This window comes from Panthera tigris, chromosome B1, assembly GCF_018350195.1.
Source record: "Panthera tigris isolate Pti1 chromosome B1, P.tigris_Pti1_mat1.1, whole genome shotgun sequence".
In the NCBI taxonomy this organism is placed as follows: domain Eukaryota; kingdom Metazoa; phylum Chordata; class Mammalia; order Carnivora; family Felidae; genus Panthera; species Panthera tigris.
Genome location: NC_056663.1, coordinates 73,791,865 through 74,080,222, shown reverse-complemented (window position 1 = coordinate 74,080,222; position 288,358 = coordinate 73,791,865). Strand labels below are relative to the sequence as shown.

General features: G+C 41.4%; 2 protein-coding genes and 1 pseudogene across 8 annotated transcripts; 2 read left to right on the top strand and 1 right to left on the bottom strand.

Moving 5' to 3' along the window:
- Positions 1–154,562: 154,562 nt before the first annotated feature.
- LOC122238231 lies at positions 154,563–154,661 on the bottom strand (annotated as a pseudogene).
- Positions 154,662–157,596: 2,935 nt separating this feature from the next.
- TRIM2 (tripartite motif containing 2) lies at positions 157,597–214,056 on the top strand. Of its 5 annotated transcripts, none has more exons than XM_042983746.1 (12): positions 157,597–157,776; positions 162,641–162,878; positions 173,848–173,999; positions 175,173–175,353; positions 176,216–176,939; positions 193,003–193,106; positions 193,343–193,510; positions 199,564–199,732; positions 200,787–200,857; positions 202,917–203,015; positions 205,135–205,275; positions 209,553–214,056. In XM_042983746.1, exons 1-12 carry the CDS (start codon positions 157,643–157,645, stop codon positions 209,703–209,705), a joined length of 2,334 nt encoding a protein of 777 aa, XP_042839680.1. In that variant the 5' UTR covers positions 157,597–157,642; the 3' UTR covers positions 209,706–214,056. The 5 variants fall into 5 exon arrangements, 4 of the variants coding, with proteins under 4 accessions (XP_042839680.1, XP_042839682.1, XP_007084248.3 ...); XM_042983748.1 differs by lacking the exon at positions 202,917–203,015 and adding an exon at positions 170,184–170,219 and having other exon boundaries at positions 173,788–173,999; XR_006216731.1 differs by lacking the exons at positions 202,917–203,015; positions 209,553–214,056 and adding an exon at positions 202,735–202,864 and having other exon boundaries at positions 205,135–205,220.
- A 7,887-nt stretch (positions 214,057–221,943) lies between these two features.
- Positions 221,944–288,018, top strand: MND1 (meiotic nuclear divisions 1). Of its 3 annotated transcripts, none has more exons than XM_042982676.1 (8): positions 221,944–222,017; positions 231,380–231,445; positions 233,333–233,390; positions 236,865–237,013; positions 264,642–264,716; positions 267,733–267,847; positions 279,088–279,132; positions 287,766–288,018. In XM_042982676.1, the coding sequence occupies exons 1-8, from the start codon at positions 222,015–222,017 to the stop codon at positions 287,870–287,872; spliced, it is 618 nt and encodes a 205-aa protein (XP_042838610.1). In that variant the 5' UTR covers positions 221,944–222,014; the 3' UTR covers positions 287,873–288,018. The 3 variants fall into 3 exon arrangements, with proteins under 3 accessions (XP_042838610.1, XP_042838611.1, XP_015393872.1); XM_042982677.1 differs by lacking the exon at positions 221,944–222,017 and adding an exon at positions 222,132–222,387; XM_015538386.2 differs by lacking the exon at positions 221,944–222,017 and adding an exon at positions 222,459–222,534.
- The last annotated feature ends 340 nt before the right edge of the window (positions 288,019–288,358 follow it).

Here is a 288,358-nt window from a genome sequence, read left to right as displayed (position 1 = left end):
AACTTCATCCTGTCTGTGACTGGCTTAACAGTTCTGTTGAAAATAGGACGAGTGAACTTTGCCAGAAGCCAGGCAGATAGGAAGGGAGACAGGAAATGAATACCTCTGCCTCTTTCTATTCCTTCTTTCTGATCTACTAATGGTGCCTCCCATGGGTCTGTCCTAAGCCAGAGCCAGGGGGCAAGGAGCCTGGGTGATGCAACCCAGAGATGTCAGCTTCCCAGGTCAGGGATTCATGCAGAAAATGAATCTCTGCAGAACAATGGAGAAGAGTGTGCGCATCCAATGGTGTAAATGTGTGCATGGAAGTTTACATTGTTGTGTTATTTATAAATTAACTGCATCTCTCTCAATTTGAAGAGGTTCTTTATAACTTCATCTTATGGGACTATCTTTTCCCTAGCACTAGTGGTTTTCCCTCCCTTCCTTTCCAAGCCTTTTCCCTAGCCTCCAAATTTTTGTTGTGGCTCATAGCTAATATCCAATATGAATGGGAATATTAGGAGCTTATCTGGAAATAGGTAGAAAAACAAATGCACCATTCTAGAACATTCCTCACCTTCCCCCAACTTCAGTATGTTCTCAGGCACCTGCTCAAGATGCTGGTGCCTAAGAGTCAAGGAAGAAAAGGTAGACACAGAGGGTGAAGTGGGAGACTCACTGAGAAGGAAAAGTCTCCATTTTGTCTTGATTTGCAGTAGGCACCTTAGCTATGGTTCCTTCACTCTATTTCTATATGACCATGGATCCACTCATGTAATTAATTAGTATGTATTGGGCATATAGTTTGTGCCAGACACTGTGCCAAGCACTGACGAATAATGCACAGCTGGTCTACAGGGATCTTACAGTCTACCTTACACTGGTGCTCATGACGTACAGCTGTTATGCCCAGAATTCATGATCCCCAAAGACCACCAAGGAGCTGAGTCCGATGCAAAAGCAAAAGAGCCTTTATTGGAGCTAGCTTGAGCTCATTCCCCTACCTGCATCGACGCAGCGGTGAGATACCGGGGAGAGAGAGCGAGTTTCAAAAGGACAAAGGTTTTATTGGGGCCTAGGGGCAGCTGGTGAGGTAATGGCTGTGGCCTCAGCCGATTGGCTGGGGAAGGGTCGGAGTCCTGTTACGCAGGTTGGGGGGGGGGGTTTGATGGGGAAGTTTGCATGGGTGAGCGGGAGGTTACTCAAGGGGAGGAGGCGTGGTCAAGGTGAAGGACACAGAACAAGATGGAGTCCACCGGCCCTTTAACAGCGGTTCACACGTGCCACACAACAAGACAGCCTCCCTGACAGAGATGTGCCCAGGACGCAAAGGGGGCCAAGAGGAGGGCACTCCTCTTGGAGTGCTTCCCTTCAGGGAAGGCTTCCTGAGTTGACTCTTAGGAAACGCGTATGGGACCAAGAGATTAATAGATGAAGAAAGAGATGGGACAGTCGACACACCTGGCAGACGGGAGGTCTTGTGCAAAGGCATAAAACAGCAAGATGAGTTTGGGGCCGACTCTGGAAGACTGGGGCAAAGAGTGTGTGGAAACGCCTACAGATGTTTATTTATTTATTTTTGAGAGACAGAATGAGAGAGAGACAGAGAGGGAGAGAGAGAGGGAGACGGCACCACACTGTCCCCACTGTCTGTGTGGAGCCTGATGTAGGGCTCAAACTCACAAACTGGGAGATCACGACCTGAGCTGAAATCAAGAGTTGGACACTTAACCAACTGAGCCACCCAAGTTCCCCAAGGATTTAAATTTTATTCTGAAGGCAACAGGACTTCCTGTGAGAGTACGCCATTGGTAAAAAACAACCACGGTTGTATAGTGTGGAAGCTGAACGAAGGCTGAGAAATGGGCGTAGCAGGTTTTCACAGTAAACCGATTGATTGATGGCAAACCCTGACCTTAGCCAGTGGTAGTAAGAGATGGAGAATAAGGGGTGACAATGTAGAAGGAGAGGACAAAGAGACATGGCATCCAAGAACATCAGCTTCGGTTTCTGCCTTATGTAATTCTGGTTTTCTGCTTACACAAGATTACTCTGGATTTTGATACCTGTTTCAGGTAAATTCAACATGGACAGGGCAGAAAACCCTTTTAGAGAAATATCTATTCTTTACAGAACACGGGGTCTCAACTGTCTACTTTATACACAAATTTCTACTTGATATCAGAGAGAGATGACATGACCTTGAAGGCTTGTTCTTGGCAAGAGTTAAGTCCCCTGGAAACTCTTGCTGGGCTGAAACTTAGAAGCAGCACTGAGAAGGGCCAGTGCCCTCAAGATCTCAGGTCAAGGGTATTATGTATGTCTCTGCTTGGACTCTTTTTAGGGTGGCCAGCAATGCAGATCACTGCCTTAAGTGAGGCAAAGGGGATCCTGGCTGTTTGGTTTTGATTACCTTCTTTCAAAATTCTTCCTGTCGGTGTGGAATAACTAAAATTAAAACATGTTCCATAGACTGACTCCACAAGCTTTCCTGACTTACCATTGACTGGCTCTGTGTCAACTCCCTAGGTTTATACCTGTACTCTGGAGATTGGGTGTTGGTGCCATTTCTAGAAAGGAACCATTTTGGAATGAGTGTTGCTGGTAGGCATTTTCTCTGGGAGCCTTCTTCCCAAATAGCACGAAAAGTCTCAGGTGGAGAGTTTTGGAGCTATCCACAGTCCATGTTCAGGAAGCTTCCCATAGCTATGAACTATGAGATTAGGTTAACATCAGCTGACCTTTGAAGCTGAAAGGTTTGTTTTGAAAGCACCGATTTAATTTTCATTCCGGTTGTAAATAGTAAGATTAAAGCATAGTGCCGAGGATTCTGACAGGACATGTTTTTTAAAAACCTAACTGACAATGAAATAGCTTAATGCATTAGTAAATGTCCTTGCAGTAAATATAACAAAAATGTAAAATCATTGAAGCAACACTGTAAAATAGCATGTAAGTACAAAACACATTTGTTAAACTGTGTTTATGTAAGTAGATTGCTATTTGAACACAATTCCAACAAAAGTTGTTCACGATAATCATAATAAAAAAGCAATTACAATACTGGTGACTTCGAAATGAGAATTTCTTGCATTTTCAAAGAACGAAATTATTTTCCTGAAGGAGTCCACATAGAGAAAGGCAAAGGAACATGGACACCTCTGCCTGAAGCATTCAGCTGCTGAGTTAGAATTTGCAAATCAATACTTATTTGCATCTAATTCTCAAACAAAGAAGAAAGCCATGGAATATTACTGCAAGGAGAAACGTTAAAGATTATGAGGAATTTCTTGGGGCGCCTGGGTGGCTCAGTCGGTTGAGTGACCAACTTCAGCTCACGTCATGATCTCACGGTTTGTGAGTTCGAGCCCCGCGTTGGGCTCTGCTGCCAGCTCAGAGCCTGGAGCCTGCTTTGGATTCTATGTCTCCCTCTCTCTCTGACCCTCCCCCACTCATGCTCTGTCTCTCTCTGCCTCAGAAATAAACATTAAAAAAATTTTTAAAGAAAAGATTATGAGGAATTTCTTTGAGTAAACTAGGAGAAGGCAAAAAATGCTAGGAAACCAACTGAGACATACATAAGTGTGCAGACGGTTGACCTATCTAAAGCAATTTTGACAAAGGCTTACCTGTGTAATCCCAGTAAACCCATTTGTAAGAAGCAGCCCATGTAACTGGCTCCAGAGAGAAGATAAACACGCATTAGATGTGGTCCTTGTACATTTGCCCTGTAGTTGGGAACATAAGACGCTGGGACACAAGACAAGTGCAGACATGTAACTCATACCACAAAGCAGCCATCGCATGTGATTTGAATACATCCTTTTCCTCTCTTGAAATTGAAACTGTGTACAGGCAGTTCAAGTAACTCAACAAGTGGGCAACAGAAGCATAACAGGCATGGCTTTAATGTTATTTAAGAATAGCTTTTGGGGTGCCTGGGTGGCTCAGTCGGTTAAGCATCTGACTCTTGGTTTCGGCTCAGGTCATGATCTCGCGGTTTCGTGAGTTTGAGCCCCGTGTCGAGCTCCGTCTTGACAGTGTGGAACCTGCTTGGGATTCTCCGTCTCCCTCTCTCTCTGCCTCTCACTCACTTGCTCTATCTCTCTTTCAAATAAATAAACTTAAAAAAAAGGAAAAGAAAGACTAGCTTTTGTATTTCAGCTTCACCGTCGTTTAAGGCAGATCCAGAACATTCTCCCCTATATATACCCTCTCTTGGCTTTCTTTAACTCTAAGTGGGAATAACAGAGCTGGCTGACTGAGCTGGGTTTGGAGGCAAAGACTGTCTTGTCACTTAAGGTCACTGTGGTGACTGACATTCAAATAAGGGTGATTACAGTTGTGGGAAAAGGGCCCGTCAGTTTGGGCTAAAACCCAAAATAGCAGGGTCTCATGTAAAGGAAGACCATGGTAGGCAGTCTGTGCCTAAGAGGGTGTCTCAGGGACCCAGACTTCTTTTCTCTTGCTTCTCCATGACCCTCAGCATGAGGCTTCTACCCCATTGCCTCAAGATGGCCGGGCAAGGCCAACCATTGCACCTGGATTTTAGGCAGTCAGAAAGAGGCAAGGGGGAAGAAGGCCATGTTCTACCCTTTAAGGTTGCATCTTGAAGTCTCACACAGTATTTCTACCTGTATCCCATCAGCCAGAACTTGGTCACACACTAGTTGCAAAAGAGGTGAGAAATGTGATCTTTCTTTCTTCTGTGCAGCCATGTGTCCAGTCACAACCAGGACCTGTAGCAGGAGGCATGAAGGGGGAAAAAGATATCGGGAGTCTCTGCCATAAGGAATTAGCCAAGGGGACAAATGCATGAAGGATTCTTCTGGACATCATTTTTTGAGTGGCACAATTTTCCCTGCTTATCTAGGGAAGAAGGTTGAGCCTGTGTTAGCAGAAGGCAAAGGCCTATGACTCTCACCAGCTCCTACCAGTACAGGAAACTAGCCCCCACCCCATGCATTTGCTTCCTACCTGACCTTGATAGCTTTGTATTCATGTTTTTACTGAAGGAGAGACAATCGGTTTCCGGGTGGCTCAGTCAGTTAAGACTCTGACCCTGATTCAGCTCAGGTCACGATCTCTCAGTTTGTGAGATCGAGCCCTGCATCAGGCTCTGCGCTGACAGCATGGAGCCTGCTTGGGATTCTCTGTCTCCCTCTCTCTGCCCCTCCCCCGCTTGCTCTCTATCTCTATCTCTCAAAATAAATAAACATAAAAAAAAAAAAAAAGGAAGAAAGAGCCAAATTCTGACATCTGTTTTCGCTTTTTCTTTACAGGATCATGTATAAATCTGACTGTCTGTGGCATTTCAGCCCAGATCAGAACCCACCAGAAAGTTCCAGGTGCTTCAGCTAGGGAGCTGTAGCCCTCCTGAGGGCACCGTGCTGCAGCACTGGTCTGTTGGGGAAGGGAACCATCCAGGGAGTGACAAGCAAGCAGTCAACAGGGGGTGTTCTGCAGCTCACCTGTCCTGTACCAACTGCAGAGACACCGATGCGGGGGGGATGGTGAGGAACTGCAGTGAACACAGAGCCAAGGTGGGCACTGAATGACTCTTCTGTCTCTGGGGCAAAGCTGCTCACATTGTGTTCAACAGTGGGGTCTTGGCCTCCACTGGGTTACCGTGTCCTCTCAGCAGCAGACAGATGTATTCAGAGCCCAGAGACACCCCCATCTGGCTTCAAATGTGACTCTGTTATTTATCAGCTGGGAGACCCCAGCAGGTTACATAATCTCTTTATGCCTCAGTTTCCTCATCTGTAGAATGGAGGTATACTTACGGTTTCCTGTGGCTGCTGTAACAAATGTGCAATGAGTGTAACAAATTACCATACACTTGGTGGCTTAAAACAACACTTCCACTATCCTGGACACCAAAGCCTGACATCAGTATCCCTCCAGAGGCTCTAGAGGAGAATCTGTCCTTGCCTCTTCCAGCTTTGGATGCCTGCCAGTATTCCTTGGCTTATGGCTACATCGCCCCAATCCCGGCTCTGTGGCCACCGTGCATTCGCCTCTCTGTGTGTCTGTAGTCTCTCTCTGCCTTTCTCTTCTAAGGACATGTGATGGCATTTAGGACTCCCCCAGATAACTCAGGAAAATCTCCCTACCTTGAAATCCTTAACCACATCTCCAAAGACCCTCTTTTCCATATGAAGTAACATGGTCAGATTGCCAGAATAGGATCCGATATCTTTGGAGAGTGTGATTCAGATACCCTTGGGTATCTTTGGGGACTGTAATTCAGTCTCCTACAAGGAGTAACAGTAGTGTCACTTCAGAGCGTTGTTGTGAGCATCAAATGGTTCAGTGACATAAAGTGCTTAGAACAGGGTGGGGCACACTGAAATCACTATGAAAGTGTTGGATTTCGCTGTGCTTTTTATATAGGTAAAGTAACAGGTAAGATGGCAAAGGATGGATGGAGCCAGGGAACCCAGGTTTGAACTCGGTCCCAAGACCTTTCCACTAAATCCCACGTTCCCCCTACAAAACCCTTTTCTTCTTCCTCTTCTTTTCCTTCTCCTTCTTCTTCTTCTCCTTCTCCTTCTTCCTCCTTCTCTTCTCCTTCTCCTTCTTAAGTAAGCTCTATGCCCAATGTGGGGCTTGATCTCCTGACTCCCGAGATCAAGAGTCACATGCTCGAGTGACTCGCAACGAGCCAGCCCCCCAAAACCCATTTCTGAGCTGCAGGTTTCAGTGAACAGACTGCGGAATGGGAAGGGTGTAAACACTTGCAAATCAGTGCTCCCCAAGTGCTCAAGCATCCTTTCAGAAGGTTGCTCTTTTGGGGCACCTGGGTGGCTCAGTCGGTTAAGCGTCCAACTTCGGCTCAGGTCATGATCTCACGGTTTGCGAGTTCAAGCCCTGCAATGGGCTCTGTGCTGACAGCTCGGAGCCTGGAGCCTGCTTCGGATTCTGTGTCTCCCCCTCTCTCTGCCCCTCCCCCACTCACACTCTGTCTCTCTCTCTCTCTCAAAAATTAACATTAAAAAAAAAAAAAGAAGGGTACTCTTTGGCTCCAGGCTGCTCTCCCCTCATTTTTGCTTCTGTCTGTGCTGGCATTTCCATTCTCCCTACAAAGAAAGCTAGTCCTGCCCATAGCAAATAGAGGTCATATTGTGAGAATGTGGTGGCTGCACCCAAAAGATGTACAACTTGTTTTAACCTGGGACGTGTCATGTGTGTGTGTTCCCTACAAGCTTGTGTGTTTATCGACCAACACAAACTTGTGTATCAGAAAAGGTTAGGTATGCCTGTTTCTCCTTGTGTCCTTAGGTGGCAGAGAAGAGACAGGAGGACTCTAAAGGCACTGATGGCATTCGTGAGGGTTCACCCTCATGACCTCATTCAATCCTAATCACCTCCCAAATGCCCCACCTCCTACCCATATGGGGAGTAGGGTTTCAACATATGGATTTGGGGGGAATACAATTATTCAGTCCATAGCACATGAAGAATTAGAGTGTGCTCCTTTTTCTGTTCTAGAATGGCTTCGCATGGGAGCCAGGGTCCAGGCCATAGGAAACAGGAACTCAGAACTGCAAAACTTGGCTGAACTGCTTTTGGTAATACTCGTGCCCATTCACCAAGTATAATGGACATCTCAGACCTGCATTGCCTTTTGTGTTTCTCCTTTAAGTATTTTTCTTCCACCTGTATTCTGACACATTAAAAATAAATCAAGAAAACACTTTTTCTCAATTTTTTTCCTTGAAACGATTTTCTAAAATAGGCAGTGACTCATGCTGCAGGCTTTATCCTTATCTGGGCAAACGACAGGTGGGAAGTTAAAAGGCGTCCCTCTTTGCCGCTCTCTGAGAAGGGGCGGGTGGTGAGAAACAGCCACTGCTTCCTCACTGTGCGTCTAACCCTGTCTCCCTGCTCACCTCAGCCCTGCTGTTCCTCCGCCTCCCCATCCCTGGCAGCCCATCAGTGAGCATTCAGTCCTGGGCAGAAATCTGATAACTGGGTTTGCAGTTCTGTCTTTGAAAGGAAGGTACAAAACCCTAAACCTGAAACTGGACAGTAAAAGAGACTTGAGTATGCCTGCCACCTCAAGCTGCTTGCAAATCATGTCCCAATATCCCCTTTTCCCTCCAATTCACAGAGTCCCAGTTAAAGCAATTCTCATCTGAACGTGAGGCCTTGGTAAAAAGGACTCCCAGAGGTGGTGGAGAGAGCTCTGGTCTGCATCTAATTTGGGCCAAAGGAGAAGAGCGTTGGCGACCCTGGCAGGTTTGGGGTGGGACCCTTGATTTCACGTGTGCCCCAAGAATAAATAACAGTACAGCCCTCGTGGGGGGAATCTATAAGATGTTTGGTATGTTGGTTAGAAACTGCCGACTTGAGAATAGCAGATTTCAGTATCTGAGCTTCTAAAAAAAGAAACCAGTCAAGGAAAAAGGGAGCTTCTCAGAAATAAAATTCCAAGCAGAGAAATATGAAGGTGCTACTGCTAGAGAAAGAGGCAGTGTCTTCAGAAGCCAGCCGACCTCCTGCTGGGTCTGCCCCGAGGTCCTCCTCAGGGACCCTGCTTCTTCCTGCTGTCCCGGAGGCCTGGAGTTTGGCCCGGTTTCCCTTCCTTGTCAGAATTGTTCCCACCAGCCCTTTGGCTTTCCCGACTCCCTAAAGTCATCTGCCGAGGCGGGCAGCCTTTGAAGTTCATTTATTTTCTGTTGCTTCCATAAGTCTGCATTTAACTCCTTTGGCTTTTTAGGCTTTTTATTGGCAAATCACTGAGAAAAACAGAGGAGGGTCAGACATATGCAATTGGGAAGACATTCCAGAGGCTGCAAACATCTCAGGGGCTTTCAGTGTGGCCATCCACAGAAGGTACAAGGAGACACTGCCGTCCCGCCCTGCCCCCTGCTGCTTGGCCCCTCTACACTACCCCCTGCCCTCTCATCCAGGCACCTGCCCTGGGAATGAATGGTAGTGGCTGTGCAGGTGCGGGAGGCGGGATTGGTGGCACAGGTGCCATAGAAGTGCCAACCTGTGCTCATCACGAATACTTTCTCCACAAAAGAATCGTCTTCAGGTGCTTCTTCACAGGACCTTAAAGCATATATAGAATTTGCAGAGGCTCAAATTGCAAAGATGGGCAGAGAAACAGGACAGAATGGTGTTGTAAAGTAGGGACCTCCCACCTAAATGGCAACTGCTAATTCAAATGCCCTGAGCAAATTAGGTGACAGAACAGGACCACCTCAAGCCTATACAGCATCTCTGTGTCATTTAAGAAATGGGGACCCTTCTCCTGGGAGGTGCATGCCTGCATCAGGGCCACGGCTTGATGAGCAGAGCCTGGCTGTATTTCAGTGTTCCCTTGTGCCACTGCATGGGCACACCCGTCCTCTGTGGGTGGCACCTCGTGTAAGGCAGTAGGGAGGGCCATGGGGCTCACTGGGGCTGTCACTCAGCCGAAATCAAATGTTCCCACGTGGGGCCCAATGTTGCCAGATATTCTAATTTTTCAAAAAAAAAAAAAGCTAAGCATCCAGACTTTAATGTGAGTGCTCCTGGTAATTGTATAAATGCAGGCAACTGTTCCAAATATTTTCAAATGCCATAGGGACCTAATAAAACAACTAATGGCCTCTGAGGCAGAAGATCAGGAAGCCAGGCCCAGAATGGCCTGACCCTGGAGAAGGGCAATAGAGGTAATAGCCATGGTTTTTGTTTTGTTTTGTTTTTAACTTTTTAAAAAATGTTTTATTTTGTTTTGGGGAGAGAGAGAGAGAGCGCATGCATGCACACGTGTGCAGGCGTGAGTGGGGGAGGGGCAGAGAGAGGGAAACAGAGGATCCAAGGCAGGCCAGATACAGGGTTAGAACCCATGAACCTGTGAGATCATGACCTGAGCCAAAGTCAGACGCTTTACCTTTACCAACTGAGCCACCCAGGCTCCCTGCCTTGGGGTAGAGTGAAGGGCAGACAAAGAAGGCAAAAGAAGGGGGCAGGCCTTGCCCTGGGATTGACCTTGAAGAAACCAGAATATGGGAATACTCCACCTTTCTTCTGCTCTGTGCCTTCTGCTATGGAGAGGCTTGGAACGCGTGAGCGGTGATGCTGAGGGTAGAATGAAGGGACACTCGGCTTCTCCCCAGTCCACACTTCTGGTTCATCATAAGGACCCACACATACACTGCACGCCCTGTGTCAGGCACAGCTCTGGGCATGCTTGCTCTGTCAGTTCTGTCAGCAACCCTGTTAGGTGGGTGTTGTTATCATCTCCATTTTCAGATGAGTAAACAGAGGCTCAGAGAGACTACATCCTTTGCCAAAGGTCACACAGCTAGCAAATGGCAAGGTGGGATTAGAGCCCAGGCAGTCTGGGTCCGGAGTTTTAACCACCACCTCCCCTCGGTGTGAGAAGAACATATAGACAGGAAGGACTCTCAGTTTCTGAGGTGCATATGGTCCTGCTAAACTCATTGCTTGGCCTCTGCACACCCTGGGTGTTTGAATACTTTTGCCACATCTGTATGTATCCACAAACAATATATCCAATTGTTTGGCAAATTTGTGGACTTTATATAAATGGCATTATACTTCATGTAGCTTTCAGCGACATCTTTTTTCTTAACCCTGGGTCTTTTAAACTTTTATTTATTTATTTATTTATTTATTTATTTATTTATTTATTTTAATTTTTAATCTCTATTTATTTTTATCTCTATTTGGAGAGAGAAAGAGAAAGAGAATGTGTGAGTGGGAGAGGGACAGAGGGAGATGGAGACAGAATCCGAAGCAGGCTCCAGGCTCTGAGCTGTCAACACAGAGCCCAACACGGGGCTCTAACTCACGAACCGTGAGACCATGACCTAAGCCGAAGTTGGATGCTCAACCGACTGAGTCACCCAGAGGCCCCAACCCTGGGTCTTTTAAATTGATCTATGGTGATATAGAGATTCACATTCATTCATTTTTTTGTATGCTTTTTTATTGGTGTGTAATCTCCATTCGATAAGATTCACAAATCTTAAAGGTACAGCTCAAGGAATTTTTTACAAAGTGATCTTATCTGTGTAATCATGACTTTGCTTAAAAAAGATACATAGACCATTAGTAGGACCTAGAAGCCCTCCTTATATGCCCTGTCATGATCATTCATTTTAATTATGGAATAGAATTCCATTGCATAAATAGACTATGATTTTAAAATCCATTTTTTCCTTCTTATTTTTTTAAAGTTTATTTATTTTTCAGAGAGAGAGAAGGAGAGAGCGCACAAGCGTGGAGGGACAGAGAGGGAGAGAGACAGAGAATCCCAAGCAGGCACTGCACTGTCAGTGCAGAGCCCGATACGGGGCTCGAACCTACGAAACTAGGAGATCATGACTTGAGCCGAAGTCAAGAATTGGACTCTTAACCAACCACCCAGGCATCCCTAAAATCCATTTTCTTAATTGATGGAACATTTTAGTTGTTCACACTTTTTGTCCTAATAAACAATGCTGCTGTGAACATCGGGGTCCATGTGTCCTTGGGCATATGGCGAGAATTGGTCTCTGGTCTACACCTAGGCACCATCTTGCTGAGGGTGGGGCTGCATCCCTCTAGCTTACCTAGATGTTGCTCAGTTACTCTCCAGAGCTGCCCAATGCCCACTCCACCACAGTGTGTAAAGTTCCCTTCCTTCATGTCCTCACAGCACTTGGAATTGTATTTCCTAATCTAAAGGGTGAAGTGGTTTCTCATGATTTTGATATGCATTTCCCTGATTGCAAAAGGAAATCTTTTGGTGGATTTCTGTAAATTGCTTATTCATATTCTTTGCCAGTTTTTTATTGAGCTGTTTATCTTTTTCTTATTGATTTATACTAGTCCTATACATAATCTGGATCCTACTCCCATATCAGTGACACATCAGGGTATGGTGGTTTGTTTCCATCTTCAAAAAAAGGGAGAGGATTGGTTTCATAAGCTCTAGACCACTGAGTGATATAAATTCCTAGCAAGATTCTAAAATGTTATTCAGTGGATGGTTTGTAAATATTTAAAATGGGAAGTCTTGATCGTTGGGAGGGGCACAGTTATCTGAAAACCAGTCACACCAGACTGTCAATCTTGTCTTGGTAGAATTTCAACTGTCAACCACTACCGTTTGGGTGACAATCATAAATTATGAGCTGCAAAGTGTTTTCACATACATCATCTCATGACAACCTAAGACCAATATTGCCACTGTCCTCATTTTACAGATCAGAAGAGGGAGGTTCTAAGTCCCTTAGCAGTAGTGATTCAGGAATGACCCTGGCCTGGCAGACCAGGGGAGTGCTGAGATTCTTGTGCTGGGATTTCAGCAAGGTCTTTGGCCTTGGCCTTGTCAACATGTGAAGAACTTGGGGCTGAAGCATCCACATTAGCATCCAATTATGGATCATTACCATGCCGTGTGAGTGTCAGGGAATTTTCTGAAGGCCTACACCTGGTCTCTGTTCTGAGCCTATTCAACAAGCTCATCGGTGTCATTAAAAGGGCAAAGACAGCATATGAATTATATTTGTAAATGGCTTGAAGCTGAATTAGGATGAACAATTCTTAACAGATGGGCCGATTTGAACCAAATGCAGATTAGTAGAGGCATCTAGAAAGAGGATTGCCTTCCTCCACCCCTCTCTGATTTCAAAGACCTCACTAGGGAGGAAGTGAGAGGGACAGTCCCAAGGGCTCCAAGAAGAGCATGGGCATCCTCTTGGGGTGGGATGGAGAAGTAGAGGTCAGAGGCTAGGTCTAAACCCAAGAAGAGTTCATGCAGGCTGAGTCTCAAGGGCAGGAGCAGTGCCAGAAAGGGCTTCTGGGGCCTACAGCTAGGAGGGGATGGGGGCAGTTGGAGAAGGGTGGGAGCAGGGCTGGGAGGGAGGGAGGAGGCTGGGTGGGTCACTGCCCCAACCTGGTAGCAACCAGTGTGAGTGGCAGAGGAGGAAAGGCCGAGGGCCCTGGGCTCTCTCACAGGTATAAGGCGAGGGTGGGCAGGTCTTAGAATAAAAAACAAACACATTGGCTGGGTGTCATATCCAAACAGGAATGAGCTCTATCCAGGAGGCCACTTGTCTGGGACACTGTGAGAAAGACCCACAGATCCAGAACACTCTAGTTGTTTCCCCTCTGGATACTTTGGTTCTGTGTTGGAGGGGTAGGTAAGGACACAGGGCAGAAAGGGAGGTGACATGAGAGGTGTAGCTTCAAGGGGAAGGCAAGCCAAAGGAAGCCACAGGAAGGTTCTACATTTTGTATTTTTTCTGACAATTTATTTTCTTACTTGCAACCATCAGTCCCTGAACGTTTCAAAGTAATTTCAAAAGTTTCTTTAAATGTTCCTCTCGGAGAGAGGGAGAAATTTTTTTTCTTGAGAAGTGTAACAGTCAGGACTAATTTTCTTTCACTTTTGTTCCTCACATCACCAAAGTGATACGCATTCATTGTCATTTTTTGGAAAATACAGTGAATATTTGGAAAATGCAGAAAACAAAATTTCCCATACTGCTATTTACAAAAGACTGCTATTCACAATATTGTAGTATAGCATAGTCTATTTCCAGGCTTACATACGCCTGTAGAGAGACCTTTGTTTGTGTTGCCGAATTGGGATTGTATTGTATGTTTTGTAATCTGACTTTTGCACTTAACTATTTATCATGAACATTTTCCCGTCTTCTTCAACCACATAATTTGTAGTGGTCGTGTACATTCCATTGAATGAATGTCTCATAATTTATTGAACAGACCCCTTGTTAAGTCAGACATGCCTTACTATAAATCTTGAGAGGTAATCTGGACATTAATCTAGACAAACAAGCTGAAACGCTTCAGCTCTGCCCTTAGGAAATGACTGTGAGAAGCTTAAAGCCACCTGCAGGTTGGAGCGGTCCCCTGAGGCAGTCCCACGCAGGTGTGCTTGGGACAATGTCCCAGTGAAGGCCTTCAAGCTGTCAGAGGGAGCTGTCCCCCTGGGCCCCAAACAAGCAAGCTGAGTGTTGGGAAGCACAGGCCCTGATCCATAGCTGGCTGCCCTGTCAGGACTGCAAGCCTCCATGCAGGCCTCAGGAACCTGTCCACTCGGTCCCAGGAGAATCCCAAGCCTCCCGGCAATTGTCCCTGGACCCTTGTCCCTGTTCTGTCCTCCATGGCCCCTGAATGCGCCATTGTCTCCTCTAGCACGCACCTCCTGCTCTGCTGTGATTGGCAGATTCCACACCTTCTCTGCATGTTCCCTCCATCTCTGTGTTGACTGACACCGGACTATTCCCCCAGGACATCACTTCCCTGGGAGGCCTCCCCTATTGCCATCTCCAAATTATTTCTCTTTTCCTTTCTGTAAAAACCACAGCTCACCTGAAGCCTGTGCTATCCAGCGATCCCACAGGCTGCTTCTCCCCATTGTTCTTTACCAACCTCCCATCCTTCCCACTCTTCACTACAAACTCCAGCTCTGGCTCACTGATGTCCCCTCAAACTCTGCTCCTGCCCTGATTTGCAGTGACTTTCATTTCCACATGGAGGAGCCCACAAAGCCACGGCTGCTGGGTTCCTGTATTATTTCCTAGGGCTGCTGTAAAACATACCCCACCCTGGCTGGCTGAAAAGGACAGAAAATTATTCTCTCACGGTTCTGGAGAACTCCCGGTGACAGCCAGCTCCTGGTGGTGCCAGACATTCCTGGGCTTGTAGCTATGAACTTCAATCTCTTCACATAGCCTTTTCCTAGGTGTCTCTGTCTTGTCCTCTTCTTTGTTATAAGGACACTTGAATTGGATTCAGGACCACTCAGATAATCCAGGATCCTTAACTTAATTACATGTGCAAAGACCTTTTCCAAGCAAGGTCACATTCACAGTTTCTAGGGCCTGAAGATGTCTTTTGGGGGCTACCACTCAACCTTATCATGTTCCCCCTTGAACTATTCTAGTATTATGGTCACACAATAGACTTTGTCATATAGAAGCATCTCTGCCACCTCTAAAATATCCATCTCAAACGTCCTCCTCTCCGACCACTATCTTCCAGCTCCCAGCTCTCCTACATGGCCTAGGACCCCACCCCAAGAGCTTGGATTCATTGATGACTTCCTTACCTTTGCCTCACCCATAACCCCTTCCCTCATCGCTGCCCAGCTTAGATCATAAGATCCATCATTATAACCTCTCCCTGGCAGACTTCCTCGACTTCCATGCTCCTCTCCTCTCTAAGTCAAAACCTTTGTGACAAAACACCAACCTTAACTGATTCAAATATTGACCCTCTACATGCCTGCCCTTGAGCAGCTGATGGGAAAAATAACTACATAATCAGGCTGGCTAGTTTTAGCTTAGTTTTTTGGGTTTTTTTTTTTAATGTTTCTTTATTTATATTGAGAGAGAGACATATACAGAGACAGAGACAGACACAGAGAGAGGAATAGAGAGAATCCCAAGCAGGCTCCATGCTCAGCTTGGAGCCCAATGCGGGGCTTGGTCCCACAAACAATGAGATCATGACCTGAGCTGAAATCAAGAGTCAGACGCTTAACTGACTGAGCCGCCCAGGCGCCCCCATGAGTTTAAACTCATGGCCCTACACTTCCATGGGCACTACTTAGCTACCCTATTGGTTTCCATCAAGAGTTTACTTTCTTCAGGGGGCAATGTCATCCTTTTCCTCTCTTCTCATGCTTCCCATATGATCTCCTCCTCCTCTAATATTAGCTGATGCCCTGTTTCACACTTGCAGAGAAAGCAGACACCATCAGAGGGGAGCTCAATTCTCTTCCTATCCCAAACCTACAAATGTACCCACACCTACACCTGTATTGCTCTTATCAAAACCACCCTTTCACCTGAACTCACCCCAGAATGAAGGCTCGTGAGAGTGGCAACCTTTTTTGGATCATGCAGTGTTTTATGGCGGGTGCCCAATACAGTGCCTGACACGTGGTAAGCACTAAATGTTTGTGGAATGGCAAAGGACTTCCTTTCTCCACTTATCTCTCCTTTTCTTACACCATTAATCTCTTCTCTATTGGTGACTCACATTAACATACAGATATGGGCTGGAACACCCATCATTTAAAAACATAGTCTTTCCTTGACCCCACAGTCCCTCAGCTTCTTCCCCCTTTCTCTCTTCTGCTGTGTAACAAAACTTCTCCACAGAGAACAGCACATGATTATCTCTACTTCGTCACCTACTGTTAATTTTTCAATTCCCTCCAGTCTGGCTTCTGGCCCCGTCACTCCTCTGAAACTCCTCTCATCAAGGTCATCAATGACTGCCATGTTGTCAAATCCAACTTCATCTATTGTAATGGTCCTTCAAGGTGCAACACAACTATCCACTCCTTTTCCTTGAGTCACTCTCCTCTCTCATTTTCCCTGATCCAATACCTTCTAAATTTTCTTCCTATCCCACAAAACACTTCTAACTAGTCTCCTGCTTCACTGACTCACTTTACTCACTCTCTCCCTGATCTCTACATATGTCCTCTTATTCTTCTCTGTCAATCATTTCCCTATGAATTTTCATCCATGGCTTTAAACACCATCCATTTGCTGATGACTTCCAAATTTATTCTTTCATTGGAATATACCTGACCTCCAAACTCCCACACCCATCCAAGTACCAGCTTGGTACCTCCTTCAGATATTTCAGGAGCATCTCAAATAGAGCATTTCCCAGATGTTACCCTTGATTCCTACCGCTTCTGCCCAACCTGTTTCCTCCATCAGGCCCTAGAAAATGGTACCACCATCTTGCTTGTAATTCAAGCCCAACAACTAATATCATCCTTGTGGGAGTGTTTCTGGAGGTAAAGTTTTAGAACAGGAAATGCTGAGTCAAATGACTTGTGCCATTTCTTAAACATGTAGAGATCTTTGACATGCATTCATCATAAATAATAAATGAGGCTCTGACGCTCTTGACTTTACCATCTCTGGAATGAATTACAGGGCTTTTTTTTTTTTTTTTTTAAGTAGGTAGTTTCCTTTACCCAGAAACCTTCCTCCTCTGAGGCATTAGTTGAATCAGCTAGGTTCTTAGGTGCAAGCTATGGTCACCAACTCTGCCTGATTCAGGTAGAAACAATGTATTGAAAGAGTACTTGGTAGTTCACAGAGCCACTGGGAAGAATGAAAAACTGAGAATAAAGGGAGCCCCAAGGCCAGAACTCAACTAAAATTGTGCCCTAGAAACTGACTGTGAGGATTCTGCCCACACCAGACTCTGGACATGGTCACTGCTCTGTTGCCATCATTGTCATTGTCTGAAAGCCGGTCTCCTTATCCCTGACTCTTTGCTTCACAAACTCAAGTTTCAAAGCCCTGAGTAGATGGATCTGCTCGGCTGAGTCCCGGCTCCTATGTCCCGACTTCCCAGGAGCTGGAGAAGGGCATGTGGGCCATTGCAACAGCCTCCACCAAGACTCATCATGTGTCACCTTCTGGGAAGCCTCCAAGATGACCAATGCCCATGGCATTGGTGCTGAGGGCTTTCCCAGATCTCGTCACTTTCCAACAGAGATGCCACCAGCCACAGCAGCTATATTACAGACTCTGGGACTTTGCAAAGGGAATGTGGCTTGGAAGGTGGCAGGGCAACATATAGAATAAGGTTTAGTTTTTGTCATTCTAAAGTTCTGGCCAATAGTCCATCTCCATCCCTCTGTCTGTCTGTCCTGCTAGCCAGCTCTGCATTTGGGGTGTCAGTGGCTCTTAATATTCATGCTGGGCCTCTCCTTCAATGTAGTAATAGTGAACATGTTGTTAATATTTTGTCTTTCTTTTTTATCAGAAGGCTGAGAGCTCTTTGCAAACATGAATATGTGACAAGACATCAGTGCACGGTTGTAAGTAAATCAGCAGGAACTTTCTCAGCTGGATTCTTCCTTGTTTTCTCCCTCTGCCCATCGAGAACAGGGGGGAAGGGACTGGACTTCCCTTTCTTTCAAGCATTACCTTACCACCTGACTGCCACCCCTGGCACTTACAGTGGAAACTTGCCTCTTCCATTCCTCACTAGATAAATAATCTACTTTCATTTTGGCGACTCGTCCAGTATTTTTTTTCCATGAGGCGGGGTGATGAGCCTTGCCCTGGTTTCTGAGGTCTCATGTTCACCAGCAGCAAGCCAGGCCTCCTGTTTGCCCCTGTTGTTTTGCCAAGGAGAGGAAACCAAGGCAACGAGTTAGCTAAGGTGGCCAAAATGCTGAAGTTGTTGCTCCCAAAGTGTCATCTACAAGCCACGAGCATCAGCAACGTCTTGAAGTATGTGTTCAGAATAACTCCATCCTCAACTCCTGACCAGTCCCCCCACCGAACCTCCCCACCCAATCGGTGTCTTTGGCAGAAGAGCCCAAGAAGCTGCATTTTTACCAGGTTCCCAGAGGACAGTTGTACATTCTAACCTGAAAACCACTGGCCCAGACTGTTCGTAGGAATCAGGCCACCAATAGGACTTGAAGTCACAGACCTCCATCCCTACCCCTCATGGTAAGTAAGGATAATGAATCCGATGGGCAGCAGATGAACACTCTGGAACATTTCCTATCTATTTCAAAGTGTTTTCTATTTCAATCATCTATTACAAGCAAAATCCACGCTGGAAAATATTCAGAAACCTCTCAGCTTAAAAATTATATTAGCCCTATGATTTTTCCTGTCTTCTAAAATGAAGGAGCACATTGATGGAGTTAGAGGGTCTTCTGGCTCCAATTTCCTGCAATACATCAAGTGAGTGAATTTGGCCATGATCATTTCCCGGGCATAGCTCAAAAAAATTTTTTTAAATTGTTTTTAATGTTTATTCACTTTTAAGAGACAGAGAGAGACGGAACATGAGCAGGGGAGGGGTAGAGAGAGAGGGGACACAGAATCTGAAGCAGGCTCCAGGCTCTGAGCTATCAGCACAGAGCCCAGCAAGGGGCTCAAACCCACAAACCATGAGATCATGACCTGAGCCAAAGTTGGCCGCTCACCGAACTGAGTCACCCAGGTGCCCCCCAAATTTTTAAACATACAAAAAATAAACTAACAGACACCCACATACCAAACACTAATACTGAATACATTTTAACATTTTGTAAAATTTCCTTCATACATTTTTGTTAAAGAAAGTAATCTTTATAAATACAGCTGGAGTCCTCACTGCCATTTCATTTATCTCCTTCTCTTCCTTCCTTCCCTCCCAGAAGTAAGGATCCTGGAAGGGGTATGTGTCCTTCACCCATGGTTTTATAACTTAAAAATATCCATTTCTGTATAATGTGTATACATACACATAACACGACTATATATATATATATATATATACTAGTTATAAAACTACAGCTCTCTATATATAGACAGAGAAAGAGAATAATAGAAATGCTGTATATATATATATATATATATATATATATATATGCCATATATATATGCTATGTATATATATATGCCATATATATATGTGCCATATATATGCCGTATATATATATATATATATATATATGGCATATATATATATGTGCCATATATATATGCCATATATATATATGCCATATATATATATATATGGCATATATATATATATATATATATACACACACACACATATACACACACATACACACCGTATGGTTTGCTATTCTTTTTTAGGTATGGAAAGCCTTTTGTACCTTTTTTGTTTCACATTAACATTTCCAAATACATCTCTATTAATACATGTATATCTACTTTGTCCATTCTCAGGTGATACATGGTATTCCAATGCGTGACTGTTGCCACAACTGATATAGCCATCCATCCACTACTTGCTGACGCTTCTCCAATTTCCATATCCACAATTGAGATGATAGCAGATTGCTTCCCCACGTCGTGGCGCCACCTACAGGCCCACCAGTGCTCACAGAGGCTTCTCATCCCCCTTAGGCTTGCCAAGATTTTTTAGTCTTTAACATTTTTGCCAATTTGTAGGTACAAAAGGCTGTCTCACTGTTCATTTGTATTTTTTTAATGTCTATTTATTTTTGAGAGACAGAAACAGCGTGAACAGGGGAGGGCAGAGAGAGAGAGAGGGAGACACAGAACCCGAAGCAGGCTCCAGGCTCTGAGCGGTCAGCACAGAGCCCCACGTGGGGCTCCAACTCACCAACCATGAAATCATGACCTGAGACGAAGTAGGCCTCTTAACCAACTGAGCCACCCAGGCGCCCCTACTGTTAATTTGTACTGACTTGGGTTTTTTTTCCTTTTTTTTTTTTAAGTTTATTTATTTATTTTGAAAGAAAGAAAAGCATGTTTGCAAGTGGGGAGGGGCAGAGAGAAAGGGAGACAGAGAATCTCAAACAAGCTCCATGCTGTCAGCTGAAAGCCTGACTTGGGGCTTGAACTCACAAACCCTGAGATCATGACCTGAGCCGAAATCAAGAGTCGTATGCTTAACTAAGTGAGCCACCCAGGCGTCCCTTATTTATGTATTTATTTATTTTTATGGCCATACCTATTTTCTCTTGTGCAGATTGCTAATTTCATACTCTGATCATTTTTCTATTGGATTGTCTTTGTCTTTTTTTTTTTTTAAGATTTTATTTTTAAATAATCTCTACACCCAATATGGGGTTTGAGCTCAAAACCCTGAGATCAAGAATCTCATGCTCCATCCACTGAGCCAACCAGGCTACCTGTCTTTTCCTTATTGAATTGTAGAATTCTTTATTTTACTGGATTCAAATGCTTCATTGGTTATATGCATTGCAAATATCTTCCCCCAGTCTGTGACATGGAACACAGAAACTGTCAGAAAAAGAAAATGCTATCTTCTGCCCTGGGCTCTAGAATTTTGCTGATTCAGGAATAGTTTTTATATTAATTTCTTGACTTGTGATTCGCTCATTTTGCAGATAGTGTGAATTTCGACCTCACACCCACACTGGACACAAGTTTAGGATTTTTATTTCTCCAGAGACTTTTTTTTTTAAATCTGCCCAGGCCAGAGAGAGTTTCCTCGCCTTACCTGGGCTGCTGGTTACCTAGAGGGGCTGCCTTCCAGGGCCCCTGCTTAATGCCAGGTCTGTTGTCCTGTGCATGCCCAGACACCTGTCCTGTCCCAGTTTGGTATCCCAGCTTGGGAATTAGACCCTGCTATATCCTTAGTTGATATTTTGGCTCCAATATCCCTCCGCCCTTAGCCCCACCTCCTGTTACTACCTCGTTCACTACTGTGTTCCCTTTTTGTTCCTAGCATCTGGGGATTTCCTTCGTACTCCATCTGAGCTCAGATATGAATGTAATAAATTCATCTTATAGTTTAACCAGCATTTCCATGGAGTTTCAGTTTAGAGGGTTGGCAGTGCTGTATGGTGCTGACCTGTATCAGTTCACAAGAGCCGACTATTAAATTTTCAGGAGTTTTGAGCCAGTTGCTACACATTGCCATCGTTAATAATTAAGTTATAAAAACTCACAACTAAATAAATTATAAGAACAAGGCAATAAAAACTCAAAACTGAACACCTGCAAAATACCAATCTCTGTCTTAAACCTAGTTTCTTTCCCTTACGGTGCGTTCTGCATGAACTACACGGGATGTGCTTTTCTGAGCCACACATAGGAAAGAAAACAGAATGGAGATGGAAACTTCCTAGTAAATGTCCTCAGGTCAGGTCACCATATGGAATAGAACCAAATGCCAAGAAACACTCCCCTCTGATTCTCCTTCAGCACATGGCCAGCAAGAGAGGGAGGCCTTGGGGGTGACTTTGCACAGACAGGCTTGTGAATACAAGACACAACTGAAGGTTATTTTGTACTTCGAGACATAGTGAGTCTTATCAAGTATCACTCTGGACAAATTTCTTTTCCTAGTTGGTAATCTAAAATTCCACGTATTCCAATTTCATAATTACAAAGGACACCTTTCTTTATTTCCCCTTGGTTCTCCAAGTATTGGTCAGAGAGAAGAGGAAAGGCAGGATTTTTCTTCCCTTGCCTTTAGTGTTTCTAAGTTTGCAGTGGTGAAAGGGTCAGCACTGACAGCCTGATATGGGGGGGCATTTTACATATCACATTCTGCTGCAGAAGTGGCACAGCATTTGAAGTGGTCCACGGCTTACAATGTCCAAAGCTCTGCCTTTGTGTCAGATTAAAGATGAGGTCATGAAGAAGCATGACGATTTGACCTGAGAGTCACTACATTTCCTTATGGCAAAATACCAAGCAAATCTGGCATTTCTTTGCTAAAGATAAAAGCAAAATCTTAAGCCCTAGGCCATGAACTTTTTGAGGGGCTGGGACCATGCTCCTGACACATACTCAGCACCCAAGAAATGTTTTTAGGGTGAAGGAAGGAAAGAACAACAGACAAGCTCAGAGGACTGAGTCTGGAACCCCATCCACATCAAGATGCTTAATTTGAACGCCCACTCCCAAGGAAGTGACTCATAGATGCTGTCTGATGGTAAGTAAGAAAAATATGTGTTTCTATCAGCACATTACATAGAAGAGTAGTATTCATCACTGGGGCATGATGTGTGTTTTGATAAGTTTAATGTTGAACATAAATATACGGGCCATCTGTCATCTCGGACAGTTGGATGCTGGGCTCTCCTTGGCATCAAGGTTTGTCAGAGAACTTAGATTCCTTTCTTCATTGGTGTGGAGGCTCAGAAGCGATTCCAAAAGCAGAAACTTCATCATTGAACCAACATTTACTGAGTGCCTACTGTGTGCAGTATGTACAATGAAAATATGCCCTAGGGGTACAAGGATGAAAGACAGAAGAATAAACACAGGGTTATAACACAAAACTGCCAGAGTCATAGGGACCGGTGGTGGCACTGGGTCACAGAGGAGGGGCACATACCTCATGGCACAGGGTAGGGAGCACCTTCACAGAGGAGGTGACAGGTGAACTGATAGTTGAAAGAAAAGGTTCAGATTTGCTAGGGTTTCAAACTTAAAAGGCTCTCCTTCCCTCCTGACTTCATGTGGCCCCAGTCTTTGGCGAATGTTAGAGTCAGAGGGTGTGATGGTTAATTTTATGTGTCAATCTGGCTGGGCCTTGGCACCAATGGTACCCAATTGTTTGGTCAAACACCAGTCTAGGAGGTTGCAGTGAAGGTTTTGTTTTGTTTTGTTTTAAGATGTGATTAACATTTAAATCAGCAACCAACATTGGTTGCAACATTCCTTTAGCAACCAACGGAATGGGAAAAGATATTTGCAAATGACATATCAGACAAAGGGCTAGTATCCAAAATCTATAAAGAGCTCACCAAACTCCACACCCGAAAAACAAATAACCCAGTGAAGAAATGGGCAGAAAACATGAATAGACACTTCTCTAAAGAAGACATCCGGATGGCCAACAGGCACATGAAAAGATGTTCAACGTCGCTCCTTATCAGGGAAATACAAATCAAAACCACACTCAGATATCACTTCACGCCAGTCAGAGTGGCCAAAATGAACAAATCAGGAGACTATAGATGCTGGAGAGGATGTGGAGAAACGGGAACCCTCTTGCACTGTTGGTGGGAATGCAAATTGGTGCAGCCGCTCTGGAAAGCAGTGTGGAGGTTCCTCAGAAAATTAAAAATAGACCTACCCTATGACCCAGCAATAGCACTGCTAGGAATTTACCCAAGGGATACAGGAGTACTGAGGCATAGGGGCACTTGTACCCCAATGTTTATAGCAGCACTCTCAACAATAGCCAAATTATGGAAAGAGCCTAAATGTCCATCAACTGATGAACGGATAAAGAAATTGTGGTTTATATACACAATGGAATACTATGTGGCAATGAGAAAGAATGAAATATGGCCTTTTGTAGCAACGTGGATGGAACTGGAGAGTGTGATGCTAAGTGAAATAAGCCATACAGAGAAAGACAGATACCATATGGTTTCACTCTTATGTGGATCCTGAGAAACGTAACAGAAACCCATGGGGGAGGGGAAGAAAAAAAAAAAAAAAGAGGTTAGAGTGGGAGAGAGCCAAAGCATAAGAGACTGTTAAAAACTGAGAACAAACTGAGGGTTGATGGGGGGTGGGAGGGAGGGGAGGGTGGGTGATGGGTATTGAGGAGGGCACCTTTTGGGATGAACACTGGGTGTTGTATGGAAACCAATTTGACAATAAATTTCATATATTAAAAAAATAATAAAAAAATAAAAATAAATAAAAATAAATAAATCAGCAGCCTTTAAATAAAGTGGGTAAATTTCCATAATTTTGGTGGGCCTCAGCTGATCAGTTGAAGGCCTTAAGAGAAAAGACTTGAGGTCCCCCAAAGAGGATGGAATTCTTCCTCCAAATGGCAGTATAGAAATTCCACTTGAGTTTCCAGCCTTCAGACTCAAGGCTGCAATAGCAACTCCTGTCTGAGTTTCCAGCCTGCCGGTCTGTCCTGCAAACTTCAGACTTGCAAACTCCCACAGTGGCATGTGCTAATTCCTTAAAATAAATCTCTTTAACTATATATACATCCTGGGGCATCTGGGTGGCTCAGTTGGTTAAGCATCCGACTTTGGCTCAGGTCATGATCTGGCAGTTCATGAGTTTGGGCCTCATGTTGAGCTCTGTGCTGATGGCTCGGAGCCTGGAGCCTGCTTTGGATTCTGTGTCTCCCTCTCTCTCTGCCCCTCCCCCACTTACGCTCTGTCTCTCTGTCTCTCTCTCTCAAATAAAATAAACATTAAAAAAATAAACAATATATATACATCCTATTCATTCTGTTTTTCTGGATAACCTCGACTAATACAGAGGACTATATATTTAAACCACAGGGTTAGTAGGCTGGGGCCCCAGCTGTATGCCTTCAGAAAGGGAACACAGAACACAGCCACCCTGGAAGAAATAAAACCCAGATTGCACACACCCTAATACCAGCTCTGCTTCTCTGTGTCTTTGCTCTTGTTAATTTATTAACTCTGGGGCATAACCAGATCCCAGCATATCCTGGCAGCTTTTGCTATATTTGGTCCTCAAGTGGCCCTTCCCCACCCATTGCCCTCACCACCCCCACCCCTCCTTTGGCTCAATCCCAACCCACTTTGTGGCAGCTCCCAGCAGCCCTGCCCCCAGTGTAGCCAGAGCAGCTGTTTGCATTTGTGTATTGTATACCCTCAGTCTCTCCAGGATTTCTTGGCTGTTAGACCTAGAGAGCACCCTGTTGTTTTACTTGCGTAAGTTTGCATTTTTAGTCTCAGGGAAATCTTAAGACACTAGGTGAGTGCCCTCCCAGTGACCAAGGGCACTGGGCCAGCCACTATTGAGGGTCCTGTCACAAAATGTTTTCATTAACTGTGATTCCCCACATCCTATTCCTGACTGGAGGGAATAAATTGGGTCTTTTGTCTTTGTATCTTCCGTGGCTGGCACAATGCTTCGAATATAATAGGTGCTCAATGAATGCTTGTTAAAGTAGCAACAATAGGTGAGCATGAGTACTTAATATGCGTCAGAGACTAAGCATTATATATTATACATAATACATATATTTGCTCATTTAATCCTCAGAGCAGAATCTTAAATGATATGTGCTGCTATTATTCCCACTTTACAGATAAGGAAACTGAGGCACATAGAGTGAGATCATTTTACTAAAGGTGGAAGAGGCAGAATCCAGATTCAAACTCATCATGCTCCAGAGGCCACACTCGTAACAATACGCTACGCATATGGACCCTATAAAGTCTAGAACAACTCTGATGATATTCGAGGTCATCTCTCTCCTGCCACATCTTCCCACAGTTTCCGAGATAAGAACGAGAAGAACTGGAACATCTGAGCACTGTTCTGGAAAGAGCTCTGACTGAGAGTGAGGAGACCCAGGGGCTAGCCCGACGCCTGACCTGTGACTCTGAGACTGGGCTTCCTTGTTTATAAAATAAAGGACTTGGACCAGCTGCCCTCTAGGTCCCTTATCGTCTGTACACTGTGGGAAGCTCTGCCAACTCCTTTCGCCCTTTCTGTCTACCAAGTCTTGATAGCCCGGCTTATCACTCAGTCCATGCTTGTTTCTCTGCCTTGAGTTCATTCACAATCCCTTTGGGGCAGTTTGCATGGCCCTTTGGGAGCAGTAAATCCCTCTGAGAATCCAAGGAGAGCAAAGGCTCATCCTTTCAGGAAAAAAAAAATGTACATTTTTATAACCACACACCTCACACATGACTTCAGGACGTTACAGACCCTGAAGGTGTCCATCCTTTAGGCCCCAGGATAAAATCTCCGGCACCAGACAATGAGCAGGAAGTAGCCCAAGTTGAAAACAGCACTGACAGAGGATGTGATCAGGGGGAAGGGTGAGCTCTGGCTGAGTGGGTGCTGGGTCTGGGGTGGGGGTGGTGGCAGGGGTGCCTGGCCCCATCCTGGTTTCCTACTCCACCCAGACAGGAAACCAAGCAGAAACCCTCTGCAGGGCTCTCCCGCGGGGCTGCGCCTCACTCTTCTCCCTGGGGCCCTCCTGGGGGCGGGTGGCAGGGACACCTGAGCTCTTCTTCAAGCCTTCACAGGCCTTTCCTGACCAATCTGCCTCATGGGGAAAATGACTGTGAAAACAAACAGCTCTCGCGTCCTCCGCAGCGCTCCTACCTGACGCACCTGGCCTTTTCCAAATGCTGCACGGCTTGCACCCTGCAAGTGTGGCTGCCTTCTCCATCTGTGGGCGCTCTCACCTTTTCAGAGTCTCACTCAATTCGATACCTTAAGGTCCCTTAGGCCAAGAGATATCCGTAGAGATAAAACTCCAAGGAGCTCAAAGCTTTTAACCTAATTGCTTCTAAAAATACTTTTTGGAAAGGCAGGCTGAAGTTCAATGTAATACTTTCAAACAGACCCTAAGAAAAAGCTGGAGCTGAATCCTGCAAACACTGTAATCGGGCGATTGTTTGTCTCTTATGCTGGCTCTTTATCCAGGATTCTGTAACGCGTGGCTATAGCTCATGCTGCAGGGTTTATATGCTAACCAAGACTTCCTGCCCGTTGCTCCCAATAACGCAGCCTGTCAGCTCTTCAGCATTGTCCACTCTTTTGTCCTTGGGGGGACAGTTAACCCATCCTTCTGGAGCTGCAAAGCCTGCCTCTTTCATAGATTAAAGTACTGTTGTTTGCTATAGAAAAGAAAATGCACAGGAGGCCTAAGAAACTAATGTCAATATTAGGAGCTTAAAGACCTGTAAGTAAACAAGGGGGCTGGGTTCCATTTGTGTGTTTGCTTTGAGTTGCTTGCTCTGAGATGTTTCTACCTGTGTGTTTGCTGAGGAATATTTACTATTTTCTTCAAAACAGACCATGAAAGTGTCTCTAAGTTTTTAAAAGCATAAATATCTGGGCAAAGCTGTTTGTGTGGATGAGATGTGTTTTCAGTGATATTCTAGCACCAACAAAGTGAGGGCTAAGGACATGGGGCATGATTTGGGGGAGCACTGAGCGGCCACTCACTGTCTTACAAAACAGAGCATTTATACTTTTGTCCCACCAAACACAAGATTCAGGTGCAAATATATTGGTTTCAGATTCAGCAATGCCTGCATGCATCTCATTCTGGGAAAACACAATTCGGGCAAAATCGATTGTTGAATAAATAGGCTTTGCTAGGATGATGTTATTAGACTAAACAATGTCTTTGAAAAAAACAGCTCCTTTCCCGTTTATTTTTAATGCAGTAGTCAGCCTGTCTGCGACAAGTTGTGGCCGAGGTACAGGCTGTTTGTGGACATAAGTGTGGAGTTTCTTTTGCTTTTTAAAAATGTACCCTTCTTAGTCCTCTGGGTAGAACGGGTGCCTCTTTTGTTCTTTGCTACTCAGCTTCAGCAAGTGGCTCCTTTGAGTAGCCTAGGGAATGAGTGCCCTCTTCTGGAAAATCCACTAATTACAAATTCAGGAAGCATTGGCCTGGTTACCCCACAGGCCCAGTAGAGAACACAAAAGAAATTACAATATGTTCCATGCATTAAAGGGCCTACGTTTATCTTCATAGATACAGCAGCTTGCTTTGGAATTTTCAAAAGTGATTCGGAGAGCCAAGGAGATCAATTATTTTCATGGTTTCTGTTGTAAAGGTATGACCTCACTTTATAGCCAAAATTTCAGTTTGAAAGCCTAATGATTTATTTCTTGCTCTATCTAAATTACTTTAAAATGTGTGATTTAAAATTCCGTCCTTTTTAAAGATTAAAAACAAGATGAATAACGAACATATGCAGGATGTTTGTTTCCGGTAAAGATAGCTGGGTCTTTAAAATCACTATAAGAAGGTAATTTTTTTTTAATCCCAAATCAAATTACTGTCTTGTGTGTCAATAATTTATCACCAAGTATTTAGGACAATATCCTCTACTCCCCAAAAGTGCTGTTTACCAAAGATGAAGAGTGTCTTTCACCATCTCTCCATAATGAACATTGAAGAGTGAATTCTCCAGATTTGTTTTTTTCACTCAGCAGAGGAGGGAGAATAGAATCCCCATGGCCTTGCTATTTCTTGCTTTCACCTTATTCATGGGAGTTTTCAGCTGTGGATCATCAGAAATTTCAGGTTTACCGATTGCTAACTGAAGGCCTTGACAGGTTATTTAGCTTTTGCAAACTTCAGTGTCCCCGTGTGAGACACGGGGACACCAGTGGTGGTAATGGTGGGGATTAAATGAGATAATCCAGGCAAGGTGCTAAGCACCAAGCCTTGCCTTGAATAAGCGTTCAGTAAGCATTAGCTACCACCACCACCATCAAAATCATTCTCTGCTCCTTTCTTTTTTACCCTTTTGTGGTAAAATAAAACATATAGAAGACCCACCCCAAAACAAACGTAGGGCTTAATGAGTCATTATAAGGTGAACACTCACATAGCCAGAAGTGAGGGTCACCCCAGCGCCCCTCGAAGCCCCCAACCCCGTTCCCCTGTTCCAACCTCATTTCTCTCCCTTCTGCAAGTGACCATTCTGCTGACTTTTATCAATAGTAACTTCCTGGTTTCTTAATGGTTTTGCACCTAAATGTGCATACCTCAACACTATAGTTTTAGTCTGTGCACCTCCCTCCTCTTATTTTTACATTTTATATCTTTTAGGTTTATTTTAAAAAATTTTAAAATTTTTTCAATGTGTATTTATTATATTGAGAGAGAGAGAAACAGACTGCAAGCAGGGAAGGAGCAGATAGAGAGGGAGACACAGAATCCGAAGCAGGCTCCAGGCTCCCAACTGTCAGCACAGAGCCCGATGGGGGGCTCAAACCCACAAACTGTGAGATCATAACCTGAGCGGAAGTTGGACACTTAACCAATTGAGCCACCCAGTCACCCCTAGGTTTATTTTAATCCATAGACTCCCTTCCCTCCCTTTCTTTCCTTTTCAATTTATCTGTTGAAGAACCTGGGGGTACTTGACTTATATCTTGCCTGTATTTTGCCAACTGCATAACCATGGTGCGGTCCAATATGTTTTCCTGTCTGCTGTAGTTCCTGCAAATAGGTGGCTGGAGCCAGAGCTGGATTAGACTCAGGTTAAATCCCTTCAGCAAGATTGAAGGCGGTGGAGTATTCTTTCATCAGGAGCAGATTATCACTGGTGGTCTTTTTGTGACGTTTTACCAGCTGTTGATGTTCAATGTTAAGATCCACTAATTCACCGAGGTCTGCAAAATGCTGATATTCTAATTTCACCATTTATTTTCATTTATTACTTGGAATACTTTTATAAAGGGTTGCATCCCTTCATATTGTATTTGACGTCTCAGTGGCACAGTTCACTTGGAAAAAAAACTTAATTTTCTTTGCTTTAATTACCACGTTTCAAAAAAATGAATTAGTTCCTGTGGTGGTTTTAAAATAAGGTTCCAAATTCTTTGGCACTTCTGCATTTAAGGGATGGGATCTCTGTTTTCTCCTGTTGAATCTGGGAGGGCATAGGACCGCTTCAAACAACACAGTGCACAAAAATGATAATTTGTGACTTCCCTGCCTGTGTCATAAAAGGTCATGCAGCTTCTGCCTTGCTTTCTAGAACGTGTGTTCTTGGAATCCTGAGCTGCCTTATAAGAAATCCTTCCACCCTGAGACCACCATGTCAGAAAGAGCAGAAAGGTCACATATCAGCACTCAGGTTGACAGCCTTGGCCAGCTGAGCACAGGGTTGGAGTTATTTCAACCACCGGGGCTTGGATATGCAAGTGAAGTATTCATATAACTCCAGGTAATTCCAGCCCCAGGCATCTGGTCCTCCCAGATGAGGTCTCAAACATTATGGAGCCATTCAGACTAGGTCCTGCTAAGGTCCTTGAATATAGAATCCACTAACATAATAAAATGGTTATTTTCCACTACCTAGTCTTGGGGGCAGTCTGTTAGACACAACAGTTAATCAGAAGAGTTCCTTAACACCCTCTGAAGGTGACCAATGAGGTTTTTAAATATCATTATGAACTCATGGATTTAAAAATATTTTCTTGTTTTTTAATTTTATATTTTATTTTTTATTTTTTAAAATTTACATGCAGGGGCGCCTGGGTGGCTCAGTCGGTTGGGTGGCCGACTTCGGCTCAGGTCATGATCTCACGGTCCGTGAGTTCGAGCCCCGCGTCGGGCTCAGTGCTGACAGTTCAGAGCCTGGAGCCTGCTTCATATTCTGTGTCTCCCTCTCTCTGACCCTCCCCTGTTCATGCTCTGTCTCTCCCTGTCTCAAAAATAAATAAACGTTAAAAAATAAAATAAAATAAAATAAAATAAAAATTCTTTCCTTTAAAAAAAAAAAAATTTACATGCAAATTAGTTAGCATCTAGTGCAACAATGATTTCAGGTAGATTCCTTAGTGCCCCTTACCCATTTAGCCCATCCCCCCTCCCACAACCCCTCCAGCAACCCTCAGTTGTTCTTCATATTTATGAGTCTCTTCTGTTATGTCCCCCTCCCTGTTTTTATATTATTTTTGCTTCCCTTCCCTTATGCTCATCTGTTTTGTCTCTTAAAGTCTTCATGTGAGTGAAGTCATATGATTTGCAGACAAGGACTTTTTAAAACCAAAAGCATAACCATCATAAAATCATCATACCTAACAACATTTTCAGTAATTTTTAAAAAATTTTTTTAATGTTTATTTATTTTTGACAGAGAGAGAGAGAGAGAGAGAGAGAGACAGAGCATGAGCGGGGGAGGGGCAGAGAGAGAGGGAAACACAGAATCTGAAGCAGGCTCCAGGCTCTGAGCTGTCAGCACAGAGCCTCACGCAGGACTCGAACTCACAAACCATGAAATCATGACCTGAGCTGAAGTCCGACGCTTGACCAACTGCACCACACAAGTTGCCCTTACAAGAGCTTTTTGAGATAAAATTCTCATATCATTTATTTAAATTATACAATTTAATGATTTTTTAGTATGTTCACATAATTGTGCAACAATCATCACAATGTTAGAACGATCTGCCATCCCAAAAAGAAATTCTATATCCAGTAGCACAGTAGCAATTACTCTTCATTTCCCCTCAACTCCTAAGGCAACCAGAATGCTCTCTGTCTTCATAGATCTCTCTATTCTGGACATTTCATATAAATGAAATCATACAATACATTGTCTTTTGTGTATGGCTTTTTCACTCAGCACTGTGTTTCCAAGGTTCACCCATGTTATAGCACATATCAAAGCTTCATTCCTCCTTCCGGCCAAATGAAAGTCCATGATATGGAGATACCATAATTTGTTTATCCTTTCATCAACTGATGGACATTTACATTGTTTCCACTTTTTGGCTCTTACCAATTAACACTTTACGAATATTCACGTACAAGTTTTGTGTGAACTGATGGTTTCCGTTCTCTTGAGTTAATACCTCAAGTAGAAATGCTGAGTCATATAGTAACTGTATGTTTTACTTTTTGAGGAAATGCCAAGCTGTTTTCCAAAGCGGCTGCACCATTTGACAGTCCCACCAGCTGTGTGCGATGGTTGCAGTTTCTCCAATGGCTCCAGTCTTTGCCAGCACTGGTTATTACTTGTCTCTGTGACTATAGCCCTCCCAGGGGGTGTGGCTTTGATTTGCATTCCCTCAGTGGTCAATGATGTGGAGCCCTTTATCTCGTGCCTGTCCATTTCTACATTTCCTTCCTTGAAGGAATAGCTAGTCGGTTGTGTCATTTTCTTAATATCTTTACTCCTTTTGAAAGAGAAGGTTGTTGTAGCTATGATCTTTTCGTGTGGACTTTTTTTTCCTGGTGTGCTTACAATGTCCATAGTTTAGCAGTTCTGCATTTATTCTTTTTTTCCTTAAGATCTTTATATGGAATTAGACTTTTTCTGTTGTTCATTTTCAAGCAAAATTAGTTTTCCTTAATTTTAAAGAAGGCAGGATAACTTTTCTATCTTCATAGAGCTCCCTCTTGGTTTTTGATTGTGCGTGTGTGTGTGTGTGTGTGTGTGTGTGACTTGCTTTCTGAGATTGTCTGGCTCTGTTCCCCTCTAACACTTTTATCTAGATCTTTCTTTTTACTTCTCTGTGTCGTCCATGTCTTATTCTGTGGGATTGCACAGTTTCTCTTCTTTGTAGCACTCTAGGCCTTGAAGGAGCCTCTAGTTGGGCTCTGGGGAGTTGCTGGGAGTTAGACTGAGCTTACGATGGACCTCTGTATTCACCTACCGTTGGAATGAACAAGCCCCTTCCAGTCTCAGCTGCTCCTCTCAGACTGTTCCAGTGAACACCTAATGGCTACTTTGGGGTTCTCCTGTTCAAAGTTCGGTCAGATGCCTCACCGCCTCCCTCTGCTTTTTTCTCCACAGATAGTGATTGGCATTCATGTCTTGTGTCTACTGGTAGTTTGCTCTCATTTAGTTGTAGTTTGGGATTTGTGGGGTTAAATTCCAGTCTCATGGTAAAGGTTGTCCATGGGTTTTTGGTTTTGATACTTAGTTGCTCAGTCTGTTTTTATGAGGGAATTTGGTGTGATTTAAAAACTATGCTGTCAGGGTGCCTGGCTGGCTCAGTTGGTAGAGTGTGCGACTTTTGATCTGAGGGTCATGAGTTGAAACCCCATGTTGGGCGCAGAGCTTACTTAAAAATAAAAATTACAGGGGCGACTGGGTGGCTCAGTCGGTTGAGCGGCCGACTTCGGCTCAGGTCATGATCTCACGGTCAGTGAGTTCAAGCCCCGCGTCAGGCTCTGTGCTGACAGCTCGGAGCCTGGAGCCTGTTTCAGATTCTGTGTCTCCCTCTCTCTGAATCACCCCCGTTCATGCTCTGTCTCTCTCTGTCTCAAAAATAAATAAACGTTAAAAAAATTTTTTTAAAATAAAAATTACAAAATTAAAAAAATAAAACTATGCCGTTACTACTTCCATCCTTCCAGAATCCCTCTCAGACCAGTTCACTGACAACAAAATTTAATTTGCCTTTCATTTTTGCTATTTGCATTGAACTTGATTTATCTGTATAGTGCAGACTCAGGTTAAGGTTATTAGTCATTTCAAATAGTGTATGTTTTTCATTACTAGAGCTGAATGCTATTGGCACTCTGGGCTCATTCAAATCACATGCAGCAGTCAGCATTCTTCAAGGCCAGTGATTCAACAGATCCACCTAAGGCCTCTGACCAAGAGCTGAGGCACACCAGATCAGGCTGTGGCTCATTTTTTCTGGCCCTTTTGCATATCAATTATGCATCTTTCTGGTAGATTACATCTTACTAAGAACTTACTAGGGACATGCTTTTTGAAAATTTTAGGATTTCCCCTCCATTTCCATGTGCTAAATGTCTGGGATCCAAGGGACTCTGGACTCAATACAAACTTAGAGACCCCAGAACAAGGATAACCTCAGTCTAGACCAATCTCATCTGATTGCAGTGTGCTTGCATTGTGTAATCACTTGCTCAACAGACATTTATCAAGTGCCAACTGTATACCAGATGCATAGGGCTGGATGCTAAAAACATAAAGATAAATACGGTGTGCTCTTGCCCTTCCGGGGATAGAGGAGAGTGATACACAAATATTAATGGTGATGCGTGGAAATAATTGTTAGAATTGAAATACAGGTTATGCAATATGCTATAGGGGAGGTGCAAAGAAAGAAGCAACTAACTGTTAATAGGAATTCCTATGGCAACAAATAAAACTGCATTCTCTGTCCTGTATCTGTGTTCTATGTCCTAACCTGAAAGTCTGTGTATTGGTGGAAGGCAGTAAAGATGGCAGAGCAGCATGGAGACCCTGCGCTTGTCTTGTCTCTGAAATGCAGCTAGATCAGCACCAAACCATTTTGAACACCTAGAAAATTTATCTGAGGATTAACAAAACAACCTGCATAAATTGAGCCACAGAACTTGGCAGGTACACGGGGTGACGAGGTGAACGGGGGGAGAGAAAAACCGTGGAGGGTAGGGAGCTGTTTTTGCAGAGAGAGGACAAAAAGAGAAAGGGGGAGAGTGTGGCACCTCAAGATCATGCAAGAAAAGCACTCCCCCAAAAGTAGCTGGAGAGAAAGAGAGAGAAAGAGTGAAGACACTCGCAGGGGACTGAACAAGAAATCTGTTCCCCAAAACCTTTGATGGGAAGAAAGGAGAGGGCTTCAATACCACCAGGAGTCTATAAACAGTGGAGCGCAGAGTCTGAAGGTCTGCAGCTCAGTGCCTGTCAGTGCTCTGGTGAGGAAGCAGGGCAAATACCCAGGAGCAGGCAGCGGGGTCTGAGGGGTCCATGTGACACATGGGGAGAAGCAGCTCCTCTGCTTGCAGAGCATTTGGTAGAGGCCATATGGCCTCCCCACAAGCAAAGATCCCAGCAGACCCCCGAGAGCAGCCACATTTGCTGGTTTTGGGACAAAGATGCCAGAGTGAGGTCAAACCTGGCACTGACTGTGCTGTGGTTTGCCATAATCCCTGAACCTCTGCCGCTGCACGATCGCAGGAATGTTTTCTGGGGCAAGCGTCACCTGGCCATTGCTCAGCAAGACCCTCCCCCAGAGAGTGGGCACAGGTCCAAATCGTAGGGGTCTCTGAAGCATGGGGCTTTGAAACACAACCCTATCTGAGATAAAACTCTGGAGGAAGGTGCTGCCTGCCAGGCGGACAAATTGGACACAGACAGGGTAGAGGCGGGAAGTGAGATGGAGGCCTGAGACAAAGGAGGGGTGCTTGAGGTACTTGATTGTGGGTCAGTGGGAGCGTGAAGTTCTGTGTCAGAGACTAGGGGGCTGGGTGAAGCCATTTCCATCTCTTCTGTGCACACACATGGGCTCTACACTGATCCATCCCAGTAAACTAAGCAGTGCCACCTAGTGGAGAACAGAGCCATTAAACCAAGTCCCGCCCAACTGCACCCTCCAAGCACACCCCCTAGAAAACCAGAACAAGTCACTTCATCTGCTTAGTGAATGGACTATAGTAGGCTTCATAGTTTCAGTTCTAGGGGAAACTTGATGTAACTTCATTTGGATTTCATTCTGTTTACTGGTTCATTTATCTGTTAGTTTTCTTTGCTTCTGTTTTTGCTTAAATTGTTTCCTCTTTTTCTTCTTTCTTTTCTTTCTTCCTTTTCTTCCTCATTCTTGGATACAGAAAGAGAAAAATTTCTTTTTATTTTATTTAAAAACTTTTTTAAATTCTATTTCATTTCTTTATTTCATTTTATTCTATTCTATTATGTATTTTAATTGTTAAAATTTTTCTTACTTTTTTTTCTTTTCTTTCCCTTTTTTCTCTATTCTATCAAGCTTCTTTCAACAAGCAGACCAAAACACACCTAGGATCTAACTTCCTTCATTTGATTTTTTGTTTTGTTTTGAAGTGTTTAATTTTAATTTTTTATTTTATTAATTTTTTTTCTTCCTCCAAAATGACAAATGAAGGAATTCACCCCAAAAGAAAGAACAGGAATAAATGACAGCCAGGGGCTTAATCAACACATATATAAGCAAGATGTCTGAACTACAATTTAAAACCACAATAATAAGAATAGTAGCTGGGGTTGAAAAAAGCATAGAATCCCTTTTTGTGCAGATAAAAGAAACAAAATCTAGTCAGGACGAAATTGAAAATGTTGTAACTGAGATGCAATCTTCAGTGGATGCCACGACAACAAGAACTGACAAAGCAGACCAGTGAATCAAGGACTTAGAAGATAAAATTATAGAATTATGGAAAATAATGAAGCGATAAAAAGAGGGAAACAAGGGCAAAAGATCACAATACAAGACTTAGAGAACTCAGTAATTTATTAAAAAGGAATAACATCCGAATCATAGGAGTCCCAGACGATGAAGAGAGAGAAAAGGAGGCAGAAGGTTTATGTGAACAAATTATAGCAGAAAATTTTCCTAATCTGGGGAAGGACACAGACATCAAAATCCAAGAAACACAGAGAACTCCCATTAGATTCAATAAAAACTGACCATCAGCAAGGCATATCCTAATCAAATTCACAAAATTCACAGACAAGAAAAGAATTATGAAAGCAGCAAGGGAAAAAAAGTCCTTAACCTATAAGGGAAGACAGATCATGTCTGCAGCAGACCTATCCACAGAAACTTGGCAGGCCAGAAAGGAGTGGCAGGATATATTCAACGTGCTGAATTGGGAAAATATGCAGACAAGAATTATTTCTCCAGCAAGGCTGTCATTCAAAATAGAAGAAGAGATAAAAAAGTTTCCCAGACAAACAAAAACTAAAGGAGTTCATGACCACTAAACCAGGCCTGCAAGAAACTTTAAGGGGGACCCTTTGAGTGGAGAAAAGATAAAACAAAACAAAAAAGACCAAAAGCAACAAAGACTAGAAAGGACCAGAGAACACCACCAGAAACACCAACTCAACAGGCAACACAGTGACACTAAATTCGTATCTTTCAGTACTTACTCTAAATGTCAATGGACCAAACACTTTAACCAAAAGACATAGGGTATCAGAATGGATAAGAAAACAAGATCCATCTATATGCTGCTTACAAGAGATTCATTTTGGATCTAAAGACACCTGCAGTTTGAAATTAAAGGATTGGAGAACCATCTATCATGCTAATGGTCATCAAATGAAAACCAGAGTAGCCACGCTTATATCAGACAAACTAGATTTTAAAATAAAGACTGTAACAAGAGATGAAGAAGGGCATTAAAGCATAATTAAGGGATCTACCCACCAAAAAGATCTAACAATACTAAACATTTATGCCCCCAATGTGAACACCCAAATATATAAATCAATTAATCACAAACATAAAGGAACTCATTGATAATACCACAATAGTAGGGGACTTCAACACCCTACTTACAACAATGGACAGATCATCTAAGCAGAAAACCAAAAAGGAAACAATGGCTTTGAATGACACATTGGACTGGTGGACTTAACAGACACATTCAGAACATTTCATCCTAAAGCAGCAGAATACACATTCTTCTCAAGTGCGCATGGAACATTCTCCAAATAGACCACATACTGGGTCACAAATCAGCCCTCAACAAGATCAAGATCATACCTTGCATATTTTCAGACCACAATGCTATGAAACATGAAATCAGCCATAAGAAAAAATTTGGAAAGACCATGAATACTTGGAGGTTAAAGAACATCCTACTAAAGAATGAATGGGTTAACCAAGAAATTAAAGAGGAAATTAAAAAGTACATGGAAGCCAATGAAAATGAAAAAACAACAGACCCAAACCTCTGGGATGTAGAAAGGTGTCATAAAAGTGAAGTATATAACAACCCAGGCCTTCCTAAAGAAGGAAGAAAGGTCTCAAATACATGACCTAAACTTACACCTGAAAGAGCTGGAAGAAGAAGAACAAATAAAGCCCAAACCCAGGAGAAGAAGGGAAATAATAAAGACTGGAACAGAAATCAATTATATCAAAATAAACATTAAAAAAGTACAGCAAATCAGTGAAAGCAGGAGCTGGTTCTTTGAAAGAATTAACAAAATTGATAAACTCCTAGCCAGATTGATCAAAAAGAAAAAGGGAAAACCCCTCAAAAAATAAAATCACAAATGAAAGAGGAGAATCACAACCAAAACTGCAGAAACAGAAACAATAATAAGAGAATTTTATGAGCGATTATATGCCAACAAATTGGGCAATCTGAAAGAAATGAACAAATTCCTAGAAACATATAAACTACCAAAACTGAAACAGGAAGAAATAGAAAATTTGAACAGACCTATAACCAGTAAAGAAAATGAATCAGTAATGAAAAATCTCTCTATAAACAAGAGTCCAGGGCCAGATGGCTTTCCAGGAGAATTCTACCAAACATTTAAAGAAGAGTTAACACCTATTCTTTTGAAGCTGTTCCAAAAAAATAGAAATGGAAGCAAAACTTCCAAACTCGTTCTATGAGGCCAGCATTACCTTGATTCCAAAACCAAAGACCTCACTAAAAAGGAGAACTACAGACCAATTTCCCTGATGAACATGGATGCAAAAATCCTCAACAAGATACTAGCCAACTGGATCCAACAATACATTAAAAGAATTATTCACCACGATCACATGGGATTTATTCCTGGGATGCAGGGCTGGTTCAATATCCACAAATCAATCAATGTGATACATCACATTAATAAAAGAAAGGGTAAGAACTACATGATCCTCTCAATAGATGTAGAGAAAGCATTTAACAAAACACAACATCCTTTCTTGATAACAACCCTCAAGAAAGCAGGGATAGAAAAACATACCTCACGATCATAAAGGCCATATATGAAAAACCTATGGCTAACATCATCCTCAATGGAGAAAAACTGAGAGCTTTCCCCCTAAGGTCAAGAACACAACAAGGATGTCCACTCTCACCTCCGTTATTCAATATAGTGTTGGAAGTCCTAGCCTCAGTAATCAGACAACACAAAGAAATAAAAGGAATCCAAATGAGCAAGGAGGAAGTCAAACTTTCACTCTTCACAGATGACATGATACTCTATGTGGAAAACCCAGAAGACTACACCAAAAAACTGCTAGAATTGATCCATGAATTCGCAAAGTCGCAGGATATAAAATCAATGTACAGAAATTGGTTGCATTTCTATACACCAACAATGAAGCAGAAGAAAGAGGAATCAAGGAATTGATCCAATTTACAATTGTACCAAAAACTATAAAATAACCAGGAATAAATCTAACCAAAGAGGTGAAGAATCTGTACACTGAAAACAATGAAAGCTTATGAAAGAAATTGAAGAAGACACAAAAAAATGGAAAAATATTCCATGCTCATGGATTGGAATTACAAATATTGTTAAAATGTTGATACTACTCAAAGCACTCTACATATTCAAAGCAACCTCTATCAAAATACCGCCAGCATTCTTCACAGAATTAGAACAAACAATCCTAAAATTTATATGGAACCAGAAAAAAACCCAAATAGCCAAAGCAATCCTGAAAAAGAAAACCAAAGCTGGAGGCATCACAATCCCAGACTTCAAGCTGTATTACAAAGCTGCAACCATCCAGACAGTATGGTACTGGCGCAAGAACAGACCAATCAATGGAACAGAATAGAGAACCCAGAAATGGACCCACCAGTGTAGGGCCAATGAATCTTTGACAAAGCAGGAAAGAATATCCAATGGAAAAAAGACAGTCTCTTTAGCAAGTGGTGCTGGGAAAACCAGACAGCGACATGCAGAAGAATGAACCTGGACCGCTTTCTTACACCATACACAAAAATAAACTCAAAGTGGATGAAAGACCTGAATGTAAGACAGGAAGCCATCAAAATCCTGGAGGAGAACACAGGCTCTTTGACCTCGGCCACAGCAACCTCTTACTTGACATGTCTCCAGAGGCAAGGGAAACAAAAGCAAAAACAACTATTGGGACCTCATCAAAATAAAAAGCTTCTGCACAGCAAAGGAAACGATCAGCAAAACTAAAAGGCAACCCACAGAATGGGAGAAGATGTTTGCAAGTGACATATCAGATAAAGGGTTAGTATCCAAAATCTATAAAGAACTTATCAAACTCAACACCCAAAAAACAAAGAATCCAGTGAAGAAGAGAGCAAAAGACATGAATAGACACTTCACCAAAGAAGACATCCAGATGGCCTACCGACACATGAAAAAATGCTCAACGTCACTCATCATCGGGGAAATACAAATCAAAACCACAACGAGATACCACCTCACACCTGTCAGAATGGCTAACATTAACAACTCAGGCAACAACAGATGTTAGCAAGGATGCAGAGAAAGAGGATCTCTTTTGCACTGTTGGTGGGAATGCAAGCTGGTGCAGCCACTCTGCAAAACAGTATGGAGGTTCCTCAAAAAATTAAAAATAGAACTACCCTATGACCCAGCAACTGCACTACTAGGTATTTATCCAAAGGATACAGCAGTGTTGTTTTGAAGGGGCACATGCACCCCAGTGTTTATTAGCAGCGCTATCGACAATAGCCAAAGTATGGAAAGACCCCAAATGTCCAGCGACTGGTGAATGGATAAAGATGTGGTGTATATATACAATGGAATATTACTTGGTGATCAAAAAGAATGAAATCTTGCAATTTGCAACAACATGGATGGAACTAGAGTGTATTATGCTAAGGGAAATAAGGCAGAGAAAGACAAATGTCATATGACTTCACTCATATGTGGAATTTAAGATACAAAACAGAGGAACATAAGGGAAGGGAAGCAAAAATAAGATAAAAACAGAAAGGGAGACAAACCATAAGAGAATCTCAAATACAGAGAACAAACTCAGGGTTGCTGGAGGGGTGTCGGGTGTGGAGGAGGGCTAAAGGGGCAAAGGGCAACAAGGAGGACACTTGCTTGGGACGAGCACTGGGTGTTATATGTAAGGATTGTTTGTTCTAATTCTGTGAAGAATGCTGGTGGTATTTTGATAGGGATTGCAATACTGTGGGATTTTAAATGTGTCACCATCACTCTGGTTTTCAAACGAGAAAAGAAGTAGAAAAAACTGCCTAGGGAAAATGATGGTGGCATAAATCCAGACAGAATAGTTTGAAGCAGATACTAGAGAAGGCAAATGCCAAGCAGGTGTTTTCAGAGTCATAATGAGACTTTGAGCGAGCATGGCAGGCAGCATCTTTGTGACTGAGAGACTCAAGAGACACCCGGGGATGGTCACGTGTGGAGCAGCAGGAACAGGGACTTCGCAGGCCCTTCACAGCAGGGGGAAAACAAATGGAGCTACCCCAGAAGTCCACCAAGGCCCCCTGTCTCCTCCAGGTTGGGGAGAGCAGGGAGATTTTAACACGGGTTTTGAGAAAATGACCCACTTGCACTCTTGATGCAGACAGAATAAGAGAGTCTGAGCTACGTTAGAAAGGGACATTCAATTCATCTTGGACTTAATCCAGGAAGCTTGTCAGCCAGGGCTCTAGAAGCTATATTCTGGTCAGTAGCGCCACCAGAAGAGGTCTCCTAGAGCCTGGCTCCTACCTTCCAGCACCTGCTTCCATTTCCAGCTGTCAGGACATAGAAGCTGCCATCTCAGCCGTGTCAGGAACTGCAAAGTAATGAAGCAGGTACCTGCCTTCCCTACCCAGGCGGACTGTATCTCAGAACCATGAATGAAAAGTCTGGATGCCTCCTGAGGCTGACACTCTCTAAACACGGCTTCTCCTGGCTCATATCCCCCACCCTCCCCAAACACTTCAAACACTGAGGCCACAGAGTTGCACATGACTCCCAGGATGTTCAGCCGACTGCTAGACAGAGTGTGGTGTCGGCCCAGCATCAGACTTACTGAAGTACTGATAAAGAATTGCCATGGGCCTGAAAAACTGAATTTTTCTGAATTAAATTCTATCTAATATGTCTCAGGGGAGATCTATACTATTTTAAAAACTGTCTCTGTAGGAGAAAGAAGGAAGGGAAGGTTTCCTCCCATCATTGAACTTTTTAAGATGTTTGTTGGTGGTGGTTTTGTTTTTGTTTTTGGTTTTTGTTTTTGTTTTGTTTTCCCCCATGGATTCAGGGGCAGAGTATGGACAGACGCATGGCAGGCGTTTAATGTCAGGGATTCTTCAGTCTGATGTACTGGGTGTGAGCATTTCAGGAATGAGAACCGGTGTGGGTGGCTAGGGGTGAGAACAAGCCCCGAGTGGACATCCAGCCAAAGCAGCCTAGAGGCTCCCGAGGGCAGAAACGGCTCCCCAGGTTATGGGAGTCTGGCCCCAGATTCCACAGCATCTGCCCTGGAACAACTTCCTACCCAGTTTTAGCCAAGAATCACTGACCACAAAGTGGGATCAAGTGTTCCTGGAAAACAACAAAGGCTGGTGTTGGTTGAAAGGGAGAAAGCACCACACAGTCTCATTAGCATCAGCATCCCTATAGTCAACCTCTGAACTCCCCTGCTGTGGTCATGTGTAGCCCTTATCTGAACAGAGAGACACCCCCCCCCCCCTGCCCCCCAGCCTATGGGATCTGGTTGTGGCTGGTGGCTTATCTGCAATGACAGAAGCTTCTATGACTCAGAGGGCTAAGCGCCTCTTTTCTTCTTTTAAACAAAAGCCTTTGATAGCAGAAACACTCATGTCTCTTATTTTGTACAAAGCATAAAATATACACACCTCTTCCAAATTCTAAGAATTAGCATATTGTGATCGTTTGCTGTGACAATGAAATGTTACATGTGCCAGAAAATGTCTTGGGTGGGACTCTATGAAAGTGTGTTATACTTAGAATCTGATAAATAACTATTTGAACACACAAAATGGTACGATTATCTCCAGGACTGACTGAATCTTTCTCTTCTCCTGAAAAGGATTTATCAAAAACCTTTTACAGAACAGGATCCATTGTTCTTTTATGATAAGAAAGAGCATGTAGAGGCTGAGATGTTAGGCCACCTGAGCTCAAGTCTGGCTTCGCCATTTGTATGCACTGGGATCTGGGGTGAGCTGACTAATCACTTTGTGTCAAACTTCCTCATTTGTGCCATGAGCCTGCCGCATTGAGCTGCCATGATGATTTCCCGAGATAAAGCCTGGAAAAAAAGATTAGCCCAGTGCCTGGTGCAGAGAAACACCCAGTAAATGTTAGCTGTTATTATTGTATTCAACAACTGATTTTCTCCCCTACCCTTTGGGAATATATCTATTACACAGAATAATATCCATACCACTTTAGTACTCTTCTTATCTCAAGTCAATTTCTGAATTTTACAAACCGGTAAATGCAAATATAGGCTATAAACAGGGAGGGATCATTTTTTTAAAGTTTATTTGTTTTCAGAAAGAGCAAGAAGGGGAGGGGCAGACTGGGGGTGGGAGGGAGAGAGCAGCAGAGAGAGAGAGGGAGAGAGAGAATCCCAAGCAGGCTCTGCCCTGCAGCACAGAGCCTGACTGGACCAGGGGCTTGATTTCACAACAAACTGTGAGATCATGACCTGAGCTGAAACCAAGAGTCAGGTGCTTAACTAACTGAGCCACTCACATGCTCCAGGGAGGGATCATTCTTACACCCAATGAATTAAAGAAAAAAACCCAGATGCCATAAAACATACAGTCTGAAAGGAGGCCTGTGCCTCTACTCCCAGGGTTGTCTCCTATCATGCACCAAGAAAATGCAGAAAAGTCTTTGCTTTCAGTATCTGCAGGGGGAGTGATTTTATGTCCAGTATCTGCCCTAGAAATACCCAGGCCCCCAGCAGCTCAGCATACCCACTGTGCATTTGCAGACCAGTGAATGCTAAGCCTTGATTTACACTATGTCTAAAATTGCAGACACGGACAACAGGCCTCCCCAGGCACACAGGGAGCAGCAGCCACAGGACTGGCCCCAGCTTGTAGGAGTACAGAGAGTACAAAGGGGGCTCCGAGAGGGGAGGGGTGGGCAGAAAACATTGGAGATAGTGCACAATTAAAAGGCTAGGCTCTCAATGTTTAGGTGTGGCCATAAAGTCACAGGGCCTCAATATAAGGCAGAATTGTTTTTGTGTTTTGTTTAAGTAATTTCTGCACCCCATGTGGGACTTGAACTCATGACCCTGAGATCAAGAGTTATATGCTCTCCTGACTGAGCCAGCCAGGTGCCCCAATTCAGTGAAGAGTTTTGATAAGCACATTTTAAATCATATATTTAAAATAGACATAACATGAAATTTGTCACGTTAGCCATTTTTAAGTGTGCAGTCCTGTGGCACTAAGTACGTTCACATTGTGCAACCATCACCACCATCCATCTCTAGAAAGGCACAGATTTGTTGTGGTTGTTGGAGACGGGAGATCAAGGATGAAATTTTGTTCAAGAAAATGTCATAAACCCATGTAACGTGTGTTCATATAGTCAGGAGAAACTGAGGTTTAACAGGGATTCAGGGGAAGGGACCCCGCGGTGGGAAGCAGCTGCCCAGCAGAGTTCTGTGAGCAGTGAGACAGGGATCCCTCAGCCCTCACCAGATTCCTGCTGACTTAGTTCCCAGTGAGGACTGTGGTCGTTTGGGGCAGAATGGAGGAAAAATGAGTTAGATTTTGATTCTGGACCTTTCTCACACCCTTTGTCCCCTACCTCCTTCCCTCTTGTTCCCGACTCGAAGGACATGTTTCCCTTAGCCTTTTATTAAGTGTCCTGCGGAGCTTTGATTCCTGCTTCCACGTGCAACCCAGGAGCCTTTGGTACCTGTAGTCCTTCTCATTCTCAAATCATGCTCCCAGCCTCCTCCAGCCCACAGTTCTTGCTCTTGCCTCAGGTGGCACAGTGCAAGTTCCTGAGCTTGGGAGGCAGACAGGCCAGTTCAAAGCCTCCCCCATCACTGCTGTATGCCCTTGGCCAAGTCCTGTCTGTTCCTTCAACTATAAAATGGGAATTAGATCCCTGCCTCCCAGAGCGTGGGCTGGCTAAAATAAAAGACTTAGGTAGAGTGCCTGGAGGAGGTGATCCAGACATGCCAGTTCCACTCGCTGGGGCGGAACACATTGCAGGTTCTATTTTGTTTTTCTTTTCCTTTCTTTTTTCTATTTCAAAAAGAATAAATATTACTGACACTCAATATATTTGGCCCATGTTATGCACTTTTGGGGCTGTAGCAATAAGAAAAGGCTACACTGCAATGGAAAGAATGTGGCAAGGACACAAAGACAGCAGAGTGCTGTGCACACAGTAGGTGCACAGTCGCAGTGGTCAGAGACGGCGCAGACCAGGAGGTAACAGGGCTCTGAGCTTCTCCAGAAGGAGCTATTCCCTTTAGTCTGAGATGGGAGGTTTCAGGCAGAGGGTGCACAGGACTGATGGGGTGGGAGAGCAAATGGAGAATCTCCCACGTGGACAACTTCCCCACCTCTGCACGGTTTCTCTGCCCCTCCTTTGTTCCCCGCCCACCCTAAGAGACAACTGGTGGAGGACGGTTCACTTATAGACAAGAAAGTTTTGTGGGGCGTCTGGGTGGCAAAGTTGGTTAAGTATCCGACTCTTGATCTCAGTGTTGTGAGTTCCAGCACGGAATCTAGTTAAAAAAAAAAAAAAAAAAAAGTTTTGTGTTTGCAGGTTGTATCAGGGAAAAGTGATAATGAATGGCTGTGGTCTAGATGAAACTCTGATGTGATTTCAACTGTGGGGGACAGGCTTGACTTGAGAAGACTACGGAGAACTGGTTACGTACACAGACTTTGGCTTCAGACCCAGATTTGGGTTCCAGCTCTGCCTCACACGTACTGTGTGATCTCTTATTTAACCTCTCTGGACCTCAGTGTCCTCTATAAAATGGAATTGCAGCATCAGGAGGTTTATTCAAGGACTAAATGAGCTAATGCACATCACAGTGCCTGACATATAGTAAGCACTCAAATGTCAACGATTATCATTGGAGAAGCATAAGATGGAAAAAATAAGCTTACATTTGTTCAAGAAATGATTTTAATTTTCTTTATATTCAAATTGCAATGAAAGTTTTAAGGTAAAGGTGGCAAATCAGATTCTGAGGATCTGTCTTTGGTCACAAGTGTGCTTGTGTGCTTATTTTTTGTGCTACTGATGTTCTCCAGAATTGCTATATCCATTTTGAGGATTCTGTCTTCTCAAGTGGGTCAGATAATCAGCAACAATTACCTCTTTTCTTTTGTTCCTACAGTTTTTTCCCCCTTGGCCTTTTCTAGGGCATTTGCTTCAAGAATTTGCACATATATCCTATGCTGAATAGCAGGAGAAAAGCTTTATGAAGAGCAGGTCAGTGGGAATTACTGAGTGTCAGGATGTTGGGCAGCGGTCAACATCTGGTATGTTGGATGTCTGGTATCTGGATGTCAGAAGTCTAAAATCTTGAAAAGTGGTTGTGAAACTTATGTGAAAGGTCTATGAAAGAGTAGGCAAAACGGAACTTTTAGGTGATGTCTAAATGGCACCCTAGTTTCAATCTGAAAATCTTTAAGCTAAACATCACATGTATTTTTTATTGCAAATGACAGGAAGCTGAAACAAGGCTGCCTTCTTTTTTTTTTTAATATTTATTTATTTATTTATTTATTTTAATTAACGTTTATTTATTTTTGAGACAGAGAGAGACAGAGCACGAACGGGGGAGGGGCAGAGAGAGAGGGAGACACAGAATCGGAAGCAGGCTCCAGGCTCTGAGCCATCAGCCCAGAGCCCGACACAGGGCTCAAACGCACTGACTGCGAGATCGTGACCTGAGCTGAAGTCGGATGCTTAACCGACTGAGCCACCCAGGCGCCCCAAGCCTGCCTTCTAAGACAAAGGGATTTTACCAAGTCAGTGGTAACTGACAATCTAGAGGCACTGATTTCAGATGAGGTTGAATCTAGCTGCTCAAAAGATGCCACCTCGGCCAGGGTTCTCTCCTCCCCATGTTGTCTTATATGGTGTTGCCTTTATTTTCAGGCTTCACAAGGTGGCCCCAAAGGCAGCTCTGGGGTCTCCCTTACTGAAAAAATGGCTGTGGCAGGTCCAAAATTCACATCCTTTATACCACATCATCCAGAATGGCCTCTTCTCCCAAAACTGTCCTAAGGGTAAGAAAGCGTATTTTTCTCAAGAGCCCCAGCAAACATCTTGTTGGCTATGACTGTGTTAGTGCCAATCTCCAAGCCAATCCAGGTGACTTGTGGGCACAGGTAGGTGTGCTAGTTGGTTTAAGCCTACCAGGCTTAAACCCAAATCAAATTTCCTTTGGAAATTTGAGGTCATGTTTCCAATAGAGGGAATAGATGCTCAGTAGCTAGTAGTAAATGTGTGCTCTAGCATATTTTTAAGAGGGACTGTCAAATTCACACAATTTGTGCTTAAGATTTGTATACTAAGAGCAAAGGCAAAACAAATGCCTATTTCTCATGTGATTTTTTTTTTCCTGTTGGTAGGTCACAACTATCAGGAAGATTTTAGCACTTGGAAGTTTCGCACCTTAGTACTGACCTGGAAGGAGGGAGGGTGTGACATTTACAGACAAGTAACTGAAAGCCAAGGTCAAATGAGTGGAGGACCTAATTAGTTCCCTGAACAAAGAAACGTCTGGTGCCTTCAGGGCCCGCTCCCTTCTGAGGGTGCTGCTGGCTCCACTCCAAAGGGCTCTGCAGTATTTGGCTTCTGTTATTGTCTCACTTAATCCCAAAGGACATTGCTCTTTGACTAATACTAATATATGTTTTTAATGTTTAGATGAATCAAGCGTGCCTTAAAAGGAAAACCGTGAATTTAGTGAAACAGGGTGCTCAGTTTGCAGTGACAAAGGAGACTGGAAACGGCTGCGGGAAGCCAGCAGGGCCAGCCAGACTAGCCCTCAGTGGCTGTGTTCCTCCTCTCTCGGCCCAGATGGTGACACTGAGTGCACCCCGGCTTCTAGCCCAGGCAGCGGCTATCAGGACATGTGGTTTCTATAACAATGGGGCTAAATAAAAGGTCTTAACTCCAACTTTTAATTACAGCTTAGAAAAGGTTTTAGTAATAGAATTGAAGCAGAGGAAAGATATATAATCAGATTTTCCGTGCCTGGAATTGCTCGGGGCAGTGTGTGTGTGTGGGGGGGGGGGGGGGGACTACTGATTTATTCGACAAATATTTGTCAAAGACTCACTATGGGCCCAGGTACTGGGGTACAGTGGTGAACACAGACACAACCCCCTGTCCACATGGAGTTTACAGGCAAGCACAGAGGAGACAGACAATGACCAAATGACTATGCAAGTCCACTGTGTACGGGCTACGGATTAAAACATATAGGCATATTTAGATACTATTAAGAAAGTCTTAAAGTTTGTGGATTAAATGTGTAGAGAAACTCCCAACGTGGAATACCTTAAGATGCTGGATAAAATATAAAAACCATAATCTTCAGGGGCACCTGGGTGGCTTAGTTGGTTAAGTGTCCAATTTTTCATTTTGGCTCAGGCCATGATCTCATGGTTCCTCAGTTCAGACCCAGGCTTGGGCTCTGCACTGATAGTGTGGAGCCTGCTTGGGATTCTCACTCTCCCTCTCTATCTGCCCCTCCCCCACATCTCTCTCTCAAAATAAATAAAAAACCCACTATCTTCCTTTTTGTCAGTTAAGGTACAATTTACATATAATGAAATGCACTGATTTTCAAAAATAAATTTTTTTAAACATCTATCTTTAAAAAATTTTTTTAATGTTTGTTTATTTTTGAGAGACAGAGACAGAACGTCAGCGGGGGAGGGGCAGAGAGAGAGGGAGACACAGAATCCAAAGCAGGCTCCAGGCACCGAGCCGTCAGCACAGAGCCTGATGCGGGGTTCAAATTCACAAGCTGTGAGATCATGACCTGAGCCCAAGTCAGACACTCAACCGACTGAGCCACCCAGGAGCCCCCCCCGCCAATTTTTTTTTAATGTTTATTTATTTTGGAGGGAAAGATAGACAGAACCAAGTGGGGGAGGGGCAAAGAGAGGAAGATAGAATCTGAAGCTGGCTCCAGGCTCTGAGCTGTGAGTACAGAGCCTGATGTGGGGCTCAAACTCACAAACCATGAGATCGTGATCTGAGCCAAGGTCAGTCGCCTAACCAACTGAGTCACCCAGGCACTGCCACCTATAAATGTTTGGGCAGACATACATTTTCATTTCTTTTGGGTAAATACCTAGGAAAGAAATGGCTGTATCACATGGCATGGTAAGCAGGATTCTAGAAATGACCTCCAAGGACCCTCTCCCCTCTGAGTGTGAGTGGATGAGGAGAGTATAATGAGATACCACTCTCATGATTATGTTACCTTACATGGCAAACAGAGATTATTCTGGGTGGGCCTAATGTAATCACATGTACCCTTCAAAAGTGGTAAACAAAAAAGGAAGTCAGAAAGATGTGAAGCACACAGTGTGTCAATGTGTCCTTACTGGCTTGATTATGGATGGGGCTCCTAGAAAGGAACGTAGACACCCTTAAGGAGCTGAGAGGAGTCTCCAGCTGACAGCTAGTAAGGAAATGGAGACCTCAGCTGTGCAACCACAAGGAACTGAATTCTGCCAACAGCCTGGATGAGCCTGGAAGCAGATTTCATCTTAGAGCTTCCAGAAGAGGACCCAGCCCAACTAACACCTTGACTTCAGTCTTGTGATGCCACGAGCAGACAACCCAGCCACATTGTTTCAGATTTCTGACCTTCAGAAATATGAGCTAAGAAAGGAATGTAGTTTTAAGCCACTAAATTTGTGGTAATTTATTACGGCAATAGAAGATAAATATAGATGATATATGTATGTTTAGCTTCATAATAAACTGCTCAATTGTTTCCAAAATTGGTTATACCATTTTATACTCCCACCTGCAATGTATGAGAATTCCAGTTGTTCCACATTATTGCCAATACTTGATATTGCCAGTCTTTTTCATTTTTTAGCCTTTCTTGTGGGTGATATTTCATTGTGGTTTTAATTTGCATTTCCCTAGTGACTGACAATATCAACCATCTTTTCACGTTTTATTTGCTATCCATATTTCTTCTTTAATGAAATGTCTGTCCAAATTTTTTTCCCATTTTAACTTAAAATTTTTTTAATGTTTATTTATTTTTGAGAGAGAGAGAGAACGAGTGGGGAAGGGGCAGAGAGAGAGGGAAACACAGAATCCGAAGCAGGCTCCAGGCTCTGAGCTGTCAGCACGGAGCCCGACGAGGGGCTCGAACCCACAAACTGTGAGATCATAACCTGAGCTGAAGTGGGATGCTTAACTGACTGAGCCACCCAGGTGCCCCTCTTTTGCCCATTTTTTAAATGGTATTGTTTATCATATATTTTCAAAGCACTGCCAGGCTGGTGGCAAAGTAAAGGGAATAGAAGGCAAAACTGTGAGAAAGCTTGGTTGTAAGGGAAGCAAGGGTGGAGCAGGCCTTGGCTGAGAGGCAATGGAGGAAAGGAGGTGCCTGCCAACCCCAGAGTCTGAGTTTAAATGAGTCACGCTCAGAGGGTAGGAGATAAAAAACATGTGGCTTGAGCAGCATGGAAGGCCAGAACCCCTGAAAGACCAAAACAATGGTCATACAAGAAAACAACTTGCCTGCATGAAGAGATGTTACCTGTCTCAGCCTTGGTGCTGGGCGAAATACAGAAAAATCTCCCTGAAGTAGTCCCAGCTTTGGGCTTCCACTCACAAGTGTTTGAGCCTGAAATCTGTACCTCCTAGAGAATGTAATGTAGAGGGACCTGAGACTTTAAACCTAAAATGTATTTTAAAGCAGCTCCATGTTAGAAGTGCCCCCATCTCCCCAGTTCACCTATCTGATCACTGCACTGTAATGCAGGGCTCAGAGAGGTCCCACTGGTAGAGTTCCAAGGACATGAATTCACCATAAATAAAAATCACTAAATAAATAAGGTGGTGATGAAGATCGTCTGAGACAATAAACTTCTGGGATAAACCTGCAAAGACTATTAATACTGGAATGATCGGATACAGAATATGAAGTGTGTTTGATATTTTTAAAGAGGTGAGATAATGGAATAAAAGCATAACAAAGAGAAAAACATTCAAAGTTGACAGAATACATAGAAAAAAAAAAAGTAAAAATTACAAGACATCTGATTACTCAACAGCAACAACAAAGCCAGAAGACAGATGAAGGATATCTTCAAAGTGCCAGTTGAAAATAACCATGAACCTAAAATTATATGGCATGAAACTACATTTCAAGAAGAAAACCAAAATAAAGATATTATCAAACCAAAACCAGGAGATTTGAGTGATAAAAGCCATCACTATGAATCTTCTTAGGGATACAATTTAAGGAAAAGGAGAAGGATCCCCGAAGAAGGTTCTGAGATACAAAAAGCAATGATAAGGAATTTCAGTAAAAACTGTGGGCAGATATAAATAATACTGCACATATATGATGATAATGTCTAATTGAAGGGTCAAAACTATCCAAGGTAGAATTAAAAGCCTGGAAAAAATAGCCCCCAAATTGGGATTACTGCATTTGATAGAAGGAACACATTCTTTCATTCTTCAGGCCTTACACCACTGAATCCTCCCAACTACCTTATGAAGAAGGTGTTATTACTAGCCTTTTTTCTTTTTTCAAATGAAAAGACATATATAGTAGCCTAGAAGAATCACCAAGGACGTAAGCCAGGTCGGTAAGATGTTGATCTGATGCCTACTCTCTTGAGCCCTCTACCATGATGCTTTCACTGGGAATAGCTGTTGTGGAAAATATAGGCAAGTATAAAGAAATACAGACAAGTGATATAGACAAGCTTAAAGCTAAGAATTCCCCTGATTCATGATTGTCATATGTATAAGTACACACAACACAAAGTTTTGAAAAAGATTGGGATCATACATATTTGTTGTTTTGAATCTCACTTCATATTACCAGTTAATATAATATTCTAAATATAGTTATCTTGATCTTAATTATTCCTTGGAAAGATACTTTAAAGGATTGCATTGCTTAGTGTGTTTTTAACCTCTTTACGCCTATTCTTCTGTCTTCTACAATGCTCACTCTTTTTTTAAATTTTTTTAAAGTTTATTTATTTTTGAGAGAGAAAGAGCACAAGCGGGAGAGGGGCAGAAAAAATGGGAGACACAGAATCCAAAGCAGGCTCCAGGCTCTGAGCTGTCAGTGCAGAGCCTGATGTGGGACTCAAACCCAGAACCAAGAGATTATGCCCTGAGTCTAAGTCAGATGCTTAACCAACTGAGCTACTTAGGTGCTCCTACAATTCTCACTCTTAATTTTTGTTAGAAGTAAAGATAATCTGCTTACTACTTAAAAGAAAAGTTTATTTATTTTGAGAGAGAGAAAGAGAGAGAGAGAGCAAGCAGGGTAGGGGCAAAGAGAGAGGAAGAATCCCAAGCAGGTTCCACACTGTCAGTGCACAGAGCCCGATGCAGTGCTCGAATTCATAAAACCATGAGATCATGGCCTGAGCCGAAATCAAGAGTCAGACGCTTCATCGACTGAGCCATCCAGGAACCCTAATACTTTTTATTCTTTCAAGTTTGAAATGTATTAGGTGAGGGAGGTGGCTATTCTATAGCTGGGTATTCACATTTTTGTTTTAGAGATCTTCATTTGCAAATAACCATCTGTGTCACACGATTACAAAATTATGCGCTTCAGAGCAGATTCAGGATACAAAATGTGGATTTTCAAAACATGCAAATTGGATGGTTCTTCTTGACAAAAGTCTTTGCTTTATGACAAAATTTCCTGTATCCGTTCTTTTACATAAACTGTTTCCTTAAAATATGGAAATATCACTTCCTTTATGGAAATTGGATACATATGGAACTTCACATAAATGCATTTGTGACTATAAAAGAGATGCATTTGTATATATGTGTATATAGATGTATATACATGTATACAAATATATATCTTTCAGTCTCAAGCCAGAGATTAATTAATATCATATTATAATGTGTATAGTAAAATCTCATTAATTCAAATATGCCACTAATTTTAAGCTTTTAATAACTCAGATATGAAATATAAGGTTTATGGTAAGGTGAAAGCAACATGGGGTATGTGTTTGTACGGAATCCTGTTACGGTTTGTATAAAGCTCATTAACTCGTTTCATTTTATTTTTTTAGTACCGACTTGTGGTTTGATGAGTGTAAAATGTCCATATCCAAAAGTAACACGATGGCATATGAACATTTAAATTTTTAACACATTTGGATACAGATAGTCTCATCCACCCTTCCCCGTTTTCCCCACCTGAAACTTCACTGAAATGATGAGTTTAATTTTGCAACCATGTGTTCATCATAACCTGATGGTGCAAGGTTATAATGAGAACAGTTCCTGGGTTTCTGTGTAGGAGATCATCCACAGCCAAGTATGATTCCCACGAAGTCTTCCCCTGTTCCACACATTTTTTATGGGCCTCTCCTCCCTTCTACCAGGAGCTAGCTAGTGCAAAATAACTTTTACATAGTATCTTAAGCAGAATAGAGAAAAGTAAATATGCAGAAGGGAATGATAGAATTCGTTCTAAAGCCAAGTATAAATTTGTTTGCTGGACGGTGGGAGGGGTGAAGGATGCGGTGCCCCGGGGTCTGCATTGTCCATTAACCCCATCCGCGTTAATTCTTGCGCAGCTCGGTCTCCATTCCCAAGTATCACTGCCCTTCTATTTTTGCCCTATTACCCTTGTGAATCTGAATCTGTGATTTAAAACAGGCATCCTTTGATATCCTTCCTGGACCGCCTAGTGCTAGGTCGCAGTTGTCAGGGTAACAGCGAGTCTGAAGGGAGAACCGGCTTCCACGGAAGTTTCCACGGAAACCGCTCCCTAAAGAGACAGGTGCGGCCGGCTGGGCTGCGCAGAGAAGTACCCTCGGGGCAGGGCGGGACCCGGGCGGGGGGTGGGGACGCCGCGGGGCGTGGCTGGCAGGCTGCAGGGCGCTCAGTATGGGTTAGGTGTACATATATTTAGAAAGCACTGCTTAAGGTGAGATATTTCATTTGCAAAACAGAACAACTACTTCCTTCCAGCTTGATAAAATCCAATCGCTCTCGAGGAGCTGTCAGCGCGTTGGAGATGGTCCAGGTCAAGGAGGATCTGCAAAGGAGCCCCCCCAGACAGTAAGGTTCTGTTGGCCAGAATTCTCCGGAGAGGCGGGAACGTTAGCGTGAGCCACTAAAACGTGAGGGAAAGAGTTTGGATGAGCTTCCTGCGTGCGTTTTGCAGGGTGCCAGGATATCCTATCAATGCCCAGAAATCTGGTTTAATTAAGGCTGAGGTTTGCTGCGTTCTTTTACGTAAGTCCCCTTTACACTCGAGACGCAGGTTAGGTTAACTAGAAAGGCACCCGCCTCTTGTTTTGTTTCACAAATACTGTGGTGGAGAGTATCAGATTTACGCTCCGAGCGATTAAGAAAGAGCTGAGGTTTCTGGAGAATTCCTGGGCCAAGGCTGGCACTCCTGGTCGGTCCCTGCACTGTCATGCCAGCTGCGGCATCGCTGGGACTGAGGCAGGGTGACTGCGGTTGAACAGGCGGACCTCAGTCCCCAGCCTGTCATCTTTGTGTCTCTTTATGGGGGGAGGGGCCGTCTGACATAGTTATTAAACCTGGCAGCTGCGTTGGCGGCACCGCGGAGCATTTTGAGTGAGCTTGCAGAAAATGAGGGGCTTTGAACTGGTCGCCTGCTAGTCACTTCTGGCTGCCTGAAAGGCGGCTCTCGGCGCTTGCTCGTCTTAGCGGTGGCGCGGGGAGTGCGCGCACTATCCGAAGACAATTGGAAACGTGAGTATCTGTGGCTCCGTGCGGCTCGCGGGCGGTTCGGCTCAGAAGGAGGGCTTCCACCCGAGCGGCCGCGACGCAGGAGAGGCGGATGCGCTGGGGCTGGGGCCGCCGGAGGGCCTCGCCACGCGCGTCGCCACGCCTTGTCTGGAGGTGGTGCGCGCTGGCGCCGCGAGGAGGCGACAGCCGGGGCGACTGCAGGAGGCGGCTGGAGCGCGCGGTTTCTAGCGCGTGGCTTGGGAACGGGTGCACAAAGAAGAGATCCTCGGGCTGGGCAGGCCGCGTAACCCTGTTAGCTCAGGTCCTTTTTGAGGAAGCGGAGACGACGCATTTTACGGTTGGGTCGAAACAATGAGATGAGACCAGGGTTCTCCCTCCCGGGGAGACCTCTGTGCGCCGCGCAGTTACCGCCCCGGCGAGTCCCGCAGGGGCCTGGGCGTGGCGGCAGCGCCAGGAGGGCGGCGCGTAGGTGTTCCTTTGGGATCTCAGCGCCTTTGGGATTTCAGAGCGTCAGGGGCCTCCGGCTCCCGCCGAGCCCCGAGCTCAATCCTTCCTTTCCCCTGATCGCACATTGGGTTCTAACTGGGCAGACATTTTATGGAGACCAGACATAAAACATTAATTCCCTTCTTTCTCTTCAAACTGTGAGTGTGTAGGGGTGTGGTGGTTTTTTCCTTACTATCGATTGCTGGAGGGAATCTTGTAGTTCAACTTGTTTTTCTGTTTTTTCTCTGGATAACATTTCCAACCATACAGAGCTGGCATCTTGCAAGGGGCGCTCTGTGGTTTATATATTAATTAGAAAATGTTGGCTTTTCCCTAGGCGTTGCAGGGAGCGTTTGCCAGAGTCCGTTGGCTCCAGAATGGCAAGTTCAATGTTTGGTGTGCATTTTGGTGTTGTGTGTGTGTGTGTGTGTGTGTGTGTGTGTGTGTGTGTGTGGTATCATGGAGACTCAGTCTCTGCTCTTGCTGGATGTAAAGCCTAAGTGCTGGTGTCTCTGAGGCTCCATTTTTTGATGTGGAATCTGGTACCCAGAATCAGGGGCCGATGGCCATGGAAGGATTTACCTTCCCAAAGGAGCCAGCCAAAACCAGGATTCATCATATGTTGGGTGTGTGGGCAGTCAACTGTGGGCAACCTGCTTAAGCTTTCCAGGCCTCGGTTTCCTAATCTGTAAAATGGGTGCAACAAAATACTGTCTCATTGAGATAGGCTAACATTTGTGTTGGTCTTCCAATCCCATCTTACACTAAGCAGCATTTCTGTTATAATTTGACAGTGAAGGATTCGCTAAGAAATTAGCTTAGAGGGGCACCTGGCTTGCTCATTTGGTACATCATGCAACGCTTGATCTTCAGGTTGTGAGTTCAAGCCACACGTTGGGTATAGAAATTACTTGAAAAATAAGATCTTAAAAAAAAAAAAAAAGGAAGGAAATCGACTTACAATTTGCCTAAAAACAGACTAAGCTATTGATTGTAAATTACTTTACAGGCAAAGAACTAAAACTACTATGGGCATGCTTATGTCCCCTTGAGTTTTACATATCAGGTTATGGCCCTGGGGAAAGGTTGATGTCTCTCTCACCTGAAAATGAGACTTGCTATTTGGTGCTTTAACTTGTTCTAAATCTTGTTTTTTCCATCCTGGAGTGTGATTTCTCAGGTTTTTGCAGTTGAGTTCCTTGTTAACAAAAATCATATGATGATTAGGTGAAAATTTTAAAAAGTGTTGTGAAAAGAAATTAATGTGATTCTGAGATAGTAAGTATGACATTCAACCAGAAATAAATACCACTATTGAGCTACTCCAGTAAAATAATGGGTAGGGTATTGTTTCTAATTTTGTCCATTGTACTTTAAAAAGAATGTGGAGAGGGGCACCTGGCTGGCTCAGTTGGAGGAGCACATGACTCTTGATCTCGGGGTTGTGAGTAGGTTGGGTGTAGACATTACTTAAAAATAAAAAAAAATAAAAAAACATGGAGAAGCTGGAGGAGAGGTTGAGAATGGATGAACCAAAATAATGAAGCAAAAAGAAGAGAAACTAACAAAACAACACAAAAACCTAGGGCCATGTGAGGTGCTAGAAGAATAAGAGAAAACCAGATTTTGGTAGGATATCATGAAAAACTTTAAAAATGGTAAAAGAGTGAAATAAGCCACTGAGGTGTTTCAAGAAGAGAATAATTTATGACCTGCCTTTCAGGATCTAGCCTTAGCCATTTGTAAACCTGGCTGCACATAAAAATCACCTGGGGACTTTAAAACCCTTCTTTGGCTTGGGTCCGTCTCCAGGCCCAGATCCTGACTTAACTGGTCTGGGTGCAAGTGTGGATAATTTGTCAGAGCTCCCTAGGTGAAACACTAGATAGAGAAACATTTGTCTTGCCTAGGATGGCAAAGTCCATTGCTGCAGGGGGCCAAGCAGGGATCATAAATGCCTGAGGAGGTTCAGGGGCCTGGGGTGGGGCAGGGAGGGGTGGGGGGGGGGGGCGGTGTTTAACTCCAGAGGACAGCTGTGATCCAGGGGTGGATATCAGCCAGCTTTGCCCGATCTTCTGTTTTATCAAGGGAATCTGGAAATCTAGTTTATTTATTAATATGAATCCTTCAGATCTTTAAAGGTTAGTAACTAATTAAGAGTAAAGCACTTAAAAGTATGTTGTACTTGCCAAACAAAACACACCTGCTGAAGCTGGCCCACAGGCTAGATTAGGCAACCCCAGCCATAGACCTCTCCTTCTTTCTGAGGGAGGAGCAGGGGCTGACTAGCCGCTCTCCCAGGACCTCTTCTAGCTGCAGTTCTGGTTTTACTTAATGCTTTCTTTTTAACTTAAAGAAACATTTCTTGGCCTCATTCTCTCTGAAGGCATGTGTCTTCTTGGCTAAGTGTCTACTCCTCAATTGATCTCCCTGGATTTTTTGAAAGAAGAAAAACAAAATTCTCTAGTTCCCTAACCTTCTCCTAACTTCAAGTTAAGAGTCTGGTCCCTGGAGATTAGGGTAGTGACTGTGGACCCTAAGGTAGGAGATAACCACGCCTATCCCTCCTGGATATTTACCACTCCGAGCTCTCTGGCTCCCTCTGCTGGTCATGGAGATGGGGTGAGTGGAGAGTGGGCGCTTGATCCATTGCATGGGAGGCCTGGGAACTGCCTGGAAGCTACCTTCTGGGGTCTGTTTGGTTGGGGAAAAACAAACCTGCATATAAGCAGAACCAGTGTTGATGCATGAGCCACATAAATGGACTTTAAAGGTTCCCTGTTCACACATCTCTTAAATTTTCCTCTACTTTTCCCTGAGCCGCACAAGCAATGGAAAAGAACATGTCTCCATGAGCAGGGAGGAGGCATTCACCACCACTTTCCATATATAAGAACTTGTTTACCAAAGGTATAAAAAATTCAGACCTAAAAATGTGATTCTACTGGATTCTTCCTGCCTCTTCCCATTGGGCTAGGGCTGCTGTTACTTTGTTTGGATGTGGAGGCGGGTGGTGAAGTAACAGGAAGGCAGGATATCCATCTCTCTGGCTAGTCCTTCCCTGTAGTGCTAAGAGCAGGGTGCTACCTCCCTCCCTTCCCAGCGATGAGGCACTGAGAGCCTTCTAGGCTGACCACAGAGCTGTGTGTGCAAGGTGGCAGGGACTCAGCATGGAGGAGATGAGCATTTACCCCAGAGCTGATGAGCAGAAGCCAGCTTTGTTCAAAATAGCTTTGTTAAGCAAGGTGGCACTGTACCTAAATGAAACCAGCGTTCTTTAGCAGCTGCCTATTTCCCAGAGAAAAGGAAAGGAAATAGGTGTTTCTGGGTGCCAGAACCAAGAAATGTGTTTCTTTGAGGGACAGAAGCCACATCAGCCCCGACATTGAGCTGCCAAGGCTTTAGCTGGGATCCAGATGCTCCACTCTAGCATAATCTGCCTCTCTTCTAGTGAGTGCATGAAAAAAGGGGTTGATTCTTGTACTGGATTCCTAGATGAATGCGTTTCACCTCATCAGCCCCGGCCTCCAGCTGGGAACCAGCTTCCGGGGACCAGGATGTGTGATGGGGTGTCATGAGGCTGGTTCGAGGATCTGACAGGGCTTCACTTCAAGCCCCAGGACTATGCAGCCTCAGGACTATGGCCCAGGAAAGGGCTGTACATAAGATTCCTCCTACTCCGTGCTCCTTTTAGTCAAGGGATCAAGCTGTGGAGTGTACTTTGGGATCAGCCTTACCTGATGTCTGTCTTTCTTCCTGCTGTGGCTGAGGCTGCTTGTTAAATACATCAATTGCCTTGCCCCAGAATCTGGAACAAGTTCTTCCCTTTTCTGGCCTGATAATGATAGGTTGCCTATGGAAAGTCCTGGGCAATGGATTTGTCTACCAGGCTTTACACAAGCAGCTGGTATTTTTCCTTGAGGTATTTTATCTGGTTGCCTCTCCATTCTAGAACTTTCCTGTTGTCTCTCCCTTTTTGGCAAGTTCATTCTTTTTTGTTTTAATTTTTTTAATGTTTACTTATTTTTGAGAGAGAGAGAGAGAGAGAGACAGAGTGCGAGCAGGGTTGGTGAAAGAGAGAGGGAGATACGGAATCTGAAGCAGGCTCCAGGCTCTGAGCTGTCAGCACAGAGCCTGATGCAAGCCTTGAACCCACGAACCGGGGGTCATGACCTGAGCTGAAGTCAGATGCTTAACCAACTGAGCCACCCAGGTGCCTCAGCAAGTTCACTCTTTTTTTTTTTTTTAACGAGTTTTAAAATTTTATTGAAATTCAATTTAGAATTTAACAATTTAATACAGCATTATTTTGAATATTTTCTAACCAGTATTTTCACCTGCTTTACATGATTTCTGGGAACAACTTTAAAGAACTGATACTTTCTGCTTAATTTTCCATAATATGTCAATTATACATTCATTAAAATCTCAGATAGTTCCTGCAAGTTCACTCTTAACGTTAAGATCTACTTAAGTCTGTCCAGGAACAAAAAGAAAAGTTAAAACACCAATCCATGTTTTTGAACTTCCTGTTGGTTGTACAAAAAATTAGTGAAGGGGAAATTTGATGCTGTTGGCTAAAATGCAACTGTATATTCACATGACTATCCATCTCTGTCTTGCATGATCAAAGATTCTTATTATAGGAGATTGCTAGAAGGTAGACAAGTGTCAGTAAAGTATCCTGCAGGCTGAGAAGTCACTTTAAGACCAAAAAACAAAGCAAGCCACTGCACACCCTTTATGCAAAGTTTTATTCAGGGTAACTTACTGACCAGGGGATTGGGCAGATGGGCAGATAATCCAGGCGGTAGGCAGCCATCCTTCATCTCTAGTCTCCACCAAGTCCAGACCTCAGTCCCCAGCTTTTATAGAGCAAGGGGCATGGTGGTGAGGTCACAGGTTAGTGGCCCCATTTGTGCCCCAGAGGATCTCTACTAGTTACCTAAAGTGATGCCTTGACTGAGCCACGTGGGGGAAGATCAGAACGAGCCTTCCCACATTCCAGTCAGGTCATACGTTAACCTCCTCCACAGGGCCTGGAACATGTAGCCCCAAGGGAAGTCATGGTGTGGGCATAAACAAAATGGAGGGTCAAAGATGGCGTCAGTGTTATCAGCACTCCTACAGAGATTAGTAAGAATATTACTGAAGCTCAATTATGTAATACTATGAACTGTAATTGGTTAAAAAAAAATAATTCCATTGAAAGTTTTATTTTAAGGTAGATTATTATCATCATCATATAATAGCAAACTGAAAAGTAAATTATCCTTTTAATGTATAATTATATATTATGGGTAACAAGATTCCCCCAAATTGCAATGAAAATGTTAAATCTATTAAATAATTGCTTTTTCCCCCCACTGAGTATAAAAATGAAGCATGTGGCAGTTTCTAAAATTAGCTCTTGCTATCATGTTTCGAAGAAAAGATTTATGCACAAAAAAAAACAGGTAAAGAATATAACAACACATCAGGTAAAGTGGTGACCTGACTCATCAGATGATAGAACTGGTGACACAGATGGGCTGATCTACGCCAAGACCCAAAAGGGGGACACTGATGTTTGCAGGTGTAGTCAGGCTACTCTGTGCTGGCTCCTGAGCTTTGAGAGAGGGTCCAGAACCGGAAAGGTGAGCGGAGATAGAGGCACATGTCACCTAAAGACAAACAGCTTACACAGTAGCTTGAAGGGCTGCATGAGCATGGGTTTATTTGGCTCTCACTTTGGATAGTTAATGGGGAGAAAGAAGAGAGGCCTTCTTTCCGGAGTCAGATGATTGGGATTTATATTCCAAAAGTGTGTGACCTTCAGCTATTTAGTATAACGTGCAGAATCTCAGTTTCCTCATATGTAAATGGGGGCAGCCATTGCATTATTTTAAAGAAAAAGAAGAATGGGGGCACCTGGGTGGCTCGTTCAGTTGAGGGCTGGACTCTTGATTTCTGCTCAGGTCATGATCTCTTGGTTCATGAGTTTGAGCCCCCGAGTCAGGCTCTGCACTGATAGCATGGAGCCTACTTGGGACTCTCTTTCTCCCTCTCTCTCTCTCTGCCCCTCCCCTGCTTGCTCTTTATGTCTCTCTCCCAAAATAAATAAAAACGTAAAAAAATAAGATAAAGATAAAGAAGAATGGATGTCAAGTGTCCAGCATGGCTCATGGTGAGTATTGGTATCAAGACAAAGACAAAAGATGGGACTTTACCTGACCTCAGTGTCAGAATGAGGACTTTAAACTTGCTTCCAGGGCAATATAGAGCCACTGTAGAATCTTTAGGAACTGAAGGCTTTCTTCTACCACTTCTACAAAAACTCGTTGCATATTTACACATTCCTACATGACCATGTATACCTCTGCTTGGATTTTATCTTCTGTCTTGCATCTGTAATTCAAACTTCAGGGGCGCCTGGGTGGCGCAGTCGGTTGAGCGGCCGACTTCGCTCAGGTCATGATCTTGCGGTCCGTGAGTTCGAGCCCTGCGTCGGGCTCTGGGCTGATGGCTCGGAGCCTGGAGCCTGCTTCCGATTCTGTGTCTCCCTCTCTCTCTGCCCCTCCCCCGTTCATGCTCTGTCTCTCTCTCTCTCTGTCCCAAAAATAAATAAAAAACGTTGAAAAAAAAAAACAAACAAACTTCAACACTGTAATTTGTTCAGATTTATCAGGATTTAAGTATACTCCCTAAAATCTGTAAGAAGACCATCTCCCAAGATGGTTTGCCAGGAAACCATGTGACCCATGGTCAGTGTTGCGTTGATTTCCAGCCTTTCTGAAGAACTGTTAGTAGCTCAGAGTTTAATACTGTAGTAAGCTGTGACAGCCAGGTAATACTGTTCCAGATGGACCTTGTGGAAGGAACTTCAATGCTCAAAATTTTTTATTGTATAGCATTGCCTCACTTCCACTAGTGTATTATTCTTCTCAGACATTTCCCCACAACTCATTATTTTGAGCTATTCTAAGTAAAAGTTACAACTTTACTATGCTTTTGGTTTGACAATGAGTAATATGTACCCACTGTTCTATCTCCATTTTACCACCTTCCAGAACTGTTCAGTGCAATTTTTAGAATATGAGTCAGTTGCAATCTTCACACTGTGGTTTTGAAACATCTTTTTATGACCCTTCTGACTGAGATAATTCTCTGAAATTGTTCTGCCCCCTTCTCCCCCTCCCTCCTTTCCTTAATTCCTTTGAGGTTGCCTTTGTTGAGCATAATCATCAAGCAGAATAAGCTGTGTTACCTGACACTCACCCCCTCATCAAGGTTCTAGGAATAAGGATTTCTGAGATAGTCCAGGAAAACAATAGATCTCGTTAGTTTCCCCAGAGGAAAACTAAGTAGTCTTGTGAGTTAGTATCAGGAGTTTTAGAAGATGATTGTTTTTCAGGCTTCATTTTAGGGGTTGCAGGGGTTGGGACCTAGCTTTCTGCCTTACAAACAATGCCTTCAGTTTCTGTTCTTTCCTTTACATTGGTGTTTCCCCAGGAAGGAGAGGGAGACTAGGTATGACCGTTTTGCCTATGTGAATTAACTCTTCATTGGCCACATTTTTTGGACTTCCATTTACCATCCATTCTCTAGTATTTTGAGTAACAAAGATTTTGTTGTACTTTGAACTAAAATAGGTCCTTTGTTCTAAAAGTGTGATACGAATTTTTGAAATGGGGACTGTGATCCTTGTTTCATACAAAAGCACTTTGCAAGCAAATGTTTACAACCAACTCCTACTGTTCTTACAAGCACAGAGATGGATCAAAGACACAGCCATGCTCTGTGTTAAAAAGTAACCTCTGCTGATTAAATGTGTGTACTATGTGACAGGCACCATCCTTGTCATTGTGCATGCACGATCCCATTCAGAATCCTGTGACCAGGTGTTGTCCTCATTTTAGAGGTGAGAAAACCGAAGCTCAGACAGGTTGGATAAATTGTCCAAGGTCACTCACTACTAAGAAGCATGTGCAGGAGTTCGACTCAGACCTGTCTGACTTGAAAGCCATGGCTGTTTCCAGTATACCCTGCATACCATATATGCACAGCAGAATCCCTTGGACTATCCTGTTCCCCCCCCCCTTTTTTTTAAGTTTATTTATTTATTTTGAGAGACAGAGGGCAAGCAGAGGAGAGGAAGAGAGAGAGCGCAAGAGAATCCCAAGTAGGCTCTGCATGGTCAGTGCAGAGCCTGATGCAGGGCTTGAACTCATGAAACTGTGAGATTGTGACCTGAGCCAAAATCAAGAGTCGACACTTAACCAACTAAGCCACCCAGGTACCCCTCCCCCCATTTTGGGTTTTATTTGAGTTTCCTACCTACTGAGTGTTTCATGCTCAAAGGACTCTCACAGACAAGATTAGTACACTTGTTAGTCTTATTGGTATCATCAAGTTCTCACAAAGCCAACCACTTACAAGGAGGTCCAACAAATTTCCCAGATGACTGAATATTGGGCAGTATTCCAAGGTCTGAACTATGTTTAAGACCCACACAAAAGTATAAGTAAGGGTTAATTAATTATTTTGGTGACTTAGCTCTTCTTAATATGGAAACTCATGCCTTTCATTTCTGGGAAAGTGCACTCTTCATTTTGCTAATTTCTTCCCCTTTATTTCCTTCTCTTTTCTGGAACTCCAGTTAGCTAAACATTATGCCACTTAAATTGATCTTCTAATTTTCTTATCTTTTATGCTATTGAGATCTTCTTCTTTTTAATTTTATAATTTCTAAGGTGTCATTTATGTCCTTTTATTTTTCTTAAGTATTCTGTGGTTTCATGGGTGTAATATCTTTGGGGGAGGGGCTTTGAGGATATTAAATATAGTGGATTTTTAAAACATTTCTTCTACTCCCTGTATTGTTTCTGCGGCTTCTGAGTTCCTTTTTTCTGTTTGTTTGTTTCAGACTGTGTTTTTTCTCAAATGTCTAATGACCTTTGCCAACTTACTTAAGAGTAAGGCTCCAAAATGTTGGGTTGCAGTCTTTGTGTGATTGGTGGACCTCCTTGGAAGAACCATCTAGTAATAAGCCAGGTTTTCTTTGGGAGACCCCAAAAGGCAGTGTTGGGAGAATTTTTCTTTCATGAGAACATTTAGTTTCTTTTAAAACTGGGAAGTCTCCTAAGTATACTTTTGCTTTGAGTAGATAAAATTGATTTCTACCATTCTGTGAGCATGAAAGGGAGCAGAGTCTGGAATGCCTACCATTCAGTATCCAGACTTCTCCTTAATCTCCGACTTTCAGTTTGCTGTGCCTCTGCTTCCCAGGAGTCTGTCTGGTGACCTTAGGTTAAAATTCTCCTCTTGAGTAGAGGCTGTTAATTTTTAAAATCTTTTTACCTAACCACAGAGCTCTCTGTGTGTGTTGTGGAATCAGCCATAGTATAACATCAAGGATTTGGACTCTGCAGCCAGAATGTTTGGGTTTGAATCTTGGCTCCACTAATTACTAGCTGTGTGACCTCTGTCAAGTTTCCTAAACCTTGTAGTTGGTGACTCCGTGCTAAAGGTGAATGGTACAATGCCCAGGGAGGAAAAGAGCCCATAATTTAGATTTTATTTCTCTTTAGTCTGAGCTATTTTGCATTAAAATTTTAATTTATTTATTTATTGGTTTATTTATTGATTTATTTAATGTTTACTTATCTTTGAGAGAGAGAGAGAGAGACAAAGCATGAGAGGCAGAAGGGCAGGGAGAGAGGGAGACACAGAATATGAAGCAGGCTCCAGGCTCTGAGCTGTCAGCACAGAGCCCGAAGCAGGGCTCGAACCCACGAACCGTGAGATCATGACCCGAGCTGAAGTCGGATGCTTAACCGACTGAGTCACCCAGGCGCCCTGAGCTATTTTGTATTTTTTTTTTAATTTTTTTTTTAAATTTTAAGCGTTTATTTATTTATTTTTGGGAGAGAGTGGGAGAGGGGTAGAGAGAGAGAGGAAGTGAGAGAATCCCAACCAGGCTCCCCACTGTCATTGCAGAACCTGACACGAGACTCCATCTCGTGACCCATGAGATCATGATCTGAGCCAAAATCAAGAGTCAGATGCTAAACCGACTGAGCCACCCAGGTGCCCCTAAAGATTCTTTTTTAAAATAATCTCTACAACCAACACGGGGCTCAAACTTACAGCTCTGAGATCAAGAGTCGCATGTTCCACCGGCTCAGCCAGCCAGTCATCCCTGGGCTATTTTGTATTTTTAAAATGCTTTCTTTTATCACACACAAACCAATGAAAGCACAAAGGAATACAGTTGCACACATGATCTTTCTGCAAAGATGGCGTGGGGTTTTCCACTGAAGTAATTCATTGTTCACAGAGTTTGGCAATACGGAAGGGAAAAAGTCTCAAAACAAATAGCCCATTGAAAAACATACCATGACATGAAGATGATGCAATGGCAAATGGCAACGTGGAAAGAAATCCTGAATGAAAATGTTGTGTTACAAAAGGATCAAAAGCTGTCCAATAAAATGGCAAAGAAACAATGTTTATTTTGAAGCCTTACTCAGTTTTCATGTTTGACTTTACCCTTGGAGTTTTTAACAAGTTATTTGTTTTTCGTTCATCACCATACTTAGAATCAGCATGGTTTATTTCTCAGCTCTTGAATTCCCTTTGCCTCTGGGATAAGTATAAGACTATGGAGTACAGAGAACCCTACACCTCCCATAGCAAGGGTGGGAGAAGAGAAGCAGCTGCTGGGAGGGGAGAAGTGCAGGGGAGAAAAGATGGAGACAAACTTTCGTCAAACCTTCGTAAATAATACTATTTAGGGAGAAAGACGGGTCTACGGTTCTGTCCCCAGTGAGCCTAGGCTTGCAGGGGTTATTGAAAGTGGTCCTAAATCCCTACACCCAGAATTTCTCTTCTGCAGATTTTTTTGGCTTGGAAGTATAGAAAATGACAAAATACATAAGTGTTTGAATCACATGAAATATAAAAATATGTACTTTCCAAGGCTCATTTGCCAATTTCCATGTTGATTACTTAATTCTTGAATTATCTATGGTGATTAGGAAAAACAAAACAGGGAAAATATAGCCAGACACCTATATATATAAAGAAAACATTTTATTTATTTATTTATTTATTTATTTATTTATTTATTTATTTATATGTTTATTTATTTTTGAGAGACAGAGCATGAGTAGGGGAGGGGCAGAGAGAGAGGGAGACACAGAATCTGAAGCAGGCTCCAGGCTCCTAGCCATGAGCACAGGGCCCGACACAGGGCTCGAACCCACAAACCGCGAGATCATGACCTGAGCCGAAATCGGACGCTTAACCGACTGAGCTACCCAGGCAACCCTAAAGAAAACATTTTAAACAGGAAAAATGTGCACAGGTGTATGTGCAAGGATTTTTTTTTTTTTGCATTTGTAATATTAATTTATGCACAGCAGGGGACTGGTTAAATAAATTGTGCTCTGTTCATAAAATAGCATACTATGCAACTACACACCAAGAAATGGGATTATAGAAGTAAACATTTCCATCAGGGGAGTTTTTCATGATATGTTATTGGTAGAAAGGTAAAAGAAGTTATCAATTACTATCAATTATTTTGTTTTAATAATATGTTTGTTTAGAAAATCATCTGGCACGATGCTAAAGTGTTAAGGAATCATTTCTATGTGATAAGATAATAAATGTAATTGGATTAATGCAAAGATCATTAATTGCTTTTCAAACTAGAAAAAAAAGTATATAGCTGTAAAAGTGACCAAAGGCAGGCAATGGGAAGCACAAAGTTAGAAAAAAATGACCTTAATACACATGTTGGAAAATCATGATTGTACTGAGTTTAAAACCATAGAGACTTTCTTTAGCATAACTCAAGATGTTGATTTTTCATTTTCTCAAATGAAACCAGTTTAATAGGCTTAAAGGTATAAAATAATGTCTTAAATTAGAAAGCATAGTGGTACATACACAGTAGTTGATTTAATTACACTGTTAAAAGGTCTTTGAAATAGTGTTGACTTTCCCGCTATAATCGAGCACTTATTTAAAATTCTTTTTTTAATAATTTTTATTTTTTTAAGTTATTTTTTTACTTTGAGAGAGAGAGAGCACATGAACAGGAGAGGGGCAGAGAGATGTGGGACAGAGAGAATCCCAAGCAGACTGCACCCCACCAGTGCAGAGCCCAAGGCCGGGCTCGAACTCACCAACCATGAGATCATGACCTGAGCCAAAATCAAGATTTGGATGCTTAACCGATTGAGCCACCCAGGTGCCCTAAAATTCTTTAAAAGATTTTCATTTTATATAAATTCCATAGTAGTGGAAGCAACTTGTTCTCTTCAAGAAATCAATCTATATTGAAGAGCAGAGAAGTTGCTATTCAGGATGCCTTTGGGACCAAAATTTCAGGCAGATTCTTGAAATATATTGTTGTGACCAGCATGCTTTAGAAAATGCAGACTCACACACCATGCTTTATAGATTGAACATATCTTGTTTGCTTTACTTAATTATCCTTACACTTGTTATTTGGGAGGCAAATCTTAGTTATTGGATTATATTTAAAAAAAAAAACCTGTGTAATATGCCCTATGTTTGCATATATCTACCTTGATATATGAATTTTGATTTAATTTTACTTGACTGTTTGAGGTAGCATTTTTTTGCCTGTCCTTTTTCTGGTGTGATTCAAGTTTTATGAATGTATACAAATATATATGCCTATGTATAGAATATATAGGAGCATATATGTATTTATAGGATATTTTACTAAAAAAGATATCCCTAAACCACAGCATTGGTAAAGATTTTTATATTGATGATGGTTCCTTGTCATCCTTCATCATAACATTGACAAAAGCACCAACTTTGTGAAATGTTTTTCCAACCTTCCAGATAGTCTGTAATTGGAATGTATTTGAATTTTTGATTTCTGAATGTCTATGCCTGGCATCTATCCATGCCTAAATATGGTACATGTAAGCATGTACATTTCCCTCTATAGCACCATACTTAGCACGAGTAAGGGATGTGTCAGTCTATAATGGCATGCACACAGTCAGGCATATTCTAGCTTCATCTGCATCTACAAAACAGATGTGTCCTTGTGTGACTGCCCATGGAAGGATTAATGGCACCTGCAGCTGGGATATGTGGATGGTACATTTCAATCCACTGCATGGCAAAGAATATGCTGAAGTGAATGGCCTCATTGTTGGGGCTAACAGTGTTAGCCTTTTAATTAAAGGAGAAGAGGAAAGAGAAGGGGGAGCGGGAGGGGGGAGGGAGAGGGGTGGGTGAAGGGAGGGGGAGGGGCAAGGGGAGGAGGGGGAAGAGAAAGGGGAGGAGGAGGAATTTAGTAAATAAGGAAAGGGAGGCTTAGGAAAGGTAAGTGGCTTGCCCATGATCTTCTGGTTAGTACGGGGTGTGGCCATCTTTAGAACAGAGGCTGTCAGATTACAGATCAGCATATCCACTATCTGAGAAGGGACAAGAATTTCCCCCGTGCTCAAGTGACCAAATATAAGTAAGCCACCATAAATATTTACCCTGTATATATTTGATTTTGGATCATGTCTTATATAGTCTGTACCTCTCACAGTTCCTGCCACATTGCTTTTAACATAGCGAAGTTTCCATAAATATGCATTTAATTGAGTAACAGAAAAAAGATGGTAATTCCTAGTTCAAGGTTTAAAGTCTGTGGATTCAGTGACTTTTAAAATATTTTTTTTCTTTTGGGAGATTTCAAAATTGCACAAGAGTAGAAAGAAGGGTATAAAATGTTTATAGCAGCACTCTCAACAATAGCCAAATTATGGAAAGAGCCTAAATGTCCATCAACTGATGAATGGATAAAGAAATTGTGGTTTATATACACAATGGAATACTACGTGGCAATGAGAAAGAATGAAATATGGCCCTTTGTAGCAACGTGGATGGAACTGGAGAGTGTGATGCTAAGTGAAATAAGCCATACAGAGAAAGACAGATACCATATGTTTTCACTCTTATGTGGATCCTGAGAAACTTAACAGAAACCCATGGAGGAGGGGAAGGAAAAAAAAAAAAAAAAGAGGTTAGAGTGGGAGAGAGCCAAAGCATAAGAGACTCTTAAAAACTGAGAACAAACTGAGGGTTGATGGGGGGTGGGAGGGAGGGGAGGGTGGGTGATGGGTATTGAGGAGGGCACCTTTTGGGATGAGCACTGGGTGTTGTACGGAAACCAATTTGACAGTAAATTTCATATATTGAAAAAAAAAAAGGGTATAATAAGTCTCCATGAATGCAAATCCAGTTATCAACCTTTTGCCAACTTTGTCCCTCCTCCTCAAAAATTATTGCTGTTTTGGTTTTTGCTAATATATTCTCAAGCAAATCCCAGATATGTCATTTCACCTGTAAATACTTCAGGATGGATAACTAACAGACAAGGACTTTTTTTTTTTATTTTAATTTTTTATTTTTTAAAATTTACATCCAAATTAGTTAGCATATAGTGAAGCAATGATTTCAGGAGTAGATTCCTTTTTTTTTTTTTTTAATTTTTTTTTTTAATGTTTATTTATTTTTGAGACAGACAGAGACAGAGCATGAATGGGGGAGGGGCAGAGAGAGAGGGAGACACAGAATCGGAAGCAGGCTCCGAGCCATCAGCCCAGAGCCCGACGCGGGGATCGAACTCACGGACCGCGAGATCGTGACCTGAGCTGAAGTCGGACGCTCAACCGACTGAGCCACCCAGGCGCCCCAGGAGTAGATTCCTTAGCGCCCCTTACCTATTTAGTCCATCCCCCCTCTCACAACCCCTCCAGTAACCCTCAGTTTGTTCTCCATATTTATGAGTCTCTTCTGTTTTGTCCCCCTCCCTGTTTTTACATTATTTTTGTTTCCCTTCCCTTATGTTCATGTGTTTTGTCTCTTAAAGTCCTCATGTGAGTGAAGTCATATGATTTTCAGACAAGGACTTTTTAAAACACCAAAAGCATAACCATCATAAAATCATCATACCTAACAACATTTTCAGTAATTTTTAAACATCATCTAATATCTCATCCATATTCAAGTTGACTGTCTCAAAGCCATCTTTTGATAGTTTGTGGAATCAGAATGGAAATTATGGGCACATTGCATTTGGTTTTTATGTTTTTTGTATTTTTTTTCTCTATAGTCCCACCAGCCCCTGTTTTTTGAGTGAATATGGACTTCTCCTCCCCCTTCCCCTCCTCCTCTTTCTCACCCTCCTTCTCCTTCCCCTCCTCCTCCTCCTCCTCCTCCTCCTCCTCCTCCTCCTCCTCCTCCTTTTTCTTCAAGAAACCAGGGCATTTATCCATTACAGTGGTTTTTAACTGGTTCTGGGAACACTTCCAGGAGGGGGTTGATGATGCCCAATTTTCAGATTTCCATTCCTGATATGCTCTGGAACGGTGTCCATGCTGATAAGAAGATTCTGTGTTAGATCCTAACTGTTCCTTCAGTGCACAAATGTGTATTGACAGCCCGTGCTATGCCCACACTGCATCCAACCTGGGGATACGGCGGTATCCCAGTGCCCGTAATGGGATGAGTGATGAGTGATGAGTGGCCATGAAACAGGGTGAGAACCATCAGGCTCAGAAGAGGGAGACAGTGCCCTTGAGTTGAGATGGTTTGAGAAGCAATGCGGATGTGACGTTTCAAGGCCTCAGGGGCAAAGGTCTGGAGTGGAGTGTTCCAGGAAGACAGTACTTCGGAAAGCCTAGAGGAGGAAGGAGCTCCGAGGCTCAGAGCAGGATTAACCAGTGCAGGGAGCTAGTAATGGGAGGGAGGAGGGCAACTCCCCAGGGGCTTGGGAGGAGAATGGGTTCTAACCTGAGCACGAATAACCCTTGACATGTGGTGGCCTCTGATGAAAGCAAGTTTAAAAAATACCCTGACCAGATGAAGGCATGGGGATATGGCTAGAGTGGAGTGACGGCCTTCAGGTCTGGGTCTAGGGGCTGTAATCTCCCTCACATGGACCGAAACCCTCACCGTAGCCAGATTTAGGGGTTGAGGAGGGAGAGCTGGAAGGTCATGGAAAACAGAGCACTGATGTCTCCATTTGCAGATTCAAAGCCCTAAGAAATGCAGGTGACACATTCTCATGGTGGCCAGAACCAGAGGAGGGACAGAACCAGGAGTCCTACCAGCAGCCCATCCTGTTCGGGCTGGTGCTCCCACCTCCTGCTTGCACTCTACCACACCTCTTCTCTCTACTCTCTGGCCCAAAGAAGCTTGCCTGGGAATCTCTTCCCACTTGGAACCAGTCTGCCATTAATAATCGCAGTGCACGCATTCCTAAGGTGCCGGGCTGCAGAGGGTGTGAAGTTCAAGGAGTTTGTCTTAACAATGGCTCCATTCTCTTTCTTTCTCTTTCTCCTTGTACTTCTGGTGATTCTAAACCCATGCAACTGTAGTTTGGAGATGTGGCAACAATTACATGAAGACGGTGGCTTTCCCTGAAAGTGCAATCAACACATTTAACTTGACAGAAAACCTACCTTCCCACCCTGTCCCTTAGTCATTCCAGCTGGCTGTGGGACTCTGGGACCAGTCCTGAGACCCTAGTTGAATAGGGAGTTGAGGGATATAGGTATCTCCCAGGACAGATGGGATTATACTTAGGTCACCAGGCCCATCAAGGGTATCTGAAGGAACTGGTTCTTGCTAGCCCATGTTATCAGGCACACTCCCCTCCAGCAGGGTGATTGCCAGCCCCCAACACTGGGATTCCTTAGTAACTATTTCCCGAGAACAAGATGATTATTTTAGTTATATGGTCACCTAGTCATCTTAATTTCATTAATAAAATAAACTGTTTCTTTTCATTATAAAATGCTTGTAATTGACTAATGCATATTGAATAAGCTCAGTGAAGTAGAGAGCTCTGCTGGACATCATAAATAGACTATCAGCAAACCTTGTTCTTGCCATAAAGGCAGATAAGATGCAAAGAAATTCTCAAGGACAAACAAATTGCATGTTCTAAGTCACCTTTACCAAATGTATTGCAAGATACTGGTGCCTACTGTATCTGAACAAAACTGTTTTAATGGCTGTTAACATTCAGGGGGGCCTGAATGATCCATGTTCCCACCTCTTTGTCAAGAGCCTGTGCAATTTTTTCTAGTGTATTGATTCTATCAGACCAGTTATTGGAAATGATGTGCACAATGGGCTATTCTCCACTCTTGACTACTGCATATAGGCGAGGATTCCTAACCCGGCAGTAACGATGGTCTCACTGTGGCTGGAAAGGGCAGGAGTCGTGGAAGCAGGGTTGAGGAGTAACGGGGAAAGGATGTTGTCCTAGGAAAACACACTGGGGGAAGCTGCTGCATTCCGGGGCCCAGCATCGAGCTTGACAGTAGGAGAATGGCGGATTCATGAATTTTAAAGAGAAAGGAGGAATAAGTGGCAATAAGCTAGAAATACCAGCACTGTGATTTATCTCTAATTTGGACTTTTCCTTTTTTTTTTTTTTTAAGAGAAATTCTCCCTTAAAACTGATATCTGAGTCACGATAAATAAATGTATGATTCTGATTAGATCCTGGGCTGGAGAGAAGACATTATTGTGACAGTTGGCAAATATGAGCTATAGATGAGAGAGTAGTATTGTATCAATGATAAGATTTCTGAATTTGGTAGCTATGGTTGTGTGTCAGCTTTTGTCCTTTCCTAGTTCACTTTGAAGTCTTTAAGAGTTAAGGGGCATGATGTATGCAGTTCTCTCTGAAATTGTTAAAAATGGTGTAATAGGGGCTCCTGGGTGGCTCAGTCAGTTAGGTGTCCGACTTCAGCTCAGGTCATGATCTCGCAGTTGGTGAGTTCGAGCCCTGCGTCGGGCTCTGTGCTGACAGCTCAGAACCTGGAGCCCACTTGGGATTCTGTATCTCCCTCTGTCTCTGCCCCTCTCATGCTCATGCTCAGTCTCTGTCTCTCAGTATGGTTGTATTGGTTAAGACTTAATTCAGCTGTGACAGAAAACCCACAATAGCTTATCAACAAGGAAATTTCTTACTCTCTTAGGTAGAAGGAATCCAGAGGTGAACAGTCCAGTTCATAAAGTTGTCAGGGTCTAGGGCTCCATTGCTTTTGTTATTTTGTGTATCCTTGTAACTGGCTTCCACCTCATGGTCTAAGAGGGCTGCTTCAGTACCAGCCATTTCCCACATTCTAGCCCAGCAGGAAGGGGAAAGGTTTGAAGAAAAGGGCGAGGGGGAGCCAAGGGGCCAGGTCAGCTGTGATAACACAAGGTTTCTCGGAAGTCATTGCTCAGTCTTTCCACGTGCATCTCATTGGTCAGAGTGTAGTTTTACGGCCACAGCTAACTGCGAGAGAGCCTAAGTAACAAAGCCTTTATTCTAGTGTTCCTGGGCCCACATACAAATCGGGGGATCCGGAATATGGAAGAAAGGGAGGAGGATGGTAAGCAAATAATTAACAGTCTCTACCAAATGAAGTCACCTTAAAGAAGACAGCTTCTGCCCAGCCAGCCTCCATAAACTTGTGACCCAAGGGCCCTGCTGGACTTTGGGCTGGTCCTATCTTGTGAATGCAGTTCAGTTAATGCAGCAGGTGATATTGGTAGGCTGTAGTTTTTATAGTCTGCTACCATTTTGAGCAGCCAAACTCTGTGGACTTGTGGAAGACCCACTTGGTAGCCACCAACTACTGGGCTTGTTGAGGATTAATCCCTCAAATGGCTTTGGTCTAAGAGAACAAACTTAAAGAAAAAAAACAAACAAACAAGGATATTGTGAGTCAGAATAAAGGCTCTAGTGCCTTCTGGCTGCCTGCAGGCAGGAGGAAATAGGAAATAGGAGTAATATTTATTTTGCAGTTGATAGAGGGTGAAGAGGCCTATTTTGTGGGAAAGTTTGTTATGCTAACAAGCAGTTTTTCTAGTTCCTTGACATGTTGACTTTGAGGCAAGGGATAAGACAAAATGATTCCTGGTCAAACAAACTTGAGAATCATGCATTCTTAGATATTCACAATGCATGTTAATACATTAAAGGCTCTGAGGAGTTCTGCAGTAAGGAGGTCTGTTTCATTCAGAATTGTCCAGTTTGTGTGTGTGTTTGTTTGTTTTGAAAGTGGGAGAGGGGCAGAGGAAGAGAGAGAGAGAGAGAGAAAATCTTCAGCAGGTTCCTCGTCCAGTGAAGAATCAGGCACAGAGCTTGATCTAACTACCCTGAGAACATGACCTGAGCTGAAATCAAGAGTCTATCACTTAGCCAACTGAGCCAGCCAGGTGCCCCAGAATCCTCCAGTCTCAACTACAACTTTGCTTTTTCCTGGTGTCACTTATTTGCTTCTCTCTGTGTCAAGGTGTGCCTTTGAGTCATGAAGCTCATACTGATCTGCCTCTAGCTTCATTCTGAAATAGTGATTCTGGACTCTTCTCATTTATATTTCCCAGAAGGGGGACTTAAATCACCATTTAAGTGTAAGGACAAGGTTTTCTTCAGATAGCTGAATTTGGAAGCAAATGGAAGCCACTGTTCCATGGGGATAGGTGGATTGACCTAAGAGGTTTTTAAGGGATCTTTAGAAAGTCAACACCTTATTTGTGCGGTATCATGGCAAGTCTGGACCGAGTCACTGTACGTGTGTGCCTGGGTGCATGAGCGCCCCACAGCGCTCCAAGCAGGGACCTGGGTGCAGACAGCCAGCTGCTCTGTGTTTAGGATACCAGTTAGGAGGAAGACAACCGTTAACTATAATAGACTTCTGTTGCCAGATCTATATCGTTAACTGGGCAGACATCACAGCCCAAGACTTCTCTCCCAGACCACATCAAATTCTCCAAATACTAAAGTGAGTTTTATTTAAGCTGGTGAGATGAGGTCAGATATTGTCACTTTCCATTTGAAACCTGCTGTGGATAAAATGGATTTGCTTTGTCTTCAGAGGGCTGACTGATAAACATTATAATTTCGTCTCTGTGAAGCTAACTAAACAAGAATACTTTGTCCTCAATAAATTAACAGCCCCACTAACTCGGTGCATTTTTGGTACATTTAAAAAGAATTTTGCTATATCGTAACATAAGGTTTTCTTTTGTGAAGCTCATGGCACATTTCACATGCCATCTCATTAATTTTTGCCATACCCCTAGGAGGTGGATATTATTATTCTTACCAGGAAAATGGAGGCTCTAGACAGCCTCGGGTCATGCGGCTAATTGGAAGATGGCCAGAAACAGAGGCAAGAGCTCTCTGGGTCCCAAGTCTTAGCTGTCAGAGCACATGGCCTTTGAAAGGCAAGTTTTGAGTGTTGCAATCTTGCCTAGGGGAAAAAAAAAAATCATCCTTTGGGAAAAATACTAACCACTCCTGCTAGCTCCATTAGGCATTCATTCATTCTGCAAATATTCATTCCTTCTGCAAATATATATCAAATGCCCGCTTGTATGAGGCATCGTCCTGAGTACTGGAAATGCCCTTGCCCTCAAAGAGATATGCCTATGTACTTGTCCCAAGTGTCACATAGAGCCCTCTGGTAAGGGCTAAGGAAGAGGACCTCAGGACGTTGAGCATGTACAATTGTAATAATAATGATAATAAGAGCTAACTGCTACATGATGAGCCTTGCGCTGTTCTAAGTACTAACTAACAGGGCACTTGGCTGACTCAGTCAGAAATGCATGCGACTCTTGATCTTGGGGCGTGAGCTCAAGCCCCATGTTGGGTGTATAGATTACTAAAAAAAGAAAATAAATAAATAAACTTTAAAAAATTTACTAACTTATGTATTCTCATAACAACTCTTTGAGGTGGCTACCATTATTAATCCATTTTACAGATGAGGAAATTGAAGCCCAGAGTGGTTCAATGACATGCCCAGGTCAAACAGAATAGGTGGGATCCCTACCAGGCAGTTAGCACTAACCATTAAGAATAATGACTCTCTAGAAAACCTCTAAAAGGCAGGAGAAGGAAAAGAGATGGTTCTGGGGGCCCTACGGACTCTGATCACAAGTGTCTAGCTCAGGGAGTGACTCTAGCACACAAGGTACTGACTGTGTGGTGGCCCGATTCTGAGCCAGGCTGAGACAGCCATTTGAACAGGACGAGGGCTCGCTGACCTCCTCACCCCTAGTGGACACATTAGGCAGACTTATCCCAAAGACTTTCCAGACTGTAAGAGGCTCGTGGCCCCACACCCTGCCCTGCCACTTCCCATTCTGAAGATAGCTCTGGCCTTCAACCTTCCCTCATCTGCCAAGGATAAAGATGTATGGAGTATGGGTCCAGGATGCAGAAGGTAGGGAGTAGCAGTGACGAGTCCTCATTTTGACTCAATCCCAATATCGCCATATACAAGGGCTGGAGGTGGCAGATGGGGTGTCCTGCTTACCTGAGGCCGTCTGTTGCCCCTGCTGGCTCCCTGCCCTCCTCTTAGCCCAGCTCATGTCTCCCTTCCTCTCCCCAGGTGACGCTGGGCTCCCTGTGCCACGGAGAGTGCTGCACAGGAGTCAGAAGATGTGGGTTTCCGCTCTCCAGAAATTTGTCTGGCATCTCCTTCCTACCCTGAGGTCCTGGCAATGGAGAGCTTTTTTTTTTTTTTTTTTTTTTTAATGTTTTTATTTATTTTTGAGAGAGAGAGACAGAGTGACAGAGCGTGAACTGGGGAGGGACAGAGAGAGAGGGAGACACAGAATCCGAAGCAGGCTCCAGGCTCCAAGCTGTCACTTCAGAGCCCAATGTGGGGCTCGAACCCATGAACCACGAGATTATGACCTGAACTGAAGTTGGACACTCAACCGACTGAGCCACCTGGGAACCCCCCACTTTTTTTTTTTTTTTTTAACGTGGAGTGCTTTTCTTTTAGAAATGGATGTACTCTAGAAAATGGTGTGACCGAATCCTAATTAGCAGACCGGATCCTAATTAGCAGACTGAATCCTAATTAACAGCTTTGCTTCATCCTCACCGCTGACGTTTTCTGCATCCTTGAAGGGAAAGCAAGGAAAGGGCTGAGTGAGGCTCCCTTACCCACCTCAGTCCATTGGGGGCTCAGAGCAGCCCATTTTACAGGTGGGGAGACTGAGGCCCTCGCAGAGAAATAAGTCACTGAAGAAGAGGAAGCAGCTCTTTGGTTCAGGATCCGGAGTGAAGCCAGAGGGGCGAAGCACTAAGAAGGTGTTCCTCCTGAGGTCATAGGCAGATGCCATTGGATCTGCAGACACCAGGTGTTTCTTGAGATCATAAAACTGAGAAAGAGCAAGTGAAGAGATTGGAGTCCCTGAGTACTCAGGTTCAGGCCCCAGTCTGGCACTTCTCAGCTGTTTGACCAAGGGTAGTATGTGTCCGAGACCCGGTTTTCTTATCCATACATTGTATGCACCCCAGAGGACTGTCATGAGGATTAAGGGAGCTGAAACATGAAAAATAAAAGCAGTGAGCCCAGCACCTGCCATGCAGCAGGCACCCACTCAGGGTTAGTGTTATGGAACGAGGGTTCATTTTCAGTATTTGAGGTTCAATAAAGAATGGTTCATTTTACGATTTTGTGGATTTCTCCCCAAACGCACTGGGTGTTTCACAGTAATTTAACCCCTGAGTTAAATTATAAACATTGTTATTGTCCTCCAGCCCTATTGGCCTCTTTTTGCTCCTCATTCTCAAAAAGTGCTTCCCTACCTCAGGGCTGGTTCTTCCCTCTGCATAGGGTGCTTCCCTCCCACCTCCTCCAGATGCCTTTCGTGTCCCCTGGTACCTTCTGTGGCATCACCCTGGTTCTTCCTTCGGAGCTGTTGTCCCAGCCCATGATCTTATTTATCGTCTTATTTGCCCAGGGAGCTTGTTCACCGCTATATCTTTAGCACTTAGCATAGTACCTGGAACATAATAAAGATTTGATGAATGAATGAATGAATGAATGATTGAATGAATGATTGAATGAACAAACGAACGAACAAATGACCAGATAGATGACAAGGTTGGCTCTTGATGTCTGGCCCCAAAGCCTGAGCCTTACCACATGGTGCTATCACAGATTACACTTGCTCCAGGGCCTTTTCTGCCCTTGCTGGTACAGAGCCACCTTGCTCTCCCCTGAACACACAGCCTTTGTGGTCTGTACCACCACTGGTACACAGCATAGGCTGCTTCTCACCCCTCAGACCTGCCTTTATGATTGAACGATTGCATTATTTCACATTCCATGACAAGACCCTGTTGCCCCAGCCGGATGATAAATGTTCATCGAGGGTGTGTGTTGGGTGAAGTGGAAGAAAGAGACATCTGCTGAGGGTGTGTATGAGGGGTGGCAGAGGGCTGTAGCAGAGGCTGGAACAGTGTCTGAGGCCACAGCTTTGCACATAGGGTTCTGTGGAACTGAGCTATACCCAAGCGGTGGGGCAGGACTGTCCAGAGGACTATGGAGGAAGGCAGAAGGAGGCTGTGGGATCAGGGCCAGATCTGAGTTTATGACAGTGTGGCAGACTCAGGAGAGAAGCCCTGGAGTGCAGGGGCTTTGCCTTTGGATAAGAAGGGGCCAAGGGCACCCGAAAAAGAAAAGAAGGTCAGAGATTAGTGAGAAGCAAAAACACATCAAGCAAAGATTAGGCTCCCTGGCAGGTGCTTATCAGATGATCGTAAGGAACTTTCTCGGATCTGTGCTGTGGTTCCAGCTCCACCTCTTAGATTGGTCTTCCCCTGGGCAAGCTTCTTAAGTCTTCTGAGTTTCACGTTCCTCATGCATAAAATGGGGATAACAGTTGCCAAGCTTACAAAGATTAAATGGGAGAGTCAGGGTAAAGCATGGAGTGCTACCCAACAATGTAATGTCTGTAACAAGGGCAAGCCGAGTTGAATGGTGATGAGCTTCCCAAACAGAATGGAGGAACCAAGGGCCTTTTACCTTGGCCAGGGATTCTCGCTCATGGAGGAGAGAGCGTGTGATTTAATCTGCTTAGGTTGCCTCAACAGAATACTACAGCCTAGGTGACTTAAACAACAGAAATTTATTTTCCCACAGCTCTAGAGGCTGGAAGTTTGAGATCAGGGTGCCAGTGTGGTCCTGTTGGATCAGGGCCCCACCTTTATGACCTCATTTAGCCTTAATTACTTCCTGTAGAGGCCCCATTTCCAGGTATAGTCACACTGAGCTTAGGATTTCAACATAGGAATGGGGGGAGGCCCGAATATTCAGTCCATAGGAGAAGACAAGGAGTCACTTGAGTGACAAGAAGTCCTCTGCACACTTTGAGGAGAGCCTGTTCTCTCCAACTCTGGCCAGAGTGGGCTTTTGATCGCAGGTGTAAGGATGGATGAGTTCAGCCTTGCTCACCTGTGATTGGCCTTGTGGTGATATTCCACTGTGTGCACAGCAAAGATCGGCCCTTTGGAAATCAGGACACGCTGCTTTTATCCTGTCCTCAGGAAGTGGAGTCGGGGCTCTCAGATAGGATAAACCTCATCAGAAGCACGGACTCGGCTGCGATCCTTCATGCCTGGTGACGCATTTCCATCCAGAGCATCCATCTGCACCTGTCATTTTCTCTGTGGTGGGGAATGCCATTCCTTCTTTTTGGAGTGCAGTAGTGTCCTCTTCCATCCAAATACCATTCCCCAACCGGGCATTCTTTTAATTGTCTTAATTAATTTTTTCCCAGTTTTATTGGGAAATAATTGACATACATCACTGTATAAGTTGAAGGTATACAGCACGACCGTTTGATTTACATACACTGTGGAATGATACCACAGTAGGTTCAGCCAACATCCACCTTCTCAGATAGATACAACAAAAAGAAAAAAGTAAAGGGAAAAATGTTTTCCCTTGGGATAAGAAGGATCTACTCTCTTCACTTTCCTACGTGTCGTACAGCAGTGTAAGCTAACTCATCATGTTGTACATTACATCCCTAGTAGTTATGTATCTTCTAAATGGAAGTTTGTACCTTTTGACCCCTTTCCTCCAATTCCTCCTCCCCCTGTCCCCACCTCTGGTAACCACAAATACGGTTCTTTTTTCTATGAGTTTGGTTGTTTTTTAGATTGTGTGAGGTCATATAGGATTAAGTGAGATCATATAGGATTTGCCTTTCTCTTTTCTACGTATTTCACTTGGCACCATGTCCTCAAGGTCCATCCATGTTAGCACAACTGTCAGGACTTCCTCGTTCTTTATGGGTGAATATTTCATTGTCTATGTGTACCATGACTTTTTTAGCTACTCATCCATTGATGGACACTTAGGTTGTTTCCATGTCTTAGCTATTGTAAAGAGTGTTGCTGTGAATATGGGGGTACAGGTACCTTTTCAACTTCGTGTTTTCCTTACCTTTGGATATATTCCCAAAGTGGAATTGCTGGATCATATGGCAGTTCTATCTTTGAGGATCCTTCATACTTTTTCCATAGTGGCTGTACCCTAGCCAGGCATTCTTTTTATCTTAATTAATTAACTAATTAATTAATTTTTAGCCAGGCATTCTCCATGTTCCCTTGGCAGCATTGTTCCACAGTGATTTGCCCTCTGTGTCCATTTTTGATACCTACATTCTTCCTATGCATTTATCCAATGCATTTATGAATTATAAAACAAACGGGTGAACCCATGGGTCTTTTTTATTGAAGTGCAGTTGGCATATAACATCATATTATTTTCAGGTGTGCAACATAACGATCTGGTATTTTTAGACACTGAAGTGATCACCACAGCACGCTGACTTACTATCTTTTTTTTTTTTTTTAACGTTTATTTATTTTTGAGACCGAGAGAGACAGAGCATGAACGGGGGAGGGTCAGAGAGAGAGGAAGACACAGAATCTGAAACAGGCTCCAGGCTCTGAGCCATCAGCACAGAGCCCGACGCGGGGCTTGAACTCACGAACCGCGAGATCATGACCTGAGCCGAAGTCCGATGCTTAACCGACTGAGCCACCCAGGCGCCCCTCTATCTTTTGACTGTAATTACCTGAGAGCAGAATTTATTCTTTCTTCCCACAAAAACCTTCTGGCCAAAAGCATATCCAGTATGGTTAGTTCCTCCCATGACAGGCTCCTCATCAAAACAGCTCTTCACTTAGTATATAAATTCGGAAATCTCAGGAATATTTTTGTTTTCACCGCATTGGCTTTTTACTCCAAGTTTCCTCAGTTCCAACCTCACTTACAGAAAGCAGAAAAGAACATCAGTCTTAGAGGTTTTCACCTCCCCGGGTTGATAGTACTCCGCCTCCTCAGTGTAACTCTGTAGATCTTGAGCCATCGAGGGTCCTGCCGGGCAGTCATTTTCTGGGGTCTGTCCCTTTCATGTTCGCTCCGACGTTCACACGTGTAAACATCTGAGAAGCTGTGCCTTTGTGTTTGAAAAGAGCCAGCCTCGCTGAAGAGTTGGTTAGCCAATTACATTTACTGTGCTTCTGCTTTGTCCCCAGCACCATATGCAGTGGGGACGATCCTGGGATGAGTTATGCCAGTCGCGGGGAATACGCTTCCACTCTCAGGGAGCTCAGACAGGGGTTGGGACATAGGACATAGACACAGGAAATTACATAAGGAGAACCACAGAAGCAGAAGAGGATTTCATGCTTCCCGTGGGCCTGTTAACCTTGACCCGGGCTTATCCCTCACTGAGGAGGCGCTTGGTAAGAAAGATTGGGTTCAATTAGTAGCTAAGTGGGAGTAGTGAATGAAGCAGGCTGCACTTGTACAGACAGCTGTTATTAAAATGGACCATCCCCTAGCTCGCAGTGGTGGGGGGCTGAGGAAATTGATAGACAAGTGGTGCTCAAGCAGGGGTGACTTTGTCCCCCATGGGACACTTGGCAATGTCTGGAGACACTTTTGGCAGTCACAATGATGGAGGGGGAAGAGGTGCTTCTGGCTTCTTGTGGGTAGAGGCCAGGGATGCCGATAAGCATTCGACAATGCACAGCATAACTCCTCACAAGAATTATCCGGCCCAAAATGTTAATGGTGCTGAGACTGAAAAAGCCAGTGAGAGCCTGAGGGTGAGTCCAGAGTCTGGTCTGGGTGGTGGGAACTGGGTCACTTCACTTCATTGGGTCATGGTCTACTTATCTATGACGTTATAAGCTCTTAGGTTACATTTGGCTCTAACAATTCTGTGATTCAGTGAAGCTAACAAACTGGAGATTAAAGATGAGATGTGACTATCTTCAGAATTTTGTGCGTTTTTAAAAAACAGAAGAGATATGGAGAGTTTTAAGAGACTTTCTAGGAAATACTGCTTAAACCTCAGGTGAATCTTTAAAAATTGGAGCCATTTCATCTTCATGAAACCTGTAAAAGAAACTGGAAGGGCCTTGTTCTCATGCTTTGTTGCTAAGGAAGGAATTCTTTTGGGGGCTCAAGGGACAACCCAGAGCAGAATCTTCTAGAATTACACAGAACCTAAGATGCCAGCCGGGCGCACCTGAGGGCTGCTTTTCAAGTATTGTCTCAGCTGCCAAGTTCCTGAAAGGGGAGGAACAGCTTTCCCTGGCCTGGGCCATTCTTCCACGTCCTCTGACTGGATTAAAGCCGCACTGTGTCTACTACTTGTCTTCTTCATATCAAAAGAGGCTGTTTGTCCAGACCTTGAGAATTGACCAGAAGGGAAAGAATGAGAAAACAACTTTTGCCTATTCAGGGAAGCTGGACTAAAGATAGCACAAATTGTCAAAGTTGCCTGTAGATTAGTAACATTACATTTATTGGTACTTTCCAGAAAAAGCAATAGATTCAAATAAGATCCCTTTGTCACAAAATAGTATAAAGGCTTTTTTTTGTACTTAAATTTTTTTTTCCCATATCAAAAATTCAAATGGTGCTCGTAAAACATGCTGTTTGTGAAGAGAAAATTCTATATGAAGATAACTCTAATTGAGGATCTATTACCATGCCACAGATTTGATAAATTTGAATTTCAGAATGTTTGAGCAATATTTTCATGAAAGTATCAGAATTTATTTGTAGGTATTTACCATCAAAAATCATAAAAATGTAATTAGAATTCTAAAACTGAATGCTTTCTGTACCAATGTAAACAGGGACCCCAAAAGTCAAGAAAAATTAGTAGATGTCATCTACACTCAGGAGTCAAAGTGAGTTAAGTCCACTGTGAAGGACTTACTGAGGGGGCAGCCAGTGACTTTTGTGACCCTAGGCCCATCCCCTAATTAAGGCTTTCTCTGGATCTTTGGAGGGGTTGTCAGTGTGTGAGCTTCCGGTCCCACCCCACCCCATGGTGGAGGGAGGGGGTGCTTCCTCCCCACCTGAAACCAAGTGACGAAGGATGAGCTTGACACTCATCCCAAAGGTCGTGAGAGCATAAGGACTGGTTTGAGAACAGAGAGAGGAAGGCTGCATTGCTGGTCACTGCTGCCCCCAGTGGTGGGGGCAAGAATGCAGTTTTCCTGTGAGCCAAGCCCACCTTTCCTGAGGGTCCACTGAGGAGTCATTTCTAGAGGGCCTTGCCAGGAGGGCTGTGTGGAAGAGTGACTGAGCCTTGATGAAGGTAGAGTCTGTGTGAGGTACACCCTGCATGATAAAGCCCTGAAGCTCAATGTCAGCTGGAGAAATGTCAGCCACATCTTGGGAATTTCATCTGGGGTTCACCACAGAGCAATCTCCAAGACCCCATAAAAGCTCTCCAGGAGACTGAGCACCAGCTTCAGGCATCTGCCAAGTCCCAGGTGTACGAATGTCCTATTATGTCTGTACCCAAAGACTATGGCCATCTTTTCCTAGTTCTCCCTCCTTAGGCCAAACCTGGAAAGTCAGAAACATAAACCATGGGAGGAAGAAGTAGAGCTCAGAAGAAAGAACAAAATCCAACCTTCCCTCATAGCTCCACTTCGGGTTTCCAGGGTGAAAGCATAAAAGAACTTGGGGAAGGAGAAGCTCTAAATAAAAGTAGGAGGTTAGAGTTATTATTATATTGGAAGGGGTTTTGTTTTTTTTTTTAATTTTAGAGAGAGAATGAGAGAGACAGATGGCTTCATTCACTCAGTGTAAAGTTTCTGAGACCTGTCCATGTTGTGTGTATCAGCAGTTTGCTCCTTTCTATTCCTGAATAATGCTGTATTAAATGGGTATATTGTAGTTTATTGTCCATTCACCTATTGATGGACATTTGGGTTTTCTTTTTTTTTTTTTCCAGTTGTGGACTATTTTTTTTTAATTTTTATTTTATTTTATTTTATTTTATTTATTTTTTTATTTTAAAAAATTTTTTATTTTTTATTTTTATTTTTTATTTTTTTATTATTTTTATTTATTTTATTTTATTTTTTTTATTTATTATATTTTTTATTTATTTTTATTTTATTTATTTTATTTTATTTATTATTTATTTTATTATTATTTTTATTTATTTTTATTATTATTTTTTTTATTTATTTTATTTATATTTTATTTTTTATTTTTATTTAAAAAAATTTTTTTAATGTTTATTTATTTTTGAGAGAGAGAGAGAGAGACCCAGAGTGTGAGTGAGGGAGGGTCAGAGAGAGAGGGAGACACAGAATCCAAAGCAGGCTCCAGACTCTGAGCTGTCAGCATAGAGCCCAATGCGGGGCTCGAACCCATGAACCGTGAGTTCATGACCTGAGCCGAAGTCAGACACCTAACTGACTGAGCCACCCACGCACCCCATTTTTTAATGAGACATTCAAATTAATGAAATGAGATTGTTTCTAGTATTGAAAGTGCTCAGAAGACTTGATTACCTAAGAGTAACTGAAAAAGTTACTGGGGAAGTGCCTGAGATTCCATCCAAAGGCAGAGAAAGGCCAGCCCCCCTTGGGCCACTCCAGAAAAGGAGAAAACCCTATGAATTGGAAAGCCATTAGGCAGAATTCTAGGAAGATGTTAGCTAAGCTTCTTATTTTTTGGATTTTTTTTATTAGAGAGAGATTGAGTGGGTGAGAAGGGGAGACGGGCAGAGTGGGGGAGAGAGAGAGAGAGAATGAGAATCTTAAACAGGCTCCACACTCATCGTGGAGCCCAATGCAAGTTTCAATCCCATGACCCTGAAATCATAACCTGATCCGAAATCATGAGTGGGACACTCAAATGACTGAGCCACCCAGGTGCCCCAGTTTTTATTTTTTTTAACAACTGGTTTGCTTGATGATGACATAGTTTTAGAAACAAGTCAAAGGGACAACAAGGTTAAAAATTACAGGTGGGGAATTTTTCTTTCATATTCCTCTTCCTTTCAATAATTTCAGGGTCTAGGAGTCAAACAATCTACACTCTTTAACAGGGCTTCCTATAAGGAAGCTCTGGTTTTGTTTTGTTTTTTTAAGTTTATTTATTTATTTTGAGAGAGTGTGAACAGGGGAGGGGCAGAAAGAGAGGGAGAGAGAGGATCCCAAGAGGCTCTACTCTGTCAGTGCAGAGCCCAATGTTGGGCTCGAACTCATGAACCATGAGATCATGACCTGAGCTGAAATCAAGAGTTGGATGCTTAACCAACTGAGCCACCCAGGTGCCCCTGGTTTTGTTTTTTACAAACATCTGTAAAGTCATCATGCTACAAGTTAAGCCTATTTTCTTCCAGTTTGTTCTCAGAGGAAAGGAACCTATAAGCATCTCTTCTTCAAAGTAAATAATTGCTTGCTCAGTTCCTAAAATATCTCCTCTGGGTGTATTTTCCGATTCTTTTACTATCTTGATTGCTCTCTGCTAAGCCTCTCAGCATTCTGCAAATCCCCTTTGAAAGCTAAGCTTGGATCTAAGTGGCCAGTCTCTCAGTGAAGCCCTGAGGGCAACGAAGGTGATTCTTAGTGCCTGCTTCTCCCCAAGCATCCCAGCATCATGATGATTGTCTAAACAAAGTAGGACGAGGCCAACTCATTTCATTTGGATTCCACTATAACCAGCATTGTATATGTATTTTAAAAAGTGTTAAGGCTGTAAATTCACAGCCAGAGTATCCATCTCTAGACATTTTGAGTGGAAAAAAAAAAAAAACAACAAAACATACATCAAGGTCAAGGGATTCTAACTGAAAATAGCATTAGTGAAATTAATGAAAGTTCAACATAGTATGTCCATCCACAGTCAGCCAATCTACAATAGCCACTGAGCAGCAGGCAGTAGGGGCCTCTGGGCCTTTGCACTCATTGTTTCTACCCCCAAGGAAGAAACTTGTTCTTTCCCCAGATGGGCCTATGGCACATTCCCTGAGAGTATTCAGGTCTGTTCTCAGAGGGTGCCTTCAGCAAGGCCTTTCCTGATCACCCTGACTGCAACTCTTTAACTCAGCTCAGCCCACTTAGACCCATTCATGGAAATTCCCAATCCTGCTTTTATTTTTTTTTTTTAATTTTTTTTTTAAGTTTATTTATTTTTCAGACAGAGAGAGACAGAGCATGAACGGGGGAGGGTCAGAGAGAGAGGGAGACACAGAATCGGAAGCAGGCTCCAGGCTCCGAGCTGTCAGCACAGAGCCCAACGCGGGACTCGAACTCACGGACCGCGAGATCGTGACCTGAGCTGCAGTTGGCCGCTTAACCGACTGAGCCACCCAGGCACCCCCCAATCCTGCTTTTAAACTACTCTGTATTTCCCCATGGCACTTAACAGACATGGTCTGTACTTGGAATTGTTAATTTCTGTAATTTCTACCTAGTAGAATATAATTTGTGTATGTTACATTCACTGCTTTGTTCCCCCATTTTGAGAAGAGTTCCTGGCACAGAGAAATCCTCAATAAATAATGTTCAAATGAATACATCTATGAGTACGAATAAAATTCTTTGTGGTGAGAAAGAGTACTTGAATGTTTATGTGTATCTATTTTATGGAACACATATATAATGCTTACTATGATATTTAATTTAATCCTCATGACAGTCCTATGAAGCAGGACTGTTGCCCTCAACTGTGGATGAAGAAATAGAGGGACAGTGCTAAATCACAGCTGGTATGTGGCAGCCTGTTCCAAAGTCTGTGCTCTCAAACACTACCATGCTGCCTCCCTTAATTAAATAACTGGAATATATTTGGCAGAAGCCTAGGATTGAACAGATTTGGGCTGGGGCCAACCATACAGTGATTTCTGGGCAAGGTGAATGGAGCATGGACAGTGGAGAAGACACAATGGGTCACCTCCAAGTACAGGAGAGTAGAAGGTAGAGACTCCAAAGAGACAAAGGAAAATGAGGGACATGGAAGTGAGATTAGAGATGTGGGGGACCCAGGAGAAGCACAGGCACTGGGAGAGGCTGACAAGAAGCCTGAAGGAACTGACTTAGGCTTCAACTAGTGCCCCACAGGGATTCTTAACTCCAGCTTGGGATTCAGGAGCAGAGGGCCAACATTGGGCCAATGGATTCCAGCAAATGAGGGCTGGGAAAAGAAGGATGGGTACGGGCCTAAGCCTAGGAGAGGACTTTGGAGGTGAGGTGGGGAGGCCATAAAGGAGGAAAGAAAGAGGAAAATCTAGATTCTGAGAAGTTATCATTCATGTGCTCTCACCTCTCCCCTAATCTTGGAATATCAAATCAATTTATTGATTAAAACTCCTTTAAGAAGTAAGTGGATGAACAAATTGTGGTATGTCCATGTAATGAAACACGGCTCAGCAATAAAAAAGAATGAACTAGTGATATGCCCCAAACATGGATGAATCTTTTAAAAATATGGAATAGGGGCGCCTGGGTGGATCAGTCGGTTGGGCGTCCAACTTCAGCTCAGGTCATGATCTTGCGGTCCGTGAGTTCCAGCCCCGCGTCGGGCTCTGTGCTGACAACTCAGAGCCTGGAGCCTGTTTCAGATGCTGTGTCTCCCTCTCTCTGACCCTCCCCCGTTCATGCTGTGTCTCTCTCTGTCTCAAAAATAAATAAACGTTAAAAATATGGAATAAAAGAACCTGCTATGGTCTGAATGTTTGTGTACCACACCCCTCCCCCCATATATATATGTTCAAATCCTGATGCCCAAAGTGATGGTATTAGGAGGTGGGGCCTTTGTAGGTGATTAGGTCATGAGGATAGAGCCCTTATGAGTGAGATTAGTGCTCTTATAAAAGAAACCCAAGAGAGCTCCCTTGGCCCTTCCATGTAAGGACCCATTGAGAAGTCTACAACCTGGAAGAGTGCCCTCACTTATGCTAGCCCACTGATCTTGGACTTCCAGCCTCCAGAACTGTAAGAAATAAATTTCTGTTGTTTATATGTTACTCAGTGTGGTATTTTGTTATAACATCATGAACGGACTAAGACAGAAGCCAAATAAAAAGTATATTCTGTATGATTCCACTTACATAAAATTCTAGACAAGCAAATTAAGAGAAAGGGTCCTAATCCAGGATGATCTCATTTTAAGACCCTTACCTTAATTACATCTGCAAAGACCTTTATTCCAAATAAGGTCATGTTTTGAGGTTCTAGGTGGACATCTGTTCTGGGGGCCACAATTCAATCTACCGCAAGCCCCAAGAAACCTCCAGGGCCAGAGACTCTGGTTCCCTCATGCAGGAAGGGGAAACAGGAGTCCTGGGATCAATTCTGAACTAGGTTTTCAGCAAATCCCTTCACGGTCTTCACCAACTAATTGAAAACTTGTGGTGTTGAAGCCTGTCATGGTTTAGCTCCATAAGCTGGGTGATGGGCAAATGAGCCCAACACCATTGCTTGGGCCACTATATAAGTAAGTTTATTGCTCTTACAGCCTAACTTTGGGCATCATTTTGCAAATGTGGGCCATCCGTCATATAGGGACAGAGCAAAAGACTATAGGAGGCTTGTAAAAATCCATAGGCTTAGTCAGAAAAAGGGAAGAACATTTATGCTGATGTTTGGTTAGCAGAGTCCACTTCACGGCTCAAATTCTTGTGACAGTTGACTTTAAGCCTTACCATCACTGCTTTTCTCAGGGAGGTACAAAGAAATCATATAGAATAACAAACATGGAGCATCCATATAATTATTTATAAATTTCCTCATCTACAAAGAATGAATGCATTTGAAGATAATGGAAGTTTAATGGGATGTGTTTAGAACTTTTCATTTCTTTAACAGGTTGTGAGCAGACCTAAGAGTAAGTGATTTTTATCCATAATTTTTAATGCATTGAGGAACAGCTAAGCAGAGCAAAATCAAAAACCTTGTCAAAGTCAAGAAAGATTGTACTTTTCATTCTTTCTATCTACAAAGTCCTTCAGTGTCATTGATGGTTAAATTTTCAGTTTCCCGTCTTTATGAAGCTATATTGCCCAGGCATCCCTTTCATTCCCTTAAAAAAGAAAGTAAAGGATGTTTAAAATATGTAATTTAGGTCTTGAAGTTAGTTATTTCTAGAATCATCTGAGAAGCCTTCAGGGGTCTGACCATTCATCTATATACTATCCAAGCAGCTTCTGTTGTGATTTCACCCAATTCCATTAACCATATTAATACATGACCTCTTAGCATGAGAATCTAGTATTATGTGGATATCACTTCTTAAAAAGTATCAGCAGACAATTAAATATTTTTCCTTCAGTATAGTGTTTTGTATGTTGGCAAATCAGGGGCTTGATAATGAGTGCACTGTGGGATGTTGAAGTAGGTCAGTTAATTGGGGCTTCAGCTCTTTTGAAGGGTGGGTGAGCTCTGCTTATGGGAAATTGAAGCTTCAGGTTGCCAAGAGGTGGGTGACTAAGAGGTAGCTGTGGCAGATCAAGGGCAACATTTTAATTGGATGATGGGCATTCTCAAAGGGCATGTAGCAATTTTCTGAATTGCAAAATCTAATGGTTTGAAATTTAGAAAGTAGTGATGTCATCTCCCCAACTTTTAAAAGAATGTCCATCTCCCTCTGTAATTATTTTGGGTATTATTTTTAATAATAGCAATAGACCAATGCCAGAGAATATGATGGTCAGAGATGTGTGGAACAGCTTTGTCAGAGTTTCAGTCCTATGTCTTAATGCATTTTCTTGATGATTCCTGGAAAAGTCTTTTATGTTTTCAAAGCCTCCTCATCCTCCTGTTCTCAGTTCATTTCCTGTTCCAACTTTCCAAGAGATTTACCTGTGTGTAAATGAACTGAGTTTAAATATAGTCCTTCCCCAATTACAACTTTTGAATCTCTCTCCTCCTTATTGGATTTTAACAAAATTTATGATGAAAGAAATAGTAAACTCACTAAGAATGTCAAACATATTCTGCAGGTCATCACATTCAGAGTTTATAGAGAATAGAATTTTGTCTACTGATACTGTGGAGAGGTAGAGAATTTGAGATCTACTCAGAAGATTAATCTGGGATCGGTTTCTTTTTTTTTAATTAAAAAAAATTTTTTTTTAATTAAAAAAATTTTTTTTTAATTTTATTTCTTATTTTTAAAATTTACACCCAAATTAGTTAGCATATAGTGAAACAATGATTTCAAGAGTAGATTCCTTAATGTCCCTTACCCATTTAGCTCATCCCCCCTCCCACAACCCCTCCAGCAACCCTCAGTTTGTTCTCCATATTTATGATGGGATCGGTTTCTTAAGTTTTGTGTATGGCATAGTAGAAAGAACCCTGGATTAGGAGTTCAGACACCTGAATCCTGGCCCTGGTTTTGCTACTATTTTGCCACATAACTCTGGAATGTCATTTAATTTTGCAGGGCATCAGATTTCTCTTCTGAAAAATGAGGGTGTCTGGTCAGGTTACTTAGAAAAATCTCTAAAGTTCCATGGTTGTTTTCTGAAAATGAAACTTTCTGAGTTAAGTCTGACAACTGGTTTTGTTTTTTTCCTCTGGTTTGTGTCTTTATCTCACTAGATAAAGAGCCTAACCGCTCTTTTTGACATCAAAAATGCTTCTTAATAGGGGCGCCTGGGTGGCTCAGTCAGTTAAGCGTCTGACTCTTGATTTCGGCACTGGGAGGTCATGATCTCCCAGTTTGTGAGTTCAAGCCCCGTGCTGGGCTCTGTGCTGACAGTGTGGAGTCTGTTTGGGATTCTCTCTCTCCCTCTCTCTCTCTCTGCCCCTCCTCTACTCACACTTTCTGTCTCTCAAAATAAATAAAAATAAACTAAAAAAGTGCTTCTTAATAAGTTTTGGTCATTCATTCATTCATTCATTTGCATTGGAAAACATCTTTTTCCCAACAGATTCAGTCCTCCACACACCTCTGCTCATGGTGGAAGAGAAAGGACCTGGCTTCATTGCTTACAGGCTGGGTGACTTTGGAAAGTTAATTAAACTCTCTGCTTCTGTTTCTGTAACAATAAAATAGGAATAATAATTCCTACCACGACCCCTCCAGGTGGTTTTGAATAGTAAATCAAGCAAGAGATGAGCTGGCATGCAGCGGCCATTCACCAAACATGAATTTGCTCACTCTGCTTACCACCGTCCTTCCCCATCAGATGGTCCTGCTCTTTCACACCTTTGATAGAGAAGGTGCAAGTGGGTCTCCTGGCACCCAGCTGCCCCACAGTATCTGGGGCTTCACAGATCCTGAACAATGCATAAATATTAAATGAATGAATGAATGGATTGAATAAATCTTAAAAAAATAAAACCTTTAGTAAACTTATGGGATGCCTTTATAAGGAAGGATCCTGTTGAACCCAGAAGCTTAAAAAATGAAAAACGACAAAATTAACCATTTTAAAGTGAATAATTCAGTTGTACATAGTACATTCACAATGTTATACAAACACTACCTCTATTTAGTTCCAGAATAAAGCCTGCATCCATTAAACAGTTTCTCCCTATTCCCACTGCTGCCCCCGCCCCTCCATCAATCCCCAGCAACCACCGATCTGCCTGTTGGCTCTAAGGATTTATCTATTCTGGATTTTTCATATAAATGGAATCATATAATATGCGACCTTATACATCTGGTTTTTTTCACTCAGCAAAAATTTCTTGCAGTTCATCTGTGTTGTGGTAGATATCGGTGCTGTGCTCCTTTCTCTGGCTGAGTATTATTCCACTGTAAGTGTGTACCAAGGTTTGTTTATCTGTTAACCTGTTGATGAACATTTAGGTTGTTTCCGCCTTTTGGCTATTGTAAATAATGCCACTATAAACATGAGTGGACGTGTCATTGTTTGAGTAATTTCAATCCTTTTCAATCTTTTTTTTTCAACCCTGTTTTGGGTCCTTTTGGGTATATTCCCAGGAGTGGAATTGCTGGGTCGTATGGTAATCCTACAGTTTACCTTTTGAACACCTGTGGTGCTCTCCATATCTGCTGAACCATTTTACATCCCCACTAGCAATATATGGGAGTTCTACTTTTGCCTCATCCTTTTTAACACTTTTTCTTTTTCCTTTTTTTTATACCTATCCCAGTGGTTGTGTTTTGACTTGCATTTCCCTAATGACTAATGATACTGAATATCTATCTTTTCACATGCTTGTTGGCCATTTGTATATCATTTTTAGAGAAATGTCTATTCAAGACCTTTGTCTATTTAAAAAGTTTTTTTTAATCTTTTTGTTGTTGAGTCATAAGAGTTCTTTATATATTCTTGATACTAGACCCTTCTCAGATGTATGATTTGCAGATATGTCTTCCTACTCGATAGGTTGCCTTTCACTTTCTTGATAATGTCTTTTGATATAAAAAAGTTTTTAATTTCAATGAAGTCCAACTTATCTATTTTTTCTTTTGCTCTTCATGCTTTTAGTGAACAGAGCCTAGAGGGGTTTTTTTTTGTTTTTGTTTTTGTTTTTTATGACAGGATCTTAATGCTTTAGAGGAAAACAAGACCTTTTCCAGAAGGTAACTGGTACTCTAAAGTCAAGAGCCATGTGAGTACAGATCCAACAGCTCCTTTGGAATCATTAGAAGAGAAGAATCAGCAGCTTCGTACACTATTTGGAAGAACCACGAGAGGACTCTTACTTTAATATTAATTCAGTATCAGTGGCAGAATCATAAATATTTTTAAACTAACATAGACTAGAAAGGACAGTGCCTTTTGATTATTATTTTTATGGTTGAAATCAGAAGGGCTTAATACAGAGTTTGTGGAAAATAAGTATATTTCAACATTTTTCTGTTTCTTTGCTAGTTCATTTTGATAGCTACTATGCTTCCCTATATAAATAATGAGACCGTTCCAAATGGTAATGACTGTACTTTTCTCAAAGTTTGTATGGCTATAATTTATGTAATGCCACAAATCAAGCAAATAGCTCTTAACTTTATTTTTACCTCAGTGTATTATTTAGAAATCATATGAAGAAAAAAAGCCACAGTTTATTTTCTTGTTCTTGGTTATTATCGTAGGGTATTGAAAGGTTCAGCAGGCATAGTATTGCTTTAAGAGCAGAATTTAGAGGGGCGCCTAGGTGGCTCAGTTAAGCATCTAACAGCAGAATTTAGAGGGGTGCCTAGGTGGCTCAGTTAAGCATCTGACTTCAGCTCAGGTCAAGATCTCACAGTTTATGGGTTGGAACCCTGAGTCGGGCTCTGTGCTGACAGCTCAGAGCCTGGAGCCTGCTTCAGATTCTATGTCTCCCCCTCTCTCTCTCTGCCCCTTCCCCACTCATGCTCTGTCTTTCTCTCTCTCAAAAATAAACATTAAAAAAAAAAAAAAAGCAGAATTTAGTTAAGATCCAGAGAGAGAAAAAAGCCATAGCTATCCTGCCTTCTTCTTCCAAATACACTGAACTAACTTCTGCTTTGTTTGCATATGATTAAGTGAGCACTTAAGAAATGACTGTGAGCCGTTTATATTTGGGGATTAAAATGAGCCTATTTCTCTGGATTCTTGAAGACCTACCACTCAAATCCAACATTTTCTCTGTAGAGGTAACGAATGCTTCTTATCAGACACTTGATTCAACAAAATAAGTATATCGTAAATTCACCTTCCTGGGACTTTGTTCTTTGGTTCGAAAACTCCTATCCACCTCAATAAACAGTACATTTATTAACACCAGAAGAAGGAAGACGGCTAATACAATACAATGTTTGTGACTTTTAAAATGTATATTACTACGTGTGAGGCATACAGACTCTTCCTTGAAATTGGTCTGCAGGCAGTAATTAAACTTTTCAACTCGGACTCCTTTCCTGCTGCTGGGCTATAAAGATGAGGACTTGGCCCTTTCTATTTGACTCTCTCTCAGATTCTCAGTTTCCCCGACTTCAGAATGAAACATAATATCTTAAGCTAACAGAGCCCAGAGAGGCTGACCATTGGCTCCCATTGTCCCCTGATACTGCAGCCCCGCCCCTTTGGCTTGTGCTGACAAGCTGTTTATATTTTTGTAAGGGCCACCCTTTAACTCAGCAGCCTGATGACTATAATGGGCCCAATTGTCTGTGGGCTGCAGAGAGCTGAGTCCCCACATCCGAGGAGGCTGGGGCCAGTCTCTGATGCACAGGAGTAGCCGTTATGGAACACGGGTAAGGATGATTCTGAGTGTATGATGCTGCTTTTTCTGGGCTTGCTGCTTATTAATCCTGGGCACTGTTTGAGAGAAACAAGTTGTGACTGAGTTGCTAGCTTTCTCTTGGTGTTCATTTTTGGCCTGCTAACAACGGAAGGAGAAGATCATTTCTCCGAGATTTGCTGACAAAGCTCATAGTGATCCTGGTCAACCCAGGCAAGAAGTGCGCAGAGAAGCCAAAAAGTGGGGAAGAGACGCAAATGGGTTTGACAGCAAAGCAACATGAAGAGGCAAAGCCCACGGCCGCTTCAGCGATGTTGTGAGACTCAGAGGCTGTTTTATTTCCTAACTGAAGAGTTCAGTTAGGAGCCTGGCCCTGCCACTGTGGGGTTTCTGTAAGCCAGCTGTTAGCCCATGTAACTCCGTCGACCCTGTTTGAAGGGGTCTAATATCTGCTGGTATTCTCAAAGGGCAAACCATAGTAGTCTTGTATGTCATAAATAGTTCTATTCAGAAATGTGGGAACAGTTGAGAGCTGGCAGGCTGTAAAGTTTTACTGCCCATAAAAGTATTCAAAGGGTACTATGGCCGTCTGCAGCGGGGCTCAGGAATGAAGGAATAGCCCCAGGCAATTAGAGCATTTGTCCTTGACAACCCAAGAGAGAAGTCAGTGGAGCCAGAGGACGCCATGTGAGAGGGGGGGAGCCTGAAATGGGCTTAGCCAGCCCATCTGGGGGTTCTTTCTGGTTTCTGGCTTGGAAGCAAATGAGTGAGGGTGGAAAACTGCTTGGACTCCAGTCTTTGTGCCGGGTTTCATCAGCCCAGATGCCCCTTTTAGTGCTAAGACCCCCTTCATGGCTCAGGGGGGCTCAGGAGGCCAGGGAGGGGGTGTGCTGTGTTTCGGCCCATGACGGGGAGGGGCTGGAACAGCTGGAGCCTTGGGAATTGCTTTGGGAACAACTGCCTGCTGCTGAATGGAAAATCACCTATGGAAGCTCTGATCGGGGAATTTTGTCCTGTCCTTTCTGTTGAACCTCACGCTGTGAAATCAGTGATCTCACCATCAGTGTTTGATACGGACAAGAGCCTGAAAAACTGAAGAAGTGGGGTTTAACTTTTAGAGAAAGTAAAGGTGAATCATGGGACTTTCAGACATCTAGTGCTTTATAAATCTTCCCGCCTCTCTGCATCCCCAGAATTTGTATTTATTATTTAGATACACTGCATTAAAGACATGTTTTGGGGCTCCTGGAGGAATGAAGTCAGATGCAGAGGCTGTTTTTTAAGTGAATTTGACTCAAAGCAACCTGAATGTTTCAGCTCAGTGTATGAAAATACCAGGTGATATCCTTTTCTTTCTTTTTTCTTTCTTCTTCTTCTTCTTTTCTTCATATTTATTTATTTTGAGAGAGAGAGCAAGTGGGGAAGGGGCAGAGAGCGAAACAAAGGATGCGAAGTAGGCTCTGCACTGACAGCAGAGAGCCTGATGAGAGGCTGGAACTCACAAACAGTGAGATCATGACCTGAGCTGAAGTCTGACCCTTCACTGGACCGGCTGAGCCCCCCCAGGTGCCCCTACCAAGTGGTTTCTAAGTGAAACCATGGTCTCCTTCAGTGAACTGAGAGCCCAGGAAAGGGGGATGAGTTGTCCTGTAGGTGGTTTGTGAACAGACAGAACTTCTGACTGCCAGCCCAGGGGAGTGGAGGCTCAACAGGGAGAGGACAGGGCTGCCTCAAGCCACATAAACCCTGGCCTCCTTCACAGTGGAGTGTTCTCCATTCCCACTGGACAAGCACCCCCACATGGCAAGACGGCAAAATGAGAAAGAACACAGAAGAGGCCTGGTGAGAGGGAAGATGGGGTGAATTCCAGGAGACCCCACAAGGCACAAAGACAGCTCCTCTCTAGCTTCTATCAGCATGTGGGCAGGCCAGGCTCCTGGAATTTCAGGTGCAGAATTTACATAAACTAATGTTAACATAGGAGATTTACAATAACAAATAATGTTCTTCTAGAGCTTTTACATACTGAGGATGCTTCTCATGGGCCCAAGAAATAAAAACAAAACAAAACAAAACAAAACAAGCATATATGGATGAAATGCTATGACAATGGCAATATTAATGGTTATGACAGCTACCATTTATTGAACACTTACTATGTGCTAGGCCGTTATCTCACTCAGTCCTCACCAAATCCTTAAAGTAAGTACACTTAGTTAATGGTCCTCATTTTACAGAGAAGGGAACTGAGGCAGAGAGGGTAAGTAACTTGCATAAAGTCACACAGCCAGTAAGTGACCGGAATTATGAGTCAGTAGGAAGGTATACAGTATATAAGCTTGTGTTAGGAAGTGAGGATTTCCTGTGGAATATAGCTGGCACTTATATTCATAGCTTTTCAGGAATTCATCTAGTCACGGCCACCAAAATGTGGCCTCCCGTGAAGCTAATTGGCAATTGGGAGGGAAAACAAAGAACAACTTCCTTTAAATGGGTAAGAGTGCCGAAGCATAACGGTCTAGCCCCACTGAGTTAACAGCCAGGAAGGGCCAGCTTAGGGGAGGCATTTGGGGCCTGGCCCTGCCACATGGGTGGGTCCGTGCTGCATGGTGTGGTGCCCTAAGAAGGACAACACACAGAAGCAGACACTCAAGAAGACAGGGGTTGAAAGAAAAACCTTTGATTCAGACACACCTGGTTGAAGCCTCACCTTATTACTTGTATAATCTTGGGAAAGGTGCCTCTTTCCTCTAAGCGTCCGCTTCCCCAGCTAGGTGGTGGGGGCGACGATGTCTGTGTCACTGGACCATCATGACCATGTGACTTGAAAAATATGCTTCTTATTTTCTCAGGAGGTAACACATTCAAGTCTGTTATTTTATACAACAGGCAGGTACACATTTCTTAGGTGATCCTTTGGATGTTTGAAGATAATTAGAAAATGAGTTAAACAGACACTGTTTTCTAGAGGCAAACATTGGAGACAGCTAGAAAAGAATAGCTCTGGGGCGCCTGGGTGGCTCAGTCGGTGAATTTGGCTCAGATCATGATCTCACGCTTCATGAGTTCAAGCCCTGCATCGGGCTCTGCACTGGTGGTGCAGAGCCCGCTTGGGATTCTCTCGCTCTGCCTCTCTCTATGCCCCTTCCTCACTTGCACTTTCTCTCTCTCTCTCTCAAAATAAATAAATAAGCTTTTAAAAATTCTTAAAAAAAAAAAAAAAGAGAACGAGAGAGAGAAAGGAAAAAAAAACCAGCTCTCAGTAGCCTGGGATCCACTGCTCCGGGTGCGTGGTCACAAGTGCGAGTCTCACATTTTCTTATTCTGTGCCCACCCTCTGGCTGTTGTAAGACCCACACAGCATCTGTACCCTGGTGGCAGCTCTTGTTAGGCCAGATGCTCACAGAAGTGGTGCTGGGGGCTCCTCATTTTCAGAGACCTGCAGGGCTAGGAACACAGATGGCATCATGTTCATTCCTCTCTCTCCGTCTGCTTTCTTCCTCTTCCTCCCTTCCTCACTCAAACATTTACTGATCACTAGTTACCATATGCTAGTCTCTGGGGATACAGAGCTCAAAACCATGGTGTTGGCCCTAGAGGAAGTCACAGTCTGTTGAAGAACTCCACTGGGGCAGAGTTACAACAGATATATATACAAGGTGCTGGGGGAGGGAGCACCCTTAGCCAGACTTGGGACATCAGTGAGAGCTCTGTGGAGGAAAGGATGATACTAGAAGTGAGGGAACCTGGAAGACTGCGGAAGACTGGCCCAAGTGGAGTTGGAGGCAAGGGTGACTGGTGTCAGCAGTTTCTGATTCAGCTGGTCAGTGGCGGTTCTTGTGGATAGCAGTGTGCCAGGGTTGGAAGCCATTGAGTCAAGGGGATCAGCATGTGCAAAGGTCCAGGTGCAGGGGACAGGATTCAGGGAACAGCCAGTTGTTTGGTCTGGTTGAAACCCAGCATGTGAGCGAATGAGTGATCCTGGGTGACATGGAACTGACAGGAAATGGAGCCAAAGAGAATTGTCTTACAAGGATGAAGCAGGTGTGGCAAGGTCTCGACAGTTGTTTAATCTTGAGCACGGACATATTCAGGGATCCATTGTGCTATCATGTCTACGTCTGTGTTTGTTAAAAATTTTCATGGTAAGTTTTATGAAAAGTAGAATATCCCAGGGGATATTCTGGGTGGCTCAGTCGGTTGGGCGTCCAACTTCAGCTCAGGTCATGATCTCACGGTCCGTGAGTTCGAGCCCCGCGTCAGGCTCTGTGCTGACAGCTCAGAGCCCGGAGCCTGCTTTGGATTCTGTGTCTCCCTCTCTCTCTGACCCTCCCCTGTTCATGCTCTGTCTCTCTCTGTCTCAAAAATAAATAAACATTAAAAAAAAAAAAAAAAAGAATATCCCGTACATGCATCAAGACCAGAACGTAGCTTGAGGTGCCTGGGTGCTTTGGATTCTCTCTCTCTCTCTCTCTCTCTCTGCCCCTTCCCCTGCTCACACACACTCTCTCTCAGAATAAACAAACAAACAAATTAATTAATTAATTAATTTTTAAAAAAAGACCAGAACATAGCTTAAACAGAGCTGAACTTCAATCACAGGTCTACTGGTTTCTGGTGACTAATGAAGACTTTGGGAAGTTCCTTAACCTCTCCAGGTCTCCTTTTCCTCACCTGAACATGGGAATAATAATCACATCTACCTTATTGGGCTTTTATGAGGATTGAAAGGATAGGGGCACCTGGGTGGCTCAGCCAGTTAAGCAAATATCTTTGGCTCAGGTCATGATCCCATGGTTCGTGAGTATGAGCACAGAGCCTGCTTTGGATCCTCTGTCCATCTCTTTCTCTGCCTCTCCCCTGCTCGCACTCTCTCTCAAAAATAAATAAACATTAAAAAAAAAAAGAAGAAGAAGAAGAAGAAGGGGGTGCCTGGGTGGCTCAGTCAGTTAGTGTCCAACTTCAGCTCAGTTCATGATGTCACAGTCTGTGAGTTCGAGCCCCACATCGGACTCTGTGCTGATAGCTTGGCACCTGGAGCGTGTTTCAGATTCTGTGTCTCTCTCTCTCTCTGCCCCTCCCCTGCTCATGCTGTGTCTCTCTCTGTTTCAAAAATAAATAAAAACATTAGAAAAAATTTTTAAATAAAAAAAAGTAGAAGAGGGGCGCTTGGGTGGCTCAGTCAATTGAGAGTCTGACTCTTGATTTCAGCTCAGGTTATGATCTTGCAGTTTGTGAGATCTTGCCCCACATCAGGCTCTGTGCTGACAGTACCGAGCCTGCTTGGGATTCTCTCCTTCCCCCTCCTTTTCTCTTCCCGCACTTGAGTTTGCACTCTCTTTCTCTCTCTCTCTCTCTCTCAATATAAATAAATAAACATTAAGAAGAAGAAGAAAGGCTAGAACATGGAGAATGCCCTCCATAGTATTTGTCATGGAGGCATCCCTTTTCCCTCACAGATAGATCATCTCATTCATTCTGATGGAAGTTTCTAGATGATGCTCTACAGGGTGCCAAGCAGAGAGCATTGAAATGTTCTGTAAATTACAGAAGCATGAACCTGCAAGGCAAGGTTTGGAGCTGGGAGCAAATCTGGGGCACTGGTGGGGAGTGAAAAATATATCCACACCGTAGGCTGACGTGTGTAAGTTTAGAAGGCTTAGCCCCTGCAGATGGCTAAGGAATAGAGAGCATGGTGACTTCTGTAAGTGGAGTGGTGGAACACCAATTTCATTCATAATCCCTTATATTCCATGTATCTTTCTGTCTCCTTAAATTTTAAAATGCGGCACATTCACACCATCATGTATACACTTAATAGACGTGCTATTTTGTCATCTAGGATGTTAAAGGGACCCCTCAAAAAAGATGGAGGGTGAATCTGGGATTGCATGCTCTGGGGAACCCCAGGAGCCATTTAGACACACATATCTCACCTCAAGTGGCACCTGCTGGGAACCCTGTCCCTTGTCACACCTGCAGTCCTGTTCAGCTTTTCAAGGAGAAGGGTTCCTGGTTTGTAGGTCTTTAACTACCAGCTGTGTTTACTCTTCTCAGTCTGCACTTTCTAGCCCCGTACCTGACAAGTTGACACTGAGGGAAAGGCACACTTCACATTTTGCAGCTGTTGTGCAAATAGAACTTCAGTGACATTACTCAAACAGTTGACTCTAGAAACCACAAGGGGCCAAAGGGCCAGCTTACAAATATCAGCTATGCTCCTTGACACCAGTCTGGATCTAACTTGGAAAGTGCTACATATTCCTTAAGGGGTATGTAGGAGGAAAACATTTAAATCTGCAGCACCCTTAAAGCCTCAGTGTCAACTCAGGGCTGGCAGTTTCCAATGTGTGTTCTTTGAAGTGTTAAAGAGCTAAATAAATATATCCTAACTGGGATCCCATGGGGGACCCTCCAAGGATGGAGTTCTCACTGCCTGGGAACTTCCTTCCCCCAACCTGTCTGCTCTTCCCAGAGGGTTAAAACACAGTTTAAACTGAAGTTTAAAGCTGTAACCTGACCACAGAACTATATGCCACAAAGAGCACTGTGTTTTCCAAGAAAGCTTCAAATCATAGTTTCTCAAGGTCTTCCCAGTTGCAACATTGGATGACTTAATTTTATTTTTTTACTTTTTATTCTTAAAGATACTGTTTTTAAGTAGTCTCTACACCTAACATGGGACTTGAACTTACAACCCTGAGATCAAGAATCACATATTCTACCAACTGACCTAGCCAGACACCCCTGGGTGACTTGATTTAATTTAATGTAATTTTTTAAAGTTGTATTTTATTTATTGGGGGGGGGAGGGGCAGAGAGAGAGGGAGAGAGAGAGAATCCCAAGCAGGTTCTGCACTGTCAGCACAGAGTCTAACTCAGGGTTTGAAGTCATGAACTGTGAGATCATGACCTGAACCGAAATCAAGAGCCAGATACTTAACCGACTGAGCCATCCACGTGCCCCGGGATGAATTAATTTTAAATACAGGAGCTTTAAGCAAAAGGCACAAGTCCCATGAAATCTGCCACGCTGGCTCCTTCTAGAGCCCTCAGGTGCCTCACCAGCAACTGGCAATAATTGCATTTCCAGGGACACCCAGAAGAGCTAAATCTATTTAATATGTCACTGACATACAGGTTCTTCCACTGGGGACCAAGCAACAAGAACTAAGGTTCTCAAGACATTTGATCCCTGACCTGCACTCTTAACTGGATGATTCTATTTTAAGAGCATTTTTAACAACAAAAACACAGTGGTGATCAGTGTTTTTTGTTTTGTTTTGTTTTGTTTTGTTTTGTTTTGTTTTGTTTTTACAAATGTGGCCCCTTTATCCCCTCAGCGAGGAGAACTATTGTGTCTTCTGGAGACTCTCTGTGGTCTGGGCATGCTAGGGGCACAGCATAAATATCAATGAATGCTGGTCCATTACAAAAAGAAAATGGAAAGACCCTATAAGGTAGCAGTGACTCTACAAGCCCCAGAAGCCTAGTTGGAACTGTGGCAAGGAAAGATAGTGACAAGGCCTGAACAAAGCAGCTCTCTTCCCACACTCAACGCATGTAAGGAACCAAGGGGTGTCATTGTCGGAGCTGTTACTGGAGGGCTGGATGGGGCAATGGCAGCCGCCCAGCCTTCCCCATTGCTGTCCAGGGGTATTCAGGGAATACTGGCCTCCAGCGGGAAGCTTCCTTCCCGCTGATAGCAAGGGGACATGAAGTCAGGGTGGAATAAGGCTTGGTGACTGCTGGCCTTTGTCCTATCCAGGAATCGGGGTTACCGGGTCAGAGGAATGTCTCAATAACATGTGAATTTCCAAGGCTGGATGTAAAACTGCTCCTTTAGGACAAAAGCATGTCCGGCTTGTGTCCACACTCACACTGAGAGCTTTAAAAGTGGGGTGAGGGTCACTTTTGAGCAGCCCCCAGTTATTTCTGTGGAATCTGTGCATGCCTCCTCCCTGAGTGGCTGTTCCCTCTCCGTCAGTCCCTGGAAAGCCCAAAGCAAGTAGAGAAGAGGGGCAGGAAGAAGAAAAGAAGTGGTGGGAGGGCTGGAGATTAGGAAAACCATTTCAACCCCCCCCCCCCCCCCCCCCCCCCCCCCCCCCCCCCCCCCCCCCCCCCCCCCCCGGCAACTCATTTGTTGCTGTGGTGGTGGGAGTTTTTGTTTGGGGAACTTTTTTTTTTTCTTTTAGTCAAAGCAGTGCATTCTGGTGCCGCCCTTGGAACAGCTCTTTCCAGTTCCTTCACATGGTAATTGTGCACGTAGCCTCCAGGCCTAGGCTTGTATCTGTAAGTCCCTCTATCAATTCCAGGAGGGATTTAGGTTTTGTTCCATTCACCTTCTCCTCCCAGAGCACGTACTTTCTCAGCGGGTGACTGGAAAGCTTTGTGCCTGTGATGGGTCACCAGGCAATCAGGCTACAACACTTCAACTTAAAATGGAGAGGACTAACACTGCTTAAGGCACTGACTGTATACCAGGGACTGTTCTAAGTGCTTTATGTTTATGAGCCAGTTAATGCTCCCAAGATAGGTACTCTTACTCTCTATTCTCACATGAGGAAACTGAGGCTCAGAGAGTTAAGAAAGTTCTTCAAGGTCCCACAGCTGGTTAGGGGTAGGCTGGCATTCGGGCCTGTGGTTTTAACCCCCTACACCGTACCCCCAGGGGTGCATTATATTTTTTTGGATGGATGCACAAGAGTGTATGCATTCATTCCCCTATTCCTGGTCATTTAACTTCTTTCAAAGTTCTTTCTATTATAGATAATGCTATGATCAATGGTTTTGTAATCATAACTAATAGTTCTTAACAAATGTTAACTTGCTGTGTGACAGGCACTGTTTCAAGCTCTTTATGCAACTCTTTGTAACAACCTGCTATTACTACCATTTAACAGATGAGGAAAGCAAGGCACAGAGCAGTTGGTTCAATATTGTGTCCCGGATTGCATAGTTAGGAAGTAATAGAGCTATTCCAGAGCTACTGCCCTGGACAATGATGCTGTCTGGACAAATACTCTGATCACACCTCTGATACTGCTTCGAGGAAAACATTGTAAGCTGGGACAACTAGGGCCTTAACACATGAATATTTTTAAGGATCTGGAAACATACCCTTAAACTCATTTCCAGTAACACTGGGTGGCTATGCTAATTTGTGTTCCCATGAACACTGTGCAATTGATTAAGGAATCGAAGTTAGATAAGGCCCTGGTGAATGGGGATGGCCCTCTAGCCCCTGGACAATGTTTTCATAAACCTTTTAAGCTTTCGTGGGCTGATCTAGGCGCTTACTATAGTTAATAATAGTTTTGTTAAAAAATGTATCTAGCTCAAAACTGCATCTGGAAAGGGGCATCTGGTAATATTCTATTTCTTGATCTGGATGGTGCTCACCCTGTTGTGGTTCCTTTGTGATAATTCATTCAGCTGTTGCCTTAGGACTTGTGCACTTTCCTGTTTGTAATTTATACTTATTAAAAGTTTAATTTTAAAACAAGAATCTATGTATCAAATATGTATATTTTGGATGTTAGGCACAGAATGCTTTGAAATCTATTGTAAAGAATAAGAAAATGAATTGTCACCATATTTTCTCCTCATGTTGGATAAAAGGACATTTTTAAGGAAACATTTTCATGGTTTCTTTTTTCCTAATCACTAATGCAAATATTGAAAAGACACTGAATTACAATAGTCCTAAGAAGTATGGTTCTAAAAAAGCCCTTTGCTTCTTTTTGTTGTTTTTGTTTTATCCAAGTAAGATTTTGTTTGAAGCCTCAAAAACATGACAGGTATTTAAAATATGCAGAATTTAGGATGAGTGAGTTTTTGGCAAGGACCTGAGAACAATTATTAAGACCCCAGAGAGAATTATTCTCTTTCCGTCTCGGCTTTCTAACATGGTTTTCCTTAATACTTGGTTTTGAGGTCGTGCATGGTTCTGTGATGTGGCCTGATGCCCCTGCTGAGTAATGTCCCTGGAGACTCAGGAACATCTTTCCATGGCTAATGCATCAGCTCAAGAAGGTCAATATATCATCATGAAAACTTGGTAAGAGAGTATGCTCTTACTCTCATGAAAGCCAGTAGCAATTTCCTTGTCAGATTCCCAACTGTTTTGAAATATTATTTTAGTGCTTGTTTCCCTCTGCTGATTTTATATTTGATCTAAAGTGAATTGTTTAGCCCCATTCAGTTTCTTAGTCCCTGGACACCAGTTGTAATTTTTATCAGTTTTCATTCGCCTGCCACAGGGGATTTAAGCAGATGCGGAATGAGAGGGTATCTTGTGCCTTTTATGACAAGACAAAAAGAGACATGCTTCCCAATTCTTCCTTTATTTACTACACCCCAAATGACCTCACCATGAGATTCTGTGAGTTCTTTGATGAGGTTACGGATATTCCTTTGTTTAGGCTGTTTTTTAATGTTTATTTTTAAGAGAGGAGGGAGAGGAGACAGAGTGTGAGTGGGGAAGGAGCGGAGAGACAGGGGGGACACAGAATCCGAAGCAGGCTCCAGGCTCTGAGCTGTCAGCACACAGCCTGATGCGGGTCTCAAACTCACGAACCTGCGAGATCATGATCTGAGCTGAAGTTGGACAGTTAACCGACTGAGCCACCCAGGAGCTCCTCTTCCATTTCTACCTAACATCTTACCTAACATCTTAACATTACCTCTGTATTAGTCAGTTCAGCCTGCCGTAACAAAATGCCACAGACTGGGTGGTTTAAACAACAGAAATTTATTTTCTCAGAGTTCTGAAAGCTGGAAGTCTAAGATCTAGCTACCTGCATGGTCAGGTTCTGGTGAGGAATCTAGTCTAGGTTTGAAGACAGCAGTTGTGTCCTCACATGGCCTTTTTACTGTGCACACGAGTGGAGAGAGCTCTGTGTCCCTTCCTCTTCCTGTAAAGACACTAATCCTATTGGATTAGAGTCCCATCCTTGTGACTTCATTTAACCTTAATTATTTCCCCGAGGGCCCTATCCTCAAATATCCTATAATATGGAGGTTAGGGCTTCGATGTATGAATTTGGAGTAGGGAGGACACAATTGAGTCTGTAATATTACCACAGTCTATACAATTAAAATTAAGGTTTGTTTTCCCTTTTGAAGTAGCTCTCTTTCCCTTGGTGTTTCTGTTAAGTGACATTCAATTTTTAAGTTTGTAAAACATTTTTGGGTCTCTGCTAACTGTATATGAGAATCCAGACATAAACAAGACATAGACCCCACTCAAGTAGACTCTTCAAGGAGTTTATAAAGTAAGGAAGTAGATGAATTGCATGCACACATAACCAGAACATTTGGGATGTTAGAAATCCTATAAGTGAAATTCAGTGTGCTATGGGATTCAGAGGAAGAGATGACTTTCCTCCAAGGACCACTATTTGAGCTTCATAATCAGTGACAGGCAGGATTTGGTCTAGGGAAAGTGTAAGAAAAGCCATGCCAGGCCCAGCAGGAACAGACAGCAGGAAGGCAGGAATGTACGGTTCACTTGAAACTTAGGAAATCAATAGAGGAACGCTGTGGGGTTTAATCTTACATCAGAGAGGGAGGTTAGGTTCTAAAATCAGTACTTAACAAGAGAGGCTCAGTGACTAAATGGCCCTTGACAATCTGGACGTATGGTCTCCATACCACCAGTTTGTCCTCTAGTGTTGCAATAGACCACGTTTTCTTTGAGCACCGGATGAAATAGTTGGCTATGTTTAGGGGCTGTCTTGGGGGAGTGGTATCAGGGAGGAGAGATGGGGCAGAGGGAGGGAAAGAGAGAGAGAGAGAGAGAGAGAGAGAGGAAAGTGAATGAATGAGATCACACTTACCATGGCAGATGCTTACACAGTGATAAGCATGGGAAAGCCGAGATTGTTGAGAGAATTGCAGATTCTCTCCAAGTTCCCCCCTAAAATAGGCAAAGAACATGAAGTGGAAACTTAAAGGAAATATTAATGAAATGATCCTATTTAAAATGTTTCACATCACTAGTGATCAAATAAATATAAATTAAATTTTTTTATTTTTAATTGAAGTATAATTGACATATAATACTATATTAACAAATAAATACAAAATTAAAAACAATGACTTACTATTTTCTCTTTATTGGATTAGTAAATATTTTAAAGTAACACTGTTGGTGAAGGCATGTATTTCAATTTCATACATTGCTAATGGGAATGTAAATTGGTATAACTTTTCAAGAAAGTAATTGTGCAATGTTTTACTCTCTTGTGAGCACTAGAAATGTTAATACACCTTGACTTGATAATTCCACTTACAGGAGTCTATCCTGAAAATATAGAGATGTGGACAAAGGTTTGCATTTAGCAATTTCATTGAAGTTTTATTTATAATAGTTGTAAGTTTAGAAACAGTCTAAATGTGAACACTGTGGAAACTGATGGCATGAATGATATATCAATGGCATACTCTTAGTTGTTTAAAAATGTGTTTTCTAATAATTTTACTGATATAAAATGAATTTTATAGGATATGTTTTTAAATTTTTCTTTTTTTATTTTCTTTTTATTTTCTAAGATTTTATTTTGTTATTATTTTTAATGTTTATTTATTTTGAGAGAGAGAGAGAGAACGAGCAGAGGAGGGGCAGAGAGAGAGAGAGAGAGAGAGAGACAGAATCCGAAGCAGGCTCCACACCTGTCAGGTCAGAGCCCTACTTGGGGCTCTGTCTCACAAACTGTGAGATCATGACCTGAGCCAAAATTAAGAGTCTGTCACTTAATCGACTGAGCCACCCAAGTGCCCCTAAATATTTTATTTTTAAGTAATATCTACACCCAATGTGGGGCTAAAACCCACAACCCCAAGATCGAGTCACATGCTCCACTGACTGAGCCACTCAGGCGCCCCTATAGGATGTGGTTTTTAAAAACAATTTCTCAGGGCACCTGGGTGGCTCAGTCGGTTAAGTGTCCAACTTCAGCTCAGGTCATGATCTTGCAGTTAGTGAGTTCAAGCCCGCATCAGGCTATGTGCTGACAGCTCAGAGCCTGGCACCTGCTTCAGATTCTGTGTCTCCCTCTCTCTCTGCCCCTCCCCTGCTCATGCTCTTTCTCTCTCTCAAAAATAAAAATAACATTAAAAAATAAATACATAAGTAAATAAATAAATAAAAACAGTTTCTAAAATTTATATATATAGTAAAAAAAGCAAAAGGGAATAAAAGGGGGGGCAATAAATGGTAATGTCATTTACTAATTCTATTCATATTCAAATATATATTAAGCATATTGTATGTCTTGCAATGTATTTATCTGTATTTATCTACAGATAGATTTCTATTTTATTCTGAATGCTTTTCTGAGTTTTCCAAATTTTCTAGAGCAGCTAATTGCTTTTTATCTGAAATATGCATTTTAATAAATCCATTTCATCTCTTAGGGCCCAAGCCTACCATTCCATAAGGTATGGTTACTCTAGTAGGAAATGATCTCTCACTTTTCTGTGACTTCCAAATCCGTTTTATCACATATGGTCTTGAATTACAGCTGCTTGTACATGTGATTTTCTTCCCAACTAGTGTGGGAGCTACTGGGGAACAGAGATCAGGCTTAGAGGTCCTAAGTTTATAAGCAAAGCCTAGCTCTCCCTACCTTTTCCATAAAGCCACTCCTACTCCTTGAAAAAGTGGGTGAGTTCTTCTTCCCATGAATCCTCAAGACAGTTTTTTATGCTTTTTTTTTTTTTTTTAATACTGATTTATTTTGAGAGAGAGAGAGACAGAGAGCATGCACATGTGTGCTTGCACACATGCGAGTTGGGGAAGGGGCAGAGAGTGAGGGAGAGAGAGAATCCCAAGCTGACAGCACAGAACCCAAGCAGGGCTTGATCCCACAAGCTGTGAGATCATGACCTGAGCGGAAAGCAAGAGTTGGTTGCTTAACCGACTGAGCCACCCAGGTGCCGCAGTGCCTCTTTAATTCTGCTTTGGATTATAGTTAATTGTGTTTGTCTTGACCCCCTATTCACCATCCAACTTCTTATTACAGGAAATGAATCTCGTTTCTTTTTGTGTCCAGAGAGGTGCCTTGCATAAAGTGTGTGTGCTCAGTAAACATCAGTTGGATTTATGACTGAATGAACACAGGCCCTTTCCAGCTATTTCAGACAGGTGCCTTTTGGTTAGCCCCTACTCTGAACAGTTTCAGGTTGATGTACAGGTGCAAGAGTAAGGAGGTGGGATAAGAAAGCCTACAAAACTAAGAAGACTCAAAGAATTGAGCAGTGGCAGTCATGAAGCCTAATCTACCACAAAAATCTGCCAGGAAATGGGTTCACCTTAGACTTGTGATACCCCCAATAATAGTCTTTTGCTCCTCTCTGGGTCCTGAGAACTTTCTCTGTAAGCTTCACCTTTCATAAACTCCTGAAGATTAATTCCCAAAAGAATTCCATTCTTCCAGTCATAAATTGAACACCACCATAAATTTGTTCTGCACCCAATTTTAGGCCCTAATCCTCCAAATGTGGCCGTTAAGAGAAGAGTTTAAAATCAAGGATTGCATAAATATTTTAGAATAAAAAATAAGGAAATAAGTCACAAGATTCAATTCAATTTAACACATTGTGCTCCAAGTTTTTGCAAAGCCTTGTCCCAGACACTGAGGATGATGTAAAGATTAAATAGGACACTGATCTCATTCATAAGATCCCACGTGGTGATGGCAGCGTAACAGAGAGGGAGGGGTAGAGTGGGAGAGGTCTGGAGACAAGGAGGACGTTGCCCAAGACTCCCAACGTTCTGAGTCAGTACTGGAGAGAGGTGGGAATCGTTGGGAGGGCTGCTAGTAGCTATACCTATGTTAGTGGTGGCCATTGATACTTTGGGTCTGTGCCTAGGAAATGTAAAATGTGGGTGGGTGGGATTCACATAGAATAAGAAAGGCTCTAGGAAAAACAAAAACACCCAAAATTTGAAGGCAATATCGGACACAAGATGTGAAATGAGAGAGATTGTTATAGAAAAAAAATAGTAAAGGACTGTATTTAATAGAACTCACTGCATCTGCCACTGTTCTTAGCTACTGACAACAGAAACTACTCTAGTTAGTTTGACCATAAAAGGAGCTTATTAAAAAACATTAGGATATTATCAAGAAAGTGAAAGGACAACCTACAGAATAAAAAAAAATATTTTCAAATCATATATCTGATTAGGGACTTGAATCCAGAATATTAAAGTTCGATAATAAAAGATAAATTTTAAAAAATTATTTAATGTTTATTTACTTTTGAGGGAGAGAGAGAAAGACAGAGTGTGAGCGAGGGAGGGACAGAGAGAGGGAGACACAGAATCCGAAGCAGGCTTCAGGCTCTGAACTGTCAGCACCAAGCACGACACAGGGCTCAAACCCATGAATTGCGAGATCATGATCTGAGCCAAAGTTGGATGCTTAACTGACTGAGCCACCCAGGTGCCCCAAAAAATAAATTTTAAAAGACAATTAAAAATGGGGAAAGAATGATGGTTATGCAACAGTGTGAATTATGTAATGTCACTGCACACATAAAGATGGTTAAAATGGTAAATTCTATGTTATGTATATTTAACTACAATTAAAAAAAAATTTTTTTTAATGTTTTATTTATTTTTGAGACAGAGAGAGACAGAGCATGAACAGGGGAGGGGCAGAGAGAGAGAGGGAGACACAGAATCCGAAACAGGCTCCAGGCTCTGAGCTGTCAGCACAGAGACTGATGCGGGGCTTGAACTCACAGACCACGAGATCATGACCTGAGCCGAAGTCGGACGCTCAACCGACTGAGCCACCCAGGCACCCCTAACTACAATTTTTAAAATTATTTTTTTTAAACATGTGCAAAAGATTTTCATGGATATATCCTCAAAAAAGATACACAAATGGCCAAAAAATACACGAAAAGATACGGGACATTATTAGTCATTGGGGAAATGCAATCTAAACCACAATGAATACCACGTCACACCCACTAGGAAATCGGAACCCTCGTAGATTACTAGTGGTAATGTGAAATGGTGTAACTTATTTGGAAAATAGTCTGGCAGTTCCTCAAAATATTAAACATAGAACTTCCAAATGACCCCATAATTCTACTCTTAGATATATATCCAAGAGAAAAGAAAATATATGTCCAAACAAAAAATTGTACGCAAATGTTCATAGCAGCCATAGTCGTACTAGCTGGAGAGTGGAAACAAACCACATGTCCATCAAATGATGAATGGATAAACAAAATGTGGTGTGGTTGTGCCATGGAATATTATTTGGCCGTAAAAAGGAATGAAGTACTGGTACATGGTGCAATATGGATAATCCTTGAAAATTTGCTAAGTGAAAGAAGTCAAACACAAAAGGCTACAAATTATAGGATTCCATTTATTTATTTATTTTAAATTTTTTTTGAGAGAGAGACACCAAGTTCGAGTGGGGGAGGGGCAGAGACAGAGGGAGACACAGAATCCGAAGCAGGCTTCAGACTCTGAGCTGTCAGCACAGAGCCCGACGTGGGGCTCGAACTCATGAACTGTGACATCATGACATGAGCTGAAGTCGGCTGCTCAACCGACTGAGCCACCCAGGCGCCCCTAGGATTCCTTTTATATAAAATGTCAGAATAAGCAAATCCATAGAGATAGAAAGTGAATTAGTGGTCACCAGGGACCTAGAGGAGGGTGGAATGGGGAGTGACCACTTGTCTATATGAGATTACTTTCTGGGGTGATGAAAATGCTCTGGAACAGATGGTGGTGATGGTTGCACAACTTTGTGAACATACTAAAAACCACTGAATTGTACACTTAAATAGCTGAATTTTATAGTATGTAAATTCTATCTCAATAAAGCTATTCTATTAAAAAAGAAGAATATTAAGTGGCTCAGAGAATCTCCAAGAAATCTAGAGAATCAGGCTTGGAGGCTACTCAGCAAAGAATAATGCCTAAATTATACCACCAGAGGGTTCCAGAATGAGCCTTGGTTCTGCTGTGACCATGGCCACTGCAAACTGTCTAGTGGACCTTTGCCCCCTGCTGGCCCTGAGGGTCCATATGTCTCTACCAGGTTCTGACACTGAAAATGGCTTCTTTGGGGTCTGTTTTCTCCTACTGCCTCATCCCAACCGAAGTCTAATGTCTATCCACACAATTGCCAGAGCCTACATCACAGTTTCAAGCCCTACCTGCAAGGGAGGCTGAGAAAGTGGGTTGTGCATGGAAGGCATGACTCAAACAGATGTCCACTATACCAGGCTTCTCTCAATGGGTTTGCTCAGACAATGGTTTTACGGTCATAAGATGTTGGAGTTAAGTGGGTCCTTTGATGTTCGTGTACCAGTCTGACCATTTGGTCCAAGGACTGCAATAATGCCAAAGGGAATGGGCAATTTCTAGCTTTATCTTTCCTGGCTTTTTAAGCATTTGGCGATGTTAATCAGTCCTTTTAAAAACACTTCTCTTCCATGTGTGTGGGCCATCCCTCACGTACCTTTCTAATCGGTTTTCTCTGTTTCCGTTCAGAGCTGTTCTCTTTGCGCTGAAAGCTGATATTTCTCCTCATCAACACGTTCAGCCCTCTTTTTTTTAAATGTTTATTTATTTTTGAAAGAGAGAGAGAGAGAGACCACAAGTCGGGGAGGGGCAGAGAGAGAGAGAGAGACACAGAATCCGAAGCAGGCTCCAGGCTCCCAGCAGTGGAGCTTGAAGTGGGGCTTGAAGTCAAGAGCCGTGAGATCAATACCTGAGCCGAAGTCGGGCACTTAACTGACTGAGCCACGCAGGTGCCCCCCAATCCTGCTCTTAATAACTCAATCCAAATAGTGTGAATGTGATAGATTAAGTTATCCCCCTGAAATTCATACATTGAAGTCCTAACCATCACTGATCTCAGAATGTTAGGGTGGGTCCTGACTGACTGATGTCCTGACAGAATGATGTCATGTGACTGACATGTCCTTACAGAAAGGGGGAAACTTAGACACCCTCACGCAGGGACAATGCCATGTGAAGACTGGAGTTATGCAGCCACAAGCCAAGGAACTACCAGAAGTGAAGTGGAGTCCCGGAACAGATCCTTGCTTCACACTGTCTGAGGGAGCATCGTCCTGTTGGGTATCTAGCCCCCAGAAGCATGAGACAGTAAATTTCGGTTGTTGAAGCCACTCAGTCTGTGGTACTTTGTTATGGCAGTCCTAGAAAATGAGGTGAATTTTATTCCTCTATTTACCTTTTACTTATAGGTGGACAACTGTCTCGTTTGTATTGCTAGCCCGTAACACCCCAAATACCTTACAGATCCCTGGGGCTGAATGCCTGCTCGGATATTCGCATTTGGATATCCTACAGAAGCCACAGAGTCAGCTTGTCTAAACTCAACTCATCAGTCTCCCACTTGTTCCTCCTCCCTCATTTCTCTGACCTGGCAGATGGTACTCTCCATCCACCCTGGTGGGCATGTCAGAACCTGGGTGATAGCCCACAGCTGCACTCCCCTGCCTGTTTCCAGGCATGATATCCTAAAGGTTTCACCTCTCTCCCATCTTTGGAGTCCTTCCCATCCATCCCAGCCCAACTCCACCCTCTTCCTATCCCTTCCTGGGCTCTCTTCCTTCCATATGTCTTTCTCAGCAATCTTTCTGAAACATAAGGGTTCCCATAGCTTTCAAAGGTCAAATCCCAGAGCTTAGCAGATGAGACCTTTGTGGTCTGACCCCTTGCGAGCCTCCATAACCACATCTCTCACCTCTGTTCCTCTCACCTGCTTTCTGCAGCCATACAGAAGTTCATATCTTCCCCCTGCCTCTCTTCATCCTGCCTGATCCCTGCTCAGTCTTCAAAACCCAAATGCAGCCTTCTGTGGGAAGCCTTCCTTGATTTCCAGCATGATTGAAAACATGCTTCTATGTTCCTGTAACCTTCAGGGCATGCATTCTATCATAGCAATTTCTCCATGCCGGGAAATTGATGGTCTCTTCCTCTCCCCCACCCCCCCTCCGCTGCCTTCTCCCCTCCCCCTATAGTAAGGTACTTTAGAGACTGCAGGCTTTTTCCAGCTTTCTATTCTCAGCCTAGCACCTGGCATATGGGAGGCACTCAAATGTTTCTAGAAGGAAGCAAAGGAAATTGGGGGGGGGGGGGAGACTTCTTACTGTTGCAGGGTTTTTACCTCAATACACTGCTTGGAAGAATGAAGAGATGAACACAAAATGAGCAGCAGGAAAAGTTTATTAGGGTATAAGATTAGAAAGTAAGAATAGTATGAAACCTCTCTTTACAGAGAGGGGACATTCAAAAATGAATGCCTGCGACTATAGGCAAGGGTCCTTGTTTTATAAGGTCCCGGTGACACACACACACACACACACACACACACACACACACACACACACGCCCTTCCCCCTCATTCCTTCTCAGGTTCTACCCTTACTGGCTGGATAACTCTAAGTGCTGGGTTGTCTGTCCATTCCTGATTGGCTCATTTCCATTATATGAGTGGTGATCTGTGGCCATATCATTCCTTGTGGGTCCTACGTTTTATGGTTTACTGCTTATTTTTAGTTAGGTCTTTTGTCAAATTCCTGAGGGAAACCTGAGGGGGGAGTAGGTGGGGTCTGTTACATTCTTAAGAGGAACCTTACGCCTGAGGAGGTTTGCTACGGGCAGACACTCCCAGCATTGTTCCAAAATACGTGTTTTTCCCTAACCTGGGACCTCAGGTCCTATCCTTTCCCTCTCTGCCTATTTTATCCTATCTTTTCCTTATCATACCACCCCAACCTATTTTACAGAATACACGATAAGACCCCAAGAAGCAATAATTTCTCATTATTGTCAGTGCGATTGTGTAGTAGTCGACTCATTGTCAGAATTTACCAAAGTAAACGCAGAGATTTCTTTCTCTCTCACATTCAGGAGTTGTGATCGCTTGTAATAGTATAAACTGTCCTGTAATGGAGGCGAGCCCTTTTCGGTTCTTCAGCCTCATCAAACTAAAGCCATTTCCCCGGGAGGGACAGAGTTTGCATGTGTGTTTACAGGACTGGTAAGGAGGACGTGCTTGCCGGAGGAGTAGACCCGCAAACCCAGCCAACCCCCCCCCCCCCCCCACCCTTTTCTGCCCTCCTGGGCTGCGATTGGCCCTTCCCCGGAGGCTGGGCGCGAGAGCCTTTAGTCATCGCACTGGGAAATCTTTCTGGAACCGGGCACCAACTTGCGTGTTGTTTTCTTGCTCTTTGTGCGGGGATTAGCTGCCGCGCGTGGTCTGGGAATGTTGCGAGGGCTGGGCAACACGTAATCCAGGATTTGCCTCTGCCTCGGAGCTTATGGAAAACAGATGTCTCTCTGCTCTGCGCCTGAGCACAGAATGGAAATGACCAACCAGAGAGCGTCTTGGAACCGGGGACACCGAGTTGAGGGCCTCCAGAACCCAGCGGGGAGGCAGCTTTCCCCACGCTTGTCTGTCTCTGACACTTCAGCCCAGCGCTCGCGCAACCTCGGCGGGTGAAGCAGCCCCACCTTCAGATACCGCCCCGAGGCAGGACCGCGGCTGCGAACAGCGCGAGCGAGCGCGGGGGAGCGCGCCCGCCTGGGTCGCCCACGCCGCCGCCGCCGCCGCCGGGGCGGTGCGCGAGCAAACCCCGGCCCTGGCGGGGGCCGCAGCCCGGCCGGAGGCGGAGCCGCCTCCCGCCGCCTCCCGCCAGCGCACCACTTCTCCGCCAAGCGAGTCGCCGACAGGCAGTAAGTGAGCGCGGGGGCTGGGGCAGCCCGATTCGGCCCACCTGGAACCTTCCGACCCGGGCCAGGTCCGAGCGGACGGCGGTGTGGGCAGCTTACAGCGGATCCGCTTCCGGATCCTGGCAGCGGTGCTCAGATACCCGCCGGGAGCCGGCGCTGGTGGGAACGCGAGGCGGCAGGCGCTGTCTGCGCGGGCTGCGGAAGTGCTAAGCCTGGACGCGGCGTCGCACCCAGGCTGGGCTGGCCGAGGTCCCCTGCGGGATCGGGCCCCCTCTGCCGTGCCTGCGGTACTTGCGCAAAGCTTCGGAAGTAAAGTCGTTTTGCACCGAAGGGAAAAGTGGATATTTTAAAAAGAGTAGCTTTGATAAATGTAAAAAGATGGGTTTCCTCTCTTCAATTTTGGTAGTTTCATAAAACCATCTGCTCAAACAGATTTCCTTCTAATTAGTTTCCATGCTGCCCAAGTTCATACTACAGTTCTAGCTTATTAGAGGAGGGAGTTGTTGATTTTTGAGGGTTTGCGGGGCTCTTTGTGATGGATATTATTTATTTTGAAAACACCTGCCCCATGTTGAAAATTGCATACTGCTGACAAATCTGGGTGGGGAGAAAGGTTTGTCGCATGAAGCGCCAGTCAGATCCAAAGCATTCTGTGAACCCCAAATTTGTCCCACCTTTAATCCAACCCCAGAGAGCAACTGGTAGCATCTTTACTTCTCTAATTCCCCACCCCCACCCACCCCCAACCCCGCCGAAATCGCCAGCTTTAAATGAGGAAACAGAGACAGCTTTAGATTCAAATCCCTTTTACATAGTTAATTTTAAAGCCCTTTGAATTCCAGACTTCCAAAGATTAGGTTAGCCGCCAGGGCAAGAGGCATTGTTCTTGTGAACTATGAACACCAATGCTTTTTTCCATGAGACAATTTTTAGCCCATAAAAATGGAGGTTAGCTTTTTCATCAATATTTTAGAATGTGGTTATGCGATTGATGCGTGACAACTTGTATTTCCGGGTTCCTTTACCAAGGGATGGGAGGAAGGACTGTGCTCGGTTCACTACCTCCTGGCTCTACTTGACCTCTAGTTTCAGACTTCCACCTGATTTCTTCCTTGGCAGATGTAGTACCTGCCCTTCGGCTGAAAGAGACAAAAGAGCAGGAATGATTCAGAACACTTTGATTACCACAACCTTAACCAAGGAAGCAAAGTATTTGAATTCTTTGAGACGCACATTATGTTTCCTTCCTCTGCTGATTTAGGTACATTTAGCAATGAAGGATCAATTAAAGCAAAACCAAGAAAACCTCTGCTGCTCTCCTCCCTTAAGGTAAATACGGATTTGGCTGAGTTGGGCGAGGCCACCTATACCAATGAAGTGTCTTCATGGTGAGGTTATTCAGTCCTATTCAGGACTAGGTACAGGGTTAACCACCAGATCTCACTCACCCTCATAGGTGCACTGTCTTTTCCCTGTACTCTTGCTTTTCTTTCTCCCTTTTTTACACTGTTCCTTTTAGGGACATACCATGACTCTATTTTGGATCATGGAATCTAGGATATCATTACCTTTCAGTGTCAAAAGTTTGTTTAGATGACAGCGTTCCTTATCAGTATTCTCTAATTTCCCCAAATCCTGTCTTTATTGTCCTGGAAAATTCTGCCTACCAAAGCCTCCATTGGAAATTCCATTGTGTCTTTCAAAAGTAAACATGGCATCTACAACTTGAATTTTTTTTCTTGCATTATCATTTTAATGTTGACTTGCATAGTTTCCTGATTGTCTGGTCAGCTTGTTATTTCTGCTTCATACTGGAATGCAAGTGGAAGGAACTTCTCATAAGACACTGAATATAAATGGGATAGGGAGTCTTTTTGAGATTTAACAACACAGACTCTGCCCTTCGGTTGAATTCTGTCCTTTGAATTTCTGTCCACTAATTACTCTAGAAAGAGCTGGATATTCACCTTGGGGCTCAGGAGTGATCTGTTTACTTGGCCTTTTCAGAGCAGCTTTAATTCACTACTCTCCAAGTGCTGCTTGGTGAGAAATTTGCCTGGTCAGTGGAGATAAACCAATTGGGTAATACAGTCATGCCCAAGGAACCTTTGAAACTGCTCTCCTGCAATCCCGAGGAGATAACATTATCAGAACTTTCCCGTCTCACCACTCCACTAACCATGACACTGCTTGGTTTATACCAAATCCATCTTGGATTATAAATTACCCCAAGACAATTTTAGCTTGATTTGTTCAGGCTCTAAAAGTTTATGCTGGCAGGTACTGGCGAAACACTTTTGATGCTGCTGCTAATGATGCGGGTAGGAACAATGACAGTTTTCTTTTGAGTTTTATGAGAAAATATATTCCTGGATGTCTGTTGGAGAAGCCTGAGAGTGTTATCTTAAAAGCCTTGAGTCAAGGCTGAGGTATTTTCATACTCCATTATCAATATTATTTTTTGTACCCTTGTATATTTTAAACCTTAAGACTGATCTGCCAGTTGCAAGATCTAAATAAGCCCCTGCAAGTCTGTGGGTTTAATTCATTATTTTCTCTGGAAGACAATAGGAGGTCTTTGATATGGATAGAATTTGGTCTTAGGAGAACTGACAAGTGCAACCTTTGAGATAAGCAAGTCGAGGGGGAAATTAAGGGGAGTAAATCTAGTGACACTGAGCCACTGTTATCTAGCCGCTCAGCTTTTATGTGTTTTTTCAGAGTTTAGTGGAAATTCAACCTCAGAAACGGAGCTTTCATTGGCAGATATTTTGTCACACAAATGCTGGCCCTTTCCTGTGTAAAATGACTATTTTTGCATATCCTGTCTGTGTATCTCATCTTAATCCTTGAACAGAAATACCCTGTCCCTGGAATTTTCACTACATTCTTCTTTTTCTTAACATACTGGATGTCTGGGTGAAATTTATTTACGCAGAGGGGCTGGCCAGGAAGATGAGGATGTATCCTTGAGTCAAACAAAAACACTGTGTCTGTCAGCATCTTTATTAACTTATGAAAGTTTAGAAGTGCTCCGATACAAGCTGTAGATATGAGTTTACTTCTCTCTTAACTGCAGTAAAAGGAAGCAACCTAAGACTGCAGAGTTCTGGAAGTGGTGCAGTTTGTAGAAATATGCTGGAGGCAGGTGGAATTTTGGAGGATGATTAGCCTTTTAAATCACTATCTCCTTATTGCAAATGTTTTCCAAGTTTCAGAATGTCTGCTGTTTGAGGGCTATCTTGTTTAGTTTAAGTATAGTGACTGATTTAAACCAAAATATCAAGAGACGCATGAAGTCTTGCTGACCTGCTTATCTCCCATTAGGGTAAGGGCCAGCATTTTAGGACTCTCATTCCTGACCCTCAAGGATGATGATTTTGAGGACCAGGATGTAAACTAAATGGAAAATCTTTCAGATTAAGACTCCTGAAAAGAGAGAAATGGCATATGACCAAAAATGTGAAGGACAAGACCCATTTTTGTTTCAGATTATTCTGTTCAAGCAGGTAGAAGAAAGGAAAGATGTTTTCAAGCACGGTCTGTCAGCCTGCGGGATTATTGAACAAGTATTATGTTACAAACCCCCTGCTTTTTGATCTGAAAGGTACAATCTAGTAAAAGGCAGAGCATACACCTTAGAAAAAATTTCAAGCCTTGGTGATAACTTTAGACATTAGCGTGCATTCTCCTCCCGCCTGTTCACTTATTTCCTCACCTGGAAAAGCAGGATTTGGTTTAAATCAGTGACTATAGTTAAGGCTGTGGGAGAACCCTTTTCCGTCGTTTAGCTTCCTGAGAGACTCACGATGGCCCCTCACCATGACATGAGATTTGTTTCCTTAAGCAGAGAAAGTTGTGTTCTTACCTCTTTTAATACAACCTGGGCAAAGTGACACTTGTTACGTAATTCCAAGACTCCTATTTGACGCATGGCTCTGTTCCTATAGCATTTCTTCCCTAAATACCGAGCAGTTTAGTAGGGACCAGGCTAGCACCAAAATGACCCACAAGGGGGGCATTCCTGGAGGGTAAGTGATAGATATCTTTGAGCTTCGCTTAAGAACACGAGATCAGGCCTCTTTAATCATGAACATGGCCTCTCAGACTAAACAAAGACAGAACTGTCTCTTTGCTAACCACATGCGATTTATTTAAATTAGGGTTACACATTCAACAGTGGTGTCAAAGCTATATTATAAAACTGCCTAAAAGAATGAGTTCTCTGGGTCTTTGCTAAGGGATAAAAAAAAAAGGCATTAGCCACATTGAATGGGATTTGCATCTTGTTAGCTTGCCTGTGTATCCTGAACTGCTGGACACAATGGGAGGGTACAGGTCTATCTTTGTAGCTGGGCAGTCTGCCTTAGTTGCGATTCTTCTGGGAATTCATATAGTGAACTAGAAGCATGAGGAGTGGGGTGGAGGGGGAAAAAAGGCAGGAACTTGCAGGATACTCAAAAGAAGGGGAGCTTGGGGTCAGCCAGATACTTTTTTGCTGTATTTTTCATCTCTGTGACTTAATTATTTTATAACTGGAAGTTTTTTTTGTAATTCAAAATCAGTGGTACAGTTTGCCTTAGCAACAGCACAGGCTACCACTGTGCATAGTCATCTTGTCAATGTTGGTGAGTGAATTGTTTCCTTGCAAATTTGGGCCAGCTTTCTCCCCTTTCCTGGTCAGCGTCCATCCAGGGTTTCCTTCGCTTACTCCATGCATTGGACTCTGCTTATGAAAGGCAAAATAATTGCCATTGTAGTCAAAGGAGAAGATTATAAAAGTGAATCTCTAATGAAATGCTAGCATTTCTTGGCTACCCCCCTTATTTAGCGTGGCCAATCAGAGGTCACCCAGGGAAAAGCGGATAAAAAGGCGCTCAAATGGGCTGAATGTTTGTGTCTCAATAGCTGCAGAAAACAGATGGCAAAAATTAAGGGCCTTTGTCCTCTCTCAGCCAATAATGAAGACACTGATCAAAACCAAATTTAGTTGTTATAGAATGTGGTCTCCAGATTCCCCGTACCATTAAGAAGAATTCTGTTTTTACAACGCTCTTTCCATTTGGAGACGCAATACTTCATCAGTCTGTTGTGCCACACACTCTACAGCAAATGAGCCTTAAATAGGAAGTCCTGTCTTTTGCCCCCGGTCACACGGAGGCCACACGGTCATGTTGCATGATGAAGTGTGGTGGGTGCTATTTGCTTAGAGGAAGGATGAGCAGAGGCTAAGGGCACTTTTTGCGATTTTGCACTGTTTTCCGCCATTAAGTAGCAATTACCCTTTGAGTCTCCTTCATCCCTTTCCTCCACAAACGTCTCAATCCAGAAACCTAAAGTACAAAGTAATTGATGCCTGAAGGCTAAAACCCACGCAAAGCTGCCAAACCACCCACGAAAACAACATGAGACAGTTAGAAGCCTGGAAAGGGAAGAGGTGGGAGTGAAGGGAATGGAGGCCCTGCCCAAAGTGCCCCTTTTTCTTGTGACATTTACTCTAATATCTCCACTTCAGCTACAGATCCCACAGAGGAATGTATGTTTTATTCACTTTTTTAAAGTTTATTTATTTAGAGCAAGTCAGAGAGCATGAATGGGGGAGGGACAGAGGGAGAGGAAGAGAGAATCCCAAGCAGGCTCCGCACTGTAAGTGCAGAGCCTGACGTGAGGCTCGAACTCAGGAACCCTGAGATCATGACCTGGGCCAAAACCAATAGTCAGATACTTAACTGGCTGAGCCACCCGGGTGCCCCATTTTATTCATTTTTAACACAGTCTCATTTAAAGAAAAAACCAGATTTCTCAAGGATTTCTTCTGAAGTTTTTTTTTTTAATGTTTATTTTTGAGAGGGTGGGGGAGGGGCAGAGAGAGAGGGAGACATAGTATCCGAAGCAGGCTCTAGGCTCTGAGCTGTCAGCACAGAGCCCAACACGGAGCTTGAACCCCCGTACAGTGAGATCATGACCTGAGCTGAAGTCAGACACCTAACCGGACTGAGCGACCCAGGCGCCCTGCCCTGACTCAAGGATTTCTTCTACAAAGATTTTACTTCTAGTCCACATACATTGTTTCGCTTAAACAAAAGTTCTGAATTTTTTTTTTAATTTTATTTATTTTGGGAAAGCACAAGCAGAGGAGAGGCAGAGAGAGAGGGAGAGAGAATCCCAAGTAGGTTCCGTACTGTCAGTACAGAGCCTGACCTGGGGCTTAAATTCACAAACCATGAAATCATGACCTTAGCCGAAATTGAGAGTCAGACGCTTAACCAACTGAGCCACCCAGGTGCCCCAAAGGTTCTGAATTTTTAATAAGCATTTATTACAGATCAAATTCACTATACTTTCTAAAAAGGCTTTACATATCAATAATGGGAAATCATTAAGAATTCTTTGAATAGTTAATGCAGTTTCTGTACTAGGAGGAAGGCAGATTTATTGGGTTATGGAATTCTTAATTCCATCTGCTTGGGGGCTGGTTTTCATTTGTAATGCAGTACAAACTATTCTTGGCATGTTCGGAGCTTATTCCACACAGGATGCTCCAGGCCAGAACTAAAGCTAGATAGAACTAAATTTCTTTTCCTAGATTTTTTTTTTCCTAAGCCATTTTCTCTTCAAGTCCCTTGGATAAATGCATTCACCAAAGTCCTGCCAGATCTAGTTTAGTGTTTACTGTTTACTGTTTAGTGTTCAATCTTCATTATCCGGCCATTCAACTAGTATCTGTGGATGGGTGGTCAAGAGTTCACTAGCAGACCGGTGGGGGGGGGAGTCATGCCAAGTGGAGACACTCAGACCTCCAGCTTGTGTTCTAGATCTATCTTCTACTCCCTAGAGGCCCAGGGCCCAGCTTTCTGGATTTTGTACATAATGACCTGCTGTCATACTTACACTTTTCACATGCGTGCTATATTTGGTATCTGCAACTTAAGAATGACCACTCGATTCACTTGAAATCATTGACCAGTGTATACAGTGTGTGGGATAAATACCAAAGGTAAAGGAAAAGGAAAAAGTTAATGTGACCCTTTTAACATAGAAGCATTTAAATTTAAAAACAACAATAAAACAAGTCTAAATTCATAAGCTGGTTTTGTAGAAAAGGCTTGGTGGTTTTAGGATGTGAATACTTACCAAATATATGGAGTCTGCATGCTACTAAAGCTCATCTTCACTGGAAATTGGAGTGAGGGCTTGGCTCTTCCCTGATTCGATATGCTCAGGGGATGAACCATATTGGAATTCTCAATTGACAGCGATTGATTTGCTTTTTGTATTGCAGGCATATTTAGCAATTCTTGGTTAGCTTACAGTCTTAAAACGGATAGAATACAATTACCAAGGCAAAACAAAACATTAAACTCTTGAGTTAGACGTACTGTATTGTCTTGTGGATTTATTGCACCGGAGCTGATTAGGTCGGGTCTGTGATATTTCTTCCAAGGGTCTGGGAGCCTGCATGCCTTCGGTAAATTGAGGTGACTGTCTGCTATTTATCTTTTATTTGTGATGAGAACCCTGCTGCCCCACCAGGATGTGCTTGGCAGTTTTCTCCATCCTCCTCTCACTCAGTATTTATTAGTTGTGAAAATTATTGGTTCCTGTGGCATGAATCTAGAAGAGCCAGCTCGCTTGGTTCAAGTGCATAATTTCATCAGCAGAGCAGCTAACTAGCTGAGCTAAGTTGGCACTGAGATGATAATAATGATTTAATCTCTTATTTGAACACATCTTTACCTTTAAAAATTTTTTTAACTTTTATTCATTTTTGAGAGACAGAGAGTGGGTGGGGGTGGGGACAGAGAGAGAGAGGAAGACATAGAATCTGAAGCAGGCTCCAGGCTCTGAGCTGTCAGCACAGAGCCCAACATGGGGCTCGAACCCATGAACCTCGAGATCATGACCTGAGCTGAAGTCGGATGCTTAACCGACTAAGCCATCCAGGCGCCCCCAGGTCTTTACCTTTTAAAAATCACTTTCACGAGGCACCTGGGCGGCTCATTTGGTTAAGCATTCAACTCTTGGTTTCAGCTCAGGTCATGGTCTCGTGGTTCGTGGGACCAAGTCCCACGTCAGGCTCTGTGCTCTCTCTCCTGTCCCTCTCTCTCTCAAAAATAAATAAATACTGGGGCGCCTGGGTGGCTCAGTCGGTTGGGCGGCCGACTTCGGCTCAGGTCATGATCTCGTGGTCCGTGAGTTCGAGCCCCACATCGGGCTCTGTGCTGACGGCTCAGAGCCTGGAGCCTGTTTCGGATTCTGTGTCTCCCTCTCTCTCTGACCCTCCCCCGTTCATGCTCTGTCTCTGTCTCAAAAATAAATAAATGTTAAAAAAAATTTTTTTTTAAATAAATAAATACACTTTAAAGAAAATCACTTTCACATAAATTATTCCATCTTACCTTTGCAGTAACTCTGAGAGGTAACATTTTAGAGATGAGGAAACTAAGGCTTTAAGAAGTCCAGTGACTTTTCCAGTGAAGGAAGGGTTAGAAATCACACTTAGGACATCCTTCTCACTAAATCAAAATGCTCAGTAAAACCTGACTGAATGACATATGATAAAATAATATAAGAATTGTGGGAAGCTCTAGATGAAAGGACGTTTTATTGAGGGAGCAAATCCAGGAAGGTGTTTGGAAAAGTGGTTTCCAATAGAGAATAGTCACTTAAAATTTAACTCTAAACCCGAGAACACCACACAAAAAAACCACTAGGGAACATGTAAACAACACCTAATCAAGTGTCAATTCATATGGTATAGACAAGAAGTATATGACAATTCAGAGAAAAGAGAGAAAAGCGTAGGCCAGAAAATCAGAGATAGTGTAAATGAGGAAGTTCGAGCTTAAAGAATGTCCAGATTTAGATGGAAGAGAGGAGAGTGTAGGGCATGATAGGCTATTGGGAACATCCCAAGCAAGGCTAGAGAGCCATAGGCCAGCTGGGGAACAGCTGGGAGACACATCTGATTGGAGGAGGGAATGACCAGAAGGTCTAGGTAGGGGAGCCTTGGGAATTAAGGTTGAATAGAGAGGATGGGGCCACACCAAAGAGGATCTTTAGTGCCACACAGCGAAATGTGAACTGAGATATGGGTGCTGTGGTGCGTGGACAGGGTTGATTCCCTCTGAGGGCTGGGAGGGAGAGTCTGTTCTGTGTCTCTCTCCTAACTTCTGGTGATCTCAGGCATTCCTTGGCTTGGAGGTGGTGTTCCCCTTGTGTCTTCACATTGTCTTCCTTGTATGTAGGTCTCTGTGTCCATTTCACCCTTTTTATAAGGCCACCGGTCATACTGCATTAGGACCCACCCTAATGATGTAACATTTCCAAATAAGGTAACATTCTAAGATACTGAAGGCTTCAACCTATCTTTTTTTTGGGGGGGGGGGACACATTCAGCCCATCCCAGGAGCCTTTAATGAGTACTGAGCTGCAGACTAAGGCAGAAAGTTTCTTTTAGTAAAGATGCACTAACAGAACGCAGAGCACCCTGCGGGCAAGGGAGGGAGCCATGGTCTGGGAGTGGAGGATGGAGAGAAAATAGGTAAAAACCTGCAGACATGTTTTTCTTCTTTTTTTTAGAGAGAGAGAAAGAGAGTGTAGGGAAGGGGCAGAGACAGAAGGGAGAGAGAATCCCAAGCAGGCTCTGCACTGTCAGCCCAGAGCCCGACCTGGGGTTTGAACTCATGGACCATGAGATCGTCACCCGAGCTGGAACCAAGAGTTGGATGCTTAACCGATTGAGCCACCCAGGTACCCCAAAATCTGCACACAATTTTAAAGGAAGAGTTGAAAAGATTTAAGGAGCAGCAGTGCTAATATGTTATAAGTCTAGAACGTGACTGTTTACAGAGCACTCTACCTCCTTTGATCTTGATGACACAGAAGGCTGAGTGGTGCCTCCAGGGTTTCTGGTCTGGGAGAAGGACCAGCGGTGAGGTCATCCACACTGGGGAGGGCACCTGGCAGACGTAGCTGCACCTGCTGCATGTGAGCTGGTGACAGGGCCGAGCAGAGGTGTCCATGGGGTCACTGGCAGTCTGAACCATGTGTCCTCTCTCTAGACATCGATGTGGGGATTTAGACACATTCAGACCATCCTTTGGGCCTTGGGAGTGGGGGAGATCTCTGAGGGAGCGAATTTAGGAGAAAGTGGGCTTGGTATTTTGGCAAATTCCCAGGGTGAGAGGATTACTAATGAGTCAAAGCAGCATCTAAAGAGGCAGAGGAGAAGCTGTGAAGTTCTCTAGCTCCAAAGCTGAAGAAAAACGGAGTTTCATGTAGAAGTTTCAGTGCCAGGACCACAGGAAGGTGGGTGGAGAACAGGAAGGGAACTGGCTCAGGACCAGCATGGGGAAGACTTTGGGTTTAGCTCAGGTGGGCAGCGGGAGGAGACAGTGTGAGGGAAAGGAAGGGAGGGAGAGGGTGGCCATCACAGGCTGGCAGGATCAAGGAAAGGACCAGGGGGCTTTTATTTTGCAGTTGTATTTTTGAGATACAGTTTAGGTACAGTAGCATCGCCCCTTCTGGTGTTCAGTTCTGGGAGCTTTGACAGTGCACACGGCTGCGTAACCACCACCACTATCAAGATGGAGAACGGTTAGATCCCCCACCCCCCATGATTCCTTTGTGCTGAGGGGCTTTTTTAGAGGAAACCCGTGTGTGTTTGCAGTCAGAAGGGAGAGGAGCCATGCCAAAGGAGAAAATGATGGTGTGAGAGAGGGAAGGAAGGGGTTAACTGAGGGATGAGACCCTGGAGGTGGTGAGGGGGCAGGCGGGCCACCCTGAAGCAGTGAATTCTCGTGAAAAGGAACACTTCCCCTCTTCCTAGTAGGTGGAAGGAAGGATGAATGCATACATTCAGGGTCTATGATATATTTGGGGGGTGAATTCGTTAAGTCCTGCCAACAAAACCATTTCCTGCTGAGCAAGATGTTAAATGTCATATTCCATAACTTCCGGCTTGGCGGAATTATTTCCTATTGCAATTTCTGTCTGCAGGAATTACATCAAAGCAGAGTGCAGGCGCATGGCTGGTTTTCTTCGGGCTGTGCGCCCCAAACCTGCTGCCGTGTAATACCGTAGCAGCTTTAGAACCAACACTTCAGAATTCTCCGAAGTTGAGGCTATCTGTCTCTTGTCCTGTACCACATACAGTGGGAAAACTTGGCAGCAAAAATGGCCTCAATACCCATAAATGCGTGTGGCAGCCGTATAAATGACTCACTGCTGAAGAGCTAGCTTCCACAGACGTGTCCTCCGGGCATGATTTAGTGAAAGAGAATCGCTTCTCATCTTGTTATGTTTTTAACGTAAAATCACCCTGGAGTGATTTTCCCTCCTAACATCTGTGATGTCACTTACTTCGCCTCATCTTTGCTGTCCCACAGCCGTCACTCGACTCAGGGGTGGGAGTCAGGAGAGTGTTAGCAATTCTCAGACTGTGGGTTGGGAATCAAGTTGTGGGCTGTAACCGGCCTGTGTAAAAAGTGAAATAGAATGAGAAACAGCAGAGGGCTAAGTGTGATCTCACGCAACTTTTGTTTCAGGGAAGTATATATATCTGCACGGCACCGCAACATAAAATATGTCTCTACTGTGGATCGTAGGCACAGACATTTGGGAAATTCAGGTGTAGAAGTGTGTGGATCCTCTACCAATAGTGTGGCCCTACGCAGGTTACTGAACGTCCTTGTGGCTTAGTGAGAGCCACAGTCTGTCAAATGGGGACAATAACAGTATCTATTCCATATGGTTGTTGGAAGGATTAAAGAGGAAATGCGTGAAAAGCATTATGGACTGCCCCTGGTTAGTGGTCAGTGCTTATTATTACGATCTCTTTTCCTGCCGAAATCTGCAACTCAGATCTTTGTTCCCTACCCAGACCTTTCTTCTCAGCCTCGAACTGTGAACCCAGCAGCTCGTTTGACACCTCCATTTGGTGGTCCCACAGTCCTCTCCAGCTCAACGTATCCAAACTTGATCTCAACTCATAGCCACCTTCTCTCTCTAGTCCTTCCCCCTCTCTTCCCTCTCCTGCCGCCAAGCATGCAGCCCCCTCTGCCGCTCCTCCTGAATTCACTGTTCTCTGAGGGGTGCCACCACTCACCCCCCTACCTGGGTTGCCTAAGCATCATCTTACTAATGCTTCTAGTAAGAGAATTCTAAGCCTGCGTCACCATCATCGTATGGCAGGCAGATGAATGCAGTTCTGCCTCCAGTCTTGCCCCGTGTCCGTCCCTTCCAACCTTTCATGTTTGTAAGTCTTCAGTGGGTCTCATAGCTTTCAGCCTACAGGGCAAGGTCCATCATGGCCTGTTCTCTTCCTGCCTCTCCACCCTCATCTCTTGCCCCCAGCCTTGTACTGCACACTCTCGTAATCCCATACGGCTTATCGTTGGTCTTCCCCTGCTGATTCACACTTACCTTCAGGTTTCCTCTGCCTAAAAGGCTTGTTCCATATTTTGCCGTGTGGCTGACTCTTACGTGGCCTTCATGACTCAAGGTTGATGTTCAAGTCAGAGAGACTTAGGTTTGAATCCCCTAATCAATAGTTAATAGCCACACGACTCTGAGAGGTGAATTTCTGAGGCAGTTGAAATCAGTCTGTGGCTCTGTAAGATGGGAATAGCAATCCCTAGCTCACAGAGTTGTAAGAATTAGTTGAGTGATCGTGTATAGAGAACAATGTCTGGCACATACTGAGTAATTACTTAATAAATAAATGGTTGTGACTGTTATTTTACTTATAGTAATTATTTTTCATTTGATTATGTTTATTTTTGAGAGAGAGAGACAGAGAGAGAGAGAGAGAGAGAGAGAACGGGGGAGGGGCAGAGAGAGGGAGCCAGAGGATCCAAAGCTGGCTTCATGCTGTCAGTAGAGAGCTCGATGTGGGATTTGAACTCACCAAACTGTGAGATTATGACCTGAGCCAAAGTCAGACACTTAACTGACTGAACCACCCAGGTGCCCCTATTTTTAATTAAAAAAAAAAAAAAAAAAAAAAAGGCTCAGTTCACTTCCTTCCAGGCCAGAGCTTCTTGCAGACCTGAATGTGTCAGGTTGTTAAAGATCTGAGTTGTTTCTCCTGACTGACTACCCTTCCCCTCTCTTCTTCCCTTGACCAACCCCTCCCTCAAGATTCAACCCCAAAGTCACCTCTCTGGGGACTCTTCCCAAGCTCCTGGGCTCCCAGGGTTGTTTTAGCTCCATCAGAGTTCTCGGCTGCCTGAACACTGATACACCCTTTCCCCCCTGGATTCCAAGACTCCTGAGGGCTCTATGCCCGGTTCATTGTTGCATACCAAGCCCTCTCAGTGCGTGCAGGTGCCTGACATGTAGTACATGATGAGTAATTGTTTCATTGATGAATGAATGGATGAATGAGAAGACTGTTGTAATTACTTCCTTACTGGTGTCCCTGCCTTCTCTCTTTCAAGAAATTCATCCTGTTAATTGCAATCAGATTAGTTCTCTTAAAGTAGAGTTCTGTCGCTCACCTGTGCTCAAATTTTGTTCAGGCCAGTGCACTCTACTAACACTGGCAGTTAGGGCCATCCCCAAGATGGCTTCTATTTAGTGTTCCAGCCTTTCCTTCTGTTTTCCCTATATCTTGTACCTTATGCAAAATTAGGCTGTTTTCACTCCCTTTGTGCCTATCTATCTGTGCTGGCTCTTTCTGCTTGGAAACACCTAATACCTTAACTGCCTACTGTTCACCTGCTCATCTTTACTTGTCACAGCCCCACAACTTTGGAGACCCTCTCAAATGCTACCACATGACAATTCCAGAACCCTTTTTGATCCATTTTCTTTGTTGTTGTTTTTTAAGATTTTATTTTTAAGTAATTTCTCCACCAAACGTGAGGCTCGAACTTACAACCCTGAGATCAAGAGTCACAAGCTCCACCAACTGAGCCAGCCGGGCACCCCCTTGATCCATTTTCTAAACAAATAAAAATAGGTTTCCTCAATTCTCCTTTGCATCTGATACAGCCTGCCATAGACTTCCGTCCTGGAGAAAGATTGCCCTTTATCTACCAGCTTATTTACAAACTTTTTTTTTTTTAATGTTTGTTTATTTTTTTGAGAGAGAGAGGGAAAGAGGGAGAGAGACAGCACAAGTGGGGGAGGGGCAGAGAGGGAGGGAGACACAGATTCTGAAGCAGGCTCCAGGCTCTCAGCACAGAGCCTGACACAGGGCTCAAACTCAAAAGCCATGAGATCGTGACCTGAGCTGAAGTCGGCCACCTAACCGACTGGCCCCCCAGGCGCCGCTTACATGCTTGTTTTTGATGGCAAGTTCTTTGAGTCTGGGGATTGTGTCTTCAATGTCTTTGTAAACCTAACAGCATCTAGAATATTATATTGCTTATTGTTTCTCATAAGTGTTTGAGGAGGTGAATAGAACTGAAAATCAGCTGGATCTGGTTCTCCTTTCTGCTTCCTGATTTAATTTAGGGGCTAGAGTAGGAGGAATTAGGGTTTGACTCTGGGTTTTTGACTCTTAAATATATTTCATTAACTGTATATTGACGTCAAGTTATAACTGCATTGTATTAGGTATTCAATAAGCATGTTTGATGAATTGAAGATTAACTAGTAGTTTGTTTTCTTTTAGAACTAACCTACCTTCAAGTCTGGTGTTTATGGTTCTTACTTTGTATGCATACTAATAAAACAAAATGAGTTAAGAGTCAAAGTATATGAAATGTGAAGATGTAAATACACAAACATGTCAGTAGGTGGAGGTTGTGTGTGTCACACATGCAAACACACACGTATACATATATACACACACACTTTCTACATTATCAAGTTATTAAGCAAAACCCTGGAGGATGAGGACAGTCTATGTTTGGTCTCATAAATATGTTTTCTAAATTTTTTAAAAATTCATTCATTTATTTTGAAAGAGATAGAGACAGCACAAGTAGGGGAGGGGCAGAGAGAGAGGAAGAGAGACAGAATCCCAGGTAGGCCTCGTGCTGCCAGCCCAGAGCCCCATGTAGGGCCCGAACTCATGAAACCGCGAGATCACGACCTAAGCTGAAACCAAGAGTAGGACGCTCAACCGACTGAGTCTCACAAATATTGAGACCTAATTTTATATCTTTTTCAAGGAATAGAAGGTCCATTGGTAGTCTGCTCTCCAACTCTGTCCCTTTGTGACCTACAACTTCCCCAGCCACGTAAAGCTTGAGGTGTGTGTTCGGTGATCTGCCACGGTGCTGAGTGGCAGTGGAATGACCTTAAGAGCTGGTCCTGCGTTCAGGTGGACCAAAGCTCACCGTCTTTCGTCCACGTGAAATTGATCCTCCTTCCTGCAAGTGAAAGGGCCCAGGCAGTAGTCCTTCTCATTTATTTGTTCTTCTGCTCGTCTCCCCATGTAACCCTGGGTAAGGGTGAGCCTTATGGTGGTGGCAGCCGTACCTTTCACGTGTCCGAGTCTACTCTCCAAGCAAGTCTTGGCAACAAGTCAACAAACTAAACTAACACTAGTTTTTCAGGAAAGTTTGCCAATTTTCAGTTGTTTACAAGCTTTGATGGGACTAACTTCCAAAATTAATAAGGCCTGACACATGGCATAACACATTTCACAGTTTGTGCCCAACCAGATTTCATGGAGGTAAAGGTAATGAATTGGCTGTTGTGAAATATCACATCTGCCCTTACTGAAGACAGGAGCAATGCGTGCAGGATATGGTAGTAACAATAAAGTAATTTCCATGTCCTCTTGATGTTGATCCTGGGAGACCACAAAATCAGAACAATAAAAGATCATTTATCTGGGCTTCTAAACACCAGAAGCATTCAAACAATGAAATTATTTTTAAAGGATATTTTTCACCCAATTTAAAAAAATCATGCCAGTGTAATAACTGAAGAACATTTGCTCTAAGGAACAGTGTGAGTCGTAATGCTGTGATCTGTGTTGCTGGTTGTAACAGCACAATCCCCTGATTACAGGGTAAACTGGATCTTGGTAGACTGCTCCACTAGCATAATGGCAGTCTTACTGTTAATGCCGAGTTGGGTTGCTCTTGGTCCTTGACATGTTTTGGTAGGCACAGGCTGTGCTAAGATGTTGAATTTCTTTTTGTTTATTTTTTTTATTTTAGAAAGAGAAAACATGCACACGAGAGTGGAAGAGGGGCAGAGGGAGAGAGAGAGAGAAAGAGAGAGAGAGAGGGAGAGAGAGAACCTCAAGCAGGCTCCACGCTCAGTGTGGAGCTGGACTCGGGGCTTAATCCCACGTTCCTGGGACCATGATCTCAGATGAAATCAAGAGTCGGACGCTCAATGGACTGAGCCACCCAAGCATCCCAAGCTGTTATATGTGTTCAATTATACATATAACATGTTACCTGCTAAAGCACCATTTTCAACCACAATGCCGGTTTTTTTTATTTTATTTTATTTATTTTTTCACGTTGCTATTTTAGAGTTAAGATAACTAACTAAGCGCCAGAAAAGTTCTCTTGTTTCTAATAAGATTCTTCTTCAATCTCTGTTTTAGTCAAACCAGTAAGTCGTACTTGCAAAGCTGTCTTGAGAATAAAATGGGGTATTTAACATATTAGAGTCCGGTACTAAACAAATGTGCGTTCCCTCCCTCTTCAGATGCCTTGAACCAAAATGTGTATGGGGGGAAAGTAATATTCATAGAATAAATGACTGGTATTTACTGAGCACTTAGTTATATATAGACCCTGCTGTATCTAGAGATAAAAAGATGGGTAACATATAGGCCAACAGCTCACTCTCCTGTAAGAGAGGCAATCATTTAAACCAGTAATTACTGCAGAGAGTGGTAAGTACAGCCATAGACGTATATACAAGGATTGACGATAACTCACAGGAGTGATGAATACCTTGTCTGAGTAAAACGACTATCAGGAGAGTTTTCAAAATAGAGGTGATGCATCAATTGAATCTCTAGCTGCAGAAGAAAGGATTGGATTCCAGGCAGAGGCAAAGCATGTATAAAGGCATGAAGGTTTAAAAAACAGAAGAAGGGGAATAACCCAGGACTCTCTGGAGGCCTCGAATAAGTGCATTTTAAATTCTTTTAAGGATGGCTTGTTGAAGGACAAGTGTGGGACCAGCAAGGGTAGCAGTTCCAGCTCCGATTGTATGTGTTGGAACTGCTGGGCTTACGTGTCCCATGGTTGTCATGGAGTCTCAACATGTCTGGTGATCTAAAATGGCTTGAATGCCCTAGAGATGGCATAGAGGTCCAGAAGAGGGGCTCACAGAGGCCGAAGAGGGCCAGCACCTCTTGTACAAAACCCTAAAGGCTCCTTATAATGGACTGAATGTTTGAGCCCCATCCCAACTTTATATGCTGAAACCCTAAATCCAATGTGATGGTATTTGGAGACAAGGCTTTGGGGAGATAATTAAGGTTTGATGAAGTCATGAAGGGGGGGGGGGTGGTGCTCATGATGGGATTAGTGCTAAGTCTCCCTAGTTAGAAAATAACGTTGGTTTTGGGGTGCCTGGGTGGCTTAGTCAGTAACGTGTCTGACTCTTGGTTTCCACTCAGGTCATGATTTCACAGTTTGTGAGTTTGAGCCCCACATTGGGCTCTGCACTGACAGCATGGAGCCTGCTTGAGATTCCCTCCCTCCCCCTCTCTCTGCCCCTCCCCCACCCTCAAAAATAAATAAATAGAAATATTTTAGAAAATAACTTGATAGAATTGTGTCGCAGATCTTATATAAAGATAGCTCTCTTTTAACTTCTGCCTGTTTTCTTACTTTCTTTCTGTTCCTTCTGATCGAGAGAAAAAGTTATCCCCCTATTTGTAATTATCAAAGAATGCAGTCATCATAAAACTGCTTTGAATTCCCTTGAGTGCAAAGCCACTTTGAGCCAAGTTAGCGTTCACATTATTGTTGCATGAGCGTGGAAGGGATGAATGTCACAAAAAGGGGCCTGCACCTCATCCTGTCTCTTCTCTCTTACCTTCCTCTTTTCTCTTCAGCAAACACCATGACCTTTATCAAGGAATAGCTCCCTTGTTCATCTTGGGCTTAATTAGAAGCAAAATTTTAGAGCAGCACAAAATGTCCATGCATGGTAGCAACTAAACTTTCTGCAGTGGTAGGTCGAATCACTAACTAAAAGCTGAATATCACACCCATAATTCCTCATTTGGCTTATGTGCAAAAGATTATTACTGCCAAACTGCACATCAGGATCGCTAGGCTATTTTTGAAAATGTTTTCCTTTAATAATACTGCAAATACTTACGGCCAAGCAATAAAAATAATGAGACACAACATCTTATTTGGTAGTGTTTTCTTTCCAATACGTTTTTTTTTTTTTTTTTTTAGATTCCCTGTTTGAAGGAAGAGGTTTTACATTGTAATTTGAACTAGTCTTTCAAAATTACATATTTGTATAAGTATTTTTCTCTTACGTAGAAAAAAGAGTATCAAATAACTTTTACTAATTAGATTACCTTTACCTACCATGAAAGGACTCAGTCCAAGAATAAATAGTGTCCTTTTCTGTGTTGCTTCTATCATCAGTGGGAGGCTCCTACCCATACTGCTAGGACTCTACATATTGTTAGGAGCTCACTGATTCAGAAATCATGAAAAAAGCAAGAGTGAATTGCAGAATATCTAAACAGCTGTTTATTTTTAATACTCCCAGTATTTACACTCACCCAATAGCCATGTAAATGTGTTATAAAGCGTACCTTAAGAACTGGATACAAAACATTTTCAGTAAGTAGTATGAAAATCTTTTCCTGTGGAGTACATCTAACCCTTAGACAGGTTACACTGTCCTGATAATCTTGCTTACCTGTCAGTCTAAATAAAGAGGCAAACCAAGGGAAGCTCAAATGACCAGAAATTCGGGAAACACAGGCTGTAGAAACTACAGGCCAGTCTGTTGAGGGTTCGGAGTGGGTTGTATTTATGGACCCACTTTATGGGTCTGTTTATGGAGCACGGGGTGGAGGCGGGGGGTTGCAGAATCCATCCAGAGTCCAAGCAGTAAATTCAGTGGCTTGAGGATGGGGAGAGACTCTGGGCAGATGTTCATTGGTCAGGAGATGAGACTTGGTCTTCTGTAACGCAAGCATTAGCAGGAAATCCGTCCCTCTGTTCCTAAGTTCTTTTCTTCTGAGGGCACAAGCATGAGATTCTCCGTTTCATATACTCCACTTCCATTTTAGATTGAAATGCTTTTGCACACCATTTTCCTAACAGATTCCCTCTGCAAATACAGCTCAAAGGTATCTTTAGCTGAAGTGTTGAAGGTGTGTTGCATGAGGACCTGGCCATTGTGTTCTCTGGAGGAGTGTTGGCTACACAGCCCTGGGGAATGTCCGGGCAGTCTTGACACTCAGTCATTCTTCCTAACACGCTGTAGGAAGCCATGCGCCAAGACTGCATATGTGTTGCGCCATCACTGGGGTATGACCCTGTCCCTGTGGAGTTTACAGGTTGGTGGGGAAGGAGCTCCAACCAAGCAAGCAGATAGATATGTCATTACAAACTGTAACAATTGTCATGAAGGATTCGAATACCCTGCAGTGCTAACTAAGTACAAAGGGGGAAACCCATGTAGGATGGGAGGGACAGGGAAGGTCTCAGAGAGGAGGCGGCATTTGGGCAGAGAGCTAAGGGAACAGGAGCAGCCTTGCAGCAGAACCCGCGGGGGGAGGGGGAGGCACGGAGTACCCTGAAAGTTGGACCTTTCTCATGAAGACCCAGGAATTTTGCCATTTACTAACAAGAGGCAGCTTCTCTTTCTGGAGGTGAGATCTCAGAATTTGCACTTAAGGTAATGGGCTGATTGATTCTTGAAAAGCCAGAAATAGTGGAGAGAGAAGGATGGAGGCAAGAGCAGGATCCAGAGGGCACAGGAAGGCTGGATAAAGGTCCCAGAATGCTGCAAGAAAGCCCTATTAGAACAAATAGACAAAAAGAAATAAAACCTGGTTTTATAGTGAATAAGCTTTACGGGCAGGTCTAAATTAAGGCTGGGTTCTTCCATTTCCATTTCTGGGAGCAAACAAACGTGTGTTAATAGCTTTTTAAAAATAGAATGGAAATTCTACCAAGGCCCATCAGGGAACAGGAAAGAGAAGGGCCTGAAGGCACTGGCCATCTGATGCCAGCATCGCTGGTCTATGCTTTTATCACTTTACCCCACTCTCAGATTTGACTGGATTGATGTGCTTCATATGCAGTTGGTGCAAATGCTAATGACCTCCAGTCTTCTGTGTTTATTTTGGTGTCAGAATTTTATCCTCAAGGTCATTCTGAAGATATGCAGCTTCCTAACTATGCGAAGTTCGTAAATACTCTTGGTCTATTATGTCTTGTATCTTTCTTTTTCTTTCTATTCCCTGGAGTCTGCCTTCTCTGTGAATCCCCCTCTAACAGGATGTCGTGGTTTATTTTTTCCCCTGCCCTTTGCCGTGAGGATGACGGGGAGTCTTAACCTTTTAGTAGTCGCCTGCTTTGTGGTGGGTTCCTGTTTCTCTGCTATCTTGGGAATTTCTGCCTTTTGACTGCCGGGGTTTTGCGAACTCATATACTCTAACCTATTAACTCTTCAAGCAGACCAGCTGTGGTATGAGGGCTGTTTGTTATTTCTCGTATAGTGTTCTATTCTCATCTAGCAAGACCTGTGCTTGAATTTCCAGTCCTTTCTATAGAACAGTCTCACAGAACTAATGTAGTCATAATGAACCCCACACCGCCTGCAAAGACTTCCAGCTCACCAGGCCTGCTTGTGAAGAGAGGGCAGTGGGGCAGATGGAGAGAGGGGCTCACTCAGAGTCAGGCCTGAGTCTGCATCAGCCTTTGCCACCTGCTGGTTGTATGGCTTTGGGGGGAGTCACATCACCTCCACAGACTTGTTTCTTTGTCTGTAAGGTGGTGATCAGACTGGGTATGACCACAGAGTTCCAGGGGTTCTGAAGAGATGCATGGGGGGATGCTGGAGGGGGGTGGGGAGGGCAGCAAAGTGAGAGGTGAGCATGTTGGCAGGGCCCCCAGGACCAGGACCAAGACCAATTTTTTAGAGAAAGTATTTTGTGGCTTTAAAACCATGAGACTGTATCATCTGTATGGTTCTTTACAACTTTAAATACCTCAGGTTGTATGAAAGATGAGTCTTGTGCCTTCCTCTTCCAGTCACAGCTGGAAAGGCTCTGCCAGAGCAAGAACGGAAGTAGATTAGGAGCCAGGCTGGGGTCTGGGGTGGTGAACTAAGCCTCCCATGGGGTTAGAAAGTGATGGCCTTTATGCTCTTTAAAGATATATATATATATATTTTTTTTTTCATTTATTTATTTTTGAGAGAGAGGCAGAGAGAGGAGAAACAGAATCCCAAGCAGACTCCACACTGTCAGCATAGAGCCCAACATGGGGCTCGAACTCACCACCTGAGCCGAAATCAAGAATTTGACGCTTAACTGACTGAGCCAGCCAGGTGCTCCGATGGCCTTTATGCTCTTGATTCAAGTTGTTGCTCTGAGACTGAAGATCTATATGACAGAGGGGTAGCTTCTATCCCTTTAGGGAGTACCAGTGCCACTCCAGGGTACAGATGAAAGACAGTACCAGGTTCTTTGAACTTAGGCTCGTGTTTCTTGATGGGTAGGAAAGGAACATTGGGTGCAGTTGGGTATATCCCAGCCAAGGTCCCTTGCCAGATCCCAGCTCCTCATTTTTTCTTTTCTAAAAAAGTTCTGCTTTCTTTCTACAGCAGATAGCAATTAAAACAGAGACAATCCTGTAGGAAGCCAGCAGATTCTCTAGGACTCAAACTAGACATACATCTGTGCCTGGACTATATTCTTTCCAGAGGAGAATCCCCACCCAGTTAGAGGGCATCCTTAGGACTTCTGGCCTTGTGGACTGCTCAACACTGCAATCAGTTTGCATTAGCGGATTCTTTATCTGGTAATGATAGCAAGACAGGTATAACACATAGTTTTTAAAAAGATGTACAAGAGCAGGTTTGATTCTTGGAATAGCTTTGTAAGAAAGCCTGTGCATTTCCTTTGAGTCAAGGGAAATAAGTTTAATTATTAATTGCAATGTATCTGGAATATGGCCTTCTTATAGCATTAGAGAAAGAACTTCTGGCCTGGGAGGAATTTGATACGAACTGGAGAGTAATGATCTTCCTGGCTCGCGTGGAAAGTAAAGCAAACCTATTTCCATTCGCGGATAGTTAGAAGGTGGGAGAGGAGGCAAGGAAAGAAGACATTGGGAATTACATGGCATTATTTGGGGTATTTGACCGTTTTACAACTAAATCATTTGCAATGTGATTTCCACAGTGGTTGGACTTGGCCTGTTTTCCTGCAGTTTCCTCCTGCCCTCCTAAAATTTCCCTGGCCTTCACTCACTATACATTGTGTCTTTTCTCTTCCTCTGGGTATAAAATGCAGGGATGTTGTGACCTTCCAGGATGTTTCTGACACCTGGATTTCTTCGTGCATGGCATTGACAAGTGAGGTACGCACACAACCAATTCTTGCCCCTGTGGGAACAGCTTGCCTCCATCTATAGAACACAGGGTGATCGAACACCTATGGAAATGATTGTCTTTTCCATTTCTTGTGCACAAATAAATTGTAGATATTGTAGGTATCAGATAATTATCTTTGTTCATGCACAAATAAATTGCAGTTATTATTTTTTTTTATGAGATTTTTGTTGTTCTTGGGTTAGTTTGTAAACTTCTTAAAGTTAGTTGGGCTTGTGTCTTAATGTTCAGAATCTGAATTAGGGTATTATGGACCCATTTCCTTTGAAACAAAGTCCATAAAAGGAAGTGCCAGCCATTTCTTTTTTTTTTTTTTTTTTTTTTTTTTTTTTTTAAATTTTTTTTTCAACGTTTTTTATTTATTTTTGGCACAGAGAGAGACAGAGCATGAACGGGGGAGGGGCACAGAGAGAGGGAGACACAGAATCGGAAACAGGCTCCAGGCTCTGAGCCATCAGCCCAGAGCCTGACGCGGGGCTCGAACTCACGAACCGCGAGATTGTGACCTGGCTGAAGTCGGACGCTTAGCCGACTGCGCCACCCAGGCGCCCCATGTGCCAGCCATTTCATTAGGTTTGATCAGGGTGGGCAAACTGTGGCCTGCGTCTCAAATCCAGCCCACTGCCTGCTTTTGTACAGCCTGTTAATTGAGAACAGTTTCTGCATTTTTAAATGCTTGAGGGGGGAATCAAAAGAAAAATAATATTCTATTACATGTGAAATTTATGTAAAATTTATGTTATTTCTTTTTTTAATTTTTTGTTTATTTTATTTTTGAGAGAGAGACAGAGTGTGAGTTGGGGAGGGGCAGAGAGAGAGGGAGACACAGAATCCGAAGCAGGCTCCAGGCTCTGAGCTGTCAGCAGAGAGCCTGATGTGGGGCTTGAACCCACAAACCGCGAAATCATAACCTGAGCCGAAGTCGGTCGCCCAACCGACTGAGCCACCCAGGCGCCCCAATATGTGTTTCCAAATGCAGTTTTATTGGATTACAGCTACATTCCTTCATATAGTGTCTGTGGCTGCTTTCATATAACAATATTGTTGAGCAATTGTGACAGATGCTATATGGCCCACTAATCTAAAATGTTTACTATTGGGCCATGTACAGAGAAAGTTTGCTGACCACTGGGCTTGAATAATTAGAACAACAATAGTTGACTCTTAGGAGCTAGGCACGGTGATAAGCAGCTTCCAGGCATTGTCTGATTTAATCCTCATAACAACTCGATGATGTGTAACTCTTACTGCTATTTTACAGATGAGGAAAAAGTTGTGTAATTTACCCCAGATCCAGAGCTGGGATTTTTACCCACATTTGTCTGATTCTAGAGCCCAAATATCACCCACCACAGAACGCCATCCCAGTTGGGAGCAACACCCATGAGCATCCTTGGCGGGTCTGAGGTGGAGGCCACAGATCAAAATTGTTTGAGATCAATTTTTTTTTGTTGTCGTTAATTCATTATTTGAGATTTATGTTTATGTCTTTCTTTTTTTATAATTTTTTTTTAACATTTATTTATTTTTGAGACAGAAACAGAGCATGAACAGGGGAGGGTCAGAGAGAGGGAGACACAGAATCTGAAACAGGCTCCAGGCTCTGAGCTGTCAGCACAGAGCCCGATGCAGGGCTTGAACTCACAGACCGCGAGATCATGACCTGAGCTGAAGTCGGCCACCTAACCGACTGAGCCACCCAGGCGCCCCATATGTTTATGTCTTTCTTATGAGAGTGCACAAGTTCCTTAAAGATAGTGACCTAATGCCATGCAGTGCCCAGCACATAGTAGAAGCTAAATTAAAAGCTTGTTGAACAAAGTAGGTAGGGAATAGAGAAAGAGCAGGAGAAATGGGGGGTGGGGGGTGGGAGAGAGACAGGAAGAGGAAAGACATTATCTAGGAAGAGTCAGGATGCTCCCAGCATTAGCCCCCTGCCCATGGATGGCTCCACTTGGCACCAAGGTGGCTCGCTGCATACCAGGGCTCATAGGTTAGGACACCCTGGGTCTGGCAGGCCCGACCTGACCCATGTACATATCCCCTCTGCTGTCTGGGGCCTGGTTGCTAGTCTTCTGCCCCTGTTCCCCTTGTCTCTGGTGGCATGGTGACTTCTGGCACCCAGCCTGGACATACTGCCAACCCTTGAGGTAGAGAGCTAGGTAAGTCAGTATTTGCTTTAGAGCATGTCCATTCAGGGGAGGACATGAAAGCAAGGCTTCCCAGTCTTGGGTCCAGAAATGACAATTTTCCTCAAAGGGAAAAACTTTGAATCTGGAAACGTGCCATAAGGAATCGTTTCTTGTCCTATCTTTCCAAGAAGGCTGCTGACTCTAAAGGCAAGATGGCCAGTGAGAAGTCACTTCCACTGGCAGATAAGCAGCACACAATAGCAGACCTTGTTTCTCATAAGAATGAGGAACAGGGGGGTTTGAGCAGAGACTCTCTACCTTCCCTGCAGGCCTGGGATTAGGAGTTGGAGTGAGGACTCACCAAGAGCAACAAAGTAGCGCTCCAGCCTCTTACTCAACTGTGTCAATCCAGCTAGGACTCAACTGGCACGAAGTGGGTAAGAAGGCCTAGGCAGGCTGGGTCCAGCCGAGTGTGGTAACAGTGTATAGATACATCTTTTCTGACTTTGCGTTACTCTGCCCACTCTCATGTGTTGATTTTATTTTATTTGGCAGAGGAAAAGAATTAATGGGGAGTAGGATATTAATTAGTTTATTCATTCATCCAAAAAATAAATGTTTACCGAACCCCTCCATGAGCCAGGCTCTAGGAAGACAAAAGTAAATCATTAGTGATTCCTAAAAGAACCTATAACTCTAGTAGTGGCAAATCTACCAGTGCTACAACCATAGTAATACATGTATTGACTGTTACTATGTATTGGGCACTGTGGTAGGTTCTCTTAATAGACTAAACCATTTAATCATCATGATTACACTCTGAAGTAGGTTACTGTGCCCATTATATGGTGAAGAAATGGAGGCACAGAGATGTTAAGTTACTTACTCAGAGTCGTAAGTCAGAGCCAGGATTCACACCCACCTCGACACTAGGGTCCATACTCTATACTGCACCACACAGCTTCTGATTATAGTACTTGAGACTGCTGCGTGTTAAGCGCAGTGCTAAGACACTTGGATACTATACCATTTAACCACCAGGACAGCCTTCTGAGATGATACTTTACAAATAAGCTTACGGAGGCAGTGAGCAACCCGAACATAGAGCAAATACAGATGCCTCTCCAGGGCCTGTGTGCCTTAATTACAGCATCGTGGTAGTTGGATTCTAATATCCGGATATGTGACCGGTGTGGCGTCGTGCCACGCACACTGCTTAGAAAAATACTCTCTCCTGATTACATGAGTGGGGGAGGCAGCCTTCTGCCGGTGATGTCAAGCTCCTCTATCCTCAGATTACCTCTCTCCGCCAGGGCGCCCAGGCTCCTACTTAGTATCACCCTCCGAGTTAAAGCACTGAGCTCTAGAAGTCCTCATAAAGGCAGGTGTGTCAACAGGAGAAAGTCCCATCTAACTCCGTAGCACCAAGGTCACATTAGCGCAGGAGGGCTGGAAGGCCGGAGAGCCACAGTCCCAGGAAATGGGACCGGCCACAGTTGGAGCACCCACACTGCTGCGGGGAGGAGTCAGGCCAGGGCGATCCCCGCAGCTCCCAGCTTTTATTGCAGGCTCGACTCCCCTCCCTCGGCTCTCCCATCGGCAGCACTTGAATCAGTTGTTTTCACAGAGTGGTCCTGTTCCCCGGTGAGAAGTAAGGTTAGAAAAGGAAACCTACAGAGAAGGGAAAAAAGAGATTCATAATGCAAGCAGAGCTGCGGACTCCTGGGTGGAGAAGGCCTACGGGGTGGAGCCTGTTGCCGTAGAGACCACAGCAGGCGGCGGCGAGGGTGGGGAGAATGCTCGCGGGGCTCCGCCCGGCCTGGGAAGCCCGGGCCGTCTGAGACAGGCCGGTGTCTGCGATTGTTACCTTGAAATAGAGGCCTAGACGTGGCATCATCTGGTCAACAGATAGAAGCATATCTCAGGTTCCCTGGGCACTACATGCTGGTTTGCACACAATCCATTTTAAGGGACAGAGAGGAAGCGATGGAAGAAGGGAGAAAGCGCCTACCGGGGCATGAGTAGCGGCGCCCCCACGTCAGCCACCGGCGGGCGCCCCGCGCGGTCATCTGGGCTCTGCCCCGCGCGGCTCAGGTCCCGGCCGGCCGGGCCTCAGCCGGCTCAGTCACCGAGGGACGTTTGCAGTACAGAATCCCCGACTCTAACTCAATCCCAACCTGCCAGTCCGAGCCACTGCACTGATTAATTAAACATGGTAAACCACCGAAGCACGCAGGAACTTGGCACCGCCTTGAATTTAATTGTCAAAATGAAAAGTGTGATCATGAAACTCCGCTGGAGGGAAAAACAACACTTGATACTGATGTGCTCATCAGTGTGGACATTAATGTAATTAGGAATCCAGTGAAGACTGGGAGGTTATCTTCCAGGCATGCTCAGGACAGCTAGAGGCAACTTTGAATTATCCAGGCCGGACAATGGCAGAGCAAGTGTTTTGTTTGCTTCTTTTTGCTTTTAGTTTTTGCTAGAGTCAGAGCAAGACAAAGAATAAGGGGTAGTGTGGCGCTGGGAAGTTTGTTGTATCAGTGCATGGCAGGGCCTTGTGTTTCGCTTCAGGTTTCCCCGTAAAGGACATCTTCGGGCTGTGAAGGGGCTTGGGAAGATCAATGACAAGGAACTCAGACTGGGTAGGCCAGCAGCACAGCTGTGGTTGTGGGTTCCAGCTGCCAGTCAGACTCACAAGGCACAAATAGTTTTAATCTGAATTTATGGTTAGGAAACACTGACACAAAATATACAGCAGGAGATACAGCACCTTTATCCCACTGGCGACCCAGCAGCTTCCTCTGCCCCCTTATCCACTTAAGGTATGTACCAGGGAGGAGACCCAAGGTGTGTGGGGGTTACGACACACAGCAGTCAGAGCCCCTTTTCCCTACCAATCTTTTCTGCCGTCCTACTTATGTAGCCACCCCACAGTCTCACTGGTACACACCACAGATGAAACACACATAACATTCCCCATTTTTCTTAACTGTAGTGTTTTCAGAGGAACACTGCTGTGGGCAAGCCAGGTCATTCTCAGGCAGGCCTGCCTTAGCCCAGGCCTCATGTTAACTTTTTACCCATGGTAGGTGTGGGTTTAATTGTGTCTCTCAGAAAGATAGGCCGAAGTCCCTAACCCTGTACCTGTGACCATGACCTTGGAAATAGAGACTTTGCAGATGTAGTCACGTTAAGATGAGGTCATACTTTATGTGGGTGGGGGTCCTCTAAGAAGAAAAAAGAGAGACACAGAGAGGGAAACTCCATGTAAAGACCCACAGATGCACAGGGAGAAGACAGACATGTGACAATGGCAGTAGAGGCTGGAGTGATGCCCCTATAAGCCAAGGAACACCTGGGACTACTAGAAACTGGGAGACACAAGGAAGGATCTTCCCTGAGAGTCTTTGGAGGGAGCTTGAGCCTGCTGAAGTCCAGGTCACCTCTATGACACAATTGCTGCAACACCCTGGCCTCGTCACGTAACCTTTCTGAATCTCAGTTTCCACTCTAATAATGATGCCTGCTCTGTTTCTAGATTTCCACTATAATAATGATGCCTGCTCTGTTTCTAGATTTCACTGCAGACCAAAGAGAAAATGTACTATGAAGGTGCTTTCTAAACTATAAACCATCAAGCAGATATGAAGAATTGTCTCTCCCTAATGCTCCAACTGTTTTTCAATTCAGAGATGAACATTTACCTTTATATCATGTTATGTTACTCATTCATTTCTGGAAGGACTTTTGTCATTCTACATCTCCTCATTGGGCACCTACTGTGTGATAGGCACTGCACTAGGGGCTGGGGAGTTGGAGGTAAAATACGGAGCCATCAACAGTTTTCAGCAAAGAATGCTATGGAGCACATAGGGGTGACACCCAATCTAGACCGGAGGGGGGGGGGAGGGGTTGGGATTGGAGGAGGAGTCAGAGAATCCTTCTTAAAATAGGTAGTGTCTTTACTGAGTTATGAAGAATTCGAAGGAGTTAAACAGAGGAAGGAGTCAGGAGAGGATAATAACATTCCCAGCAGAACAAATGGAATGTGAGCCTAGAGATTAGTGTTTCTATAACGAGTGCTATTGGTAATGTTAGAGGATAAATATAAATGTACTCGTATGAATTTTCCCAGGTATTGGAAAATGTTTGGCATCCCTGCCCCCAGGCACTAACTGTCAGTAGTACCTGCCTACTCCCCAAGCACACAATCAATATGACAGCCAAAAATGCCTCTTCACATTTCCAAATGCATACCCCACCACTTCATGGGGGGGGAGGGGGGAGGCGGGTATCATTTCCTAGTTGAGAGCCACTGCTAAAAAATGCATGGTGGCATGTCTTAAGAATTAGAGTACGACTGGGGAGGACAGGTGGAGAAAAACAAGGAAGGCAGAGGCCACATCATGAATGGCCTTATATGTCATCCTAAGGAGTTTACTTTCTAGGAAAATTTCCTTGATCAGAGATAGGTAGACCATATATGAAGGGCTTTGGATTGAGCTTGGTACGTAATACATGGTCAGTAAATTTTGGATCTCTGTCTCCCAGAATCTTGCCAAACCCAAGTTTAGTTAGCACGTATCTGTTCTTTTTATAGGCACTGTCTGTATACTTCCTTAGTGTACATCCCAAGTTGGCTGATGACAGTTAACACTAATGTCTATTCAACTGGAGGAAAACAGTGAGGAGGGGCAAGATGCCTCTAAGAAGTCAGTGAGGTGTGCAGCCGTCTCCATCCCAAAGAGTTGAGGTGCTTCTCTGCTCTCGAAGCCTTACGGTGTAGTTGTGTGACGCCTCAATATAACTCAGAAGGAGCTGAGCCACTACATACCAACAGCCACTACCACCACCATCTATCTACCTGTTGCTTGCCAGGGAGTGCCAAGGAGGAGCTGCTGTGGCCTGCTAACCCATCCCGTGGTAACGCAAGGCCCAGCTTGTAAAGGGTTGTATTCATTTGCCAAGACATGCACGAAAAATGAGGCTGTGTTTTCCTATAATAAACAACATTATAGTCTGTTAGGCTGCAGACTGGGTCCTCCAAACCCATTCACCCATACAGTACTTAAATCATGGTGATGAAGCTATTCGGAAACCCACCTGTCCCAAGGAATGCTGTTTCCAAGAAAGAGATATTCCCAATTCCAGGTAAAACATCAAAAACATACATGACCCTCATTTATTCTACCTTCACCCGAGGCTCTAGCCACACTAAACTACCACTCTCAATTCCTGTGAGCCATCTCTTGCCTCCAAGCCTTTGCCTGTGCTGTGTTCTATGCCTGTAATGTAACCCATGCCTCCCTGCCTCAGCCTGTCCCTCCTGTGGGCAACCAGAGCCCTCCACTCCCTCTGCTGTCAAAGCACCTACCACTCCGTGTTGCAATTGCCTGCTTATTAATCAGTCTTCCACACTAGATTTCAATCTTCCTGAGGGCTGAGAAACAGTCACATTTTTCTCTGTATCCTCATGCCTACTCAGTGCCTGGCGCACACTAGACATTCAATGAGTATTCATTGGAATGAACGATCGAATGAGTAAGTGAACCTTCAGTGACTGCAACCCCAGCCAGAAGACTAAGGATCTCTCCCACTTTCCCACTATCTTCTGAGAAGAGAGACTCAGTCTCCAGTTGTATGCCCCAGAGTTTGGGTTGAGTGGAGGAAAAGGAGAGAGGCCAGGAGGATGTGCTGCAAGAGAAGTCAGCATTCAATGCATTTGGCTTCAGACAGGCCAGCAGCAGCACCAAGTCGGGCTCCTTTGTGAGGGACTGTCTTAGGAAGAGGACATGGTAAAATGGAGTGGGGGTAGCCTGCCTGTAGTTTTAGGGGTTGGTTCTAATTAGATTAAACTTCTAAACCAGAACATATGCCCACCCAAACACCTGTACGGGAATGTTTATAGCAGCATTATTCATAACAGCCGAAAAGTGGAAACAACCCAAGTGACCATCAACTGACAGATGGATAAATAAAACATGCTATATCCATACGATGAAATGTTTTTCTACCATAAGAAGGAACAGAATACTGTCACATGCTATAGTATGGATAAACACTGAAAACATTATGCTGAGTGAAAAAGGCCAGATACCTAAGACCACATATTATATGATTCCGTTCATGACCAGAATCTATAGAGGGAAATCTATAGAGACAGAGAGTATATTAATGGTTGCGTAAGACTGTGGGGGGTGGGAAGGTAGAGGGTGATAGCTAAAGGGCACAGGGTTTCTTTTGGAGATGATGAAAATGTTCTACAACTGGCTGTGCTGTTGGTTGCCCACATCTGTGAATATACTAAAAGCCATTGACTTGTACAGTTTAAATGTATGAATTATACAGTTAATTGTACAGTTAAATGTATGAATTATATGGTATGTGAATATCTCAATAAAGCCATTAAAAAAAAAAAACTTCTAAAGTAGGGTGTTAACCTGGGCTTTTGAGAATTGTGTACCACCTGAAATAGCATGGCAAAATTGGCATGTCTGGGGGTCTGTGTCACTGGATACTGACACTCACTCACCCACACCTTTGATGGTAATCATCACTGCTCTGTAGAGCTGAGTGCCCCATGACAGGGCTCAATGCAATGCCTGACTGCATGGAAAGGATGTGATGAATATTAATGTAATCAAATGTGTGAATTAACAACTTTATTTAAATAAAAGGTTTCATGTCCAATTTAAAATTTTTTTAATGTTTATTTATTTTTTAGAGAGAGAGAGAGAGAGAGAAATAGAGAGTGCTATAGAGCGTGAGCAAGGAAAGGGCAGAGAGAGGGAGACACAGAATCCAAAGCAGGCTCCAGGCTCTGAGCTGTCTGCACAGAGCCCGACGCGGGGCTCTAACTCACGAACCACAATCATGACCTGAGTTGAAGTCAGACGCTTAATCAACTGAGCCACCCAGGCACCCCTCATGTCCACTTTTAAACTAGTAACTAAGCAAAGAATATAATGCAGTATGGTTCCCTGCCCCCCCCTGCTGTAGAAAAGGGAATGATTGTAAATTCTGTTATGATATGTAAATTTTTTTAATTCTAAAGTATTATTTGTCATAGGATCTAATTGTTTTTCTATGGCTACTTGATCATTTTTATGTTAATGAAAACTAAAAAAAAGTTTAGTCGTCTAATAGGAAATCAAGGTATATAGGTGTGCAAGGTTTGCCAAGTTTCTCAACCCTTAACTGAAAACGTTCCCATCATCAGAAAAACAGCAGGCTCTGTTCACCCCTGAAGCAAATAAATATACTACATGATTTTTGTCTGAATGATTAGGACCACAAAAAGCAGAGGAATGGCATTTGCATTATTTGACTTGGAGGGACTGTGTTTTATAGACCCTTTTCTGGGTAGATACCAAGAGGGGAAAAGTTAGTTGATGCTTGTTTAACTCGGCTGTTTTGCATATTTATAAGTTTACCTTTGTGTTTCAAGCTACTTAAAATCTAAGGAAACAGTATGTTTTCCCTAACGAAAGGAAGTGACTGTATGCTCTCTCGCCCACCGAAAACACTCCTGTAAATTTGAACTGAGGCATCGTATACCTAGTTTTCCTTCTAGGATCTATTCTCACCGCACCCCCCTTTTGCTTATCAGCACACCCCTTTCCGATTTGTAACTCGGTGCCTGTCCGGGCTGCGTGGCGCCGGGAGACGTGCGCCGGGGGCTCTCCCCAGGTTAGCCGCGCGGCCACATTCCGGCGAGGGACCTCCGCGGCCCTGCACGAGAGCGTGGAAACAGCTGACTGCTGACTCAGAGGGGAAAGCAAGCCACCCGCGAATCTCATTGCAGCTCGCTGCTGCATCCCTATCCCATAATCCCTTGCTTGGTTTGCTGCAGTCTTTTCAACAGACGCTGAGTGAGAAAAAGATGTCCTGTAAGATAAAGATTGATTGGTTTGAATACCGAAAGGGGTCTCCCACTTGTTAATGACCCAGAAACATTCCTGCCGACTTTCCTGAGCCTTCTCTCTTTTCCTCCATTTTTCTTCTCTGTTCTGTTCATGAACTGGCACATCACTACATAGAGCAGAAGATATGCTGGGCTTCTGATGATGGCTGCACTGCATGGTAGGGAATTTTAACCAGTTTCTTTGCATGGTGCTTCCAAACTTGGGAGGTTAGCAGAATGTGCATTGTTCTTTTGGATTGCCGCGGAGCTGCAGCGACAGGCTTGGGAGGATTTAATTCTTTGCCTCGTTGATTATTAGTCTGTCTGCAGAAATGGGTAGGTCCTAACTGTTCTGATTGCTGAGTATTATGCCAGATGGATAGCTGATTTCTCCTGCTCTCTCTCTGCTCTGGCTTTTTCTTTTTTTCTTTTTCTTTTTTTCTCCCTTCTCTCTCTTGGTGATGCTGCATGCTCTGTAACTATCAGATAGAGGGAGACCCATTCTTTGCTTAAACAAAGGCACCAAATTAACCAGAATAGGGAGTCATGCAAGATTTTCTTTCTTATCAAGTTCCTAATGTGATCTGACTAGATTTTTATCTTTACTAGTCCTCAATTTTAATGTGTATTCAGCTTATTTTAAATGAAATATTTCCCTCCCAGCATTTCTCTGTTGGGTGCGAAGATGGGGATGAAGTATTTAAGTTGCTGGATTCCTTCCTCCATACCCCAGGGTGGAGGAGAATGAACCATTCAACCCTTCCCCCACTCAGTCCTCTGTTGGAGAACCCTGGGGTTGAGTTCCCAGTTACCATTGGAAACCCATTCATTCATAATGCATGATTCGACCCTCTGAATTCTAAATGCCATTGATAATCAGCAAATATGCAGAAAATGATTTGGGCTTTTTTTCTTTTTTAACATTTTTTTTTTTGGCCTGCCTTTGAAGTAGACTCAAATCTGGGTGGAGTTCAATGGTAGCTTTACACAGGGGGGAAAAAAATCCTTGGGTTGGACCTTAGATTTGCTTCCTGAAACAGTGGCTACGATTATTCTGACAGCTTTCTCTACTAGTGTGCCCCACCCTTTCATTATTCCTTATTTTGGGAGGATAGGAAAGCAAGTAGGAAGGCTATTTATTTTAAGCTAAATATTAAATATTAATAAGCGGATTTCTGAACCAAAAGGTAAAATGGTATCTGTCTTAAGATAGATTCAATATCATTGCTTTAAGGAGCAGATCTGGATTCAGAATGAAGCATTTTAAAAATTATTAGTTTGTTTCTTTGGCTTAGATCGTATTACTGCAGTTTTATTCTTCGTGAATAATTGTTAGAGGTTTTTGTTATTTTTTTAGATTAGAATATGTAAGGAGAGCCATTTGTTTGTCCAGATTCTTCAATTGATTTCTTAAGTATTAGGATTCAGTTCTGCTTAGCGTGAACCTATTTTCTGGTGTCTTTCATTATTTTCAGGCAGACGCTTCAGCAGCCCCGGTCCTAACCGTCTGTTAATGTTAAATAATGCACGCCCCTCCCGAGCGAGCAAGCACACAATGAGAAGTTTCATGTGTGCTGTGGTATGAGAAAGCAGCTTTTTGTTACAGAGACGTTGAGTCGTGGCCTATCCTAAACCTCTAAGTGTTTCTTTCCAGTTTTCTCCTAGAAAGACCCAAGTGATTTGCATTGGAAAGATTAAAATAGGACTGAATGTACAAATGTTCTCTGATACAATGTGCCTGTTTGGAGAAATAGGAATCCAGGATATATATTCCATATATTTTAAAAATGGAGAATAAAATCTATACATATTTTTCACCAGAGTTAATATTATAATCCTGAGATGACTTTTTTTTTTTTTTTTACTTATATGAAAAAAGCTTCGTGGATTTTTTTTTGCTTGTGAAATAAGCAAAAACACTCATTCTTTGTCTTACTAAAAATTGAAAACGTCCTTCATTTGGATATTTGGAGACATTAATTACTCCAAAGTTATGACTTTCTTGTATCTATCTTTAAGTCGAAGAAATTCTAAATGTGTAGCAATTTTTAAAAATTTAACCTAAGCTTAATTTTTAAGACTCCCTTGTGCTTTTTTTCATCATCTCTCTGATAAAACTAGGACTTTAACAAGACATTTGTATGTATTATTGAAATGTATGGAGGAGAAATACTTTTACACTTTAAAATATTTGCTGCCAAATTATTTACTCTCATAGGTTTTTTTTCTTTAAAAAATGTCACTGAATTACTTCTAATTATGGCATAATTATAATTTGCACACACCTGTAATTGTTTTTTTGAAAATGTCTGATGCCATCTGTGCCCTTTATTACTTATGTAAGGATTTGAGTGTCAGAGTAGAATTTGTCCTATAATGGGGTTGGCTATTAGAGTTCTCTGAACATTATTATTGTGCAGGTTGTCTGAAATGAACAGATCAGGTTTCCTCCTAGAATTTGAAGGTTTAGGTTAAACCAGATACTGAGGGAAAAAATGAGCCCAGTGTAATTATTCAAACAGCACCTTGGAAGGAACCTTCATTACTGCTTTCTGCATGCTAGTCTTTCTACCCTCTTTTACTTTACCCTCTTCTGCCTTCATGTTCTCAGTCACCTCCGTTCCTCCATTAAGTGCTTTTCATTATTCTTCTTGAAAACTTATTAAGGTACACATTTATTCTAATCAGCAACAGAATTAAATAACGCACTTCCTATCCACCAGGGACAAAAGGGGATTTGCTGTTACACAGGCCTATGTCTTTTGAAGTTCTGATGTAGAATAAATTTCTCCTCCCCCTTCTTGCTAACCTTGCCCAATTTCCAGAGCTTAGGGCCTTGGCCTTCCTCTGTCTTTTTTGTGGTCCCAGAATATGCAACCTCCTTGTAGTCCCAAAGGAAAGCAAGGAAAGAGTCTTGGCAAGGTGATGGATGTGGGGAGAGGAAACCCTACTCATCCTGACTGTCCCAGGGCACTGTGGATGAATGTTAATCAGCCTGACCACTTAACACTCAATCACACAGGCCCAGCTTTCTATACCTTAGAAAACCCAAAGCAAATCTTAAGAACTGACTTAATTACATTGTAAAAGGCAAGGCTATCTATGAAGAAGGCAAAGACAAATAGTTATCTATACTAAGAGGTAGAGGAAATAGGCATAAATATTCTAAAGATGAGTTGGGGGCTTGACATAAATCAATTTCCGTGTGGTAAAACCCAGCAACCTTGGGAAGCTGTCATACATTGGACCCTGGAAATGATAAGAACCTTTGGAAAGCTTGGGCATATCCTTGCCTGCAGAGAGAAGTTAAAGTGAATGGCTTCTGGAATACACACCCACTCACCCCCAAACACATGCGCTCATGCATGTACTATCAGAAAAGATATTGCATCTGGCCTTCTAATTTACAAAATGGCCCATTTGGGAGGCTTGATTTATCTGGAAATAGGTCACCCTGTTTAATTTCACTGAAGATTGTCCTCTTTTCTTTCTTCTAGTTAAGTCCTCTGTAACAATGCAAATTCAGTTGCAGGTGAATAAAAATATGCTCATAAATTTTAAAAACTAAAAATACTTTGTTTCTTTCGTCATGTTTTAACCTGTGCCTTGAGCTCTAGGTACCATCTGTCCTGGCAGGTAAAAGATAGAACATTGTGAGTTATAGATAATCCTAATAGTTCGAGATTTTCTTTCTGTAAACGCGCCAGAAAAATTTTTAACTTCTTGGGAAGCTGGTTTTATTTTTTATTTTTATTTTTTAATAATTCAGAATTTACTGCTTTCTGTTTTTAAAATGTTATTTATTTTTGAGAGAGGGAGAGGGAGGGGCAGGGAGAGAGAGGGAGACAGAGGATCTGAAGCAGGCTCTCCCAGGCTGAAGCAGAGAGCCGGATGTGGGGCTCAAACTCACAAACCGTGAGATCACCTGAGCTGATGTCAACCACTTAACCGACTGAGCCACGCAGGCACCCTGGGAAGCTGATTTTAGCCTGTCTGCATCGTTGTCATTGGCAGTAAAAATGTAACCATACTAATAAATTAATCCAGCTAAGTGGCCACAAAGAGAAGCAGTAACCCAGGAATGCCATAAAATTAAACAGAAGTGGAATCTAGTGCCTTTAGGATGGTATATAATCAAATATGCTGACTCTTACCCACAAATCACATGTTAAAATTTTATTTTCCAAAGGAATCTTGACCTGTTTCCCAACCGTGTTTCCTAGCCTAGCCAACAAGTTTTCCCCCAACTCTCTCCCCTTCTCAAGCAGAGTGCTTTCAATTTGTCTTTTGTCTTCTACCCTCCCTTCCTGCTCTTCCCCCTCTGGTGTCAGCAATAAAAAGTTTGGATAATTATCCGATCTAAATGGTATACTCTGGGGTGGGAATTGTGGTCTCAACCCTAGAATTGTGGACCCAGGCATTTTCCTTTTGTTTCTTCTCCTCTCAAGTTCTTCTTTTCCACTTGGTTGTCATTTCCACCAAGTTCTAGGGGATTTGAGGACGTGAGCCAGGAAAAATACCAGAAGTGACGTGAGGGAAGAAATGCTAGGATGGGGGGTTTGCAAGGATTTTGTTACATGCGTATTGCATTGTTGTTACAAAAGCTGTTTAGTGGGCACGCCCCACTAATGAGGAATTTTTGTGTCAACTTTCTTAGACTTTGTATTTCCGCGCACATGTGTCCTCAGTAGTTCTCAATTCCCGTTCCGCCTTTGTGAGTGTGTTTAAGTATGTCACTGAATATTTACCCTCTGGCTGACGGCTTGTGTTGCTAAAGATTACACGATCACGTGGGAAGGCAGGTAATGTCTGATGTCAAATGAAAACATTCACATGACTGATGACAACCATGCTGTTTATTGTGTACTAAGTCAGCCGGTGCCGCTTTTTTCTGCTACTGGGACTGAGTCCATTCCCATGTTACACTTTATTTGCTCAGTTCAGTCAAAGAAATAATGAGTGTCTATCATGTACGAGGCACAGTTCTAGCTGCTGCAATCCTTGCCTTCGTGAATCTTACATCCTAGAGAGGTGGGGAGGAGACAATATGCAAGATAAACACATTACATACTATATCAGAAAGTGACCGTTGCAACAGAGACAGAGAGCAAGGACGGGAGATAGCAAGTGCTGGGGGCTGGGGGGCAAGTTTCAATTTTAACCAGAATGGTCAGATTGAGAAGGTGCTATTGAACAGAGAGGTAGAGAGGAGAACCAAACCCCTCTTGTAAGCAGTATTGCTGTTGGTTTTCCACTGACAAGGAGCCTCAGCCAGTCTCCCCACATAGCGAGAGCTCTCATAGCTAGTTAATGTCAACAGCACCCTAATGTTGGCTATTTATGTAGTTTTAAAATGGCCCTTCTTAGAGCGCCTGGGTGGCTCGGTCAGTTAAGAGCCCAACTCTTGATTTTGGCTCAGGTCATGATCTCATGGTTCATGAGATTGAGCCCCAAGTTGGGCTCTGTACTGGAGCCTGTTTGGGATTCTCTCTCTTTCTCTCTCTCTGCCCCTCCCCCACTTGCTCTCTCAAAATAAATAAATAAGCTAAAAAAATTTTTTAAAAAATGGCTCTTCTTGCCATCCCTTCTCTGTCATTTCCTCTGTGTTGGCCTTTTGTCGGTATGTAGAGTGCTAGTTCCTGCATCCAAGAGGATTCGGGTTCCTTCAGAGACAAAGCCCATTCCATGCATGCTTGTAGGCGCTCCTGTCCAGAAATTGGTTTTGCAGATCTCCAGGAGAAGAGTAGTTCTATATGCTGATCTCTTTCACTATCATGTGCTTATTTCTGCTGGTCATGTGAGTAAGAAGGATCTCTGACACTTCAGAAACCAAGATGGAGAAAGGAGAACAGCCGAGAATCTAAATAAGTATTTATTGCTCTTCTAATCAAAGCAACCAGAAACTGTGGTAGTGCCCGGACACTTTAAAGGCTGTATACATTTTATGTATGTTCCTCGCGGCGTATTCAGACTGATGGAAAGCTTCCTGTGGTGCTTGTTAGCACATTCTGTGCCTCCGTTTTTCTCGGTACTTTATCCCTTTAGGAGTAGTCAAATTGTCTTTCTATTGTGGGTATCCAGTTATATTCAGGGAATGATCATTACCCTGGCAAAGTCTCGGTTTGGGGATCTTTGGGGCTTGGAAGCCTTTTGTGTTGATTCTGAGAGTCCTAAAAATCCAGATGTCTTCAACAGGTCACTTGTGACAGATCTGTAATATTGTCATGCTTTTAAATTAGTGTTAATGAGTCAACCTAATTTACCATATAAATTAACAATACTAACAAAGACTTACTCCCACCCACTTCAATAATTATCATAAAATTAGAGTGAAATATTTTCATTTCAGCATCAGAACATAATGATGTGAGCTCAAGAAATTTCATTTAGTCAAATCATACCATTTGATTAAAACAAATGGTTTCTCCTTGCCCAAACCCTAAAACTCTAAGGTTAAAAAAAAAAAAAAAAAAAGAGTGAAATCAATGCGATGTTTTCTCTGTACTTTTTTCAATACTCAGCATGACTGATTATTTCAAAGGGGGATATGAAATTTTTCAAAAGCTATTCAAATTAAAATTATTTTTAACTTATTTTAACTGAAAAGTTCAATATAATTTTTTAAAAAGTTATTTGTTTGTATTAGAGATAGAGAAAGAGTGTGAGCAGGGGAGAGTGGCAGAGGGGGAGGGGGAGAGAGAGAGACAGAGAGGGAGAATCTTAAGCAGGCTCTGTACTCAACTTGGAGCCCTGATGCGGGACTGGATCCCACGACCCTGAGATCAGGGGTCTCAGCCAAAATGACCTGAGCCAAAATCAAGAGTCATATGCTCATCAACTGAGCCACCCAGGTGCCCCTTAGATATAATTGAAAATGTATATATATGGAACACATCATGAATTTTTGTGTCATCCTTGCTCAGGGGCTGGGCCAATCTTCTGTATCATTTCAATTTTAGTGCTGCTGAAGTGAGCACTCCATAATTTTTATCACACACACACACACACACACACACACACACAGACACACACACACAAAGTGTTAATCTTGTTTAAGATTAGGTATCAGATAAAGCAGAAGACTTGAAATCTGAGCTTTCTGATTCACTGATTTTACTGGGTGACCTTGAGCAAGTCATTTAAACCCTCGGCTTTGGTTTCCTTATCTTAAAGACAGACAAATCCATTCCTTCCCTTTTCTGATGTCATGGGGATGTGGTTAAGAAAAGCAGATGATGTGCCAATACTTTGAGCTCCTGAGAGATGAGCCACATTTAATCCAATCAATGAATATCATTCTCTACTCTAGTTCTTTAGGGAGACATTCTAGGAAAGAGAGAGCAGATAGTGCTGGCTAATTAGATATGTCGCACTCACGCTGTTTTAACTAATGCAGCAAGTTCTGTTCAGATGTGACACTCGTGTATAGTAGGTTCTTTCACAATGTTCTGTCTGTTTATGAATCATGCTCTTTAATGAGCTTATCTAGAAAGTATAGAGTTGGGATATGGGTGTGTCTTATATGTAACTATACTCAATTATGTATAACTAGTAGAATTTTTAAAATGTTTATGTATTTATTTTGAGAGACAGCACACACATGCAGGTGGGGGGGGGAGAGAGAGAGAGAGAGAGAGAGAGAGATGGAGAGAGCGCAGAACCCGACTTGGGGCGCAATCTCACAGACTGTGAGGTCATGATCTGAGTTGAGTTCAAGAGTCAGATGCTCCATCTACTGAACCACCCAGGTTCCCCGATAGGATTTTCTTATTACAAGTTGACATACTTTTTAAAAATGTGGTGAACTGGTGGGGAGAGAGAAGAACTATCATTCATGTTTGAAAAGAATTTCCATTAAAAAGTGTAGAATTGTTGATTCTGTAAATATGGTATTTCCCAGCTTCAAACACAGGTCCCAGGCCAAGTTAAAATATTATTTATAAACCAAGCTTTTATAGTACATACAGCCTTCTTAAAGCACACGGTCAAGGGAGATGTGGTGGTTTAAGGAGTGAACAGGCTATGGGTTTTGCATTCTGACAAACTTCTTAACTGAGCCAAGGTTTTCAAAAATCTGTGGAATGAGAATAATATTACTTCCTGCCTAGGGTCATATTGAAAATTAACAAATTTTTTTTGTAAAGAGTGTTTCTGTTGGGAATTGGGGGGCTGTAGACACCTTACCAAATATTTAGAAAATTAAGAAGTGAATTTTAGCTTAACCTTGGTTTACCCTTTTGGAATAGAAGCCAGATGTTCTTCAAGGTGGTAAATGAAGCTGTGTTTTATGTTGTAATTTTACCCTCCCTTGGAGGCCCTCTGCATTTTTCTCTCTTGCCCTCTTCTAATTCTCTTTTTCTGGCACGATTCCTGACATTTTGAAACCTTCTCTGAACTAATTAATTTCACCAGGTCCCTCAGATTCCCACACATGAATACCAACAGACATTTCTTAAAATGTTAGGAATTATCTGCCTTTGTCCCTGCTCTGTGGCAAATACATTTTAGCATACAATCTATAAACCTTTAGTTCTGAAGAGAACACTCTGAACCCCATACAAAGGTCTTAATAAAAAGTTCTAATTATTCTGGAGCACCTGGGTGGCTCAGTCGGTTAAACGTCCGACTTCAGCTCAGGTCGTGATCTCATAGGCGGTGAGTTCGAGCTCCACGTTGGGCTCTGTGCTGACAGCTTGGAGCCTAACTTGGATTTTGTGTCTCCCTCTTTCTCTGCCCCTTTTCCCACTCATGTTCTTTCTCTCTCTCTCTCTCTCTCTCAAAAATAAATAAATATTAAAAAAATTTTAAACAAGTTCTAATTATTCCATCCTTGCATGTTAACAGTATGTAGGGGAGGGAAAACTTTTCTCAACACACTTCAATTCTGTTCCTGAAGACTGCAAATTAAACTGACAAAAGACAGATTATCAAGAGAAAAGGATGTACACATTTTACTGGTAGTTTATTTTTCCAACATAATATATAATATTCTAAGTTTATTAATTTAATATTTTTAATTTTACATGCATGGGAGCTTCACAGAAAAGAAATGAAAACCCAGAGAGGCAGTTGGACCTGGGGGCTTATATACTGTTTTAACAAAGGATGACAAATGGTGGAGAAATGGCTAGATAAAGGAAAAGGAGGTTTAGGGACAGTAAATTGTAGGAAAGTGACCAGGAAATGTATGGTCCATAAGGGTTGTTGAGTAAGATTTGTTATGTAGACTCCTCTCCCATGCTATCTCTGGTGATAATTAAGAGTCTCCTCTTTTTGGTTTCGGAGAGTGGGGCACCTTTACAAATGAAAATTTCCTTTGAAAATGGGAAATCGATGCCCTGCTTTTAAGCAGGGGGGAGAGGACAGAATGCCCCTCGCCAACCACCAGCTGCCTTACCGTGTCTGCTGTTTCTCAAGTGCCTCCAGCTCAAAATAATCCTTATGCCAAGATGGCACATTTTGGAGTGACATTTTGATCCCCTTCAAGTACAATAGTTGGGAAACCATTTTATCTTAGTAAGACTGTTCTATTTGATATAGATTATACTTTTATAAGACTGTAGGTATAGAATCAAATAGAGTCATAAATGAAGGCATGAACAGGCAGAGCTGTATAAGTATTTGGCCCCTCAGTTACCCTTGCTTGCAAAGCCAGCAGGCATGCCTCTTTGTGCAACTACGTCTTCTAATTTGTTTTGTTTGCATGGTGAACATGTGATCATTTTATTGATTTACAAAATAAACAGGCATTTCACTGTATGCCTCATCCAGCATTGAGGGTTGGTTATGGTCATTTTGAGGTCACTGGCATGGAATTCTACCTGTATTCATAACACGGTGTCTGTAGTGAATGAACCAATGATTGATTTGCACTTACAAGTTATTATATATTTTTCCTGTCTGACAGCAGCAGCGTGCAGGGTCAAAGACAGCCGGCCTCCCATGTCAGTGGTCTAGGATGGCCAGTGAAGCCACCAACATCCCAAGTCCTGTGGTGCGCCAGATTGACAAGCAGTTTCTGATTTGCAGTATATGCCTGGAACGGTACAAGAATCCCAAGGTTCTCCCCTGTCTGCACACTTTCTGCGAGAGGTAAGCCTCCTTTGTGCTCAGAGAAGAGAGTTTCACAGACTGATCTCCTCTAGCTTACCAAGGGGTTCTTTCCAGAATTGTCCAGTTACCTATGGAAGACAATAACTCTTTTGTGCTTATGATAGATATCTAGAAACATAATCATGAGTTGCCAATAATTTACTCTATTTTATTATTTTTTTAAAAATTTTTTAATGTTTTTATTTATTTTTGAGACAGAGAGAGACAGAGCATGAGCAGGGGAGGAGCAGAGAGAGAGGGAGACACAGAATCGAAAGCAGGCTCCAGGCTCTGAGCTGTCAGCACAGAGACCAACGTGGGGCTCGAACTCACGAACAGTGAGATCATGACCTGAGCCGAAGTCCGACGCCCAACCGACTGAGCCACCCAGGCGCCCCTAATTTACTCTATTTTAAATAACTACAAGTGAGAGAAAGCAATCTAGTAGCTACTGATTCATTCCCACAGGACATAGAACATTAAATATTTTAGGATTTAAAAAATGTTTTAATTTCTCCCTTGTTTTTCGTCAATTTTTGCCAACCACAGTTCCTTCATACAGTATCTTTGGTGAGGGCCAATTAAAAATCTATTATGGGGCACCTGGGTGGCTCAGTTGGTTGAGCGTCTGATTTTGGCTCAGGTCACGATCTCGTGGTTTGTGGGTTCAAGCCCCACATCGGGCTCTGTGCTGACAGCTCAGAGCCTGGAGCCTGCTTCGGGTTCTGTGTCTCCCTCTCTCTCTCTGCCCCTCTCCTGCCCACATTCTGCCTTTCTCTCTCTCAAAAATAAACAAACATTAAAACCAATTTTATTAATCTATTATCTTCTCCCATACAACAAACACATGAGGTAAAATACCTTAGTTAAAAGGGAGAGCTTCCTCTCAAAGATACTTCAGAAGTGGGGCACCTGGGTGGCTCAGTCAGTTGAGCGTCCAACTTCGGCTCAGGTCATGATCTCACATTCTGTGAGTTCGAACACCGCATCAGGCTCTGTGCTGACAGCTCAGAGCTTGGAGCCTGCTTCAGATTCTGTGTCTCCCCTCTCTCTCCCCCTTCCCTGCTCACGCTCTGTCTCTCTTGCTCTTAAAAATAAATAAACATGAAAAATTTTTTTAAAAAAGATACTTCAGAAGACACATACTAATGGCACATTTGAACATAAAGATGTTGCAGATGAAGAAAAAAACTATGTGTATGAAATAATTATAAATTACCTGAACATGTAATTTGCTATATATGAAAACACATTTCTTTATCCTTCTTAGTTTTTTCCATTGAGTTAATCAGTTATCAAAATACATCTTTACTTTCTCGTTTAACTTAGCACATAAGCAATTAAGCAGATAAAGTTTGTTAGTAATTAGTTTATCTGTGTCCTAATTTAAGTATTTCCCTAGTAAGGTTATATTTTTTTTTCTTAAAAATAAATATAGCAATTATGTTTTATAGCATTGTGTTAAATATATTTTCTATTATTATTAAATATACATAATTAAAATGCTTTAATTCTTGTTATAGAATAGGAAGTGGTGTTTCCAATGGCTTCAAATCAGTGCTAATTATATTTACCATCCATTTTTAAATATACATTTGTTAAAGTTGATTTACTTTGTAAGATCTCAGGTGCAACAGAATAACCATATCCATGCTGGTGATGGATAGACAGAGAAGGTGGATTTGTTACTGGCCGTTGTGGTTTTTTTGTTGCTTTTTAGGGGGTTCTTTTGGTGTGTGTGTGTGTGTGTGTGTGTGTGTGTGTGTGTGTGTAGAGTTTGTTTGTTTTAGTAGTGGTATATAGGGCACTAGCACTTTTCACTTTATTTATTTTACACTTTGGTGCATTTTGTAATTTATAGTCCAAAATGACTAAATGGAGAGTGACTTCCCCCCCTCACTCAGTGAATCTAGCTAAAACATGAATACCAGCTAATTGTCCCTGTGTCTCTGGGCTCACATGGTAAGATCATTATTTGATTTGCAGCAGTTGGCCTCTTCATATACAACACTGAGAGGCACTCAGTCTGAGCCTGGCAGAGCCTCCTATTCCCCGTGTTCAGTTCCCAGGCAGTGCATTGTTTGGCTCCCATTTACGTGCTCTGACAGGTGAGAAGCAACAGTTTTGGGCTGTCCTGGGTCTGCCTCACGCCCTCTCAGTTGGGTCTCACCCAGTCTACTTCTGTTCCTCCATCTAATGGCCGGTGGTAGAGATTTTCCAGAGCCTACCACAGCAAGTCCCTGTGGAATGCATGGAATGGGTTTTGAGAAGGTCACAGTGGTCGCAATATGGAGAATATTAGAGGATAGAGGATACAAGGGTGGGTGACAGTGCATAGAGCCACTGCAGAAACCCAAGAAAGGCTGGTGTAAAGCAGATGATGAGAACTGGAAATGTTGGAAGGTATTTAGGAATTTCCAGCCTTTGGTGATGGGTTGGATGTGGAATATGAAGGACAGTTACTGTTTTCAGCATGGCTCCATCATTCCTAGATGAATGGACGGAGGTGCTGTTTGTTGAGATGGAAAGAGGACCCAGTTTGGGGAAAGAACATAGCTTTGGTTTTGGACATGTTGAGTCTTAGAGCTTGTGCGACATCTAAGAGGAGATGCCAAGAAAGCAGTTGGTGTAGAGATTAGGGGCTCAGAGGAGACGTTTGTGGAAGGAATAGAAATGTGGGAGTGTTGTGTTTATAGCCCTGCACATGGATATGATGTCCCACGGAGAGAGGGGTGCTAATGACAGTCTGGACTGGCCAGTAGAAAACCAAGAGCAGACAGAAGGAGAAGGAGGACCAAGTGAGTGTGCTGTCACAAGCAAGAGAAGATGAAGTTTCAAAAAAGGAGAGGTGGGAGGCAGCGGTCACATTTAATGAGTGGTACTGGGAAGGATAGGAGTGAAAAATGTCTATTGTCTGGATTTGGATGCCCTCGGTGACCTTAGCAAAAGCTATTCTGTTTCTGGTATTGATTCAGTGCTAGGTACTTCTGTGACATAGGAAAGTCCATTAACCTCCTTGATGGCATTTTCCTTATCTACATAATATGGGGAATGAGACGAAATCAGAAGTTTTCGGATTTCGTTTGGCAGAGCAACAGGGAAACATTATGTAGAGTAGTTATATAGAACTTAGGTTCTGGTGCTTAAGAACCTGAGTCGCCTGGGTTTGAACTCCTGCTCTGCCCTTGACCACTGGAGTTCTGAGAGCAAGCAACTTTGCTTCTCTCAGCCTGTGTTTCCTCGGGTGTCTAAAGTACATACTTCAGGGGCACCTGGGTGGCTCAGTTGGTTAAGTGTCTGACTCTTTGTTTCAGCTCAGGTCATGATCGCACGGTTTGTGTGTTTGAGCCCTACATCGGGCACTGCACTGAGAGTGGGAAGACTGCTTGGGATTCTCTGTCTCCCTGTCTCTCTGCCCCTCCCCACCCCCATCTCTTTCTCAGAATAAATAAACATTAAAACATAAGTAAATAAAGTACCTACTTCATACGGTTTTTGCAAGTACTGTGAATCTAGTGAGCAGGATCTATATAAGTCATTACTAGCAATGCATTTTGCTAATTAAATGAATTAAGTTGATGCCTTTTGAGGAGAGGCAAGAAGAGATCATGTTGGTATGACTCCGGGTGTCCTATCCCTGCTTCAAACAAAACGTTTCCACTGGGAGGTGTTTTTTTTTTTTTTTTTTTTTTTTAAGGTTTATTCATTTTTCAGAGACAGAAACAGAACATGAGGTGGGGAGGGGCAGAGAGAGAGGGAGACACAGAATCCGAAGCAGGCTCCAGGCTCTGAGTGTCAGCACAGAGCCCAACATGGGGCTTGAACCCACAGACCGTGAGATCGTGACCTGAGCTGAAGTCAGATAGATGCCTAACCAACTGAGCCACCCAGGCGCCCCTCCACTGGGAGGTGTTTTTAACATGGGAGATCTGCTTATGCTTTTGTATGCAACTATGTGTATGAAATAATTAAAAATTAACTGAATATGCCATTTGCTATATATGAAAACACATTTCTTTATCCTTCTTGAGTAGTTGTTCCATTGAGTTAATCAGTTATCAAAATACATCTTTACCTTCTTATTTAACTTAGCACATGAGCAATTTCACATATGAAGTTTGTTAGTAATTACTTTACCTGTGGCTTAATTTAAGTATTTCAACAGTAAGAGAAAACTTCAACCTGTTTCTCCCCATTGTAAAAATCCACAAATCTGTGAACATGACACTGGATATTGTAGAGCAATGCTTTGCAACCTTTTTAAAAATTTTTTTAATGTTTATTTATTTTTAAGAGAGAGAGAGAGACAAAGTGTGAGCGGGGAGGGGCAGAGAGAGAGGGAGACGCAGAATCCGAAGCAGGCTCCAGGCTCTGAGCTGTCAGCACAGAGCCCAACACAGGGCTTGAACTCACAAACTGCGAGATCATGACCTGAGCCAAAGACGCTTAACCGACTGAGCCACCCAGGTGTCCCCTGCAACCTTTAATGGGCATATAAATCACCTGATTCAGACTCAGCAGGCCTGGAGGAAGACCTAAGATTCTGCACTTCTTCCAAGTTCCCCGGAGAGGCCAATGCTGCTCATTTGGGGCAAGGTTCCCCAGAACACTACCAAAGTCAATGATGTTACTCTTTTCCTTGAGGGTTATCCTTTGCCTGATCAGTTGATAGGGGCGCGGGAGTACACATTACCTCTTGGTTGCTGAAATCTTATTTTCCTAGAAAAGGAAACTACACAGGGAGTTTCTGCAAAGTAGCCCATGTTGGTGCAGAGAATGTACGGTACCTGTGAGAAGAGGTGGTCCTGCTCTTGCTCGAGAGCCCACTGTGCTGACAGTCCACCTGCTTCTGCTCCCGCAACAGGTGCCTGCAGAACTACATTCCCGCCCACAGTCTAACCCTCTCCTGCCCAGTGTGCCGCCAGACCTCCATCCTGCCCGAGAAGGGGGTGGCCGCGCTCCAGAACAACTTCTTCATCACGAACCTGATGGACGTGCTGCAGCGAACTCCCGGCAGCAACGTTGAGGAGTCCTCCATCCTGGAGACGGTCACCGCTGTGGCTGCCGGAAAGCCTCTCTCTTGCCCAAACCACGATGGAAATGTAAGTGAGCGGATTGCAGACGCGGCCTGGGGGCATGACTGCTTTGATTTGGGTAGGCTTCGGGCAATCAGAGGTTATACGCTAAAGCAGAACTCCACCTGGAAAATGAGTAATTAGAAGGCATTTTTAGCAGTGCTCAGGCTATTTTGCCTGCTTACTTGCTCTGATCAAATTTATTTAAATGATCAGATCAATCTTCATTGTGTCTATTAGCATGTATTATTAGTTTCCCCAGGAGAGCAAACCCATAACTATTTGCACAGTGGGTATTCTTGACCCACATAAATATCTATATAGTAAATTCTGGATAAAGATTAAAAATAGATACGTGCTGCAAATTGAGAATGATTATTAAAATATTAATTAATTACAGCTCTTTGTTTTTCTTTTGAGGGAAATTTTTCTCCTGCTCCATTAGGCCCTAATCCTTAATAATAAATAGAATTTGAAGATGTGTGAATCCTTGACAATAGATTCTAGATTTTGAATTCAAGCGTATTTTCTGCTACTAGCAAGCATAATAGGTGATATAAACTTAGGAGAACCTGTGTGTACCATTAAATAACTGATTCACAATAGCTATGTCACCTGAAGAGGCCGCATTGTACAAGAGCACTGGCTTTGGATTTCAACTGCCTCGTTCAAACCCCGCTCTTCAACTTATTCCTGTGTCAGCTTTGGCACGTTTATTAAGCTCTCTGTGTCTCACTTTCTCATCTGTAAAGAAGAAGTAATAATTGTATTTACTAGGGACCCCTGAGTGGCCCAGTCGGTTAAGCATCCAACTTTGGCTCAGGTCATGATCTCGAGGTTTGTGAGTTCCAGCCCCGCGTCGGGCCCTGTGCTGACAGCTCGGAGCCTGGAGCCTGCTTCGGATTCTGTGTTTCCCTCTCTCTCTCTGCCCCTCCCCCGCTTAGACTCTTTTTCTCTCTCTCTCAAAAATAAATAAACATTAAAAAAATTAAATAATAGTATTTACTACATGGGATTACTTGGAGAAGTAAATGTTTAAGTCATATAAAGCATTATAGTTAGCTCTTGATAAATGTTAGCTATGAAGATTATTTCTTGTCAGTGACTATTCACTTTTTTCTTTGTAATGGCCACTTCAAAAGTATTAGAAGCTGCTTATAATAGAAGGCATGGGGCTAGTAAAACCACTATCAAGCAAGCTATTAATTGTTAGAGCAAAGGAATAATTATTAGCCATGACTATTGTTTGTTGACCTCATTTCATGCCACTCTCTCTGCCCACCACACGGCAGCCTCACTGGCCTAGAACTTGCCAAGTGGCTTCCCACCTTGGGACTTGATTATTCTCTGTGCCTTCTGCCCGGAATGCTCCCTGGCTAGCTCACCCTCATCCTTCATGTCTCTGCTCAACTTGCTCCCACACAGAGCAGTCTTCTGTAACTGAGGCAAACCAACCTCTGACACCCACTTATTAGCCATTACATCACTTCCTGGATTTCCTTCCTGGCATCCACCATGCTCTGCTTGCCTTCATCTGTGTATTTGTTGATCTTCTGGCCTTACTTTTAGAAAGTGAGCTCCAGAAGGTCAGGGACCATGTTCACCATTATATTGCTAGCACTAAGCACAGTATCTTCTACATGGAAATGTAGAAACAAACAGAGACTGTCTGTCCTGAACTTGCTATAACAAGGAATCAGCCACCGTCACTTCTGTTTTGGCAGAGACTCAAAGGCAGGCAGAGGAGTGGGAAAGCTCTACCGCAGACAAAAGGGAAAGCTTTAGGGATGTGCTGTTTGGAGGCTGTTGGCATGGGGAAGCTGGAGACAGAGAGACAGAGCGCGAATGGGAGAGGGGCAGAGAGAGAGGGAGACACAGAATCCAAAGCAGGCTCCAGGCTCTGAGCTGTCAGCACAGAGCCCCACGTGGGGCTCAAACTCATGAACCGTGAGACCATGACCCAAGCCAAAGTTGGACGCTCAGCCGACTGAGCCACCCAGGCGCCCCTACGTATCTTTAATTAATTATTTAATTGAAAGCACACCAGGCTGTCAATAGCCACGGTTTCCCATGCAGTGTACTCCAAGGGAGAATTACCATGTAAGTTTTGTAAAGGAAACTTTAAATGGTGCCTTCAATTAGTTGAGCATTCTTCTTATGACCATTTCTCACACTGGCTCTCCCTGAGGCTGTCTTCTCCTAGAGGAGCTCTAGCTCAGCTCAGGTCATGATCTCATGGTTTGTGGGATCAAGCCCTGCATCAGGCTCTGTGTTGACAGTGCAGAGCCTGCTTGAGATTCTCTCTCCCTCTCTCTCTGCCCCTCCCCCTGTTCTCTCTCCGATGCTCTCTCTCTCGCTCTGTCACAAGATAAATAAATGTTTATTAAAAAAATGAAAGGAGTTCAATTCAAAAAGCTAGGGAAAACAACAAAGTAAATATATGGAACACGAAATAATAGAGATAAACTTCATTTGAAAGTAATAAAACAATTGAGTTAATAAACCTAAGAGCTGGTTTTTTTAATTAGTGAAATAATTTCATATCTGGTAAAACAAAAAAGGGAAAATATATCAAATTAGGACTCTAACAAAGAGATACCAGTACAGGTAAAAGGAATATTTTAGAACAAATATATCAATGCTAGGTGCTAAAGGCTAATATACTTGAAAGTTTGAATGAAATGGATGATTATCTAGGAAATTGGAAGTGATTAAGAAAACCTGAGTAGGCTGCTAATTTTGCAAGAAACTGGTAAAACTTTATTTGAAACCTAACTCCTTCAAAACAAATATGTGTAAAACAAATATGATTCATAGTGTGGTCTGCATCTTAAGAAAAGATAGAAAACTCCCTAATTCACTCGTGATATACTCATAACTTTAATACCAAAATCTAGTGAAGATAGAAAAAGAAAACTATTAATCATTCGGTTCATGAAAATAACTGTAAAATTCTTAATTAAAATACCCCAACAAATCCTTACTATGTAAGAATTAAGAATCAGGAAAAACATGAACATCAAAAAAGAATTAAGAGTTAGGAAATATGAACATCACAAAAGAAAATGGGCAGAGAACTCAGAAAATTCACAGAGGACATATAAATAGCTAATAATAGTATGAGAAATGTCAAGCTTCACAAATAATCACATCTTTTCAAATTGATTTTTAAAGATAATAAGCAGTGCTGATGAGGATATAGGGAGATGTTTTCATTTGCTGTGGGTGGGAGGGTAAATTGCTCTTCAGAAAGTTTATGTCAGTTTGTCGAACTATAATGAGTGTTTTACACAACTTCCTGTCCTTTAATTCAGTAATTCCACTAGTAGAAATATTTCTAAGGAAATAGCTGGAGAAAAGAATGAAGATATAAGAATGTTCATTGAAAATTTTAGATTAGAGTAAAAATTAGAAATAATCTGAATGTGCAATATTAGGGAAATGGCTAAATTATGGTAAGTCCGTACACCTGACTCTTGGGTAGCCATTAAAATTGATGGTTTGGTAACAGATGACATTTATGCTAATATGTGGGTATGCTTGTATGTTTATATAGACTTTCATTTTTTAATTAGTCATTCCACACTGTATATTCAGTATAGAAAGGAGAAGGGTATAGAAGCAATAGAGACCCTTGGATGCCACCAGCTGCTAAGCAGAATCTGTCTTAGAGATGCTGATTCCAGCAAAGTTAAAGAATCCTTTAGGTTAAAACTTCCCTTTGTCTCTCTCCAAATGCATCACATCAAATCCACTAAAATTTAGATCTATCTAGAATTTGAACCTCCTTAAGGTAGATGAAGCTATTTAAAGTATGTTTTGGCTGATTTCTCTTTGCTGGGTCATTATGATTCTTTGGAATCATAAAATTTATAAACCAGCAAGAGGTCTTGGAAATTAACAGCGTGTGCCTTGAATCGTTCTATTGTTTTATCATAGATTGTAGTTCACTGCTGCTGCTTTGAAACAGGGGTCCTCATTGCATATTCAAGCCAAATGCATGCAATATTGCAGATAAATTGCTGCAGTTAATTGCCATGGGTAAATCTTTAAAAACAATTCAAGCATCTGAAGGTTAATAAAATTGGGTAATTAACAATAAAGCAGGATGTTGTCCTCATAAACTGCCTGGTGCTGATTAGCACATGTGGATGAAAGCCTGTCATTTACTTTAAGTGCTGTGACACTCTCTGTCTTCTAATTAAACTGCCATGGCTGCATTGTCCAAATACAAAGAAAAATGGGAATAATGGTCAGTGATTTAAGAGGTTCTTTGCACGTAAAGCAGACATTTGAGCTCATGCCTCATGGTCCCAGAACCGCAAATGATCATTAAACCCTGTTATGGCTTGCTTAGGCACCTTACTAACAAGGATGTTAAGAGGTACAAAGAAGAGATCCTCATTAAGAATGCCCTATCACTAACAAGTCCCCACTTCCACAATCCTCAGGGCTGTTCCAAGGCCCTGACCACCCTTTCTAGCATGTTAGTAGTGCATATGGTCTTGCCTTGTCATCTTCACAAGTAGTGTCTACCTGTCAACAAAAATAAGCTAGTCCTGGCCCAGCCGCCCAAGAACAAACACCAGTATTATCTCACTCAAGATGGATGAGCTCAGCTGAGTCTCACGCTTGACGCAATTAACTCTCAGCTTGAGTCAAAGCTGCCAGATCCTGAGCACAAACATTTGGGAATGACTAGTTGTTCACACTTTAGAATGATTTTAGGGCCTTTGTTTCCAAGAAACACTTAGGATTCCAAACCAGGGACAATCACCTATGTGTGTAGCTCTCTCTTCAAAGATGCATTTTTTTAAACTAATTAATGCAATTTTTTAAAATTAATTTTTTAATTAAGGGAAAATTCACATAACATAAAATGAAACAGTTTAACCATTTAAAAGTATACAATTCAAGGGCACCTAGGTGGCTCAGTCAGTTAAGCACCTGACTTTGGCTCAGGTCATGATTGAGGTTCACGAGTTCAAGCCCCACATCAGACTCTGTGCTGACAGCTCAGAGCCCGGAGACTGCTTCGAATTCTGTGTCTCCCTCTCTCTCTGCCCCTCCCCCACTCACACTCTGTCTCTGTCTCTCAAAAATAAATAAAAACATGTAAAAAATTTTTTTAAAGTATACAATTCAGTCTTTTTAGTGTATTCAAGAGGTTGTGTAAGTATCACCACTAGTTCCAAAACTTTTTCATCATGCCACTCCCCATTCCCCCCTACCCCTAACCCCTGGCAATCACCAGTATGCATGTTATCTCTGCAAGATTTGGCCATTATAGACATTTATTACAAATCAGTCGTAAATTATGTGGCCTCTTGAGTCTGGCTTCTATTACTCAGGATGTTTTCAAAGTTCATCTATATTGTACCATATGGCCAAACTTCATGTCTTTTTATGACTAAAATAATATTCCATTGTCTGGATATACCACAATTTATTTGTCCATTCATTAGTTGATGGATATTCATGTTGTTTCCACTTTGGGGCTATTATGAATAGTGCTATGAACATTCGTGTACAAATTTTTGTGTGGATGTATGTTTATAGTTCTCTTGGGTGTATACCTAGGAATTGAATTCCTGGGTCCCATGGTAATTCTGTATTTTACTTTTGAGGAGCCACCAAACTGTTTTCACAGTGATTGTGCCAGTTTACATTCCCACTAGCAAAGTATAAAAGTTCTGATTTTTCCACATTTCCACCAACACTTGTTATTATCTGACTTTTTGAGTCTAGCCACCCGAATCAGTATAAAGTATCTCATAGTTGTTTTGATTTGGATTTCCTTAGTGACTAATAATATTGAGCATAATTTTTTGTGTGTGCAAATTGGCCATTTGTATATTTTCTTTGGAGAAATGTCTATTCAAGTCCTTTGCCAGTTTTTTGAATTGGGTTCTTGAGTTGTAGGGTTTCTTTATATGTTCTGGATACTACATCCTTATCAGATATATGAATCGCAAATATTTCTCCTATTCTTTTCACTTTCTTTTTTTTAAAGATTTTATTTTTAAGTAACCTCAACACCCAACATGGGAGTCGAACTCACAACCCCGAGATCAAGAGTTGCATGCTCTACTGACTGAGCCAGACAGGTGCCCTCTTTTCACTTTCTTGATAGTATCTTGATAGTACCCTTCATCCACAAGATTTTGTTTTGATGAAGTCCAATTTATCTATTTTTTCTTGTTGCTTGTGTTTTTGGTGTCATATCTAGAAAACCATTACCTAATCAAAGGTCATAAAGGTTTACTCCTATGTTTTCTTTTCTAGGAGTTTTATAGTTTTAGCTCTTACATTTAGGTTGTTAATCTATTTTGAGATAATTTTTGTATGTAGAGTGAGGTAAGCATTCCACTTCATTCTTTTACATGTGGATATCCAGTTGTCTTGGCATCATTTGTTGAAAAGACTGCTTTTCTCCATTGAGTGATCTTGGCACCCTTGTCAAGAATCAGTTGACCATAAATGTATGGTTTAATTTCTGGACTGTCAATTCTATTCCATCTATCTATATGTCTGTCCTTATGCCAGCAACACAGTATTCTGATTACTCTATCTTGGTACTACCTTTTGAAATTTAGAAGTCGAAGTCTTCCAATTTTTTTTTTTCAAGATTGTTTTGGCTATTCAGAGTCCCATGCAATTCCATCTGAATTTTGAGAATAGTTTGTTCACTTTTGTGGAAAAAGGATGCTTGAATTTTGATAGGTATTTCACTGAATCAGTAGATCGATTTTTGGGAATGTTGCCCTCTTAACAGTATTAAGTCTTCCTATTCATGAGCATGGGATATCTTTACATTCATTTCCATTATTTAGGTATTCTTTACTTTCTTTCAACAATGTTTTGTAGAAGTCAGTGTACAAGTCTTACTCCTTCTTGGTTAAATGTATTCTTAAGTATTTTATATTCTTTTTGATGCTACTATAAATGGAATTATCTTGATTTCATTTTTGGATTGTTCATTGCTAGTGTATATAAATACAACTGATTTTTCTTTGGTGATCTTGTATCCTACAACTTTGCTGGATTCATTTGTTAGGCCTAATATTTTTGTGGGGGTGGGGGTTGGTGTATTCTTTAGAGTTTTCTGTACATAAGTTCATATCATCTCTGAATAGAGAAATTCTAACTTCTTCCTTTCCAATTTGGATGCATTTTATTGCTTTTTCTTGCCTAAATGCCCTGGTTAGAATTTCTAGTACATTGCTGAATATAAATGGCAAGAGTGAACATCTTTGTCTCATTCTGTATCTTAGGGGGTTAACATTAGGTATGATGTTAGGTATAGGATTTTTGTAGATACCTTTTATCAAGTTGAGGAACTTTTCTTCTATTTCTAGATTGATAAGTGTTTTTATCACGAAATGGTGTTGGAAATTGTCAAATGTTTTTTTCTGCCTCAATTGAGATGACCATGTGGAGTTTTTTCCCCCTTTATTCTATTGGTGTGGTGTATTACATATGTTGATTTTTGTATGTGAACTACCTTTGCAGTCTTGGGATAAACTCCACTGGACCATATTGTATAACCCATTTTATATGTAGCTTGATTCACTTTACTAGTATTTTGTTAAGGATTTTTGCATCTATATTCATAAGGGATATGAACTTTACTGGTGATGTTTTTTGGCTTTTGTGTTAGGGGATTGCTAGCCTAATAGAATAAGTTAGGATATGTTTCCTCCTCTTCTATTTTTTGAAGAATTTGGAAGGATTGATGTTAATACTTCTTTAAATATTTGGCAGAATTCATCAGTGAAGCCATCTGGTCATGGGCTTTCTATATTGGGACATTTTTGGAATACTGGTTCAATATCCTATTATAGGTATATTCACATTTTCTATTTCTTCTTTGGGTCAGTTTTATTAGTTTGTGTGTTTTTAAGAATTTGTCCATTTTATCTATGTTATTCAATTTGTTGGCATACAACTGTCCTTAGTATCCTGTTTGTCAATTTTTTTGATCTTTACAAAGAACCGACTTTTGGTTTCATTGATTTTCTGTACTCTGTTTCTCTTTTCTATCTTATTTGTCTCCACTTTCATCTTTATTATTTTCTTTCTTTTTGTTTTGGTTTTGATTTGTTCCTCTTTTTTGGTTCTTTAAGGTCAAACCTTAGGCTATATTGATTTAAGATTTTTCTTCTTTTTAAACTAGGCATTTACATCTAAAATTTTGCTCTGAGAACTCTCTCATAAGTTTTGGTATATTGTGTTTTCATTTTTGCTCATCTCAAAGTATATTCTAATTTCCCTTGTGATTTCTTCTTTGACTCAATGTGTAAGAGTAAGTTATCTAATTTTCATATATTTGTTAATTTTCCAGATTTCCTTCTATTATTGATTTCTAATTTGATTTCATTGTGGCTAGAGAAAATATTTGTATGACTTTAATCTTTTTAAAACTTATTGAGAGTTTTTTACCCAATATGTGGTCTACTCTGGAGAACGTCCTATGTGTTCTTGACAAAAATGTGTATTCTGTTAGTGAATAGAGTGTTCTATATGTCTGTTAGGCCTAGTTGGTTTATAATTCTCAAACTTTCTATTTCTTTATGGATCTTCCATCTAATTGTTCTATCATTAATGAAAGCGGGGTACTGAGATCTCCAACTATTATTGCTGAACTATTCATTTCTCCCTTCAATTCTGTCAGTTTTTGTTTCATATATTTGGGGGCTCTGTTGTTGGGTACATATTTGTTTATAATTGTTATATCTTCTCAATGAATTTATCATCTTATAGTTACAGAATGTCCTCTTTTGTCTGTTGTAACAACTTTTGTCTTAAAATCTATTTTGTCTCAGAATAGCCACTCCAGTTCTCTTCTGACTACTATTTGCATGGAATATCTTTTTCTACCCTTTTAATTTTAATGTATTTGTGTCCTTGACTCTAAAATGCATCTTTTATAGACAGCATTCAATTCATTCATTGAGTAGTTTTTGAATACTTACTTTGTGTAAGGAATTAGGCTTTTTGTAAGAGAGTTCCTGTGCTCAGGAACTTAAAACCTTATAAATATTTCATAAACTGAGGTATAAATAAAAGTGCTTTGGTAGGAGGATTCACTTTATGAAAATCCACTAACCTTTAATAAGACTTATGCCATTTAAAAAATTGTTTTAATGTTTAATTTTGAGAGAGAGAGAGCGAGAGCGGGGGATGGCAAAGGGAGAGAGGGAGACACAGAATCTGCAGCAGACTCCAGGTTCTGAGCCGTCAGCACAAAGCCAGATGCAGGGCTCAGACTCACGGGTGGTGAGATCATGACCCGAGCCGAAGTTAGACGCTTAACCGACTGAACCACTCAGGTGCCCTGATGCCATTTTCTGTACATGTGTTATACTTCAAGAAAAAGATCCCTCCAAGAGTATCTTGGGAATTCAAAATTATTTTCAGCCGAGAGAATAGGGAAATGCCTTCCCAAGGAAACTGACTTAATAGGCTTTGTGTTATATTGTTACTGAGAGTTCATCATAATCAGGATAAGGTACCTTTATTTTCCTATAAGCTGATGATATCACCATCACCATCACCATCATCATCATCATCATCATCATCATCATTGCTGCTGCTACATCATGCCAGTGCCACATCTGAGTTCTTTGTGCAGTTTTGAGTTCTAGGTTATTATTATCGTCTCCATTTGACAAAGGAAAATTTGAGGTTACATAAGTGGTAACCTTTACATAAGGGGTAGAGCCAGGATACAAATTGTTCAGTACAGCTTATATCTCTTTTTTCTTTAATGTTTATTTATTTTTGAGAGAGAGACAGAGTGTAAGCGGGGGAGGGCAGAGAGAGAGAGAGAGGAAGACACAGAATCTGAAACAGGCTCCGGGCGCTGAGCTGTCAGCACAGAGCCCGATGCGGGGCTTGAATTCATGAACCGTGAGATCATGACCTGAGCTGAAGTTGGACACTTAGCCAACTGAGCCACCCAGGCACTCCAGCTTGTCTCTTATAGAAAGAGTATCAGTTCTCAAAGTATGGTCCAGGAACCCTCATGGGTCCCCCAACCCTTTGTGGGGGTGGGTTGGCAGTCCATAAGATCAAAACTGTATTTAAAATAATACTAAGACATTATGTGCCTTTTTCACTCTTGTTCTCTCAAGTGTGTACAGTGGAATTTTCCAGAGACAACATGATGTGTGTAATCACAACAGATATAATGCAGAAGCAGATATGAAAATCCAGCTGTCTACTATTAACCCAGACACTGAAGAAAATTTTTTTTTTTAATTTTTTTTTAACGTTTATTTATTTTTGAGACAGAGAGAGACAGAGCATGAACGGGGGAGGGGCAGAGAGAGAGGGAGACACAGAATCAGAAGCAGGCTTCAGGCTCTGAGCCATCAGCCCAGAGCCCAACGCAGGGCTCAAACTCACGGACCGTGAGATCGTGACCTGAGCTGAAGTCGGACGCTTAACCGACTGAACCACCCAGGCGCCCCTGAAGAAAATTTTTTAAGTGGGAAACAATGCCATCATTGTCACAAAATTTCTTGTTTTTCAAAATACAGTTATTTTTCATGTTTTATATTATTCATGTTAACATCGAGTGGGCTTATTATTGCTTTTAGTTACTTTTTAAAATTTTTGTTTCAGTTTTTAATATGTCTGTAGATACAATGCACATAAATAAAAGCACTTTGGAGTCCTCAATAGTTTATGAAGAGTGGCAAAGAGTCCTAAGATCAAGAAGTTGGAGCATCGCAGCCCCACACTGTTCTGCTCTAGGGGAGTAACCACAGAAAATCAGGCTTTGTGGCCACCGCTGCAGCTTGGCCCATCTCTGTTTGAGACCTGGCACTTAAAAATGTATCCTTCCTGTTCTTCTGTGAAACTGGACATACTGCCTACATCCTGGGAAAGCTGTGAGAATGAAATGAGAGGATGCCTACTACAGGCCTAGTGCCCAGTAAGCCCTCAGTTAGTGGCCTTGAACCTGGAATTGTTTTTGTGTTACCTGCAGGTGATGGACTTTTACTGCCAGTCTTGTGAGACCGCCATGTGTCGAGAGTGCACTGAGGGGGAGCACGCAGAACACCCCACAGTCCCCCTCAAGGATGTGGTAGAGCAACACAAGGCCTCACTCCAGGTCCAGTTGGATGCCGTCAACAAAAGGTGCACATACCTCCCCCTGGCTGTCTTGTGTGAGGCTTGGCCTCCCGATCTCTTGTCTCCGTGGGCTCATGCTCCCTAAATAAATTCTCCTTTGTGTGTCTGTAGTCATGAACCCCAGTGAGTGATTAGGATCACCCCTTACCCCTTGGTCAAATTCCAACGCCCTTATGTTAAGAGGGGTGGCATTTTTGTTTCAGTACCTTAGGATGATTAAGTGAATAAAATACATTCCAGGAAAATGCTCTCAGCAGATCTTCTGAAATTCATGCCTGAAACCAGGCTCTCTGAGGAGCCTTTCTTAGCTGCTCTTCTTGACATATACAGGACCATTGTGTTTACTGTCATTGGCTCCTCTCTGTTTGAGCCCAGCAAATGGTACTGATCAGTGATTGCTCGATTTTCCTTATGTTTTCCTGCTTCCAGGCTTTCTCTTTGGCATGGAAATGAGGGAACAGAGTAGCTGTGTGATACAAAAGAAAGACCAAAGAGAGGAAATAAACAACCAGCTGAAAGTAAATCTTGTCACCAATAGTTGTAATGAGAAAAGTGTGGTTATTCTATAATAATTAAAGGAACTTGGAAACTTGAAAAATGTTCTCAGGAAACTGAATTTGGATAAGTTTTTCATATGATTAGGATAAAACTAATTAGGATTAGCTATACATTTAGAACCTGGTTCTCAATTGTGGGTAATTACGCATATCCCCAGGAGACATTTGACAATGCCTGGAGACAGTTTGGTGTCATAACTTGGGGGGGGGGGTGCTGCTGTTGGCATATGGTAGAAGACAGGATGCTGTTAAACATCCTATAACACACAGGCTAGTCCCCTGTAACAAAGAAGTATGTGACCCACAATATTATAGTGTTAAGTTTGAGAAGGCTTGATTCAGAGTGAGGAGAAGCCATGGGGTTCAGAGAGCCTCAAGGCTTTGTACCATCAATTAGTAAAATTAGATGACTGAACACTTGAAGTACACATGGACCCTCAGAGTCTCTTCTCTCAAAGGCAGTAATTATGTCATGTCTTATTCATTCTGTTCTTCAGTTATTACTTTTTAAAGATAATGAAAGGCAAAGAAAATATTTTTTTGACAAAACATAGTATTTAGGTAGATGTTTTGCTATTTCTGGGTTGATGCTAAATAATGATCTTTAATGACTGTCCTCTAGGCTCCCAGAAATAGATTCTGCCCTTCAGTTCATCTCAGAAATCATTCATCAGTTAACCAACCAAAAGGCCAGCATTGTGGATGACATCCATTCTACCTTTGATGAGCTCCAGAAGACTTTAAACGTGCGCAAGAGCGTGCTGCTTATGGAACTGGAAGTCAACTATGGCCTCAAACATAAAGTAAGATTCCAGCCATTCTTGTAGATAATCCTGTAAGAGACATGATACCCCCCGGTATTTCACTGCACCAGCTTACTGTGTTCTAAGAACAGCAAAGGGGACTTGGATGGGTCCTTAGGTGTCACTGTTTTATGGTAAACAGTAGTTTTCATTTCATGGCACACCCAGCTATTTTTTCCTTCCTCTTTCCGGCAAACTTCTATGATTCTGTAACCTTAAGTACCAATTTATGATTTGACACAAGGCAAGAATGAATATAAAGTAATGCTTTCAGGATTTAGGGTTAAACTGGATTATTTTCCTTCCTTAAGTTATAATGTCTAATAGTCTCTTAATTGCTCTCTCATCCACACCAACCTGTTAGTCAACTTCAAAGTGAACCCTGACTGCAGCCTTTAACATGTCCAGTCACAAAACCAGGGATCAAAAGCTTCTGCTATTCGGGTGTGGAGAGTTTTGTTTGGTTTCTGTTCCTTTGGGTGGTAACAGGGGAATTTAGGACATTACAGAGAGATACTGAATAATTAATAGTTCAGATGCCAGGCATAGCAATTTGTTTTCCCGGCTCCTGGTGGTGACGTTTCTGCTTGTCCCTAGCAAAAACACATGACCCAAGAAATATGTGTGTGGGAGAGTCTGGGCGAGGCGGAAGGGAACGAGAAGGTATTGCGAATGCAATTCAGAATCATGCATTAGAAGCTGGTTCAGTGGGCCAAATTAAATACCACTTGCGGAGAACCACCGGCGGGGGCAGGTGCAGGACGCGGTAGCCGCCCGCGGAGGGCGCTGCCCCGGCGCGCCAAGCGCGCACCATGCAGTGAGCTGAGAAGCGCTCACCCGGCCTCGCTTTTTGACCCCACAGGTCCTTCAGTCGCAGCTGGATACCCTGCTCGAGGGGCAGGAGAACATAAAGAGCTGCAGCAACTTCACCGCGCAGGCCCTGAACCATGGCACGGAGACGGAGGTGCTGCTCGTGAAGAAGCAGATGAGCGAGAAGCTGAACGAACTGGCCGACCAGGATTTCCCGCTGCACCCGCGTGAAAATGATCAGCTGGATTTCATCGTGGAGACCGAAGGGCTCAAGAAGTCCATCCACAACCTCGGGACGATCTTAACCACCAACGCCGTCGCCTCCGAGACGGTGGCCACGGGCGAGGGGCTGCGGCAGACCATCATCGGGCAGCCCATGTCCGTTACCATAACGACCAAGGACAAAGACGGGGAGCTGTGCAAGACCGGCAACGCCTACATCACGGCGGAGCTGAGCACGCCCGACGGCAGCGTGGCGGACGGAGAAATACTCGACAACAAAAACGGCACGTATGAGTTTTTGTACACTGTCCAGAAGGAAGGGGACTTTACCCTCTCTCTGCGACTCTACGACCAGCACATCCGAGGCAGCCCGTTCAAGCTGAAGGTGATCCGGTCGGCCGACGTGTCTCCCACCACCGAGGGCGTGAAGAGGCGCGTTAAGTCCCCAGGGAGCGGCCATGTCAAGCAGAAAGCGGTGAAGAGACCCGCGAGCATGTACAGCACTGGGAAACGAAAAGAGAATCCCATCGAAGACGATCTGATCTTCCGAGTGGGTAAGGAGAAAGCATCGCCGCGCCGGTGCCTGAGCGTTGCTTTGGTTACGGGGCAGCTGGGAAAGTGTTGTTGCAAACGGGAACGTTGCAGGTCAGGGCTTGTACCTGACCGTGTTGGGAGACACCGGTGTATGTTATCGGGTGAGCTTATGCAACCTTCTTCTTCGGAGATTTTATGATTGATTTCCCCTTCTCCTCCCTCCTTCTCCTGCCCTTTTTTCTTTGTCTTCTGCCTCCCTCTTCCCCTCCTTCCCTTCCCCCTTGCTCATTAGCCTCTCTCCCTTCCTCCTTCTCCCCGCCCCCCAAGTCTTCCCCACCCAGTCTTTTTCTCCTCTCTTGTTCAGCTGTTTTCCCCCTCTCTCTCCAACTCCCCCTCGTCCCTATGCCTCCCCCCACCCCTCTCTCCCCATTTTCTTCACTCCTCCTACCCCCTCCTCCTTTGTAACACAAGTGCTACAAATTAATTGTCGAGAATTAGAAGCCGAAAATAAGCAAAAAGAGAAATAGAAAAATCACAGTACTCACAATCCGGAAGTTTTAAAGGAAATGTTGGCAGTCTCACCCCCACCCCCACCCTTCCATAGGAATGTCTTTAGAGTGCTCCTCCCTAACCCAAAGGCAGAGGGATCGTTGATTGTTGTATCAGATAACTTCATTGCTTCTCTGACATATGCCAGTTCTGGCCGCGCTGTGGGCAGAAGGTCGGATGCCTCCCTATCACTGTTTCTGCAATGTAAGGGCTGGGGGTACGGGGCTGGATGCATTTTAAATTGTGGTCACTTTCAGCTGGGTGTAACTGGAGAGCAGACCCAAAGAGGGGAGGGTGGGTGGAAATCTGGAGAATGGAATGGGGTTGGGGCAGAAGCATGAGGTTTTAGGATAAGCCAATAGATTTTGAGAATGCAAATCTCAAATTCCCTTGTTTGGTTTATTGCCTCTGATTTTTTTTTAACTGTTTATTTTCTCAGTAGAAAGCAGACTAAATGTAAATATCAATGGCCTTTGTAATTCTTAAGAAAAAAGCCTACATTTTAGTTAATGTTTCCAAAAGTAGCTCCATCCTGTTTATCTATCTGCTTCTTAAGTCCTGCGTTGCAACACCTCTTAAGAGGTGCTGCCAGGTATATTAACTGACACACCTTGCCTCTGGGTCAAGTAGACTGGGGAGACCTTGGCCTCATTGAAGGAAAGAGCCTTTTTTTTTTTTTTTAAACTGCAGAACCTTTAGAATCTACCAGTGTTCACTGTTAGTCTCCGAGGCAAGGGAGGGATAACAGGCAGCACTTCCACCAGACTTTTCCAAGCAGAGAACTTTTTCCATGGAACATCTTGGGAAACCCAGGCTCCTTGGAACATTCTTGGGCAGAGCAGCTCTGTGCTAATACTTTTGGCGGAGTCTTGTAAAGACCATGACAGGATATGTAACTTGTCTGGTCCGAGCATGAAGGCCCTCCTACATGCACTGGCCATACGTACAGTGTGGGTGCAGAATCTGTAGCTACACCTGCAAAGCAGAATGGATGAGCTGGGGCGGGGGTGGGGTTAGGAGCCTCCCAGGTCCGCCACTCCAGTTCTGCCACTTACTTGAACTTGGGGCAGGTCTCTCACCTTGTCTGTGTTCCCGTTTCCATGTCCATAAAATTAAAATACACAAATATCTGCTTCTCAGAACTGTTCTGAGTTTCAAGCTTAATGCCTGGTATGTTGGAGGAGCTAAATAAACGAGAACTATTGGATTTGCACATGGCAAATGAAGGTCATTAGATTTTCCCTACCACCGTTTCTTAAAAAACAAAAAACTTACCTCCCTGCTGCCCACTGATCTCCTCCATTGAGAACACGCTCAGTCACCTGTTCAACCTTTACCCCATCGCCCCCCACCCCACCCCCTGCCCCAGCCAGTGACCTCAGTCTGCTTACCCCAGCAGTGTGCCAAGTAGAAAAAGGCAAAGATTTGGGTCTGAACTCTAATTCTTTTCAACAGTTGAGCAAGTAGCTTACCCTTTCTGAACTCAGTGCTCAATTACTGGTAGCTATTATTTTCCTATTGTTATTAATTTTAATCTCCATCATCTCCACCTGTGGTTTTCACTCGATGTACCTCTGAGGGTGTTGTTTCCCCCCAATAATATTGATTTTGAATTCCCAGCTCCTGCCCCAGGGAGAAGGAGGTATACTCTTCTTGCCTCCTACCCGTTGAGAATTCACTGGTGATTCACTGGGCCTGGTGGGAAAGCGTTCTAATTGTTTAAACATCTGTAAAGAGCTTAGAACAATGCCTGACATACAGCGCTATGTCTGAGTTTTATTCACAAAGTAAAGATGCTGTCTTAGTTTGCTAGGGTTGCCATAACAAAATGCCATAGCCTGGGTGTGTTAAACAAAGGGAATTTATTTTCTTACAGTTCTGGAAGCTGAAAGTCCAATATCAAGGTGGTGCCAGAGTTGGTTACCTGTGAGACCACTCTCTCTGTCTTCTAGATGGCTGCCTTCTTGCTGCTTCGTCTTTATATAGTTGTGCCTCTATGCATGCATATTCCTGGTGTTTCCTTCTCTTCCTGTGAGGACACCAGTTATATTGGATTAGGGCCTCACCCTCATGGTCTCCTTTGGGAGATGTTAAGCATCTTTTATGTAGGGGCAGAAAGGAAGGCAGGTCTTATGGCCTATTTCTCCTTACTTTATGCTCTTACCCAGAGTCTAGCCAAAAGGCACCACTCACTGTGCAATAATACAGCTCCAAAAGCATATCTAGAGCACCTGGTACCTGCTAGGCACTACGCCAGGTGATGGGAGTATATAGATGAAAGAAATGAGATCTCCTCCCTCAAGGAGCTTTCAGTCTGGGGTGACAGATGTATGACCACCTAACTCTCATACCATGCGTCAGGTGATGGAAAGCTACAAAAACGAGAAAGAATTTAAAGGAGGACCTGAACAAAGAGGAGGAGTTGTCGAGGTTGACAGGTGGAAGTGGCATTCCAGGTAGGAGGATCAGCGTGGGGAGGAAAGGCAAGGTGAAGAGGAGTGAACATGACTGATGTTTCTGAGGGACACATCCTGTGAGCAGATGCAGGGGGGCAGAGAGAGAGGGATGGAAGTGGTGAGGGCACTTGCTGGAGGTGAGGCTGGACAAATCAGTGTTGAGCCCACCACACCGGGCACCTTATCTACGAATTCTTTCCCCAATTTTATCCTTCCCTCAAGTACTACCTTTTCCTTTAGAGTCCATTGTGATTATTATTATTTATGAGTGGGTCTTACTTCTCGATAAGATTGTAAATCACTTGATGTCAAGGATGATGTCTTTAATCATTTATAACCCCAACAGTACCCAGACGACTACTTTGCATAAGTACTTTGCCCATCTGAATAGGATCCATGCACCTATGTGCATGATTTAACTTCCTTCTCACCACTGTCAGGTCCCAATGTTGCAGTCCAGGGACACACAGATAGGCAGGCAGCAACACACTAAGCTCGAGGGCGGTCATTCACATGTATTCTTGTGCCAGGAGCTGTGCTAGGCAATGTCAGACAAACACTGCTGGCCTTCTAAGAACTTGTCTTCTCAACTTCTGTGCTGTTGGCTACAACAGGTAGAGTTTATATTAATGGTTAGGAGAGTTCAACTTATCACAGGAATCTACTCCCAAAGCCAAGAGCACACTGTATACTCTCTATGTTAGCTAACTTGACAATAAATTATATTCAAACAAACAAAAAAGAAGAGTTCAATTTTTTTTTTACAGTTTCAGCTTTGTTTTATTTTCTTTTTTTTTTTTATTTTTTTTATGTTTATTTATTCCTGAGACAGAGAGAGACAGAGCATGAGTGGGGGAGGGGCAGAGAGAGGGAGACACAGAATCAGAAGCAGGCTCCAGGCTCTGAGCTGTCAGCACAGAGCCCGACGCGGGGCTCGAACTCACAAACCGTGAGATCATGACCTGACCCGAAGTCGGTCGCTCAACTGACTGAGCTACCCAGGCGCCCTGGCTTCACCTTTGTTTTAGAACTTTAAGTCTCTCTGTACGATTAGGCTGTTTGGCGCGTGATAATAGAACATGCACGATTTGAGCAGTCCCTCTGTGCATGTGTCGAAGGCTGCCTGCCACATGTAATCCAGAACTCATTGGAATTCAGCTGCACACCTGGGCCAGGAGAAGCAACCATGACTCTGCTGTTCCCTCAACTGGTCTTGCACATACAGAGCTTCTCATGGCACTGATTTTGTGCTTGAAGATACATGGTTTTCTGTTCTTTTTCTGTTAATTTTTTGGATGCTTATTTATTTTTGAGAGAGAGAGAGAGAGAAGAGAGAATGAGCATGGGAGGAACAGAGAGAGACACACAGAATCCAAAGCAGGCTCCAGACTCCAAGCTGTCAGCACAGAGCCCAACACAGGGCTCAAACTCACGAACCATGAGAACATGACCTGAGCCAAAGTTGGACAGTTAACTGACTAAACCACCCAGGAGCCGCAGGATACATAGTTTTCATAATAACATGTATTAGGGTTCATTCGACAACTGTAAATAATGTGTTGGTTTTGTGTATTCGTGAAAGTGAATCATCACTTTCTGGGTGACATAAGAGATTTTCAGGGGTAAATTTGACTTAAATTTTTGCCTTCTTCACCAATTATCCAACCCCCAAGTTAGATGGAATTCTGCTGTCTCAGCACTTCCTATGTTCCAGACACTTGGCTAGATTGTGGTATGAAGACGGATGAGATTCTGAGTCTGACCTAGAGGAGGCCACAGTCCGAAGGAGAAAGATAATGTAAAAAAATGTACCTTCAGTTTGAATCAAGATACAGAAATTGGGGTGGCAGGGAGGAGGCTGGCAGGTGGTGGGGAGTCACAGACGCGTCCCAGAGATGATATCTAAACCTAAGCTGGCTTTGAAAGAGAAAGAGTGTCAGATGGAAGGAAACAAGGGGGTTTCAGACGAAGGGAGAGCAGGTGCAAAGTCATGAAGGTGAGAAACTGAATAGCTCAAGGAACCATAAATGATTCCATCTTCCTGGAGCCTCAAAGGAAGGAGAAGCAGAGAAAATGTTGTTTCCTTGATAAGGAGCTTGGACTTTGTTCTCTATACCTGTGTTTCTCAGTCTCTGGGGAGGGCCAGGAATCTGCATTCTACAAGCTGTGGTAGTGCTTCTGCACACTGAGGTTTGAGACCTGTAGCTGTGTGGGCAATGGGGAGGCACTGCACCGTGTAAAGTGGTACAGTAGGTTACTACAGCTGCTTGTTTCCATAGAGCCTGGGGGGCTTTCTAGGAGGTCGACTCCTCCGAAGTCTCTCCCAGGAAGCAGGGAGCTGCCCCCTTCCTGCAGTAGTCCACACGAGCTATTACGCATGGCAGATTAAGAGTGTTGTGATGGAGTGGAGAGGAAATGGGAGATTTAGAAATGCTCAGGAGGGAGAGGGCAGGGCTCGGTGACCAAATCAAACTTCTTGATGTCTGGCTTGAATGCTGTAGGGATGTGGAGCAGTAGAGTGAATGAACAGTGGTTCAGGCTGTGCACTCTGAAGATGAACTGCCCTGGGTCCCGGCCCCAGCATGGCCACTTTCTCATCTGTGCAGTCCTGGGGAAGTTACTTACCCTCTCAGTGCCTCACTTTCCTCCATAAAATGGGTATGATAAGAATAATGTACCTCATAAGGGGTTGTGAAGATTAAATGAACTGATATACTAAAGAGCTTAGAGTAGTGCCTGGCACTGAATGATGTTCAATGCACTTTAGAGAGGCAAAGTAGGTAATACTAGGTAACCTATTATTCATAGTTGTAGTGTAGAAGTAATAGTTAACCTAAGCAGTGAAGAACATAGTAAAGAACTGAAAAGCCTGAGTGCTTAATTCAAATCCCATCCTGCTATGTATTAGTTGTATGATTTAGGGGAAATTATTTAACCGTCTGTGCCTCACTTTCTATATCTGTAAAACGGGGATGGTATTAACACATACTTCATATGGTGAGGATCAAAATAATATATGTAAAATGTATTCAGACAGTACAGGCACGTAGTAAGGAGGCAATAAATGTTGGCTGTTGTTATTCTTATCCTTATCAACCAAGGTAAGGATAGTCAGGGGAAGGGAGGTATATTTCAGTTTTGATCAACCAGGTTGAAGTGTACCATAGGCAGTTTGGAGTGTAGGTTTGGAGCTTAGTAAAGAAGTCAGTGATAAAGATCAGTTTGGGAGTGAAAAGTAGAGAGAAGTTATTTAAGAATTTTTTTTAACATTTTTATTTAATTTTGAGAGAGAGAAAGAGCATGAGCAGGAGAGGGGCAGAGAGAGAGGGAGACACAGAATCCAAAACAGACTCCAGGCTCTGTGTTGTCAGCACAGAGCCAGACGCGGGGCCCGAACTCACGAACCACAAGATCATGACCTGAGCTGAAGTCAGACACTTAACCAACTGAGCCACCCAGGTGCCCTGAGAGAAGTTACTTTAAATCATGAGCTTCAGTGTGGTTCAGGGAGAAAGGATGGGGAACGGACTCAGGAAGAAAGACTAAGCATTCTCTGAGCCAGGCTCTGTGCAGTCTATTTCCATATGTCATCTTACTTAAACTCTGTAGTAGGGATAATACGCTTTCAGTTGCTAATGCCCCCACGGTGTAATATACCTACCACAACATAATATGTGGTGCATGCCAGCGTGCCCTTTGCCTCCCCATCACTGTTCAGTGACGCCCTGTCAGTAGCTGGAAATCAGCCGGGATGGGAGCATTTACACTACAGGAGTGGGCAGAGGCTACAAATCAGAGCTCCTCCCGCAGCTCCTGCCCCTCAAGAGCCAATTATCAGGACAGCATATAATTATCCCTACCACTGAAGGGATGGGGGCTCAGATTGCTGGGCTAGGACCCAAGCTGCCTGTGCCTTTGACGCCCGTGCCTTTTTAATTGCACAATGATTCCTCTTCATCTAAAATGTCCTTTAACTACTGTGGTTTTCCAAAGTTGAGAAATTTGATACCTCCCACGCCTGAAAACTTAATTATATGCCCACTGTGAATGAGTTATTGTGTTAATTCTGATATTGTACTTGAAAACCATCTTGAATGAGTTTAGGGAGGTAGCTTAGAGCATCTGTTGATGAAACATGGGGATTATTTTTCCCTGCACTGTCAAGAGTTTGCTGACTACCATGAGCTGGTTTTGTCAGCTACCAAAGAAAGTCTTTGAACAAAGGGAAAGCCAGAAGATGTGGGAGGGAGTGAAAGCATTGCAGTTGAATTGTTCCAAATGATGTAATTCATACACCATACCTTAATGTGTCGGGGAGAAGTATTGAATGAAGTACTCTTTTGTACTCGAGAACAGTGTGCTTTCTTATAATGTAAAATGGATGTGTAAAATCACTTAACGTAAGTTTGGAGTCTTTATAGGAAGATGTGGTATTTTATGCCTCTTCTCCCTTGCCTCACCTCTCCAAACCACCACCTCTCCACCCTAAAATCCCTGAGGAGAGAGATCATGCTAATTTGGCATCTGAAGTCTTTACAGGGACCCTGGCACACCCCTTCGAGAATCTCATGCTTGAGAACTCTTCTTGCATTTCAAGTGGGAAAAGATGTCGTTAATATTTCCTGAGTGCTCGGCACTGTGCTGTGTTACGGGGTATGACAACAAACAGGACAACAAACAGCCCTTGCCCTGGGGAACTCAACAGTTTAGTGAGAGACAGTTAAACAGTTAAAATACCATGTGATAAGGAATGGAACTCCTAAGGGTTTTATGGAGAAAGTGTGATCCATATGAGCTCAGAGGTCATTATCTTCACCCCAAAAACCCGGTATTCTAAAGTCCAGTTAGAAGCAGGAGCACCTGGCTGGCTCAGTCAGTAAAACCTAAGACTCTTCTTTAAAAAAAATTGTTTTAATGTTTATTTATTTTTGACAGAGAGAGAGAGAGAGAGAGACAGAGCATGAGTGGGGGAGGGGCAGAGAGAGAGGGAGACAGACTCCGAAGCAGGCTCCAGGCTCTGAGCTGTCAGCACAGAGCCCAACGTGGGGCTCGAACTCACAGACCGCAAGATCATGACCTCAGCCAAAGTCAGACACTCAACCGACTGAGCCACCCAGGCGCCCCAGTAAAGCCTAAGACTCTTGATCTTGGTGGCATGAGTTTGAGTCCCACGTTGGGTGTAGAGGTTATTTGAAATTAAAAAAAAAACAAGCAATGTGCATATTAGAAAAAGTATTATGTAAAAGAGTGGGAGAACTCAGTTTTATTCTTTTCTCTGTGTCTTTACTACATTTGTAATGTGTCTAGCTTTGTTTTCTCACCTATAAAATGGAACAATAATATTTATCTTGCTTCATGGGGTTGTTACAGGGAGTACATGAGAGAACATATTATGAAAGTGCTATAAATATTACCGAATGTTTCGTTTTTCCATGATGTAATGTGGGGTGTAATTTACTCAGTCATTAATAATGTATCTGAGCACTCACTCATTCAGCAAAGATTTGTTAAGCACCTGCTAATTTGAAAATCCTATTTTAGACCCCGTATTTTGATCAGTGTCATCCTCTTGCGTTATCCCATTCAAAGTACCTAGATTTACTTTGCATTCATTTTCATAGTAAGTTGGAATGGGGGTGGGATTCGGAAGTGTGCAGTTATCGATCACCTCTTCCAATCCAGGAGCTTCCCTTCTGTAATCTTCTGGAGGCTTGGGGGGAGTGTCTGGGGGGTGGTGCACAGACGAGAAGCTGTTGGCTTAAAAATTCATTTCATGCTTCATCAGCTAGCTTAACATCTGGGAAAAACGAGTTTCATTATCTTATGGAATTGTTGCCAAATTATTTATAATTTTAAAACTGGTGTTACGCATTTTACTAGCCAAAATGTAACCACCAAATGAAGTCTTGTACATCAAAGTAGTCAGGAAAAGATGTTGTAAGTACTATGTATGTTTGTGTTATACATTTATATTCATTATTAAAGAACTAGTTTTCATCATATGGTAGAATACTTTGGAATGGGGGTACTTTTCTATAGTCTAAATAGAATATACTAAAAGTCTTGAAGAGTAAAGCATGATCCCAAATTATTTCTGACTTCTGGAATTTCTATTTATTTTATTTTGATCCCAAGACACTTTATAAACACCTGGATTGTACGCATTTCAGCATAATGATAATATACTATAGTTCCACATTATTGCTCATCATCAAGATTTTTGTAGTTTATCTGCTAGTAAAGATAGCGTTAGCTGTTCCTCAAGAATATGCTGGTGGTTTCTTTTGATCTTCAGGAGTAACACTGTGACCCTGCTGTGCTTAAGACTCAAGTAGAATTTTTTTAAATGGTGATGAATAATTTCTGACAAGATCAAAGATGCTCATAAGAATCAGAGGGTATTACCAATCATGCCAACCCCAGCTATTTGGATACCAATCCATGTGGCTTAAAAATATATATTTTTTAAATTTTTAAATGTTTTTATTTTTGAGAGAGAGAGAGAGAGAGCGGGGGAGGAGCAGAGAGAGAGAAGGAGACATAGAATCCGAAGCAGACTTTAGCCACTGAGCTGTCAGTACAGAACTCAATGCAGGGCTCAAACTCATGAACCACAAGATCATGACCTGAGCTGAAGTCAGATGCTTAGCCGACTGAGCCACCCAGATGCCCCACTGAAGAAAAAGATTTTTAAAAACAAATGTTATAAAATTAAAATGGGAGTGCCTGCTCCATCTAGCTCTTTCAAAAATATAGAAGCAAACTGGGACTAACAGATGTTCTTCCAACCCTGTGATCTTGTTTATATGTGGGCCAACAGGATCAAGCTCTAGTTAACTTGAGACCGAGAATAAGAGCTGGGCCAACACACGGAGCTTAGTAGAGGCTGTAGAACCTCTTTCCAACAGTGTGGTCTTTTGTGACAAGGTTCCATTGCTCTTATGGCCCAGTATTGGTAGGCGCTGAACATCTCAGTTCATTTCAAACTCAGCATAGACCCTTCCTTCGCCTTGTTCCAAATGGTATTTGTATGGGGTCCAACAGAATGTCCTCCCGAGTGTTACCTGCACTTGGAAATGTGTCTTTATTTCTGAAAAGAAAAAAAGTGTCAGTAATTTGTGCACATGTATTTTCTCTCCTTCAACCTCACCTCTTATATTTTCGGAAGGAAAATTAAATCTTTTTGACTAAAGCACCCCTTAACTTCTACTAAAGTACCATTCTCTCCATAATTTTTTCCTTCCTTTCAAACGCCAGCCTGCTGCCTGAAGAGCCTTTTTGGAGTAGATTCAGCTTTGTCTTTAGCAGGATAGACAAATGGTTAGATAAAAGAGGGCTGCAGGCAGGTTTCTGTCCCTATGTGGGCCAGAAGCACAGCACCAGTGTCCATCTACTCTGTTTAGGTGGCTTTTATTCCCCTCCCTATTTTAAGTATTTCTTTCCACTACCTGTGTGTCCTCTAAGCCATGGTTACACTTCCAGTTTTATGTAAGCAAGGACCTAGAATAGCCTGGGGTTTCTTTACAGAGTCACTTCTTTAGTTCATGTTCCAATCTCAGTTGGAGGACTCTTGCTGTGTTACTATGTTTCGTTACTTGGTCCTTAGTAACTTATCTTGCTAATGACTTCCATATTTTTATCAAATGTTTTTGACAAGCTAAGTTTTGTCTGGCCTTGCCCCCACTACCTTTAAAAAAGTATGTATAGACTGTGCGTTTTAGAAGAAGTATTTTTTTTCCTGGTCCTTCAGTTTTGCTGTACCTCTTCACCCACCGCTATTCAGACATCAGAGGGAATGACCAAAAGCTAATACCATGTTGGCACATCCTCCCTCAAGGGCTAAACACCCCTTCCCCTTCCACCAACAGATACCAACACATCATTTTATTTTTATTTTTATTATTTTTTTTAATGTTTATTTATTTTTGAGACAGAGAGAGACAGAGTGCAAGTGGGGGAGGAGCAGAGAGAGAGGGAGACACAGAATCGGAAGCAGGCACCAGGCTCTGAGCTGTCAGCACAGAGCCTGACGCGGGGCTTGAACCCACGAACTGTGAGATCATGACCTGAGCCAAAGCCGGACGCTCAACCGACTGAGCCACCCAGGAGCCCCACCAACACATCATTTTAAAAGAGTGTTAGCTGATATCATGTACATGCATATTACAGGGAATCTATGCAGATCAAGTATAAAACATCATCTCTTCTGATAACATTTGAAATAAAATAGAACCTTTCTTCTGCAACATGGAAGATGTTCTTTTGAGAATCTTTATCTCAAAGTTTTCTTTTGTGTTAGAGTAGATGAGATACAGAGGTGATGAGTAAACTTGATGGAGTGGAGTCCAGGATTTCCGTAAAACGACTACCATGTATGTCTAGTTGAAGCTGGTAACCAAAGGGTTAACGGGACTGGGACTAATCCACAGCTGCAGACTAAGAACCATAGCTGCAGGTTTTTACCCAGACCTTTTTGTTTGCCTTTTAAAATTCCTGGACTCTCCTCCTGCAGGGAGGCAGACCTGAGGCTTGTCCTCCCATGTCCTCCTTTGGTGGCCTCTGGATAAACCCTTTCCTTGCAGCATACTCCATGCCTCCAAGTGATTGACTTTGCTGGGAGTTGGGCAGATGGACTTGGGTTCGGTTACATGGTGAGAACCAGGTGGTCTAAGTAAGATATTTCTGCCCAGCAGTTCTGTTCAGTTTATTCTGAGTTTAATTCCATTGCCAATTTCATTTCCTAAACCCCAAAATCTGTTTCAGGAGACTCTATTTCTTTTTTTACCATTTAATTTAATTTATTTTTTTAATTTACATCCAAGTTAGTTAGCATATAGTGCAACGATGCTTTCAGGAGTATATTTCTTAATGCCTTTACCCATTTAGCCCATCACCCCTCCCACAACCCCTCCAGTAACCCTCTGTTTCTTTTCCATATTGAAGAGTCTCCTGTGTTTTGTCCCTCTCCCTGTTTTTATATTATTTTTGCTTCCCTTCCCTTATGTTCATCTGTTTTGTATCTTCAAGTCCTCATATGTGTGAAGTCATATGATACTTGGTCTTTCTTGGACTAATTTTGCTTAGCATAATACCCTTTGGTTCCATCCACATAGTTGCAAATGGCAAGATTTCATTCTGATTGCTGAGTAATACTCCATTGTATATATATACCACATCTTCTTTATCCATTCATCCATGGATGGACATTTATTTGGGCTCTTTCCATACTTTGGCTATTGCCGATAGTGCTGCTATAAACATGGGGGTGCATGTGTCCTTTCGAAACAGCTCACCTGTATCCCTTGGATAAATGCCTAGTAGTGCAATTGCTGGGTCGTAGGGTAGTTCTATTTTTAATTTTTTGAGGAACCTCCATAGTGTTTTCCAGGGTGGCTGCACCAGTTTGCATTCCCACCAACAATGCAAAAGAGATCCTCTTTCTCTGCATCCTCGCCAATATCTGCTGTTGCCTGAGTTATTCATGTTAGCCATTCTGACAGGTGTAAGGTGGTATCTCATGGTGGTTTTGATTTGTGTTTCCCTGATGATGAGTGATGTTGAGCACTTTTTCATGTGTCGGTTGGCCATCTGGATGTCTTCTTTGGAGAAGTGGACTCATGTCTTTTGGCCACTTCTTGACTGGATTATTTGTTTTTGGGTGTTGAGTTTGATAAGTTCTTTATAGATTTTGGATACTAACCCTTTATCTGATGTCGTTTACAAATATCTTCTCCCATTCCGTCAGTTGCCCTTTAGTTTTGCTGATTATGTCCATCGCTGTGCAGAAGCTTTTTATTTTGATGAGGTCCCAATAGTTCATTTTTGCTTTTGTTTCCCTTGCCTCCAGACAGAGACGTGTTGAGTAAGAAGTTGCTGCGGCCAAGGTCAAAGAGGTTTTTGCCTGCTTTCTCCTCGAGGATTTTGATGTCTTCCTGTCTTACATTGAGGTCTTTCATCCATTTTGAGTTTATTTTTGTGTGTGGTGTAAGAAAGTGGTCCAGGTTCATTCTTCTGCATGTCACTGTCCAGTTTTCCCAGCACCATTTGCTGAGGAGGCTGTCTTTATTCCATTGGATATTCTTTCCTACTTTGTCAAAAATTAGTTGGCCATATGTTTGTGGGTCCATTTCTGGGTTCTATATTATGTTCCATTGATCTGAGTTTCTGTTTTTTGTGCCAGTACCATACTGTCTTGATGATTACAGCTTTGTAATACAGCTTGAAGTCTGGGATTGTGATGCCTCCTGCTTTGGTTTTCTTTTTCAAGATTGCTTTGGCTATTCAGGGTCTTTTCTGGTTCCATACAGATTTTAGGATTATTTGTTCTAGCTCTGTGAAGAATGCTGGTGTTACTTTGATAGGTATTGCATTGAATATGTAGATTGCTTTGGGTAATATTGACATTTTAACAATATTTGTTCTTCCTATCCAGGAGCATGGAATATTTTTCCATTTTTTTGTGTCTTCTTCAATTTCTTTCATAAGCTTTCTATTGTTTTCAGTGTATAGATTTTTCACCTCTTTGGTTAGATTTATTCCTAGGTATTTTATGGTTTTTGGTGCTACTGTAAATGAGATCGGTTCCTTGATTTCTCTTTCTGTTCTTTCATTGTTGGTGTGTATAAGAATGCAACCAATTTCTGTGCATTGGTTTTATATCCTGCAACTTTGCTGAATTCATTGATCAGTTCTAGCACTTTTTTGGTGGAATGTTTTGGGTTTTCCATATAAAGTATCATGTCATCTGCGAGAAGTGAAAGTTTGACCTCCTTCTGGCCGATTTGGATGCCTTTTTATTTCTTTGTGTTGTCTGATTGCAGAGGCTAAGACTTCCAATACTATGTTGAAGAACAGTGGTGAGAGTGGACATCCCTGTCTTGCGCCTGACCTTAGGGGGAAAGCTCTCAGTTTTTCCCCATTGAGGATGATATTAGCGTTGGGTCGTTCATATTTGGCTTTTATGATCATGAGGTATGCTCCTTCTATCCCTACTTTCTTGAGCGTTTTTATCAAGAAAGGATGCTGTATCTTGTCAAATGCTTTCTCTGCATCTATTGAGAGGATCATAATGGTTCTTGTCCTTTCTTTTATTGATGTGAGGAATCATGTTGATTGTTTTGCGGATATTGAATCAGCCCCACATCCCAGGTATAAATCCCACTTGGTCATGGTGAATAATTTTTTTAATGTATTGTTGGATCCAGTTGGCTAATATTTTGTTGAAGATTTTTACATCCGTGTTCATCAGGGAAATTGGTCTATAGTTCTCCTTTTTAGTGGGGTCTTTGTCTAGTTTTGGAATCAGGGTAATGCTGGCAAGTCTAACTATTTCTAAGCAGTGCTTACGCCATGTGTTTGACGTCAGTCACTATCAGTGTGCCATTGTCTAAGTGTGCCTAAGGCACGGCATTGATGTCTAAAACCAAAATATCAAATTCCTCCTGTGAATCTGATTTAAAAAATGAAATGATATGATGAAATGAAATGATAGAAGTGCCAAAAAACTGAAGGCATAGCTTTCTCTCTCTCCATGAAAACTTAAATGTCCTTCCTGATCATTCCTGAGCACAATTTAGTCCATTTCCATTCATTAATATTTGCATGGTCCTGTTGAAATAAGTTGTAACCATTTGTTTTGAAACAAAAACAGAAATCTGTTAATCCATAGACACCTTGGCTTTTTTTTTCTCCTGCCTCACCTCTCATTAAAAAGTCTAGTATAGATGAAAATATTATTGGATTAACTTTCCTTTGCTTTTTGTATTTATTTGATCCAGAAAGTGCTCTGTCAGGATATCTTGTATGTTTTCAGGAAGAATATACTACATATGAGGTACTGAGTCTTTGAAAATACTTCATGAGTAAATCAGTACATGGAAATCAGCCTGGGACACCCAGGTGGCTCAGTCGGTTAAGCATCTTGATTTTAGCTCAGGTCATGATCTCATGGTTTGTGAGTTAGAGCCCTGCATTGGGCTTGCACTGACAGCGCAGAGCCTGCTTGGGATTCTGTCTCTGCCCTTCCCCTGTGCTTTCTCTCTTTCTCTCTCAAAAATAAATAAACTTAAAAAAAGAAATCAGCCTGATAGTTTTATAACATCTGAGACTTCGTGGTTTGTTAAATGTACTGAAAGCTTCTTCTTAGAAGTTTCTTCAAGTTGGGATTCTTCCAAGAACTGCTGAGTGAGAGGGTGGGATTTTGGCAAAACTCTAAAATAAGGCCCTCTCTTGTTGCATATCCTTGATTGTAGTATTAGTTTTTATTATTGTTTCTTTGTGAACTCTAATATATTTTAATATGGTTATTTTTTTTTTTTTCAAATTTTTTTTTTTTTTCAACGTTTATTTTATTTTTGGGACAGAGAGAGACAGAGCATGAACGGGGGAGGGACAGAGAGAGAGGGAGACACAGAATCGGAAACAGGCTCCAGGCTCTGAGCAGTCAGCACAGAGCCCGACGCGGGGCTCGAACTCACGGAGCGTGAGATCGTGACCTGGCTGAAGTCAGACGCTTAACCGACTGCGCCACCCAGGCGCCCCATATTTTAATATGGTTATTAATGCAATATTAAAGTAATATGCAGTTCTGACTTAAGATTGCATTTGCCTAAAACAGTGATTTTGCAAAAACTTTATTGGTCTGGAAGAGAAGTTAAGGAGCATATGGATTAGGTAATGGTGGGGGAGGTTTTTGTTTTTAAAGTATAATTAAAAAAAAAAAATACATTCTCAGTTTACCTATGGAAGCCTGACTAATTCTCTTGAAGAACTGAGAGATCTAATTTTCTCTTGCTGGGGTGCCTGGGTCATTCAGTCATTTAAGCATTGAACTCTTGATTTCAGCTCAGGTCATGATCTTCCTGTTCGGTTCACGGGGTCAAGCTCTGAGTTGTGCTTTGCACTGACAGCGTGGAGCCTGCTTGGGATTCTCTTTCTCTCCTTCTCCCCTGCCCCTCCCCCACTCATGCACACATGCTCTCTCTCTCTCTCTCTCACTAAAAATAAATAAACATTAAAAAACATTAAAATTAACAATTCTCTTTTGCTTAATTTCTGTGATTTTATACTTTGTTTCTAGGTACCAAAGGGAGAAATAAAGGAGAATTTACAAATCTTCAAGGGGTAGCTGCGTCTACAAGTGGAAAGATATTAATTGCAGACAGCAACAACCAATGTGTACAGGTATGGCCCCTAATTATGTACCTTTGTTTACACAATAAAACATAATTGCATACTTTCCTATGTAAGAGTTTAAGATCCACAGTACGAGGAAAGAAAGGGAAAGTTTTAGTAGACTTTTCTTCAGCTAGAGTTTGCATGGTCTGACCTCTAGTACATATGACAAATGTTCTTGACTCCTTTTTCCTCACTAATTCCTGTGCTAGTGCACATTCCAAGGGATGTCATTTGTTTTGCAGATATTTTCCAATGATGGCCAGTTCAAAAGTCGGTTTGGCATACGAGGACGCTCTCCCGGGCAGCTGCAGCGGCCCACAGGAGTAGCCGTACATCCCAGTGGGGACATAATCATTGCAGACTATGATAATAAGTGGGTTAGCATTTTCTCTTCTGATGGCAAGTTTAAGGTAAGATTAAACTAGCATTTGGCTTCTAAGCAGTGGAGAGAAGGGATAGGAAATACAAGATGAAGTTCAACAAGTTTTCATACACAAAAGACACGCTGACTTTGTTGCATCTAAGTTTTATGGAGCGTAACAATGATGTTATCATAAATTTTATACATCTGAAACAGTGGCTTCATTTTGTAAAGCAGCTAGGTTCAGTGGCTTTTTTTACATATCGTCAGATTTACCTAAATTCAATGAAGAACAACTGAGAGAAAAAGGTACTGAAGAGGCAATTGAAATTTCCTAAATTAACCTACAGATGGTCAGGTATGAAGTGCCTTCTACTTTCTCAGGCCTTTGATAGATGATACGGGAGAAACGGAATTATAAAACATGGTTTCTACCTTTGAAAAAACCTACAAGCCCCTTGAGGAAAAAAAAAAAGACACCAGAAAGGATATAAAACAATTTGTGTCAGCCTCGAATCAGTCATGCATTGTTAGGTACAATCTGAGAACCTAGTGTTAAAGTGTATAATACAGGAATCTGAAGGACAAGAAAATGGCAGCTGCACAGAGGAAAGGTGAGTGGAGCTGCACTGGAGGGGGAGGGGGACGGCAGGGGGCCATCATTTGACAGTTTTGCTGGTGTCCCTAGCATCATCTGTTTCTGCATCAAGAAAGAGTAGAGAGCCCTCTAGTGACAGCAGAAATCTCTTCTGAAGTGTTATCAAAGAGTATTATTATGCAGCCCATTTTCTGCATTTGTTCACGAGATTAGGAGATACTTTGTCAAAGGTGTTTTTTGAAGGCCATATGCACTGTGCCTTCTGCATTGCCCTGTCCAGCCTGCTGGAGGCTTGTCTTTCAGGTGACAACGTGAACTTTTACTCAGACCAGACCAACCCTTCGGAATGCCAACTCTGCAGCTTTTAACTAATGATACAACATTCCTTGAGTTTCGATAGTCTCATATGTCCCATTTGGATTTAAAAAAAAATCTATTTTGTAGGATTTGGGTAAGGATTAAATGGGATTTATTTCTGGATTTTATACGTGGCTCCTATGAAATAGGCATCTAAAAAATGTTCTTTTCCATTGCTTCCAGTAACCCTGTCCAAAAAATGAAGTCTATTTGATCAGCTGTGATTTGGACTTCATGACCTCATGCCAGCACCTGGTCATCACTTCCTTGTCTAAATGTTCAGAAATGATGCTCTTCATAATCTATTTTGGAATCCTGAAGATTATGCAAAGTTCACTCATTTGTGTCTTATTGGAGGAATTTATATTTTTCTTTTTAAAGTTATTGGATCCCTACAGTCACCTCATCATTTTTATTAAAACACATTATTTTCATAATTATTAACCCTCAGATTGGAGCTTTTGTTTTGTGTGGGGCAGGATCTTTTCAATCTAGGAGAATAAAAAGCCACAGTTTTTAATTCTACCATAGTATACACAATTGTTCGATTGTCTTTGAGGTTTTTTTGTTCCCCTAGAAATTTGATGACTCTGTATGATAGCCACATACACAGAAAGGCCTCTTGCCTTTGTGTATCTCTAACTCCCTCATCTTCTTTTGTATTTTCATAATTGCGTTTGTAGTAAGACATACCCAAATATAACAACTTTAACATGAATAGAAGGAAGGCTGTTCAGTGACCTTTTGAAAATATCCATCTAGTTTGGAGACAACCCATTTCTTCTTGTTACATACTCTAGCAAAATCATGACCTGTCTCTCTAAATGCATAAATGAATGCTAAAATAAGTATTGAAGCAAGAGTTTTAAATCTAATATACTGAAACATTTTATATCTAGCATAGTAAAATAGGTTGAAACAGGAGTTTTATATCTAAGAGAGAAGGGCTTCCTGAATTATGCATTTTTTATTCAATGGTTCAATATTTTATACGTAATAGACCCTCTTCCTGGAAGATTGGATTCTCATAGTTGGAATACTATTGGTAGTAATTGGAATAAACAAGGACACTCATGCCCTCTAGAGGATTGGGGGAATGGATATGGTATAGTTTCACCTTACCCTTTTTTTTTTTCAATAGGCATTGATCAGGGGATAAAGGGATAGCAAGTGAAAATGGTTTAGTAGTGTAATGGGAGCTCATCCAACTGACCATACACATGACCATTTACTCAGAGATACTTATTTTCTTTTTCAGTGGGATTCAGTAAAATTAAACAGGTGCTCAGAAAGACCAATCTTTGACACAAAAGTGGATTCTTTGTATTTGTTCCTAATAGTTCTAGAGATACAAAAGCTTATCCCATTTTCTTTCTTTCACTCACCAAATTCTTAGCCCTAATTTTCATTCCTCTCTGCCTCTAATTTTTTCCTTTCCATCTTTTCTGCTGATTTATATCTTCTAGCCCATCTAGGAACCTTTTGTGACCCCAGAACAGATACAGAGGCCTCTGGCCACCATGTTCTAAAATCACCCCTTCCTCAACTTATCGACCTTCTTGTTGAGTTAAATACTTTTATTTAACTGTTCCAAAGCTAGGGTCTAAAATATCTCTGTTTACTATCCTATTTAAGACAGGGGACACATTGTCAGGCCAAATTCAGTAACTCTTATTTCACATGGTAGAATCTTGTGCAGCTAAACTGGGAGTGATAAAGGGAAAGGAAAAGGAAAAGAGGTTTTGACTCAACATTTAAGGTTTTTGTTTTGTTTTATTTTAAGACCTAGCTCTTACTACATGACCATAATCCTTTATTTTCTGTTTTTATTCTACATAATTATCATCTGCTTGGTATTATATGGCTGAGTCATTCTAAGTAACAACTAGTGTTAATAATGTCAGCTAGTAATAATATTCTTGCTGTAAAAATCAGAGCGTTCTCTCTTCCTTTTGATCTCTACTGACATATCTTCCATTACAACATGAAAGAAAGTATACAGTTTCGTTAATAAAAGCCATTATGGTATAGCCTCTGATCTCGGAGCTAGATTGCAAAATGAGAATCAAATTTATTACAACAAATTCCCTTGCAAGAATATCATTGTTTCCTTCCTAAGTGAATGTGTCTCTTTGTATCAAAGAGATCAAATGTGAATCTCATTTATAAGCTTACAAGAATAAAAGATCACACAGGGTCTGAACCCCCACTATGAATATATATATTCACTATGAATAGTCCCTATTGCCTCTCTCCATACTCTCTGCACATACCTGCATGTCTCTGTTAGGAAGGAAGATAATTCTGAGGGTCAGGTATGATATCAACTGAAGAATGGAGAGAAGGAGATTGGATGCCATATGCTGTGCTTGGCACTCTATCCTTCAGAATCTACATGACCCAGGAGGTAAATATAGTAGCTGCCGTTTATTTTACAGACAAGAAAACTGAGGTTCAAACTTGGAAAGGGAAGAGTGAATTTTGCTCTGAAATTTGGATCCTGGGTTTGAATGAACTGTGGTATCTAGGAGGAAAAGGAACTAGGAGGGGCACCTGGGTGTCTCCGTTGGTTAAGCATCCGATTCTTGATTTTGACTCAGGTCACGATCTCACAGTTCATGGGTTCAAGTCCTGCATTGGGTTCTGCACTGACAGCCTGGAACCTGCTTGGGGTTCTTTCTCTCTCTGTCACTCTGCCCCTCCCCCCACTCGCCTGTGTGTGCTCTCTCTCAAAAGAAATAAATAAACTAAAATAAGGAACTAGGAAATCGGGAGGTGTTAGTTTGGGTTTCCTTTTTTTAAATGGTGGAAATGAAGAGGTAAATTTGGTTTAATACTGGTTGAGTTTAAGATGATAACTTGTAAAATAGGCCGAGACTGAAGATATGGATTTGAGACTTTTATGTACAGAGGTGAGAGTTGATGCCATAACAAAATGAGATCTTAGAAGAAGTATATAGAATTGCTGTATCCAATTTGATAGCCACTAGAACAGGGATACTGAGGTCTTGAAATGGGATGAGTCCAAATTGAGATGTGCTGTGCATGTGAAAAACACACTGGATTTCAAAGGCTTAGTAAAAAAAAATGTAAAATATTTCATCAGTAATTTTAATATTGATTATATGTTGAAATGATAACTTTTAGATATGTTAGGTCAAATATGATATATGATTTAAATAATTTTCCTTTTTTCTTTTTGTTTTGTTTTTTTTTGATGTTGTAATTAAGAAAAATCTTAATTACATACATGGCTCATGTTATATTTCTATCAGGCAGCACTAATATATAGAGAGAAAATAAGGGGACTAAAACAGAACCTAGGGTAATGAAATTATTTTGGAATTAAAAATTTTAATTTAAAAAGTAATACATGCAAATAGGTATTTGATGCTGAGGGCACCTGGGTGACTTAGTTGGTTAAGCATCTGACTTCAGCTCAGGGAATAACCTCGCAGTTCGTGAGTTCAAGCCCCGCATTGGTCTCTCACTGACAGTGCAGAGCCTGCTTGGGATTCTCTCTCTCCCCCCCTCTACCACTTGCACACACACACACACACACACTCTCTCTCTCTCTCTCTCTCTCTCTCTCTCTTTAGCAACAAACAAACCTTTAAAGTATTTAAAATAACCCTACAGATGAGTATAAAATGAAAAGTAAGAGTTTCTCCTGCCACCACTAATATCAATGGTTTCTTACTGGTCTCTTCCAGGAATATGTATGTATACATATATAAACACATTTCATTCAGGTGGGCTCAGACTATACTCACTATTCAGTACCTTGCTTTGTTTAATAATATATCTGAGAAAGCATTTATAAAGACACATAGAGATCTACTTGACTCTCTAAGCCTCTATGGTTCGTGCATCCCCCTCACCAGGCGCTCTTTCCGGCTGCTTCCTCACCTTGGGTGCTCCTTCTCCTTCCTTGTCTATAGTGACCTGTTGCATTAAGTTTTTGTTCTCTATGGCTTCTAGGATAGCCTATTTGAATTCTCTCAGATTTACCAAACACTCAATACCAGGCACATTAAACAGGACCCAGTGAACGTGTTTGTCTCTGCAGTATGACTGAGACATCCTCCAGGAGAGGGGCTGGTCTTACTTGTCTGTGTCTACTCAGTGCCTGGAGTCATTAGCCACACAGTGGGTGCTCTATCACCCACCAAATGTTTGCAGAATTAGTAAATAAATGGGTGAATGAGTAAAGTACTTTATAATGGAGCTATAAATGGAAGGATATGAGATAAGCATCTCCTAGCAAACAGGCATTTATATAGTCTACTCAGAAAAATGAGTAAGACTTCAAATGCATATGGTATGTGCTTGATAGAAATCTCATGCTTTTCTCCCATTTTAAAATACTGAAAACGAACCATTCAATCATCAGCGTTACCCGAAATAATGCTAGACTTTTAAAATTAATGTATTCGGCTAATACTTGGTGACTACCTGGTTAGGCACCAAGAAGTATGCTGGGTCTGAGTACACAGTAGTAGACAAAACAGACATAACTCCTGCCTCCATAGAACTTAACACTGGTAAAGTTCAATGGCAGATTCTTGGCAGTTTTGATATTATGATCTACAATAACGATGATGATGGCTTCCCTTTAATGACTGCTTAATATGTGCTATACTCTACACTAAGCACTTCTTTATCTACATTGTTTTACTTAGTACCTATCCCAAAAATGCCTTTGGAAGTTACTAAAGGTTTTTTGGGGTTTTTTTGGTTTTTTTTTTTTTTTTACATTTTTAAATATATAAGGAATCTGAAGCTTAAGGAAATCAAATCCATTTGTGCTATACCAGATGTGTCTAAAACAAGCGACAGGCATAGAACAGCCTTCCTACTCCTGACCCAGTGATATTTTGCCACACCACACTGCATCTTTACAAGGGAACTGTGACCCCAGTTAAGGGGATTCTAGAACATTCTTGGTGGTGATCCTCTTAAAAAGTAAGGATTTCACATAAATCTTAGTAGCAGATAATGGATGTGACAAAAACAGGACATCATTGTGACATATGAGTAGCTGTGCACCCCCATTTGAAGGTTCAAGGAAGTGTTTACTAAAACAGGTGTCTGTCTTCATGTTCTGTAGTGTTTTAAACTTCATTTTCTGTACTTGTTTCTAACAGACAAAAATCGGATCAGGAAAGTTGATGGGGCCCAAAGGAGTCTCGGTGGACCGCAACGGGCACATCATTGTGGTGGACAACAAGGCGTGCTGCGTGTTTATTTTCCAGCCAAATGGGAAAATAGTCACCAGGTTTGGTAGCCGAGGAAATGGGGACAGGCAGTTTGCAGGTACACTCGATGGTAATATGTAAACCCCCTTTTTTACGCTTCTTCTGCTCACATTTGCATGATGTTGGAGCATGTGGAAGATGCCTCAATCCCCAGTGTGTTTTCCGGCTTTAGGAAAGATACTGGGGATAAATCTAAGCAAAAGCATGATGAGATGCTTCTCAATTACTCCGCCAGCAGTAAGTTGAACTGCGGTCCATGTGTGGTTTTTACTGACAGCAGTTTACAGCTCAGAAGTCGAATCTTTGAATATTAAGTAAGACATAAAATTTAAAATAAAAATGTTTGAGGAACAGTGGAGTAACTCCAATTTCTACCTAGCTGTAGCTTTGTATAAGAAAGAGCTTCGGAATGAGAATTTTTTTCACCTTTCTAGATGATGGTAAGAGAGCAAGACTTTAGAAAATTTGCTGAGTATAGGAAGGGCAGTTCTATTACTTCTCTTTCTGGTGTACCACTTTGCAAGCACAGGCTGACTTAGTTTTTAACATCTGCAAGAAGAGGCTGAAAATGGTATATTAAATTTTCTTTTTGAAAGGATGCTTTCGGCATTTGACAATAATTTGCATAATCATTTTTGTGCTTTGTCTCCAGTTCTGCCAGGTTCTGAATGTCACCCCAAATTACAAAATATGGGTTTCTGCTCTACTTTTTAAAAAAATATTACATATGGGTGTCTTTTTTTCCCAGTACTAAGACTCCCCACATCCTTCCTAAAGGGACTAACATATACTCAGAGAAGCTGGCAGATGTGACTTTCAGATGGTGCTGCAGAGAATGAATTTTGATGCTTATTGCTCGTTCCGCTTCGTTAAGGCTGCTGGCACTCTTAGCTTGATGTAAAAGAAGCCAGAGTAGACAGTCCGAGTGTAGAATGATAGAGGACCTATGCCATCTAGAGCCAGAGTTCTAGCCGAATGATCTTTCAAGAACCGAGTCTATAATTCTTTGTTCTTTCTTAAATAACTAATATGTTGAATTTTGTAACTGCTACGTTGTTGTAATCAGTTTTATTGTTAACAGTAGTCACATATGTTTTTCATCTTTATTGCAGGTCCCCATTTTGCAGCTGTAAATAGCAATAATGAGATTATTGTTACAGATTTCCATAATCATTCTGTCAAGGTACTATAAAACACCAATTATTGTTCACTTTTAACTGCTGTTATTGAGAAATCAGTCTGAGAGAAAATAATGTAATACTCCCATATATGCACAGGAACTAAAGGGATGAACCTGAAAGAGTACATTTTGCTTCTCTCTAAAGATGCAAGTTTTAATTTGGACCCACAGAGTTGGGAGAGTCAGAAAATCAAACAAAATGTGGTGACGACAAGTTTTTTAATTTGAAATAGCTATAAATGGAGATGACTTAAAAATTAAATTTGAAAAAGCAGTTGCTTGAACTTAGAGAGGCAGAACTTTCCAAAACTTAATATTTTGCCTCTATTCAATACATTAAAACAAGATCACTTTTTCAATTATCTGCATCATAAGGCCTTTCAAACAAAATTAGATATCCGAACTCCGCTAATATCTAAAACCTGTGCAGATTTTGTGAGGGAAATAGCCCTACTATACATTCCTATAGATGTTTCATACTTCAGAGAATGCTTTCGCACACTTGGTGTTCCCCAGAATACAGTGCCCCTTCCCCTCCACCAAGCAGTGTAGTACATCTTTCTTACTAGGTGTAGGGGGAAGAAAGATTTGAGATTTATTATGAGCAAATCAGGACATCCAGATATCAAAACAAATTTGTGACTTACTGAAACGAGAAAATGTTTAATTACATTCTAGACCGCGGTTCCTAAAGTGGAGTGCATGTTCCACTGAAGGCACGCCAGGTGGCCCTGGGCAGTGCACTGGCAGACATTTTTTTTTTTTTTAAACTTTATTTATTTTTGAGACAGGGAGAGACAGAGCATGAACAGGGGAGGGTCAGAGAGAGGGAGACACAGAATCTGAAACAGGCTCCAGGCTCTGAGCTGTCAGCACAGAGCCTGACGCGGGGCTCGAACTCACGGACCGCGAGATCGTGACCTGAGCCGAAGTCGGCCGCTTAACCAACTGAGCCACCCAGGTGCCCCAAACATTTTCATTTTAAGAGTCATGTGTTTATTTTTAGGGTTACCCTCTGTTTACATCAAGTGGTACTGGTTTGCACTTACAGAAGTGATACAAAGTTTTCCTTGTAAGTAAATTCGTTAAAATTTTTTAAGGTGAGGCCTTTTTAAAGGAAGGGTAAGAAGGAAACAGCATAGGTGGCGTATGCCAGTGACTAAAGTTTGCGCTTAGAGACAACCATCGGGCAACCAAAGTTGTCAGTGTTGGTGACTGGAATAGCTATGTAGGGATAGGATTTCAACACCCAAAGGCACTCTCTCTCCTGAGTCCATCACCGCTTCATTTCCCCCAGGTTGTCCCAAAAGATACATTTAACCCAAGTAAATGGAATGGTTTTGAGCTTTTTTTGGTGGATGCAAAGTGTAGGGCACAGTGGGCCTGCCCCTGATGGGGCAGGAAGAGGGGAAAGGATGCCCACCATTGCTTGCTTCTCAGGCTGCTTCCTGCCACATTGTGTCTCTGGAGTTGCTGCCATAGTGGGGGAGCTCATTCCCCACTCCCCTACCTCCCTCAGTGTCTGTAAGCTGCAAATTCTCTCTCTCTACAGGAGGTGTCTTGGTAAACGGAAGAGGACGTTGGGAAGAGTAATGCTGGGGAGGAGGGAAACAGCAGAGGCAGAAGGGACTGGGCTCTGGACTGCCCCCCCCCCCCGGGGGGGTGCTGTAACAGTCCTGTGTGATGAGCTTAACGATAACATAGGCTGTCCTCAGACTCCCTAGCCTTCACTCACTTAATAGAGGAATCATTTAACTACAGGGCATTTAACCAGAAGATAACTCATATGGATCAGCAAAGGCCAGCAAACGCCTGGTATAGATGCTGCCCACCCCCACCGGAAGACAGTCCTATTAATCAAGTTGCTCTTTTCTACTAAGCGCAACTGTGGCCTCAGAGCCTTTCCGTCCCAGTGCTCCAGGCAGCCTCTATGAATCAACTGGCATTGGTATGTGGGAGGACTCCTAGTTACCAGCCCTGGCTGACAATGTAGAAGGAAATAAGACATATGTAAGTAATCAAAATGCAAGGCAGATAGCGATAAATTATTATTTTAATATAGGTACATATAAAGTTCTATAAGTATCCAGAAGAAAACAAAGAGCAGATTTCTGTAACTAAGACCATCAGGGAAGACTTCCAAGTGGAGGTGGTATTTGAGGTGAGCAGAATTTTGAAATCAGGAAAGGATTATCATCCAAGTGATAAAAACTTGCTATAAAAACTTGTATGAAAAGCAAAGCTGTAAAAACTATTTCAGCTCATGCATCCGCCTCTTAATATGTTTTCATCTGAATAATTTATAAGCAATTAAATGACATTTTAGGTGGGAAAAATAGGAACTACAAGAAATTTGTAATTATTAAGATTCTGAAAACTCTTCAAGTTTTCAGTACAGCAGAGGTAGATTATTTTACTAATTTGAACTCAGTTTCCCTCTTATTTAAGAAAACCAGTGTTTTTTCTCTTCTGTTTGGCAGCTGTTGCCATATAGCTTTTATGGAATAGTTGGGCTTTTGTTTCCCCTGTGACACGTGGCAGTTAGCAGTGGTTCTGGATTCAATTCATTTCTCTCTTGGTAAATGTAAAAACTGTGCCTATAGGTCAGGGCTAACAAATGGTCTAGTTCTTTAGCCACTTTCAGTGTGTATTTTGTTTTCATTGCAAAACAACTAAATTTGGCATTCTGCATCATTACAAAATGGGGCAGAAGCATTTGTGTTTTTTGCAGTAGGCCAAGGAAAACACACCTCTTCAGAGAAATAAATACAAACAAACAAAAAGATTATTGGTAGGACTTATTAAGGGAAAAGATCAGAGAGTAATAAATTGTGTCCTCACCAGCATACAAACAGTTTCATTGGCCTTTAAAACAAGAACGTTCTGTGTGAAAGGAGATAAAAGGAGTCAGGAAAGATTTTTAAAAAATAATCTTAGCCAAAGCTAGTTCTTGTCTTGTCCTTTCCAAAGAACCAAAGAGGTAGCTTGCTTAGCTGGCAAGTTATGTAATTAATTCAAGAAGCAGTCATGATTCTTTTTCTTTATCTTAAAGGGAGTTTAGCCTTTAGAGATGGTTTGTCTCCCTTTGCTTCTCCAATGTACATAACTAAACGAAAGAGAGTCATTTTAATCTTTCATGATCACAGAGATGGCAGTAGGAGAATCTGTAAAAGGCCCTGAGATCATTCTCAAATTAGGTCTGCACACTCGGGTATGGTGAACTCCCTCTGTTCCACGTTTCAGGAACCCTTACTCTCATGGCTTTGCATGTAATACGTTTTGATTTGTTAATGGGTCCTTCAACATATGTTGGCTGCATCATAATGGAAGCTTAAAATAATATCCTAGAGATACTTCACAGCCATTAAATACCATCTGAATCATCAAGATAAAATTATGCTTACTGTAGTCTTACAAATAACCACATAATGACAATTTATTTCTCTCCAAATCAATAATCTGTATTTGATACATGTATTTTAACACTCCATTAGTAAGAATATTTAATTAACCACAACAAGCTATTGCTTGTCTAGATCATATCTTAGAGAATTTGCTGAAGAGTTCTGTGTACCTCCCCAACTTCTCTCAGCCCGCTCCCCTCAGTATGCTCCATCCATCAAAGCCTTAGAATCATATAATCTATCTATTTTAACTAAATATATATTCTGAAAAAAATATATTAAAAAGCCCTTCTATTATTCCTCACCTGTGCCATACACACACACACACACACACACACACACACACTTTTCCCTTATATTCCCTTGTAAGTGTGAAGTCCAACTTGCTCTTTCTCACGTTGACTAAGATGGTAATAAATTCTGAGCACCCAGCCTAACAAAAAGCTCCATGGTCCTGATACAACTTTGATCATCCCTCCTGTTAGAAATAGTAATATTTCTGTTCTTGAAATTTAGCTATTTATTCAAAGGCAGGAATAATAATACTGTTGAAAATTATAGCTCCACTTTCTTATCCTGCCTTATATTCCTATATATTTTATAATTTATAACAAAAGTATTTTTCATATAAGTACTCAATAACCAGATAGGAGCTAGAAATAAGAACTGATTTAACAAATGATAAATCAAATTTACATAGTAAATTGGGGAACCATAAGTAATATGGGGGTCTACTTTGTAAATTTTTTTCTTTTTTTTTAGAATGCCTTAACTCATAATCAAAAATATGCTCAGATACGTATTTTTTTAAAACCCGTAATGTTGGCTCAACTATTTTTAGTTTAAAATAAAATCATTTAAAAATATCTCATACAGGTGTTTAATCAGGAGGGAGAATTCATGTTGAAGTTTGGCTCAAATGGAGAAGGAAATGGGCAGTTTAATGCTCCAACAGGTGTAGCAGTGGATTCAAATGGAAACATCATTGTAGCAGATTGGGGAAACAGCAGGATCCAGGTAAACTCATGTAATGCTAATGTATTTGTTTAGAGTGACGGGTGTTTGTTGAAAGTGAAGAATTGGCTGTCTCCCAACTGGGATGTTTCCCATTGTTCATTGGTTAGGTTTTCATAGACCGTCTCAGGAGAAGTGCTAAACTAAGTAAGGTGGAGGAGAGGTGGAGTAGAAGGTGGAGGAGAACAACATCAACAGGTTACCAGAGTGAAAACCTCTGAATTGGGAATTTTTAACACCAAGGTGTTTGTGGATAGAACTCAAGAGGTCCATCCATTGAACAAAAAGATATTACTGTTTTTACTAGCTTCCAACTAAAAACTCATTTTCTTTAATTATGAATATAGGCAACAATCACCGTAGTTTTAGGAACACCTATAACTTTGTCACCAAGAGGAATCGTGGTTGCAGAGGTCTTGAATTGTCATATATGCTCATCATCTTTCAGAACCAGTCAGTGTTACATGACAATTTAGATGAGATGGATCCATCACCATTTCTTGTTATTCAATGTGTTGGTTTAAAAAGCACACATATTGGGGCGCCTGGGTGGCTCAGTCGGTTGAGCGTCCGACTTCAGCTCAGGTCACGATCTTGCAGCTCGTGAGTTCGAGCCCCGCGTCAGGCTCTGTGCTGACAGCTCAGAACCTGGAGCCTGTTTCAGATTCTGTGTCTCCCTCTCTGTCCCGACCCACTCGCATTCTGTCTCTGTCTCTCTCAAAAATAAATAAACATTAAGAAAATTAAAAAAAAATAAAAATAAAAAGCACACATATTACTATATCGCAGTTTTGTACAATTTTGATAACTATGTTTTAATAATGATTGTTTTCCTTTATAATCCCATGTATTTTGTTTTATGCATTTAAAAACATTATTCTGCTGAATAACCTGAGTCAAAGAGGAAGTCCCAAGGAAAAATTTAAAATATACTGGCCTGAATGAAAGTACAAATATAGCATATCAAAGTTTGTGGTGTGCAGCTAAGAGGGTCCTGAGAGGAAGATTTTCCCCCCAGCTTTATTGCGATATAATTGGCATATATATTGTGTAAGTTTAAGGTGTGTAATATGATTTGATACACTTACATATTGCAAAATGATCACCACCATAGCTTTAGCCAATACCTCTGTCACCGTCACGTTACTACCATTTCTTTTTTGTGGTGAGAACATTTAGATCTCCTCTCTTAGCAAAACTTTCAAGTATATAAAATTGGTTTATTAACTATAATCACCATACAATGCATTAGATCCCCAGAACTTATTCATCTTCTAACTGGAAGTTTATACCCTTTGACCACCTTCTCCCCATTTCCCCCACTCTCCAGCCCTGGCAACCACCATTCTACATGAGAGGGAACTTACTGGCACTAAGTGCTTACATTAGAAAGTCAGAGATCACGAATCCCAGCTCCTACCTCAAAAAAGCCAGAAGTAGAGGAGCAGAACAGCCTGAAAGCAAACAGGCGGGAGGAAATAGTGCAGATAGGATCAGAAATCAGTGTAGTGCAAGGCAAACAATAGAGAAGAGCAGTGAAACAGAAAGGTGGTTCCTTGCAATGATCAATAAGATGACAGACCTCTAACGAGACCGCTAAAGGAAAAGACACAAAGTGCTAATATCATCACAGACTCCGCAGGCATACAGAAGTTCTGTGAACTCTACATGTGCATTTTTGACAATTTAGATGAAATGGACCAATTTCTCAAAAAGTACAAATTCTACAACTCACTCAATATAAAATAAATAACCTGAATACCCCAACAACTGTTAAGGAAATGTAGTTAATAATTTTAAAACTCCCCAAAAATAAATCTCTAGACTCGAATGGTGTTACGGGAGTATTCTGCCAAACTAGGTGAAAGGTACACAGAATTTCTCTGTACTATCCTTGGAACTTCCTATGAATCTATAATTATTTCAAAATTAAAAGTGAACAAAAACATTTTAGATTTTTTTTTTTAACATTTATTTATTTTTGAGACAGAGAGAGACAGACAGAGCATGAACGGGGGAGGGGCAGAGAGAGAGGGAGACACAGAATTGGAAGCAGGCTCCAGGCTCTGAGCCATCAGCCCAGAGCCCGACGCGGGGATCGAACTCACGGACCGCGAGATCGTGACCTGAGCTGAAGTCGGACGCTTAACCGACTGAGCCACCCAGGCGCCCCTAAAACATTTTAAATATAATAATGAATTTAAATATATTTTCATGGTTTAGGATTAATGGTGTCATGATGGCATTTGCCATTTTAATTGGGTATAAAAAATAATAAAAGTGGTTACATTCTGGAAAAAAAGAATTAAAACATTATTTTGAGGTCTGTAGTTGTTTCCAGACAAAAAAAGTAGATTTTTCTCTAAATTAAGAACAAAGGTTTTGAATCCCCAGACTAAGAAAGACTATTCTTTTCTCAATTTCTCTGTATAGACACCCAGAAGAATCTAAACATACATGTGCAGACAGGGTTATTCATCCTTGCCAATATGAACCTGTGCCGAATTTCTGAGACCTCAGAATGCACGGGTTAAATCAGGTAGCATCCAGGTGTCTTTGTGAAGACAGTAGTATTTAGCCGTTTGAATGTGATACTGGTATTACTTCCCAGAAAAAGGACTGAGACTATAAATGCTTTTATTTCTCCATTATATTTATCTTGCTTAATTATGCTAATGTACATCTACATTTGAAAGAGCTATTCTATTGTGTTGGAAAGCTGGAAGCCAGACTGGGAACCAAGTTTACAAAGCAGTTCTATAGACTACAGGTGCTTAGCTGTTTGTATTGTGGCCCTCCTAGCACCTGCCTAGTCACACTGCCTTGTGAAACACCTATGGGCCAAACAGAATGGTCAAAAGAAACCAGCCTGGGCCTTGTGAAAGAAAAATGTTCCTTGTATTTCATCATGGCAGAAGCTTCTAGCCCAAAAGAAGACTACTTCATATCCAGATGTACATGTTGTGGGGCACCTGGCTGGCTGAGTTGGTAGAGTGTGTGAATCTTGATCTCAGGGTTGTGAGTTTGAGCCCCACACTGGGTGTAGAGATGACTTAAAAACAAAATATTCTAAAAAACCCACAAATGCACATATTGAGTTATTGACTTCTTATAACTCCTTTTTTTCTGAAAAGGAAAAAATGGGGGTGCCTGGGTGACTCAGTCGGTTAAGCATCTGACTTGGGCTTAGGTCATGATCTCAGGGTTCATGGGTTCAAGCCCTACATCGGGCTCTGTGCTGACAGCTCAGAGCCTGGAGCCTGCTTTGGATTCTGTGTCTCCCTCTCTCTCTGCCCCTCCACCCACTCATGCGCTGTCTCTCTCTCTTTCTCTCTGTCAAAAATAAATAAACATTAAAAATTTTTTCTAATAAATAAAAGAGGTTAGAGTGTGAGAGAGAGCCAAAGCATAAGAGACTCTTTTTTTGTTTGTTTGTTTACATTTATTTATTTTTGAGAGACAGAGAGCACAAGTTGGGGAGGGGCAGAGATGAAAGGAGACACAGAATCCGAAGCAGGCTCCAGGCTCCAAGCTGTCAGCACAGAGCCCAATGTGGGGCTCGAACTCACCAACCGTGAGATCATGACCTGAGCCGAGGTCGGATGCCTAACCGACTGAGCCACCCAGGCGCCCCTAGACTCTTAAAAACTGAGAACAAACTGAGGGTTGATGGCAGGTGGGAGGGAGGGGAGGGTAGGTGATGGGCATTGAAGAGGGCATCTTTTGGGATGAGCACTGGGTGTTGTATGGAAACTAATTTGACAATCAATTTCATATAATAAAAAATAAAAAAAATTTTTCTAATAAATTAATTTTTAAAAAATGAAAAGGTAAAAAAGATCTTTATTTTCTCATTGTATATTATGACTCAGAACCATTCCTTTGTGGTCTAGTGGCTGATTTTTCTGTCTTCTGATTGGGGATAAAAGGGATGTGAGGCTGGAAGTGTGGAAAATGAAGGCTGAGAGTAGGAGACAAGGGTCCTTCATTTTCAGGCACCACTGAAAACTATTCCCCTCAAACTGACCACTGTTAAGAATGTAAATGAGGTCTGGTGGCCAATGGCATGCTCCTTGTCAGTGACTCTGAGGGATAGAGAGTGAAAGGAGCAAAAGCAAGGTAAGTGGAGTGAAGGATCGGATATACGATCATTACCTAAACCTGTTGGGTTACACGCATGCTTTTGTATTGACAATATTAGCATTAAGGGTTTTCTAACTCCTGTTTCATCATATTACTATAACTTTTCCTGTAACACTCTGACTTTATATTTTTTACAGGTTTTTGACGGAAGTGGATCATTTTTGTCCTACATTAACACATCTGCTGACCCACTGTATGGCCCCCAGGGCCTGGCCCTGACTTCAGATGGTCACGTTGTGGTTGCAGACTCTGGAAACCACTGTTTCAAGGTCTACCGGTACTTACAGTAGTGGTGGGCAGATGGACCCCCCCTCTCCCAAAGGTCTTGCACTATGAACTGGAAGGGATTTCTCAACGCGGGACCAGATTACACTAGACTTTTCATGCTAGAAGGAAGCATTGGCGAACTTTCCAAGGTGATTTCTGAATGTAACAATTTCCTTAAAAACTGCATATCTGATTTCTGTAATTCGCCTTTAGGGTTTGAAAGAAGGAAATCCCTTCTACTGAATCTTTGGAAAACGCAGCGTTTCACACCTGTGAACTATGGCTTCTAGGACAGGGATTTATGTAGTTGAACTGATTTTGCAAATCAAACAAGCACTAAAAAAAACCTAGAATATTTAAAGGTGTTTGTTAATCCCGTGAATGGTAGCTTTTATGCAGAGCCTCCAAAAACAAAACAAAAAACAAAACAAAACAAAACAAAAACAGAATCTGTTGTACTTTATTTAACTTCAATTACAAGACCCGGGGGATCTTCTAACCTCACTTTTACAGTCGGTCTTAACCCATGTGACATTTTTTTGGTTATCATTAACTACATGTAAATTAGGAGAAAATACGACTGTCTTGCAAAACCCTCCCAGGTGTGATTAGGCAGGCCTCTTGAGTTTAGCACTTAAAAACCACTGCACATATCCCATCCTTTCTGGGTTAGATCAAAGATCCTTTTTGTGTGTTCTCACCTTTTCTCTCCTGCTCCCCTTGTATCAAAAAACAGAGTCCATTTTCAGGGAAACCTGAAATTCCTAATGCTTTAAAAAGCATATTGCAATAGCAATGCTACCTTTTGGTAAACAAACAGCCCCCCTCAACTCCAGATTAGTGCACTGGCATGTAATCAAGAAAAAGTCAGTCACATTTTATGTGCCATGTTCTCACGTGTCTCTCCTCTTCCACTTCACGAAAGCGAAAGCTTTACCTCCTGCAAAATGTCAGCACATGTAGTAGGACGCCAGTGTCCTAGGACAGAGAGCCATAAGTAGCCCTTTGGAGGACGGATGGTGTCAACCAAAGGCATGTGATTGATTAATGGTTTCCCCTTAGAAAGCAAGTGTTACCAAAGTCGTGTTATCTCGAAAGCATTACAGGTAAGGGCATGTTACGGTTATTTATCATTGTCTAATGAATAGTAGAGGCATTAAAGGACTATGTATACATGATTAGGGTAAGGTAGAATGTATCATATATATATATATATATAGCTGAACCTTTGGTGTATTGAAATAGGCAGCACTCTGAAAGACAGAAGCATCGTCCAGCACATCCCTTTACTGAGCAGTTTAAAGCCGTCCCTAGTAGAGCAAGCCCTAAAACAGGTATAATTTTCACCATTTTCCAGGAATGATGGTATTGGCTGACTTTTAGTCAGAAAATGGCCTTCTGTGCTTTCAAAAGCAAAAACAAAACGAAAACAGGTTGAAAGAAAAGGAAACGTTGAACTTTAGTTACTTTTAATTTAAACGAAGTATAAATGGGTTTTGAGAAATGTGACAGAAAATTTAGTGAATCGTTAATCTGTCTTTGATACTGTAAGGTAAGACGTGGTCTGTTTCCACTGTTTAATTTTCTACTCAGTTCTACCAAATAGGATGTCATGCTTGGCATCTTTGATATGACTTTGGGATCTTTTTCACTGAAAGCACCTTAGAACTGTACTATAAGAAAACATTTCCCATATGTATAATTATATGTGATGTTCATTGCTTAATTTACAACCCAGTCATTCTCTTAAATATAGGACTTTTTTAAATTTAGAAGGGAAATCTAGCTACTTCCAATTGTCTGTCAAATTTATTATGCCCAAATCAACCTCTCAAAAAAAATGTTTTCAGGAAGATTTACATTTAGGTTTAGAATTTCTTTTTCTTTTTTCTTTTTTTTTTTAGTTAGGTAGAGTTTTCAAAATATTTGAGACTGTGATAAAGTTATAAAATTCAATAGCATTTTCGGATGTTAAATAAAATACTGTTTCCTAACATCAGCGAACTAAGTCTTTGAATTCAAACACTCGTATTTAATGAGTGCTTACTAGGTGCCAGGCACTATTTTAGGCACTGGGGATACAGCAATAGACAAAAGAGACAAAAACCCCTGCCTGCTTGGAGCTTACACTCTAGGGAGGGAATTTCATTTTGCCCTTTACTAACATTCTGCATAAAAGATAAGCTAGGCCTTTGATAGGTCCCAGACCGTTTAAAAGAAAACCTTTTAAATTTGTTAAAATAACTTCTGTGTGTTTTCACAAGTAAAAGTGGCTTCCTGTTTAGATTCTGTCACAGGCTATTGGTCTTAAGACTAGTTGACTTAAAAGTGTTTTTTGCACAACATTGAAATTATACTTGTGAATTTAGAAATTAACTAGCCGTCCTACCATATCGGGCTGGGTATCTCAATAATATATTGAATATGAGGCTATTTTTTTTTTAAATCTGTCAATATTGGCACAAATTGGAATGGAAGAATAGATAGTTTGATTCAGACTTGTTCCACTATCTGTTACTAAAACACATGTTGTGGGCACTCTAAGAAACACTGTATTTTCCCCTCCAAAATATATAATCATGTATGGTAAAGTGTAGATAACATTTCACATTTGGATACATATTAGCATTTACTGTATTTCTTGATGAGCATATTTGAGGAGGGAAAGTGCTGCTGATAAGATAGAGTAGACAAGATTTACATGAAATTTTGTCACATTCTCTGGAAAATGGTTTCTGGTAAACTGAGAAGGATATTAAAATAAGTGATTTTTTTTTTTCCTGAGCTATCATTATTGTTTGATTTCTCTTTGTCAAGTGTACAGAACCTGTCATACGTTCATGATAAGTAGCACTGAGAAATTACCCATTCAAATGTCCCCTGGGCACTTATGGCAGAATATTGCCAGTTTGAATGTAAAGGTCAGTGACAATGCATTCCCTCCAAAACAGACCTCCCCTGCTGGGCTTGGGGAACATGGTGACCTGGCCATCCAGAAACACATGAATAAAAAGCCTTTATGACTGTTCACCATTTTTTAAAATGGTACTTAGTATCTTGATCAAACTTTAGTCTCCAGTAACTAAACAAATCCCCAAGTTTCCTTATTTTAATTTACTCTTTGACTAGATTTGAGACAAATAAATACTACAGGTCCATGCAACCAGAACACAGTTGCTTCTACTACTAAATATACAGGGTATGTCCTCACAAGAAGTTGGCTGGAATAACAGTATAGTAGCAAGTGTCTATGGATCCTAACATGGAAGGATTCACATAAATGCTTTGCTAATACCTACCGAGTTAATTGGAGGAAATAGCAAATAAGTATTAGGGAATGTGCAGATTACTTCAAAAGGGAAAAACCTTTTTGTACATTTGGACTCTATAGTATCCTCCCTATTCACCAGCTTCTGGAAAGGGAGGAGCATTTTTAGTTTACTAATTTAACAACAAGACATTTCCAAGTAGGAGAAAATTGAAGCTGTTTGCTTGAGAACATCATCTAATTTTGCTTAAAATCGAAAGTCGTAATACTGTTGCATTCTGTAAATGTTGCAGGGTTTTAAACTTTACAATTATTTTAATATTTTTGATAACTAGGAATCTAGTATTGCCATAAAGGAAACTAAGTGCCCATTAAAGATTTGTTTGGTATAAATAAATGATTTTTTTGTTTTGTTTTAAATGACAGTAAGCTACAAATCATGATGTTAATCTTAAACTTTCTGAAGATGAACTGTGTGGCAGTGATTGTGTGGTCTGTTTGTGGAGAATGTATGAAAGCTATTAATATTCTAAAATAGATTAATAAATTGGCTATGTTGTCCCAATGAATGTACAGCACGTCCATTAACTTTCAAAAGCAACACAGCCTTAAACTCAATGCTTTTGCTTTATGACATGGGAATGTTCTGTCATCAACAGAGTGTATTCTTGTAATGGAATTCTTTATATCATTTTCAATTCTATAGCCTTTCAATCCTATGTATGAGTATAAAGGATTTCTGCTTCCTTTGTTTCTTTTTAAATTTTGTACATTCCATCTTTTTAGGTCTGTTTCATACGTTTTGTGTATAGAACACTAAGTCTTGCGCGCTCTGACATTGATACTGATATATTCTCATTTGTTCTTTTATGAATCGAAATGCTGACTGCCTATTTAAAGAAAAGAATGAACGCTGTGCATCAAAGTGTTTGTATGTCCGTAGCTACATATGTACCACAGTATTTTGGATGCTTTAGTCTACAATAAAACTTTAAATTAATTCTGTCTTGAAACATAGGAGAAACAAGATTCATGTGTATACCTTTACCATGCACAAAATCTCAAATCATTATAATAAAGCTTGTTTTCTCCATTTCCAGGGTGAATGTTTATGTATTGTTTGCTTTTTTAGTAAAGGGAAATGAAGGAATGTTCTACAATACGGGGAAGATATCAATACCTCAAACAAACTGTTTATAAAAGTGAGAAAAGCATAGTGAAATTTTTGTTGTTTACGATGCTAATAATCAGGTGAGCATTTAGGTTGTATCTTAAGCAGGAATTTGGAAAATCATGACATGTATGTCTAGCAAATATATTTAGAAGTCCAAATAGACCCAAAGCAATATGCTTATAATCCTTAAAGAATCACAGGACAGACCTTCTGGCATCAGGGTGGTCACATTTCTAGGGGGTGAAGAACTAGAAAGGGACCTCGCTGCAAATAATTGGCTTTAGGTTCCAAAATTTAATTAAAATAAAATTCATTACAATAAAAGGTTTTTTTTAGAGGTTAGGGGTTTATTTATTCATTTATTTTTAAAATATTTTATTTATTTTTGAGATAGAGATAACACGAGCAGGGGATAGGCAGAGAGAGAGGGGGACAGAGGATCCAAAGTGGGCTCCATGCTGAGAGCAGACAGCCTGATGTGGGGCTCAAACTCACCAACTTCGAGATATAACCTGAGCTGAAGTTGGACACTTAACTGACTGAACCACCTAGGCTCCCCTACAATACAATTTTTTATATTCCATCAAGCTAATGGCCAAGCATTTTGAGCAGTACTCACAACATCTAAAGATTACGTCCAGACAGGCCTCTGGAGGCTTGGTTGTAAAGGAACCTGATGATAAATGTACAAATAATAGGGTATCACTATGTCATGTCCTTCCAAAGAAGATAGTTTCAACTGGCTTTCTTTCTTTCTTTCTTTCTTTTTTTTTTTTAACGTTTATTTATTTTTGAGAGAGAGACAGAGACAGAGACAGAGTGTGAGTGGGCGAGGGGCAGAGGGGGAGGGAGACAGAATCCAAAGCAGGTTCCAGGCTCTGAGCTGTTAGCACGGAGCCTGAAGTAGGGCTCGAACCCACAGACTGTGAGATCATGACCCGAGCCAAAGTCGGAAGCTGAACTGACTGAGCCAGCCAGGTGCCCTGGCTTTCATAAATCGAATAAAATTTACATTGGTCTCTATTCATAAAGTCAAAGTTGTCATTTTAATACTGCTAACCTATAGGTCAGGTATCTTCCCCACAAGACTTAAGGACAGATAAGCTCTCAACTTGAGTGGTGTATGGGTTTGATATTTGATCTTTTGTTCTCCTATAACGGACTCTTGTCTTTCTTCATTAATTATAAATAAGTCATCGCCTTACATATATATGCATAGAACTTTTTTATTTATAGGCTTTTTGATTTTTCGTTTAGTCTGGAATACTAAAATTTTCTTTTGAATATCCTTTGTGAACAATGGAGGGACACAACAAAAATTTCTTGTTTTGTTTTTTTGGAGGGTTAAAAAAACCTCTAATAGTTTGTAACTCTACAAGAGGAGACTGAGTCAGTCTTGGAAGGACAGATGAAATAGAAATGAGAAAAAGGCCAAACATGTAACTGCGGATATTGGTTTTATTTAATCCTGCGTCCATTCTTCACTTATTTTTTCTTTAAACCAAGCAGGCACCACTGCCATCATGGGCCATTTGGAGATTTTCAGATGCAGAGAGCATGGCATCCCTGATAAAAGCCAGTTGTCCCACGTTTAAGCATCTCTCAAATTATCCTTTGAGAACTCATTTCCCATAAAGCCAGCTGCACTCCTTTCCAGAGCAGCCAAGTTCGACTAAAGCTGCAGTGTATTATTTACCCTAAGTGAAGAGGCAGGAAGGGCAAATGATATTCTATCCTCTACCCCACGCTACTGCCTTTTTTTGTTGTTGCTGTCATTGGACAAATGTCTAAGCACTTGTGATACACCAGGGTTTAAGGTAGGTGTAAGGGATATAAAGATGAGGTAAAGCCTGTGGCCTCTAAGAGCTTGCAGTTTGGTTAGTGAACCAGGCCAGGTAATTATAATACCATGAGCTGCTTTTATATGCATTCATTAGCAAATATTTACTGAGTCTAGTATGTTCTAGCCACTAGGGAACAGCAGCAAACTAAAAAGTCCCTATTCTCATGGAGCTTTAATTCTACTGGAATGAAACTTACATGAATGTGTGTGTGTGTGTGTGTGTGTGTGTATTCATGTTCAGTGTGTGTATATATATACATATATGTGTATGTGTACATGTGTGAAGATATATCATACATAATATATAATGGCTGGCTACATAATTTGTGGGGGCTGATGCAAAATGAAAATGCAGGAACCCTCCTTCAAAAAGAATGTAAAAGGCTTTTTCCTTTTTTCTGTGGCCTCTTGACCTGTGGTGGTGGTTTTTATTTGCTATTTAATGTCCTGCTCCCTGGGGCATGAGGATACTTGATGGCTAAGTAGAGACCCTCATGGGCACCTAGGACCCCACACCATGACTCAGACTTCCCCATGGCTTGGGCCCCAGCCTCCTGCCAGGAATGGAGGGTGGCAGGGGTCACTGGATGGGGCTGAGGGAACTGGCAGGTAAGAACTTGCCCCAGAGGAAGGCAGAGGGCTGGTGTTGCCGCCGGACCACTTATGAGCCAACACTTGGTAAAAGATGGTGAGAGAGCATGAGATGTCCAGGAAAGAACAAGTAGTTCAATGTCGTGAGGCCACAGAATGCTCAAGAAGAAATGAGGAGAAATGAGACTGGGCTACAAAAAGGAGTAAGTTCCTTACTGTGCCTGTTCTCCCAGATGGAATGATTAGAAACTATGATACAGAGCAAATTAAGGTAAGAGCCATAAGAGAAGTGTTAATAAAACACAAGGGAAGTTCTGAGTTATCACAGGATTCATGGGCACAATCCTGCTTTATGCCACATAATTATAAATAACAGTCCCTTTCGTTCTCAGATGTGCCCGTTTGGATGATAAATTGTATACTTACTCTACACCAGTGTTTCTCAACCTTTTTTCCATTATCATCCCCCTAAGGAGATCTCTTATACATTTTTTCCTAATCTCCCCTATCCCCACTCCATGAAATGTTACTACCAGAGATGTACTGTGTATCTGTTTGTGTACTATAGCCCTTTGGAGAGCCACAGACCATCTGAGATTTTTCCAGCTTCCAGGAGCCCTCGTTGAAACCGATGCTCTGCAAAAATGATACAATAGCATTGTCATTTTTAACTCAGGGGATGTGGGATGACTGAGAAGTTGATAACGGTGACTATTTCTTGGGGCACCTGGGTGGCTCAGTCGGTTGGGCATCCGACTCTTGGTTTCGACTCAGGTCATGATCTCTCAGTTCGTGAGTTCGAGCCCCACATCAGGCTGTCTGCTGTCATTGCAAAGCCCACTTTGGATCCTCTGCCCCCCCATCCCTCCCCCACTCATGCAGTCTCTTTTTCTCTCAAAAATAAACATTAAAAAATTTTTTTTAATGTTGACTATTTCTTATTTGAAATGTTCTCCTTTCACGGTTTTTTATTCTCCTTCTTTTCCTACCTTGTAGACTTTTCCCTCTGTCTTTTCCAAATTACTTTCTTTTCCTGCTTCCTTAATAAGAACTTTCTTCTAGAGGTCATGCTTTTCAGAATTTCAAGGAAGGGCCATGAGAAGGTTATCTTCAGTTTGGAGTATATTTCCTGAGAAAGCAAGGGAACCGGAGACAGGAGAATGTGTCTCTTCTCCTTGGTGGTGTCGTTCTGAGGTCTGGTATTCTAAAATGGGTGCACATCTGGAATCTCAGAGAAGTGTAACTACAATTCAGGGCCATTTAGGATACAGCTACTGTTCAATGAGTAACCCACTCTGCACTTAGTACTTATCTTTCCCAAGAGAAGACCCAATTGAGTCAATTTGTCACTGTCCAAAGCTACCTTGGCCACCTCAAAGGCAAGGGGCTTGCTCTGTGTTCACCCTGTACACTCTGCCTTTGGCACGAGCGCCTAGCCCTGGTCTAGTCAGGCATGGCCCAGATGGCAGAGAGTTCATTAGATGGAATGGCAAGAACCACACCTGTGTGTAGCAAGAATGCCGGGGGTTTAAAGACAGAACGTCTTTAAACGCCAAGGGCCTGGAAGGCACCTAGAGAGTCAGAGTGTCCTCTCCAGTGGAGTTCTGTCCTCAGATCCCATCTCTCCTGTGTTCTTTCCTTCCACAAAGGAGATTTAAAAGATATTTAAATACCCACACAGAGAAGTGCACACATGTTTAGTGGTTTTGCTCCTTTCGCATCTCACCCTTACTGCCTCCTCACTCCCAAATTAATTACCAGCACGTCTTTGTCTCAAGCTCTGTTTTGGCGGAAATTCAGGGGATTCTGGGTTTCCAGGTTCCCGGTCTAGAAGAGGGGTTGTGACAGGTGGGCACATCTCTTTGGCCCTGCAGATTCCTTGCCTGTGGGGAGGGTTGTGGCTGGAGTAAGGGCAACAGGTCCCTCTGTAGAGCAGGGTCTTGGGCAAGGGTGCTGAGATGGGAGAGCAGTTCTGACTAAAACAAACCCCTTACTGGCGTGACCTGTCTGGTTCATCTTCACACACTTTGCAGGCAGCAGATAAAGGAAAAAGAATGAACTTAATGTATGCTTAAGGATTTTGTAAAACACAAATTTGAACAATAAACAAATGCCATCTGGGTACAAAAACACATGCTAGATGGTGGATACGGGATCCAAAGTCATGGGTTCCTCTCAGATGCTGCAAATATTTATCTACCATACTTAAAAGCCTGTATACTACATCTGCCTGCTCCATAATATTACAAAACTTGGGGTATCTCTAGACATCATTAAAAGATAAACTGAGGCATATTAAAGATTTTAGGAGTCTGAGCAAAATCAGTTCTAATCAAGCAGTGCCAAACCAGAAGTGGGTAGGACTGCTCTGGCGACAGGAGCCCGCGGAATGACTTACACAGAGTACAGAACCAAAGGAATTATTCGATTCACTAAAGCTTAAAGTCTTGTTGACTGATGCAATTGTCGTTAGTGTTCTGATTTCCTAACCTCAGGGCATTTACAGGCTTAGATTTGGGTTTGCCCTGGTAGGCTGCCGCAGCATTAGAGCCACACAATAGAGTCTAATGGCTTCCTTGTTTAATTTAACACATCCGAATGGTATATATGATAATTTCAAATTTCTATTGGTAAGGATAATGAATGGGAAAGCATTACCCAATACAAATAAGATTAAAAAAAAATTTTTTTTTGCTAACATTTATTTATTTTTTGAGAGTCAGAGAGAGACAGAGCACGAGCAGGGGAGGTGCAGAGAGAGGGAGACACAGATCGGAAGCAGGCTCCAGGCTCTGAGCTGTGAGCACGGAGCCCGATGCGGGGCTTGAACCCACAAACTGTGAGATCATGACCTGAGCCGAAGTCAGTCGCCCAACTGACCGAGCCACCCAGGTGCCCCAATAATTAAGATCTTAATAAAGTAAAGTATCCTTTGATTTTTCAACTGAAAACTATATCCAGTTATCCCCAAGTCAATGAAGAGACGGTGTTCTTAAATACCTCGTACATTTATTTGATACACATTTATTGAGTGTTGACCATCTGTTGGGCACTGTGCTAGGTCTTAGTGACACCAAGATCGTTGGCTTAACCTCTGCCACAGAAAGGAGTTTGATGTTACAGGGAAGCTGTCCAAGAAAACAGTTACAGAATGAATGTGGGGTGCTATGATAAAATTGCAGATTGCTGGGGCGCCTGGGTGGCTCAGTTGGTTGAGCGTCCGACTTCGGCTCAGGTCATGATCTCACAGTCCGTGAGTTCGAGGCCCACGTCGGGCTCTGTGCTGACAGCTGAGAGCCTGGAGCCTGCTTCGGATTCTGTGTCTCCCTCTCTCTCTGACCCTCCCCCGTTCATGCTCTGTCTCTCCCTGTCTCAAAAATAAATAAACGTTAAAAAAAAATTAAAAAAAAATTGCAGATTGCTATAGCATACCGCGGAAGACCCTCTATCTGCTTGTGCCTTGGGAGAGGGGAAGCACGGAAAAAGATTCCTGAAGCGAATCCTGTCAGATCTCCCAGACATATGAGCTATCTAAAGGGAGATTAGAATAAGCCAAATGGAAAAAGGCCATTCCTGTTGGAGGGAAGAGGTATGGCAGTTCGAGAGCCAAGTAAGGCAACTCTTCCCACAAGCATCACCTTTATGGTTTTTGTCAAATCTATATATCACCAGTGCAATTACTTCATATTTTCTTAAATATCATTTTTGGTTTTTTGATATACCTACTTCATCTAAATCTAGAGAAATGCATGAGAACTCTGGAGTATAATGTGCTGCTTATACTTTTTCTAGTGCATATTAAAACATGTATTAAATGGCTACCCATTTACTATTTTAAAATCATCTCATGTACCATCAATCATATGGTATCCTAACACACCCTAGGGAAAACTAAATTAATGGAACTCTAAGCAATCAATATAACCCTTCCCTTGCTTAGGTTTCTTTTCTTTCTTTCTTTCTTTCTTTCTTTCTTTCTTTCTTTCTTTCTTTCTTCTTTTTTTAGTGCTTACTTATTTATTTTGAGAGAGAGAGAGAGAGTGAACAGGGATAGGGCAGAGAGAAGGAGATAGAGAGAGAATCCTATGCATGCTCAGATCTCGAACCCACAAACTGTGAGATCATGACCTGAGTGGAGATCAAGAGTCAGAAACACAACCCACTGAACCACTCAGGTGCCCCTTGCTTCTGTTTCTTAAAAAAAAAATTTTTTTAATGTTTATTATTTTAAAAAAAATTGTTTTAACGTTTATTTTTGAGACAGAGAGAGACAAAGCATGATCAGGGGAGGGTCAGAGAGAGAGAGAGAGAGAGAGAGAGAGAGGGAGACACAGAATCTGAAACAGGCTCCAGGCTCTGAGCTGTCAGCACAGAGCCCGACGCGGGGCTCGAACTCACAGACCGCAAGATCATGACCTGGGCTGAAGTCAGCCGCTTAACCAACTGAGCCACCCAGGCGCCCCTGTTTATTTATTTTTGAGTGAGACAGAGACAGAATGCGAGTGGGGTAGGGGCAGAGAGAGAGGGAGACACAGGATCCGAAGCAGGCTCCAGGCTCTGAGCCGTCAGCACAGAGCCCGACGCAGGGCTTGAACTCACAAGCTGTGAGATCATGACCTGAGCCCAAAGCTCAACCGACTGAGCCACCCGGTGCCCCGTCTTTGCTTCTGTTTCTTAAAGAAGCAATAAGAGATAAAAATTCTCACTTTAGATCCCACTCTATGTTTTCGGTAAAATTACTGTACTGTAAAATGGTTCAAAATAACGTACAATAATTTTCAAAATAACTGATAAGTCTGAGTTAATTTTGTAGCGCCTTTAGGCTAACACACCCGAGCTTCAGACCTGAATATTCATGTATTTTCAGGTCGTGAGGTAGCAGCTTTTCCACAGCTTTCATTTGAAGCTCATTATTTTGTTTATTTAAAACAAATAAACCTAGGGGGAAAACAGACAACACAAAGCGATATTTTAAAACTGGGAAAACACTGAAGAGAGCTGCAAAGAAGAGGGGTAAAATTAGGAGAGAACAAAGTCCGCCTTAGGCTGGGCAAATCCGGGTGGATGGGGGCAGCGCTTCCTTCCTCGACAGCCAAACCGCCTCTATTTTTTAAGGCCAACTTTAGTCCGGGTTTCTGCAGCGCGAGGAAAACGTGCCCTAAAGTGAGGGCTTAAGACTTTCTAAAAAAAGGAGTCACATTCTACCTCAGGAGAGCAGAGGCAGGAGCGCGGAGAGACCAGTCCAAGCCGCGCCCTGGCCGACCCCGCCCCTCTCCGGCCGGCCGCTCCGCCGAGCCGCCAGGGGTCGCCGCGCACCGTTGGAGCGGAGGTCGGCCCCCGTCCCACCTCTTCCTGGTCGCTGCTCCGCCCCCTGGCGGTGTCCGCGCCAAAATCAAACCCGTCTAGTCCCGCCCCGCCCCTCGCTTCGCGCAGGCCCAGCCTTCGGAAGATCCGCTATGGTAAGAACTGAGGCCGAGCCCCAGGGTCCCGCTCCTCCCCACTCTCGAGGCGGCGGAGCTCCTCGGCAGCTTTAGGCCCCGGTGGGGTTTCGGGGGCTTGGCTCCCATGGAGGGGCCGCCAGGTCGACGCGGCCGGAGCCCAGAGGCTGAGGCGTGGCCCCGGGCCTGCTACCCTTAGGCCGCGGGGCGTCCGCCGCCTTCCCGCCCTTGCGCGCCCCGCGCTGTCCCCAGAGCCTTCCAAGGCGGGTTAGGCTAAAATCCGGAGGCGTTCGCGAACGTGACCCGAGTGTCTCACAAACTTAGCGACCTGTCCACAGCACGAGTCGCTTCAGAACCATTGCACCAGGCTCCCCGGATTCTGCTGCCAAAGGTGCGGCCTCTTAGGAAGAACCGGGAAAGGTGTGAGCGAGCCGGCATCTTGGGTCCTAGACGAGTGCTATGTATCATGGTTTGTAGAGCACGTTTCTGAGTGGCTCACGGTTTCAGAAGTAACCTAACGAATCTTCACTTTATGCCAGTAAGATTTCTTTGAAAATCCGTTGTTCTTTTACCAAAGGGCTGGAATCGATGTCCTTTTGTGCTCTGAACTGCTGGTTGGTAAGGAGTTAGTCCGTTTATTAGGGAAGCACTGCGCTGAGTTAGCCTTCCCTGCATACCATGGTCGGTTAAGTCCTGGTAAGATTCCAAGGCGTGCTTGTATCTTTGTGAATTTAATGTCTTTTAGCTCGTCCAATCATTAAAAAAAAAATTTTTTTTTTTTTTTTTTAATTTGAGAGAGAGAGAGAGCGAGCGGGGGAGAGGGTTAGAGTGAGGAAGAGAGAGCGAGAATCCCAAGTAGGCTCCATGCTCAGCTCAGGGTCGGTGGCGGGGCCTGATCCTAAGACCCCGGGATCATGACCTGAGCCGAAATTAAGAGCTGGAGGCCCAACCCACTGAGCCACCCAGAAGCCCCTCATCAAATCATTTCCATAAACTTCAGTTTCATGTCATTTTTTTTTTTCTGCCTCTGTTGGCAGAGAATCAACATCTAATTAAATGAATCTAAGATTTTAATATCTTAATTTAGTTAAGTGGCCGTTATTTTGCTGGGCAAGGATCTAGGTTGTATGGTACTTATTTGAAGATACTTGTCCAGATGTAATTACAACTGATAACGGCTTCTTTGTGGTTAAACTAACAACGCTGCCACCTGGGCATAAAACGATCTCAGAAGCCAAACAGGAGCACACTTCAATCTGTTACCCATGCTGTGTGGTAGTGTATTTCTCAGTAGTGTTACTGGCCTAACACAACTGACCATTGAGAACTATGCAGCACAAATGCATTAACTTTATCCTTTTACCTAATGTCTCTTTACATACGAATCACCTTCTGATTCTAAATGGTAGTAATGCTGTTAACTATTTCCAGATGCTTACCTCTGATAGTGGAGAAACATGAAATAGAATAAAACTTGGAGATACATCCTATTTTTTAAATGTATGCTCAGGAAGTACGTTTAGTGTTATGTCGATCAAAGACAAAGTTTTGTTCCCTTTCCTGATTTTGAATTAATCCCAGTTTTGATTCGGTTGGGCTTGGTGGGTAAACAAGTACAGGCATATATTTGGAATTGGAGAGATGTAACGTACTCTGCCACTTCTGAGGGCAACAGATATCATCTACTTTTAATTTTTCAAAGTTGTATTGTAATTGGTAAACAGAGCTGATTTTGGGAATCTGTAACTCCTAATTGGAGAAGGTTCCTTAGATGTATGGTTTTTTAAGTGGTTTAAAATACAGGTTTCCCCCACTCTTTGAAAGAGTAGTGTTCCTATGAAGCCTTTTGTCATCTGAAATGATGTAAGGGGAAGCAGCAGCAGCAATTACTAATTTATATGGAAAAAAATCTTTTTTTTTTTAATTTTTTTTTTTTAACATTTTATTTATTTTTGAGACAGGGAGAGACAGAGCATGAACAGGGGAGGGTCAGAGAGAGGGAGACACAGAATCTGAAACAGGCTCCAGGCTCTGAGCTGTCCGCACAGAGCCCGACGCAGGGCTCGAACTCACGGACAGCGAGATCGTGACCTGAGCCGAAGTCGGCCGCTTAACCGACTGAGCCACCCAGGCGCCCCGGAAAAAAAATCTTTGAGCATTTCTGAGACCTAAAAAAAAAAAAACAAAACCAACCCTCTTAGGCTTTTCTCTTTTTTAATTTTTTAAAACTTTAAAGAATTTTTTTCTCTCAGGCTTTTCACATACCCTAGGATACATCTTGCCAGTGCAGATACTCATAGACACAGTTCAAAACTGTGGTGGCTTATGCTTGAGATGCTGAATGTAGTTCCCAGGGAAGGAGCTTGGTGGAGCCATTCCTAAACCAAACGCTGAACACTGGTTCTTCACTTTTTGTCTTTTTTCCGTACAAGTGAAAGTGCTCTTAGGATTTCTTTTGGTTAGTGAAAATAGGTACTAATGTAAATCTTCTGAAAAGTGGGGATAGCTCTATGTTAGTTGACCAGGAAGCTTTGTTGTCCTCAGGTCAAGTCTTGAGTCCCCTTACTTACTAATTTGAATATATATACTTATTTGAATATATATAGTCAATATATCTTTATTTGAATACATAGATAGATATCTATACATATATATATATATATATACTAATTTGAATATATCTCTAACTTATGTTGTCAGCAGATTTTCTTAATGTTAACTATTAAGCCCTTGTTGATTTTTTTGGGAGAAATTTCTAGATATGAATTAGTATGGTATCCTTTTACGTTAGTTATTTTCATTCTGGCCATGATACTCTCCTACTGTGGTTAATAATAAAAACTATTTCTAGTCATAAAAGAGACTGATGAGTAAATTAGCCTGCAAACAATGTTAATGGATAATACAGCTCATCCATATTTCTTGAGTAACTTTCATAGCTTCTCAACTGATATGAACTTTCCTAAAACTGTGTGCCTCCAGGACACTAGACTCTCCTCATTGTCTGCTTCTGGTGGGCAGATTGTTGTGGAGTCCATGAGTCTCTCCAAGGAGCTGTTTAATAATACCAAAATGTTAGGACCCATTTAAAGCTTTGGATCTGTTTTCCACTGATGTAGCTACAGACTAGTCCTAAAGGGATCCTCGCTGCCACCCAGTACCCCTGACCTGTCGCTAGATTCTGGGGTGAGAAGAGCAGTGTTCTCAACCCTGGGGAGTTAAAGCACCTGGAGAGGCTTTGTAAGATATGCATGCCCAGACCACGGTCTGGTCTCAGAGATTCTGATTCAGTTCATATGGCATGTGCCTTGGTATCAGTATTTTTGAAAAGCTCCTGAGATACTTCTAATGGCAGTTTGAAACCCATTGGACTAGAAAAATGAACCAAAAGAGCCTTCGAACTGGGTGTGGATTTCATGCTTGGTTGTTTTGATACTGCTAAGGCCAGTGTGAAGGGAGGCTAATTAAAGCAGTATTGAATGCCAGCTGTTGACTCCAGGTTTAGCAAATAGATCTATATGGTTTTTTGGAGCTTGCCCACCTGAGATTTCTGTGATTTATCTCTCCAGGAAAGGCCATAAATGGTTAGCACAGAATTCTTTATTATTAATTTACCCTGTGTCATATATGGGAGTGCAGAGGATGTTGTGGGGTTTGGGAGCCTGAACAGTCTCAAAGTTTAGAGTTAGGGCTGTGGATACATGGTCCTGAAGTCAAGGGATGGCCTTTGTGTCTGCTCTAACCTAGCACTAAGCTCTAGGAAGGCAAGGGCAATGCATGTTCTGAAGTTTTCAGTCTGCTGAGAAAGACAAGTATACAAATTGATTTGATAAACTTGTGTTCTGGGAACACATGGGATGACACTCAGCCTGTCCTGTGAGCTCAGGGGAAGCTCTTTCACAGAATGCTTAAACTAAGCTTTAGGAGATTTTTTTTGGAGTTTCGAATAGGAGAGAGGAACAGGTGTTTTAGAACATTTTGTGAAAGACATAAAAATGGGAAAGAGCATGCTGCGAGTGGAGAATTACAAGTACAGATCTTCCTCAACTCACAATGGAGCTACACCCTGATAAACCCACTGTAATTTGAAAATATCATTAAGTCAAAAATGCATTTAATACACCTAACCTATGGAGCATCATAGCTTAGCCTAGCCTACCTTAAACATGCTCAGAACACTTATACATTAGCCTATAGCTGGGCAAAAGCATCTAAGACAAAGCCTATTTTATTTATTTATTTATTTTTATTTTTATTTTTTTTAATATATGAATTTTATTGTCAAATTGGTTTCCATACAACACCCAGTGCTCATCCCAAAAGGTGCCCTCCTCAATACCCATCACCCACCCCCCTCCCTCCCACCCCCCATCAACCCTCAGTTTGTTCTCAGTTTTTAACAGTCTTTTATGCTTTGGTTCTCTCCCACTCTAACCTCTTTTTTTTTTTTTTTCCTTCCCCTCCCCCATGGGTTTCTGTTAAGTTTCTCAGGATCCACATAAGAGTGAAACCATATGGTATCTGTCTTTCTCTGTATGGCTTATTTCACTTAGCATCACACTCTCCAGTTCCATCCACGTTGCTACAAAAGGCCATATTTCATTCTTTCTCATTGCCACGTAGTATTCCATTGTGTATATAAACCACAATTTCTTTATCCATTCATCAGTTGATGGACATTTAGGCTCTTTCCATAATTTGGCAATTGTTGAGAGTGCTGCTATAAACATTGGGGTACAAGTGCCCCTATGCATCAGTACTCCTGTATCCCTTGGGTAAATTCCTAGCAGTGCTATTGCTGGGTCATAGGGTAGGTCTATTTTTAATTTTCTGAGGAACCTCCACACTGCTTTCCAGAGCGGCTGCACCAATTTGCATTCCCACCAACAGTGCAAGAGGGTTCCCGTTTCTCCACATCCTCTCCAGCATCTATAGTCTCCTGACTTGTTCATTTTGACCACTCTGACTGGCGTGAGGTGATATCTGAGTGTGGTTTTGATTTGTATTTCCCTGATAAGGAGCGACGTTGAACATCTTTTCATGTGCCTGTTGGCCATCCGGATGTCTTCTTTAGAGAAGTGTCTATTCATGTTTTCTGCCCATTTCTTCACTGGGTTGTTTTTCGGGTGTGGAGTTTGGTGAGCTCTTTATAGATTTTGGATACTAGCCCTTTGTCTGATATGTCATTTGCAAATATCTTTTCCCATTCCGTTGGTTGCCTTTTCGTTTTGTTGGTTGTTTCCTTTGCTGTGCAGAAGCTTTTTATCTTCATAAGGTCCCAGTAATTCACTTTTGCTTTTAATTCCCTTGCCTTTGGGGATGTGTCGAGTAAGAGATTGCTACGGCTGAGGTCAGAGAGGTCTTTTCCTGCTTTCTCCTCTAAGGTTTTGATGGTTTCCTGTCTCACATTCAGGTCCTTTATCCATTTTGAGTTTATTTTTGTGAATGGTGTGAGAAAGTGGTCTAGTTTCAACCTTCTGCATGTTGCTGTCCAGTTCTCCCAGCACCATTTGTTAAAGAGACTGTCTTTTTTTCCATTGGATGTTCTTTCCTGCTTTGTCAAAGATGAGTTGGCCATATGTTTGTGGGTCTAGTTCTGGGGTTTCTATTCTATTCCATTGGTCTATGTGTCTGTTTTTGTGCCAATACCATGCCGTCTTGATGATTACAGCTTTGTAGTAGAGGCTAAAGTCTGGGATTGTGATGCCTCCTGCTTTGGTCTTCTTCTTCAAAATTACTTTGGCTATTCGGGGCCTTTTGTGGTTCCATATGAATTTTAGGATTGCTTGTTCTAGTTTCGAGAAGAATGCTGTTGCAATTTTGATTGGGATTGCATTGAATGTGTAGATAGCTTTGGGTAGTATTGACATTTTGACAATATTTATTCTTCCAATCCATGAGCAGGGAATGTCTTTCCATTTCTTTATATCTTCTTCAATTACCTGCATAAGCTTTCTATAGTTTTCAGCATACAGATCTTTTACATCTTTGGTTAGATTTATTCCTAGGTATTTTATGCTTCTTGGTGCAATTGTGAATGGGATCAGTTTCTTTATTTGTCTTTCTGTTGCTTCATTGTTAGTGTATAAGAATGCAACTGATTTCTGTACATTGATTTTGTATCCTGCAACTTTGCTGAATTCATGTATCAGTTCTAGCAGACTTTTGGTGGAGTCTATCGGATTTTCCATGTATAATATCATGTCATCTGCAAAAAGCGAAAGCTTGACTTCATCTTTGCCAATTTTGATGCCTTTGATTTCCTTTTGTTGTCTGATTGCTGATGCTAGAACTTCCAGCACTATGTTAAACAACAGTGGTGAGAGTGGACATCCCTCTCGTGTTCCTGATCTCAGGAAAAAAGCTCTCAGTTTTTCCCCATTGAGGATGATGTTAGCTGTGGGCTTTTCATAAATGGCTTTGATGATGTTTAAGTATGTTCCTTCTATCCCGACTTTCTCAAGGGTTTTTATTAAGAAAGGGTGCTGGATTTTGTCAAAGGCCTTTTCTGCATCGATTGACAGGATCATATGGTTCTTTTTTTTTTTTTATTAATGTGATGTATCACGTTGATTGATTTGCGAATGTTGAACCAGCCCTGCATCCCAGGAATGAATCCCACTTGATCATGGTGAATAATTCTTTTTATATGCCGTTGAATTCGATTTGCTAGTATCTTATTGAGAATTTTTGCATCCATATTCATCAGGGATATTGGCCTGTAGTTCTCTTTTTTTACTGGGTCTCTGTCTGGTTTAGGAATCAAAGTAATACTGGCTTCATAGAATGAGTCTGGAAGTTTTCCTTCCCTTTCTATTTCTTGGAATAGCTTGAGAAGGATAGGTATTATCTCTGCTTTAAACGTCTGGTAGAACTCCCCTGGGAAGCCATCTGGTCCTGGACTCTTATTTGTTGGGAGATTTTTGATAACCGATTCAATTTCTTCGCTGGTTATGGGTCTGTTCAAGCTTTCTATTTCCTCCTGATTGAGTTTTGGAAGAGTGTGGGTGTTTAGGAATTAGACAAAGCCTATTTTATAGTAAAGTATTAAATATCTCATGTAATTTATTGAAAAATGTACTGAAAGTGAAAAACAGAATGATTGTAAGTGTATTGATTGTGTACCCTCATGGTCGTGTGGCTGCCCAGCCTCATGAGAGTATTGTACTTCCTATCACTAGCCTGAGAAAAGATTCAGATTCAAAATTTGAAGTATGGTTTCTATTGAATGTGTATCACTTTCACACTATGGTAAAGTTGAAAAAGTGGAACCATAGTAAGTCAGGGACCATCTGATTTTTGTATTACAGCTCGAGTGGCTTAACTCTCCATGGTATGGTCAAATTTGATGTGGGGAGTGGTATCTGTGAGAGGTAGATTGGGGTCAGGTGATAAAGGGCCTTGTAGAATGATTGGATACTTCTGGATGGTTCGGAAACACTGAAAAAGCAAGGAGAGGCATAGTTAGATTTGCTTCTTGGCAGTGTGGAATGTGGACTTAGAGGGTGAGACAAAGTGTGGCGAGGGGGCCTGCAGGAATGTTGCAGGAGACAGCACACATAATGAAGGCCTGAATCGAGGTAGGGGTTATAGGGATGGAGCAGACTGGATAGATTTGAGGAATAGTTAAGCACTAAAATTGGCAGAACTTGGTGATTGGTCTGATGTAGAGTAAGAGGGATGAAAGAACCTGGGACGACTGCCAGGCCTCTGGCTTAGGTGACAAGGTGGTATCTAACTGAGCTCAAGACCTGGAACAGCAGGTTTGGGAGTAGATGTGGGAGAAGAAGAGTTCAGTTGAAACCCTCTGAGTTTGAAGTCTGTCCAGTAGGCAGGTAGATACATGAGATTGTAGCTCAGGAGCATACTTCAGAGACCGATTTACGATTGGAGGATTCAGCATAAGTGTTTGTTAAAACCATAAAAGCAGATAAGATCAAAGAAAAGTGTGAGGAGATGAGGAGATCAATAGAGTACCTAGGGGGAACTATAGTGTTCAAGAGTAGACAGAGAAAAAAGAGAAATATCAACATTAATCCTACTTATTTTATCTATACAGTTCATCCAGGAACACGTGATAATTTTACTGCTGTGAAAATCAGTTAGTGGGGTTTCTAGGTTCTGCAAGTAGAATAAAGACTTATGGACTCTGGTTTGTATTCAGGATGGCAATTTCAAATCCCTGTCCCTGTCTATTATAGGCTTTCATTTTCCCATGGAGTATTTAGTTGCAAAGACTCAGTCTTTGTTTGTTTTTAATGTCTGCTTTTTTAAAGTGGTGTAAAGTGTTTTAAACTTCTTACTAAACAGTTTATGTTGCCTCATAATCCTGTGTGATTTTTGAGAAAGATTCAGATGACTTAAAAAACATTAGTGTGGAATTCTCTATTAGACATGATTCTCTCTTTTGTTATTTTCTGTGACTCTTTGCATTGAGGGAATTTGGCTTTTTAAAAAAATTTGGATTTCAGCTTTATACGTTCTAAATACAATATATTATAAAATTGAATTATCAACAGACATTTTAGTTACGTGTTAATTATCTTAATTTTAAATTGGCTAAACTATAGTTACAGAATAGTAGAAACCTTCAGTAGGCTTCCGTTTTCTACTTGGATAGGTTTTTTTCTTCCTCCAGCCTATCCTCCACAATGCTACTATATGCCATCTTACTAAAACGTAACTCTAATCTTGTCACTCTTCTGCTTTAGAAATTCACCCAGTAGCTTCTCATTGTCTAGAAAGAATAACATACATTCTCTTTGGCTGGACAGTCAGCCTTCCGTGATCTGGCCCCCGACAACCTTTCTCACCTTCTCTGCCACTCCGTCTACATGCACTACGCAGTAATCATCCCTGAGTGCTTGGCTTTCTGATGCATTCCACGTACTTCCATAACATCATGGCTCTGTGTGGTCTGCCTAGGACACCTCACCATTTCTCAACTTGCCAAAATCCTTTTCATCTCTAGCCTTCCTATATAGCCCTCAACCCTCCCCAATCCTGTACTTGGTAGCAATTTGTGAATGTACTTCCATCATTTATTAGTTACATCTATTTTCTTTGAGAGATTATAAGTCCTTTGAAGGTAAATACAGGGACTTATCATTGGATCATTTGATAAATATCGAATTTCTATAAACTGCCAGGCTCTGTCACAATCACACTTGTTATTCTACTGGCAGCACCTACCACAGGGCTTGGCATATAGTAGTTTAAGTGGGTCTTGAGGCCTGGCTCTGAGAAGTTATCAAACTCATTGGCAGACAAGACCATAACATTTCAGATGATGTTTCAGATCGAGTTGTTTTAGAATGCAGTGTTTTTTTGTTTGTTTTTTGTTTTTTTAATGCAGTGTCTACTTTTTTACTTTTGTGCTTTAGTCAAAGAAAAAGGGACTGAGTGCAGAGGAGAAGAGAGCCCGCATGATGGAAATATTTTTTGAGACGGTGAGTTGTTTTCTCTAAGATTTTTAGTATTTTATGTAATTTTCTCCTTAAGTATATGTCATTCAGTGTTAACTGTACCTTTTTTAATTAAATATCAGTGCTAATCAATTTCCTGAATAGTGGATAAAATTATGCAAACATTTTTAGTTTCTGTGAAGCTATGGAGTATGAAAGAACCCTACCCCAATGTCACTTCTGTCCAAACTCCTACTACACCACACTGGCACCAAATGATCTTTCTGAAGCATATATTTGATTGTGTCCCCTTTCTGCCTGGGAATAATAGTGATAATTGTGGACATCAGCTGAGTGCTTCCTAGGTGCCAATCATTGCTCTCAGCACTTGGTGTAGGTTATCTGATTCCATCCTTTTTAATCCTTTGCTATCAGGACTGTTATGATCCTCATTCTACAGATGAGGACATCTGAGACACAGCCTAAGGTGCCAGCCCTGGATCTCAAAAAATTAAAGTGGTAGTACCACTAGGATTCAAATCCAGGGAGGATCATCTGATTTTTAGATTTTAGGCAGTGTTAAATGCTGCCTCTTTGCATTTATAAATCTGACTATCGTGTTATATATCATAGGCCTCCTTAATTTATTCCAGATATTTGTGCCTGCCACTAACGGGAAATATGTTTGAAGTTTCAGGTCCTAAGTGGTAGAGCCAGGATTTAAATCCAGGCACCTGGCTCTAGAAGCTGGTTTTTTTACCATGTTGCTCAACAGTAGCTTTTTTTTTTTCTTCTTCCAGTTCAAGTCCAAATCTTAGACCTACAAAAAACACTAATTTCCTATGTCTTAGCCTAATACTTGATAGGACCTTCAAAGTCTAGTCTGACCACATTCTACTGGCTACTTTCATTATATACAGATGTGAAGAAGATAAGAGAAAATGGCAAAATAGAATATGAAATTAATAAGGACATTTTCATTTTGATAATTCAGATTCTCAGTAAAACAAGCAAAACACTCTGGGAACCTTTATTTTAAAAACTGCCTTCTAAGTGTAATTTTACTAATGTTACCTCCCTTCAATGACTTACTAAAAGTCATTGGCAATTCAGAACAGAGTATCATATTAATGATGATTAGAAAGATAAATTGATGAAATTTGTATGTGAGGATTATGACTTGTACACAGTTAAAATATTTTTCCTGTGGTCTCAGCAAGAAAAGTAGATTTAATTCTTACTAGGCTGTGGAAGGCTGGGGAGAGTGGTGAGGGTGATTATTTTGTCCTTTATGATATTGTTCATTTTCTCAGTATCAAAATTGGCTGTTTCAGATTGAAAATTTTTCAGCCCTGCCTTCAGTTAATAACAGCATATTAATGAGTGTGAGCAGCTTCCAGAAGTTCACTAGTCACTGAGTTTGTGTTGTTTTGTTTTGTTTTTGAGAGGGAGCGTGCACGCATGCAAGCTGGGGAGAGGGGCAGAGGGAAAGAGAGAATCTCAAATAGACGCCCGTCAGTTGTCTGTTTTACTTTTAGTTAAAACTGCTAAATCTGTGACGTACGATGCATGCTAAGCAAATCACTGTTTTCTTAAAATCACAGTGTCAGAGAAGGTGATTATTTCATGTTAAATGATTCATTGTAAGTAGTCTTTATACCTCGGTGGGAAGATATTCTTTACATTCTGATCTTCAGTTACTTTAAAGAATTGAATGTTCATGCAAAATTTGTCCCTTTTTAAATTCTGTTGAAGGTATCAAACAAGACAATTGCAGTTTGTTCTAGCTCTAAAATGCTTGATTCTGTCACACTGTTCATTACCAGACACAACTTTTAGTACAAAGTTTTATTAATATAGTTATGGTAAATATGAATATATAGTAGAAAATAAATATATGTTTTTCATCTTTTTTTAAACTCTTTTAAACAGAAAGATGTGTTTCAATTAAAAGACATGGAGAAGATTGCTCCCAAAGAAAAAGGCATTAGTGAGTATCAAAGATGTGCGGAGACATTTTGTGATATATTGGCCATCTTTTCTGTAACAGTCTTTCACTTTATGAAAACATAAATTTCTACAGGTGAAGAATGTTTATAAAAGTCCTTACATGATGTCTTTAGGCTGTGGCCATGATTCTTGTGTTTGGAGTATCTGCTTTAGGAAAATTAAAAGGGAATATGCACGCATACCTATACCTATACACACATGCATGCACACATTTATTTATTTATAGGTATACTTACTTCAAGAGAAGTAAACATTTCATTTATGTTCTTGTATTTGTTGAATGTGACTTCATATCTTTACATGGTGTAGTGGTTTTCTAAGCTTTTGTAACAAATTACCACAAACTTGGTAGCTTAACACAGTAGAATTTATTCTTTCAAAGTTTGGAAGCCAGAAGTCTAAAATCAGGGTATTAGTAGGGTTGGTTCCTTCTGGAGGTTCTGAAGGAGAATCTGTCTCCTGCTTCTCTCTTGGCTTCTGGTGGCTGTCAGCAGTACTTGGCTTATAGACACGTTGTTCTAATCTCTGCCTCTGTTTTTACGTAGACTTCCCCTTTATTTTCTCCATTTCTATCTCTTATAAGGACATATGTCATTGGATTTGGGCCATACCACCCTAAAACATGGATGATTTCATCTATGATCCTTAACTGCATCTATACAGACCCTTTTTCCAAATCAGGTCACATTCACAGGATTTGGGGGTTATCTTTTGAAGGGTCACTGTTAAACCCCCTATATATGGGGTGTGTGTGTGTGTGTGTGTGTCTGTGTCTATATATATATATATATATATATATACACACACACGCATATATATGTATATATATATATGTATTTAAATCTTATTTTCATTGTATAAGCTATACATGTTTATAAGTAAAAATTGTTCATAAGCCCTCTATTCTGGGATCACCACTGTTAACATTTTGGTGTATTTTGGTGTCTTATTCTTTGGTTCTATTTGTGTATGTATGTATGTATCTCTTTTTTTTTTTTTTTTGAGGGAACTGTCCTGTATATGCAGTTTTGTGTTCATGCATTTTTCTTTATTTTTTATTTTTTATTTTTTTTTAATTTTTTTTTTCAACGTTTTTTATTTATTTTTGGGACAGAGAGAGACAGAGCATGAACGGGGGAGGGGCAGAGAGAGAGGGAGACACAGAATCGGAAACAGGCTCCAGGCTCCGAGCCATCAGCCCAGAGCCTGACGCGGGGCTCGAACTCACGGACCGCGAGAACGTGACCTGGCTGAAGTCGGACGCTTAACCGACTGCGCCACCCAGGCGCCCCTCATGCATTTTTCATATAACATTATGTCATCTATATTTCATTATGTCATTTGCTTAAAGAATGATGTGGGGTGCCTGGGTGGCTCACTCTTGATTTCTGTTCAGGTCATGATCTCACTGCATGGGATTGAGCCCCTCGTGGGGCTCTGTGCTGACAGCACAGAGCCTGCTTGGGATTCCCTTTTCTCCTCTGTCTCTCAAAATAAATAAATAAACTTAAAAAAAAAAAAAAGATGCACAACATCTGCATCTCCTAATGTTTTATTCTGTGACCACCCACTATACCCTAATTTGCTTAGCTTGTTACCTTTTGTTGAACACCTAGGTTGTTCACAAACTTTGCTGCTAAAATTAATGTGTAACATACTATCTATGAATTTTTTTCTAAAAACGTGATTTTTTAGGGCAGTTTTAGGGTCATAGCAGAATTGAGTGGAAGGTACAGATATATCCCATATGCTTCCTGCTCCCCCACATGTAAAGCTTCTCCTGCTGTCAGCATCACTCACCAGTGGTCCGTTTGTTACAGCTGACACATCCTAATCCCCCAAAGTCTATGGTTTGCATTGCATTCTGTGAGTTTGGACAAGTGTATAATGACACGGATCCATCATTATCGTGTCATGCAGAGGATTTTATTACTGCCCTAAAATCTCAATGTGCTCCACCTATTCATCCCTTTCTCTCCTTACCCATACTTTCTTTTTCCCCCCACATCTCCTATCACTTCATTAGGAAATGCTCCTAGAAATAGAGTGGAAAATAGAGACTTGTGTAGTTTTAGACATTTAATACATATTCTAAAGTGCCTTCAGGAAAGGCTATTCCAAATTATATTCACATTCATTTCTCAGAATTGTGTTTTCATTTTTAGAATCGTTGACATTTCATTTCACTTCGTATTTCTTTACGAGTGAGGTTGAATGTTTTGCACATTCGGTGTCGATTTTTTTTTTAATTTATTAAATCTTTAGTTTTCTAATAGATTTTATTATATTTAGGAATCTGTAGAAAAAATTAAAGTGGACATAAAAATATGGATAATTTCTCAGTACAGTTTTACTTAATAGAAAGTAAGAATTGTTCATGAATTTCAAATAAAGTCATATTTGACTTTACATTTTTATATGCTACTTTTGAAAACTTCTTTCTGATTTTTTATCTTACCCTTAACCGTAATATTCAGTTTATTGTTTTATTGTTTAATTTTTCACAAGTTTTTTTTTCTTTTGTTAGTTTTCTTAGCAAAGAAGGCAAAACATGTTCATTGTTGGAAAAAATAAGAAAAATGAACAAAAAGAGGAAATAAAAATTGCCTCTTAAAGATAACTTCTGTCACATTAGTGCATATTTTAACTTTATTTTTTTATATTTTATACACATTTTGAATGTATATATATATCCATGCCATTAAATATTTTATAACATAAATTTAATGATTGTATAGTATCCTGTCACAATAAATGCTTTTTTTTTTAAGTTGTTTTATTTATTTTGAGAGAGAGAGAGATAGAGAGCAAGTGGAGGAGGGGCCGAGAGACGGAGATAAAATCCCAAGGAGGCTCTGCAGTTTAGCACAGAGCCCAATGCAGGGCTCAAACTCACAAACCGTGAGATCATGACTTGAGCCGAAATCAAGAGTCAGACGCTTAATCGACTATGCCACTCAGGTGCCCCACGATATTACAAGTCCAGTTATTGGACTGGTTTCCAGTTTTTTGCTATTGAAAACAGTGCTTTGACAAGCATCGTTATGCTTGTCTGTCATTTTCTTTGGTTGAATTTAAAATAGTGGAATTTCTACATAAAAGGTATGCATAAATCTAAGGTTTTCAATATATATTGTCATATTCTCTACCCATGATGAGGCTACTCATTACCCTAAATCTTTTATGATATTGTAGTCAAGAAATCCTATGTCATTGCTTTATTTTGCTTTCTTCAGTTATTAGTGGGGTTCAACATTTTTGTTTGTTGACTGTGTATATTTTGTTTTTGTTCATTGATGTACTTTTGTTTTTCCATTGTAGTATTTTTTATTTTTAAAAGCTCCTTTGTTAAGTACCCCTTCTGTAATATTTATTGCAGGTATTTTCCTAGTTTTTAGCCTTTTAATTATATAGGATGTGTCTTAATGTAGTCTTTAAAAATTCTCTCTTTTAGCTGCTATGTCAGTTAAAGAAGTCCTTCAAAGCTTAGTTGATGACGGTATGGTTGACTGTGAGAGGATTGGAACGTCTAATTATTATTGGGCTTTTCCAAGTAAAGCTCTTCATGCAAGGAAACGCAAGCTGGAGGTTCTGGAATCTCAGGTAAGCCACCACACTTAAAAAAAATATAGATTTGCTTTGTAAGAAAAAAATTTGTTTTTATTTAAACTTATGTGGTTTCCGTTAAATTTTTAACATGCATTATTTGATTCAAAGTCTAGAGATAATCATCATCTCTTTCTTCCAAAGAGTACAAGGATCTTAGAATGTTTTAACCTTCATCTTCCCACATCATGATATTATTTTATAATATTTTAGTTCCTTTTAGGGTTACAGAAAAAGGGGTGGGGAGGTACAGAGAGTTCCCAAATGTGGTTGACCCTTTAACAACACGGGTTTAAACCTCATGAGTTCACGTATACGTGCATTTTTTTTTATACATATGGTACTGTAAGTGTATTTTCTTTCTCTTATAATTATCTACATTTACTTTCCCCTAACTTACTTTATTGTAAGAATACAGTGTATGATAGCATAAAAAATATGTGTTAATCAACTATTTATGTTATTGGTAAGGCTTCTGGTCAACAGTGGGCTATTAGCACTTACTTTTTTTTTTTTTTTTTTTTTGAGACAGAGAGAGCACTAGTGGGGGGGGGGTGGACGGAGAGAGAGAGAGAGAGAGAGAGAGAGAGAATTTCAAGCAGATTCCATGTTCAGCACAGAGCCCGATGTGGGGCTGGATCCCATGACCCTTGGATCATGACCTGAGCTGAAACCAAGAGTCGGAGGCTAAATCAACTGAGCCACCCAGGAGTCAAAAGTTATATATGGATTTTTGACTGCATGAGGGTTGCCCCTAACTTCTGCATTGTTCAGTGGTCAGCTGTATAGTTTTCTCCCACCATCTGAAAGTGGAGTATTCCTATGAAACTTTTTGTGAGCTAAAATGGTGTGAAGCAAAAAAGCAATTACCATTAACCTATGTGGAAAAAATCTTTGAGTGATTCTAGACCCCAAAAGTAACCTTTCTTAGGCTTTTCTGATACCTTAGGGCACATCTTGCTAATGGATGCACAAAATACATCAAAGTAAAGCACAAATGCTCATAGGCACAGTTCGATGCTATGGAGCTTGATGCTGACATGCTGAGTATAGTTCCCAGGGAAGGAGCTTGGGGCCACTCTCACTGCTCTGGGTGCACGCTGCCTCTATAAAGGCTTGCTGCAAAATGAATGCTGAACACTCTTTTTGCTTTTTATCTTTTTTTTGTAAAAGCAAAATACCCTTCAGATTTCTCTCAGCAAAAATAGGTACTAATGTAGGTCTTTCATAAAAACAAAGTGGTATAACATGAACTTTTGAAAAATGGGGACACTTGTACCACCCCCTACACCCCACCAAACACAAAATTTCCCCTATTATTTACATTTTGTGTTAGTGTTGTACATGTTATAATTGATGAGTCAGTATTGATCTCTTGTTATTAAATAAAGCCCATACTATATATTAGGGTTCACATTTTATATTGTATATTCTGTGAATTTTGACAAATGCATAAATGTTATATATGCACAATTACAGGATACAGAATGCAGGATTCCAGAATAGTTTCACTGCCCTAAAAATCTCCTGTGCTGGAGTTATCCCTCCATCCTTCCCTCTCCCCTAACTCCTAGCAACCACTGGTATTTTTACTGTTCTGTAGTTTGCCTTTCCCAGAATATGATATTGTTGGAATCGTACAGTCTATAGCCTTTTCAGATTGGCTTCTTTCACTTAGTAATGTATATTTAGGTTTCCTCCGTGTCTTTTGGTGGCTTGATAGCTCATTTTTTTTTGATAGTTCATTTCTTTTTATTGCTAAATAATATTCCATTTCATAGTTGTGCTGTAGTTTGTTTATTCATTCAGCTATTAAAGGAAATCTTGATTGTTTCCAAGAACATGCATTTAGTCTGTACTACAAGATTCCAATACATTTTAATGAAGTATTTTTTTATTCTTTTATGCAACTGAGGGGGTGAATTACCATGTGGAATTTATAGTGTAGGTAAGAAATGGAACTTCAGGGAAATAGGCAATGGACTTGTTTTGGAGTGAGGCGAGGAAGAATTCTGATTCTCGAGAAGATAACAGGACCGGGAAAAGTTAATCAAGAATAGTAAAGGAGGGGGGCACCTGGGTGGCTCAGTGGGTTAAGCGTCTGACTTCAGCTCAGGTCATGATCTCACAGTTCGTGGGTTTGAGCCCGCGTTGGGCTCTGTGCTGACAGCTCAGAGCCTGGAGCCTGCTTCGGATTCTGTGTCTCCCTCTCTCTCTGCCCCTCCCCGACTAGCGCTCTGTCTCTGTCTCTCAGAAAATAAAAACGTTAAAAAAAAATTTTTTTTTTAAAAAAGGAATAGTAAAGGAGGGGCGCCTGGGTGGCTCAGTCAATTAAGTGTCTGACTCTTGGTTTCAGCTCAGATCATGATCTCATGGTTTCATGAGTTCCGAGCTCTGTGTTGGGCTCTGTGCTGGCAGCATGGAGTCTGCTTGGGATTCTCTGTCTCCCTCTCTCTCTGTCCCTTCCCCACACACGCTCTCTCTCTCTCAAAATAAATAAATAAAGTTAAAAAAAAAAAAGAATAGTAAAGGAAATGAATTTATTTCTGTTTGGAGGTAACGTGAGATTACATTTCTTCATAGGAAAATCCTCCTGAAATACCACTATTTAAAATGTTGCTCATGGGTTTAAGAAGGTTAAAGAGTTAGTTTGTAAGGAGCCCTCTGTCAGTCATTGTTTTTAACTATAAGCAATGCATATTAACTCTGGCTGACATTAGCAGAAAAGGAATTTTTGAAAGATACAAGATGGATTTGCAGAATCACTGGGAAGGCTGGAAACCCAGTTCTAAAAGTAGGCAGGAACTGAGGGAAGGTACACAGCCAGACCACAGCCAAAGTCACACCATGAAACCTGTCTGGTGAGGATTCTGCTGCTCCAGAGCCATGAACACTGCACCTAGCTCTACTGACATTGCTGACCTCAGAAGATGATTCCACTGGTGCTTCTGACTCAGGCTGAAGAACCAGATGTTGCTGCTGCCAAAGAAAAGAAAACAAACTTAAAAATCCCTCAAAAAACTTCTGTCCCAGCTACCAGTCACATTTTGTGAAGGGACATGTGATCTGGCCAAGCCTGGGTTACATTCTCACACTCTAGTTGCCAGGGGAACTGGCGAAATAAGTAATTAGGGTGTCTAGTTTCTTTCTTTCTTCTTCTCTTTTTTTTTTTTTTTAAAGTTTATTTATTTGTTTTGAGAGAGAGAGAGAGAGAGAGAGCGCGCAGAGGGAGGGGCAGAGAGAGAGAGAGAGAGAGAGAGAGAGAATCCCAAGCAGGCTCTGTGTTATCAGCACAGAGCCCAGTGCAGGGCTCAATCTCCTAAACCTATGGGATCATGACCTGAGTCTAAGTCAGAGGAGTCGGATGCCTAACTGACTGAGCCACCCAGGCGTCCCATGGAGTTTCCAGTTTTTGTGATGAGAGGTAGCTGCCTCCTATTGGTACCAGCAGTTCCCCAAAATAGGAAGGGAGTTTGAATGCTGAGTAGCACTGTCTCTCCTACCATGATATTTGCAAAATAAATCAGGAGAAACAAACTGGAAAAGAGCATAGGACTTGGGAGTCAGAATAATAACAACTAAATTATTGAATACCTACTGTCTTCTGTGATAACTATCCTAGGCACTCAGAATCCATTAGTGGACAAAGAATGGAAGCAGGGAAACCAAGTAGGTTAAGTTATTGAAATAATCCAGCTATGAAATAATGGTGGTTTGGACCAAGGTGGACGAAGCCCACTTATCCTTGCCTTAGCCATAGGCAACTAGTAAGCTACTTTCTGTCTCTTGTAAATTTTCTTGTTCTGGACATTTCATATGAGTGGAATCACAGCATGTGTATCATTCTCAACTGGCTCCTTTAATTTAACGTAATGTTTTCAAAGTTTGTCCATGTTATAGTAGAAGTACTTCATTCCTTTTTATGGCCAAATAATATTCCGTTATATGAATATACCACACTTTGTTTATCCATTCCTCAGTTAATGGCCATTTGGATTGTTTTCACCTTTTGACTGTTAATATGCAATGTTGCTATAAACTTTCAAGTTTTTGTGTGGACATTTTTTCATTTCTCTTGGGATTTGCTGGGTCATATGACAACATGATTAGTTGTTTGAAGAACTTCCATACTTCTTTCTAATTTGGCTTCACCAGTTTCCATTTTTACAGTGCATGAAGCTTCCAGTTTTACTACATCGTCACTGAAATTTATCATTACCTGACTTTTTTGACTTTAGCCATCCTAGTGGTTGTGAAGTGGCATCTAGTTACGGTTTTGCTTTCTATTTGCCTGGTGACTAGTGATGTTGAGCATCATTTCATGTGTTTATGGGCCATTTGTATATCTTCCTTAGAGAAATACCTATTCAGATCCTTTACCCATGTTTTATCTTTTAAACGTGATGCCACATTTTTTCCATGCTAGGAAACAACATGCATATTTGTCACTCAGCAATTTTTTGAAAAGTTAATCATGACAATTAAAACTTTATACAGGGTAATATACTTTCAGGTCTTACTGCATTTTCCTGTCTTCATGGTTTTTTGTTCCTTTATCCTCTTTGAGAATTCCCTTGCTCTTCCTTTCTACTTAGCCAAATTCTAAACATCTCTCTTTTCAGAAACCTTCTCAAGGCCCCATAGCTTATAGTGCGTTTGGCCTTCTCTAAACAAACTGTAATATTTTTGGTTTTACCATGATATAATGTATTGCTTTGGCTCATACTGCTGGTTGCCTATGTAATGAGCACTGCCCCTTTCTTCTTTACTAACAAAACACTTTGTTGAGGCAGCAGTGTGCCTTACTTAAAAAAAAAAAAATGCTCATCTTCCCACACTCCTTTGCAACTAAGGGTGGCAATGGAAAACAGTTCTGATGAGTGAGATATAAGTGGAAGAGTATCTCTGAGGTTTGTAGGAAAGTGTTTACTTTCCTGATAAAGGCAAAACCCCTTCCCCTTCTTTTCCATAGTGGACATGAGATCATATTGTAACCCTACAATAACATGCATTAGGATGGAGACCTGTCCCTTAATGTCAGAGCCTGAATAGAAAGGGCTTGGGTCTCTGGTGGCATTTTGAAATGCTGCACTAACCTGGGACTGTCTCATGTCTGGACTGTTTAATCCAGTTTTAGTCAAATGTTCTGTTACTGTAGCTGAATGTGTTCTAAATGGATATAATTGCTTTGAAGACTTTCTTTTATATAAATGTGACTTAGATTTTTTATTAGTTGTCTGTTACTTTGTAACAAACTGTGTACTCCAAAATTTTGTGGCTTAAAGAAACAAACATAGATACTTCACAGTTTCTGTGGATCAGGAATCCAGACATGGTTTAGTTAGGTACGTCTGGCTCAGAGTCTCACATGATGTTGTAGTCTGACAGTTGGCTGGGGCTGCGTACTCATCAGAAGGTTCATCTGGGAGAGGATTAACTTCCAAACTCAATCATATAGTTATTGGATTTAGACCTTTGAAGGCTGTTGGACTGAGGGCCTTTATTCCTTGATAGTTTTTAGGCAGAGGCCTCCCTCATTCCTTATATCCTGGGCTTCTCCATAGGACAGTTCACAGAGCAAGCGTGTGGAGAGTCCAAGGCAGAAGGACACTACTGTGTTTTTTTGTAACTTAATCTTGGAAGTGACATCTCTTTACATCTGCTGTAGTGTGTTTTAATGAAACAAGTCATTAAATACAGCCCAGTTGCAAGCAGAGATTACAAATGGGCATAAATAGCAAGGGGCAGGGATCATTTTGGCCATCTTAGAGGATACATACACAGATTTAAATTTTTTTTTTAACTTTTCATATGTATAAGTCTTCTTGATTAGTTTTTAATTGCTTTATTGAAGAATATTTGACATTCAAAAATTTCTCATATTTAAAGTTTATAAATTGCCGAGTTTTGGCATATGTATACATCCATGAAACCATCACTACAATTAAGGTAATGAGCATATCCTTCATCCGTAAAAGTTTCTTTATTCCCCTTTTTAGTCTTTCTCTCCTGCCCTTCGCTTCTCTGCACTGTTTCCCCTGCCCCCATCCCTAGGCAACCACTGATTTGCTTTCTGTCACTATATTTCCAAGAGTTAAAAAAAATTTTTTTAATGTTTATTTTTGAGAGAGAGCGAGCGAACATGAACAGCAGGGGCGGGGAGGGGAGCGGAAAGAGAGAGAGAGAGAGAGACACAGAATCTGAAGCAGGCTCCAGGCTTTGAGCTGTCAGCACAGAGGCCGATGAGCAGGGCTCGAACTCAAGAGCTGTGAGATCATGTCCTGATCCGAAGTAGGACATTTAACCGACTGAGCCACCCAGTTCCCCCCCCTTCTTTTTAATTTTTTAAAAATGATATTTCTAAGAGTTTTATATAAATGGAATCATACAGTAATGTATTCTTTTTCCTGGCTTCTTTTACTGAGCATAATTATTTAAAGATGTATCCATGTTGCTGTCTTATTCATTTATTTTTATTGCTTAGTGGTGTTCCATTGTATGGGTAGATGACAGTCTGTTTAGCTGTTGATAGACGTTTGGGTCTTTTGTGTGTTCTAGTTTTGGGCTATTAGAAATAAAGCTGCTATAAATATTTGTGTATAAGCCTTTGTAGGGACATATGTTTTTATTTATATTGGGTAAATACCTAGGAATGGAATGGCTGGATTGTATGTGGCAAGTTTATGTTTAACTTTTTAAGAGATTGCCAAACTGTTTTCTGAAATAGTTGTGCCATTTTACATTCCGGTCAGGAGTGTATGAGAGTTCCTGGTCTCTCCACATCCTTGTCAATACTTGGTATGATACCCATTCTAATAAGTATATAGTGATATTGTGGCTTTTTTCCATTTCCCCAGTGACTAATAATGTTGAGCATCTTTGCATGTGTTTGTTTGTCATCCATAAGTCTTCACTGACAAAGTGTCAGTACAGATCTTTTACTTAAAAAAAAAAAAAATTTCTTTTTGCCTTTTTTAAAACTTGGGTTTTTATTATTGAGTTTAGACAATTCTCTGTATATTCTGGGTACAGATCCCCTTCTAGACAAATGTTCTCTGAACTTTTTTTCTACCAGTCTTCAATTTGTCTTTTCATTCTCTTAACTAGTTTTTGAGGAACAGAAGTTTTTAATTTTGTTGAAGGCCAGTTTATCAATTTGTTTCTTTATGGTTGGTGTTTTGGGGGTATATCTTACCTTCTTCTGGGCAATTATTTGTGCCTGAAACTGGGCATAACAGGTGCTGATTAAACATTTGCTGGTTGACTTCTTGAGCCAGAGGAACTCTTTACCTTTGAGGAAAAAACAGCTAAATGTACGTTTTTTATTTCTTTGCCTCTGGATTTAGCATAATATCTACTTAGCAAGTGGGGGAGCTTGGCAAACCTTAAGAGAAGTAAAGAAGAGATCTCATAAGAATCTCTAGTACAGTGAATCTGTTTTCAAAAACTGAACTTAATATCACTGTTTGTTCTGAGTGTTTGAGGAATAGGATGTTCTCATTAGTTACTGTCTATAGATCCCTCTTCCTACAGGTCTGAGAGTTGGCAACAAATGTATTTTGTGACACATCCCTCCCTCCCCACCTCCATTGACAAGTTGGAGGTCAAAGATTAATCTTACACACCTCAGAAATCAGGTCAAGTCAGAGATGTACACCTAGGCAGTAGTCCTATACCCTCTGTTCTAAACACTCCAGAGGTAAACGAAAAACATGATTTTGATGTCATTTGTAAAACGTTGATAGCCCTTGACATTTGCTGTATATAGTTATTAAAAAACAAAACCAAAAAGCCTTAGTGCCTTTTCACTGACCTAAACCTACTTTATTCTCTAACTAAAACTTGAGATGGCACATCAGTATCATTCTGTGCCCCTCAACCATGGTTCTGGAGATCGCTTATCATTTTAGAGAAGCAATGTGGCTCAATGGAAAGAGAAGTAGTTAGAAATCAGACATGGATTGAAATCACAGCTTTACTTCTTACTGGCTGTAGGATCTTGGAAAACTTTCTTTAGCTCTTTAAAGCCTCAGTTTCCCAGTTTGTAAAATAGAGAGTATACTTCAAAGGGTTGTGATACAGATTAAGTGATATATGTAAAGCCTGGCGTACTAGGTACTCAGTCTATGGTAGCCAACAAATTCAGCTAAATTACTACTCATCCAGGATATACTGTAAGTTTATTTGGTCAGTCAGAACAAATATTTGAGGGTCTACTACGTGCAAAACGTTTTACAAGATCCTGGAGGTAGTTTGTAGAAGTTAAGATTTGTTCCTTATAAGAAAGAACTTGTGGGATGCCTGGGTGGCTCAGTTGGTTAAGGTGTCTGACTTTGGCTTAGGTCATGATCTCACGGTCTGTGGGTTCAAGCCCCGCGTTGGGCTCTGTGCTGATAGCTCAGAGCCTGGAGCCTGCTTCGGATTCTGTGTCTGTCTCTGCCCCAACCCTGCTCTTGCTCTGTCTCTATCTCTCAAGAATAAATAGACATTTAAAAAAAAAAGAAAAGAAAAAAAAAGAAAGGAGATGTAACCTGTGCTAAAGAGTGAAAGTGTAATATGGGTAGTTTCATGAATGAGTGGTAAGATTAAAAATGCTGCAAGAGATGGTAGGGTTTATATAAAGATAGAAGGTACTTATTTAGTGTGACAGTGAACCAGATTCCAAATTCAAGGTTGTACTGAAGGATTAGTTTATTTGGCATATTGCCAAAGTGAGAGGTTAATTTCCTTTGAGTTTCTTGTTAAATGACTTCCAGATTAGACAGTGAGGAAACTCTAAATTTTCCTCTTTCCTCCCTCCCACTCACTCTCTCTCTCTTTCTTTCTTTCTTCCTTCCTTCCTTCCTTCCTTCCTTCCTTCCTTCCTTCCTTCCTTTCTTTCTCTCATTCAATCATTCATTCATTCATTCTGTTCTGCTTTGGTTCTACCAGTGATTCCAATTATGTGCAGGAATGTATTCATCCCTTGAGAATGGACATTCTTGTGGTAGATCTGAAAATTAAATCAGGAAACACATTTTTTTCTCTCTTGCCTTTAGGTTATATATATTTATCATTATTAAAGACAGTCTAAAAGCCTCATGGTTATAATTTATGTTTTTCTTTAACATCTTCTAAGATGGCACATAAGCCATCAACTGTTTCGTGTTGCATTAACTGCTTTGACAGATATGACTATATGCCTGCTCTGTGCACACACTGTTCTAAGTTGTTTGGGCAGTATGAAAATAATAGAATGTGTGTTTCATGTTGAATAATTTACACTGTACTTGGTAAGGCAAGATAAATACCTTAAATAGTTAATTAACTTTTTGTGAAAAGACATAATCAACTTTTAGTTTATGTAAGAGTAGTGCCAAATACTATCTTTTCTATGGGTCCTAGTTGTTATATGAGTTTAGAGGATGTAAGATTTTTATAAATCCAACATACTTAAAGGAGACTTCTTAGAAATGATTATTTTGAGCTGCAGGTTAAGTAGATTTTGATGGATGGAGGGGATTCCCAAGGGGGACCAAGGGGACCACTGATCCTGATGTTGAAATGGCAGCCAAAATTCATTGAGCACTTAGCCAGGTACCATTTGAAGAGTTTGTCTTAGCCCATTCAGGCTGCTATAACAAAATAGTACAGACTAGGGAGCTTATAAACAACAGAAATTTGTTCTCACAGTTCTGGAAACTGCTCAGATAGGAGCACTCTTCCGGGTCACCGGCTTCTTATTGTATCCTCACATGGTTTAATTGCTTGGGCACTTTCTGGAGCCTCTTTGTACGGCACTAATCCTATTCTTGAGGGCTCCACCCACATGATGTGAGCACCTCCGAAAGGCCTTACCTACCTAAGGTTATCAGCATTACCTTTGGGGTTAGGATTTCAACATAGGAACTTTGGAGGGAGGACATAAAATTCTTACCATAGCTGAGCTTTTGCATACTTTGTATCATTTGACTCTAAAACTACTGATTCAAAATGCACACTTTTAAATCTTTTCCCAAAAGGGATACCGTTTCCAAGATGCTTTTGTTTTTGTGTCCATGGCCCTATCTATCCTTCTAGGACTCCCCACTCTGACTTGAGTATTTCTTTTCTTTGCTGCCATAGCATCCTAAGTGCGTCTCCGGTCCACCACCCTGTGCTGCAGGTGTTAGTTTACTTGACCCTGTCACTTAGTCAGCCTGCGTCCTCAGGACTCAGCACAGTTCTTGGCATATGACAGGTGTTTGATGAGCGAGTGAGAATTAAAGGAAATGAAGGATATGAAGTTAGTTCTAATGAGACCATTCACTGATACAGAGGATTCCATTAGTGCTGCAACTAGTCTATGGAGCAGTTTTTAACTGATTTTTAAAATTAAGGGGTCAGAATTATGGAAATTATCCTTTTTATTTTTTTTAATTATTTTGCTCTGCTAAGATCTTCCATAGTTCTTCATCCAAGTTCTGATTTGCAACCCATTTATTTCTAGTGGAAGAGGTCTGGCAGACATGTTTTCTGGGAGTAGTTAAGCATTACATTGGGAAATCCACACTAAGCTGGATTTCGGACACAGCTGGATTTGGGAGGCACTACTAGATTCTCTTATGATAATTTAAAGATTTATTTTTTAAACTAGTTTTTAGAAATGAGTGTATAGAATTCTTTGTTGCCAAAACTGGGTGAATAAAGAGTCAGTTCGCTATTGGGCTGTGTGGACAACTTTGAAATGTTTGCAAATAAAAATAGGCATTATTTCTACTGACATTCATTCAGTTAAGTAAATGTTTAGTGAATGCTTGCTATGTCAGACATTGTGACTGATGAGAGGGACATAATGATAAATTAGGCAGTTCCTGTCCCCAAGACCTCACAGTGTAGTGAGGACATGCATCACATACATCCACAAATCGTTGCAGGACGGTGTGATATGTGTTCTACCGAAGAAGATGGTAGTACAAAAAGGGGTGAAAGTTAGTTCTGCTGAGGATAGCCTTTGCAGTTAAGGAAGGAGACATTTAGGTTGGTTCTGGAAAGATGTATGGGAGCTCATAAGGCAGTTGAGGGTGAAAGGCATAGTGGGTACAGAGACCAGGGTGGTAAAGAGTAGACTCCAGACCCAGATTCTTTAGATTCAAATCCAACTTCTTCCATTTACTAGAAATTTCTTTCGCCTCTCTTTTCTCATGTGCGCAATGTTTCTAGTAGTTTCTACTTCATAGGATAGTTGTAACAATTAAATATGTCATATATAACTGCTTACGACAATGGCTCATACATAGAATTGCTTTAGCCTTTGTTATTTTTTGCAAAGACCAGGTGTGTATAGAACTACATAATGTGCATTCTGGCTTACATAGGAATGGTTTTGGCTGAAGAGTCTGGTCCTTAGCATTTATCCAGGGTGGCCTCACCCTAAAATATCAGTGTTGCTGCTTAGTCCTCTGCCTTGCAGCTGCATCTTCTACTCAGGTTGGTGCACCCTCTCTTTTTCTCAAGCATGGTACCCTCACTCCCAGCTAAGTCTCCCAGACCACTGTGGTCTGTAAGAATGAGGGGGAGCTGTTCCAGGCCCACTGTGCTCCAGATGACATAGGCTAGGGTGTTTCTTTGCACCTCTCGTGCTCTGATAGCTGTAGGTGGGTCAGGGTTATCAGAAATCCTCACTGTGTCTAACTTTCTTGCTTGCTTCCCAGACTCTCTTCCTCCTCTCCTATCTTTAATTTGCCATTTGGGAGGACAGAGCAGGACTGATTTGGGCCAGTCCTATAGTTTTCTGACTTAAAAACCTAGACTTTGAATTCTGAAAAAACAAAACAAAACAAAATCTCATGGTTCCTCTTTGCCACTATTGAAGTTTGTTCATGCTCTATTAGAGCATTAATCACACTCGTATTTGTACATCTCGCTTTCATATTAAGTATGTGTCTCAAACTAAGAGACTTTTTTTAATCTTCAACTTTCTTTCCCCATAACCTAACCCGATAAAAGTAGGTATTTAACCATTTGAACAAATGAGTGAATGAACACATACAACTGACCAGCTTCTAAACTGTGTTCTTACCAGCTTTAAAGGTTTCTAAGATGTTTGATAAAGATTACTTTTGTCTGCAAGTAATTGAATATCTGGCTAATAGTGGCTTAAATGGAAGTTTATTTTTCTCACATACAGTCCAGAGCTACGTGTCTCTTAATCTTGATCAGTGACTCAGTGGTATCATTGTTGGCATCTTTGTGATCGTCTGGGCTTTTCCATCATGGTCATGAGATGGTTGCCACAGCCCTTCTGTCCTATCTGAAGAATGAAGAGAGGAAAGAGAAGCTGATGGAATGACTGTCTCTCTTAGCAGGAAAACAGGAAAACAAAAGCTTTCCCAGAAGCTCTCCAACAGACTTAGGCTTTATTTTTTATAAGTTAAAGCAGTGTTTCACTGCCGCCTCTAGCTGTAGAGGAAACTGGGAGTGGTACTGGGTAAGGGAGGAAGGAGGTTGGAAGTGGACTAGATGAGTCAGTAAACCAACAGGGTTGGCCGCAGGCATAGGAATATAAACAGGACATTATTTTATGGGAGTATAAAGTTCTTTAACTGTAGCATAACTGATCAGATAGTAAAGTGTTCAGTGATAATGTAGTCCATTCTCTACGAATACCTGGGTTATACAGAAAACATTCTGCTTTATCTTTGATTCCCCCTCCCCCCTTAGGCTGCAGGAGTGATGCAGGGCTATAGTATTACAATCAACAAATAATATTTATGTTTTGATTTTTCCTTGAAATATGGGAATACGTGACCACTTTCTTTTTTGTTGCATAATCATTTTTTTTTTGCTAGTTTTGCTGTACAAATACATTTTCATTGGTACATGTTTATACTTCCATAAATATTGTCTACCTGAGGTTTTTCCACTTTTTTTAATGCCAGAGGTTCTTATTTATTTCAGTAATTTTGGGGTTTCTGCTGCATTGAAAGGTTCTTCTTGACCAAAGATACCATTGTATTTTTAATATGTGGTTTCAAAAGATTAACCTTAGCTAAGTATATGCTGTGTAGCTCAAAATATAGTTGGTTGTTTTTGGTTTTTTTTAAGATACTTCATTTGAAATTGTTCTGGACATTGCTTATTAGTATGTAATATGTTGACAAATTTAGCATATGATACCCAGAGAGGCAGGATTCTCATTGGAAAGCCAGGTTTTGATATCCATGTGACCTGGATTCAACTAGCAATATTGCCATTTACTACCTAGTCAAAATTACCTAATGTCTCTGAATCTAGTTTCTTAATCCATAACATAGCAATATTAAAGCCTCCGATGAGATCATGTGTGTACTTTGAGGCCTGGCTTGCTGGAGGCACTCAGTGATAGTACAGCAGTAGGTGACTATTTTTTCTATTTTTTTAAGTTGATTTTGAGGGGGAGAGAGAGCTAGTGAGCAGCGCGGGAGGAGCACAGAGAGAGAGCATAGAGAGAGAGAGAGCAAAGAGAGAGGGAGAGAGAATCTCAAACAGGCTCTGCACTGTGAGTACAGGGCTCGAACTCATGAAATGTGAGATCATGACCCAAGCTGAAATTGAGTTGGACACCTAATGCACTGAGCCACCCAAGTGCCCCGTGGGTGACTATTTTGACAGCAGAGAATACAGGGAGACTTTTTAGCTCATTGCATTTGTAGTTTGTTGCTCTTGTCATTGTTTTTAAATACATGAAGGAAGAAAAAGGAAAATGACAAAAGAAAATGTAATCACAAACATGGTTTGGAGTGGCATTACTTGCTGCTCTAGTTAGTTTTGCCAACTTATATTCAGTTTGTTAAAATGTTAGTTTTTTAGACGTCAGGACAACTTTCTCTTTTGGTAAAATTTATATCTACCTCTTTATTGCCAAGGCCTTCTGCCCCTTTGTTAATGAGGAAAGAATAATTCCATTGTTTTCCTGTAGTAAGCCAGAAGATCACCACCTAATGGCATAATCACCTTGTAAACCTTAATAATTATGCTTAAGTAATGTCCCAAAATGGACTCCTTTTAGGAAGTAAAATCCTGAATAGTCATATATTAAAATCAAGCTAATTTTTCGTAGTGGAAGTTCTTTCTGTCTTGTTTGTATTAAACATATATTCTTCATCTGATGTTCAGTAAGGGATAAAAGCCATTACTGGAAGTGTTAATAATTCCATTTTTGATTTATCATTTTTAGTGTCTCTTCCAGATAAGAAGAGACTTTGATTTTTGTGGCATTTGATTTTTTTTAAGCTCATGTTAAATCAAAAACGTAAATAGTTGTCAACTTTTTATTTCTTTCTCCTATTTAACAGGTTAAATTACAAAGCTACTTAATACGTGTAGTTCTTAAATAAAACTCCCAGTCTCTCAGAAGTTTTGATATTGCGTTCTGCTCGATGGGAAATTGAGAGCATCGGGTCTTAGCTTTCCTCACTGTCACACATGGAGATGTCCATTTTGTTGTTCCACGGCTCACATCCCTGCTTTCTTCACCAAGGCCACCTGTGCTTGATCATACCCATGGCAAGTCTCTGTGCTCTCCTTTGGATTCCTCCTTACCAGCTTTCTCTTCCTTTCTGGGATTTTCCAATATCGGAATGTGAAATGTCCTCAGATACAGTGCTGAAAAAGCTTCATCACCCCAGAAGACTCATTTTCTGTCACTGTGATTCATCTGTTCATTTATCCAAGAAGTATTTATTGAGCTTCTGTTCTGGGCCAGCCACCGTTTTGGGTGCTGGGGACATGTGCCCATGAGCAAAACAAAGATTCCTGCCTCTGTAGAGCTCACTTTCTGGTAAAGGGAGACAGACCTCAAACAATAAACACGATTACTAAGCAGACTATGTATAGTATGAATAGGTGGTAGGTATATGAAAAATATTAAAAGTAGTTCTAGAATTGGGGGGTGGGGTGCAGATTTAAAATTGAGTGGTCATAGGAGACCTTACTGAGAAAGCACAATTGGAAGGAGAGGAGGGAGTTAACCTGTGAATATCTTGGGGAGGAACATCCAGAGAGAGAGAGAGAGAGAGAGACTATCCAGAGAAGACAGCCAGTGCAAAGACCTTAAGATCACAGCATAGCCAGTAAGTTTACAAAACATCAAAGAGGCCAGTGTGACTAGAGTAGAATGAATGAAAAGGGACTAGTAGGAACTTAGGTCACAGAGTTCATGAAGGAGGATGGCCATCTGCACTGTTGCGAAGCTTTTACACTAAGTGAAATGGGGAGCCGTTCAGTCCTTCAGCAAATTCTTGTGCTCTTGCTATGTACAGTGATACCATGCTAACTAACTATGCCCTTGTGAATTCATACTTTATTTCAGAAACTAGACCATAAATACATTGTATGTTAATTAACATGTTCAACAACAGAGAAATGAGCAAGCACTATCCTAGCACAGAAAGAGAGAAACTTAATTTGTTTCTTATGCCTGTTGCCTCAGTTTTTTCTCCTGGATTTTGCTGCTTCTGGTGCCAGTACTTAATGCTTTCAGAGCCATTTTTCTGGCTTTTTCTCTTTTCATAACCTCTTTCTTCTACCAGTTCTGTTGAGGTTGACTGTCTTACAGAACTCTTTACTTTTGACAATTAAAATCTCTCTCGCTGTTCTACAGTAGTTCCCCCTTATCAGCAGTTTTGTTCTCTACAGTGTCTGGAGGCTGAGGATTCTCCTGATGTGTGGTCAGAAGGTCCTCAGTAGCCTAATGCTATGCCACAGTGTCTATGTCATTTACCTCACTTCATCTCATCACATAGGCATTTTTTCATCTCACATCACAAGAAGAAAGGTGAGTACAGTATAGTAAGGTATTTTGAGAATGAGAGAGACCTCATTCACATAACATTTATTATAATACATTTTATAATTGTTTTTAAAAAATTTTTTTAATGTTCATTTGTTTTTGAGACAGAGACAGACAGAGCATGAGTGGGGGGTGGTGCAGAAAGAGAGAGGGAGACACAGAATCCGAAGCAGGCTCCAGGCTCTGAGCTGTCAGCACAGAGCCCGACGCAGGGCTCGAACTCACGGACCGTGAGATCATGACCTGAGCTAAAGTCAGATGCTTAACTGACTGAGCCACCCAGGCACCTCTGTTATAATTGTTTTAGTTTATTATGGTTGTTAATCTCTTACTTTCATTTACTACTGTTTTCTTCTCTCCACTCTCATGTCCTTCAAGATTGATTCTAAAGAATGTTTTCTTCTCCATACTTACTCCCTTAGACAGCAGTTATAATCTGTGTAACTAATATCTGAGCTCTAGAAGAAACTTCATGTTCTTTACAGACTTGTATTTTTAACTGAATATGTCTAACAATATAACAAATGAAGATCATCCTGGGGTCTGTCACTTGCACAATTTTGGTATCTTCACATTGGAAGATTAACTCTGGTTCTGCTGTCTATGTAATCTATCACCAATTATTGTCCATTTTCTTTAGTTAAATATTTTTTGTATTTGCCCTATTTTCATTCCTGTACTAACCCTAGTCTGGTGTTTCCAAACTGTTATCAAGGCCCTGTTTTAGATTCATGACTCTATTATTTCACTCCTGTTCCATTTTTTTTTTCATTTTTTCAACCAGAAAGCTAAGTGAAAGCAATAGCTTGTCAAAATTGATGTGAAATAAGTAGTGCTAACACAGTTGATATAAATCTAGGCTTTAAAATAGTACTCAGTCTCCTAAATTGTAAAGAAAGATTTGTTTATTCCTTTCACCCGAGTCTCACTTTTGAAGAACTACCATTTAAGACTACCATTCGTGAGACTTCAGCCTGTGTAGCCCCATCTTAAGTGTATATATGTTTTCTGTCAAGGTTTTGAAATAGGAAAAAATAACTCCAATTCAGGCAACCACTTTGACAAAGTAGGATCCCCAGGCTGGTCCCCAGCATTCTCTCCTCAGTCCCTCTCCCTTCTTGCTGTGCACGCTCCTCTTGGGAAATCTCATCTCCTATGGCTTCCATTGCCATCTACAGACCTTTGATTCCCCAGTTCGTATTTCCTGCCTGTACCTCTGCACTGAGCTCCACACTTGTGTTTTCAGCTACCTACTAAACATCTCTCTTTGATGGCAAGTCACATTCAGTAATTTACAGCTCAGTTCATTACCCAAACCTGCTTCTCTGTGTCTTTATAGACTCTGGAGCTACTATCCACTTAGGCACCCAAACCAGGTAGTTATCTTAGGGTTTTTTTCTTCCTTTCCTCCATATCCGGCTCATTCTAAACCTCAATTGATACCCCTCAGATCTCTCCTTTCTTCTCCAGACTCACTGCCACTGTTTAGGCTTAGACTTTCATTATCTCTGGCCCAGAATTTTGAATTATTGTCTTCACCAGTCTCCCTGTCTCCAGTCGTCACTTTCTCCTGTGTGCTATAGTAGTTATCTTTAATGTCTTTTGGATGCTTTCCCAATCCTGAATAATAAAGTCCAGATTCCTCAGCCTGACTTTTAGGCTGTCTGTAATCTAGCTCCTGCCACTGGCCAGCCTAATAACCTGCTCTTAGCCTTTCGCTAACCATACAGACCAGTTATACCTAATTGTTTACAGCTTTCTAGTGCCACTCATTTTATATCTTTGTGTTTTTACATGCTGTGCCTTGTTGGCTCTTTTTACTAGTTGAACTAACAAACTACAGCCTGTCCATTAACCAGAGATATATATCCATTAAGACCCACTTTAAGACTCTTTTATTCTAAGTTTTTATCTTTCCTCCTCAGCAGTTTAGTACTTTTTTGTACTTTGACCATCTTATATATATATTCATTTTATGGAGTGAAGTCTTATGTGCCTTATTTCCATGGCAGATGTTCGAGGGCAGAGATATCTTAATGATGTTTTATCCCCAGTGTGGAATGGAGTTACTGAGGCATGTAGAGACATAATGAATGTTGTTGAATGAATGCATAAACCAATACACCTCTGCCTACTTTCAGCCCCAAGTATTGTGTTCTTGGTCTAGGAGCCTTCCTCCTTGGCCTGTAATTTTTATCTTCCATTCTACAACATATAGCAATAGAGATGATTTCCACTAGTCATGATTATAGTAATCTCAGGGAGGGGGGGAAGCGAAATTCAGTCTCAAATATCATATATATGAATGATGAAGCATGAATTTTAAACTCCATTGTTTGTTTTTATCACCACTTTACCTGAATTATAGTTTGCTGGACACTAGCTCAACATTACCCAAAGTAATTCTGTGGAACGAATATATAACAGGTGTAGGTTAAAAGGAGAGTTCTGTAATCAATGCCATTGGAAGATCCTGGGTTAATAAAGATAAGCTCATTTATTTGAGTTCTCAGAGCCTATAATATGCTATCATATACATTTTGAATCTTGCTTGCCCCATTTTCATGAGGGATTAATGTTCCATGGAACATACTTTGGGAAATGCCCAACTCTATGGGTTTGTTTGTTTGTTTGTTTGTTTGTTTTTGTTTTTTTGAACATGAGCCAGGGTATTTTCAACCACAAATAACAGAAAAGTAGATCCAAATTGGGTTAAATAATAGGGGTTTTTAAATAAGAAGTTTGGAGGTGGACTGCGTCAGAATTGGTTAATCTCCCTACAGGTTGATATCAGAGGTCTGGACTAACTTCTCTGCCATTTTTTGGCTTTCCCTTTTCGGATGCAAGTAGCTACTACAGCTACTATATGTTCCATGACACTGTTCAAAGCTGGAAGAAAGATGGATTTGTTTCTTGTACATCTCTTTTTATCCAGGAGGAAAATCCTGGAATGCTCCCTTTCCCAAGTGGGCTTTCCTTCATGTCTCATTGTCCAACTTTGAGTTACATGCTCATGCTGGAAGGGTAAGCCATCATAATTCATCCTCTGGGACTAAGAGGGAACTCATTTTCTCTGAGTGCATTACCACCCCAATGTTGGAGTTCTGTTTACAAAGAAAAGCTTTAGAGAGACAACTAACAGGGTCTGCAAAATTATATCTGTACTTCAAAGTCATGTCTTTTAAATTGAATGTTCTTATTCTCTTCATTGTCTCTGATAATCAAAAGTTTAAATATATGTTGAGATTGAGCAACTAAAATATTGGGAGTGGATGGGGAAGTATATAAATTAAGTATTTTTATTGTTAAATAATTTAAACTAATAAAAATTATAATAGGTAATATTACAGCTGTGAAACTTGCATGAGCTTATATCCATGATTCAGAGATTTTTCTTTTATGAGAGAGAGAGCGTGAGCTGGGGATGGGCAGAGGGAGAGATGGAGAGAATCTTAAGCAGGCTCCATGGTCATGTATGTGAGATCATGGCCTGAGCTGAAATCAGGAGTCAGACATTTAACTGACTGAGCCACCCAGGTGCCCCCAGAGATTTATTTTTGATAAGACTTTGAGATTTCTTTTTTATATTTATTTGTTTATATTTTCTTTCATAGTAGGTAGCTTTGGGCTAGGCTTCTAAACCTTTCTTCAGGAATTATTTTCCTGTGCTATTGGAGCTAGTTGGATATTTGAGAAGCCTCACTCTAGAGCTGTAGCATTCCCTGTACTCTGCTATACTTCATGTGAGTTACAGGTTTGTGACATCCATTCTTCATTCATAACTATTTTCTCCCCAAATCAACCAATATGGAAAACATTTATTCCACAAAAAACTGAGCCTACAATTTTGATGTCATGCCACCAGGTGGTAGCAATGTCAGGATAGGAGAATTTATATATTGGTTTCCTGGCATAGCCCTAATTTCAATTTGTTTGGCCTGTTTTGCCTCAAAAACCATATCAATATTTTATACATTTTAATATTTATATATTTAAAATGTGTGTGGCTGCTTTACGTATTTAGAAGTTTTACAAAAAGAGCCCTGTTAGTTGTGTGCTTTTTTTTGTTTAAAGTATAGTTCTTACTTGACCAAAGGTATGGCTCGAACTTCCAGGTCTGTATTTCATCAGATTCAAATATAGGGCTTTGTTCAGGCTCCCTCGTATTTATATTTGTTTATAACTGTAAATTTCCTACACTACAACTCTTTGGAAAAATAAGTTTAGAATAGATACAAAACAACCTCAGTTTTAAGTTTCGTTAATTATTATGTTTTTAAAAGCTGTATGTATTTTACCTTTTCAATTATTTCTAACACGTAAACTTGCTACAAATCTTAGTTTGGTTGCCTGTTCTCAACTCTTGAGCTAGTTTACCATCTGAATGTGTTAGGTTGCCCTCTTTACTCTGCGAAAGCTATTTTGGCTATGGAAGAGAAGGCTTTAGGTTGCCTTTTTAATCCTTTGAAATCCAAGTTCTCATGAATCTTTCCATTGTAAGAAGCAGAAATAGAAAAAAAAAATAATGGGCTTTATTTTCTTAAGATGGTAAAAGCCTCTATGCGCAGGTACTCTACAATTTCTCAATACTGTTGTCTCTTTATGACTTGTTCTTTGGCTTTATAAATTTATTTTTTTAAGTTTATTTATTTATTTAGAGAGAGCATGTGCATGAGTGGTGGGGGGTGGGAGGGCAAAAAGAAAGAGGGAGAAAGAGAATCCCAAGCAGGCTCTGCAGTGTGAGTGTAGATCCTGTTGTGGGGCTCCATCTCATGAACCTTGAAATCATGACCTGAGCTGAAATTAAGAGTCGGATGCTCAACAGACTGAGCCACCTAGGAGCCCCGGCTTTATAAATTTAATGTGGAGTTTATTATAACATGACCTCAATAGAAATTTAAAGCTTTAAATTTAACATCTGTTTAAATTAAATAGAAACTTGAGCTTAAATTCTTTAACTGATGCTACTTAGCAAGTAATTTATTGTATTTTAGATTGGTGGCTTCTAATGAAATTTAAATACTTAAACTGAATAACATATTGGATCAAAACATTTTAAATAGCATTTTAGCAACATTTTCATTAAAAATTTTAATAGTGGATGATCTTCATTATTGTAAGTGTTCAGAAATGGTAAGAGTAAAATGTGGGCATATTATTTCCCAGTGCTCTTAAAAGACAGTAGGAAAATCACCAATTCCTTATGTAAAAGTAATTTTGCTGATCTTAGCATCTATGTAGATCTATTGGCTGATTCTGTCAATTATCGTATAAAAGTAAGAAATTGGCCAGCCATCCTGGAGTTTGTTGGATATGAGTGTCCCCATGGGCTACTGTGAGCCATACTTAAAAATGAGAGAGCAAGAGCCCACTTGGAGCCATGTTAAATTCTGCCCCAGAGAGCACTGAGACCTAGCATAAAGTCTGTGAGGAATGAACCTCTGAAAAACCAGACTAGAAGGGAGTGGGGAGCCAAGCTGGGGAAGAGAGGTGGTGAGAGATGGAATATTGTGTAGCCTTCAGAGAATGTATCTTCTGCATCTTGGGGATTATAGTTGGGGGGACACAACAGGGAAGTCTGCAAAGAACCCAGGAGTGTAGCCATGTGAGGATTTAGTGTAAACATCTGTCAAGCCCAGAAAGCACTGAGACATCTTCACAACAGTACCTATGTATGCTGTTTTTCTGTCCCCTTTACCTATTTTCTCTCCCCTCCTCCAGGCCTTGGTAGAGGTGGGGGACAGGAAGCAGAAACTGCAGTTAGTGGACTGGAGGGAGAACAGAAACTCTCCAAGAAAGAGGACAATGTGCCTTTTTTAGCAAAGGACCCATTGGCAGCCATCTGTTGCTGAAAAGGGAAGTCTTATCTTTAAATCAAGTATTGATTATTTTGTTAAACATTTTAATTTCTGATCAGGGCTTTTGCTTTGCAACTTAAAATAATTGCAGATATTAACAGTCATCAAAGAAATCATGGGACTCCTATCTCTTCCAGTGGCAGAGAAGTACTTCCCACACCTAGCTGTTTTTAAAATGGCAGTTGGGGCAGGAATTAAACTTGCATTTATGGGTTAAACCCATAGGTACAGTGCAAAATATGTATACATTATTTGTTAATACAAAAATATTAATAATAAAAATCTCATTTTTATACTTAATTCTAAGTTTCCTTTTGATTTAAAAAAAAATCACTTATTGAAGAAAACAGGTCATTCCAGATAATTTTAGACTTAACCTGCTAAGTGGATTTTGGGTTTCCTTGTCAAGTAGAATTTCTTAACAGATTCCCTAACTAGGACATATTCTTGCCCACAGCACTGACAGACATAATAATTCCTACTTATTTTCACTATTCACTGGGGTCCTTTTACAAGGAAGAATGGTTGTTGGTAGACAGTAACCTCTGCTGCTTAGCCCTCATTTCAGAATTTATCATATTACAACCCAGTTCTCATGTCTGAAGAGCCTAATCTTCCATAACTTTGTTTGGAACCTGCTTCACTTCATCAGCTGGATTTTGCATGTTTTTGGCTTTCAACATATCTAAAGGACTCTTAATTGGATTCTGACTGTAGCCACAACTTCTGTTTTCACTACACCATAAGGCTTCTGTTGGACTTTCTTTATCTTCTATATCTCTCAACTACTTTTTAATGTTTTTTTATCACTTCATAGAAATTAAAAATAATTCTGCTTCAAATAGTTCATTTCCAAATTTTCTTGCTTTTTCCTTCTTGTAATTTCTTTACTCTTCTTTTTTTCCTTTTATTACTTAATCTTAGCGAACATACATACTCCTTATATTTCTAGTTGAAAGAACGCTTATCTCCTGTTTGTTGTGCATTGCTCTCTGACAGTTCATTTCTTCACATTGTAATTTTTGATTATTGTGATCTCGTCTTCAGCAGGTATATCATGTGTGAGAGTTTGAGTTCTTTGGGTTTGTAGGCATGCACTTACTGAGTGGCTTCACTTTCCCTTTGTGTTGCTTTCTTAATGGGATTCTCACATTTTTCCAGTGTCCATTATTTAAGATTTCTGGTGCACTTGTCTCATTTCCAGGTTTTTCAGTGTGCTCCACAGGTTGGATTGCTGGAATATGACTTCCTTGTTAAATGGAGTATGAGTTTGCTATATTTTTACTAGCTTCACAGAGCATTGTCTTTTAATAAGCACTATCTATTGCATAAGGAAAAACAATTTAATACAAAAACACCCAGCATTCAGTGCTCACTACATGTGTTGAGTTATTTGTTACTATATTAATTTACCGAAAAGATTCAAGCCAATACTACTTTAACTGTGTATATAGTGGGCACTTCATGAAAGCTTATTAAATGAAGAGCCTTCCTGGCATATATTAATTTATTCTTCTCACTCCTGTTCTTGGAGACTTAGTTCTACAGCCCAATATAGAAGAATAAGAATGTTTTAAATCTGATACCTTCTAAAATTATCCAAATTCACAACATTCATTGCTAGCCAGCGGTATATGAAGTAGACTATTATTAAAGCTTTATCTGTTGTAAGAATTAAGATGGTAATGGCAGAAAACCCAAATTTACTTGGCATAAATGATAAAGGTGAAATTGGTTTAATGCCTCATTAAATTAAAAATTGTCAAAAGTAGGGCCTACTTCAGGTATCATTTAATTAAGATTGTGATTCTATTTCTCTGCATTTATCTTGGCTTTGCCTTTTGTGTGGTACCCATATCACTGAAGTCGGCTTTCTTCACTGTTGTAAGATGGCTGCCAGCAGTGGTTTGGGCTGTCTGCTTCCTTGTAGCCTTGTAGTTTAGGATCCAGAGGGCAGTAGAGTGTTGTTTCTCAGAACCACTGAGATCACCTGTGGCAAAGAGCATTCCAGACAGTGATAGACTTAGGCTAGGGGTCACTGGCTATCCCTCAGTAACACCCAAATCTTTATTAAATCCTAACAAGAAATGGGCAAGACGTACATGAAGAAAACTACAAAAGTCTACTGAAAGACATGAAAGAACACTTTTTTTTAATGTTTATTTTTGGAGAGACACAGAGTGAGCGGGGGAGGGACAGAGAGAGAGGGAGAGAGAGAGAAAGACAGAGAGAGAGAGAATGAATCCCAAGCAGGCTCTGTGCTGTCAGTGCAGAGCCTCATGTGGGGCTCGAACCCATGAACTGTGAGATCATGACCTGAGCTGAAACCAAGAGGATGCTTAACCTACTAAGCCACCCAGGTGCCCCTGTTTTAGTCTTTTAACAAAAATGTACTCATTTTAATTTCTTGAGAATATATATGGCTTATAATGGGGAAATAATTTTTTTAAATAATAGTGACATATGCTTATTATATACAAAGTTTAAAAATATGATCCACAGTACAGAGATAGCCATTTTTAAATTTTTGTGCATTTTCTTGCAGGGTTTTTTTTTTTTTTTTTTGTCACGAATAGGCTCTCAAATGTATTGACAGTTGTTTCCAGCTTTTTAAAAACTCTGTTCTGTATTTTATAGTGTCATTAAAGATTCTTCCAAAACATTTCCTTTGGCTACATAATTGTGACACATTCATACCATGAAATACTGATTTAAAATTTCTCTATTGTTAAGGCAATTACATGGCTCCTGTCTTTATATATGTCTTTTCAGTGTTCTTAGTTTCCTTGTCACTGATGCCTAAATGAAATGTTGCCTTAAAAAGTAAATTTTAGGGGCGCCTGGGTGACTCAGTCGGTTAAGCGTCCGACTTCAGCTCAGGTCACGATCTCGAGGTTCATGAGTTTGAGCCCCGCATCGGGCTCTGGGCTGCTGGCTCAGAGCCTGGAGCCTACTTCTGATTCTGTGTCTCCCTCTCTCTCTGCCCCTCCTCCGTTCATGCTGTGTCTCTCTGTCTCAAAAATAAATGTTAAAAAAAAGAAAAAAAGTAAATTTTAAAGTTGTAGATACTCTGACAAGACTTTTTAGATATGTTAGATATTAAAGTAAATGATACTGCTCTTTTTTTTTTTTTAAAGAGAAACAAAAGACATAGAATCTATTTTTCCCATAATATACTGTATGTGAGTCTTGATAAAGCAGTAGACTGATCTGGTTTCTCTTGCTGTTACCTCTTTTCTGCATTCTCTGTTCCTTGACATTCTTTCCCACCTATGGAAATCTCTATGTTCCTTCCCTAATGCTTTAACATTGTTTTATTTCTTAAAAGGAGCAAATCAGAATTCCGATGCAGACAGCTTGAATCAATCTTTCTGTTCCTCTTATGAATAGGCAGTTCCTCCAAGCAGTGAACTACCCCTTTAGAAAACATTGGCATTATGTTTCTCGACCCTCAGTATCTGTATAGGTGGTCTGGAATGCATTAAAGAGAGGCATTGTGTCAGATCCTCAAATCTAAAGATGAATTCCTCTTCTTACTAATTATAAGTAGTATCTGTTGTTGTTGCTGTTGTTTGTTCTGAGTTGCTGGGTTTTAAAACATTTAATGAAAGTAGGAAATGGACTTGGTATAGTGTCTAGTTGGTTCTTGTTTTATTTATGGAAATGTATATAGAGTGCTCTTCAAAGGGATTTTATGGTGAATACCTTTCTGGAATGTAGAGTATCACTCATTTTTCTATTTTTGTAAATGTGGTCTTTTGTATTTCTTTTAGTGACAGAATTATTAAGATATTTTTGTTTCTAGTTCAGGTTACAATACTTAGCAGTAATTCATTTTTGCTGATGAACTAGATAATTCTCCCATATATAAATATCTCATGTATTTTAGTTGGGTTTGTTATTGTAACAAAACAGGTTTTTGTTCAGACCAGTAGTTCTCAAAAGTGTGGTGCCCCCAGACCGGAAGCGTCAGCATCACCCATCACCTGTGAGCACGTTAGAACTACGGATTATTAAGTTCTACTCCAGACCTACTATTCAGAAACTGCGTGGTGTAGCCCGGCAACCTGTGTTTTAACAAGCCCTTCAGGTGATTCTGATATATGCTCAAGTTTGTACCATTGGCTTAGATAGTATCTATACAGTGGCCAAAAATCCCTGCTCTTATTATTTGAAAGCCTGGGTTTGGTTTAATTCCAGGGTATGTGTCAAAAATTTTAGCAATATTGCTTCTGAGAGATGTGTAGGTGAAAAGCTGTTAGCAGGGGCGCCTCACAGGAGTTGCTTTCATTGTTTCTGGTAGTTGAGATTTTGAGAACAAGGGCCAGGAGTCCTTCCCTATTGAGCTGAACCAAGTTGCTTCAGTACTTCGGATAATTAGCAGATGCTTCTCATTTGAGCATGTCATTTAGGTTGTGCCTTCCCCCCTTACCAACGTACTTAAAATGACAAATCATGAAATCACATTTAAGACAGATATTATTTTCAGAGTTAAGGAATTCCTGAATTAGCTCTTTCAAATGCTTTTAAGTTATACATACTTACAAGCAGCCATACAATACCTGGAAGACACTTCATCAATGTAATTAAAATATATATCTACTAATTATTGGCTTATTTTTATGTAATTATTAACTATTTGGATAACATCTTCTTACCTGGTTTTTTAAAAAACATTTTTAATGGAAATATGTTAGGCTAATAGGCATATGTATTTTTTCACTGGAAGATTCTCTACTCCTGAATTTAAATGTCACATGCCTTTATTATTTCAGGGGAGTCCTGCAGGGTGGAATATTAATTTTAAACATGGCACTATTTTATAAATGGGAACCCTTGTTTTAAAGAACTAGATCTTGGGGCGCCTGGGTGGCTCAGTCGGTTAAGCCTCCAACTTCGGCTCAGGTCATGATCTCACGGTTTGTGAGTTTGAGCCCCTCGTCGGGCTCTGTGCTGACAGCTCAGAGCCTGCAGCCTGTTTCAGATTCTGTGTCTCCCTCTCTCTCTCTCTCTGACCCTCCCCCGTTTATGCTCTGTCTCTCTCTGTCTCAAAAATAAATAAACGTTAAAAAAAAATTTAAAAAAATAAATAACTAGATCTTGTTAAATCTAGGACTTTAAAGCATATTTTGGCTCCTAAATCTACAGATTTTTTTTTTTTTTAAACCTTGGAAGATAATTACTATCAGAAGAGGTATAGCTGGTTTGGTGGTGGTGTCTTCTTGGCAACACAGATGGATCTTGTTCGTGCTATGGATTAGAATCAGTGACAAGAGAGCCATTAAAGGAAAGCTGACAATGTTTCCTTTATGCATATTGAGAAATGGAAGATTTCCTAAAGCCAGGATAAAGCTACTAACTTTTGGAAGATACTGTTTGTGATTTTTAATCTATGACACATAAGTATTATTTACCCTGTACATATAACTAGGTCATAATACTACAAGTCTGTAAGAAATAGTCTAGAGTGTTTTATTTCACTTTAGGCAGAAATGAAATGAAATTTGAAGAAAGAAGTATATAAAACATTTTTTTGAATTTTCAAATTCTTGTCTTTTAATTTAAATTTGTGTTAGCTAACATAGTATAGTTTTGGTTTCAGGAGTAGAATTTAGTGATTCATCACTTAAAATTCAGTTCTTAACTAAATAATATACCTCAAGTTACTTGGCATGGAGTTGGAGGACCTGATAAATAAAGATTGCAGAAAAGACTGAAAGCGTATTATTCATTTTTCTGATTGGATGAGAGGATATATTTTTCAGCGTTTTTGTTTTTTTGTTTTTTTTTTCATTCTGCCCTAATGATTCATGGTAGTTTGCTTCAAATTAGAGAAGTTAGTTCCCATTGTAGTTTTTGACTTACTTGTTACACTGACTTGGGCTGAAAACAAATCTCATCTTGACTTCTTGACTTATAAATTTCATGTTAAGCAAGTTCATCATTGGAAGCCATTTTGTTTCTTTTAATTCTCCAGTTATCTGAGGGAAACCAAAAGCATGCAAATCTACAGAAAAGCATTGAGAAAGCTAAAGTTGGCCGACATGAAACGGTAAGTTTGTGTCTGTAGATTCCTTAATAATGTCAATTCTAAATAGAAAAGTAAGAACATAGAGTTATCTATGAGGAGTATGCCATTCCTATCAGAAGAGAGGTGAGTACAGCAAAGGACATGGACATTGGACCTGGTAGGATTTACTAATTTTAAGTATAGATTTATTTTTTATTATATTATATTATATATGGCAGCATAACATAGAAGCATAAATTCTGGGGCCAGGTGGCCTGGTATGAAAGTCTCCTAAATTTTCTGTTGTCAGTTTTCCCAGCTATAAAATAGGGATCAAAATCTACCTCTTTGGGTTATCCTGTGGCTTAAACTAGCTTATATTTGCAAAGCATTTAGAAGAGGGCCTGGCACAAGGTAAGCCCTTTATAAATGCTTATGTAAAATTTTCAGAGTCACGTTTTTAAGTCTTGGCATAGAACATATTGAAAACTATCAATATATTATCCTTGAGGCTTTGTAATATTTCTAAATTATTTAAATGAATACTGACACACTGTTTTATTTTAAAAAGTGTAATGTTCTCTAAAGTATTAGGGGTTTTTAAAAATCACTTTCTAGTTTCATCTTTATCTCAAGTATGGATTTATGACTTAAAAAACTATTAAAGATCAGCAGGCACCACTAAGCATTCCATCTAGGCCTCTGTTTGTATCACTTGATTGTGAAAGAGACTCAAAAACCTGTCACATTATGGGGCGCCTGGGTGCTCAGTCGGTTAGGTATCTGACTTCAGCTCAGGTCATGATCTCACAGTCTATGGGTTCAAGCCCCACGTCAGGCTTTGTGCTCACAGCTCAGAGCCTGGAGCCTGCTTTGGATTTTGTGTCTCCCTCTCTCTCTGCCCATCCTCGACTCGCACTCTCTCTGTCTCTCAAAAATAAACATTAAAAATTAAAAAAACCAAAACCCCGTCATGTTGTAGAAAAGAATATATCACAGGTTTACAGGGTCTTTTCACAATTATTTCACATACCTTCTTTTATGTGAATAGTCAGCAGTCACAGATAGGAATTGGAATTTGGTAATTTTTGAAAAATGTTCAAGGGAAGGTAAGTTCTGGCATAACCTGAAGCTGTTATATTTCTTTAATTGACAAAGCAATTACTATTTCTTTATTTGATCCTTTTTTTTCTTTAACATTGGCAATAAATTATAGAAGCACCTTCGATTAATGGTGACATACCCATGCCCAAAAGTTGTCTGCTGCATGTTACCCAGCCCACTGGATCTATTGCAGCTAGGAAAAAACCTAGTTGGTGCTTGCATCTATCAGAAGACTGTAGTAGTTTAGAAAGGCTCCTGAGAATGATGGACTCTTGTGTTAATCGTGAGAACACCAATCATGATTTTTTAGAAACACCTAGCCGCTGTTTACTAGGTATTATCCATGGTGATGCTGCTGCTGCTGCTGCTGACGATGATGATGATGAAGAGATAGCTAACATTTATAATCTGCTTACTGTGAGCCAGGCAAGTACTGTCCCAATGCATTTTATATTTATTGAATCCTGCCAACAGTGCAAGGATGTGGCCACTATTACTGTCTCCGTTTTTAATTTGAGTAACAAAAATCTCAGTGCTAGTAACAGTCTGAGATGGCTACCAGTTCAGGGTGTCTGGAGAACTATCATTGCCTTCACAGATTCTTCCCCATTTTGCTGCTTGTCTCATTTCTCATGGAGCGTGTATAATTTGGGTGTGGGTGGCAAAGAATAATTATCTTATGTCATAGTTGTTTTTTTTTTTTAATGTTTGTTTATTTTGAGAGACAGAGCAAGGGAAGGGCAGAGAGAGAGGGAGAGAGAGAGAATCCCAAGCAGGCTCCGTGCTGCCAGCCAGAGCCCAGTGTGGGGCTTGTACTCATGAGATCACGAGTTGAACTTGTGAGATCATGATCTGAGCTAAAACCAAGAGTCAGAAGCTTAACTGACTTTGACACCCAGGTGCCCGTATTGTAGTTATTTTTAAATCTCTTCTGAGTTGTACTAATACAGTATACACTGTAATCATTTTTGGCTATTTATATTTAAATTTAAAACATATGCAGTTAAATTCAGTTTTTCAGTAACAGTAGCCATATATCATGTACTCACTAGGTACACGTGGCTAAGGTTTCCTGCATTGGAGAGCACAGATCTAGAACATTTCTGTCATTGTAGAGTTCTGTTGGGTTGTGCTGCGTCAGACCATGATGCCCTGTATATGCATTCCCTGTACAAATGCTAGCAAAGGAGCTTTCTTCACTTTGGAACGAAAGAGAACAGTTAAAGGCAAAAGTCAAAAAATACAGGTACCAAAATATAAACTAGCAAGGGACCTTAAATAAGTCCCATCAGACAGCTTGAACTCTACTTGGTTTTGCTTCAGGCTTATCCTATCAGTCTGTACCATAACCTTTCACACATATGAATTGAAAACTGTGACACTGTGACTTCTACCTGTTAGTGAGAACTCTGGCGGGAAATTTCAAGTGGTGTTTATCAGATCCTGTTGTATTAAAAGTTTATTCCGGTTTACCTTTAAAGGAAAGTGATAGGAGACCACAAGCAGTAATTCTGTTATTTCTGACCTCTTTAAATATTTTTCAAGGTTGATCATCCTTAAAGGTTGAAAAATTGTCTACCACACTTGTAATGATTATGTTGCTCTAAAATATTATTTCTATATATAGATCGAAGAGACACTTTTTCCTAACATATGATGACCTAGTCATCTTTAAATTCATACATAATCAGTGACCTCTCATCTGTTTATGAGTGGTCCATTCTATATATTAATTCCCATCCACTTAATCAAAATATATGATAGATGTTTGAGATTTCAGAGAAAAATGAGAATTGAGTTTGTCCTTATACTGTGAATACAGGTATGTGTATATATAATGTCCAAAGCCTAGTGCACATTAGTTATGAGAAATAAAATGTTTATAATATGTATAGCCTTATAACCTATGGCATTTTACTTGTCTTAATTGTACATAAAACTATTTTGAATGCAGGAAGAGCGAACTATGCTAGCAAAAGAGCTTTCTTCACTTCGAGACCAAAGGGAACAGCTAAAGGCAGAAGTAGAAAAATACAGAGAATGTGACCCACAAGTTGTGGAAGAAATACGTAAGTTTATATCATATCTTGAAGTTTTTTAACTTCACTCATGAAAGAGATTTTATACTTCCAGTTGCCTGGTAGCCATTCTCCATGTATAATGAGAAAATCAAGCCATTAGAAGTATTAATATTGCATTAATATTTCCATTAAAGAGTCTTAACATTAAAGCATTGAACAGTGACAACTTTGAAATTGTAAGCATTTTAAGGGTAATGAAGGTAGATAGGGTAGAAGGATAAAGATATAAACTATAAGCTTAGGACACTGAGGAGTCAGAGAAGGAGTTAAGTTGGCCCCAAGCACAATGACTTGAGAATGAAATCCACCATTATCTTCTAGGAAAGATATTACCAAAAATAGGAGTTTGCAAGTTACAGAAAATCAGTCTGTGCATTGACTTGCCTTTTGAATACACCAATGATGTTTTCCTTTACTTTAAAACCAATCTCCAAAGCTTTATTTTGAATAGTTTTTATATATTTATGTAAAGATAGAAATTTCAGTATTTGAGGAAATGAAATGAAAGAGTATATTATAAGGGCACTGCATGTAATTGCCTAGGAAAATATGTATAAATTTCTTCACATTTTTCTGTCTTAGCCTGTCTTTTCATTTAGGGAACTTTACCAAGTGAAACTTCTAGACAAAACTAATAGTATGTGATTGAAGGCTTTGAGAGAAATTGAAAATATTTGGTACTTTAAAACTAGCTTGAGGGACACCTGGGTGGCTCAGTCTGTTGAGCATCTGACTCTTGATTTCGACTCAGGTCATTATTCCAGGGTCATGGGATTGAGCCCTGTGTTGGGCTCTATGCTGAGCATGGAGCTTGCTTAAGATTCTTTGTCTCACTTTCTCCCTCTCCCCATCTTCCCCTCCCTCCCCTTCTTCTGTTCCTCTCCCCTACTCATACTCCCACTTTCTAAATAAATAATAAATAAATAAATAAAATTAGCTTGAGAGTAATTTGATTACAATTAAGCTCTCCTTGATGGTATTCCTTACAACTAAAAAATATTTAAGCAGTTCAGTTAGTGTAATCTAAAGTTAAATTTAATTTTAGAGACAGATCCCTACTTTGCACAACTCCAGGAGGCATTAATCACATGTAGTCCACAGCCTAGATGGTGATATGTATTGGCCCTGGTTCAGCCGATTCTCCAGGATGTTTTTCCCAGAGAAGTGGAGGTAGAAGAACCCACCTGCCCCCTCCAGCCAGTCATTTTCTGTAAATCAGGCATTTAGAGAGACTTATTAGCTCTTTAATGTTGCCCACAGATGAATTTCATTTATCATCATCCTGCAAAATAAAGTGTAACCAAATCTACAAAATTAATGACTTTTATCAGTTTCAAAGTTTTAACTAATATCAAATGACCCTGCTTGAACACGAGCACCTCAAAGCGGTGCTGTAGGTTACTATGAGGAAGTTAGGCCTGGTCATGATTCGTCTTTATTTTTTTTTTTTTTAATTTTTTTTTTTTTAACGTTTATTTATTTTTGAGACAGAGAGAGACAGAGCATGAACGGGGGAGGGGCAGAGAGAGAGGGAGACACAGAATCGGAAGCAGGCTCCAGGCTCTGAGCCATCAGCCCAGAGCCCGACGCGGGGCTCGAACTCATGGAACACGAGATTGTGACCTGAGCTGAAGTCGGACGCTTAACCAACTGAGCCACCCAGGCGCCCCTCATGATTCGTCTTTAAAAGGAATTATATACTGCTTGTTAGGATGTCCAGTGTGTGTCTTGAGCAGCTTCTCATGAAAGAGAGCTTTGAGAACGGTTTTCTCACCCAGATTGAATGCCTCCAGGTGGTTTAGTTTTAGGATCAACATGTCTGTACCCTGTAGTAGGTCATCATGGGAATTCTGTTTTCACAGTTATCAAATCTGATCCTTCATTTATTACTCTTTCTTGGCTCTGCCTTCCTTCCTGATTTCAGTTTTGTGTAAATCTGGGACTTTTCCCTGAAAGTGCCAATTATTTGCTTACCCATTTCATTCTCTCTTCTGTCAGTGACCTACAACTCATAGCCATGCCCAGTCAAGGCTTCTGCTTTTCTACCTCATGGTTCCCGTTATATTGCCGTTGCTCTTTCCCTGGGCACGTGACCTGCCTGATAACACTTCTACTTATGACCTGTTTTTACAGTCCTTTTCCTAATTTTAATTACTTCTGTCTACTCCAGAATGACTGAAACTTATTTAGTCTTACAAAACTATACTGATGGTGATCCTGTGCCAGTGGATCATCATGCAGTTCAGGAAATCCACAAGGATAGAGAATTGTGCCAGATCGATTCATGAATGGGGAAAACTTTTAATTCAGGCATGTAATTTCAGCTGTTGCCATTCCTTGTACCTCTGGATCAAGCAGCAATTTTGGCAATTGCCTCCCCTCTTAGAAGGGTGATGAAATTTGATGGAAGAAGTTTCAAGGTATATAAAGGATGATGAATTTTCTGGAAAGTAGAATAGCATGGTTGAGGAGGAAGTTGTAACTAGTTTACGCTGGTTGCCTGAATTCTGTTCTCCATCTTAACCCTTCTGTTTGGTGATTTATTTCTCAACCTAAGGGAAAACATGCCAGTGTGAATGAGTATTAGGCAGGCTATGAGGTCTAAGTGAATGAGAAGAAAATGTTTTCTGGTTTACAGTGAGTTAAGAGACGTTTCCGTTCTTCATCAACATCAGACCTAGATTATCCTTTCATATTTAATTATGTAGTCACCTAAGATGGATCCATATTTGGATGCTGTAGAATTTTGTAATGGTGAATTCATTACATGTGTATTAATTTTTGACATTTTTACATTGTACATTTCTGATCTTCATAGGGTTATGAGAGGATAAGGGTCCTTCCTGGCTTTGTATTATTTTTATTTTACTCCATTAAAAATATCTATCTTTATAAAATGCATTAATTATAGAAAATTACAACATATTTAATAGATAGCAGTTATGTAGGATAATCACATTATTCCATAAATCTATTTTAGATGTAAAGGTAAGATATCTTTTTAATATTTTTTAAGGTAAGATATTTTTTTCTATGGAAAGCTACCACACTATAATCAGAAGGGGGAAAAAAACTATCAAAGCAAGAATTTTAGATTAACTTAAGTTCATACTTTTATAGAGAAATGCCCAATTCCTCTGCTTTTAAAATTCAGAACAGCTAACAAATAAAATTTTACTCAGATGTGGCACTTCCACTAGTAGGCAAGATAGAGTAGTAACAGACTGAATTTATCCTCCCACTTAAAAAACAACACAAACAAAATACATCAAATAAGTTTTTAAGATACTTGATATCAGACAATAAAAGACAATGCTTCTTAGAGAAAGGAAACAAATTAGGTCTTAAAATTGTGTCAGCTTATTTTATTGAGTTTCTGGGCTGTGGCACAAGGAAGGAGAACCTAGGCAGAGCCTTGTAGATGGAACTGAGAATCAAGGAGACCATTGTGGCTAGAGTTCACAGGACAGCCTACTAGAGAGGAGAAATTACACAGAAAGAGAACCCTGGGAATCTACAGAGGGTTCCCCTCAAGTATTTGGTGCATGCATATGAGGAAACTACCCAAAGCTGGGGAAAGAACAGTTTCAAAGAATTAGAAGGAACAGTGTCTAGCACTCACACAGGACCAAGAGTAGTGCCTATTCTCACCAAGCAGATTAGAAAAATTCATAAGTCATAGGGCACTGGGTAGAGCACTCAAGACCATCTTGCCTCACTAGCAAGGACTAATTAGCCCTAGACTGAGCTTTGTCCTCCACGCATCTGACAAATCATAACAACAAATCTTGAAAACATTAGACTATATTGCAAAGTCACTTAAATGCATCCCAGAACAAAGCTGAAGAATATTCATAGGAATACAAACCTGCTCAGCACCCAACAAAATAAAATTAGTGTCTAGCGTGTAATGAAAGATTACCAGGCATGCAAAGAAGTGGGAAAACGTGACCCTTAATGAAAAGAATAATCCTTCAATCAAAACTGACTCAGAGCTGATGCAGATAGCAGAATTAGAAGACCATAACATTAAAAGCTATCACAAATGTATTGTATATGTTCCAAAAGTTAGGTAGAAATACGGCAGATATAGGGGCACCTGGGTGGCTCAGTTGGTTGGGCATCTAACTTTGGCTCAGGTCATGACCTCAAGGTTCGTGGGTTCCGGCCCCACATCAGGCTCTGTGCTGACAGCTCAGAGCCTGGAGCCTGCTTTGGATTCTGTGTCTTCCTCTCTCTTTGCGCTTTACACGTTCATGCTCTGTCTCTCTCTCTCTCAAAAATAAACATTAGAAAAAAAAACAAAAAACATGGAAGATATAAAAACTCATGTCAGAGTCCTGGAGTTGAACACCATAATATTTGAAATGAGAAACTGGATTGGATTCATAGCAGATTAAACTTTTCAAAAGAAAGGATTTGTGTATTTGTTTGTTTTTTTTTAACATATAATTTATTGTCAAATAGGATTTGTGTACTTGAAGGCTAGCTGTAGAGAGTATCCAAAATGAAACTCAGGAAAAATAAATGTTTTTAATGCAAATAGCATCCCTAAAATGTAGGACAACTTCAAGTGACCTAATATATGTGTAATCGAAGTCCCAAAAGGAGTGTATGCTGGGGGCATAGGGTGGTGTGTGTATGTGTATGTGTCCAGCCCTGAAAAATACCTGAAGAAATAAATATCAGAAGAAGTAAAGGCTATTTTTTCTCAAATTTGATGTAAATTATAAACCCATAGATTCAAGAAATTTAAACATTTAAGTAGTAAATGGCAGTAATTCCTTATTACTAAATCTAGATAATTTTTTTAGATTTTAATCTCTATTCCCCCAGATGAGATTATTTCCTTTCCCCAGAAAGCTTACTGCTTTTAAAACGTGCTTTTTGCTAATGAGAGGTTTCATAGGATATTGACTATCATGTTATTGCATAAAAGATTATACTGGATTAAAGGATTATGAGTTTCACAAGTTGAGTTTAATAAGATTTGGTTCTTAATAGTGTGGCTACAGAACCCATATTACAACCATCAGGGTAATCTCAGTCATAGTTTATTTTGAAAGTTTTTCTGCTGATAATAACTAATTTTTATGTTCATAGAGACCTGGCAGTGTATTATCTTTTACTTATTTCTCAGTAATTCTTGCAGGAACAATTAAATTTCATCATGTTAGCTGATTATTGGTATCTACATTAATTATTAGCAAGTTTAGTTACAGATATCTAAGAAGTGAGAAGTGAAAGTAATAATGTATGAAACATGAAATTTAATTTTAGCTACTCTGACCATTACTGAAGTGAGAACAGATAAAATAAGTTGTAGTAAACATTGAATTCCTACAAAAATACTTAAAAGTAGATCTTAGAAGTACTTAAGAAATATTTTTGGAAATGCCAGGATGACAGTGAAAATGATGGAGTAAGGACCTCTGAAAATTTATCCTTCCAGGAAAGCTGGCAAAAATTGTCACAACTTTTCCAGAATTCTGGAAAAGAACCAAAGATTTGCCTATTCAAGAAAAATGGCTGAATATCAGCAAGAATAATAAATTTTATGGTATTTTAACTTGCTCTATTCTTATCCCCTTCTCTATAGCTCAGCAATAATCTTGAAAACTAAGAGCCCTGCGTTCCTGGTATCAGAGGGATTAAGTTGGAGCTGGAGCTCTTTAAGACCTTCATTTTCCCAAGTTGTCACTATTTGACATCTTTGATGGTTCTCTGAAAGCACCAATAGGAAGAATTATCTTTATTTGATCTGGCTTGTAGTATGCCCAGTACTAACAGCCACTTCTTGGGGAGCAGTTGTCTAAAACAATTATAGACAAGAGTTTTAACCCCATAGCTGTTTGAGCTGATGAATACCAGTTAAGGCAAACAGTAGACTAATCAAAGAGCTTACAAGGAGAGGTTGAAAGACATGTTATAGGTGCCTTGAAAAGCACCAGATTTTTGGAAATCTGGAAGGCCATATGCATAGGGCTGTGCACATTCCCAGGAAAGTCCCACCTCTAGCAGACCTTGGCACTCAGGGCATATAGGAACTGAAAGCTAAGACAGGGTTGTAAATTGCCTAGCTGAATGTTGAAACCTGCCCCAACACACACAGAGAGCCACTCAGCAAAGACCTGAAGTTTTAGTCCAGGTGTTTAAGGAAATCTCTGTTCAATTATTAACTGCCTAGTAAGCGAACTAGACACTTCAGTGGCCTCACATAATAAAGAATACAGAGTTTACAGAATTTGTTCAGACAAATCGCTATACAAACAATAACAACAAGTACCAAAACAACAACCCTGGGAAGGGAGGAAGTATCTTATTTCTAGAGTGGCCACATTACGTTTTTTAAAATGTCCCAATTTTCAACAACAAAAAAATTCCAAGATCTACAAAGAAAGTATGGTTTATGCACAGAAACATACATGATGTTGGATTGTTAGACACAGACTTTTAGTCAGCTATTTTAAATATGTTAAAAGAGCTAAAGAAAAACATGCCTAGAGAACTAAAGAAAGGTCTGAGAATGATATCTCACCAAATAGAGAATATCAGCAAAGAGGTAGAAATAAAAAGGAACCAAATGAAATGCTGGAGTTGAAAACTATAATAACTGAAACGAAAACTTCACTCGGGATTGATTAATAGCCAAATTGAACAGGCAAAAGAAAGAATCAGTGACTTGGAGATAGTTCAGTTGAGATCATTCAGTCTGAGGAACAGAAAGAAAAAAGAATGAAGAAACATCATTGGAGTCTCAAGAGGCCTGTGTCATGGCGTCACGAGTGCCAACATATATAATGGAAGTCCCAGAAGGAGAGGAGGAAAGAATGGGGCTCAAAGAATATTTTAAAAAGTAAAAGCTGAAAACTTCTCAAATTTGATGAAAAACATTAACCTATACATCAAAAAAACTTAACAAACTCCAATTTAGGGCAGCGTCCAAAAAAATGCACATAAAGACTCATCATACTCAAATTGTCAAATGGTAGAGAATCTTGAAAGCAACAAAGAGGAGGTGACTCATCATATACAAGGAACCTTCAATCAGATTAACAACTTGTTTCTTATTAGAAAGCATAGAGGCCAAAGACATTGTGATGACATATTCAAAATGATAAAGGGGGGAAATAACCATCAACCAAGAATTCTATATCCAGAAATATTTTCCTTCAAAAATGAAGGAAAAGTAAGGTACACAGGTAAACAACTGAGAGAGTTTATTGTTAGCAGACCTGCCCTAAAAAATATGGAAGTCTTTCTCATTGAATTGAAAGGACACTGCATAGTAACATGAAGAAACACTGGTAAAGTTTACTTCATAGGTAAATATAGAAAACAGTATATATCTATTTTTGTTTGTATCTCCTTATGGTTCTATTTTATTTAAAAAACAGCTGCATACACAAAAATGGTAATCCTCTTTTGTTGGGCAAAAAATATATAATGTAATTTGTGACAAAAACAGCATGATTGTCTTAATACACAAAAAAATATTTGACAAAATCCAGCACCCTTTCATGATACACTCAACAGACTAGGAATAGAAGTGAACTTCCTCAATTTAAAAAGGGCATCTACAACAAATCTACAGCTAACATTCTATTGAATAGTGACAGGCTGCATGCTTTCCCCAAGGATGACCTTTTTCACCCCTTCTTTCAACGTTGTACTGAAAATTCAAGACAGCCCAATTAGGCAAAAAAGAGAAACAAAAGCATCCATGTTGAATAGTGAGTGAGGTCAGCAGGCTATAGGATACAAAAAATCAATATACAAAAATCACATGTATCTTATATACTAACGAACTATCTGAAAATAAAATTTTAAAAGTTCATTTACAGTAGCACCCAAATGAATGAAATACTTAGGAATAGAATTAGTCAAGGAAGTACAGTATTTGTTCTGAAAAGTACAAAACATTGAATGAAACTAAAGACCTATATAAATAGACATTCTGTGTTTATAGTAAGACTTAACATTGTTAAGGTGGAAATACTCCTCAAATTGTTCTGTAGATTTAATGTAAAACCTATCAAAATACTAACCGCTTTTTTGTAGAAATTAGTAAGTTGATCATAAAATTCATATGAAAATATAGGAGACCCAGAATAGCCAAAAAAATCTTGAAAGAGAACAACAAAGTTGAAAGACTCAAATTTCCCAACTTCGAAACTTCTTACAAAGCTACAATAATCAAGAGAGTGTGGTGCTATTGTAAGAACAGACACGCAGGAACACTTGGCTGGCTCAGTCAGTAGAGCATGCGACTCTTGATCTTGGAGTTGTGAGATTGAGCCCCACGTTGGGTTTAGATTACTTGGTGGGGGGGGGGGGGAGACATACTGGTTAATGAGAGGTTAATAGAATTGAGAGTCCAGAAGTTAACCCAACTGATGTTTAAATTTTTTTTTTTTTTACTGTTTATTTCTTTTTGAAACAGAGACAGCATGAGCAGGGGAGGGGCAGAGAGAGAGGGAGACAGAATCTGAAGCAAGCTCCAGGCTCTGAGCTGTCAGCACAGAGCCCCATGTGGCGCTCGAACTCACCAACTGCGAAATCATGATCTGAGGCGAAGTCGGACGCTTAACTGACTGAGCCACCCAGGTGCCCCTAAACCCAACTGATTTTTAACAAGGATGCCAAGACCATTCAGTCAGGAAAGAATAGTATTTTCAACTAATGGTGCTAGGCACAACTGGTTATCTACATGTAAATGAATCCATCTGGACTCCCATCTCAGACCATATACAAAAACTAACAGATCAAAGACCTAAATGTAAGAAACTATAAAACTCTTAGTAGCAAACATAAGTGTGTATCTCTGTATTCTTGGATTAGGCAGCAGTTTCTTGGACAGGGCACCAAAGCTCAAACAACCAAATTAAAAATAGATCAATTTGACTTCATCAAAATTAACAACTTTTGTGTATCAAAATACCTTAACAAGAAAGCTAAAAGAGGGACTCCTGGATGGCTCATTTGGTTAAGCATCTGACTCTTTTAAATTTTTTTTTTTTTTAACGTTTATTTATTTTTGAGACAGAGAGAGACAGAGCATGAACAGGGGAGGAGCAGAGAGAGAGGGAGACACAGAATCTGAAACAGGCTCCAGGCTCTGAAGCTGTCAGCACAGAGCCCGACGCGGGGCTCGAACTCACGGACCGTGAGATCATGACCTGAGCCGAAGTCAGACGCTTAACCGACCGAGCCACCCAGGCGCCCCTAAGCATCTGACTCTTGATTTTGGCTCAGGTCATGATTCCAGAGCTGTGGGATCCAGCCCCACCCCCAGCCCCAGGGCTCTGCACTGGGTATGGAGTCTGCTTAAGATTCTTTTTACCCCTCTGTCTTTCCCCCAAATGTGCTTTCTCTCTCTCTCTCTCTCTCTCTCTCTCTCTCTCTCTCTCTCTCTCTCCCTCTCCCTCTCTCCCTCTCTCTCTCTCTAAAAAATGAAAATGAGGGGTGCCTGGGTGGCTCAGTCGGTTAAGCGGCCGACTTCGGCTCAGGTCATGATCTCGCGGTCCATGAGTTCAAGTCCCGCGTCAGGCTCTGTGCCGACAGCTCAGAACCTGGAGCCGGTTTCAGATTCTGTGTCTCCCTCTCTCTGACCCTCCCCCATTCATGCTCTGTCTCTCTCTGTCTCAAAAATAAATAAACATTAAAAAAAAAAATTAAAAAAAATGAAAATGAAAATTTAAAAAAAGGTGAAAAGAAAATCTACAGAAATATTTACAAATCTTGTATCTGACAAGTGTCCAATATCCAAAATGTATATATGCATTTTTTTTTAAAAATTACAACTGAACAATTAAAAAAAAATTAGAAATGGGCAAAGGATTCATTTTTTCAAGGAAAATATACAGATGGTCAATAAACATTTAAAAAGGTTCTCAACATCATTCGTTATTAGGGAAATGCAAATCAAAACCAAAATGAGATACTACTTCACCATGCTTTGGATGGCTATAATAAAAAAAATGGACACTGGGTGTTATATGTAAGTAATGAATCACTAAATTCTACTCCTGAAACTAATATTACACTATTTATGTTAACTAACTAAAAATCTAAATAAAAACTTGAAACATAAAAAAAAACTGGAAAATAATGATGGTTTTACAACCCTGTGAATATTTTAAAACCTACTGAATTGTACGCTTTAATATGGTGAGTTCTGTAGTATAAAAATTATTTTTCAATAAATAAATGTCATCATAATAAATAATATTTATGCTCAGTTGATCATGGAATTGTTACGTGCTGTGTAGATTAACTTGAAAGACATAGATACAGATACATTTAATAGCAAGATGTATAAATATAAATTAAATATTTCCTCCTCTGCGGCTACTGTATGACTTAAATTTTTTTAAGGTCAGGTTTATTGTGATCTAATATATATAATCTAAAATTCTTGTTAAACTCAAATTATTTTATCCTCTTGATGCTGTAAACTGAGAAATACATCTCACTTAAACTTATGTTATCTTTAAAGGAACAAGTAGAGGGGCGCCTGGGTGGTTCAGTCGGTTAAGCGTCCGACTTCAGCTCAGGTCACGATCTCACGGTCCGTGGGTTCGAGCCCCGCGTCGGGCTCTGGGCTGATGGCTCAGAGCCTGGAGCCTGCTTCTGATTCTGTGTCTCCCTCTCTCTCTGCCCCTCCCCTGTTCATGCTCTGTCTCTCTCTGTCTCAAAAATAAATAAACGTTAAAGGAACAAGTAGAATAATAATGGACATTTATGAAAAGGAAATTGTTTACATTCATGACTCAGTGATTCAAACTAATTGTTTACAGTCATGGCTATTCATGACTAATATAATTGCAGCTATCTAAAATTTCTTTGGGGAGTTGAGCAGATTTGTGGGATATGATATGTCACAATTTGAGCTTTCTTTTTTTTTTTCCAACGTGGTTTTTTTTTTTTTGGACAGAGAGAGACAGAGCATGAACGGGGGAGGGGCAGAGAGAGAGGGAGACACAGAATCGGAAACAGGCTCCAGGCTCCGAGCCATCAGCCCAGAGCCTGACGCGGGGCTCGAACTCACGACCGTGAGATCGTGACCTGGCTGAAGTCGGACGCTTAACCGACTGCGCCACCCAGGCGCCCCTGTCACAATTTGAGCTTTTTACATAGAGTTTTATTTGTATAAACTTTTACTCATGTAAAAAATGAATCTGTAAGTAGATGAAGATGATGATTCACATATATATACTTTTTTTCAGGTCAAGCAAATCAAGTAGCCAAAGAAGCCGCTAACAGATGGACTGGTATGTATTATGGCACCGATAAGCTATAGTTAAACTTTCTCCACACTTACTATGATGACATGCAGAAGCAATTGTGCCTAGTTCTGTTCAAGAAGAGACATTTTCAGGGGCGCCTGGGTGGCGCAGTCGGTTAAGCGTCCAACTTCAGCCAGGTCACGATCTCGCGGTCTGTGAGTTCGAGCCCCGCGTCAGGCTCTGGGCTGATGGCTCAGAGCCTGGAGCCTGCTTCCGATTCTGTGTCTCCCTCTCTCTCTGCCCCTCCCCCATTCATGCTCTGTCTCTCTCTATCTCAAAAATAAATAAATAAACGTTAAAAAAAAAAAAAAGACATTTTCAGAACTGTATGTATTGTTTTTATATATTCAATCATTTTGTTTTCTTAAGGTTATTTTTTTTAAATCTTATCATGAATCATTTTCAAACGTACAACATATTTTTGTAAAACCAATGATTGCTTGGAGTTTAACTTTTGTGTAATTTTTCCTAGATAAGCCATTTGGGCTAATCACTTAACCTTCCTTATATTAATGCAAGATACTTTAAGAGTTTCATGGAATCTGAAAGATTTGTCTTCTTGCTAATGATAATAATAGCTAACATTTGTTGAGGGCTGACTATAAGCCAGGCATTGTAAAGAGTATCTGTGGTGCATTCTCATTTTCTCTCTGCAACAATCTTGTGAGGTAAATAGGATTATCATTCCTAATTTTAGAGATGGAACTGAAGCCCACAGTGACACAGATGCTAGGCAATGGAACAGGAATTAGAATACAGCTTTTCTGATCCAGAATCCGAGCTCTTAACCCACTACATGATACTATCTTCTCTGTATACCTGCTTTCATATAAATGCCTCATTAACCCATTTGCCAAAGGATGTATCCTCTGGTCTACACTAGAGACATTCTAAGAAATGGGAATTAATAAGGCATTTTCTCTATGTCTTAAAGTTTAGAAGAAAGTTCATAAATAATGATTGTTGTCATTTATATACAGGTATGATTAGTATTGTTAAAACCTGTCTACAAATTAACACTGAAGTTTTTCCAGTATTATAATGTAATGGTAATTGAATTTTACCATCCTGTTATAAGAGTTTATAATGCCTTCACATGTACTACTCATGCTTATTCTGTTTCTGTGGGAGAGTATGGGTAAGATTGTATTGATGCAGAGATCCAGAAAATTTAAAGTGACTGCTTTGAGTCAAAGGTGATTACTCACTGGGTGTACAAAGATTTGCACGAGGTTTCCTGACTCCATGTCCAGGCCTCTGTATGTCACAAAATGTTTCAGAATCACTCTTCCTGGGGTGCCTGGGTAGCTCAGTCGGTTAAGCATCCGACTTTGGCTTGAGTCATAATCTACCTGTTCGCGAGTTGGAGCCCTGCATCAGGCCCTGTGCTGACAGCTCAGAGCCTGGAGCCTGCTTTGGATTCTGTGTCTCCTTCTCTCTCTCTCGGTCCCTCTCCTGTGTGCGTGAGTGCATGCTCTCTCCCTCTCTCTCTCTCCAAAATAAATAAACATAAAATTTCTTAATAATAATAATAAAAAAAAGAATCACTCTTGCTAGGGGTGTCTGGGTGACTTAGTCGGTTAAGCATCTGCCTTCAGCTCAGGTCATGATCTCACGGTTCGTGGGTTCAGGCCCCACGTTGGGCTCTCTGCTGTCAGCGCAGGGCCCACTTGGGATCCTTTGTCTCTCTCTGCCCATTCCCTGCTTGCACTCTCCCTCTCTCTCAGAAAATAAATAAACATTTAAAAAAAAATTTTTTTTTTTTTAATTTTTTTTTTTAACGTTTATTTATTTTTGAGACAGAGAGAGACAGAGCATGAACGGGGGAGGGTCAGAGAGAGAGGGAGACACAGAATCTGAAACAGGCTCCAGGCTCTGAGCAGTCAGCCCAGAGCCCGACGCGGGGCTCGAACTCACGTACCGTGAGATCGTGACCTGAGCCGAAGTCGGACGCTTAACCGACTGAGCCACCCAGGCGCCCCTAAAAAAAATTTTTTAAAGCACTCTTCCATGTCTATTTTAGAATTAAGTAGATTGATAAAATCAGTGTAATTGGCTCCTATAAAATTGCAATCTTGGGGCGCCTGGGTGGCTCAGTCGGTTGAGCGTCCGACTTCAGCTCAGGTCATGATCTCGCGGTCTGTGAGTTCGAGCCCCGCGTCAGGCTCTGGGCTGATGGCTCGGAGCCTGGAGCCTGCTTCCAATTCTGTGTCTCCCTCCCTCTCTGCCCCTCCCCTGTTCATGCTCTGTCTCTCTGTCTCAAAAATAAAATTGCAATCTTATTTATTACAAAAGTAATACATTTCATAAATAATGTAATGCTTTAGTGATAAGGAAAGAAGAGGGTAAAAACAGCAAGCTCCCATTAAAGAAAAGAGAAGAATGAAATGTATGTCCAGTAAGTATAAATAAATAATAAATACAGTGATATCATATGGATTTGAGAAATACAAAATTTTGAGTGAGAAAAAAAGGCAAGTGGATTAAAAATAAGACAAGAGTCACAAAGTGATTTCTCCCAATAGTTCTCAGCAAAACAGCTCAGTAAGCAGCAGGAACATGCAGCCTGTGTGCATGGTGGGAAGAACTTGACTTTTGCAAGGAATCCAGATTGTGTTCCTTATTTTTGCTGTATGACTTATTGAACTTCTCTGAACCTGCTTCTTCATTGTAGATTATATGTACTTTACATTTTGAGAGGATTAAATAAAAAGTTTGTAAGCCCTTTAGCACAACATTAGACATAGAGATGAACAAATACTCCCCTTTTCCCATTCTCTTAAAAAATGCTTTTATTTTCCACTTGATCACAAACTTCCAGTTATGATGAGAAAAAGGAACAATTTGAACAACTTCTTTTTCCCCTAACGTTATTAGCTTAGAAAGAACCTGAAACTTTTTTTTAATGGTTATTTATTTTTGAGAGAGACAGAGACAGAGTGCGAACAGGGGAGGAGCAGAGAGAGAGGGAGACACAGAATCTGAAGCGGGCTCCAGGCTCTGAGCTGTCAGCACAGAGCTGGACATGGGGCTCGAACTCACAAACCATGAGATCAAGACCTGAGCTGAAGGCGGATGCTTTACGAAGGTGAAGGCAGACGCTTAACCGACTGAAACACCCAGATACCCAAACCTAAAACTTTTAAAATCATATAGGAAGGTATTTTTAGCACAGCAGAAACAGCTGTTAGGAACCATGTTTCCATCTGAAGTTACAATTTTCTCCTTCCAACAGAAAAGTGTTATGATAAGAATATGGAGTTAAAACAACTTGCACCTCAGAAAATCAACCTGTCTTCAAAACAAGCAAAAAGAAAACATCTTTAATACTTATAACCAGAGATTGTCCTGTAATTATTAGTTAAGGTTTGGTTTTCCTTTTTCCTAAAAAGGTCCTTAAAATGTATCTAGAATAGAGGATGTTTACTGTTCAGTAATTTAGTATTTCAGTTTTATAAAATGAGAGATTACTTTAGGATATAAATGTAATAGAAATATCACATCTAAATGATTTATGGCATTACATATACTTTAAATGTGATTTAACAAATTTTATAAAACCTTCATAATTAACATACTGAAGTTATGACTGTGTGTGAGAGGCATCTTAGTGAATGGCGGGGGGGATAGATGTTGTGAGATCATAAACAGAGTCATGCATGCTATTGCCATCCTGTTTCTATATATATACTGGGTATACCACCATAGAAATTAACAGAAATTCTACTAGTCTTGGGGCTCTTTCTTTAAGACACACATACACACACCTATTTTCTTTTATCCATTTATAAAAATTTCTACATAACAGGAAAATTATTTGACAGGAAATCAGTTGTTAAGATTTTAGGTGACGTTGTCTTGAAGGTAGACATCCAGCAGCCCGAGATATGTTCTTCATCAGTCTTTTTGAATTGGTCCATCAAGCATTGTGGCTGGGCTTTTATATGTTCTTTTGTTTGTTTTAATCTTTGGAGGTTTAATTGCTTCTTCGCCTTTTGGCTAAGATCAAGTGTAATCTTTGGAAGTTTATAATAAAATGGTTTCTTGCTCTCATGCGAACCCACACCTCCTTCGTACAAAGCCTGTAGTCTTACTGTGGTGAGTTCTTTCTTTCTGTCCTGATCCAGGTTTGAAGTTGCAGTGTTGTATCTGTTCTCTCATTTCCTGGAAATCTTTCTGTGCTTTTGGAGCCTGTTCTGGGTGCTGTGCACATAATACTTGATCTTTTCTCTTTAACATACGTAACACTTTGGGATTATTTAGTAATAAATTGATTTTTCTCTCTCTAATCTTGTGTCAGCTTGAAGGCATAGGCTCTTTACATTATCAAGTACCTGTAATACACTTAATCCCTGTTTTATGTAGCAGTGGGTCCTATGTAAGTATTTGACTGTGATTGACAAGAATGGATGGTGATGCAGACACTAGTAAAACTAAACAGATCATTCTGGAGTGCCTCATGTTATTAGAAGTCTCTCTTAGGTCCTCATGAAAACTAAAGATTAGTTTTAAATTGTTACATAAAGATTCATTTTTTAATTTCTGTTGTTATTCGATTATACTTTAATTGAAAGAATTGGGGATATTTCATTAATGTTATTCTATTTGATGTAGTAGTATTCACTTAGAAACAAACTTCATTCCAAACATTTAGTTATCATTATTTGATACTTGGAATTAAACTTCCTAAAACACTATTTTTAAAGGTGATCAAACTGCAGGTATTAATTTATTAAGGGTAACATAAAATATAGTCCTACCTGACAGATATTGCAGGTTCGGTTCCAGAACACTGCAATGAAGTGAATAGTATAACAAAGTAAGTCAAATGAATTTTTTTCCCCACTACATACAAAAGTTACGTGTATTAAGTGTGCAATGGCATTATGTCTAAAAAAACAATGTACTTACCTTACTTTAAAAATACTTTATTGCTGAGGCGCCTGGCTGGCTTAGTCAGGTGAGCATATGACTCTTAGTTTTGGCTCAGGTCTTGATCTTGCGGTTGCATGAGTTCAGGCCGCGCATCAGGCTCTGTGCTGGTGACCTGGAGCCTGCCTGGGATTCTCTCTCTCTCCCTCTCTCTACCCCTTCCCCACTCACACAGTCTCTCTCTCAAATAAAATAAAATAAAACTTAAAAAAAATTTTATTGCTAAGAAATGCTAACTATCATCTGAGCTTTCAGCGAGTTGTAATCTTTGCTGGTGGAGGGGCTTGCTTCCATGCTGATGGCCGCTGACTGATCAGGGCGGCGACTGCTGGAGGTCAGGGTGGCTGCAGCACTTTCTTAAAATAAGACAACAATGAAGTTTGCCACATTGATTGACTCTTCCTTTCATGAATTATTTCCCTATAGCGTGTGATGCTGTTTGCTAGCATTTTATCCACAATAGAACTTCTTTCAAAATTGGAGTCCCTTCTCTCAAACCCTGCTGCTGCTTTATCAGTTAAGTTTGTGTAACATTCTAAATCCTTTATTGGTCATTTCAACAATCTTCACAGCACTTTCTCCAGTAATAGATTCCATCTCAAGAAATCGCATTCTTTGCTCATCCATGAGAAGTAATTCCTCATCTGTTGAAGTTTCATCATGAGACCGCAGCAATTTAGTCACATCTTCAGGCTCCACTTCTACTTCTAATTCTCTCCCTATTCCCACCACATCTGTAGCTACTTCCTCCCCTGAAGTCTTGAACCTCTCAAAGTCATCCTTGAGAGTTGGAACCAACTTTTTCCAAACTTTTGTTAATGTTGATATTTTGACTTTTTTCCATGCATCATGGATGTTCTTAATGGCATCTAGAATGGTGAATCCTTTCCAGAGGTTTTTAATTTACTTTGTTCAGATTCATCGGAGGAATGACGGTCTATGGCAGCTATAGCCTTCTGCAGTGTATTTCTTAAAAAAGAAGACTTGAAAGTCAAAACTACTCCTTGATCCATGGGCCACATAATGGATGTCGTGTTAGCAGGTATGAAAACAACATTAATCTCCTACATCTCCATCAGAGTTCTTGGGTGACCAGGTGTGTTACCAATGAGCAGTAATATTTTGAAAGGAATCCTTTATTCTGTGCAGTAGGTCTCAAAAGCGGGCTTAAAATATTCAGCAAACCATGTTGTAAACAGATGTGCTGCTGTCACCCAGACTTTCTTTCATTTATAGAGCACAGACAGGGTAGATTTAACCGAGTTCTTAAGGGCTCTAGGATTAGGGGAATGGTAAATGAGCACAGACTTCAGCTTAAAGTCACCAGCTGCATTTGCCCCCAGCAAGAGAGTCATCCTGTTCTTTGAAGCTTTGAACCCAGGCACTGACTTCTCCTCTCTAGCTACGGAAGTCCCAGATGGCATCTTCTTTCAGTAGAAGGCTGTTTGGTCTGCATTGAAGGTGTAGCCACCTTCATGAATTATCTTAGCTGGATCTCCTGGGTAACTTGCTGCAGCTTCTGTATCAACACTTGCTGCTTCCTCTTGCACTTTCATGTGATGGAGATGGCTTCTTTCCTTAAGCCTCATGAACCAACCTCTGCTACCTTCAAACTCTTGCTGCAACTTCCTCACCTCTCTCAGCCTTCACAGGAATGAGGAGAGTTAGGGCCTTGCTCTGGCTTAGGCTCTGGCTTAAAGGGAATGTTGTGGCTTTTTTTGACCTTCTGTCCAGACCATTCACACTTTCTCCACATCAGCAATGAAGCTGTTTCACTTTCTTAATCATTTGTGTGTTCATCAGAGTAGCAGTTATAATTTCTTTCAAGAACTCTTTGCACTCACGACTTGGCTGTCTGGCACAAGGGGCCGAGTTTTCAGCCTGTTTTTGGCTTTTGACACCCCTTCCTCATGAAACTTAATCATTTCCAGCTTTTGATTTAAAATGAGGGATGTGCAACCCTTCCTTTCACTTGAACACTTAGATGACATTGTAGGGTTTATTCATTGGCCTAATTTCAGTAATGTATGTCAGAAAAATAGGGAGGTCTGAGGAGAGGAGAGAGATGGGGGAACAGCCAGTTGGTGGGACCATCAGAACATACAAAATATTTAATTTCGCTGTCTCATATGGGTACAGTTTGTGGCACCCCAAAGCAATTACAATAGTAACATCAAAGATCAGTGCTCACAGATCACCATAACAAATATAATAATACTAATGAAAAAGTTTCAAGTATGTGAAAATTAGCCAAAATGTGACATAATAAATATCTGAAGTGAGCAAATGCTGTTGGAAGAATGGTGCTCATAGACTTGCTAACATACAGTTGCCACACACCTTCAGTATGTAAAAAACGCACTGTCTGCAAAGTACAATAAAATGAGGTGAGCCTGTGCTTCAGGCTGGGTGGCTTAAACAAATGAAATTTATTTTGTCACACTTGTGGAGGCTGGAAGGCCAAAATCGAGGTGTTAGCTGGTTTGATTTCTTCCGAGGTGTCTTTGGCTTGTAGGTGGCCATCTTCCTGTGTCTTCACATGGTCTTTGCTGTGCATACTCATGATATCAGTGTATCTACATTTCCTTTTCTCATCAGGACACCGAGCAGATTGGATTAGGGCCCACCTTAACAAGCTCGTTTTAACTTAATCATCTCTTTGAAGACCCAGGTTCTATTCTTAGGTACTGGATTCTAGGACTACAATTAATTTGAATATGAATTTGGAGGAGGTGACACAATTCAGCCTGTGACACTCCAGAGGAACCTTCTAACCCTTCATTATCACTATCAATACAGCACTTAACATTTTGTCAAATATTCTGAACCAGAAAACTTCGCACCATCATTTCTTTATAAAACATGTTCATTGTAAAGGTGGTGTGTATACGTTAGAGAAAATGTGTGAAAAAAACACACAGAAACCTCACAATCACCCCGTTCTCCAAGTGCAGGCACTGTGAGCCTGTTGGTATTACCCTGCTTCCCTCACTGCCTGAGCGGAGATGCCCTTCCAAAAGTTTAGATATTTAGATTGCTTTTATGCTTTCTTTTATTACACTGCTGTAAAGATTAACCATAAATCTTTGTACACAATTTATTTTGTTTCCTTGGGATAAATTCTTTTAAGTAAATATAACACTTTTTTTCTAGCGGCAAAATGCATTTAAATCCCACCTAGAGGACAATAAGGCTACATCTATTCCTACCTTCGTCTAAAAATAGGCAAACTACCTTCTGTTCTCTTCACCCATTCTCCCTCACGCTGGACTGATTATCTGGAAACCATTATTATTTGTGGGGAAGGGAAAAAGGTCTGGAGAGAATGTGTACCCTCTGGGAACAGGAGCAACTGTAATTCGCGAGGTAACAGAGTCCCAGCCTGTGCTGTGGAAATGTGGAAGAGACACCATTGTTAGCCTTTCCCTGTTTTTGGATTATTCTTAATGCAGGTAGTCTTTTTGCTGGCAACTAACTTGCTGAATGTTTAAATATGCGATTTGGTTACTTAAAATACTAATTATTTTCTTCTGAAATTAATTGCCATGACTTTTGAAAGTACAGCAAAATTCTTATGTTGATACTTCTGAAAGTAATAGAAGTAACAAAAAAGAATATAATTATATTTGAAATGTTTTATGATTATGTTTTCAATTCTTAAAAGTATTTCTCGATTTTCTTTATAGATAATATATTTGCAATAAAATCTTGGGCGAAAAGAAAATTTGGTTTGGAAGAAAATAAAATTGATAAAAATTTTGGAATTCCAGAAGACTTTGACTACATAGACTAAAATGTTCGATGTTGGGAAAGGATCTGTGTACTTGTGAATATGTGACTTTTAAAAATATTATCCAACTAAATGTACTGAATTGCCATTTACCTATAACTGTGTTGATCATTTTGTTGATTTTAAATAAAGTATAATGTGGAGATGTTTTTCACTCTTTTTGATCTATCAAAAGCACAATTATAACCATATTCCCAAGTGGTCATCAAAGTAGGTTTGTGCAAACAAAATCATCCACTTAAGTTGGGTTTACAGATGATTTTTTTAGAGATCAAATACATCATGACATGACAACATTTTTAAATTTCATTCAAATATTAAATATTGACAACTAAGGGTACCTTTGAAGGTTCTACCACCGACATACATGGACACATTAATGCTTGGAAATAACCTTTAAAACTTTAATGAGTGGTTTACTATTTTTCATTACTTGGTGGAAAATGCATGTGATTGATTTTCAGTGTGAGTCTCAGTATACTGCATCAT

Excerpts from the sequence above, each read along its gene's own strand:
- TRIM2 (XM_042983746.1), top strand. The coding sequence starts at position 157,643 with ATGGCCAGTGAAGCCACCAACATCCCAAGTCCTGTGGTGCGCCAGATT. Across the intron at positions 200,858-202,916 it reads TCCATAATCATTCTGTCAAG|GTACATATAAAGTTCTATAA; the intron begins GTACTATAAAAC and ends ATTTTAATATAG. Across the intron at positions 203,016-205,134 it reads AAGTGGAGGTGGTATTTGAG|GTGTTTAATCAGGAGGGAGA; the intron begins GTGAGCAGAATT and ends TATCTCATACAG.
- MND1 (XM_015538386.2), top strand. Across the intron at positions 264,717-267,732 it reads AAGTTGGCCGACATGAAACG|GAAGAGCGAACTATGCTAGC; the intron begins GTAAGTTTGTGT and ends TTTTGAATGCAG. Across the intron at positions 267,848-279,087 it reads ACAAGTTGTGGAAGAAATAC|GTCAAGCAAATCAAGTAGCC; the intron begins GTAAGTTTATAT and ends ACTTTTTTTCAG.